Consider the following 288358-nt stretch of genomic DNA (forward strand, 5'->3'; position numbering starts at 1 on the left):
AACAGTTGACAGAGGGGAAGGGGCTTGGGGGTCTCAATGAAAAAGGTGAAGTGCTTAAGTAGAAATTGGTAGTTACAGAAATGTAAATTACAGCATAGAGATTATAGTTAATATGATAACTATGTGTGTGGGGCCAGATGGGTACTGGAAGTAGAAGGACCACTTTGTACACAATTGTTTAATCTCTGCTGTACACATGAAACTAATACAAGGAAATATTGAACATAAACTGTAATTTATAATAATAAAAGCATAATATGCTAATTAGACTGGACATCCTTCCAGACCACCTTCCAGACAAAGCCAGGTTGTGAGGGAAGCCCAGGTCCTGGGTGCCAGAGGGAAACCGGTGCTGGCAGTTGGGGGAAGGAAGGCCTACTCTTGCATGAATTTCATGCATCAGGCCTCTAGTTGAAAAATAAAAAGTTAAAAGATTTCTCTGTAGTATATGCTTAGCTTTTGAATGGCTGGGCTAGAGCTAGGCAGTTTTAACCTGAGAGATACTTCAGTTGGCTTCTAAAATGACTATTAACATTTTATAGTTTCTCCTCAGCAATAATGAGTACCTGCTCCCCATATCATTAAGGATATTAAATTTTTAAATTCTTTATTAATCTAAAGGGTGAAAACTTATTTTTATTGTTTTTTAATGTAAAAATTTCTGATGAAGTGAGAATGGGCATCTTTACTATGTTTATTTTAGAGCATTCTATTTCTCATGTGAATTACCTTTTATACTGCTGATTTTTCTATTGAATGATTTGTCTTCATCTCATGGGTTTGTTAGGAGTTTTTCACATAGTTTAGATAGTCTTTGACGTCTGTTAGTAGTGTTGGTCTCAGTTGGTTACTTGTCTTTAACTTACGGTATCTTTTTTGTAGATGTTTTATATTTATATATAGTCAAATTGATAAATAATTCTTATGGCATTTCAAAATATAAAGCATATTCTGTATTTTCTAAGACATCTATTATTTTTGCATCTAGATCTTCATCTGGAATTGAATTTTCTAAAGAGTGTAAGATACAGAGCTACTTTTATTCAAAAGTACAAAATCTATTTTCCAAAGTCCGTTCTTTCTTTACTCACTGATTTGAAATCAGTTTTATTATGTGCTAAATTCTTTAATTGATATCTCTAATAAATAATGTATTGCTTTTATTATAGTTTTCTGGTATGTTTACAGATTTGGTGGGGGAGAAAGCCTAATGATTTTCAAAAATTTCTTGGCTATTGGTGAGCATATCTTGAAGTTTTGATTTTGGTTGCACTAAAATTATAGGCAGAAGTTTCAATGTATTCTTAGAAAATCTAAGAGAATCCCACCTTCTGAAATTGTAAGACTTCATTTCCTATTCAGTATTGGTATTTCATTTAATTGTTTTGTTAGAATTGCTTCAGTTATGATCTGGCATATGATGTTGAATAATAGCAGTGCTTAGCAGAAATTTTTGACTAATTTCAGTGGAAATGCTTTTAATGTTCCACCATTAAGGATAATGTATGCTCTAAATTTCTGGTAGGTACCTTTTGTTAAGTTCTATTGTATTAGTAATTTGGTACTTTTTAAACTAGACGTAAATAATAGAATTTATCAAGAGATTTTTCAGCCATAGCTGGTTTGGCTCAGTGGATAGAGCATCAGCTGCTTATGGTTTTGATTCCAGTTGCAGGCTCAATTCCTAGCCCCAGTAGGGGCTCATGCGGGAGGCAACCAATCAGTGTGTCACTCACATCGATATTTCTCTCTGTCTCTCCCCCTCCCTTCCACTCTCAAAATCAATGGAAAAATATCCTCGGGTGAGGATTAACAACAAAAATTTTTCAGCATATATCAAAAGATCAGTGTTTTCTTTAATTGTTGCAATTCAGTGAACTTTAGTCAAAGATTTCTATTATTGATTCATATTTTCATTCCTATGATAAAATTGTTTGTAGGTAAGGTGAAACTGGTGCATTTGTCTGTTTCCTGTCGATAAATTTTTACCTATATATTTAAATTTGTCTCATCAAATGGTGAAAAAAGTCTTGCATAAAGTCTTTATTATATGGTGATTTTTGTCTATTGAACTTTTTCTATGGTTACTAAACTAATTGGGTTTTCTGTCTCAAAAATTTATATTTTTCTTACAAATCATTTAGATTAAATTATTATGTTTATGCCTTTTTATTAATCATGCAGTTGCAAATGACAGAAGCTCAACTCAAATACATCAATGTCTGCAAAGTCCAGGTATAAAAATTGACTTTACCTACTGCTAGATCTAGGGGTTACTTGGGAATCAGTTTCTCCATCTCCCCCTTTTGCTTTCCTCATTATTGGCTAAATGTTCAGTCAAGATGTCTCCTCATTCCTTGAGTCTTCAGATACTTATTGAGGATACTGTGTGCCAGAATTTCATTTGTGCTGTGAGATATACTTGATTAAAACTTGAGGCAATTCAACTGCTGGCAGCTCGGAATTTACATATTCCCCCCTAAAATAATTAGGAAGTGAATACCTTTAAAATACATATTTTTATTGATTTCAGAGAGAAAGGGAGAGGGAGAGAGAAGCATCAATGATGAGAGAGAATCATTGATTGGCTGCCTCCTGCACGCTCCCTATTAGGGATTGAGCCCATAACCCAGGTATGTGCCCTTGACCAGGAATCAAAATGTGACCTCCTGGTTCATGGGTTGACACTCAACCACTGAGCCAGACAGTTCTCAGGCAGAGAGTGATTATCTTTTTGAAAATCCTGAAATAGAATCTTATGAGCCTACTTAAACTCAGCCATAGTGGCGGGGTATGGTAACATATTTAGGCAGAGGGAGAGGCCTGTGGCAGCTCAGTTTTCCATGACTGCATAATGTTGCGAGAGCTCTGGAAGTTTCCACCTGCTTCCTTAGGGAACAAAGGAGGTAGCTGAGATATAATGCCAACAGGCTGGCTGGGGAGCCGCTGTGGCAAGGTGAGCTGTGACCCTAGGGTGGCAGCAGCACCCTAGCCCGGGGCCCAGTTGGAGCGCTGAGACAAGGCACAGGGTAGTGGTGGGTGGATGGAGGGTGAGGGAATGATCTGGCAAGACCGAAGGCTTCTCTTTATCGGCATGCATCTTGGAAAGAAAAAGGGAGTGGACTGAACTGCCGAGAGGAAAGAAACAGCTTAGTTGAAAATTTTGATATAAATTTTCACTTATATTCAAAAGAGTCTACCAGTGGTTCTTAACCTGTGGGTTGCGACCCCTTTGGCGGTCAAACAACCCTTTCACAGGGGTCACCTAAGACGGTCCTGCATATCAGATATTTACATTACGATTCATAACAGTAGCAACATTACAGTTACAAAGTATCAATGAAAATAATTTTATGTTTGGGTCACAACATGAGGAACTGTATTTAAAGGGCCCGAAGGTTGAGAACCACTGGAAAGTGAAAGAGACTGAGAAACTATTTGGTAATTTTGCACCACTCCCCTCCAAATCCAGTGGTTAGAGGGCTTGTGATGAAATGTAATCAGTTATATCAAGTAATAAATTCTGTAGGGATTTTCTCTTGTCTACTGAAAATTTCTAGTGAATTTCTACTTCCAATTATGCTAATTTCCAATTCCAGCTGAATTCTATTAAATGTCCCTAAGGAGTTATATAAAATTTTCAATAGTTTTAATCTCCATTTTTTAAAAAATGTCCATGTGTTATATCCACAGACATATAGATAATGATTTAATAAGATTTACTGAAAAAAGTAGAGTGGCATAAATCCCAATAATTTTTAGCTATATCACTTATTTGTTATGGCCAGGATATTTCAAATCAGCACTTTTTATGCTACCATTTAAATTTTTCCACTATCTGACTAAATTTCAGTCTTTACAACGTCTTTGTTTTTGGCCCTTTTCCCCCACTTGAACGTTCCAATCTGGCCTCTGTCCCATAACTTTGGTTCCTCTTTCCTTCACTCCTGACCACACCCTGCTCTCTAGAGTACCTAGTCTCTAAGAAGTTGACTTATTCCTTTCATCAAAGACGAGGCACCTACACTGACTCAGACGCTGTTTTATGCTCTTGAAATACAGCAGAACACAAAACATGCAAGGATTTCTGGTCCTTGTGGAGTTTAATTTTAGCAAATCATTCTTTTATATTTTTTGCCTGGCCTCTTTGGCTTTGTTCTTCTTTAGACAAAGATGAAAGAAAAATTGTTTCTAAGCTTTCACACTTTCCAAAAAAGGGATTGCCAGGTGTTTCCTTGTTTTTCAGTGTGGAGTACACGTGCATGCGTGTGTGAGTGTGTATATGGGTATGCCTGCAGACAGAAGGTCTCAAGTAGCTTCTAAATGTACACATATATCTGCATGGAAGGAAGTGCGGTATGACAAAAGGCCTGCATGCTGTTTTACTGCCATTTTTGTTTCAACAAAGAATTTGATTACAGCACAGAAATCAATACATATGAAGAGATAAAATGAGAAAAAAACAACCCTACTCTTTTTTTTCTGAGGGCACCACCTCTTGCATTCTCTGGAGAAAATGGTTTGGTACTAGATGGTCATATCTGGGGAAGCAAAAGCAAGGAATTAGCCTTTTGGTGTTTGTTAGACACGGCTTAGGGAGCTGCGGGACACGCCCCAGGGGGCTGAGTGCCAGTGTTAGCTGTTGGCACAGTAAGCAGTCGAGCCCAATGGGAAAGTGACAGCAAGGGACATGATGAGTTGTTTATGCCTGGTTGCTGTGGTGAGGAGGGGAGGTGAAGAGCAATGCACAACCGTGGACTGCAATGGGTGAGGAAATACCAGGTGTATGTGGGGATCCATGTGCCTCTCCACCCACCTCATTCCCTTTCCTGTGTTTCATTCAGTATCCTTGTGTGGGTTCCACAAGATGTTGGAGATATTCATGCTAATGAGACAAGGTTCCTGACTGTCAACTCCAGGAGGTGAGCTATGCAGGAGGAAAGGCAGCAGCACAGCATGGAGAAGAGGATGACTATCTTGGATCTTGAAAGAGAGGTGGGGGAGGGGGAGATACACAGAAAGACAGAATTCAGAAACCAAGGGGAAATGAAAAAGGCAGTAGGAAGGCAGGGGCGGCTAAATGCATGCTAGTTATTACCTCTGGAAATGTGTGGGTCCATGACCTAAGTGCAAAGGAAACAAACTTTTCTGCATTATTGCATGGTTAATTTCTTTTTAATTAGACAAAATAGGATAAACTATTGATTCTGGGCCTTGAGATATATGCATCCCAATACTTTTTGTATTGAGTTGTTGTTTTTATCCTATTTTACTTTATTTTTTTACAATTCCTTAGGTTTTAAAATAAAATTTATATATACTTACAAATAAATTTATATATAAATCACCATCCACATGCATATACACCTATATGTACATATATTCTATGTGGTTGGCCAGAATGTCACTTCTCCTGGAAGACCATCCCTGAAAGTTACAACTGTGTTTATTGCCGGGATCACTGACCCTTCCCAGCCACCTCTAGGGACCACTTGACCTGAGAACACACCCTTGGATTTGAGTCCCCAGCATTTGCTCTTTGAGAGAAGAGGATAGTTTCCAGGTCTTATCTCCTCTCTGCACTGTGCTGACAGGAGCAGGGAGGCAGAAGACCCATGGAAACGGCCATGAGTCACCTGGCGCTTGACTGAGCCTGGAACTCCTCCAGGAAGTGGTGGGAAGGGCAGCTCTTAGCAGAAGAGGTCCTCACCTAAACGGTGCATACCTGAGGTTTCCCAGAAAGCATGAGGAATATTGGGGTGGAGAGTTTCACTCTCCTTTAACAACAAACAGAAATAATCCTGTTGGTTCCACATGAACTAAATGGCAAAGAGAGACATAGTCTCAATTAGCTTATCTCTTTACCCTTTACCAGAGCCCAAAGGAGGAAATTACCATTGCTCTTCCTGCTGGGAAATGACAGTCACTTACCCAGTATACCACACCTTGTATCACTTGAAACCAATTTTATTTTTTAAAAAATGTGAATTCTTCAAAAAGTATTATTCTTTTTAAAACAAAGGGCCTTTTTTCTTATAGTTCTTATGTAGCTAAACCCCAGAACAGATAGCATTTCCCAGAGGCACATAAGGTGAATTTAGATCATATGAGCAAGTGTCTCTCACTGTTTCCCCAGATCTTCTGGCTGGCTTCTTCTTCTGCCAATGTAGCCTCATTCCCAGGGCTCTGTCTCTGCTTGTGCTGTTGCCCTCAGCTGAGCTTCCAAATTTACAATAGAGACCAAATTTTGTGCATACCACAAGGGTTCAGTAAATACCTAATTCCATTGTTTTTACAGAGTGATTCAGTGTTCCCTGGGGGTCCCTGAAATCCTTTCAGGAGTCCACAGAATATTACGAAAAACCATTTTTATAATAAGGCTAAGAAATTATTTGACGCTTTGATCTCAGTACTTCAAATGCAGGAAATATAAATAGGTATTACCTGTATAACCAGAGCCTGGTAGGGCCATTGATAATTTTTTTTTTAAAGGGGAGAATGATGATTTTTATTTTTATTTTAATATACTTTATTGATTTTTTAAAGAGAGGAAGGGAGAGGGATAGAGAGTTAGAAACATCGATGAGAGAGAAACATCGATCAGCTGCTTCCTGCACACTCCCTACTGGGGATGTACCGGCAACCAAGGTACATGCCCTTGATCGGAATCGAACCTGAGACCCTTGAGTCCGCAGGCTGATGCTCTATCCACTGAGCCAAACTGGTTAGGGCTCATTGATAATTTTTGTGAAAAAGTCCTGAGACCAAAAATGCTAAGAATTACTACCCTGCCTGATTGATTGATTAGGCGGTGCCAGCATTTACTATGCAATACCCAATGCTTATCTCCAAAAATGCCTAAAACTTGATGTTCCAAGATGTGGATTATGAATTAATACTACTCTCAGATCCTCTGAGGGGGCCAGTGGGGCCAGGGAAGCTCTTAGGTTTTGAGATCCCATTCAACCTCAGATTTAGTTGGGATCAGTGGTCTATTGAGTTCAGTAAGGACTTGATGACAAACCTTGGCTTAAGACAATGAAGTGATAAGTCAAAAATGTTTAAATTATTAATATAATGCAATGTATCAGTCTGGGAGTTTGGAATCAGTTCCAGCTATTTTCAGTAGAAAACACATTCATTAAAGAATGTTATGGAATCCTTCCAAATCTTTTATGGGCTAAGAACCATGTCTAAATTATACCAAGTCACTTGCATGGTTTATACTGGCCCTGATGCTACTGAAGGCTGCACAGCATCTCCTCCACAGCAATGCCTTACAATCATATTGTCATGTGGGTGCATCCAGTTGGAACAGTCTAAGGCTCGAGCCTGAACTCAAGTCATTAGGGAGGCCAAGAGAGTGAGGTTCTGGGTTCTATGATGCAGGGACTTTGAGTTGAAATTCTCCAAAAATAGAAAGAGTGGTGTCAAGGTATTTGAACTAAAATAAGTAAATAAATAAATATTTTTTAAAAATAAAGTAGGACAGACATCCCCATGGCCCTTGACTAGCAAACACTCACCCTTCTATAAAGGTATGCACAAACACTCACCCTTTAACTTCCCAGCAGCAATAACAGCAGCAACAATAATAAAATAATATCTTTCGTACAAATAAAAACATTCACCCTCTTCCCTCTTACCTGATAGAAACAATTTTCTGTTGGTTAAAAATGATTTCAAGATTAAGTAACAGAAAATCCCAACTAATCATGATTTCAAAAAATGGTCGGAATTGATTTTGTTTATTAATGAAAAAGTCTAGAGGTTTTTGACCTTAGTTCAATTATTCAGTGATGCTGTGAAGAACATAGAGGTTTTGTTCTACTTTCTCTGCTTCATTTTTATGAAAGGAACAAAGTTCCCCATGTCTGTCATTTTGTGGTCTCAAGATGCCTGCACATCATTACATCATTGAACGTTCCCAAACAGGGAAGAAGGGAGAGAGGCAAAATTACTTCTTCATTTGAGGCTTTCTTCTTTTAATTGGATGGACATCCCCCACCACCACCTAACTATCTCACAAACACACTTATTCCAAGTCTTACTAATCAGAACTGATTTACATGACTACCATTTAACTAATCACTGATAAGATAAATGATTAATTTAGACCAAACATGATTTATCCCCCAGACCTGTAATGGGCACTATATGAATATGGTGTTGTTAAAAGGGAAGAAATGGTAGACATCATGGTTACATTGGCAATGGACATTGTCTTGGTTCATAATACCAACCAACGAACAAAAATTCTTACACCATTCATTGTCTACTAGAGATTGTTTTTGAGTTATGTATGGGTTAAATATGATTTAAATGAAAGAAATTTGGTATAATTTAATAATAGTAAACTATTTTAGTGTAAAATGAAAGTGCCTGGATATAAAGGAATGAAAAATGGTCCGTGAAAAAAGTGATATACAACACTTCCATGAATGATGAACACTTCTAGAATTGATAGCAATCTGCTTCTTAGAAAAGAATCTAAGTTCCCCATGTCTGTCATTTTGTGGTCTCAAGATGCCTGCACATCATTACATCATTGAACGTTCCCAAACAGGGAAGAAGGGAGAGAGGCAAAATTACTTCTTCATTTGAAGCTAGAGTTTAAAGACAAAAGTGACATTTGTGACAATGTCTGACCCTGCTTCCCTGTAGGAATATGGTTTTTAAGGCCAGCTTAAATTCCAGGCTTCTTCTAATTGGTACCAAGTGGTCTTAATGCTCTCACCTGCCCCACCACCCTCAGGTCCTCATGCTGCTGATTCAGCATGAGTCTAGTAATTCCGCTAATTATTGTTGTTTTTTAAAAAAGCTTTGTTGAGGTTATAATTGATATATTAAAAGTTTCACATGTAATGTATCCTTCTTGATGAGTTTGGACACATGCATACACCCGGAAGGCATCGCCACACTGTGGCTGGATCAGAGTGCCCTCTACTGACTCCTGGAGTCCAATGCTCATTCTACAAGAAGGAGTAAAGGCAAGCTCAGGACGAGTCCAGAGTGCACGGGCAAAGTGCTGATGATGAGTCAGCCTTATCAATATCGCGTCTGTCAGTGGCAACACCCTGTTAAAGTTAAAGAGTGAAAGGGCATTTCAACCAAGTGATGGCAAACAGAGCTGGTTTTAACGTGTCCTTTCATCTGAAAATGTTAAATGACCTAGTATTAGAAGGGAGATTCTAGGGAAGGTTTCAGCACATTTTCCAGGGGGTTATATTGAATAAAAAGCCATCAATGTCAATAACATTAAAACATCCTACATTCAGAAAAAAAGAATGTTTACTTTAAAAAATAAAGCCATATTTATAAATTTTACTTTGCATTAAAGAAGTGGCAGAAAGAGAAATGATATATTTCAAGTAGAGAAAACACATCACATTACTTTCCAGAAAACAATGCTACATTTTAAATGAATTCTGAAGAAAAAAAATGTAAAAAAAAACACACACACATAGAGTACTCTGTGTTTTTCTCATTAAACTTATTATAATGCCTTAAAAATATACCTCTTCCTTCAAAAACAGTAACCATCAAACTGCCTCTCTAAAACCCTACCATTTGGAATTTTTCAGTGGCCAGAAAGTTGTTGGCTGTGGAAAACTGATGTCGACTGTGGTTAGTGTCCTGTAAAAAGTTGTTTGTGCTACAGAATTTAACCAAGTTTAAAGCTGTAATCTGCTCCCAGGCCACAGATGCACCATATAGGAACACGTGGTGGTGACTTCAAATCATTTCATACCTGACCTCCTTAATTACAATCTTCGTGACCACTTACTCTACAAGATGTACATAAAGTGATGAAGTGGAGGGGTAGCAGGGAAGCAGAAGGAGGGAGGGACTATGAGGAAAGACAGCATCTGAAGGGGGACCTCCTCCTCATTGCTCTAGCTCAGTGGTTCTCAACCTTTCTAATGCCGCGACCCTTTAATACAGTTCCTCATGTTGTGGTGACCCCCAACCATAAAATTATTTTCGTTGCTACTTCATAACTGTAATTTTTCTACTGTTATGAATCGTAATGTAAATATCTGATATGCAGGATGTATTTTCATTGTTACAAACTGAATATAATTAAAGCATAGTGATTAATTACAAAAGCAATATGTAATTATATATGTGTTTTTCGATGGTCTTAGGCAACCCCTGTGAAAGGGTCATTCGACCCCCAAAGGGATTGCGACCCAAGATTGAGAACCGCTGCTCTAGCTGCACACCCTATCTGCTTGGGGTTTGGTGTATCTGTAACTCCTTGCTCCCATCTGGCCCACAATCCAGTCCCTGTGTTGCCAATGAATTGAGTACTAACTCCCCATTCTGCCACTGAAACCCAGAATACATCACAATACTTGGCCTATCTCTTTGCATTCTACAATATAACCATACTTCCAATTCAGTGGAACCTTTGATTTATTCCCAGGAGGAGGCATTCCTCCCTTAGGAGCCAAGACTTTCAAACCAGAGGAGCTCCAAGTTGAAAGGAAGGGAAGCAAGAACTCAGAGAGGATAATTAAATGTCAGTCACTCCCACTTTCACCACTTAATTTTCAGATCTGGACATTCTGGTTATGGGATAAACAGCACCATGTATTGTTTGTTGAGTCCAAACATACTGCTTTAGCTAAGATAATATCCATCTTTTTAGAGCAACATCAAAATTGAGTCTTAAGTAAGCTCAGCTAACATCATAACTGATTCTTCAGTAAGCTACCCTACCAGTCCATCAAGCCATGCTCGTTGGTAGGATCAGGGTCATGGCAACACCAGTGAACTCTGTAAGCATGAGCCCATTGATGTACTTTTGCCATGACATGAGTTTCTTGATCTGAAATAATATGGAGGGGATAGCATGGTGGTAAATAAAGCACTTGTAAGTTCATACATGGTGGTCCTGCCAGAAGTATTAAAAGCAAAGAACATAAATGCATATCTGAAATAAGAGTCTATTCTAGTGAGAATAAATTGTGAAGGGATTAGCCAAAGAACATACAGTATAGGTATAACCCATGGACACACAGAGTGTAATGATGGCCAGAGGGAAGGGGGGCAGGGGCTGGGTAGAAGTGGGGGAGAAAGTTGAGGGAATGGGGACATCTGTAATAGTGTCAACAATAAAAATAAAAAAAGAAAACCAACCAACAAAAATATAATTGTTGCCCTGCTATGATTGAAGAGGTTCAAAGTAATCAACCTGCCACCAGGTTGGTCCTCCCAGGGAGGAGTGGTATATTGGAGCCTCAGCATTAGTCTGCTGTGCACAAGCAAAGCATCCAGCAGTAGCAGTGGCAGTAGCCAGATCACCCTATGCACTTTCTTAAGGCTATGCCTCCATCCCTGCTGCCATGGCCATTTTGCACTTAAAAAGCAGCAGGGTGGCTGGGAACAGAGGCCAATGGACATTCATAGAAGGTGTCTTTGTGTCACTTGATTATTGAAAGCTTCCTCTGCAGGGGATGCCTTTTGGTGATATTCACATGGGACACAAATACCTTCACCTTGATCCATTCTGAGAGTCATTGCTCTAAAGTTGTGCAACTAATCAAAATTTGCATATGTTGTCTAGATAAAATACCCAGCATACTAATTAGCCAAATGGAAAAAGCCCAGGGGAGTTGTCTGGATGTAGTTGCTGTAGCCTTTGAGCATTATTTTAGCTATTTAACTCATCCAAGGTGATGCATACATAAAATTCATGGCACTTATCTACTGATATCAGAGTGAAGGAAGCTATGATCATCATATTCTGTCAGAGACCTCAAGTTCTCACATGTATAAAAGCCCCAAGAGAAGCTAGTAGATAATTCAGTCTAGGAATCTATCATGTTAAAGGTATTTCAAACCTGGTAACATGTCCCACTTTCTCCTCTGACAGTCAATTAACATGACGATATCTTTCTCTGCATTTGCTGAAGCACCAAGGACCCCTCCCCACTCTCACCCTATCTTTCTCCCCTGCCACACCTCAGAAGAACCATATCCCAACATTGGCATTCAGTTAAGAGTCATAAACTTCTAAAGTTAAAGGGGGGGGGGGGACTAATTAGTAATTAAGAATCATTCAGATAATTGGCTCCCGTATTCTTCATGAATACTTACAAAGATTTTGGTATTTTCTATAGTAATTATGGTACCGAAGCAAGGAACCTGATAGAATGGTGCAATAGCTTACTGAGTCTCAATTAGGTTTCTGAAAAAAGTGATTTCCACAAAAGAAAATCAAACCCATCCTTCCACATACGTGGCACGCAAATTTCTGAAGGAAATGATGAGAAAGGATCTCATTTCAGGATTTACATTGATTGACCTCACTTGACCACTCCAATAGATCTTGTTTCATCTTCTCATTCCCTCTGAGAAGTAATTTGAAGTAATTTGGCTGAGCTCATTCTCTAGTTAGTAGTAGTCAGTCTTTGTGTCTCCAGAGCCTATTCACTTAGCCAATGTCGTTAATGTTGAATGAAGATCTTTTTGTATATTTCATAATTTCCGGGGAGTCCTGGCTGGGATTAATTAGTACTGGTAAACTCCTCTTCACCTGGGGGGAAAGATCTGTACTTGTGCAGATGAAAAAAAATGACCTCCTAATTTTCTCATCAAGAATTATTTTACTGATCTGGTGAAGTAGCTGATGGGAATAGCTGTGAAAAGTGCACACCCAACTGCCTTCTAGACCTGTTTGTTTGGAAAGTACATCAGAAAAATAACCTGGCTAATAGAGGGCAGGTGTTATCAATTCCTGGCTTTGATCCTCTTCAAATCCCAGCACCCTCAGGAACATGGAACTATTTGGAAACTGACTTCCTGACTCACATATTCTTCTGGCCAATTTCACCACTTCCAGAGGAGAAAAATCTCAGCCAGCCAGAAACTGATTGTCTACCTCTGGTTATCTCAGCTTTCAGAAAGGCAATTGAAACTTAGGGTCCTTGATTTATGGAAAGTGCTGGCAAGGCTGTCAGCAATGCCTGTGGCAGTCCTGTATTTCTTTCCTAAGTTTTCTTCTTGGAATTTAATTTATATATACTTAAATGTACAGATATTTAGTGCTCAGTTCAATGAAATTTTACAGTTGTATATATTAATGAAACGATTAAACAAAACAAGATATAGAACATTTCTATTACCCCAGAATGTTATCTCTTTTTTAAAATATATTTTTATTGATTTCAGAGAGGAAGGAAGAGGGAGAGAGAGATAGAAACATCAATGATGAGAGAGAATCATTGATGGGCTGTAATGAAATGATTAAACAAAAGATACAGAACGTATCTATTACCCCAGAATGTTATCTCTTTTTTAAAATATATTTTTATTGATTTCAGAGAGGAAGGAAGAGGGAGAGAGAGATAGAAACATCAATGATGAGAGAGAATCATTGATGGGCTGCCTCCTACACATCCCACACTCGGGATTGAACTCGCAACCTGGGCATGTGCCCCGACCGGGAATTGAATCATAACCTCCTGGTTCATATAATATACAAACCTGCCACCAGTGGTCGGCAAACTCATTAGTCAACAGAGCCAAATATCAACAGTACAACGATTGAAATTTCTTTTGAGAGCCAAATTTTTTAAACTTAAACTACATAGGTAGGTACATTGTTATTGACTTAATTCGGGTACTCCTAAGGCTTAGGAAGAGCCACACTCAAGGGGCCAAAGAGCCGCATGTGGTTCACGAGCCACAGTTTGCCGGCCACGGAATAGGTCAATGCTCAACCACTGAGCCACACCAGCCTGGCCAGAACGTTATCGCTTGACCCTCTGGTCAATGCCCTTCTCCTACACACACACACACACACACACACACACACACGGCGAAACAACTACTCTATTGATTTTTATAACCATAGGTTAATGTTGCCTGTTCTTGCATATTATATACATAGAATAATACACTGTGTGCTTTTTTGTGTCCAGCTTCTTTCACTCCACATAACACCTTGAGATTCATCCATGTTTTTGTGTATATCTGTAGTTTTTCCTTTTCATTGCTACAATTTACTTATTTTTCAATTTTAAAGACATTTTGATTGTTTCTAGTTTGGGGTTGTTTAAATTTCCTTTTTAAAAGGTTTGAGATTCTTTAATTGGAGTAGACTTCATGCGAAATTATGAACGGAGAGCATATATTTTGCAAAGAGGATGTATCTCTAATAAAAGTTTCATTCCTTTGTTGAAGAGAAAATAAGATTGAGTTTCTTTGGGACCAGAGAAGATTTCAAATAGACTTCAGAAATTCTCAACTATAAGATTTGAAGAAGTTGGAATTCTCTTCCAAGGGTATGAGTGACATCTCTTTTATTAAAGGACTTTAAAGATACTCATTCTGATTGATTTGGGATGATCTGGATGAAATTCGAAGGCAGAAGGAAGGAGGAATTCATGAGCAACAGGAGAGAGCGGAGGAGTGAAGATGAAATATTAGGACATGGTGCCAGCATGACTGAATATCCTACCTCATGTGCAAATGGCATGACCCTCCAGTCTAGAGAAAAGTACAAGCCAGGACTTTGCCAGAATAAATGTAATGTCTCCATATTTACTTCATATGTTATTTTCAGTCCTAAGCCATCATTCTTTCAAGAAACCACTTTATTAGCTGTCGTAGTAGAGATATGCTATGCTGTCTGTCTTGATTCCCACCTTACTCAGAAAAGCTTCAATTTCCCCTAATATGCAGAAATCACATCTTATTCCTCATTCGTGTGTTCACTCAGCCATTGATTCATTTAACGCATGCTGGAGTGCCAACTCTGAGCTGTATTAAAGGTTAAAGTTGAATTTAAAAAAATTACCTATTTTGACATATGAACAGATTGAGGCCTCTGGCAAGATCCCACTATAAAAGTATTCCTTGTAATTGCTAGATATGTATTTACGGTGTCAAACAATGTAGGCAGGAGACATTACATTTATTATGGCAAAGTCCTGGCTTGTACTTTTCTCTAGACTAGAGGGTCGTGCCATTTCCACATGAGGTAGGATATTCAGTCATGCTGGCACCATGTCCTAATATTTAATTTTCACTCCTCGGCTCTCTCCTGTTGCTCACAAACTCCTCCTGGTCTCCCGGGAAGGACATGACTAACCCAATTGGTGCACTGGGGAGAGGGAATTGTGCAAGTCAGTTAAACTCCTTTTCCTTTCTTTGCCTTTGGTGAATGTTGTGTCTACACTCTGCCACACAGTAGAAATGGCTTATCTCTGTTAGAGTGGAGACAGTGTGTAGGCTGAACTGATCTGCCAAGAGCTGGGTGAGCAAGTGAGTTGAATTCAAGAGTGAAGTATTGTCTAGACTACTTGGCTCCAGCTCTAATTCCATGTCCTCCAGTCAAATGTTCTAGTAAAGTAGATATTTTGAGTATATTATCTTTAAGTATATCATCTTTCCTACACTTCTACCTATTTCCTAATTTAATTTACACTACGGTGGAAAGAGGAGTGTAGTAAAATATAACGTTAAAAATTTGAAAATATGGCTCTTATGCAAATATATAATGAGCACATGTGACAGATATATTTCAGTCTTTAATGATAAAAATATCAGGAAAGTAAATCTGGTTCAAAGAGGATACAAGAGACTGAAAAAAGGTGAAAAGAAAAAACTGCTAAAATCAATTCCTAAGTTGGATATAAAAATACTTAATATTCTATGGAGAAATAAACTTCAAACGCTGGGATATCTTTTCTTCCAAAAAGAAATTACTTGCATCCATACTGGAAAAACCAAATTTTCAAGTTATCAATATTTTCTAAGTACACACATAACTTTACAGAAACAGGGCCTTAATTAAGAGTAAATAGTAAGTAAAGTCACCTTCCCCCACATCATCAGATGACTCTTGTTGGACAGTGTGGCTTCTTAGACAATGCTCTAGTATGGCGTCTGAAAGGCATGAAGTAATATATTTGCTTTATTTTCAAGTCTAGATACCATTTCTTAGCAGTTTTTCTTTATCAGGATACCAAAAATTCTAAAAGATAAGCACTCATTCAATAAAGGATACAAGATAACATCCCAGCTTGGAATATGGCCAACAGAAGGCAGTTGTCACTAATGGGGCACCTTAACCACCACAAACAATATTTCTTTTTTTAAAAAATATATTCTATGATTTTTTAGAGAGGAAGGGAGAGGGATAGAGAGTTAGAAACGTCTATGAGAGAGAAACATGGATCAGCTGCCTCCCGCACACCCCGCACTGGGGATGTGCCCGCAACCAAGGTACATGCCCTTGACCGGAATCAAACCTGGGACTCTTCAGTCCACAGGCCGACGCTCTAGCCACTGAGCCAAACTGGTCAGGGCAACACAAACAATATTTCTAAAACGAATCCATACTTACAGCATCTGTTAGGTACTGGACGGAATGTTTGTGTTTCCCCAAATTCATATGCTCAGATCCTAACCCCGCAATGTGATAGAATTAGAAAGTAGAGCCTTTGGGAGATAATTAGTTCATGAGAGTGGAACCCTCATGCTGCAATTAGTGTTCTTAAATAAGATGAGACATAGCGAGCTGGCTCTCTTCCTGCTCTTTCTGCCATGTGAGGATGGAATAAGACAGCCATCTACACAACAGGCAGAAGGCCTTCAACAGATACCAGATCTGCTGGCACCTTCACCTTTGACTTCCCAATCCCCAGAATCATGAGAAGTAAATGTCTGCAGTTGAGCCATCCAGTCTGTGGTATTCAGTTATAGCAGCCAGAATTGACTAAGACAACATTTGTATAATGATTGATTTAGGATATAAATATTTACCTTTCATATAAGTAAGTTGAAAAACATGCCTTCAGGTTGCTAAATTAATTGACCTGTTTAATGGAGTTATTTACTGGGTGTGTTTATGTAGGCCTTAGGCTCTACTTTTATTGCCTTATGAATACTAAGGAGTACCTAATATAAATCATGATTTATTGTGAATCATTAATATTTAGCTCTTCCAACAACAGATGACCAGAAGTTTCCGTTTCTTCTTGTTACCACACTTGGTTTCTGTGCCATAAACATAGAACAGAGCATTTGTCTGTCTCTTATCTTTGGCTGGAAAACATGGCACTCGTTCATCTAAAAGGCACATCTAGTCATTTTAACTAAAGATAATTGGAACTAGGGCACAAAACTGTTTTATGCCACTTCGTAATGGAAGTTGTTCCACCACCTGCCTATTCCTCATAACTGAGAGTCACAATTATTTTTAGGAAAAAGATTCTGAGAGAGCAATAATAGCCTGGTATCTATTTAAATATTAAATAGTTTGGCTCTTCAATTGTTTCCTTTTATGGTATCAGGACTTGATAGCAGGAATTCAATCAGGAATTGTATGATTATTCAAAACAGTGAAGAAAGTAATTAAGTAATTCATAATAATTTATTAAGTTGTAATAGTTCAGGTCGGGACAGCCCCGGTGAGGTTGAAATAGACCCGGTGAGGCCGAGACGGCCCCGGTGAGGTTGGGACTGCTCCAGTGAGGTTGGGACAGATAATGGGGACCAGTATAGACTGGTGAACAGGGGTAGATGCAGAGGCAGAGCAACATTGAACAGACTGTCAAACTACAGTGGGAAGCCTGGGGAGGGTTTGCGGGGGATTAAGAGATCAACCGAAGGACTTATATGCATGCATATAAGAATAACCAATGGACACAAGACACTGGGGGGTAGGCGCCGGGGGAATGTCAAGGGGGGAAAAAAGGAGACATATGTAATACTCTTTGTAATACTTCAAGAAATAAAAATTATTTAAAAAAAAGTTGTAATAGTTCAATAATATAATATTTCATCCAAGGTCTTGTACCCTTATGAGAATATTCAATTGAAGAAGCTGGGCTACAGCATATGGTGTATAAAACTGACGTAGAGTTATCAGGAAATACCTAAAGAAATTCAGTGTTGCCCTTTTGAAAATAGGAGGATTAGTGAAATACGCCTGGGAAGCCAAGCTAAGGTATAAATAGATATTAGTATATATTCTATGTCTAGGCTTTTGTTAAAATTGTTTTATATATTTTAGTGAGGTGCCTTAAGCTAAAATAAAAGCTCAATATTTTCCTCTGCTTATGTAAGAGTGTAGAAAGAAAGAAGCATTGCTAAAGTGAAAGATGCCAGGTGTAATGTAAGTTTTTCTTTTTATTGGAGGATATTAACGGTTGCCATAGACAGTGAAATCAAAAACAAATAGATGGGAAAAACCTTATATTTGATAAGAAGAGATGAGTAAGTTGGGAAGCCACTAGATATGTTCGACAAGTAGAGCACATGTGTGTGAATGCAGAAAGTGATGGAAGGAAGAGGAGACACTAAGTTTTTATACTATACTAACTATGGATGAGACACTCACTATTTGTGAGATCTTCAATCAGTCTCCATTAGTGACACCCATTCTGGCCCCACCTATGCTCTGCCATATTAAGCACCATAGCAGCTCATCGGGCTAATTGGAGAGCTATTTTGTGACCACAGGCACTTGCCCCTAGAACAGCTGGCCTGGTAATAAACGTATAGGCAACTATTGCATCAATGTGATTTCCTATACAACACCAGGAATTGAGAGAGTGTACTTGAAAAGCTTGGAACAAAAATCATATACCTCAGGAAATTAGTTTTGCGTTTGTATACCTTTAGAGTTTCTCCCATCTTTAAATTTTTTTATATGTTTTTATTGACGAGAGAGAGAGAGAGAGAGAGAGAGAGAGAGAGAGAGAAAGGGAGAGGGATAGAGAGATAGAAACATCTGTGAGAGAAAGACATTGATTGGCTCCCTCCTGCACACCCCCTAGTGGGGATCAAGCACAAAACACTGGCATGTTCCCTGACCGGGAATCCATGGTGACCTCCTGGTTCCTAGGTCGATGCTCAACCACTGAGTCACACCTGCCAGGCTCTCCCATCTTTTATCAGTTTTTCTCTATAGATAATGTTGTTTCATTCTTATAATGAATCATTGACAGTAATAGTATTTATTGTTCCTGCATAGATTTGGACCTGCAACTTTCCTTTTCTCTTGATTAAGTTTTACGTTCCCTTCCCTCCCTCTTTCGGTTCCTTCTTCTTCTTCTTCTTCTTTTTTTTTATTGCTTAACATATTACAAAGAGTATTGCATAGGTCTACTTTTTTTTTCTCCCCTGACATTCCCCTGGGCTCCCCTACCCCCCAGTGTCTTATGTCCATTGGTTATGCTTATATGCATGCATACAAGTCCTTCGGTTGATCTCTTACCCTCCCCGCCTGCCCCCCAACCCTCCCCAGCCTTCCCGCTGTAGTTTGACAGTCTGTTCGAGGCTGCTCTGCCTCTGTATCTATTTTTGTTCATAAGTTTATAATGGTCTTTATTATCCATAAATGAGTGAGATCATGTGATGTCCCTTCTTTCATTTTTTCCCTTCTCCCCTTTCTCCCTTATACCCCTCCCTCTAACTGTCCCTCCCTCCCTTTCTTCTATTTTCCTCTCTCCTCCTCTTTCTCTATTTCTTGTGACTGTCCCAGCTGCTTCTTACACATGGTTTGTTTTTGGAATGTTTTAAGGTGGTTTAATAAGGCAAGTAAGTGCAGCAAAATACTATTTATGAAAATAGGTGAAAAAGAAAATTTTAAATCTTTGCTGGAGATTTGTGATAATGCTAGAAAAGAGGCTATTATAATACTGCACACCACAGAGCTTCCCTTGAGCCACAAGAGAACGGTCTTGGCTCCAAGACTGCTTAGAAGTTAGTGTGAAGAGGGGAAGCTGGCCAGTCACTGTGTTCCCAACTCTTGGACACATTGCTGCTCTGAACAAAATTAACGTTCTGTTGGTAAGGAATAAAAGGTTGTCTGGTAGAAAACTAGTAGTTCCTACCACCTGGCACTGTACCTTTCCTGCACACCTTCCCTCCTATAAATATAATTCCTTCCCAGACTCTTCCCAAGTACTACCACACCAACATCCTATCGGTTATTTCATTCAGTGTAAAGACCAGATTTCTGTGTGATGTGCTGTCCGTTTCGTCAGGTATTGAGGTGGCCCCTTATAGTCTGGTGATCAATAAGCTTGCACAGAAGTTATAAGCCCCCATTTGGAAAAAGGGAGAATGAGAAACTCGGGCACTGGTCTACGTCGCACAAATCAGTTCTTGTTGGGTGAGAATAGTGAGCACTGTTACTCTAGCAGGGAACTGAATTCCTTGGGTAGCCCAACGCCGGAGGGTCCTCTTGTTTATTACTCTTCATGGCAACATTCAAGGAAGGCTTGGAGAGGACATCCTTTTGGGGGCTAGACAGCTGACACAGGTCATTTCCTATGGGTATAATGTGTGTGTGTGTGTGTGGCGGGGGGGGGGGGGCTCTGGAATTCTTGTATAAGTTGATCAATCATGCAATGTTTAGTATTTCTTTAGAAATATAGTTCCCTCTAAAATTCAGTAGGCTCTCAGTCTCCTCCAGTCAATTCTACATCTGAACAACCACACCCAGAGATCTTATGGAGTTATAATGTGAACACCTGGGAAATATTGTTTCCTAGCAACAGGTTTTCATATTCCATACATCCTCCCCTCATTTTTACTTAATTGCTATTGGCAATGTGAAATCATAAGTTTGAAGGAAAAGAAACATCTTTTAGCCTTCTTTACCAGCAGGTTTACCTCCTTTGTCTTGCAGAGAACATGAAGAACGAACTGGAAACCCAATAATACCAACCCCTGGTAAAGCCACTGCCTCTGCTCTGGTGAGATAGGCTTCTGTTTTGGGGAGGAAAGCAGTCTGCTTCCCTCCCAGAGCAGGAAGACTCATGGCATAGGCTTCTCAGACCACTGAGATTGCAGGCTGCAGGCAGAGACCTGCTATCTTAGCTGTCAGACTGACCTGCTCTTGCCCGAGTTCCTCTCTCTCAGGTAGGACTTTGCAAAAATCAGCAGTAAGCACCCCACATATTTTGAAGCTCCAAGTCTGTGCATGAAATTAAATGTGTAATCACCATATAAAAACAAAAGATCAGATTTCCAGCTTGAAATAGTGGGACTTAGTTTCCTGTCTCTCAACCTTCTTTACCTGGGAAATTCACATTTTTGGTTCTTTTACATGAAATATTACACTTACTAGGTGCTGTTGAAAAATGGGCCTTGAAAGGACTGACTCCATCCTGTCCCCTGCCCTCTATCTGAACCATAGGCACTCCATCTTATTCCCATAAATTTTGTAAGAGCTGCCTTTTAAAGTTTTCCTATGAGCACAGATGGTTCTTTGTTTTGTTAATTCCAGGATGTAACTAAACCAGATAAGTAACTACGCTATTTCTAGCTTCTGTAAGCACGCTTGCTTGAATAATGGGAAAATAAGACATTTTTTGAAAAGGGGGAGGGGGGGAGGCTGGCAATCTGAGTCTGTGACGGAAATCTAACGTACTTTCTTATTGGCCTATAGTCTAGTCCAGTGATGGCGAACCTATGACACGTGTGTCAGAGGTGACACGCGAACTCATTTTTTTGGTTGATTTTTCTTTGTTAAGTGGCATTTAAATATATAAAATAAATATAAAAAATATAAATCTTTGTTTTACTATGGTTGCAAATACCAAAAAATTTCTATATGTGACACGGCACCAGAGTTAAGTTAGGGTTTTTCAAAATGCTGACACGCCGAGCTCAAAAGGTTCGCCATCACTGGCCTAGTCACTGCTCCCTCTTAATCGTCCTTCTTGCAAGACCTGTTTACTTAAACACTACTCTCATTTTAGGAAGGCCATAAACCATGAACAATACAATCCCAGACGGAATTATCAGGGCTGGCGCCAGGCCAGGCCTTGAGATGTGGTCTTACTGCACCCACCCCAGAGGTTTTTTTTTCTTTCTCTTTTGCCTTTATAAGCTTACCCTTAATTTCATTTTGAGGCCGAAAGGTTCTAAGAGGCATAAGCCCTTCTCGGCCGCCAGCTTTTGAAATGAAGACTTCAAATTCAACCCTCTGACTGTGGCGTCTCCTGTTTGACTCACTGAATTCCAATATAACACTGCATTTTGTATCCGTGAAGAATGCATATTCAAGTAATAGAAAACTTATTGCACTGACTTAATTAAACAGAGATTTGTATTAGTTTGCTCAGGCTTCCTTAACAAAAATACCACGGACGAGGCGGCTAAACAACAGAAATTTATTTCTCATAGTTCTTGAGACTAGAAGTCTGACATGTTTTCTGGTTGAGTGCTCTGACTGGTTTGTAGATGATTGTCTTCTAGCTGTGTCCTTACAAGGAAGGGGTAGTGAGAGAGGGAGGGAAGGAAGACAGAGAGATATCTTTCTTTCTGTAAATTTAAGTAAACATTTGATTTCATTCACAGAGAAAAAGACCTCTCTTCCTCTTTTTAAAAGGTGGCCAATCCTATCTGACTAGGGTCCCACCCTTATTATTTCATATAATCTTTTTAAAAAATCTTTATTGTTGAAAGTATTACATAGGTCCTGCTCCCCCCATTCCTCCCCTTAACCTCTTCCAGCTGACTCAGTGGCCTTCCCTCCCCACCCCACCCCCCAGGCCCTCACCACCCCATTGTCTGTGTCCACGAGTTATGCATATATTCATACAAATTCATTTAATCTTAATTGTCTCCTCAAGGCACCATCTCCAAACATAGTCCCATCGGGAATTAGGATTTCAATATACAAATCTTTTTGGGGGCTGGGGTGGAGGAGTCACAATTCAGTCCATAACTAAGTTCCTTTTTTAAATATAAAATTCTGGAGGAAGGAAACCCAGGATTGGTATAGCAGCTGCATGATGCTACTGCTGTCTTAGGCTGCATCTGTTTCCCTTCCTTGTTGTCCTTAGCATGTGGCTTCTGTTCCAATGGTCACAGCTCACCTTGGTGGCAGAAAAGATGCAAAAGAAGGGTCATGTGTTATCAGGTAGCAATTTGTTTTCTCCGGAAGTTTCCAGCAGACTGTTCCTTACATCTCACTGGCAGGAACTGTGTCATATGGAGGCCCTCACTGAGGGGGTGGAGTGCTAGACATAGGCTTTTACAGCTTGCGATCATTTCTCTTAGAACAACATTGAAGCTCTGTTAGTGAGGAAGAAGGGGTGACTGATGATGGGAAAGGCAACTCTTGATGACGGGAAAGGCAACTCTCAGCGTTGTAATGTCCCTCCAGGCAGGTTGATAATAACAAAAAGCATAACTCAGTAAAAAAAAAAATCAGGAGGGGCTCCTAATATAATATACTCTGGATCTATAATTGGTTGATGTTTTGGTCTAATCCACATACAAATGCTGAAGTTTTCATCATAAATACTTTTTTCTGTATTCTTCTCTATGAACATTTTTTTCTGTATTAAAGCACAGTTTAATCTGCCACCAATGTTCATATTCAGGCCCAGCATCAGATTTTAGTTGCTAGTACTAGTCTCTACTTAAAAGAATTTGGAGGATGGTGAAAGGGCAAGGGCTACGCCCTCCATCTTGCCCCATATCCTCCATCTTTGGGCAGCCATGTGCTCAGCGGGGCTTCTTCCCGGAAGCCCAAGCCTCTGCTAGCCACACCCAGGATTTCTTTAAAATAACCAATGACAGCCAAGGGAAGTGCGCACCATGGAGATGACCACATCCTGTGTAACGAGACACCGACTTGCCCCTGGCCAATTGGCAGGGCCCACAGTCCTCTCTCCTCCCCTTACTATAAAACCTCTCTCCCGAGCTCTCTCGCTCTCTCTCTGCCACTTGGCTTACCTTTGCATTGGTGAGTGTGGTCGGGGAGCCGAACTAGTTCGAATAAAAGACTCTCTGCTTTTGCATCGGACTCGGCTGGCTCCCTGGTGTGGTCTAATGGGGATCTTGAAATCTGGGCATAACAGATGGCTGAATCTATATACTAGACCCAGAGAAAACATGTCTTCCCTCAAGTAAATCAATCACAAGCCCTTCCTGGGAGGAGGTTTTCTCCCTCTGCACTGGCTCCCTGTGGAAGAGCTAGTCTCCTCCAGATACAAGATGCAATATCACATTTTGCCAGTAGATGACAACAGCATCTAACACATGAAGATTCCTGACTAGAAGTCCCTTAAGTTTGAGGCACTGAATAAGGAATTATTATTTTCTGTCATCAATTTTGTTAGCTGTTTTCAATGAACATTCTTTGTGTGAAAGGGGCAAAAGTGTAAGTGGGATCATGTCATTATTTAATTGGATAACCATCATGATGAATGGTAATGATCCTTCAAGATCACAGAAGTCAGTCGATCCCCTTGGAGCTGTGTTACTCAGTATTTACGTAGGATGACTCCACCTCACACAAAGCATGGTGTGAGAATTTGGTATTGTTTCAGTGTGCTATGTCGGGGCTTTCAAACTTGCATACGAAAAGGAAGGAAGTGGAGAATCTTAGAATAACACACTGAAGTCTTACTTCATCTAGAACACAAGGGAATTGATCTGAAATTTGTTTTCCTCTTGCTTTTTACCCCAATTACAGGATCATTTCCAGGAGAGGCTGTCTCATGGAAAGCCCACGAATTTTTATGTTGTAAACAGGACAGGAGACCTAATGCTTTAGGACTCTGTAATTATCTTTCCCATCAGTGTTTCTCGGGGGACTGACTTCAGTATGCAAGGAAATGAGGTTGTTCTGATTTTTAAAATGATGGTTTTTACGGAAACTTGTGTGGTCTTTAGTTGAAGAGGTTTAAGTAACAAAGTGATGGGAATGAGCAAGTGGGATTTTTAGCCTCCATAACTGAGAAAATACATTTTTGTTGTTTAAGCCACCCAGTTTGTGGAATTTCATTATGGCAGCCTGGGCTGACTAATATAACAATGAACTCACTTCAGGAGAAATAAATTGAGAACCCAGACTGAGGTGGTATCTTTAGTGTTAGAGAACGAGATAGATTAATAAAGTATAAATAACAGGATTTAGTTATCGGTTTAATTTGGGGAATAAGAGAGAAGGAAGAGTCTAGGCCAACCCCAAGATTTCCAACATTGGCATTTGAATAGACATTGATTTTATTAGAATTGGTAAACGTGTGTGTGTGTGTGTGTGTGTGTGTGTGTGTGTGTAAGTTAACCTATGGCTAAGAAGCTTTCAAAAAGACATCCAACAATAATTTCGTGGCTTAAGAAAAATAGACCTTTATTTCCCTCTCCCATATTAGTCCAAGTTCAGCATTTCAGGTTGGTGGGTTCCTAGGCCGCTTCTCCATTCCTCAAAGCCTTGTCAGCATCTGCATGGTTGAGGTGAATGGCTGCAGGTTGCGGCTGTGGCAAAGGGGAAAGAACGTGAAATATGGAGGAAACAGAGCTGGATGTCCTAAGTCTCAGAGCTTGAAGTGGCACACATCATATTTGTTCACCTTCCTTTGAAGGCAAATTAGCAATGTAGTCACAACTAACTTCAAGAAAGAAATTGTGTATATCCTGGAAGCTCCATGCCAAACTAAAATGTGATTTCTATGGAAGGAAAGAGTAACAGATTTTGGTAGACTGTGAGCAGCCTCCGTCAGAGTAAGTAAGGATGTGAAGGTGGCTAAAGATGTATATTTTTGAGCCATTAAACTGTGAGGATGGATGAGATATCAAGAGAAGTGTGCAGGTGAGAAAAGAATACAAAGGAGACACCAACATTTGGAAGAGGAGCCCATGAAGGAGATCCAGAAGAACTGACACAGTATAGAAATACATCCATATCTTTTGAGTCAACATTTATCATTTTTTTTAGCCTCCCCATCATCTAAGCCTTCTTCCTATGTTTGGGGAATTTCTCACCCGGTGAATTTGGGTAGGAGGAAAACCACCTCCAAATATAGAGATTGAAGATACCAGGTCCTACTTTCCCAGCCTTCCTTGTATCAAGAGTATGAGCATGTAACTTAGCTCTGCCAGTCATATGCATCCAACCAATCTGTAAGTTGCAAGATAGAGCGTGGGGAACTGTGGAGGACCCTCTGCTGGCTGTGGCTGTAGTGGGATGGAGTGCCCAGGGCAGCCATGCAGCCGTGCTAGGGCAGTGTCCAGGATCCAGTGCGGGTGCTGTTGGCTGTTCAACGGGAAGTTCTTGGTCCTTGTGACAGTAATAGTGGTTTTGGTGTTTTAAGCAGGCTGCTTCTGCTGATTTATTTTAAGTATTGCTCCTATCTACATAGCCTATGAGCCTCCTTCTCCATCTTCTCTGATATTCTTAGTTCATAGGTCTATGCTCAACCACTGATCCACGCCAGCCGGGCTCCTGTGATTCTTAGATCAATTTAATATCATTATAACAATTCCTCCCACTCCCCTAAAAAATATGTTCTGTTTTGCTTACTATTAAGAGCTGTGACCATACAGTTTTTCTAAAAATGCAAATTTATGGTTTGTTCTGCCCCTTTTAAAAGTCAAGTTAATGAATATGTTTTAGAATATTATCTAAGAAGGAAAGAATTTTTTTTTCCCAGAAAATTTGGGGGCATCTAAATTTCTCCAGAAAAATATGCATGTGCATAATGTAGGTCATGAGATGTAGGTTGTGGTTGGTTACAAAAATCTTTACCATGTTCAGGCAGGCAAACCCAGAAAGCATGACTTATAAAATGTCTAAGTTTTGTTTTCAGTCAAACAAGGCTGGTGGTTTCATAAAAATGCACGAACAATGATTTAGATCACAAGAGAAGCTGGGCATGTACTTCCAGCAGTGATTAAATAATGAGAAATGCAGAAGAAATGTTCATGCTGCTAATGAAGGAAATTAACTAAAGATGTAAATTTCAAACATGATTTAAAATTTATTTTTTGGGGTCAGTTGATGGTCCATAAATTAACCTAGTCCCATGGGAATAAGTGATATGTTTCATAATTTCAGATTTAGTATTTCTTTATTCACCTCTGGACTTTGCTGACATGATAAACACTTTTTATGATTAGTAAGTCACAGATTTAAATAGAGATAGGAGATAGTTGATTATTCCATCAAAACCAGAAGTCTTACAGCACTATTGTGGCATTATGATTTAAAAATTTTTATTCTTTATGCTTCCCATTCCTTACCTTCTTCCAATTCTCTTTCTTTTTTATCCTCCTTTTACCAAGAACTTCCTAAATGGACAGTGATTGCTCTATTTCTCATTCCCATCACTGGTCCTTTCTAACTTATCCAATGATCCTCTTCATTTTTTACTTAAAAAATAGAATTTTGCGAGGGGGGTATGTATATGCTTATTTGCTCTAATTGGCAGTCAGCTGTGAAGGTAGGGGTCCTTAACAAGTTTTGGTGGTGAATGAATGAATGAATGAATGAGGGAGGGAGGGAGGGAGTGAATTAACAAACAATGGCATGTGGATGAGGTCCAACTAGGTATTCTTCCCTATCTAGGGAGAACTAAAATACAAATCTTTAATTCCAACTATTATTATCCTGTGTCTATGAATTTCTGGGCTGAAATTACCCAATCACAGCTTGTCTTATATGGAAACAAGAATATTATTTTTAGGATGTAATGCTTAATAGTAGGGCTGGAACTACCAGTATGCCCAGGGAGCTGAACTCATACCCATTGTTATAATTCAGGCTGCTATAACTAATTATCATAGATTAGAAGGCTTATACAGCAAGTATTTATTTCTTAGCTCTAGAAGCTGGGAAGACCTTGATCAAGGTGCTGGCAGGTCTGGTGAGACCCCACTTTCTGACTTGTAGATGGCTGTCTTCTCCTTGTATCCTCACATGACAAAGAGCATAGAGAAGCAAGTTTTCTTGGGACACTAGTTCCATTTAAGGGCACTCTGCTCTCTGGACCTCATTTAATCCTCATTACCTATGAAGGCCCTAGCTCCTCATACAATTACATTGGAGTCTAAGGTTTCAACATATGAACTTTGAGGGGACACAGACATTTAGTCCATAACACTTCCTATGAAAATATGTCCCTTCTTTTATTTTCTTTTCCACTAAATTCTTCCAGCAGTGAAAATAGAAACATGCAAATCACCTGTGACTTCTCTACCTTCCTCATTTCCCCCAGGTCCTAGCTGTTGATTCTACCGCTTTAAACTATGTTAGGTGTTCACTCTCCATTTTTACTGCTTGCACTTCTTGCCTAATTTACTTCACCAGCCTCCTAAATGATCTGCTTGTCCCAGTACGTTCATTTTTCGATACATCTCTCATTTGAAAGATCATTTTTATCTCAGAATGCAAATCTGTTCTGTCAGTCACATTCTGAGCACACAGGGTCCTTCATGACTTGAGCACCATCAGACCCAACCAACCCCATTCCTCAGCAGTCTCCTCTCTGCCCACATTCCATGCTCCAACCCCAAAACACTACTTGGGATCCACCAATGAAGGATATTCATGAATGCTACTTAGCTTTCGTTCAGGCTGTTTTTTCTGCCCATGATAACTTTTTGTCCTTCAACCTCGTGATTAGCTTCAATTTATCTTTATGGCAAAGAATAATTTTCTCTGAGAAGACTTCCTTAAACTATACCCCAACTGAGATACTATGCTCCTAAAGAAAACTGTTATGGGGTGGGGCCACAACATTAGTAACAAAGAAACAGAATTTCTGGAGGATGAGGCCCAGAAATCAGGATTTTAAAAAGATTCCCAAGTGATTCTAATGTGCAGCCAAGGTTGAGAACCACTGATATAGATGTTTTCTTGTGGTATAGATTGGCTGATGTTTATCCTGGAGTTTAGGGATTGGCTGACTTTCAGAGTGCAGGCACTGAGCTGAAGCACTATTGATTGATTGGTTGATTGATTGATTGCAGCTCCTTTAAACCAATTTGGTGATTACTATTTACAGATAAGACGGGTAAAGAACAGGCAGGCTTGGGATGTGGGAACTTTTACTTCTCTGTAACATTTTCTCTCCATTTATTCATGTCATGTGCTAATTCCACCCAGGCCCATCATTTTATATAACCAGAAATCTCATGGGTCTATTCTGAACATTTTGTGAGGGAGACAATTTTACTCATATGAGCCATGGGTAGTATGTCTGGTTTCTGCACAAATCTTGGTGAGTTCATTTTTCACAATTCTATTTTGACCTATTTCCTCACTGGTTCAGAGTGCTGTTGGGAGATAAGGTACTGCTGAATTTTTAGAGTTCTGATTCTAATAGGCAGGGGTAGCAATTAAGTCATGTAAATGTCTCTTGCTGCCAATGATTACGCTAGTCTGCACGTAAATATGTACCTACCCATCCTGAAAAGGTATCTACAATCATTAAAGTATTTTAATAAGATTAATACTTCTCACTTGAAAAAAGGCTCAAGCTACATGTTAAAAGAAATGCCTGTAATGAGGACTGTGAGTTGCCTGTGTCTTGCCAGCGTTTCGGCGCTGTAGACCTGACCAGAGCGGTCTGACGCTGTTGAACAGTATGGGAACTTTGGAGTCATTGTAAGTTGCTGATATTTCAGGTTCGTGAAGTTATTTGTTACTCACCCATCTGGATTTCATCCTTATAAATTCTATTGTCATAATTTCTTCTGTTCTATTTTTCCATGTAGGTTTATGCCTTTAAATTTACTTTTGTCCTTTGCTGTCATTTTAATTGGGTTTCAATTGGGAGTGAAGATAAATGCACATATTATGACACCTTCTTTAACTAGAAACCTTTCTATAGTATTGTAATTGTGATTTTATTCATCTATCTCTTTGACTAATTTGAATATCCATGAAGAGATTATGCCTTATTTATTTCTGTATAGTCAGGCCTCCAGCCCATGATAAACCATCACAGATGGTTAGATCATTATTCTTTTAATTAATTTGTATCTTGCAAAAACATGGCCACAACTTAGAGAAGGAACTCTCTTAAGGCTGCACTGACAGAAAATCTTCCATCAGACTGTTCTGTGCTCAGTAGAATTGTTTGGATCTGACAGGAGGTGCAAGTTTTTCTACTTAGTTCTCATTATCTATTTTAATCCATTTATTCTCAATATAAGCAACTTGCTGGAATTTGAAATAAGATTAAATCTTATACAGAAAAAAAAACCCCAGAACATGGCAACAGAAAAGATTGCAGTCATTTTATGTCAAGGAAAATAAATCTCATTTCATGATAATATGTGGCACACTATAATAAATTCCCAACACTCCCACTGCCTATTTTTCCAGGAAAAAAAGTAAATATTTCATTCCAGGAACTACTTTCTACTCACAAAACGTTGTTCATGAAATGATTAGCCTGTCCCTTCCTCAAAATCATTGGATTGATGCACTTTCTACATAGAAGTCTTTTGTCCACTCATTGCATTGGACTGTACATTGATCTCCATTCAACACGGAAAACAAGACAACCAGCTGGCCCCCACCCGTGCACCAGGCCTCTATCCTATATAGTAAAAGGGTAATATGCAAACTGACCCTAACAGCAGAAAGACTGGGAATGACTGGTCACTATGACACACACTGACCACCAGGGGGCAGACGCTCAATGCAGGAGCTGGCCCCCTGGTGGTCAGTGCATGCCCACAGGGGGAGTTCTGCTCAGCCACAAGCCAGGCTGATGGCTGCCAGCACAGCAGTGATGGCGGGAGCCTCTCCCACCTCTTCAGCAGCGCTAAGGATGTCCGACTGCAGCTTAGGCCTGCTCCCCGCTGGCAAGTGGACATCCCCTGAGGGCTCCTGGGCTGCCAGAGTGATGTCTGACTGCCAGCTTAGGCCCGATCCCCCAGGGAGCGGGCCTAAGCCAGCAGGTGGACATCCCCTGAGGGGTCCCAAACTGTGAGAGGGCACAGGCCAGGCTGAGGGACCCCCCCGAGTTGACAAATTTTTGTATACCGGGCCTCTAGTCTTTTAAAAAATATCTTCTCAAATTACTCAGTAGCCTTTTAATCAATGTTTGTTTTTACATTTCTCATAAATACCAATTTCTTTACCTATCACAAATTTATTTTTATAATGAAAAAAAGCTTATTGTATATTTGGTCATGTAATTATACATACACATTGTAAAAATTCAAACAATGCATATATGTATGACAAATGAAGTTTAAAAATATATATGAAATCCTACAAGCCTGAGAGAAACCAATTAACGTTTAAAACACCCATCTTTTCTTTATCTTTTTATGAATATGTCCAACCTCACATGCATGAGGGCAGAATATGTATGAATTTTTTCTTCTTTAATAATGAGCCACTTTTTACAAATGTAGTTTTATGAATATGTGTGTATGTGTGTATGAGACGCTCCTCTCCTCTTCTCTACTCCACTCTGCCACCCACCCACCCTAAGTAACCAATATTATCAACATGTACTCGCATGCACACAAACACACACACGGATCATTTTATACATATGAAATCATCACTTATATACTTCTCTGTGGATTTTCTCAATAACACACACTGCAGACGCCTCTGAGTCAGCTGGTAGAAATCCAATAATCTTTTTAATTGCCATATTACTCCATGGTGTGAATGAAGCATACCACATTTAATCATTCATCTATTAATTAAAATTCAAGTTACTTCCAATTTTCTTGAAGCTTGATATTGCAATAACAATTTTGTACATAACCCTTACTTACTAGTCATTTAATTTCTATGGGATTAAAGGAGTTGTTAGGTCTGAGGGTATGGGCATTTCAAACGCTTATAAAGTATAACTATATTATAAAAACATTGTAAGTGTACAGGTCATTGAATTTTCATGAATTTTACACACCTGTGTAATGGTGTTAAATCCAAAGAATAGAAGTTTACTAGCACCCCAGAAACTCCTCTTATGATCCATTCCAGTCACAACTCCCACAAGGAAAGCCACCTGCTTCATTTCTTTCTTTTTTTAAAAAAATATATTTTTACTAGAAGCCCAGTGCATGAAAATTCATGAACTCTGGAAGGGTCCCTCACCCCAGCCTGCACCCTTTGGCAGCCCGGGAGCCCTCGGGAGATGTCCACCTGCCAGTTTAGGCCTGCTCCCGGGGGGATCGGGCTTAAGCTGCAGTTGGACATCCTTAGCACTGCTGAGGAGGTGGGAGAGGCTTCCACCACCACCGCTGCGCTTGCAGCCGTCAGCCCGGCTTATGGCTAAGCAGAGTTCCCCCTGTGGGAGTGCACTGATCACCAGGGGGCAGCTCTTGCATTGAACATCTGCCCCTGGTGATCAGTTCACATCATAGCAACCAGTCATTCCCAGTTGTTCCACCTTTAGGGTCAATTTGCATATTACCCTTTTATTATATAGTACTAGAGGTTCGGTGCACGAATTCGTGCACTAGTGGGGTCCCTTGGCCTGGCCTGAGGGATTGGGCCAAAATCGGCTCTCTGACATCACCCAAGGGGTCCTGGATTGTGAGAGGGTGCAGGCCAGGTTGACGGACCCCACCGGTGACCATCAGGGCTGGGGAGAGACAAGGGAGGTTGGCCAGCCGGGGAGGGACCGCTGGGGGGCTCCAGGCCATGTTTGGCCTGACTCACTCAGTCCTGATTGGCCGGAGCCCAGCAGCAAGCTAACCTACCAGTCAGAGCATCTGCCCCCTGGTGGTCAGTGCACATCATAGCGATTGGTCAACCGGTCAACTGTCTGCCCCCTTGTGGTCAGTGCATGTCATTGTGAATGGCTGAGTGGCCTTAGCATATCATTAGCATATTACACTTTGGTTGGTTAAATGGACCACCAGACACTTAGCATATTAGGCTTTTATTATATAGGATTGATTTCAGAGAGGAAGGGAGAGGGAGAGAGAGATTGAAACATCAATGATTAGAGAGAATCATTGGCTGCCTCCTGCACACCCCCTACTAGGGATCAGGCCCACAACCCTAGCCTGTGCCCTTGACCGTAATCAAACCTGGGACCCTTTAGTCTGCAGGTCGACGCTCTGTCCACTGAGCCAAACTGGCTAGAGCCACCAGCTTCATTTCTAACCACATAGGTACTTGACTGTACCTCGTGTGCTTTGTATAAGTAAGACATGCAGTGTGTGTTCTTTTGTGTCTGACTTTGCTGCTCAACATTATGTTTGTGAGACTTATCTATGTGGCTGCATGAGATTGTAAATAATTTATTCTTATTGCATACATTTTCAATTTTGATAAAGTACCACACTTTGTTTATTGACTTTTCCTTCAGCTATTTCTGACATTTGGGTAGTTTTGGACTATAATAAAGCTTACTTTTAACAATTAATTAATCATGTAATCTTAATGAAATTATTTATGCTCTTAGATTCTCAGTTCCTTTAATTATAAAATAGTAATATAGTATCTCCCTGAAACATTTGTAATGAAAATTATCTATGTATTCATCATGGCAGCATTTGGTACAAAGTAGCTATTCCATAAATATTGTTATTTTTATTTATTCCAAAGTGTAAGACTTGACAGAAAAAAAAGTTTATATTTTAGAGTCAAAGTTGGAAATAAAAACTTACATATTTCTATTTTTAAAGACCATTTCCTAATTGGTCCAAAATTATGTTATTGCATGTTATAATTTTTATATTATTTTCATATATAATACTAATATTTGAAGAAAATCATATTTGAAGAAAAAGCTTGCAGATTGACATGTAGAGACAAATTGCAAGATTAATTTAATCGAAGAATTCTAACACTGTTATAAACCAAGATTTAAGATAGTTTAGGATGTCACTGGCAACTTGAATAAAATTATGGCATAAGTAATTCATTATTTGTTACAAGGCAAGGAAAAAGCATCACATTTATGAGTTCATTAATGTCATATTAATGAAAACATTTCATTGCAATTTTAGTTTCCAGGGGGTTGCATTTGGTATAGTGAAAGAATAATGAAGAGTTAAAACGTTAATTCATTCTTAAATTTTTCAATATGTATGTCCATTAAAATGTAAAAGTATAATTACTGATTCTGTCTGTTTATTAGCTTTTATCTCTTGGCTTCAAACCCTTCTCTACTCTTCTCTATGATCCTGGGGCTGGAATTTTGCAAACGGCATTGCCTCATTACCATCTGGCTCCCTGCTAAAAATGGGCACAGGAGGCAGATGGCAAAAGAAGAGGCAGGAAAGGAGACTTGCTCCTTCCAGTTCTACCTCCTGCTCATATCAGTGTCACCACAGCAATGGTTTTCCATCCTGGTAGTGGCAGTTTATTTCCAGCACTTGCAGAACTGTCTTATTTGCCTCCTCACAAAGCGACACCAGCTTGCAGCTGCCCCCTCTGTGGCCTTTCCTCAAACATCTGAGTCCCAGCTATGAAGATCCTTCTTCTGAGCTCCTAGAATACCAGCACCAGCTGGTCAGTTTCAATAACTTCAACCTTGGTTCCTCCAGCCGTAGAAATAGGAGCGCTTTCTAGAATTCTTATATCGTTTCCTTTCACCTTTCAATCATTCGATAACTCTTCAACCAATTCCTTACATTAAAGTTACTCTGATAAAATAACTGTGTGGTTTCTGTTTTCACAACTGGACCCTGACTGATACATTCATTATGTTTATAAGGCAAGACAAAGGTGTGCAAATTTTGTAAATGTATTCATGTAGATGGCAATAAAATATCCAATAGACAAAAAAATTTTTTTTGAATTACAATTCTAATTTTCTAAGGTTGGGAGGGATATTTTCATTTTAAATAATATATACATAATAACAATTTAAAACATGAAGTGATTAAATTTTTTTTAGTATGAGGTTTCTTTAAGACAAAGGCCTAGTTACTGAAAATTTGTTTGTTTTTCATCCTTTTTGGCAAGTTATCCTTGTTCATTATTAAAAGTTTTGGGAAAATCCTCTTGATTGTTAGTAGTGATTATGCCTTACCTTACAGAATCTGTATTTGTCTACCTCAGAGTAGGTTTTGCAAGGCCCAGGCTGTCACTGACGTGGCGGTCCCTGGAGGCTCCCCAGCCACTGGCTCTCCCAGGCTGGTCCACTATAAACTTGTGAAACACGACCTAAGGTTTGATTTTAATTGATTTTTTCTCCTAATGAGAATTTTAATTTTGTGAGGCTCAGAAGTTCAAGACAGAGAGGAATTAGAAGTACACAAAATTATCGACATTCTGCATAGAGAACTTGCTCTAACAGATGCCTCTGCATTTGAGTACAATTTGTTACCGCAGTCTGCTAAAGAAAGAACGAGAAGAGATGTTTCCACCTACCCATTAGTCCAAATAACACTTCCCTTTGTGAAATATCCATTCTCTCCGTTAAACCATGCGATCTTCCCACAGTGGTATTAATAGGACCATTCCCCATTTTGTTATTGGAAACAGCCTTCAGAAGTTTAAACCATAGCTAAGTTTTAGTAAAAATGTTATCAGGAAATCTAAATGTTTGCGTATGAAACACTATTTTTCCTTCTCAATTTCATTTAAATATTTTTACATTGAAAAAATAAATAAAAGAAATAGAAGTGAATGTAAAAAAATAAAAAAATAAAAATGAATGTAACTTTAGGGGGAAAAAAAACATGAGAAGACACTTTGTGATTACATTTTGAAGGTTTTAAATGTGTTTATATGTCAAATACTTTGTGTTCAGCTAATTCCAAATTGGTCTTTCAGTTACATAATCATCTGACAGGATATTGGAAGTTGTGCTCATGTGAAGCAGCCCTTCAATGTGTGTGTCTGTTCCTGGCATTGCAGACCCCCTAACATCTCCCCCTAGTCACTGCGATGACCCAAAATGGCCCCACAGATCTGCCGAATTCTCCCTACATGTGGGACAGACTTCACTGAAAATCAATGCAGTGGAGCTCACTTATAAGCTTGCCTGGGTCAGACTCGAAGAATGAACACTTCTAGCAATGGTTTGAAAGATGGCTAAGTGATTTTTAATGCTCAGCATTCACTAAGCTGCAAGAAGGGGGCAATCAGAAGGGAATAATGCAAGATCTAAAATTCAGAGATGAATAGTCTTATGTAACAGAACATTAGATTTTTAAAAGTTTGTGTCTAATTGCTGCATTTACAGGTTTTTGTAAGTAGTTTTGTGTATATTTCTCATAAGCATTTTTCTTTGTTGGCATTTTATCAAGGCACTGGATTTTTTTTTAAAGGGGGATTATGTAATTCACTGTTTTCTGTAAAATTCAAGGTCTGAATATACTCCAGTAATAATTACATATTCAAGTTATGATTCAGTACACTTCAGAACTATATATCAGAGTAAGTTAAAAAGACTGAAAGTAGCTAAATTTGGAGGAAAAAGGAGCATTAGAAGTGCATGTTAGGGAAGTTGTCAACTGTCTTGAGAGGATAAAGGAATAGTGGGTGACTTAAGTGATGAACTCACAATCTCGGGAGGCCCTCAGGACCTGTCAGTCGAACAGATCATTACAGCAGCAAATGGAACGTATCAACATTCTCATCTTGGAACAGTGATTGTTTTAGACCTGCGAACACCTGTCCCTATACACTCATATACTATAGGAAATTTTTATTGATTTTTTTTAGAAAGAGATAAAGGAGAGAGAGAGAGAGAGAGAGAGAGAGAGAGAGAGAGAAGAGAGAGAAAGAAACATCAATTTGCTGTTCCACTTATTTATGCATTCATTGGTTGATTCTTGTATGTGGCCTGACCAGGGATTGAACCTTCAGCCTTGTCATATAAGGACAATGCTCTAACCAACTGAGCTACCAGTCAGGGCCTACATTCATCCTATATAATAAAAGGGTAATATGCAAACTGACCCTAACAGCAGAAAGACTGGGAATGACTGGTCACTATGACAAACACTGACGATCAGGTGGCAGACGTTCAATGCAGGAGCTGCCCCCTCGTGGTCAGTACAGCGGTGGTGGTGGGAGCCTCTCCCACCTCCTCAGCAGAGCTAAGGATGTCCGACTGCAGCTTTGGCCTGCTCCCCGCTGGCAAGTGGACATCCCCCAAGGGCTCCTGGGCTGCCAGAGTGATGTCTGACTGCCAGTTTAGACCCAATTCCTCAGGGAGCGGGCCTAAGCCAGCAGGTGGTCATCCCCCAAGAGGTCCCAGACTGTGAGAGGGCACAAGCCAGGCTGAGGGACCCCCCCCCCCCCCGAGTGCACAAATTTTTGTGCACCGAGCCTCTAGTCTATACTAATAAAAGGGTAATATGCTAATTAGACAGGATCGACTGAACGACTTTTGGATGTCCGACTTCTGGACAAAGCCACCGTGGCAGGGGCAAGGCAGAGATGGTTAGGGGTGATCAGGCCAGTAGGGGAGCAAGCAGTTAGTGGCAAGATCAGGCAGGCAGGCAGAGGTGGTTAGGGGCAATCAGGCTGGCAGGGGTGCAGTTAGGGGTGATCAGGCCGGCAGGGGAGCAGTTAGGGGCAATCAGGCCAGCAGGCAGAGGCAGTTAGGGGTGATCAGACAGGCAGGCAGAGTGGTTAGGGGCAGTCAGGCAGGCAGGCGAGCGATTAGGAACCAGTGGTCCTGGATTGTGAGAAGGATGTCCGACTGCCAGCAGTTGGACATTCCCCGAGGGGTCCTGGATTGGAGACGGTGCAGGCCAGGCTGAGGGACCCCCACCCCATGCATGAATTTTGTGTACCAGGCCTCCAGTATACTATAAATGAGAAAAAAAAAAAGATTAATTAGATGAGTATTTTCTCAGACTTTTACTCCATTAAAACTATTTAATGGATTATACCAATGATCTAACAAAGAAATCAAATTTTTGGTAAAATATTTTCTATTTAGTAAAGCCACATGTGCTATTGCAGGTTATTTTGATGATATACTTGTTAAGTTTTCACTTTAAATCAGGAAAAGATTTAGAAACAAAAAGATGACTAAACTGTATCACAGAATGAAATTACTGCCCTAATCATGAACTCCTTGAAGGCAAAAACCATCCTTGTTTAACCAACTTTGTGCATGTAGTATCTCTTAGAAAGGAAGTTGGGTTAGGGATACACTGTGTTCACTTCTATCATAGCAGTTGTTCCCCTATGTTATACTTGCTTGCCTGCAATTATAATCATTCCCAATAACTCTACCAGGAAATAAGCTTCTTTTCTACTAGATTGGCCCAATTCTGAGTGACATGTTAAAATCTCCCTCTATACTTTTTTCAGCTTTATAGTTATAACAGTTTATATCACTATGTGTTTTAGTTACTGTGTTGTTCAATGCATATAAGAATGTGCCTATCATCTTTAAAAATTTGAAATTTTCTCATTATATTTGGGCTGAGTAGTGATTGTGTTTTTAAGTTGTACCTTGTTCAATATGCATATTTAACTCTGATCCTTTCTATTTACATTTTTCTGGTAAAAACTTTGTTTTTTAAACAAAGTCGGAACAATTTGGCCCTTTCCTGTTTGAAATAAGAACTCTATACTGTTTGTCATATTAATGTTTACTGTTTTATTTCATTGTTTCCTTCTTGTCTTTGTTTTCCTTGGTATGATCAAACTATACTTTATTCTCTTTTTTCCTCATGTTAATTTGAAAGTTCAACTTTATATTTCCACTGTACTAAGGATTAACTTCCAATTTCGAACAAAATTCTCAGTTGTGATATAAAAGGAAAATATGAACTGTTTCCATTGCTGACACTGCTAGTGATCTGGCTAATAGCCTTCTCCCCTTCTGTACTAATCAGGGTGTAGATTTCTTTGGGGGACATGGGTATTGCAAGCTAGAAATGCCATGCTCTCTTTTGACTAGGAGTTGTCAGGGGACCACTCTCTGGCTAATAATAAACAATAAGAAATTTATTGGGTGGGATTTTAGAAAGAATAATAATATATAATAATAATAATAATAATAATAATAATAATATATACTCAGCATGTACTTTTTGACTTTTGCCTTCTTCTATCTGCTTAAATTGCAGATATGTCCAGAAGTGGATCAGCCATCGTGTGATCATGATGAGAAAGCCACAAGAAAGAGGACTAAGTAGAAAATTCGGACATTTATTTTTGCACCTTGTTGGCAGTGTGGACTTGCTGCTCCTGACTTTGGTTACATGAGAAGCACAGCCCTGTTTAGTTAGATTTCTTGTTTTGTGTAGCTGCCTACAGTCCAAATTGAGATAGTTGCCCTGACCAAGCCACATGTAATCCCCAGCTATTCCCCTAACATTAGATGGTGGATGAATATCCTAATTCCTTATGCTCCCTATGCTATGATTAGAATTCTTTTTTAAAAAATATATTTTATTGATTTTTCACAGAGAGGAAGGGAGAGGGATAGAGAGTTAGAAACATCGATGAGAGAGAAACATCGATCAGCTGCCTCCTGCACACTCTCCTACTGGGAATGTGCCCGCAACCAAGGTACATGCCCTTGACTGGAATCGAACCTTGGACCTTTCAGTCTGCAGGCCGACGCTCTATCCACTGAGCCAAACCAGTCAGGGCGATTAGAATTCTTTTACTTCTCTCCCTTTCTCCTCATTCTCAGGACAAAAGGTTTGGTGAAATTATTTTCTGCTTTATTTCTAAACCAATGATTTTCAAACTTTTCCATCTCATGGCACACATAAAGTAGTTACTAAAATTCTGCAGTGCACCAAAAAAATTATTTTTTTGCTCATCTGACCCCTCCAAAAAAATTGGTATAATTTTAATTTATTCACACCAAACAGCTATTGTTGTGTTGGCTATAGTCATTTTTAAATTTGATAATCTAAGAGAAAAGATATCAGTGCCCCTGACTAAATAGTCAGATATGCATATTTTAAAAATTCTTGTGGCACACCAATTGAAAATTGCTGTTCTAAACTATTATTTTAGAGAATGCCGTTATATTTCAAAGCACTTAACTACTTCAAATCACTTTCCCATTTATTGCAAAGTTCATTTCTCATGACTCTTTTCTTCTCTACCTTTGCTTATGTTAAGATTTCTGTTCTGAATTACTCATTTGACTAAATATTTTTTTTTTTTTTTTAGTATTCTCTTCAGAAGAGTTGTGTGCCGATAGCTTCAGTGAATTCTTGTTTATTTCTTCACAGTTTTCTCTCTCACTAGCCTGTGGATGCTATTTAAATGCCATCTGGCTTCTAGGATCACAGACAAGAAATCTGATGTCAGTCTGTTCTCTTTTCCTTTAAAACTAATTATTTCTGCCTGGAAGCTTATAATGTTTTATTTTTTATCTTCAGGATTCAAGCATTTTATCATAAAATGCATAGTTGTCTTTTACAAGTAAATCCTGCTCAAGTTCAGTAACTACTTTACACATGCAGAATCAAATCTTTCTTGAAGTCAGGGAATTTTCCCCTGGTATTTAATTGTTGCCTCCCCCCTTTTTTTCTCTCCTGAATCATCTATCATTTGTTTATTTGGACTCTCATGTATTCTCCAAATCACTCCTCTCTTCTTTCAGTATTTCTACCTCTTCATTTTTTGCTACACCTTTGACACATGTCTATACTTTGATTTTCCATGACAATAATTCAGTTCTCAGCACTGCTCATTCTACTCTTCACTTCATATAATGCACTGCATTTAAAAAAAAAAAACAAAAAACTGTGCCTTTCATTTCCAGAAAGTATATCTCACTGCTGTGATCAAATGTCCTTAAGTGCTCTTATTTTGTTGTTGTTGACGCTATTAAAGGTGGGGCCTGTTTCCACCGGAAGTTCTTATCCGCAGGAGCTACCTTTTTACTGGGAGCCACAAGCTCTGCTTGCTCTTCCTCCATCAGGTGATGGGCACCTTTGAGAGCTGGTTTTTATTGCCTTCAGGGCTCAGGTTGACATAGCTGGGTCCTACAAACACAGCAGAACCAACTAAAGGCTGGGAGAGATGGCATTGTATACTCTTGTGAGTTGATGACAGACATGCATGGCTCCTTCCCAAGTAACCCTCCTTTCTTTCCATGCTGAGCTACAGAATTAGTGTCAGGCTGAAGAAATAGAAAATCAATATTTCTGACTATGTTATGTTTCAGGTCCTGTTCTAAGCAATTTATCAAAATTAAAACATCCCTATTATCATGACCCTTTGGTCTATGCACTATTATTACCATTTTATGAAAGAGGAGTTAAGAACTTGCCCAAGCTTTCACTACTAGGAAGCAATGGAGCCAGAACTTAAATCCAGGCAGTCTTTGTCAATAGCAAGGAAATGTGCTGCTCTGCCCATAGCAGCATTACTCAGGTATGTATTCCCAATAGCTCCCCAGGGCCTAGGTGACCAGTAGCTCCTCCAGAGGGACCAAGGGTCTCCAGAGGCCAAAATCTCAAAAGGAATTCCAGAGCTCAGATCCTTGCTCCAGGCCTTTCCACACCTAGTTTTTCGACTGTTGGCCAAAAGAGGAACATGTTCTGTATCCCATCACTCTTCAGAACCCAGGTGGGCAGAAGACTTTGCACACACCCTCCTACACATTCTTCCTCCTTGACAACCATCATCCAGCTTAGGGTGTAGTTGGAAGCTGGAGCAGAGTTTGAATAAACTAGAGGCAGACATAACATTCATATTTTACCATCTTTGAATGTAACCTGCTTGAGGGTGGGAACTGTTTCTATTGACCACTGCATTCTCAATATCCAGTACATTATAGGGAGCATAATAGTAGCTCAATAAGTATTTACTGAATGAAATTATAATAGGCCTTACCCACCTGAAAGCCATCACCCTAAAGTAATGAGTAGGACCTAGGATTCCATCCCCAAACTCAAACCCCTAGACAAGTCCTCTTGTTAGTTTTTGGAAAGCTATCTCTCTGATGGTTACCCTCTTAGAAGAAGTAAGAGGAATCCTCTCTTCATTCTTTTGGTTATGAGTATGCAACAGTACAAAAGATAAGACTTTTATTTCTTACAGAGCAAATGAGTGAATAAACACCTTATGCATGAAAGAACTGTAGAAAACTGTGTGTGTATGTGTGTGATGATTAGGAGGAAAGAGAAACATCAAGCTGATGAAAAGTTAATATGGCAACCAAGCTCCACAGAGAAGAAGGAAATGTTGCTTAGCAACTAGAATTTTCAGGAAGGAAAATTCTAAATTCCAGGAGAGGAAAGTGCAGAAGGTAGGTAAATATGTATCTAAAGTGAACGCTTTGAGATTGTTTTGTTGAACAATTTGTTTGAGAAGTATGCTGCTTCTTTTCCTCTGTATTCACTGAATATTTGGCCTTGTCTCAAAGCATGATGAATAAATGACCAAAATAAATGGAGTGGCCAAGCTGGGGTGCTGTTTCTCCATTACAAACACATGTGGCAATGAACCAAAAACAAAAATTCTTTGGTACTGCATTGCTCTAATTGTTTTGTCTTTTTCATTATCTTACTAATGCATCAAAATTTTCTCATTGTAAAAGATTTTTAAAATTCAGAAGTATTAAGAACAAGCCTGAAATGACCCCTGTAGTATGCTTCTCCTTACTTTCCTTTCCCAGTCGGTACCACTGTTAAGAGTCTGATATGCATTCTTGTCTCTTCCCATGAATTTACATAGGTGTCTCTCTCTTTCCTCTCTCTCTTTCTCTCTCCCTCAATCTCTCTCTCACTGTCCTTCTGTCTGTCTCTTTTTTCTCCCTCTCTTTCTCTCTCTCACACTCTCTCTTTGTATATGTCTTCTTATATATATGGATATAGATTTGCTTTCTAATTTTTAACACAAAGGGTATCAATTAAAAATAACATGGTTGGAAATTTTTCCATGTAAGTATATAGGTATAAGTTATTCTTTTTACATGCCATACACTTCATTCCATTCACTACTTTCCTATTATGATGGGCATTTCAGTGTTTCCAGTTTTACACTAACATCTATCTATAATAATAAAAGCGTAATATGCTATTTAGACTGGACATCCCTCCGGACGAAGCTGGGGCCAAGGCTGAGTCCCTTGCACGAATTTCATGCATTGGGCCTCTAGTATATATATAAAAGGCTAATATGCAAAATGTCCCCTCGGGAGTTTGACTGGGAGACTGGGAGTTCGATCACTTGCTATGACATGCACTGACTACCGGGGGTGACGTGGAACGAAGGAAGGCCCCGGTCAGCAGCTGAAAGGCCCTAATTGGCCCTGATCACTGGCCAGGCCTAGGGACCCTACCCGTGCACAAATTTCATGCACCAGGCCTCTAGTATACAAGAAAGTTATGAGTAGTTTTGAGTGTGTTGTTGGACATTTGAGAATGTATTTCTTTTTTTAAAATATATTTTATTAATTTTTTACAGAGAGGAAGGGAAAGGGATAGAGAGTTAGAAACATCGATGGGAGAGAAACATCGATCAGCTGCCTCCTGCACACCCCCTTACTGGGGATGTGCCCGCAATCAAGGTACATGCCCTTGACTGGAATAGAACCTGGGACCCTTCAGTCCACAGGCCTATGCTCTATTCACTGAGCCAAACCAGTTAGGGCGAGAATGTATTTCTTGAAAATGTATTGCTAGAAGCAGAATTTCCAGCCCAAAGAAATTTAAGATTGAAAATATATAATTGCCTTTCCAAACACCTCATAAAGACCTCTAGCTACTGCATATGAATATGCCTGTTTCCTCTTATTATTGTCAATTTATGCCATCTTATAAGTGAGAAAACACATACACACACGATTGCCAGTGAGAATGACTATCCATGTTGTTTCTCTTTTTGAGAATTGCCATCTGGCATCCTTTACTCACTTCAGTGTTGAACTGTTTGCCTTTTCCTAAATTATTTATAGCAGTCTTTATACATTCTGGTTATTAATACCTTGTCTGCTAAATGTGTTGCAGTAATTTCTCTCTGCCATGTGAGAAATTAGCCTTTTTGTATCCCCCCCCCCCCCCCTTATGCAAAAGTTTTAACGCTTTGTAAGAAAAATTTGTCATGTACTCTTGATGGTTTCTAGGTTGGGGGGATCTCACTTGAGAGAATCTTTGCTACCCAAGGCTTTAAAAATATTCTGTATTTTAAATATATATTTATTGATGTTAGAGAGAGGAAGGGTGGGGAATAGAGAGATAGAAATGCCAATGAGAGAGAAACATTGATCAGCTGTCTCCTGCATGCCCCACACTGCAGATCAAGCCCAGAACCTGGGCATGTGCCCTGACTGGGAATTGAACCATGACCTCCTGGTTCATGGGCCGATGCTCAACCACTGAACAACACCAGCCTGGCACTAACATATTTATATTTTTGCTTAATGTTTAATGCTTTAAACCATCTGGAATTTGTTTTAGTAAATAATAAGGATAGATAGCATTGTGCTTTACTTTTCATATGATAGCTACTTTCCTACAATGTAATAAGACACAATCTTTTCCCACTGGTTCAAAGGTCAAGTTAATCATAAATTAAATTTTTACATTCCCATGAGTCTTCCTATATACCCTATTCCATTTTATTAACTTATTCTCCTACTAGACGCCCAGTACACAAAATTCGTGCAGGGGGGGGGGGGGGGGGGGGGACAAGGGGAGGGTCCCTCAGCCCAGCCTGCATCCTCTCCAATCTGGGACCCCTTGGGGGATGTCCAACTGCCTCTTGCAATCCGGGACCACTGGCTCCTAACCGCTTACCTGTCTGTCTGCCTGATTGCCCCTAACCCCTCTGCCTGCCTGCCTGAACACCCCTAACTGCTCCCCTACCAGCCTGATCACCCCTAACCACGTCTGTCTCGCTCCACACCTGGGACCCAGGATTCCCTCCCTCTGGCTGGCCACAGGCACCCAGGACTGGGGCCAGCTTCACCCGGGCCAGCTGCAGCCGTAGGGGACCATGGGTGGGCGGCTTTGCCTGGGCCATAGCCGCAGGTGCCCGGGACCACGGGGCAGGCAGCTTGTCCCTCTCCTGGGCCGCAGCCTGGCTGGTCCCCATTCCTCTCTCCCCATTGTTGAATGTCTGAGCAGTTATGGCTTGATGGCATGAGGGCATGATGACCATTTGCATATTAGCTCTTTATTATATAGGATTCCTAAGCTCTCCAAGTTTAATTACTATAGGCCTCATAACAGCTCTTCATAACGATTTAGACATTCTGCTCATGGATAGTCTTTGTCAAATCTTTTTGGCTCTTCTGGGGCATCTTTTCTTTCCTATGAATGAGTAGATTAGCTAGATAGACAGATAAATAGATATGTATAGTCTTTTGGATTTATTTGCCAGGTATTTTATATTTTTTAATGACAACTATTTTTCATCAGATATTGCAGATAAAGAAATGTGCTAGCTTTATCTCTCTGTTTCTCAGATTGATGCCTCTTATTTCTTTCTCTTTTGCTTCCATTACACTGAACATTGCCACAGTAGCTATCCTTTTCTTGTGCCATTAGTCAGAATGCTTCTTATAATTTGCCGTGAACTATGGTATTTTCTTTAGATTTCACATAACCACCCTTTGTTAGATTGAGGATGTTTCTCTTTCTGCTTGCTAATTTTTGAATCATTAAATATAATTGAATATAACCAATGGATTTCCCTTTTAATCTGCTAATAATGATAAATGCATTTATTTTCAAATATTTAACCAGGTATTCTGGGAAACCCTTGATTAGAAGAATCTTTTTTATAAGTGTACATTTCAAGATTATTCCTCTCCCTTTCCTACTAAAGAACAGAGAGAAATTTGACCATTTAACTAGTGTGAATAAAGCAATTGAATAATAACTGGGTAGGATCACTGCAAATTATAGCTGTACCAGAAGAGGTTTGACAGAGATCCATCTATCTCACTTAAAGTGGGGAATGGAGGTCAATATTAATTCAGATACATGAAAAAAAGAAACCAAATCTCATCAACAAAAGGTTGAAAACAGTGTGACAATATTTGGGTTGTATGTAATACTAGAGGCCCGGTGCATGAAATTCGTGCGGGGGGGGGGGGGGGTCCCCTCAGCCCAGCCTGCATCCTCTCCAATACAGGACCCCTGGGGGAATGTCCCACTGCCATTTAGGGATCGTGCCTAAACTGGCAGTCGGACATCCCTCTCATAATCCTGGACCGCTGGCTCCTAATTGCTTACCTGCCTGCCTGCCTGGTGGCCCCTAACTTCCCCTCCTCCCCCGCTGGCCTGATCACCCCTCACTGCCTCTGTGTGCCGACCTGATAGTCCCTAACTGCCCACCCCCTGCAGGCCTGGTCACCCCTAACTGATCCCCGCTGCCAGCCAGGTTGCCCCCAACTGCCCCCTCCCTGCCAGCCTGGTCACTCCTAACTGCCCCCCCATCGGCCTGGTTGCCCCCAACTGACCCCCCTGGTGGCCTGGTCATCCCTCACTAAACCTCTGCCGGCCTGGTTCAAAGGTGGATGCTCAACCATTGAGCCACTTTGGCTGAACAATACTCTATTTTCTAAATCTCCTAAGGCACTGAAATATCTGCCTCTATATTTATCATAGTTTTTTTTTTAATCTGAGAAGCAAGTTTCTCTGATTTTTTCTAGTATCTAGAACAGAGACAACTTCCACTTGATTATGTTTCATTCTTTAGTTTTCTGCTGGGTTTTAAAATGTTAATATTTACTTTAGGGTTATGGCATTCATGCCCATGAGAAAAGGTTGGATTCTCTTTCTCTTTCTTTGTATATCTTTTGTCCTTTGTTGAGAATACAGTTTTGCTATTTTCATGGAATCATTTATCAAACTTTTCATACTATTTTTTTCTGTTCTGGAACAGTTTATATATAATGTGAAAAATATCTGCTATTTAAAGATTGACAAAATTTTTCTATGAAATAACCTGGTGTTAAATTTTTTTAAAAAATAAATTTTAATTGCCTTGTTTATCCAATGCTTGGTTTCATTCAACAAAATATATCTGATTCTATTATCCTTATAATTATGACTTTCTCACCCTAACCGATTTGGCTCAGTGGATGGAGCGTCGACCTGTGTACTGAAAGGTCCCAGGTTCGATTCCGGTCAAGGGCATGTACCTTGGTTGCAGGCACATCCCCAGTAGGAGGTGTGCAGGAGGCAGCTGGTTGATGTTTCTCTCTCATCGATGTTTCTGACCCTCTATCCCTCTCCCATCCTCTCTGTAAAAAATCAATAAAATATATTTTTTAAAAAATTATGACTTTCTCCCAACCTTTTGAAGATTTGAGACATTGTCCCCATTAGTGCTTTTCCTTACCATCTTTGTTCACTCCTAGTGAAATTTTTAACAATTATCCTGCTTAGTAGCTAGTCTCCTAATATGGTCCCAAGTTCACCGCATCCATATATGTGTATGTATATGTCGCGTATACTATTTTCTCTCCCCTTTAACCTGGCCTTTGCTTGGGGTCACTTTGATCAATATAATATGATGGTACAAGTGATGCTCTTTGCCTAACCCTTACTTGATGCAGTGTTCTCTCCTTGGGAACTCTTGTTCTTGGGATGTTCCCTTTTGGATCCCAACAGCCATGCTGTGAAAGGCCCACCTATAGGCACTCGGTCACCAGTCCCAGGTGATCTCACAGTTGAAAGTATCAGCTCCCAATCATGTGAACAAGCCCAATTAAACTGCTAGATGACTGTAACCTCGGCCTCATTGAAGCTGGAGAACTGCTCAATTGAGCCCACAGAATCAGGAGCAATAATGGAATAGTTATTTTAAGCCACAGTGTTTTGGAATTATTTGTTAGGAAACAATATGTAATCAGAATATGTTGCCACAGCATGCCATGAGCTACCATACTTCATTCACAAACAATAATGGGATCTTCATTCTTAGGCAGCAGGTAAGTGATTTGGCTCCAAAATTCCATCTTTAAAATCTGCTTCCTTGGACCACTTGGCACCAACTATCCGAAGTCAGGTCCCCTTAGAAACATTTATTGAGATAGAGAGGACAGACATATGCATGCACAAAGTTTATTGGGGAACAATCAGGAGCAACAGGGAGTAAAGGAAGGATTGGGCAGAAGGAGAGGTTGAACGGTGGTACATTTGTCCCAGAAGTCTCAGCCAGTTCCACAGAGACTCTGGAGATGGGCTGGACCTTCAGAGTCAAGGAGTCTGGGATGAGTAATTGGATGCAAACTTCTCTCAGGGAGGGGGCCAACTCTGAGTGAGAAATCCTTGACAGTGCACTACAGCATCCGCTCTACTACCATTTCAAATATTTATAATGCTGTTGTGTTTCTTCTTTATCCCTCTGCATTCTGTCTACTAAACTTTCTTTGTCCTTTTTCCCTCCCCACCTTGTTGTTTGAAATCTATAAATACTTGCTAGTCTTATCATTTTTATCCTACATTTTAATGTATATTAACTGTATAACTTTCCATCAATGTCCATATTTAATCAGATATCTCTTCGATGCTTGTCCATTCATGTTTAAGTGAGACACAAAATAGCTCAGTAGAAACTGAGTCCCTGAGCCTGTTTAGTGATGGGCTTCCCTTTAACGTTTTGACAAAAATTAGAATGTTTTGTTGGGGGTTATTCTAATAGTATCAATAGGTTCTCCTCCTTTGGAGTTGTTTGGTTTTCTCAGTGATTGACCTTCCAGTTTCCTGTATGGTTAGGCATGTGATAGGTATAAGCATATTTTTCAGCATTCTAGGAACCTAATGCACCTGGAAGTCTCATTGTTTGTTAGAGTTTCATGAATCCTTCTATTTTCAATATGATCTCAGCTGTACCTTGTGATCTAAGACATCCCTTTTGTTCAACATTTTCAAAGATTAAGTATACTCCCTTTTCCAAGAGTTTGGAAAGTGTTTTTGTTTGTTGCTATGAATGGTAAAAGAAGAAATGTAGGGGTCTAAGAGCTTCTTATAAAAACATTCAACCAATGTCTTACTCTCTGCTCCATGATAGAAGGATCTGGTACTCTAATTCCCAAGCATTTCTGGAATTCTGTGGTAAGAATTAGATTTCTTACTGTCTTCTCCCAGTGCAAATCTGAGTTTCAGGTCTACCCAGTTTTCTAAGTCAGTAGTTCATTTGTTCCTAGATTCCAAGAATTCTCCCTTTCTGCTTTGTTCCTTTTCTGGTCAGTTTAGATGATATTTTGTAAGGAGTGAAGATAAATTGCATGGACTTAATTCCTGTTCCACCTGTTCTAAAATAATACTTACCTTCATCTTATATTTTTATTTATTTTTTGCCTTAAATGACACACTAGACAAGATGGATTTTATTGATATTTTTAGAGCATTTTACCCCTAAAGCAGCAGAATATGCATTCTTTTTAAGTGCACATGGTAGGATACAAAACATTAGTGTCAATAAATTATAAAATATTGAAATCGTATCAAGCATCTTCTCTGACCACAATGCTATGACACTAGAAATGAATTAAAAAAAAAAACTGAAGAAAACACAAACACATCAAGGAAAATAACTTGTTACTAAACAAAAAATGGGTTAACAATGAGATCAAGGAAGAAATCAAAAGATACCTTGAGACAAATAAAAATAAACACAAAATCTATTGGCCATGGTTAGAGCAGTACAGGCCTACCTCAAGAAACAAGAAAAATCTCAAACAATCTAAACTTACACCTAAAGGAACTAGAGAAAGGACAACATACAAAGCCCAAAGTGAGTAGGAGGAAGGAAATAATAAAGATCAAAGATCAAATCAACAATAAACAAAATAGAGTCTTAAAAAATACAAAAGATCAATGAAACCAGGAGCTGGTTCTTAATAAAGATAAGCAAGATTGACAAACCTTTAATTAGACATATCAAAAAAACAAACAAATAAAATCAGAAATGAAAGAGGAAAAGTAACACCTAACACCACAGAAATACAAGGAATTACAAGAAAATATTATGGACATTGATATGCCAACAAACTGACCAATCTGGAAGTAATGGATATATTCCTAAAAACATACAATGTTCCAAAACTGAATCAAGAAGAAACAGAAAGTCTGAACAGACCAATTACAACGAATGAAATCAAAGCAGTAATCAAAAACCTCCCACAGTGGGCACTAGCGCCAGGCGGTACAGCCTGGAGCCCCCGTGGCGGACCTGCAGCAGCTCCGGTGCAGGAGGTGGTGGACTCGTGAAGAATCTGGAGAGACTGCACCAGTCTGCATTCCCACCAGCAGTGCACAAGTGTTCCTTTTTCTCCACATCCTCTCCAGCACTTGTTGTTTGTTGATTTGTTGATGATGGCCATTCTGACAGGTGTGAGATGGTACCTCATTGTTGTTTTGATTTGCATCTCTCGGATGATTAGTGACTTTGAGCATGTTTTCATATGTCTCTTGGCTTTCTGAATGTCCTCTTTTGAAAGGTGTCTATTTAGATCCTTTGCCCATTTTTTGATTGGATTGTTTATCTTCTTTTTGTTAAGTTGTATGAGTTCCCTATAAATTTTGGAGATTAAGCCCTTATCAGATATGACGTTGGCAAATATGTTTTCCCACGAAGTGGGTTTTCTTGTTGTTTTGTTGATGGTTTCTTTTGCTGTGCAGAAGCTTTTTATTTTGATGTAGTCCCATTTGTTCATTTTCTCTTTAGTTTCAACTGCCCTAGGAGCTGTATCAGTGAAGAAATTGTTTTGGCATATGTCTGAGATTTTGTTGCCTTTGTATTCTTCTAGAATTTTTATGGTTTCCTGTCGTACATTTAAGTCCTTTATCCATTTTGAGTTTATTCTTGTGTATGGTGTAAGTTGGTGGTCTAGTTTCATTTTCTTGCATATATCTGTCCAATTTTCCCAACACCATTTATTGAAGAGACTATCTTGGCTCCATTGTATGTTCATGCCTCCTTTGTCAAAAATTAATTGAGCATATCGGTTCGGGCTAATTTCTGGACTCTCTATTCTATTCCACTGATCTATATGTCTGTTCTTGTGCCAGTACCAGGCAGATGGAACTCCCATTTGACCCTGTGATCCCACTTCTAGGAATATATCCCAAGAAACCAGAAACACCAATCAGAAAGGATATATGCACCCCGATGTTCATAGCAGCACAATTCACCATAGCTAAGATCTGGAAACAGCCTAAGTGCCCATCAGTAGATGAATGGATTAGAAAACTGTGGTACATCTACACGATGGAATACTATGCTGCTGTAAAAAAGAAGGAACTCCTACCATTTGCAACAGCATGGATGGAACTGGAGAGCATTATGCTAAGTGAAACAAGCCAGTCAATGAAGGAAAAATACCACATGATCTCACTCATTCATGGATAATAAAGACCATTACAAACTTTTGAACAATAATAGACACAGAGGCAGAGCTGCCTCAAACTGATTGTCAAACTGCAGTGGGAAGGCCAGGGAGGGCTGGGGGGGGGAGGAGGGAGGAGATTAAGAGATCAACCGAAGGACTTGTATGCATCCATATAACCATAACTAATGGACATAAGACACTGGGGGGTAAGGGAGGGCAGGGGCCTGTCAAGGGCGGGGGGGAAAAAAAGGACACTTATGTAATACCCTTTGTAATACTTTTAGCGAAAAATAAAAAAAAATAAAAAAAATAAAAAAATAAAAAAATAAATAAAAATAAAAAAAATAAAAAATTAAAAATTAAAAATTAAAAATTAAAAATTAAAAAAAAAAATTAAAAAAAAAAAAAAGAATCTGGAGAGAGAGGACATCAGCAGGGCCCGTGTTCCGGTGCAGTGGCTGTTGTGAGGACAGACCAGTGAGTGCACTGAGCCCTGCCTGGCACGCTTCTAGCTCAAGCCCAGGCCCTGGTGACTGGCGAGCTGGAGAAGTTGCAGGACCTCCCGGCCTGGTTCATGGTGCACTGTGCGGCATCGACAAAGCCAAGGTTTCAATAGATGCTGGGAGTAGAGCGCAAGGGAGGCAGCTGGAGATTTGTGTGACCAAGTGTGTGGATGACCACACGGACCTCATTCCAACTGTGACCAGAGATGAAGGAGTCTCCCCCTTCCTTTCAGAAATAGAAGCCTTTGCCAATGGCCATTGGGACCGTGGGCGGAAAACTTTGGACACTGGTTTCCTATGTTTTAATCCTAGTGATACGGAATTTTTGGACTGGAACCCGGATTCTTTGTCCACCGGAGTCGAAGAATGAATCCAGGGGCAGAAGGTGGTATAGCAGAGGTGGAGATTTATTGAAGAACAAGTACAGACTCCCACATCGGGAGGGGGAAAGGGTCCCCTCATCTTATATTTTTAAATTGAAAAACTGCATTCATTAAGCCAAATACCCTCTTTTAACCTTCAGTTAATAGTACTTTTTATAAAGCAAAGGTGTCAAATGACTAATGTTGAAAGTAAATAGCAACTCTACAGTCACCCCTGGACCATGAAATGGTGTTTCTCTAGCTATTGTTCCTTAAAATGCCAGGAGAAAAAACGGCTTATCATATCTTTCAATGTGATATGCTTGCTTTGGACTTACATTGTAAAGGAATTGCTCACGACAGACAAGTACCTACACGCAGTACTGCCACTTCAGGACCAGCCTCAAAGAGGTGTGAATAAATGGCCTGGCCACACTTCATGCCCATTCCTCCACTGTTCAGCGTAAGTGAAGGGAAACTTACCTACCGAGAACTGGAATTCACTTTAGAGTGTTTTATTAGCTTGCTTTGTTTATGAACTTGATCTTCTAACATGGAGATGAGTGAATTCCTTCTCCAAAGAGTAGAAAGTCCTGAGCATTTTTAGTCGAGGTATACTTGCTGTTTGTTAGGCTATTTGTAAATTGAGCACGTGGTCATCATCACTAAACTGCGTGTGTGGAACAGATTTTCATTTCCAATCAACTAAGGATTACATTTCTACCACTAGTTGGTTACATTTTTTTTTTTTTTTTTGCTGGTAATTCACCAACATAGCAGAAAAGTTCTAAGTGTAAGCAATAAATCAACAACTGAGAGAAAAATATGGGACCTTGTTTACTGGTATTACTGGGAACGGGGTCATACTGGGAAGAGTTTAATGCATATTGGAGGAAAGTCAGGGGGGAAAAAAAGACAAACACTAACACCTGTGAAGTAACATTAAAGAAAGAGCTCGGAGTATATGAGCCAGAAATGAGATGGGATGTAATAATTGTTTTCATATATAAAGATTTACTCAAAATATAATTAATTGCTGTTCATCTCTGCTGAAATATAAAAAGAAACTGTTCAAGGATAGAAATATGCAGGATATATATTTAACCAATATTTAAACAATATCCTGAAGGTTGACGGACAGAATGTTTGTGATGGGACATATCTCTTGGGAAGAGGACAGAGCTTTAAAATGGAGCAATCTTCTCTGACATGAATGATGACAGCTCTTGCCTGAGGGTAGAGGGCGGGACCGGTTGGCTTCCACAGGGCCCTTTCAGGTCTGTAATTCTCTGGGTCACTTCTGCTGCTAACCCTCAGAACAGGGGAGCGAAGGCGACACAGCCAGTACCTGCCTCTTCAAGAGCTTCAGCAGTGCCCAAGGAGGCAGCGCCAGCAGCAGCACCCCGGAATCTGTTCCAACAGAAGACTTCGCTCAGAGGCGAGCCGGTCGGCGTGGACACAGACCACCAACACAGGCTTTGATAGAGGTACACGCCAGGGATGGCTGGTTAGCTAGGGGTAGGTGGACGGGCTGGCCGCCAAGATGCGCTCAAGGAGGGAGGAGTTGCTCCCACAGCCAGGTCCCTTTCCCACCACCCTGCGGGGCCCCCCGGATCCACGTGCTCCTAGAGCGCGCCGGCCGCCCGCCACTCCCGGAGCCAGCGTCCCACTGCGCGCGGTCCTCCCAGGCTCCCCGCGCCCGCAGGATGATGATGCTCTGGTCCTTGTGCTTCCCCGAGTTCCTGCATTCGGAGCGGCCCTAGCCAGCACCGCCGCGAGCACTGCGGGAGAGGGAGAAAGGAAAAGGGGGGCGGGGGGGGGGGGGGCGCTGGAAAGGCTGGGCGGAGGGCGGAGGGGAAGTGGGACGGAAAGGAGAGAAGGGGGAGGGAGCCTCTCTCCTTCCCCGCGCACCCGCCTCTCCTCTCTCCGCTGGCCTGGCGGCCACTCGGGCTCTGCCCCCGCACCCTCTCCCGGCTCCTCGCCCCCTTCTCCGTCCGCCCACCCGCCCTCCCTCCGGAGCGTGCGGAACCCGAGCCGCAGCGGAGCGGCGAGCCGCCGTGGGAGGCGGCGGTGGGCGTGTGCGTGCGGGTGAAGGACGCCGCCTCTCGCTCCGCGTTCGCAGGCGCCGGCGGGAGCGGCGGGGCTGTTGGCTCCGGCAGCGGCGGCGACGGCGGTGGCGGCTTCCGGAGTCCCGCCGCGAAGATGCTGAAAGTCACGGTGCCCTCGTGCTCCGGCTCGACCGCCAGTGTGGACCGGGCGGCCGGGAACCTCGTCCCGGATTACTGGATCGACGGCTCCAAAAGGGATGCTCTGAGCGATTTCTTCGAGGTGGAGTCGGAGCTGGGACGGTAAGACTGGGGGGGGCGGGCTGGGGCACTGGGGGGCGGGGGCGCCCTGGACCTGGGGGAGCCCGGCGCCCTGTGCGCGGGCTCAGGCTTCTGGGGAAGCCCGCGGCGCGCACTGGGGTTGTCCCTTTCGCAGCTGCAGCTGCCTCGGATGTGGGAGGCGGCCTCCCTGCCCTTCGATTTCTTCCCGCTGAGCGTCTAGGAGAGAGCGAAGCGCCGTTCAAGTGGGAGCCAGGTCTTCCCCGAGCGCTCAGGCCGGTGCAGCTGCGAGCAGCAGCCCGACTCTCTCTCACCCTCCCTCCTCCTCGCCGGCTGCCGTTTCCCTTGGGGGACAGCTCCCATCGCACGTGGGCCCCGCTTTCCCAAATGGTGTCTTTGCTCAGGATGATAGCTTACCAGAGGGTCCTGTTTGTCTAGTTATTTTTTGGGGGGTGGGGGGGCGGAGGGTAACCCTGCAAATCACAACGGGATTATTAAATTGAATCCTTCCCCCTTCACCTCAGCAAGATTTCCAAAGCAAGTGACTCTGGAAATGAAACTCAAATACTAGCTTCCCTGCAAAGTCTGATCCGAGTGAAGAGGGGAATGAATCATTCAAAAGAGTGGATGGGAGCGTAATGAACTAGCGTGGCTTTAAAGAAAAAAGCAGCACCTGGGGTCCAGGCAGTGGAGATTAGGAGAGTTCTGCTGCTCTTCCTAGTTTCGTGTACTGGAGTGATTTATTTAAATGATGTATGAAAACGTTACCCACCCCCCCACCCCCCCACCCCCCCGGGTTGCAGAATTGTCCCTCCTCCCTCCTGTGAAGATCCGAACAGGTGGGAGTTCTGCCACCCGAATGATGCCACATGTTCTCATACTTTTACCCTTTGAATATTATTTTCCCCTTCCTTTCTTTTCCCTTCTTCCCTGTCTGTTACCCGTAGCAAAGGAGAGCTCTTTTCACCACATTTTAGATCCAAGCCCTTTCTGATAGGGAATCTGAAGACGTAGTTTCAACTGTTGACAAGTTGAAGCTTCTGCGCTTAGTGCTTCTTTGCAATTTCATTTTCATTGTCTTTTTGCTGTAACGAGTTTGGCTAACAGCCTCTTTCTTTTGATGCCATCAGAGACCACAGTGCAGGATTCTGGATGTTGGTACTTAGTGGGAAGGTGTAAGAGTCACCCCCTCCTCCAATTTGTCACTACAGTTAATGACTCATGGAGTACAGAAGGTGTGTAAGAAAGGCAGAACTGAATGAAAATTTAGGAGTTTGTCACTATTTAAAAATGTTCCAAATATCTGAGCATGGAGTAATGTCTACATTAACATCCTGATTTGACCACGGTTTTCAGTGTTCACCTGAAGACCTGCTGTTGCATGCATTCACTTGTAAGTTGAAAATGAAATGTCTCCTTCCTAGGCTCCAAACCTTCTGTAATTGTATGATGAGCTGCAGGGGAGCAGTGTAAACTTCCGATGAAAGAGATCATCTTAAAATTGTTTACTTGGTGTTTTAGAAACTGCCACCAGCAGAGGAAGTGCCTGATGGTGCTGCAGGGACTGTCCCACCACCAAATCTAATTGCTTTCTGAGTAACCTCTACCCCAGATGCCTCTAACTGGCAACAGTGTATCATCAGCACATGTTAATCTTTATCAATAAGCTTCACCACCAGGAAACTAAAATTTTACTTAATTTGAGGAATGGGAAAATGGTTTAGAAAGAAAATAAACTGCAAGTTGTGCACATATATGGGATGGTAGATTTCACAGGGAAAACCTAGGGAATTTAAAGCTATTGTGTAAGCTTGTATTTTGCAATACATTTTTAGGACAGATTAAATCAGTTCTATATTGCTAAGACTCTCAGTCTGCTACCTAGTTATTTCAATACTTGGACAATCACAGGATTACAATATTCTGAGAAAACGAAAAGTTTTTACTTTTGCTGTTTTTCAGCAGTCATGTGTATTAGGTCAGTTCTGTCGATGCCAGAATTGGTGAGGTGCCTGCTTTACTCCATTTGGTTGAGACTTTGAGAAATATTATCACTTCACAATCAAAGTTATTCTTTAAAAAGTCCTAAAACATAAAGCAACTTGTGCTACAGGTATAATTACTAAGAATCTATAACGCCAGAAATTGCACACAATTATAATAGTAGATACTGACTGAGTGACAGAAGTCCTCTTCCTTCCTGCATTAGTGATGAAGTTGAAACAACTGGTTTCAAGTCTTTGCTCCCTTGACTCTGTCTTGGGCCAAAGCTGCCTGACTCTAAGGCCAAAACATTTAGTTCATTAGTAACACAATCATCATTAAGATGCTAAGAGAACTATGCTCCAGATGTGTGGTTGCCAGTGTGGTTGGTTCCAGGGTACAGACAATCCCCACTAGATAAGTGAATTTGTGAGTAGTCCTTCTATTATACTTATCTGTTGGATGTCAGGGGCTCCTGAATTCAAGAAGATTGGACATGTAACCTTAGGAGGGGAGCACACCCTGAGGTTGTGTTTGGAAATTCCAGGCAACTAAATTCCCAAGGCTATAACCACTTCTAGCCTCTGGATGGTGAGACAACAACAATCTATGTGGGAAGAGCTCAGGAGATTTATCTCAGTGCTGCGGCAGATGCAATGGCGTGAGCACACTCCGCCTATACAGGCTTCCTCGGCACACCAGGAAGTGGCATCGCCCGCCTGAGAAGACCCCCTGGAGCCCCCACATAGTACCCTGGTCTTTCCTACTATTGGTTGCCCTATGGATGTTGTAAACTTCTGATTGGTCTGGAATGTTATATATACTGCTGCACTCACACAATAAAGTTGGATTTGCGTCACTGAACCGTCCCCGGAGTCGGGCATGCTTCGTTAGGACTCCGTTCGGCCTCACCCCCGCGGACCCCCCTGTCTCAAATCTACATGTAGCCATTTAGACCAGAGCAAATGTGATAGCATTTATTTATTTATTTATTTATTTATTTATTTATTTATTTATTTCAGGATGAAGGTGAGGCGTAGGGGTAGGGGTAAGGAGGATTATTTTAGAGCATCAAGGCCGTGGCCAGTATGGCTCAGTTGGTTGAGCATAGTTCCATGCATCGAAGGGTCTCTGGTTTGATTCTTGGTTGGGACATATGCCCAGGTTGCGGGTTTGATCCTCCCTCGGGGATATGAAGTAAAGGATTGATGTTTCTCACATTGGTGTTTCTCTCTTACTTCTTTCTCTCCCTCTCTCTCTCCTCCCTTCCTCTCTCTAAAATCAATAAAAATATATTTAAAAATATATAAAGTGTCAACTGTTTTAAAAAAGAGTAACAGGGCAACTGATTAATATTTTCAAAACTCAAATTTGAAAATACTGCTTCATGTATAGCTTGTCATAAAGTTTACAAAAGTCATGATACACCAACAAATTCAATTCTACTTAAAAATATCTTAGAGAGAGGTTGGTCCTTTGCCCAGTCATTTGAGAAATTGGTGTTTTTAATGGCTTTGCCAAGGGAGAATGGAGCCTGTGTCTGGTCCAGACTCTGTCTAGTGGTTTGGCACCAGGACGGTAGGATTTGGCCTGCCCTGCTCTGTGGTGAGGATTTCGCCCTGTGCACCCAAACCCGTCTTGTTTTCTGTTACCTCACACCTTTTGTTCCTGTCTGTTGTATGAAATTAAAAAAAATGTTTGTAACAAAACTAGATGCACACACACACACACACAAATTCAGGGAAACCAAATAAAAAAATAATTAGGACAAAAAGAGAGTTAAATTATTTTGGAATCAAAATTTTTTAAAACTTTTCATTCCACTTACCTATAGTTTCTTTAGGGTAGTGACTTTCAGTCCCTACCTCCACCACAACCTGATCCACAATGAAAAGAAATACATTTATATGGCACCCAACTGAAGCACAGTCATATAGGATCCCTTGCTATCTGTGTTACTGCTTAGGAACCAAGTAGATTTAGATAGTGAGACAGAGGTGTGTATAAAATGGGAACTAGTTTAATAAAACGATGCCTATTCTTATTACCAACAATGTATTCTAATATTTCCTATTTTACACTGTGTGATTTTATTGTTTCATTAAAATTTATCAGCCGAATCCATGTGCTTTCACATCCCACTCATGGATTGTGACAGTTTGAAAAGTGCTGTTTTAGGCCCTAAATCAGTGTATGCAGATTCAAGTTATGAAGTAGAGTCCTTTTGAAAAATGCCCTGCAAACCAGTTGGCAACACTGAGTGGTCTCCATTTGCACAGCTCTGTAGAGAAAAGGTCTCCTAGTTTTGCCTCCAGATTATTATTGGGTTTCTTTTTTCAAACACTTCTACCAACTCTGGTGTCTCCCCAAGGTCTGCTGGGTGCACTGTACTCTTGAACAGCTGAGGGGGCAGGAGGCTGGGCCTGGACACCTTCACTGCAGAGGGGAGGCATTCAGGATCCTGAGCAGTGGCGTCTTCCCCTTGGTAACACAGAACTCTGGCGCCAGTGATGGCCAGCAAATGCTTCCAGCAGGAAACATGAAAACGTGCACTTTCTAACAAGGGCTCCAACCGTGTTCCTGGCTGGGGAGGAATGAGACCCTCTCTTTTCCTTTAGCCAGTACTTCTCGTGCTCTTGACCGAATATCACTGTGTGGTCCCTCTCTTGTTCTCTGTGCAGCCAGTCCTTTTTCTTTCATCCTCATCCAAGGATATGTTCATTGATTTTCAAGACAAACATCAATTGATTGCCTTCTGTATGCACCCCAACTGGGGATTGAACCTGCAACCATGGAATGTGCCGTGACAGGGAAACCAACCCGCAACCTTTTGGTGCACGGGATGACGCTCCAACCAACTGAGCCACCTGACCAGCGCCACCCAAGGCTTTCCTCAGGCTGTTGAGTCAGGAGCAAGGTGGGGTTGCAATGAGAGAATAGAAACTGCAACTGCATGGGCTCTTTGCAGGAACGCTGACCGGAAGCTCCCAGAAGGCTGTGGGTGGATTTGGCTGGTTCACTGTTGTGTGCTCCTCACCTAGCACAGCGCTCAGTACTCAGTAGGTGCCCAACAAATAATTTCAGAGAGTGGATGAGTGATAGCGAAATGGACTAGACATAGTGGCATGCTCCCTTGCTCTTTGACATGTGGTCTCTGTTGGTCCTGAGGTGATGACCTCAGTCCTAGGGACTCCGGGGAAAGGGAAATCCTCTGACCTGTTTGTTCTCTCCCAAAACGTGTGGGGCCATGACCGGGATGTCATTCAGCAATTGGTTTCCCGTCTTCACAGTGGGAGTACCAATAACTGCCACCTCTGTAGCTTGCAGGTGTTGGAAATCGTGCTGCCTTTCTGATGGCTTCGTATCTCTGAAATGAAAGGGATTCATTTTCACCTTCCCTATCATTTCACCACAGGCGTGTCGGAATTAGGAGTTAGCTCAAGTTGAACCTAAAGGCATGAGATGCCTCTCAGCTATACCAACAATTGAAGTTCATATTAACTGCTAAATTTGGAAATGTCCGCATTGTAAAGAGCCTCAATATTAAGTGAAGACTATGATAGAATTATTACTTTAAGAACATCTACTTTTTCATATTTAAATACTGTTGCAAGGGTAAAAATAACTCTGAATTTGGAAAAAAAAAAGACACAGGTGCCATCTGCTTCTAAACTGTTATGAAGAACTTTACTTGGAAAAAGAGAGAGAGAGGGAGAAAGAGAAAGAGAAAGCACTAACCACAAAATTGCTTCAAAGATTGTAAACAGTTTACCCTCAGATATATATATGTGAATTATGTGCTTGTACTAATGCATTTGAGAATAGCGTGCTGAGTGATAGCCAAACAAACTTTTTCAACCACTAGTTTTTTTATGCTAATTATTTGGGGCGGGTGGGAGGGGGGACTAGCTTAAAAAGTAGTTTTCTTTAGACTCCCTTTTGGGAAAGCTAACATCTAATAAAAAATTAAATTTTTAAAATTTCAAAGTCAGGTTTATTATGTAAAATATATTTAATTGAGTCACTGAACCATATAACTCAGGCTGAAGAATAACTTTACATAAAATCAATAGCAGCCAGAATAAAAGTTTTACTCAAATTATATTAATCCTTATGTTAATTATTTTTTCCCTATTTGATGATGGGAGATCATCTGAAAATTTATAACTACAGTGTTTTAATTAGGAAGTTAGATTTAAATATTGATGGCATAGTATTAGCACATAAAAGACATGGACTTTTCAATACAGTCCATTAAAAAAAATTCTAATCTTTTTTTTTTTTTTAAATATATTTTTTATTGATTTTTTACAGAGAGGAAGGGAGAGAGATAGAGAGTTAGAAACATCGATGAGAGAGAAACATCGATCAGCTGCCTCCTGCACACTCCCCACTGGGGATGTGCCCGCAACCCAGGTACATGCCCTTGACCGGAATCGAACCTGGGACCTTTCAGTCCGCAGGCCGACGCTCTATCCGCTGAGCCAAACCGGTTTTGGCAAAAAAATTCTAATCTTAATGGAGCACAGTGGTTGTGCGGGGATGTCAAATAGTGAAAGGTTTGGGTGGGGGATTTTCCCCAGGAATCTTATCAGTGGCAAAGATCAAATGAGGACTGGAGCAGTGCTGGGCAAAGAGTAGTCCCGGTGAGCTTTCTCTTTTCTCTTAGACTTAGAGCTTGGCTTCTCATCCTTGGCGCTGTAGGCGTTTGGGCCAGATATTTAGCAGTGCTGCTGGCCTCTACCCACTAGATCCTCCCCCACCCCCAAGTGTGACAACCAAAAACGTCTCTAGACATTGTCAAATGTCTCCTACCCCTCCCCCCTTCCTGCTGAGAACCACTGTCACAGAAGCCTGAGGTTAGGCTGTTACGTGACTTTCTTTTAGTTGTGTAGATGCTTAACAACAGGGAGGTTGATGGACTAAGATTACTTGACCTTATTGAGTATCTGCTATGACCAAATGTTTCTTCCATTTTTATGTAATACCATTAAGATTTCTTATATGTGCACACCACCTGTACTATAATTGATTTAATATTTTTGTTTAAACCACCTCATTTTTGTTAACCTGAATTTACTTATCAAGCATACTTATTTTTATTAAATTGAAAACTAGTATTCATGTCATAAATAGAAGCAATTTGTAAGAACAAATTTCAATAAAAATAAAGCATTTTCATTAAATTATTAGAGGCCTGGTGCATGGATTTGTGCACCAGTGGGGTCCCTTGGCCTGGCCTGCAGGGATCAGTGGACCTCCGTGCCACCACAGTCCGGCCTTACCTGCCAGCTCATCGGGCTCCAGCCTGCTGTCTGTGTTGATCCCACACAGCACGAAGTAGTGCGTGAAGCAACAGGTGCCGGGGAGGAGCCCATCCTGGCCCCACTGTGCCTGCTGCTGCTGCTCAGGCACGCCGGCGGGAGGGGGTGTCCTCAGGAGCTCAGGGGGAGTGTCATCGGGAGAGGCTCACACTGCTGCAGCTGCGCCCGCCAGCCTGGTGTCTGTCAGCTGAGTGGTGCTCCCTCTGTGGGAATGCACTGACAACCAGGGGGCAGCTCCTGCATTTAGCATCTGCCCCCTGGTGGTCAGTGCGTGTCATAGCTACTGGCCAGTCGTTTGGTCATCCAGTTGTCCAGTCGCTTAGGCTTTTATATATATCTAGACTAGAGGCCCAGTGCACGAAATTCATGAACGGATAGGGTCCCTAGGCCTGGCTGGAGATCAGGGCCGATCAGGTTCCCCACCTCCCCGCCTCCTCCTTCCCCTGCTCCGTCAGCACTCTACTGCCGCCGCTGGTCACCCGCCATGTTCCATGTCACCCCCTGGTGGTCAGCGCACGTCATAGTGAGCGGTTGAACTCCCAGTTGAACTCCCAAGGGGACACTGTGCATATTAGCCTTTTATATAAATAGATAGCTAGAAATATTTGCCTATAAAAGGCTCCAAACTTGAGGATTGTTCTTTTTTTTTAAAAAGGGAGATTATTAAAGTTATCAGGGTTAAAACCACAATAGCACAAATTGAGGTTTTCTTCTTGATGTAATCAGAACCATTGAAAAGAGAATGAAGTTCTCGTTTTTTTTTTTATTTCTTAGTATTTAATTCCATGTCTTTGTGCCACCTCAAAGTCCTTTTATAGGTTTGACCTTTTGAATAACTATGAACTAGGCAATATATGTTGGTAGGATGTGTGGTGGTGTGAAGGGCTAGAGTATGAATGGATTTGATGTGTATAACACTGTTTGGCCCCCAAACGTATCAACAATAATTTTAACATGAGATAAATAAATAATACCAGGTAAAATAATATGAGATAAAAAAATAGTAGAACCACTTTATAACACAGTGATAATTCTGACTGGGAGGATTGAGGTGTCTTTATGAGAGGGGTGGACCTTGAAATTTGGCAGAATTTTAACAGGTAGAGCTTTTGTGAGGGGCATGCCAGGTGAAAAGTAAGTTAAAAAAAAAAAAAAGGCAAGCCCGGCCGGCATGGCTCAGTGATTGAGCTTCCACCTATGCACCAGGAGCGTCGATTCCCGGTCAGGGCACATGCCTGTGTTGTGGGCTCAATCCCCAGTGTGGGGCATGCAGGATGCGGCTGATTAATGATTCTGTCTCATCATTGATGTTTCTATCTCTCCCTCTCCCTTCCTCTCTGAAATCAATAAAGATTTTTTTAAAAAAGAGCAAAAACAGAAAAATTCCGGCTGCCCATTTGCAAACTTTACAAAACATGGACATTGCAATGGCAGGTAAGGTTGGGAGAGTAAGTTGATGTTAGACCAAAGATAGCCTGTAAAAACAAAACAAAACAAAACAAAAACTATATCAGCTGAAAGCAAAAGAAAGTAACCATTATGAGAGCAAAAGGTGAATATATCAAAGCAGCTGCACCTTGGGTTTAAGTTGTGGGACTCAGAGTTTGCCGCTTACCCATAAGCCAGGGGAATGGGTAAGAGAGAACTTATCAAGTTTGTTAAAAAGAGAAAGAAACACCTCTCACAGACAGGGGAAGTTTGGGATTGTGAGGACTAACATCAGTTATCTAGACATGGTAAAGTGCCTGTGAAGTGACAGACAATATTTTAGACTTTGTGGGTCATATGCTCTCTGTGATGGTTGAGTGAAAACAGCCATGGACAACACAGAAACAAATGCACATGGTTGTGTTCCAATAAAACTTTATTTATAACAGCGAGATTAGAATTTCAAATACTTTTTACATCACAACATATTATATATATTTTTTCTATTTATTCTTGGAAGGCAGCTATGCTCACCACTATACCACCAACGCCTTTATTCTTTCAACTTTTCAAATACATTTAAAACTGTAAAAACTATTCTTAAGTTGCAGACTATACAAAGACAAGCAGTCCTTGGCCATGGCTTGCCAAACCCTGACCAAGATCGATCAAGCTAAAATTCTACTCCTCTCCAGTTGCATGAGCATTTCAGGTTAAAACATCAAGACTTCATTTATGCAGCACCTCCATTTTGCTTTGAAAATGTCAACCTGATAATTTTTAAGGTGGGCACAACCTTTAAATGCCTGCCTACTCATCCTTTGCCTACGTCTATTGAAGCCTCAACACAGTTCTTACCTGTGCAGCATATTAGCTACTTCCATTCATCATTCATATTTTTGAAAATGGTGAAACTTTACAAGAAGTGTGTGTAAGTTAGATTTCCATACTATGATCAGCATTCACATCCAAAGATTATTTATTGGAGGATAATTTATTTTATATATAATAATTAAATATGTTTCAAGTTGATCATTCTTCTATTATATTTGAAGAGTCCATTATAAAACGATATGCTAAATAAACTATTGATAAAAGATTTGTCTCTAGTGAAGTTTAATTAATTTATCTGTTTATTAATATATTATCTGCATTTTGAGTAATCCTTCTATAAGCCATGTATATATCTCAGATGAACTAGTTACAGTCCTTAAATTGGGATTATGTTTAAATAAGCAATTTATTTTTTTAAATAGCATTATTATTATTTTATTTTGAATAGACTTTAGTACTAAACTGGTCACATATTTTGACTAAAGCAGAGGTCTCTAAACATGGGATGTCCACATCCAGGGTGTGTGTAACATAGTGGGGTGCTACAAGAAAGAGTTAAAGAATCCTTTTTTTCCTAATTTTTGCTTTTAATTTTTGGTTTTGGATGTTTTAAAGAGCACAGTACATATTGGTTCAGTAGCACATGTATGGCATTTAAATAGGAACATAAGTATATATAACGGGAGGAGCATGTGCTTAAAACATCTCGTTGGATGATTATCACATCGAAAATGGTAGTTATAAGAGGATACTGAATAAGCTTCTTTACTTATATTTAAATAATATTCTGCTGTATGAAAATGATTGAACTGCAGATATATATATATATCAAAATGCAAACAAAGAAGAATCACATTGCAAGGTGTGTTTTTGTGCAGAAAGGGGAAGTGGGTACATATGTGCACTTGTTATGCCTTTGAAGACTACCTGATGAAAGATTTTGATAAGAACTTACTGCCGTTGTAACCGAAAAAGTCACAAAACAAAAACAGAAAAAGAGAAAAATAATACAGCTTGCTCATCAAGCAGAGGGTTAAATAAAATCTGTTTTTCTTTGTTGTTGAACCCAGATTTCATATTATTTTGCAAGAACATCGATTTTAATATGTTTAATTTACTTTATGGTAAATGTTGCCAACTGCTGTCTTAGGCAGATGACTGCTTTTGCCTGAAGTGTTTGGTGGGACAAGCTTGAAGAGCTGTGGGCACTAGTGCCAGGATGTTGAGTTTAACCCTGTTAACAAATGCATTGTCATCACTTAATTATTTCTTAAGTTATGCTTCAGGGTGATATGGTTGAAAAATTAACCAGGTACAGAAACATTTCTTAAAAAATAAAAAAGGCTAGACTTGAATAACCTGCTGATTGGAATGGTCTGCTAAAAAGGCAATGGACATGACATGTTATTAACTATTTTCTCTCTCAGTTTGTAGTAGCATTCCTTGTTGAAAGTGCACTTTCTTTGATTTATGTCATGATTATAGACAGAACTTGACAAATATTACAAACTATAAGAAGAAGAGTTAGGAATAGCAAATCTGTAATTATGTTCACACATTTACTGTTACCTACAATGCTGCATTTGAATATGATTTCTTCCTACTTTAAATCTTTATGGACTCTTTAATAGGGATCTTTGCTTGCCTTTTACCCTTCATTACACTTTTTATCTTGGCCTAACTTACTTGTACTGTCTTGAAGCGTCAGTAGTTAGAGACTACTTTAATTTAGGATGTGACAACCATGCATTTGGGACCCTAACAGTTGTACAGTATTGTTCTTTAGTTGTGACAACTTGTCAATCCAAGTTTTATCTTTGACAGAATATAAATATACTGCTATATATTATTTCAATTGTATCTTATATATTTTTAAAAAGCTCCCTGTTAGGACAAGACTATTATTAAATATTACTAAATTCAATAAATCAGCCTGTCCGGAGTGTTCAGTCATTGTAGGCCTCTGAAGATTTCCTGTGTAAGTGGAAACATTTTGAGTGGCTCCTATAGGACTCTGGGTTCTTCCTCTCTTTTCTCCCTCAACAAGAACACATAAGCTGCTAAAAATGTTCAATGAGATAAACTTTTGAAAAGCTCTCCTGGGGGTAACCTGTCACTAGAAGCAAACTAAAAACATAATAAACAGAGATTTTTATGTGTATGTATGACACATTAGTGAAATGGAAATCATAGCAAATCAGTATAGTTCTTTTCTATCTTGAGATACTGAGGAAATGGAATGGTAGGATTAAACTGCGGCCCCGGGGGAGCAGTTGAGGTTCTGGCCCTAGACAGGAGGGGGCAGCAGAGTACCAGTCCCGGCTTAAACTGGCAGGTGGTGGAGGGTAGTGATCTTCAGGTAGCCCCAGCTCAAAAAGAGAGGTGGGCAGGCAGCTAGCTACTCAGAATGGCTTTAAGGCTGGGGCAGCAAGCAGACCATTCTGGACAGTTGAGTCAGTGGGGTGAAAGAAGACTGATGAGCAATGCAGAGCTAAGACAAGAACTGAGTGAGATGGTAGAGGATGCGGACAGGAAAATAGGCAGGATGAAATTGCTACTTGATGACTGTGTCCCTTTGAGCATAACATTGAACTTCACTCGGACTCATTTGTATGTAAAATGAAGATCATTGTAGTATATCCTCCCCCAAGGTTGCTATGACCATGAGATGAGATCACTTATGTATGTAAGAATACTTAGCTCCATAGCTGGCACATACGTTTAATATTTCCCACACAGGGTACAAGGTTGGAGGTAGAGGATAATGATTTCAAATTGGGTATCAATAGAAGGAATACCAAGTCCAGTTTACATTATCCTTTTAGCAGTCTCACCCAACTTGCCTGCCAGGCCCATTCCCCATCACTAGGAGCTTGGTGTAGTGGTTTTACTGTCATATGTGTATTGAAAATTATTTCAATAATATAACAAGGTGATCGTCACCAGCACCATTTTTCAGAGAAGAAACTTGAGGGCTAGAATGGCCAAGCAGCTTGTCCAAGCTCACACTGCAGAGGAGAGGGGCAGCGCTGGGATTCAGGTCCTGCTTTGTTCTCTTTCCACTCTACCTGCCTTGGCCTCAAGGACCCCTCACGGACCCTCTTTTCTCTGTGGTGTTGTGTCTGAAACTCTCTTGGCCTGAAATGCCCTTATCCTAAATCCTACAGAGCACTCACCTCACACCCCAGGCAGAAGGTTTCTCCCACCTTCCTGCTCTCACATCACTTTATATGTCTGTTGTCTGACAGGCAAATGCTTTGTTTTCACCACCAGGGCATCTGCTCCTTGGGCAGAGGAACCCCGTGTCTTATCCATCTTTTATCCCCACTGCTGAGTCTATTCTTCAGCCTACTGCCTGCTCCCCACAAGTGCTTAATAAATGTTTATGTAGTAGCGACTGAATGAGTAAATATTGGGTGAACAGCTGCAGGACAATGAGGCGGACTTAAATCTCTCTTTCTTCATGGTGTTTTCCCTCCACAGCTCTCTGCTAAACCAGCGCTCCATGAAATTACTTATTCAATCCCGTGGCCCTCTCTTTGGAATGTAAGCGGTTAGGGGCCAAACCTCTGTCCCCTTGTTCACTGTTCTGTCCCTAGCACCTAGAGCAGTGATGGTGAACCTTTTGAGCTCGGCGTGTCAGCATTTTGAAAAACCCTAACTTAACTCTGGTGCCGTGTCACATATAGAAATTTTTTGATCTTTGCAACCATAGTAAAACAAAGACTTATATTTTTGATATTTATTTTATATATTTAAATGCCATTTAACAAAGAAAAATCAACCAAAAAAATGAGTTCGCGTGTCATAGGTTCGCCATCACTGACCTAGAGCAATGCCTGCTATGCAGTCAGCACTCCGTATGCATTTGTTGTGTAAGTGAGTCAGTTGCACCAGCAGGGCTTCTGCAATTGAAAGTCCTTTGGAGCCCAAGGAACTCTTGCATCAGTCTACTCTCTCTTAAAAGGCCCCGTCTCGGTATGACCTTCTGTGATTAAATTACTCACTTCTAAGGTCCCTCCTAGCCACAGGCATCTGTGCATCTGTGTTTTCTTCCAATTGAATTCTCTGGATGATTATCTTAGTTCTTTACTAGGTGCTGAGGAGTCAGAGCAGCTTTTGGAGTAAGTGGTGCTCTAAGCTCTGAAGGCTTTGTAAATGTATGAAAAGATCCTGGAATAATTTTATTCATTTTTAAAAATATTTTTTATTCTTATTTTTAAATGCCTCCCTCTTTTTAGAAACATGTGCTCATTGTCATATTTGCTCATTTTTACTTCCTTTAGTGCAGTGGTTCTCAACCTTCCTAATGCCCCGACCCTTTAATACAGTTCCTCATGTGGTGGTGACCCCCAACCGTAAAATTATTTTCGTTGCTACTTCATCACTGTAATTTTGCTACTGTTATGAATCGTAATGTAAATATCTGATATGCAGGATGTATTTTCATTGTTACAAATTGAACATAATTAAAGCATAGTGATTAATCACAAAAACAATATGTAATTATATATCTGTTTTCCGATGGTCTTAGGCGACCCCTGTGAAAGGGTCGTTCGACCCCCCAAAGGGGTCGCGACCCACAGGTTGAGAACCGCTGCTTTAGTGGATCATACACATGCTGGCATATCTAGGACAGGATTTAGCAAGAAGGGAAGCGTCCTAGCTTTCCACAGTCTTCTCTTTTTGTTTCTGAAAAGGATCATTCTTTTTTTTTTTTTTTGGTTAATCCTCACCTGAGGATATTTTTCCAATGATTTTTAGGAGAGTGGAAGGGAACGGGAGAGACAGAGAGAGAAACATCTATGTGAGAGAATACATTGATTAGTTGCCTCCTGAAGTATGTGACCTTGACTGAAATTGAACCGGGGACCCTTCAGTCCAGGGGCCGATGCTCTAGCTACTGAGCCAAACTAGTAGGGCAGGACCATTCTTTTTAAAAAAGCTTGACTTGTGACCTGTTTGTGACCATGCAATCGATTAGCAGTGTCCTGTAACATAGTCCTGTAACACATGCCCTGCCTGACCATAGGAGAGGAAGAGCTAAACAGAGGATCATGAAGGAGATAAGAACATAGAAGGCCTGCTCTGTGTTTATCTTTATTTGGGGATGTTATTTAAACACCACCCACTGACATGTCTAATTCCTTGATCAAAGTAAAAAATAAAAAATCACTCCTTGACTTCACTTCCAAGTAGGGTCATTAACTTTATGTTCATAATTTCTATGCAATGTCAAAATAATTGTTCTGGAAATCTGCATGTCCCCATCTCTATTTTGACAACAAAGCCCAGGGGAGCATGGTGAAAGAAAAGCTGCGTGTAGGAAGAAGAGGGGCAGAGACAGGGCTGAGGGTAGAAGGAAGGCCCAAGTCTACTTCTTGTTTTCTGAGTCCAGTTATACTTCAACCTACAAGCACCTCTCTGTCCCTGCCTGATCTCCCCCTGTTCTCCTTGTCCCACCAGAGCCAAGATCTCTCCCATTTTCCTTATATATTCCCTTGTTATGGCATGGATGTCTGTGTCCCCTCAAAATTCTTATTCTTACCCCACAGTGTGATGGTATTTGGAGATGGGCCTTTGGGAGCGAATTAGGGTTGGATGAGGTCATGAAGGAGGGCCCTCGGGACAGGATCCATGCCCTCGAAGAATAGACAGCAAAAGGCTTGTTCTCTCCCTATCCTGTGAGGAATAAGCAATAAGACTGATGTCTGCAAGCCAGGAAGAGAGCTTCCACCAGAACCCAGCCATGCTAGCCCCTAATCTTGAACTTCCAATTTCTAGAACTGTGAGAAAATAGATTTTTATTGTATAAGCCACCCAGTCTATGAAATTTTATTATGGCAGCCCAAGCTAAGACATCCTTTTGCCTTTCTTCTCCACTTCGATATCTGTCTGACTTCAGTCATAACCTTGGAATCTACTTATTATGTTTCGAACGCTAACCTGAGCTCATCTATGCTAATGTGGCCAGCAGAGTTTTAAGACAGCGCTGTGCTTTTAATTCCCCGGATGCCCACCATTGTTCTTCTACTTGATGTTGGGGAATGAGGTCCAGAGACCCACTTCACAGGGAGTACAGCCCCTACACGTGCTTTGTCCAGGATGGCTGGAGCTGACTCTGAGCTGCTCTGCATTCTTTCTAACTAATTAACTACAAGAAAGCTTCAGGCACCTGTGCTGCCCTGCTGCGTGCTAGGCTGGGATGATTCTGCGGTCACACTCCCCTCCCACTCCTCCGCCTTCTAGGCACTAGCACCTCGGTATCTACTGTGCATCCGTACCTGCTGGCTTCCCAAGGACCAGTTCCTGCCAGCTCCAGGCACGTTATTTCCTCAGCAGCTGGCACAGGAATGTTTTGTTGCCAACTGGAAGCTGAGATATTAAAAAATAAAACTTGGCCCATCTTGAGTATCATATGTTTCCATCAGAATTCGGATCTGCATTCTGGCACAACTCACACCCTCACTTGGGCACCTCTCTCGGGACTGAGAATGCGTATTGTTCTGGTTGCTGGCTGTATTTTCACCTGCTTATTCCAAATGCAGTTTCCAGCCTCGGAAAACCCGGGATGCTTATGATTAGTTGAGGGCCTAATGGACCGAGACTCTACTTGGTCTTATTGAATTTATTAACCTGGTCAGTGTTTCTTTAGCACTGGGTTGCTTACTCTGATAGTTGGTATCAGTTTCATGTCTTAAATGGCAGATTCTCAAGAATAAGGCTCATGTTTCTCAGGTTAATGAATAGCTAACACATATCCATGCTGCATGACTTCACATGAGCACGAGGTGACCCAACAAAAGAGATCTTAATGTTTGTAAGATCTCTGCTCATTACATTTCACATTCTAAAAAGACTGCTGTTCTCTACACTTCACCTTCTAAAAGGAGTATGTGGTATAAACCTAGGTTTTCCATATCTGCAGACAAAAGGACAGTTGAAGTAGTTAAAATAATTGTTATAGGTAGGTCTTCCTGTATAATTTTTACAGTTTGCTTTGCTTATAAGAAGGGTTTTAAAATTAGAAAATATTAATCATTTTGTAGGTTTGAGATTTTATTTGTGCTAAGTTAACACTTTGTCCTAGATTTATTCATTTTTTATTCAGGATAATGCATTCTTCACTGGAAAGTTAAATAACCATACCCAGAATTACTGCAACTTGACTGTGATTCAGAAATAAAGAGTAGAGTTTTGGAAATCATTTAAAGATGCAAAAACCAAGAAAACAAAAACAAAACCCACATATAGTAAGGCATATTTGAAAGCAGTCTGTAGTCTGTATACACTGATAGAGATATGTGAGCTAGGAGAGGCTTCTTATATTTAAATGATGTCACTATTAATCATACCTAAAAATGTATTTTTCTAACCTGGTACTTAAATGGTAAAAGCTTAGCTTTTGGTTTCATCATACATTCCATTAGTAGCTACTATTAATTGTCTTGGTTTCTCTTCTGATGAAGGGTTTTTGTGTGTGTGTGTGTGTGTGTTTTTTGGTTTTTTTTTGGCAGCACTTAAGAAAACAAATGAATAAACTTTGAGGAAGGTGTTAATGAGATAGATATAGCTAGGAAAAAAGAAAGCATAGAGACCAGATGACTTAGGACATGCCTCACCTGAGTGTCATTCAGGTAAGGGGCATTCATCCTGGAATGGCTTTCTGTGAAGGAGGTGGCATTGCAACTGATTGGATAGCACAATCTTTCAAGATGTCTTCTGATTCCAAGGTTCTAGAAGTGTGTTGGCTGTTTCATCTTGAAGGGTGTTTGCTGGTTTCTTTCTGAAAGAGCTGCATTTAATACCAGTCTTTGCAGGTGACACTCATCATGATCTCCCATACTCAAATTGATCCCTGGGCTTGGTTGCAAAGAATAATTCAGAAAGGATATTCAAGTAAAATCTGCAGACGTCTCGTGATTATTTCTGGTCTTACGTTTCTCATCGTTCATAACCTGATGGCCATTTATGACAGATACTGGGAGTCACAAGATGTCACCACGATCCAACTAGAATTGCCGAGGTGTCTCATTAACAAGGATCTGAGAATGAAAAAGGGGCTGCAGGCCATGTACAATGAACCAATGACACGAACAGATATTAATAGAACCTCCAGTGATAACTATGGTAGCGCAAAACTACATTCAAACTCTGGTACCTATTAGCTGTCCTTTGTTAATGAATCTTTTAAACTGTAATGAGCTTCACTTTCCTCATCTGTAAAATGAAAATGCTAGTGTCTTTTGCACAGGATTATGGCAAAGATTTAAGAAAGGTAAATTATGTGGCTGTATTAAGCAAAAGAAACTGTGCACATACTGCATGAGATTTTATTGAATAACAACGGTTTTCTTTCTATTAACTCCTGACTTTCTTTGGATTCCATCAGCTGTTCCATTAATGTCATCTTTCTTTTCCAGGATCCAATCCAGGCAACCATACTGCATTTAGTTGTCATGTTTTCCCTGCCTTCTCTGACATGTTACAATTTTTTCAGTCTTTTCTTGTTTTTCATGACCTTGAGAATCTTGAGGAGTACTGGCCAGATACCCTGTGGAATGGGTTTGTCTGTGGTTTTTCACATGATTAACTGGGGTTATGTTTTGGAAAGAATACCACGGAAATGAAGTGCCCTTTTTATCCCATCATATAATCAGAGGCAAATGCTACCACATGATCTCACGGGCGATGTTAACCTGCATCATTTGTTCACGGTGGTGTTTGCCAAGTTTCTCCACTTCACACTTACTTTGTCTCTCTCCCTACTCTGTCTAGACTTTGGAACTGGGTCACTAAGTCTAACTACTCTTGGGACAGAGGGTGATTAAGCTCTGCCTCCTACATATATTATTTATAGTTCTTCGGTAAGGAAGATTTATGAGGTATTATTTTATCACTAGTAAATTCTTATATGTATATAAAATGATTTCACATCATAAGTCATTGCCCACAATTCATGTAAAAATGTTCTGCCACTATAAATAAATCATGCAATGGGGAATGTAATAGACAATGGGAAACTCTGAAACTGGGAGAAGAAGCTGTTGCAGGAATCGTGTGCTTCCATGCAGTGTATTAGAGATGAGGAGAGATGCGGCTAATGGTTCCCTCCTGTGTTCCAAAAGGGACAGTGCTGGTTGTATGTCGACCCTCACATTGTAAAAACACTGAATATATTTTGATTGTGTCTTGTGCCTGTATCTACATGAGTAAAATGTGCATACATCTACATCATTCTTAAGATCCTGATGTAGATGTTCAGGAATGTAGAGTGGATAGCACCTTAGGAATCAACCAGTACAGTGTTTCATTGTACAGGTGAAGAAACCAGAGGACAGAGAGGGCACCTGTCTGTCCCAGCACTCCAGAGCTCATCAGTGGTAGACATGGGACCAGTACCTTGGTCTTCTGGACTTTGACTATGAGACACACTTCCTTTTCTCACAAGTGCTGTTTGCAAAAACCTGGGCTTTCCCAGCTTATTTCAGAATACAAAATTTCTTATCTCCAAGAAGCTGTGAAAGACTGTAATTTTTGTATTTGCACTATGTTCTACCTTGCATGTTGTTTCCATTTATTTTTTTGCAGAGGATGTAGTCTTAAAGACTAAAATGCGACAAGCCTATCAAACATAGGCTAATATTTATACTTGATTTCTTTCACATCTTTGATATTGTTCATTCATCTTGTAAAAAACCTTTGTCCCTAAATGTATTGAATTCACATTTAGGAATCCTAGCACACATGTCAGAGTGCATTCTGGTTTTGTTTTCGAGTAATTTGGGGGCTAAGATTCTCATTCTATACAACTCATTGAAGAAACTTGTCAAATATGCAAGTGCCCCACCAACTTTTAAAAGGATACCTATATTAAAATAGAACAGAATAAATCGACTTTTGTTTGTTTTTCCTGATGCCAGTAAAATTGAGTGTTTGAGCAGATGGATTGCTTAATATATTACTCCAATACTTAGCAGAACTTAAGACCTGGAAAAATCATATGGAAGTATTTTTATGGTGCTGGCACATATCCTCAGACCAAGCCTGTTTTCTCATAGTTGGGAACACTATTGACTCCAAAAGTTATTTACTAGTATAGGAGAAATATACTGGATATTTATTCATAATTTTAACGATTGAAACCAACACCTGATTTGCATTAAATAAATATTCTTATCTTCTTTACGCAACAATTTTGCTGATTATAGTGATGGGTTGGCAACTTCTGTTTTAAATTCCTTTAACTGATTATTTCCTTTAAAATAATAATTTTAAATTTATTATTGATAGAAATAGCAAAAGTTTTCATTATCAGTAACAGGGGAAAATTGTAACAATATCCTATTTCTTTTGTTCACATCTAAGCCCATGTGGAAGACTCTATCTATAATAATAAAAGCATAATATGCTAACGAGATCAGACGTCCTCTGGATGGCAGCCAGGGGAAGGAAGACCTACTCTTGCATGATTTTCATGCATCAGGCCTCTAGTATACTAATAACAGTTAATGAGAGATGTCTTTTTTCCTCTCTTGGTCTACCTTGTCTGATATGAAGCAACATTGTCATTTCTTTCTTTATTTTTAAAAAATATATTTTATTGATTTTTTACAAAGAGGAAGGGAGAGGGACAGAGAGTTAGAAACATCGATGAGAGAGAAACATCGTTCAGCTGCCTCCGTAACCAAGGTACATGCCCTTGACCAGAATCGAACCTGGGACCCTTCAATCCTCAGGCTGACGCTCTATCCACTGAGCCAAACCGATCAGGGCAACACTGTCATTTCTTTATTCCTCCCCCAAAACTTCTCCTTTGGTCCCTTCAATCTGGTTTTTATCTTCATAGTTCCATTAAAAAGGAACAGCTGAGTTCCACTTGACCTCCACCTCCAAATTGATTCTCTGACCTCACTTTTTAAACCACTTCACTGCCTCTGAATCAGTTGATAAAAAATTTTCCCTTATCTACTTTAAAATGATGACCATGCTCTGTGTACCATGAATGGTAAGCATTCATGGGCAAAGTTGACTGATGTAAATGAAACTTACAAAACTCTATTGGGTTGCCCAGCTGGCGTGGCTCAGTGGTTGAGTGTCGACCTATGAACCAGGAGGTCATGGTTGGATTCCTGGTCAGGGCATATGCCTGGGTTGTGGGCTCGATCCCCAGTTGGGGGGCATGCAGGAGGCAGCTGATCAATGATTCCCTCTCATCATTAATGTTTCTGTCTCTCTCACTCTTTCTTCCTCTCTGAAATAAATAAAAAAATATTTTTAAAAAACCCCAAACAACTATAATGGATGTGCACATCATTATCATGGAGCAACTTAGCCCCAGGAGTAAATGGTTTCACAAAAAACTGTAATTTGTGAATTACAAATAACTATTCAGCCAAACCATGCTTTTGGTTTTATTCTTTCATATCTATACTAAGAAAAGGGTAATATGCTAATTAGGCCAGATGTCTTCCGGACATCATTCCGGATTTCCTTCCTGACAAAGCCTGGGCTTGGGGGAAGCCAGCCAGGGTCCCAGGTGCCTGCAGCCAGCCTGGGGCAAGCCAGCTGGGGTCCCAGGTGCCTGTGGGTGGCGGGAGGAGGGAAGCCTGGGTCCTGGGTGCTGGAGGGAAGCTGGTGTCGGCAGCCTGGAGAAGGAAGGCTTACTCTTGCACGAATTTTCATGCATCGGGCCTCTAGTGTATTTATAAAAATCATCAACACTGACAGTTTTTCCTGCCATCTGTAGAGTAGGAGTTCCTAACTTTGATCCATAGACCTCTATGCCTGTGTTTCAGAACTACAGGAAGCTCCTGAAATAGAAAGCTAACTTTTATGTGTTTAAACATTTTTTTTTTCCTGAGGAAAGTGATTATAGTTTCATCAAAATTTCTAAGATGTTTTAGGATCCCTAATGTTTGAGGGGTCCACGCATTCCTGTTCTTACATATGCTCAGAACAATTGAAAAGCACAAAGCTTGGAATAACCTAATCATTAGGCAAACTTTGTTTTTCCCTTGTGCTGCTCTGCCCAGTCCATCTATCCACAAGCAGGGCTTTCCGTATTCTTATGTTCCCAGTTTTTACCTTTTCTGTGTTCCATTTCGTCAGTCAGGATGCTATTACATCCAAGTGAAATTCAATAAATATATATCACACCAAAAGAAACTCAACTCAGTTTGCCTTAAACAATGGAATGGATTTACTGGCTCAAGTAACTAAAGTCCAGAGGTTGTTCAGGTTTCACCTGTGGTTTGATTTGGACTACTGGTGTATTTCTCTGCATTTCTTTCAGCTTTGCACTCTTAGGTGTGTTGGCTTTGTCCTCATGCCAGCTTCCCTTATGGTCACACATATGCAGCAGTTTGAGTCCTGATGTTGACAACCAACTGTCATCATCCAGGAGGGATCTTCACTTTCCTCTTATCATTTCATAAAGCAGATCCAATCAGTGTGGCCAGAGGCATGTCTGCACACTAACTGACTTAGACCCACGTTACCATATCACAACCACACCTGAACAAGTCAGGGAGACAGAGGGAAAGAGAGTGCAATGTTTTTTATGCCAGTCAGGATCTACTTTCAGGACTTAGGCAATTTCAACTTGTGGGTGGGTGTGGGTTGGGTGCTGGTAGGGAAGATGCTCAACAGCAACTAATCATATTTATTATATCCCTAAATTAAGTGGTGTTCTGGTCTACAAGCTCATGGTATCTGATTTTAGTTATGTTGTGTAAGATCAACTTTACTGCTGTAGAAGATGGGAACTTATTGTGTTCCCTAAAGAAATTTATGTGAAATGTTAGTTTCTTGGGATGTTTTGTCAGTCAGAGTTCTACCAGAGAAACAGAACTGGTACACACACACACACACACACACACACACACACACACACGGAAGGAGGGAGGGAGGGAGAGAGAGAGAGAATGAGAGAGAGAGAGTTTATTTCTTTATTCCAAGGAATTGGTTTACATGACTTGGAGGCTGGCCAGCCTGAAATCTGCAGAGACTGAAAATTCTTGGACAGGAGCTGATTCTATAATCTTGAGGTTGAATTTCTTCTTCCTCAGGGAAACCTCAGTTTTTTCTTTAAAGCCTTTCAATGGACTGGATGAAACCCAACCACATTATTGAAGACTAGTAGCCCTGTGCATGAATCCCTGCGCCAGTAGCTTGCCAGCAGCTCGCTGCTGCCCTCCAGTAGCTCTCTGCCTGCTGCTTCACCCTTGTGTAGCTTCCCCCGCCTCCCCCCATAGCTTGCTGCCCTGCCCCCTCCTGTAGCTCTCTGCTGCCCGGTTGTAGCTTGCTGCCCCACCCTCCTGCTGATCCGTGATCCAGTCGTTACGCAGTTGGTCGTTATGCTTCATGGCATAATGACTATTTGCATATTACATCTTTATTATATAGGATAACTTCTTATACTTAACATATAATTTTTCTTTCTTTTTTTCTTTTTTCTTTACCATGTGACCCAGCAATTTCACTCTTAGGTATGTACCCAAAAGAATTGAAAATAGGAACCCAAACAGATATGGGTATACCAATGTACATTGCAACATCTTCTTATACTTAATATTAATATTAATATTAATGAGATCTACAAAATAGGTTCACAGCAAATTAAGACTAGTGTTTAATTGAATAATAGGCTACTATAGCCTAGCCAAGTTGACACATAAAACTCACTATCACAGATGTTAAATGTAAGACCAAAGAAGGGATCTGTGGTTGAATAAAGTTGAGAAATGTTACATTAAACTTTGCTCTAAGACTTTCCATTCTTTAATGTGCTCCCATACATTGTGGTTTTTAACTATTTCTCAAGCTTGCTTGATCAAGGACAATTTTTTTGTTTCCCTTTGGGATCATACTTTGTGTCTTCACAAAGTGGAAATTCAATAATATTGACTGAGAAATGTTCTTAGATAAATGAATAGTTATGAAGTCTTGAGTTAATGATCTTTTATATTCTCTCAGAGCCATCACTTATCCTTGGCAGACATTACATTTTAATAGCTTTGAAATGTTTGCTGCCCTTTGGAGATTTTATCACTGTAGGAAACCAGACAATAAGATGGAGCAAGTTCCATATTCTCTACATTATAAACCCCATCTCATCACTTTTGCTTTTTAATGTGAAAAGCTATAACTTGTTTCATTTAAGAGATTATTTCAATTCATAGAAAATGAATAAAAGAAAAGAACAAGACAAGTTAAGGTCCTGAAAATGAGTTCATCTATGTTTCCTGTTACTGTCCTTTTACAACATCGAGCACATTGCTTTACTCTCAGCGGTGCTTGGTGTATGTTGTGCCTAACTCTTAGGAGAGAAAGTATTTTCTCATAATCTGCTTAAATCCTTTTTTATTGTGATGACATGTTATTAGATCAAACAGGGATGAGATATGAGATTTGCTCACCTGTAACCTACCGGTCCTGTCATGTGGTCTAGAGTCTAGATCTGTCTTAAAGTCTTGGCCCAAAACTATGACCGGTAATCAAATCATGTTGTGGGCAGACTCATCTTCCGGGAAGAGAGTTGAGCATGAAAGACAGGTTTGATTGTCACCTGCATGTCCTGAGCATGTGAACTGCAGCACGAATCCCTGACAAATCCTCTGAGCTGCTTCCTCTATGGGTGCCCCCTGATCTGTCTGCATGGATGTTGTGAACAGCAAAAATACTTTTGGAAAACAAAACCAAATTTAAAGTCTGATTTAATTAGAAAGGTACTAGTTGAATATGAAGAGATTATTGTTTTAAAATACCTAGCTTGATTGAATTCAACTGGATTACTTAAAAGCCATTTCTGTGTGTAGGCATGAAGAAGTGGACATGTTAGTTTCCTATTCCTTTCCTTATTGTACAAAAGGAAAATATGTTTTGAAGCTGCCCTTGGTCAAGGAGTTGGGATAAAACTTAAAGGACGTTGTAAAACTGAAAAGGTTTCTTCCTCCCAAGGACAGTAATGATCCTGAAATTACCTGATGTGCTTGACATAATGGCCTGAAAACTGAAAAGGTGCCCTAGCTGGTTTGGCTCAGTGGATAGAGCGTCAGCCTGCAGACTGAAGCGTTCCAGGTTTGATTCTGGTCAAGGGCACATGTCCTGGTTGTGGGCTTGATTCCCAATAGGAGGAATTGATGTTTCTGTCTCTCCCCGCCCCTCCCTTTCTCTCTGAAATCAATAAAAAACAAACAAACCAAAAAAAAGCCCTTAAACCTGAAAAGGTAGAAATTTTGGAAATGTTAGATAAACAAAAAGCAGACAATAAAAATTACTTTTCATCCCATCACCCAGAAATGGCCACTTCACAATATGCTGTTCTTTTTGTATTTGTAAATATATGTAGGTAATTGTTTCTGCCTATTTATCTCCCCAAATAATTACTTTATTAATGTTTTATAAATTTAGAAATACATTTATTGTTCAATGCTTTTATATGATTCATTTGAAGTATTAAATCATATTTAATATGTTCTTTCATTGAGTATACAAAATCACATACAATAATGGCAGCTAACCTTTAACAGGCGTGTGCCATGATCTTGGCATATTATCTTTGTCATCCTCCATTCCCCTAATCACCTGCTGGGTAGACATTATTAACCTGAGGAAGCACAGGCCTGGGGACAGCTATAACCTGTCTATGTCACACGGGTAGTAAGAGCCATGGCCCAGGACTGTCTGGTTATCTGCCTGATTCCAAAGACTATAAATTATTATATAATTAACATTATTATATTGCCCCCTATGAAGGGAATTTCATGTCGAATTTACTAGGTCCTGGAGAAAATATCTATGATACAGTGGAATGAGATTATGAGCAAATTGGCCGTGCATACAAATTTGATATTTAGGACTTGACAGCAGCGTTCAGAGAGCTTTCACATTCCAGAGCAGTGACAGGACTGCACCATCAGGGGACAGAGACCTTTGCCTGGTCCCGCCTCATCGAAGGCATGATGTACTCCCTTAAAAGGGAAGGTTTTCTCCACAGACTTTCTTTAAAATCAAGTTTGTGTCTGATAATGGCCTCAAAATAGTATTAGAGGACCCAAATTGGAGGCTTTGAGGCTAGCTGATAACATACTATATTTTGTCATCCATTGTCAATGCCTATGGCATGTAATGTGCCGACTTTATTTGTAGAAAAATGCTCAGACCCGAAGCTTCAGTCAATGGAGGGCATTTTTGTATCTTTAAGAAATATAATGTGGGTAGCCTCTTTTTTCATTCTACTCCTGTTAGCTGCACTTTCATAACGTGCAGAGGCTCTTGTGTTATGAATAACCTGATTCTATTGTACTCTTCAACAATCTGTTGTGTTCTGCCCAAAGGCTTTTGACTGAATGAGTGACATGCAGTTTATTCTCCATTGGCCAAGCCACTTCGTTGCAGAGGAATGGGTGTCTTTTTTTAATACTTTTTCTCCAGGGTTTTTTTTTTTACTCTAGCAGAGGTTTTCTCTGCCTGGGTGCCCAAGTTGATCTTGGAAATATAAGCCACAACTGTATCAGAAGATAACTATCGAGCAAGACACATTCAATGTGTTTCCATGCCCACTATATCACAAAGCTGGAAGGAGGGCAGGACTGGGTAATTACAACCTATCTTCGTTTAACTTCTTTATAAATAAAAAAATACAATGATGTGAATTTAACTTGGAGGACTTTATTTCTCTCTGTGATGTTTCCTAGTGTCTATGATTTTCTTTAAATTTCTCTACTTGCTTTTTTTTTCTTTCTGCCTAGCCCTACCCTCCCTTTAAATGCTTCTAATATCAGATGTAAATAAGTAAGAATGTGATACATAGCTGTGATGGAAGGGAAATTCAAACATATATTCACTAACGAAGTTTCCTGGTACACAAGTACATTGAGGAAGCTTGCACTTTTCCAGTTCACATTGTGTGATGTGAAGGATGTGACTTTGTGGTGTTGAGTTTGGGATTCACTAACGTGTTCCTTCCCAGGTCTCCAGTGCTGATGTCTCCTTGCCACTAAAGAATTCAGGTAGATTTGAAGGGAGAGGGCAAGAAATAATCATGAATCCAAACTTTTGCATTTTTGCACATTTTCTTTTTCTTTTTGCTTGTATTACTTCTTGAGTCATATTAGCATAACAGAAGGCATCTGGGCTAGAGCAGAGTTATGGGATGCCAAGTCATAGTTATAATTACAGAATGCCAAAGCACCATCGTATTTATGGCAATTCTGGGAATTACTCCCCACGTCTGGAGTCATACACTTTCTAAGAATGGATCCTTTTGGAGATGTATTTTAAATCTTGTCAAAGTCATTTGTCTCAGTTTCTTCAGTTGATTTATGTGGAGACTATAATGGTTGGCTGCTGAAGTGCAATCTGTACATAGAGATATGGGGCTTGTGCTGTAAATAGTGTGACATATAAATAGTATGTAAGCCAACAAAGAGCAAATGCCTTCTTATATATTTTTATTTAGGGTGGAGAAGTGTGGAAGAACACAAATAAGACTGCTTTCTTATTCAGGCCTTCATGATATGTTCAAGACTAACATTTTCTTATATATTTTCCCTGTATCTCTCTATTTAACCAACTTAAATAGAAAAACACTTTTGGGGAAATAGTGGTTACTGATGGAATTAGTTTAACAAAACCCTGTAAGCCTTATTTGTAGGTCTCAATTAAGACCTATACATAATACTTAACTTAAAAAACTTATAATGGCAATCTTAGCAATTCAGGTACTAATCCTATATAATAAAGAGGTAATATGCAAATTGACCCGCACACTCTCACAAGATGGTTGCCTACAAGCAGGCCAGCAGGGGGGTTAGTGAGGGATGACCAAGCGACTGAACAGCAGGCTGCTGGGGCAACCAGGCTGGCAGGGGGGTTAGTGAGGAACAACCAAATGACTGAACAGCAGGCTGTGTGGGGCAACCAGGCCGGCAGGGGGCGGGGGGCAGTTGGGGGCGACCAGGCCGGCGGGGGGAGGGCAGTTGGGGGCAACCTGGCTGGCAGCAGGGGGCAGTTAGGGGTGATCAGACCAGCATGCAGAGGCAGTGAGGGGCAATCAGGCTGGCAGGGGGGTACAGTTAGGGGCGACCAGGCAGGCAGGCAGGTGAGGGATTAGGAGCCAGTGGTCCAGGATTGTGAGAAGGATGTCCAACTGTCAGTTTAGGTCTGATCCCCGGGATTGGGCCTAAACCAGCAGTCAGACATCCCCCGAGGGGTCCCAGATTGGAGAGGGTGCAGGCTAGGCTGAAGGGACCCCCCCCCCACACGAATTTTGTGCACGGGGCCTCTAGTGTAATAATAATAATGTTGCAATATTAAGTTAATTGTAATGTGGTGATAACAAAAATAACTTATTAGAAAGCCTTTGACTAAATTTTTGTGACTTGCTACATATTTTTATTTTCTGATTCTACTGATTTTCAAAATAAGGTCTAGATAAGGAATTTGTCCCCAACATAATGATAGTTATTGATGTAGCATTGCCAGTCTGACAATTACTTAGCAATAGCAAGTGGTGCTACTTGTACTGGTGACAGCTTTGCATGGATAATACATAAATTCAAGCTGCAAAATTTATTTGCTTTTATATTAGCTTTATATATTTTTGTCAATCCTGATTTCTTGTCTAAAGAGACTTATTTCTTTTAGGTCATTGGCCTCTGCTGATTAAATAGCTAGTTTAGAATAACGCAGACACATGCACATCCACATCCACATTGGCAATGTCTTAGTCCCTGATGTGGAGGTGGATACTGATTTCTGCATAGGACATAGGTAATGCTTCAGGGTGCCTTTCCTGCCCCACCATCCCTGCCTTTCATCTTCCTCCAAAAGCACCGTAGAGTTTGGCAGCTGCATATGGTGTAGCCTCAGAGCCATGTGCTGATGCTACTTTTCTAAGCAGACCTCTCAAGCCAACAGCAGGTGCTGGCCGCCCCTTTGCCCTGGAGCCTGGGAGGAGAGACAGGTTAGTTCCGGACAGGGTCATGCTGTTCTGCCTCAGCAGATGGTCAGCATTTGGCTTTCTCAGTCCTGTCACCTGGTGAACTCTAATACTGCTTGAGATTCTGTTACTTACTTTTCATTAAAAAGAAGCAGAAAAGGAAAACACAATGCCATATCAATATAACCAACAGTTTTAATGTTGCCAAGAGTGAAGCACCATATTAAAACAACAACACAACAACAACAAAACCCAGAAATGAACTTGGCACATTTACTCAAATGCTTAACTAAAATTCTGTGATCATCATTTTATTCCATATTGTAGTAGATTAGAAATGCTTAGCAACTGAGAAGCTATTGAATAGATTTTATATGTGTAGTTTTTTCATTATTCAAAAATAAATGTGCCAGAAATTTCCTATTTTAATTTCCTAATTTGATATTTATATATGCACACTGATATTTCTTCATCTCAGATAAGACTTTTGTCATTATCAGCTCCATTTAGCTGCATAATGACAGATCAACTCATAGTTTAAATAATTTCCACATAAATTTCAGTTATTTAAATACAAAAATTGCTTGTTATGTTATATATAATTTTTTTTCTTTTCAGTTAGAAAGCATTTCAGAAGCCTTATGATATTCAGATATACGCTGGTAAAACCATCATCATTTAAGATCTGAACATTGAATCTGGCTTATGAAAAATAAAAGCCCGGAATAAATGATCTTCCTCTAGATTAAGCTGCACGTGGAGGTGGCAGTGACTCAAATTTTGTTCTCAGACATAGTCAAGATCTGTTTTGGAAGTTGAGGGCAAGGGCCTTAGTTCTGCTTCCTGGAGTATAACTGCATTTGTTGCTGCTTCATATTAACTCATTCTATGAGTTTGGTACAAAGAAACTGACAGGAAGTGGGGCTAGAGTGGGGGACATGTATGGCCCAAAGGGAGGTAATTGTGGGCAGACTGTCTAGGAGGCTGGCCAAGGCTGCTGCAATGTGGCCATTGCAGTGTGGGCTGTCAGATGAATCCTTTCCTAGACTGTGAGCAAAGTTAGAATCCGGATAAAACACAGGAAACAGACCTGGTAACCTCATTTAACTCCGTCCCACTCTATGATGACATGAACACATTAATACCAAAATACAGACTTTTAAAGTGTGGCAGAGATGACATTCATGTAAGATATGAAGAAATTAACATATTGAGAAAGTGAAGAACTAAGAGGTCATTTTCTCTGAAGATTCACACATATATCTTCTCATCCCATCTATTCTTGAGCGCATCAGTTTTTCACTAGGATTGCCGGCATCTACAGGGCAAGGGGTTTGTCTTTGCTAATCCCATGAGACTGCATCCAGTGTTGGCACCTATGGCTCTCAATTCCTGTTTTCTCTGGTGGTGGTTGTGTTTCTTGGGGGCTATTTTTATACCCCATGCAATTACTTGTGTTGACCTTGATGGGCTTCCATCAGGTGCTAGGGGGAAACATGAAGCACCTTGTGGCAATCACATTGCAGTGAGCCCGGTGATTGCAAAAAAAATGATCCAACAAAATCTCAATGTTCTTGAAGCAAACTTTGTCCAATCTTTATTTAGAACTTAAAAAAAAAAAACACACCAGAGTGGTTGTATGTTTCTCTTAAACTGGGGCTGATTACTGGAATTCCCTGATTTGATTAAAATACATTTTTGACTGGCTTTATTGAAGGTCTGGTATCGGAGTTGACTATTATTTGCACTGTTGTGATGGCCTGTGTCTTACCAATAACTTGGTCTGCCCCTCATGTTGTCGTCGTCCCCATTGGATCTGCTCACTTTGGTGAGCTATACATGGAAAACTTCTTTCCAAGTACCAAGCAATTATATTTCTCCTTACACACAGAAAATGTGTGCAACAGTCTTTATCATAATCTGAGTGGGTTTTGTTGGACTCATGCCCGGCAAGAATTTCTGTGTGCAGTCGGCTGATTTTCTATTTTTTTGTATATTTCTTTGTAGAGTTTACCAAACTGTTTATCTTTGCTGACAACTTCTGCGAGGTCAGGGTTCAAGTAAATGCAGTGGAGCCTTTAAAAAGCCTTTATCTAAAGTTCCCTATGATCTTTATTGCCAACTTTTAGAGTAACAATGTCTGCAGCACCTTAGCTCAGTCTGGGAATGGAACCAAGAGCTGAGTTGTGTGTGCATCCCCAGTGCCACAAAGTGTATGTGTAACATCTACGTTATTTATCTGTGTAGTCTCAGAAGCTTTGCATTTATAGATTCATTGTGTCATTGCTTTATGATAATTTGGAGTCTTTGACGGTATTCTAATTCAATTATAACTTCCTAGTTACCATAACACTGTTTTACACTGCCTAAAATAATAACCTCACCCAGTTTGTTGTTTTTTTTGATGTGTTGGTAATGGGTTGAATTAACATTATTGCAGAAAATAAATAGTTTGACTAATGACATAAAGATTAAAAACATTTATCCAGGATATATGTCCTTATCTTTAGAGCACACACACACACACACACACACACCCCATATATAGCTGTATATATTTTTACGTTGACTAATTGATCACAACATTTATCCATATGTCTTACAAAAATGAGCCAGTGTGTCACATCCATACACTGGCTATTACTCAGCAACAAAAATAACAGACTATTGGTGCATGAAACTACCTGGAACAACCCCAATGGCCATATGCTAAGTGAAAAAAGCCAATCTCAAAGGTTATATACTGTTTGATTCCATCTATGTAGCAGTCTTGAAATGACAACATTACACAGGGAGAGAAGAGATTAATATTTGCCAGGAGTTTGCAATGGGGTCGGAAGGAGGTGGGGTTGGAGGTTATTCCAAAGGAGAACATGAGTGAGATCTTTATGGGGATGGGATAATTTTTTATCTTGATTGTGATGACTCGTTGAATCAACACCTGTGATGAAATGGCATAGAGCCATACAACACACATTGTGCCAGTCCATTTCCTGGTTTTGATTTTGTAATATAATTAGGTAAAATGTAACTACGGGAGGAAACTGGGCGAAGGGATGCAGGACCTCTCCATAATATTTTTCCAACTTCCGGTGGATCTATAATTCTTTAAAAATAGATATTTTTTAATGAACCAGTAGATATAAGGAGCCTTAAGTAAAACAGGGATTTCCTTACTGATGTTGGTTAAAGTGCAGTAATTGACTCTCCGAACTGGAATAAGGCTTTATACAACATTCACACACAAATGCCAGAATAATGTGCCCATCCTAGCATTTTTGTTGTAAATTTTGTTAATGTGGTGGAACTTGTTTACTTTCTGTTCAATGCTTTAAAAAAATTCAAAGTTCCGCATTCAGGCCTTTAAGCTAGCTCAGCAAAGCAAGCATTTCAAGCTATGGCTAAGGGAACCTGGGAAACCCATGAGGAAAGAAACCTCGACAAATGGTAGGAAATTTATGTAAAACTGGCATCCCTAAACCTAGGGAAGGGAAGAGAAGGGATATCGACTTGCATGGTTTTCCTAATTTAAGTCATCCTGGGAATATGCTGTATGCACTCTCTCCAATCTTTTCTCCTTTCCCCAGTGAAGTAAAAAAGAAAAAAAAAAATCAGAACAACCCTCAGGAAGGGGCAAAAAGGGTGTGCCTTCCTCGCCTCCCTTAGGCTTACAGAGTCTATACTTCTTGGTAATGCATTTTATATGAACTCTGTCTCTCACTGCCGTATCTCAGCATCTGCCATAGAGTTGAATATTTAACTATTGACACTTAGTTGTTCTTAAATAAATAGGAACTGAATTGTTCTTTTGAAACTGAATGTAGTTTAGGGGAAAGTTATGGCAATGATACAAAATTAATGGATTCTTTCAGTATAATTTCATTTGAAGTATAGAAAAGAAAGAAAAATGATTTTAACCCAAGTATCCTGACGGACTTTCTTACTGAAATCATGATATTCATGGGAAGAATATTGAAGGGGATAAGGGTAAGTGTTCACAATTCATTGTAAATGACAGGGATCCGCTGTCTCTGAAGGATGGGACGTACAGTGTTCTGAATTCTCTTTGAGACAAGCCAGTAAGGCAGGACAAGTGGACTAGGGAAACTGAGACAGAGAGCTGGAACAAACTGACTGAGCAAATTACAGCAGGTTCAGAAGGTCACCTCCCTAGAGATAACATCTAGGCCGCAGTAGTGTTTTAGCTCCAGACTCAGAAAAGCAGCAGAACTGGGTGGGCGACACCAGGACCAGCTATGATGACAGATAACCCCCTGCCCTGACACTGACCAATTGGTGGAGACCAAGGCCCTTGAGGAGCACACCTAAAACACTGGTTAATATTCTGCTGGAACCCTCCCCTGAGACCTCCCCTAAGATTCCCGCCTGTGAGAAAGAGGTAAAGCCTCAAGGCCAGTGGTTCTCAACCTTCCTAATGCCGCGACCCTTTAATACAGTTCCTCATGTTGTGGTGACCCCCAATTTCATTGTTACAAATTGAACATAATTAAGGCATAGTGATTAACCACAAAAACAATATGTAATTATATATGTGTTTTCCGATGGTCTTGGGCCACCCCTGTGAAAGGGTCGTTCGATCCCCAAAGGGGTTGCGACTCACAGGTTGAGAACCGCTGCTTAAGACAAAGGACTCAGTGCATGCTCTCCCTCTGGGGAGCAGCTTCCCCCCACCATTCCCTTTCCCCTCTTTTTCCCCCACTTCTGCCCCCATTTTTCCCCCACTGGATGCATCTCCTAAATCCCAAAGGAGCCCAGGAGACTTGCAACCAAGGGAGCTATGGGCAATGGCAGCTAATCCCAGGGTAGCCTCTGAACCTGACCCCAAGGCCCCCTTTTCTCTGACTTCCCAGAGAATTATAGCAGCCCAAGCCTAAGCTTTCCTGTTTCTTTTTCCACACTAAGCCTTTTCTCGTTTTACTGTCCCCAGCTTTAATAAATGTTCCCTTGTAATCACTTGGACTCACGCTGTGAAATCTTTCCTGCACAAAGTTAAGAACCCACACACTGCCAGCTGGCCCTAGTAGACCTGCCAAGGGCCAGGTCCCCTTCCCGGTAACATCTTCACCAGTGATAGCAGTGGCCCATATATATGCATTGATTGTTCTAAGTAATGAGAAGGTGTTGTAATATTTTGTAAAATACCATTGCCATATATATGTGTGATCTCCTAATTGTTCTGGTTTTCATTAAGAGAGTGTGATTTACAAATTGTCCCCTGTACAAAACTAATTAAAATTATTTCAGAAAGACTTCACATTAACAAAGGATTTCCTGCGATTAATTTAAGAGTGAACTTCTTTAGGGTGTGAAAGTGGATTTTTATAGATCATTAACAACCTGACAGGTTCTGTGGGTAGAAAAATATAAAATTGATGTGCTAGGAAGCAATGAACGTTGAAGATCAATCAAAGGTGACATAAAGTATTCCTGAAACCTTTAGATGAATTAAGCAGAAAATAATTTATATGCCATTTTACAAGATCATATCAATTATATACACTTGTACACTGTCTATAAATTCTTTAAGTGTTATCATAAATAATAGTTGAAAAGATTTCTAGAAGACAAAATAAGTATCTCTTTTTCCCTTTGTGGCTAACATTCTTGTAGGAGAAATCATTCCATTTACATGCTCCTCATCTTTGCCTCCTATTCTCTTCTCTATCCAGGTCAATCTTCATTCTGTCCTACCAGGTCCCTAAGACTGAAACACTAGTGTCTCTTTTTTACTAGACAAATTCAACAGAAATTGTTAGTTCTTATATTGATTGACTTCTTTGTGGCATTTGATGGCTTTAATCATACAAAAATTTGGAAACATTTTCCTTTGGTTCCACTTATACTTTGTCTTCTGGTAAAATCCCCTTGGTACTTTTTACTAGCCTTCCCTGCTTTCCTCACTGGCTTTTCTTTCTTGGTCTGCCCCTGAAGTGTGGGCTTCCCCCATGACACCACTCCTAGCCTCTTTGTCTTTCTCTACCACTCTTACTGGGTAATCTCATAAGTGCCAACATATTTAGTTATAACAGTATTCTTGGCTCACATATGTATCTATAGTACCTAATTTTCTTCTGAGCTGTACACCTGATTTTCCAATATGGATATTTTATCTTCTTCAAGAAGCCAGTTTCTCCCCTATATACCTGTTCTTACCAAGCTCCCAAGTGTGTAGTTTTCATCTTTTCTTTAGCGCTGTTCACTCCTTAGTTCCCAGTTCACTCCCTCATATTGCAACCCTACAGATCCCTCATATCCAGAAACTTCTCTATATCTCTACTGCCACTATTGTTTGAAGCCCTCAAACTTTAACACTTGAATTATTTCAATGGTTCCCTAATATGTATCCTGATCCTTCATTCCTTCCCTTTAACACCCACCCTCTTCATCAAGTAAAAAATATATCTCTAATGAAAATCTAATCATCTCAATCATAGTTTTTAAGACATTTTCCAATCTGATCCTTCCTTTCATTTCTAGATACATAAATTGACTGCAATTTCAATACTCAACTTAATTTTTAACACCTCATCCTAAAATCCATTGTTACTTTTCCTAGAATGCCCTGTCTCAGCCCTTGTCCACCTGGTGAACTCCTGTTCATTCCTGTGATAGAGTTTGGTTGTCATTACATGGTGAAGTGTTCTCTGATTCTTCCAAAGTCTACAGCTTTTTTTTATACAAACAATCCAATAGTAGTTGCCTTCATCTACTTCACCTTATCATCCTTGGGATTTTATTTAATTATTTATTATTTTTAAAAATATATTTTTATTGATTTCAGAGAGAAAGGGAGAGGGAGAGAGAGAAACATCAATGATAAGAGAGAATCATTGATAGGCTGCCTCCTGTACACCCCCTACTGGGGATTGAGCCTGCAACCCTGGCATGTGCTCTTGACTGGAATTGAACCTGGGACCCCTCAGGCAGACCCTTTATTCACTGAGCCAAACCAGCTAGGGCCATCCTTGGGATTTTAGACTCTACCTCTGACAATTGTCTTTCATGTCACCAGAATGAGGTCTTTTTTGTGTTTCCAATTACTTGTGAGATAGTCACTCTTTCTATTTGGTATTCACATTTACTGTTCAAAAGTTGGGGGGAATGCCCTCTGCCTCCACGTCTATTGCATTCTCTTCCAATTTATGCACTGATCACAAGCAGAATTAGCCTCTTACCCCTTTAAGAATAATACCCTATCCCTTACTTACTGTTTCTTACAGATGCTCCCTCTTGTGAACCAGCTTAAGCTCCATTGGAGTGCCAAGTTGAGTGACTGGCACTGTGCTTTTCTGAAAAGTATTTCTTCCCTTCCCATGCTTAACCGTTGTCCAGAGGCAAAACTTGTATAGTGTGTCTTCTCCTTTTTTCGTGGTATACAGCCTGGGGCATTAAAGAGAGGCCCCTGTCCATGATAGTTTAACAGCTTAGGCATCCTAGATCTGCAGACTCATCCTGAGGTTCATTCATTAGCACCTTGCATGGATTCCCAGGGCACTCACTCCACCAATTTATCTTCATGGGCTGTGGAGAACCAACTTAAATCTTCCACCTGCAAGTTTGCACCAAACCAGTTAAATTAGTGAGGAATATTTTATTCAAGACAATTTCAATAAGGGAGTGATACTCATGTAATCAGAGAGAGAGTTTGAACTCAACTCTACTGAAACAAAAGGCAAGAGAGCTCTAAGTTCTGGGATGGGCTAATGGGGAGGATGGTCAGTGTGAGTAAACCATCTGTGTAGCCAGCACTTGTGGAAGTTAGGCCTCTACCTCCCACTGAGACTGGGAGACAGGGATGCCATCTTTCTTTCTTGATGGTTACATTTTAAAAGGATAGCTCCCATATCCAGTAGAAAGACATTCCTGGGTTATAGGTTTTATCTCAAAGGGGCAGAGAAAGAATTGATAATTGCAAGTTTTCTAAAGTAAATGCTCTAAGAACAAGGAGGTCAGGGTGTATAGTCAGGAAGAAACTTGTTTAAAGTTTAGTCAAGCAATTTTGAGTCCATCTTGGTCTAGTGACTAAGCATAAACTAAAAGACAAATGACCCACTTAACTTGCTGTCACGTGGCTCTTCATCTTTCATCAATAACAATAATATGGGGCGTGCAATAGGGCAGGTGCCATAATTAATGAAATTTATATGTACTTTGTCCCAATAATATGATACAGTTGTGAGTAATTTCCCTCTTAGGTTATGTCCTTTTGAGGAGAAATGAAAGACACTTCAAAATAAATGCTTTGCAATTATCACTATTTTCTTCCTTCTGACTCACTGCTTATTAAAGGTGAATGCATTTATCACATTGGCAAACACTTGTGGTTTGATTGATTTGTATTATTGCTTTCTCTTTACTGTAGAAGTACCCATTAGTGTAAGTCTTTCTGCAACACAGAAAATGATTTAATGCCCTAACTCGGCAGTTTCTATTATAAGTGACTCATACCAGACCAGAAGGCAGGTAAGTTATAGAGAAAGGGTAGCAGTTAATAAGAAAACAAAAAAAAAATATCATGGTTCAATGTCATCATCTTTCTAAAGGCTACGCTTTCAAGGGTGAATCTTAATTATATCCGAAATTTTAATTTTTTTAACTTGGTAGAAATGGTGTTTGACTTAGTTTGCCCATGCCTACTACATGAAATAAATTTAATAAATACAGCTAGTGATCCCAAGGCTTATGTTACATTCATACAATTTTGGTTATGGCCTGACCTTCTAGATAAAGTTGCAGAACATGAGGAAGAAGAGGAAAGATAGGAGCTGAGTTCGGGTACTGAATGTGTGGTCAGTAAAGGCTCTTTGAGGACAATCAGTAACTTGTGCTCTTTAGGAAATACCATTGTTTATTCCTCCACATTTGTCCACTGCTCCACTTCTTTCCTGCTGCATGGCTCCCATATTAGTCTGTTTCTCCAAACCCCATGACATTGCCATCTCTATTTCTGTCTCCACCCTATTCCTAGTCAGCTTCCCACATCTCAGCTGGACTACTGCAGTATCTTAATCAATACTTCAATTTTTATTGCCTCTCTACAGTCAAATTTTTATTCAAAGTAGCTTTAAGAAATACAAATCGTTCTGCTTAATACCTATAAAACTCTCCCACTGCTTCCCAGTATACTAAAAATAAATTCCCACCTTGTAACTGTGGTCCTCAAAACCCAACTGACTCTAGACTCTGCCTCATCCACCTAACTTCTTACCACATTTTAATACGTAAAATTACTTGAAATTTTCTTGTTTGTATTGTTTTACTTGTTCACTACTTTGAGACTGTAAGTCCCATGAAGACAAGGATCTTGTCTATCATACATACTGCTGTAACCTAAACGCGCGCATGCGCGCGCACACATACACACACACACACACACACACACACACACACAAACCCTCACCAGGAATCGAAGTGCAACCCTTTGGTGCCCACAATGGTCAGGGCAGATAGCTATCCCTCCCTCCCTCCCTCTCTCTCTAAAAATCTATGGAGAAATATCCTCGGGTGAGGAATAACAAACAAAACAACAACAACAAAAAAAAAACCCACCAACCCTGGAACATTGATACACTCAGTAAATATTTGAGTGAACTAATTAATACATTTACTAGGTAAATATCATTTATTAATGTCCTACTGTCTTCCAGGTCCAATGAAACATTCCCTTGGAGATCAGAAATGAATATTGCATAGTTCCATACCTCTCTCAGCTTACTTGGCTGGCTGTTTTCTTTATCTGGGCATTTGGTTCCCAAAGATTTTTTAGGGTTTACTTTGGGGAATAAAGATGAATTGATAATATTCATAGATAGTTAGATATATTTGGTTCTCTAAGTATATTCTATGTCTACCGCCAAGGAAACTAAAAATTTAGCTTCTTGTATTGTATACACATTATATATTCACTTTAATAGTCTTTATCCAGCAGGATCAGACACAAGGCTTTTTACTGCTTATTATGAGGTATAGACATAAAGGTAAGATCTTTACCCTGTCTTCAAGAATAAGAAATTTAGTAGGGAGAGATAAACTCTCTATTCCAATAAACATAAGGTAAATCTTGTAAATGCCATAAAAGGCAGAACAAATACTGGAAGAATCTAGAAAAGGGAGTGATCACACAGAGGGAAAATGAACAGGAAATGCTTTATTAATAAATTAGCTTCATGTTGGGTTTTAATAATCATTAAGATTTCGACAGATGGAGGAAATGGCAACGGAAGAATAGGAGTTTTTCCTTTGAGCATCAGCATCAGCATGAAGTTTTGGAATGGACCTCTTCCTGGAAGGCTTTGAAATGTCTTTGGTAGATGGGTGGACGCCACTGGAGATTTGTTAGCAGGCCTAGCATAGCAGTGCTTCGCAAGAGTAAATTAGACTTCTTTTGGCAGAATGATTTGGAGTGAAGACAAGTGGAGTCAGGAAGACCAATGGATTAGCAATCTTTTGTGGTATGATGATCCAGCGATGACAGTATAGGGTTTGATGGAAGGATAGTAGTTTTCCTAAAGAAATGTATGAGAGAGAGAGAGAGAGAGAGAGAGAGAGAGAGAGAGAGAGAGAGAGAGAGAGAGAGAGAGAGAGAGAGAGAGAGGAGAAGAGAGAGAGAGAGAGAGAGAGAGAGAGAGAGAGAGAGAGAGAGAATGAATTAGCATCATGCACCTACAAGGAACTTTTCTCTTACTACATTTACCATAAATTGGTGTTACTCTGTTCTTCAAACTAAGGTCTTTTTACCTTCACACTCATGAACTATCTCTGACTGTGCGTTACTTTTTTGGAATAAGTTTTTGGGGTCTATTTTATTATTCTCAGGTATTTAAAAGCATGTTTGAGATCTCTAGAGTTCTCAAAATATTCCACATTTCTGGCATGCTTGGAAGAACCAGACTAGAGTTTGGCCACCAATGCTCTTTATTTTTATGCATTACTATTTTGCTATTTATTAGGTTTTGTCAACAGATAAACATAGATGGACTAGTTTTCTCTGTAAGTCTGTCACACCTACCTACTCCCACCAAGACACGCGCGCACACACACACACACACACACACCAAATTGAATCATACTTGTTTCAGAGATGTTTTGCCGTACAAATCACATGTCTGGCCCTAGGACATTTTGTTTATATCTCTCATTCTTATATTTTGGTTGAGCATGTGCCATAGCTCCAGCTAATGGTTCCAAAGTGCTAAATCCACTGTGCTTCAATCCTCACCTTATTTGAATCCTTAGAATATCTGATGCTGATGAGCACTCTGTCCTTGAAACATTGTTTTCTATCGGTTTCCATAACATAGCATTCCTTTGTTTTCTTTTCTCCTTGCCTCTTAGTAGTCTATTTTTTTTTTCCCTACAGGAATAGTCTCTGCATGGCCATTCAATATTGACATTTCCCAAAGACTAAGTCCTCTTCTCTTCTAATCCTGCATGTCTCCCAGTTGTTACCTCCATTCCCACATCATTGGCCAGTAGGAGCCTCTTCAAGTTGGCTCCTGAATCTTTTTCACATGATTCTGCTCATCTCTGATAGCTTTCTTGTCATCTAGTTTGTTAAGATATTTTAGGCTTTCCTTATACATCTCTGCCCTAGACCTGGGATCAGCGATTTCTCCAAGAAAGCCTGGTTTCTTGTAGTAGGAAATGGTATTTTAAGACCATAATTTGGGACCTAGAATTGCTTGCTGTGATAGAATTTGCCATTATTTCTAGGCTTTTTTTGTTATATATACATAAATTAATACTAATACTTATAATTCAAATTTAGGGCTATGTGGTTCCTATTTCATCTCTTGTATATTATGTCTGTGTTTCCTTTCTTCCACATTGAGACTCTTGGGGGTGATAGAATTAGAATATCCCACATTGCAAACCCAACAGCCTCAGAATAACAATTCTAACACTGTCACCACCAGCATGATTTATACACTGCTTTTGGTTCAGGAAATGTCAGGGAGAATATTGATGAATTTGTTCTGTGCATGTTCTAATCAATTTAGAAAGTTACAGACCTCTGTATTATTTATTTGTGTAGCAGATGGTACTGATTAGTAGGAATAACTTCTCCTCAGTATTCCCTTCTCTATACTTGAGGTTGTCAGTGGCTTCCAAGAGAGGCTTAGTGGGAATTCCACACTCAACCCATAGGTTAGTATAATTAGGCTCAGTGTAGTATTTCACTTCAAGGAGGTGCCTGGTGGAGGAGTCTAGAAATAGGCCCTCTACTCCTCATTATTTTTACTTTTCGTGCAATAAAAATAACTTCCAAACTTATGAAAATAGTGGATTCATCAGGATCAGCAATATTCCTTTTATATGTTTTACTTCCAATGAATATATAGTACTGATTTTCTGTTTCCTGCTAAGATATTTTAATGGCTAATTCCTTGAAAGCCACTTTGAGAGGATCTTAATTATTTTTCAAATAAGGATAGAGGTGTGTTTGTAATCTAGGAATAACACATGTACCTATTCATCCTTTTGGAGGAAGAACAAAGCTGAAACAGATTTCAGTGGGAATAATGAGCAGGCTGGAGTTTACACCTGGGCAGTGTCCCTTGAGTTTCCAGCCCACAAATGATCCCCACTGAGATTTGTTTTTTAAGATTTTAGTTTTTAGAGTAGCTTTAGGTTCAAAGCAAGAGTGAGAGGAAGGTACAGAGATTTCCCATATATGCATGTCAAGGATAATTTATGCTTCTGTTTTAATGAGACATCACGAATAAGGCATTTCTATCTACTTGTACACTTGAACGGTAGTAAAAATAAAGAAATGCCATGTAGAGCAGGAAAAAAGGAATTAAGAAAATCTGAGTATTTATTTAAAAGGAAAGGTTAACACTACGGTGTCGGGTGAATTTCCCGCCAAAATATAAGATGGCGCGGGCAATTATTTAGGTTTCCCGCGCAAAATCAGAGTTAGTTTAAAATGCCTATATCTTTTGAAGTATGGGTTCGATTGAAATGAAATTTTCGGTTTCTTGTGTAAAAAATGAAAATTTATTCAATCACAGACATTTTTTTATCTATTCAGTACATAAATAATTCGATATATATAAACTAAATACGAAAAACCCAAAAAATACTTATTACCTAAAAATATACACATATTTTTAAAGTTTAAAATAAAATTTTCATAATAAATCAAAACAAATAGAAATTAATAGTTTTTTAGCATATGATATTTTTCAAAACACGCCCCTTTATGTAGAGGTATATTGCAAAATTTGCACATGTAGCGTGTCTCACTGCGCAATTTATGAACGGAACATACGCGACACTTTCTCAAAATGTTTTTCTTTTATTAATTATTTTCTTTAATTATTATGCGAACACTTTGCGGAACGATTTTATTTTATTTGGTTAAAAAATTCTATATGAATGTCTTTATCACAATATATTTAAATATTTAAACACGTAATAATATTCACAAAACTCAAAACTAAAGACGTCCGGACACAAGAAGTATTTCTCAATAACTATTCTCTTTGCATGGTGAGATATCCAGGGATATCGGTTATAAAATGAGAAAACAATACATTGGTACCCTAACGGTATTGTACTCGACCAGCGCCATAAAGTGTTCTCTACTTACAAGGGATTTTTATGATACCTATTACCCCAATGGGTATGAAACGGTTCGCATACGCAGGTAGGTATCTTTGTGAACGGCAAACAAACAAATATTTGGTAATACGCAGTTACAATCGGCCCGAGTTTACACGTTTCCCGCACTCCACCGCAAATCTATATGAACCGAGTTAAGACGGCTCCCGCGGAGTACGCGCAATTCACGCGAGCCGACTTAACTCGTTTCCCGCAATCCAAGTGTTAATACATACAACTTGAGTTACATCAGTATAAGAAAGGATTTAACCTACAAATAATGAAACCCAGCAAAGAAGAAATTCTAAAAGTAGGGAACACTTATTTGATGCTGTAGTGATATATGACTAGAAGGAATAAAATGAAATTAAGGTATGGGAAATTTAGTTTAAAAGTATCTTAATACTAACCAATAATGATAATTTGAGAAGATACTTTTTATGCTTGTGTACATTGACTGTAAATGTGCACACTGCATGCATACCTGCCAAGAAAACAGAAGTACCTATAATGCCCCCTTGGGAAGTTGATCTGCATTGAGTAGTGGGGTTTGTGAAGGCTTTGATTGGGGAGGATTGAGAAGGCAAACTTTAAACTTGACAATCTCATTGTATCACATTATCTTCAGATTTAAGTAACCGATATTGGATAGTTAATTCTTTCCCCAGGGAATATTTAATTTCAATTTTTTTATATCCCTCTCCTCCTTTTCCTCTCCAAGGTGGCATCTGTTTCTGTGTGTGTGTCTGGGGGGGGGGGGGGGGCTTATATGATCTTAGAAGGACAAATGGGGTCACACAACCAATTCACATCCTCTGGACCTTCCTGGGTCCTTGCTGTGCAGTGACTGTTTGTGTTGCTTTTGCGACTGATTGATGCTGCTGAAGTCTGTCTGACCAGGACCTGCAATATAGGTGCCATGGACGCACTTACACCTGACCTTCCTGGTCTCAGCTATTTGCCATTGCTCACCGAGTCCCTGCACTGTGCTTATTTTGTCCCACCTCCAGTCCTATTAGCGCCTCTTTATCTTCTGCCTGGAGCATATGGAAACCTCTGGATTCCCTGTTCAGGAGGCTTAGAGCTCTACCTCAGTTCACCCATTGAACCACTTTCTTCTACTTGTGTCTCTGCTGTATGTCGTACAATGCTGGGCATGGGCACGTGAACCACTTCCTCAGACAACATGTGTAGAATGTGCCACCAACCAGACTTCTGGTGTTTCAGAGCTCCCCTTCCTGCATGGATGTTAGTACAGTATTTGCATTATGAGCTATGCCAGTGATTGCAAATTAGACATTAGGTAATGTTTCATATTTGATTTTTTGTAATTAGGATAATTAATGACTTGAAAGTGCTGTAAATACAATTATTCAAGTGTTTCAACAAAGTTTGCAAAATGTCTGAGGGCCAGGTTGAAGGAATCAAAATAAGTTCCATTTCCAAAAATGGAAAAGGTGGCTTTGTCAGAAAGCAGTTGGATATTTCCACAGAGTTTATAGAAAACTGTTAGAGAGGCCATGGTTTTAAAAAGGTTTTGTCATTTGTTTGTATAATCTTTGTTTCTGTATAATGTTTATGAAATACTTGGCAAATAAGAAAAGTAATTTGCTAGTGCCATCCATACTGAATCATTAGATTATGTACATCACCTTTCCTCACTCTCATATACTCAGATATGATTTAGGGGCCACTTAATCATCAACTTCATCATCAGTGTCCACCTAAAGGATTGTCTTTGCAGTAAGGTACACAAGGGCCATATCTATTTCTTATAGAGTTGTCCAGAAAAAGGCAGTCTTTTAAATGTTGTATCAATCCTTTATTTTTCATTTATAAGCCAACCTGATGAAAAAGTTTGGTACACTATTGAATAATAGAAGAGATAGAAATGTCCTTTATTTAATTCCTGGCTTTAGTTTTCACTATAAATATGGTTACTTTTGATTTCTTTTTTTAAAAAATATGTTTTTATTGATTTTAGAGAGAGAGGAAAGGAGAGAGAGAGAGAGAGAGAGAGAGAGAGAGAGAGAGAGAGAGAGAAACATCATTGATGAGAGAGAATCATTGATCAGCTGCCTCCTGCATGTCCTCTACTGGGAATCGAGCTCGCAACCCGGGCATGAGCCCTGACTGAGAATTGATCCCCAGTAGGTTCATGGGTTGACACTCAACCACTGAGCTACACCAGCTGGGCTACTCTTGCTTTCTTGTAGCTTCCATATTGAGTCAAGAATGTTGCTTAGTTTGCTATGAGTTTTGTGAAATTTATCTTTACTGTTGAAAATCTTACAGATGTCTCCCTTTAATTCTCCCATTGACCCCCCACCGCCCCACACCAGCCCTGCCAGGCCTTCACCCCACTATTGTCTGTGTCCATGAGTTATGCATAATGCATATAAGTTCTTTGGTTAATCTCTGTCCACCCACTCCCACTTCCCTATGAGATTTATCAGTCTGTTCCAGGCTTTTCTGTCTCTGGATCTATTTTGTTCATTAAATTCCACATATGAGTGAGATCATGTGATACTTATCTTTCTCTGACTGGCTTATTTTGCTTAGCAAAATACCCTCCGGGGTTTTGGGATTTCATTGCTTGAGGTCCTCTATGGGCTTCCACAATTCCTTTTGTTTATACTGTAGTGAATTGCATTGATACACAGTTTAGTATTGAAAAACTATTGCATTATTGGAATAAATGATCTATTTGGTCATGATGGAATCGATTTGCTATTGTTTTGTTTTAGAACTTTTACTACATATTTGTAAGTAAGATTGACTTTTGGTTTCATATCGCCCTGTCTGGCTTGGTATGGGAGTTATTTTAGCATTATAAATGATTAAAATCGCTTTTTCATTTTCCATAGTTTTCATTTTTAGTTTCTATAAACTGGGAATTATCATCTCCTTGAAAGGAAATAGAAATTCATTGATTAAACTATTTTAACAGTTAACTTTTGAGGGTTAGATATTTTCCATCTCTTCTATTTTTTTGAGCTCTTTAATTTTCTGATTTATTTGTGCCAATTTTGATAGAAAGTGGGGCAAAAGTAAGTTTCCAGTTGTCCGTATGAAAAATAATGAAATAATTAATAAATAATAATACAAGAATAAACTCTGTTTTGTGTACTCAAAACTGTAAACCCACTTTTGCCTCACCCTGTATGTTTTCCTAAAGCAATTATTTGCCTAGATTTTTAAATTTATTGTTAAGCTTCTCAGTGTTTTATTATATTTTATAAGTCTCTTACTATCTTTAATTTTCTTCTTTTTATTCCTTATTTGTTTCTCTCTCCCACCTTTTTTAAAAATGGACTTGCCAAACCATCTGGATTTTATGTAAGTAATCCTATTTTTAAGTGTTGGCAAGTAATTTCATTTTAAAAAAAATACTGAATTGGCCAGGCAAAACCCTGGCACTGGTCAAACTGGAACTGATCATGATTGAAAATTACATTTTCTCTTTCTATCCTCCTAGTAGAATGTCTTCATTTATTATAAACACTTAAACTCATATTTCACTTTTGATGACTTATTCAGTAGCTACATTTTTCACTGAGTAAAACAAGAATCCGAGAGCACTTTAATTTTCTTCTCCCTTTCTTTTCTTCTTATATTGATAGCATGTGAGATTTAAATCCTAAATTATTACTGAGATTTTTAAAATTTACAATTTAGACTTATTTGCACTTAACCATCCACTTTACTGTTTTCTTTTTATTCACCAGTACTTATTGTGTTCAGTTTTCCTCATGTTTATTTTCCATTTTACTTTGGTATCTCCCATAGTAATTTTTTTCAGATAGCATCTGAGAGTGATAAACTTTGTTTCACATACCTGAAAATGTCTTTATTTTACTTTCACATATGAATTCCAATTTAGGAGTATGGAATTTTAAGTTCAAAGTAATATATCTCATAGCTTTTAAGATATAGTCTCACTATCTTTTTGTATCAAATATTACTGAGAATTATGTTTGAACCTAATGTTAAATTTGTTTTCTTCAGTGTTTATACTAGAAGCTTAGTATTCATTTTCTTTATTAGTTTTCCCAAACTGCTGGTGATCTGTGTCTGCTTATCTTCCTCTGAACTCTCTCATCCCTTTGTTTGTGAGGATTAATGTGTTTGTTTAGGTTTAATAAATATTCTTATTCGTTAAGCATTTCAATATATAATTTATTGAAACATTTTCTCCAGTCAGCTGTATCTATTCTCTGTTTCAGAAGCTACTATTACATAAATGTTTAAAGATTTACATCTAGCCAATAGTTCTCTGTATTTTTCTTTCAAGCTCGTATTTTCTTTCTTTTTTAATGTTTTTTTTTTTAAATTTATTTTAGAGGAGGGGAAGGGAGAGATAGAAACATTGATGGGAGAGAATCAACATTGATCAGCTGCCTTCTGCATGCTCCCTACTGGGGATTGAGCATGCAACCCTGGGCAGGTGTCCTGACCAGGAATTGAACTAGTGACCTTTTAGTGCATGGGTCCACACTTTCTTTTTTGTTTTTTATACATTTTGGTATACCTTCTTTGCTCAATTTTCAGCTCACTTCCTTAATCTTTTTTCATTGAGTTGTAATTTACATACTTTAAAATGCATACAATCCACCTTAGCCAGTTTTGCTCAGTGGATAGAGCGTCAGGAGGCTGACTGAAGGGTCCCTGGTTTAATTCCAGTCAAGGGCACATACCTCGGATGCAGGCTGTATCCCTGGCCCCAGTCAGAGCATGTGTAGGAGGCAACTAATCAATGTGTTTCTCTCACATCAATGTTTCTCTCTCTGTCTCTCTCTCTCCCTTCCACTCTGTCTAAAAAAATCAATGGGAAAATAAAGATCCTCGGGTGAGAATTAACACACACACACAAAATGCATACAACCCAAGTGCTTAACACGCTAATCAAGGTTCAGATCAGTTTCATGATTCTAGAAAGTCCTTTTGGGACCCTTTCCAGGCATTCCCACCCTCCACCAGAGACAATCACTATTTTAATATAAATAAAATTATATAGCATATACTCTTTTGTGTCTGTTTTCTTTTTTCCACTCAATATGTCTGTGAGATTTTTTCTCTGGTGCTGTCTCAATAGTTTGTTTCTTTCTGAGAAGTAAGTCATCATATGAATATATTTTGAAAGTATTACATATGTCTTCTTTTTCCCCAATTGACCTCTCCCAGGCCACTCCCATCCCCCAGCAACAGGCCCTCACCCCCTATTGTCTGTGTCCATTGGTTATGCTCATATGCATGCATACAAGTGCTTTGGTTGATCTCTTACCCCATCCCTTCTTTCTTTCTTCTGAGATTTGACAGTCTGTTCGATGCTTCTATCTCTATTTTTGTTCATCAGTTTATGTTGTTCATTATATTCCACAAATGAGTAAGATCATATGATACTTAACTTTTCTATTTTTTATTTTTAAGATTTTTTATTGACCTTGGTGGGTGATTTGTTCTATGAAATGTGTTACTTCGTTTTGTTTTATATTCTGTGTATTGTGCTACTTCTGTGTGTTCTAGTTGGGCCTCTCTTTCATTTGGTAATTTCATGTGGTATTTACACCTTTATCTGTGAGTGTTAGACCTGTTTACAGCAACTGCTGCTTTTCTGCCTGTGATTGTGAGAAAGTGACAGGAGACACTTGGGGATGAGACATTCTCATTCCTGGATTGCTCGAGGCCTGCTCTGGGGACTCTGCCTGGCCACGCCTGCTCATGTCACCTGGAGTCAGACACCACTGCTTCCCTGCTTCCTCCTCCTGCACAAGTGAGGCTCGGGGTGACGGAGAGGCTGGCTTGGTAATGGGGAGGCACATGACTGCTGATGCAGCTGCCTGACCCCCTTTTGCCCCTGGGCCACTTGGAGCTGGCCTCCATCTTTATTTTATTTTATTTTATTTTATTTTTATAGCAATCTGAATCTGTCATTGAAATATTTCTCCTTCACTTAGGTCACACCTTATTTCCTACCAGCTTTGTGAATTTTTTGTTTTTCATATCTGTTTCTGTCATTTGCCTAAATTTGGAATGGGACGGAGGCCTTAATGAGTTATTCTGCCATCTTGCTCCCATCTCTTCCTTCATGAGCTAGGTTATAGTAGTAACTTCCCTGCCATGCATAAAAACATCAGAGCTGTTAAGACTGAAGAGTCCTTACTGAAATTTCTAAAAAACATGATTCTTGGCCATGTTTCTGTTATCATTTACTTGCCCTTTCCAATCAGAAGAGTTTGGCTCCTTTTAACTTTCCGAGGCTATAAGCAATTTGATCTTAAAACTCAGCATGCATATTTCTGTTTCTTTGCTATAGACATTTTTTTTTTGCTAGATTGAAATTAGTTGTTTAAATGAAAATCTTCACTTGACTGAATTTTCATTTCCCAGGAGTTATGTTCACATAGCCCCAAATATGCTATTGGGAAGTTATCTCTGATCTATTTAATTTTAATTAAGGTTTTAACACATGGATGATAAACTTTGAGAAACTGGGTTTATAAATATAATACAGGAAGCTTTGTAAATAATGAGGTATTTGAATCCTAGAGATGCCGGCTGTGGTTTTGGGAGACAACAAGCTTTCATCCACTTAAACTGGAATCTAGTAGAAGTTGGAATAAGTCCTTGGCTTGTTCTTGTAGAAACTCGCTGAAAAATATCCATTGACTTAAACAGTGGCATGTGGGTATGCTGTGTCATAACGCATTAGGAGCATCATACATCACAGAGACTCCCTGAGATTAAAGGCAATGAATGTTTCACTTAGCCAGTTGCTGGTTGCAATTTCAACAAACTTGAAGCCATTTTATTTTTTGTTTCCCCTTTTTACCTCTCTGTCAAAGTTTCCTGTAATAAGGTTTACAATGACTTGACTTTTGGTACAGCATCATAAATTTCAGCAGCTCCAAAAAGGTGAAGAATCGGCATTAACTTGAAATCAATATACTTTTTAGATGTTTAAATAAAACCACAAATGAATTTTTAAACACTGGTCATGAAACCCAGACACATTTTTCTTCTCTAAGTTTATTTACACAGCTTTTTGTGTCAACTCTAGCTTTTACACTGCATGTACCATTTCATATCTTTTATAATGTTGCTAGCTCCTTTTATCAATGCTTGCAGCGGTTCTCAACCTGTGGATCACGACCGTCGGAAAACACATATAGCATATCAGATATTTACATTACTATTCATAACAGTAGCAAAATTACAGTTATGAAGTAGCAACGAAAATAATTTTATGGTTGGGGGTCACCACAACATGAGGAACTGTATTAAAGGGTCGCGGCATTAGGAAGTTTGAGAACCATTGGTTAGGAGATCAAATGACTATTAACTGCTTCTTAGTGGTGAGAACTTAGAATGTGTTATGATGACAAGTGTGTATATATGTATAAAACTGTGAACCTGGAAAATTTTTTAATTCAATATGTCCAAGATAATGTTTGATCATTATGGATAATAATTACTTAATAAGGTTAGGATGTGGCATAACTCAGAGAAAGAGGAAAAGCTAATATGCAGTGAAACTCTGCGTCTTGGAACTTGAAAATCAACTTACTCTGTTACTTTGTTTGTCAGTGGCGGTAATAGTATGTTCATTCCTCTGTATGCTTTGTGTCTCCTGACTGAGATGGTCATGCCCATGAGGGCAGGAGTTTTGCTTCCCTTCTGTATGAATAATTACAGTGCTGTACACTCTGTTCACTAAAAAGGAGGCTTGGGAGCTTTGGAGTCACTTGCACAGCCCTCAACACTCGAGATGCCAACCTTTGTGTGGGAAAGGATAGCGACTGAAACCCATTAATTGATGCAGTTCCCAGATTTATGGAATAACGAGTTTCAATATGAAATTTGGAGAATTGAGCTTTTTTTTCACAGTAAAGCTTAAGTAGTTCAGAATAATTTGGGAAAGACCATTCACAGTTACTAAAACCTTTAACTGAATGAAAAGTTTAAAAGAAAAATGCTTTTGTAACATTCAAATACATATACATATTATATATCAAATTACATTATAATATCATAAACAGAGATCCTGCTATGTATATGTAAATGAATAGTTAAGAAAACTAATGTAAAAATATTTATTGTCTAAGTACTTATGGTTTATTTTCTTAGCAAGGCTTGCCATGCATCTTAAACTGGGTCTCTGCCTCCTGCAAAAAACCACTCAGTTCTTCCTTTACAAAAAAATGAGAGTGAGAGGAAAAAGGATGGTTTCAAAGTGATTACAGGAAATAACACACACACACACACACACACACACACACACACACACATATATTAGATCTTTTTTCATAGAAAAAAAGTGACCTTAGAAAGTTCTAGAAAAAAATTGTCAAGTGCCTTAAGACCCTTGGCAGTAGGGTATCTCAATACATCCTGAATGGTGCCCCCTGGAAACCACCTTAGTTCAGTATGAATGGCACCCCTTAGAGTTTTACAACACAGGGGCTTCCTCAGAGAGATGAAATGAGTCCAGTTTGCATCCTAAATTCTCTTTGTCTGAGGCACATTCGGTTGTAGGTTTGAACTGATTATGTATATTCACCTGAGAAGTCCGGGTAGAATAATGGATACTACCGGGAAAAATGAGTGAGGCCAGGCTAGGGTCAGGGGGACCTGGGTTCTCGGCCCAGTGACTGCAGTTCAGTACTACACACCCTGATTCAGCCACTTGGAAGCATGAGCTCTGTCACCATAGCAACACTAGGGACCACTTCTGCAGATCTTAGCTGTGTCTGCCAATCAGCTCCAGCCCTGAGCCATCGAATTCACGATAAAGCCAGATGCTACTTATTGAAGGATGTACAAACCAAGCGTAGATGAGCAAGAGGAAGGAGGGATTAAAATTTTTTCTGAAGGTGATTTTTTTATTGATAGAAATAATCAATGTTTATAGAATACAACTATTCTACTTTGTGTGAAAGTACAGTAAGTTCAGCAAATCCTGACTTCCATTGCTTATTAATTGCTTGCTTTAAGAGCTCCTGAAGAACATTATTATATTGTAAGAATGGCACTCATTACTATGATGTGTTTGTTTGTAGTGCACATGCAATGTGCATATGTGTATGTGCACTGCATGTTGTGTATCTGTTCTCTAATAGATTTTGAGTGCTCTGAGGATGAGAATTATGTGGTATTATCCTTGTGTCCTCTGTATCTACCACACATCTAGCATTTACTTAGGCCCTGCATCAATACTATTTAAATTGTTGAATGTAATTAGGAATGGCTAAGTTTCGTGAACAATAGAGCCACTCCTGACTAAGTTTCATTGGCGAGTGGACTGGAGGTGGTCATACAGAAGAGGAAGTGTTACAGAGCAAGTATTCAGAGAAGCATTGAGGTCAGACAGTATTAAAAGAAAATTGTCAATTTTATGTGTGCAACTTGTAAACAATAACATTAGGAGGCACTGTTCATAAAGAACACAAGAACATCTCTCAAAATGTGTGTTTTCATATATCTGATTGTGGTTTGCTAATGGAATAAGAACACTTCCCAAACCTCACAATAAGAGTACCCATTTTAAAACAAAACAGGCTTTTAAATGATTTTTTTCTGATAGCTTATCGGGTAATAGTGATCAGCTCCAGCAAATCATGAGCTTGATATGAAGAAACATTCAGAAGCCACTAGACAAGCATTATTGTAACTGAAAAGGCAGAAAAGAATTCAGTAGTTCAAATCCCTTTACTGTTTTTTAGAAACCAAAAGTAAGTCTGGCAGTTGCATAACCTAGTGATACATCGGGCTTTGAGGCAACCCCCCAAAGGTCCTGTCTGTAGCACCCATGTTTCTTTCCCTCCATCGTGCTGTCTTATTATAATTAAAATGCATGCAGATGATCAAGAATTTGGCAGAGAAAATGAGCTCTCCAAAATTGTAAATACAATTATTTCTATAGGAAAGCCAACTATTCTGTTAAAAATCCAGGCTGACTGACCTAGATCTTCACGCGGAAGGTTTGCTGAGGCACGTGCAGCCATGTAAATCTCTGCGATGTGGGTTATTTAAACAGATGGTAACTGTGACACAGTGAGCTCTACATGCAAATTGGCAGAGACCAGAACCAGAAAGGAAGCAAGCTAGAGAGGAAACATTATCTCACTGTGAACCTTGGAGCATTTTAATTAAAACACGGAACAAATTTCAGAGTGCTTGGATATACCTCTTCAGAATAGTAATGGAGTATCAGTATTGGTTGTATTGTTGCTATGATACCAATAGTTGGGCGGGCTGAGGAGTTTTTAGAATCTCCTTTAGATTTTACTAACTTTGTGGATGTGTTTGGCCCTGCCTTTTATCTGCACACAAATAAAATCTAGAAGAAGTAAGTCATGTGTGGGCAATGTCTCTGCTGTGGTGTTAACGTTGGCAAGTAAAGTTGTAGAGTTTTGTTTTGTTGTATGTTTTTATAACAGCATTCTATGGCCAAAGTGCTAGTTTGGCAAGTGTCAGCAGACTATTACAACAGAGGCATGAGCGACTTCTGGATTCATGGATCTGGAAATCTAAAAATTCCTGACATGGGCCACAATTCTGTAGTCTTTTCTGGTGGCCTACCCTAAAGCCTGCTACTCCAGTCCTGTCAATAATTTTGTAGACTCCTAGTTTTCTGTCTTAGCTTTTTTGCCTGCAACCCAGACCTGATTGATAGAGTACATATATAAAATACAGCTCTTTCCAGCTGCATTCCCCTCCCCCAAATCTGTGCTAAGTCTTTAATGAGTTCTGTTTCCATGCTGACTTGTAAAGTACACATCTTTACCTCATTCATCATTCTCTAGAAGGAAGAAGAGAATAACATTTTAGGAGAAAGGGGCTAAGCCTGTATATATATATATATATATATATATATATATATATATATATATATGGCTAAGCAACTGTCTGACCATCCAACTGTCCGACTGGCTGGTAAGTATGACGAGCACTAACCACCAGGGGACAGAAGCTCAACGCAGGAGCTGCCGAGCTGCGGTGACTTGGCAGCGGTGGTTCTCGGGTGACACACCCCGGAACCAGAGAGGAGGGAGCCTGATTCCTTGTGGGCCGCATGGTTCCACCTTCAGCCATGGGTTATGTTGTTGCTGGGGCACCATTGGCCCCAAATCTGGTTTACTGCTGAGCTGCCGTGACTGCAGATGCCCTTTGAGCTGTGGCACTGCCCCAGGTGTGGCCAGCCGGGAGGGACCACGGGAGTTTGGCTCTAGGGCGTGTCCGGCCCGTCTAACCCAGTCCTGCCCCACCAGCCACCTTCTAATTAATTTCCTTACAATGTGTATGAATCCGTGCACCGGGCCTCTAGTTCATTAAATAACTCAGAGAAACCATTTTGAAAAATGAGAAACTTATCAAAAGAGATAAGGATAAAACACTTTGAGAAGTGAAGTTCATACGGGTTTAAAGGCATGTTTACAACTTACATGCATTAAGATCGAAGATGAAAGAATGGCTGCTTCTCCCAAAGAGCTCTTATCTAAAATTGACAAGAAATTTCTTGGAATTAGGGCAATGAAGTTCAGTTTTATTGCATGTTTTCTTCATTGCATCAGAGTCAAGGGACAAAGCAAATACAGAACTGTTCGGTTTATATTACTGGACGCCTCTGATAGAAAAATGTATAATCAAGTTCATACTTGATTACTTTATCTGGCATTTAAAATACAAGTGTGGCTTAATACCTTTATTTGTTGTTGCTTTTTCATCTTTTTTTCAGTTACAGTTGACATACAATATTACATTAGTTTCAGCTGTACACCCCGGTGATTAAACATTATATAACTTACTAAGTGGTCATCCGATTAATCTTGTACCCATCTGACACCATACATAGTTATTAGAATACTATGTTCCCTATGCTGTATTTCACATCCCCATGACTATTCTGTAACAACCAATTTGTACTTCTTAACCCCCTCACCTTTTTTACCCATCCCCCCAATTCCTCTCCCATCTGGCAGCCATCAAAATGTTCTCTGTATCTGTGAGTCTGTCTCTGATCTGAGGGGGAGCTGAGGCAAGCAAACCTCAGAGGAGTTGAAGGCTTTGGTGAGCTGGTTAAATATGCCATACTCTATAAATGCCTCAAATGCAGTGGAAACTAGCAGGAAGTTCTAGTTTCTCCCCCAGCAAATTCTTGAGCTCCTGGAGAAGGCAGAGACCTCCCCATTTCTCTGTCTGTCTCTTTTTATTCCTGCCCACCTCCAGGCATGTGAGGTGGCCTGTAGAGCAAATCACAACATGCAGTAGGGTGACTGGGAGTAAGCGCTGAAACGGGACCATATGAAAGCACAGGCCTTAGTTCCCACATCCTAGCCAAGAGTGGAATTGGGCACTAAACAGTGTTGTCGTCCCACAGGTCCTGGAAGGTGAGGCGGTTGGGGGGACTCTTGGATAATTCCTTGTGGAGACCTTTCCCCTCCCCCCAAGGACAACTGGCACACAATCGCTCCCTTTAATTGTCAGCATGTTGGACAAGTTAAGTGAAGCTCATAAGACTGGAGAAGTTAGGTGAAGCCCATAAGACTTTAAAGCAGGATGCTATGCCCTGATTGTATCTCAGGAGTGTGGATTTGGTCACAGTATCTCCACATTTACCATCGGAACCGGGAGGATTGGTGGGCCATCAGCATGCACAGGCCGACCTCACTAGGCATAACCATTGTTTGTGAGTTTTAGTTTTTTTGTGTGTGTGTTTTTGTTTTTTTAAAAAATATTTTATTGATTTTTCACAGAGAGGAAGGGAGAGAGATAGAGAGCTAGAAACATCGATGAGAGAGAAACATCGATCAGCTGCCTCCTGCACACCTCCTACTGGAGATGTGCTCGCAACCAAGGTACATGCCCTTGACCGGAATCGAACCTGGCACTTTTCAGTCCGCAGGCTGACTCTCTATCCACTGAGCCAAACCGGTTCTGGCGAGTTTCAGTTTTATATCCCACATATGAGTGAACTCATATGGTTTTTAGCTTTTTCTGATTAACTTATTTGGCTTAGCATAATGTTCTCAAGGTCCATCTGTGTTTTTACAAATGGCAGTATTTCACCTTTTCATATGGCTTGAGATGTGTCTTAAGAGCACAGCTTTAGACAGATGAAGAGGGTGAGAAATGTGCTTCAGGGGCAGAGAGTGGGCACATAGCACAGAGGCAGGAGAGATGAAGATGAGACCAGAGCACAGGCCCCTCAGAGGCCTGTGAGTGAGGGGACAGGGTAGGGAAACAGAGACCCTCCATGGTCCCCTATGCCTGGCTCTCTCCCCATGTACTCTCCATGGAGAGTCCCCTACCCCCCATCCTGACTACTCTTGAAGACTCACCTTCACAATCTTTGTCCCAAATACAGTTAATATTTGATCCATATAATGGAAAGTCTTCTTTTAATATGATTTCAACACTTTTGTAATCATGAATCTGCAAATCTATTTCTTAGTAAATAGTATACAATAATCCAATTTTATAATAGTGAAACCTATTAATAATTAGAAACTATTGCCCTCCTTCAATATAATTACAAGAATGTAAATCGCTTTACATTCTTCTGGTAAATATATATTATTGCTCATTTGCCCCATAATACACATTTTACATTTCAAAAAATTGCTTTATTATTGACCAATAACTTTAATAGTGCTTTTAATTCAGAAAAGGGATAAACATCTCATCATTTTTCAGAAGGTTTTTGTATTTTGATAACTTTCAAAAGCTGTAGATAAAAATTTACAGAAGCTAATGGATTAATTAATTAGTTCTTATGAATACTATAATGATATATTCTAATATAACTTTGTTTCATTTCTGTTCTATGATTGAAAACCATTAAAATAGTGAACTAAGTACCTTGATAATATGCTTAAATTACTATTTCCATCTTCAGAATTAACAATATAAGATGAGGAAAGTTGACATTTACTAATCTGTGATATATCATTGTGTTTACAATGAACCAGAAACAACTACACACAACTGAGTGAGGTTTCTCACTTGATATTTTGATGAGGTGATATCAATTTAGATGACAAAGTGTCATTTCTGAAATGGATTTGATATAAAAAAGATATTTATGTCAAAAATGCAAGAAGACAGTACTGAATGATATGACAAATGGATAACATACATAGCTCCATACGCGATTTCTGTTTAAGACCCTTTGTTTCCTGATAAACATTTTATCTTGTTTATTGCTGGATCTGCTGGGAAATTCTTCCATACTTTATTTGAAATGAATATGCATTTGGGTGACCTTTTGGACAGAGTTCTTTAAGAAAAAAAAAACCCCTGTTAATTGAAAGGTTTTATTTCCTCCTTAAAATTGGTAAGGAAGGGAAAGGTCACTGCTTGCACATATAATCAGAAACTTTTGCTAGCATTAGCTTTTCAGTTGATTAGGGAGAGAAATAGTGAGCTACTTTAATTTAACATACTACTTGCCTTGTGCAATTTAATGACTATTGATTTGTTCAGATTAATTTGAAATATTAACATTGTGGGTGGTGAACAGAACAGGGACACCCATGTATTAAAGAGTTTTTTCTATCTGACTAGGTTAGTCTTCAGTAGGGATTCTGTTATCAGATACAATAAGGGGAAAAAGAAGGAAATTAAAATTAATTTAGCTCTATTTCTGTGCTTGGCATTGTGCTGGGCCTTTCTCAGAAGATATCTTATGTAATCCTCATGAAAACGTCGGTTTTTGAGGATGGTGATCTCCATTTTTGACATATAAAGTCTAAACCTCATTTTTATCTCTTTTCCTGTAATTCTCAAACTCACTAATTCTTTGCCCCCAAGTACAGAGGAAGACCTAAATAAATATTAGCTTGGAAAAAATGATTTTCTGTTTGGCAATGTTTAGACAAATTCTAGGATACTTTTCATTCTCAGTTTTTTCCAGTCTGCAGCCAGTGGCAGCTTCTTCTGCTAAATAATTTGGATTGCCACCTGAATGACTGCAAAGGGCTGCAATGCCATAGCCAGAATCCTTTTTGTCTACGTAAGTTACACATACTTTACTGCTTTCTCCTGGGTTTAAAGTTAGAGAGGGCTCCAAAAAGCTTATCATTTTGTTTGGCTCATTAGGCAACAATTAGATGTCATTTCTAATTAATGTAGGCAGCAGAATAGACCACTACGTTTTAGCCATTAAAGATTGCATTTTAGGCTAACTCAAATTATTTCATGGTCCTAATCAAACATTACCAATAATAAAGAGAAGTTTGGCATTCTCCCAAGGGACTTCCAATGATTTCTAATCACACCAACACCCTGGTATGTGGCCCAATACTCTGAATCCTTTTCCCAACCTCCCTTGGCCATTCCCCCTTCATAGGGATGGGGCAGGAGATATGACCAGCTCCCTAGGGAAGATAAAGCATCCGCTCAGTTTCTTTCCCGTGACCAGCCTTTTTCAGTTTCAGGTCGGGGTTCTTTGTGATCACCACTGTCCCACTTAACTGACCTCGACCATTTAGCCCCACCCCACAGGCATTTTCGCAGGGGACCCAACCTGACATTTAGAAACACGCATTGAGTTGTAACCTCCTTTCCCTTCACTTTTCCTTTGAAGATTAGGACACCGATTTGGCTTTTTCTTTGAACTCAGAGCCTCTGATAGAAGTTGAGTGATTGATCTTCCTCCAGCTCTGAGGGCTAGACCCTTAGCTCTACGTGCATGTTGAGGTAGGAGAATGAAGATGCACAGAGAAGGCTCTTATACAGTCATCTATGGCACCATGTTCAACTGGAGAGCTTTATTCTTTGTTTAAATTACTTATTTTAAAAGGCAGTTTCCTTAGGACTACATTATAGTTATATTATTACAAGAAAAAAGAGTTTGGAGCCTGTAGTGTATCTTGATCCTTTACTGGCATTGATAAATCATGGGAAAGGGGAATCTATAATTTTAATTGATATTACATTTTCAGGGATAGGAATAGTATTATTCTAATGTTTCATAGGTATTTAAACGTTCCGTTCCTTGGAAGGCTGAGTGAGAATAAAGATTAGAGCAAAAAGTGGAGACATTTTTCCTACACAGTGAAAATGGAATTGTTTTTGTAATTGCATCCTGACATGTTTTGTGGTTTGAGAATCAAGAATATTCAGGAATGTATTTTGAAATTTTTAACTGGTTTAAGTTTGTTTCCTTTGCCTTTGACTCAAAAGCAGAATGTAAGGAAATTGCTGATGAGACATTTAAAAAGAAAAAAACAACAACTCACCACAGGATAGGAAATTCTGCCAAAATGATACAAGAGCTCAGAAGTGAGGAGACCTCAGGCTTCCTTCTTTATAAACTCTGAGATCAGCAACCAGGAATAAGTGCCTATTAATGCATTTGATAAGCTAATATGCTGGGAGAATTTCTACCCAGAAGCTAGGGAGGCCTGTGAAACTGGAGGCAGACTGATGCAGTGATGTGGACATGCCAGAAAATGGACATAACACCTAAGAGTTACATTGCAGAGTGAGATGAAGCAGTTCAAGGTAGTTTCAAGTCATCCTGTGTGCTCAGGCAGATCTATTTAATGGGCTCTCCTTTCAAGGGGTATATTATTGCTAACTCTCCAAAGCCCACAATTAGTGTGAAATCATGGTAAAGCATATTGTTTTAAGAAAGAATTTGGGTCTTCATAGGGAAATAAGCAGTACTCATTGTTTCAGGCTTGATCTTTAGGAGGTGTTTTACAATATTTATTGATTAAACTTTTAAAAAATCGGTGCATTAACCAATAAGTTTTATAACACAAACTTATATATTCCTAAGTGATTTGGAGTCTATAAAGCATTTGAACTTATGTGATCCTTACAATGAGCACGAGAGGCATAGGCACTTTGAGGGTCAAGGAGATCAAATGATTTGCCTCTGGTCAGGAGTGGCTTCATGGGCCAGTGACCTGTTGTCACACAGGTGCCTGTGCTCTGAAGAGCTCGGCACTTGATTTAATGCTTTGTTATTGACATTTTGAAATTATTAATAATTTTTTAATAAGGTGCCCTGTATTGCCTGAGTGCAGAATACATTATCTTTTTCAAATAGGTCCAGAATTCTAAAACAAGTGGAGTAATACGTAAAAAAGTATTGGAAGTATTGAAAGGATATCTTATGGTAGAGTATATGAAGACAGGTTGCTGAGAAAGAAGGGCAGGTTTGTATTATATGTGGGGAGAGCTGCAGCACTGATTCATGTTAATCCCTTCAAACCCCAGCTTTTCATTATGGCAAGATGGTAATTATAAATAGTAATGGTTGGTTTATAAGTATATTAATTTATTAATTGCATTAGGAGGAAGTACATTATTTATTTACTGTACAAAATGGTTTAGTAAGTAATAGCCACAAAAAAGTGATCAAAATGTCCATATTTGAGTGTAAAATTGGTATATATATGGCTAGCTGAATTCATAACTCCTATCACCAACATTGCTGGGCAGTATCCCTGTGCCAGGCCTAGAAGTTGTCACATAGCAAAACCCCAAATATGGTTCCTGTTCTCTGGGATGAGTAAGCGAGGTTTATTGAATACTGTGTACAGAGTATAATACTCTATTGGGTTGATTGCCTTAAATAACTGTGAATAACAGTTATTTTATTTCCACCTGAACTTGATTATCTAAGGGGAAAGGAAAAGAAGACATTATTATGTTTTGGGGTGCAGGACCAACAAACTGGAAATGCCAAGTTCCGCTATCAGTCAGAAAAAAATTTAATTCAGACATCACTGTCCAAAAGAGCAGCATCACTTCTAATGATAAGATTGACTCAAACAATCTGGCATTAATGAAAGAAACATATGGTACTATTAAAGAGAGAAGTGGCTGTAGTGTTAGTGGAAACAAATACAAATATTTGAAAATAAATCCTATATAATAAAAGGCTAATATGCAAATCCGAGTGGTGGAACGACCAGTAGCTATGATGCACACTGAACACCAGGGGGCAGACGCTCAACGCAGGAGCTGGCCCCTGGTGGTCAGTGTGCTCCTATAGGGGGAGCGCCACTCAGCCAGAAGCTGGGCTCATGGCTGGCAAGCACAGCGGTGGTGGTGGGAGCCTCTCCCACCTCTGCAGCAATGCTAAGGATGTCCAACTGATCGGCCTAAGCTGTCAGTTGAACATCCCCCAAGGGCTCCCAGACTGCAAGAGGCCACGGGCCGGGTTGAGGGACCACCCCCCCCAAGTGCACAAATTTCATGCACCAGGCCTCTAGTATTACAGTAATATAGGTCACACTTGAAATCCTAAATGAATTAGAAACAATTTGAATTTATTGGTTTTATCATGACAGATACTGTTGATAAGGATGGGAAATAGTAACTAGGTGGAAGTGCCTGCATTTTTATTTTTCTTCTTTTATCACAATATTTTCCTTTTTCTTCCTTCTTTCCTTGCATCCTTCCTTCCTTTCCTCTGCCTCTCTCCATTTTTTCCTTCATCCCTTTTTTTCTTCCATTCTTTCATACAGGATTTAAGGCATTATTATGATAGAAATAATAAAGAATAGAGAGTTATTCATTCATTTTTTTAAAATTCTTTAAGTTGATATTGCAGGTCTATTATATGAAGGGCACTAGCTGGTCACAGGTTTTCATTATTAAGACACATTAGGAAGACACATACATGTAATGATATATATAATACAGAGGAGTGTGTGATGAGTTCTGTAATGGTGGGGATCTAGAAGATTAATTCATCAATTGAGGAAGTATTAAGGTTTCATGATGTTTCCAGATAGACAGCGATGAAAGACTTTGTGTCTGAATGAGAAATCCTAAAACATGGAACAGAGATTTCCATCTCAGCTCTGCCTCTTATGAATTACCTTTTTGAACAAGACATTACCTTCCCAAACTGTAGATTCTTTATCAGCGATGAATCATAATATGTACCTTGCCTCTTTGCTGGACTGTTGTGATTATCATATCAGATTATTCAATTATAAAATATTTCTTTAACTCCAACTTTATATGCCAGGCTCTGTGCTAGGCACCAGGGGACATAGATCAATAGGATCTTAATTCAAGGAGTTCACAGTCTGTCTAAAAATCTGCAGACTCTGATGCTTACAGAGGCCATGCCTGTAGTATAAGTGAGTGAAAAGACATTAAAGACCAAGGGGGCTGATGGGTTTTCTGACACACTGTAGAAAATACATCGTATCTTGATGGGGCAGCCTTTGCCGTAGACTTAGCTGGTTGTGGTATCCAGGAATGCTAATGCAATGTTTCTAGCTTTAGTGTTCTTAAAATGTGAGGTGTCTCTGTTTTTAATGTTGACATGTAATTACAAAAATTGTCTAGACATTTCGTAGGCAAAATGCACCTGTAAAGGGTGAAATCAACTTACGAGATGCCATAATCTCAATGGCATTAGCTCTGGTCTAAACAGGCATGCATGTGAATAAACCACAAAGAAGGTATTAAGCACAGATGTGGACCAAGTTAGCTTCACATGACTCCAGGATGGAATGAAAAGGATGTGGTATGTGTGCCATGGGAGGTAGCCAATAAGATGTGATGACCAAGCTGAATTTAAAGAATGACTAAAATCTTGTTAACCAGAAAATTGGAGGAGGTGATTTAAGCAGAAAGGGCAGGATGCTCAAAGACTGAGTGAATTTGGTGTTGCTATGTATCAGAGGGAGAGCCTGAGGAGGTGAGACAAAAAAAAGCGGGGGGCAAAATGGTAAACGGTCTCACATGAAAAGCTAAGGGATCTGAACCCATTCACTCTCATGGGGATAGTGACCATAGGGGAGACACATGGTCAGGTTTCTACTCTAGAAATATGGTTCTACTAGTAGAATGGAGGAGGATTGAAGGGGAGTGAGATTAGGTCTATTTAAGAGACTATGGCAGTAGGAATGGGAATTAGGAAGAGATTTAAATTGATTTGTAACTGACAAAGCATCCTATTAAAGTGTGGTACTATTTATGTTTTAATTGATACTAAAATGCAAAATCTTCCACATTTTTAACATCTCTGCAATCAGAATGCATCCTTCAGTTCATGGGATGTGGTTGTTAAATGGGGGCAGGTTTTCTTTCTTTCAGTGATCATAGCATAATGATGCCTCTTCAAATTGATGGCATCTTTGATACAGTGAAATGGAATAATAATCATGCTCTTTTAATCACTAAACTGAATTTGAAAGCAGAGAAGTGGAAGAAGTTGTACAAGTGATAATCCTACCTGCCTCTCTGGAAGGGAGCCTTTAAGACATTTCTCTGCTTTGGTGAGCAGTTGTCCCCACTTCCTAAGTACTCATTGGAGCAGGGGAGGCACCTGTGTATGCGCAGGAGATGGGAGGTGTGTGAATGGGTAGAGCTGGGAAGGGACCACAGGCCTTCTCTAAAAGACAGTTGCTATTTGTGTTGTGCCAACTGCTGCTGGACGCGGATTAAAAATTAGTGTTGCCAGATTCAAGAGATGATGGAAATATGAAATTTTTAATAAAATGTCTCAATATTTAAATGTTGGCAACACATCCAACATTTTAAATAACCCTGTACAAAACGTATCTGTGTGCTCTGTAAGCTACCAGCCTGGTTTCTCTGCTAAGCCTCTTGTTGAAGGAGTGATCATACTGATTTCTAATCCTTTCAGTTTCATAATATTAAATGCTAAATGTCGCTGAATGCCAGTGACAAGACTACATCTCATCTGGGAAGATGAAATCTCCTCCTTGTCTGTATCAGCCATCTGGTACAGCTCTCAGCCACATGAATCCTTTAGAAGCAGCTGTGGGGGTAGTCTCAAGGCCTGTGATCTAAAATGAGTTAGTTATTTTGTTCTAAAATATGTCTGTCTGATCATCTATTCAACAGGAAGTATTCTTGGGCATAGTGTTTTGAAATAATAAAATTATATCTCTAGCCTCAAAATTCCTTTCTTCTCCAGAATCAATAATAAAAGCTGTTGGTGTTTTAAAAGGGGCCTGGAATGCCAAAGGGGGATTTCTTAATTCAGCTCTTGTAGATTCATCATTTGCTTAATCGCCTGCAATCACAAACATTGTCAACATTTGCAATGTACTATTGATAAATGCATAAAACAAACATATTGTTTTTCTCTTTTGCAACATTAATGTCTGATTCAAACTCAATAAGGTGATGAAAACTAAGACTGTAAGGGAGGAGTGCTGCTCTGCCAATGATGGAATGGCAGGTACTGTCCTTGACCTTCCATATATGACTTGGACATACTGCATGAGGCAGTTGTCTTTTGTAACTGAACAATTGGCAGTATAGGGCTGTGATTCCTGGAGAAGGGAAACACAAGGTCAGTACCACATTCACCTTGGCTTTCTAACTGGGACAAGTATGGGGCTTTATGAAGCTATGCAGGAGCAGCTGGGAAGGAGCTGTGAGCTAACAAATATATCAGAGGGGAGATAGGCATATACTGTTGGAAGACCCTGGATCTATGGCCAAGGATTGAGAGACTTCACTGAGCATCTCAGATATTTAGTTGAGATGTCAGAAAGATCACTTAAGAGTGAAGATCATACGTTAGAGGAGGACCATCACATAGGACCAAGAACATAACTCAATTAGATCTGCTGTAACAATAGATAAAACCAAACTGAACATGATCAAATAGATTGGTCAACAATTTAACTGCCTGCCACTAAAAGTTAACTCTCTTTGAAAGACAATAATATAATCCAAACTCCCTAGTGTGTATCATTTTACAATTTTGATCACACAATAAAAAAAAAGGTACCAGACATTCAAAGAAGCAGGAAATTGGACCCTTAATCAAGAGGGAAAAAACAACAGTCAATAAAATTGACTTGGAGATAACCCAGATGTTGGAATGAACAGATGAAGAGTGTGAAACAAATATGGTAAATTTATTCAAGAACATGAAGCAAAATATGGGCATAGTGAGTAAACATATGGGGCATCTCAGCACAGAAATAGGAACTATAAAAAATAACCTAATGGAAATTATAGAACTGAAAAGTACTTACATGAAATTAAAAATTCATAAGCTTAAGACTGGATTGGAGGCTGCAGAAGAAAAGGTCAGTGAACTTGAGATAAATCAATAGAAATTACCTAACTTGAAGAATAGAAAGAAAAAAACTGGTAAAAATGAACAAAACCTCAAAAACTTGTGGGAAAATACCAAGTAGGCTACTCTACATATAATGTGTGTTCCAGAGGGAGAGGAAAGAAAGAACTAAACCGAAAAAAAATTTAAAGAGATAATAGGCAAACATTTCCAAAATTTGGTAAAGAATATTGCAGATCCAAGAAGCTCATTGAGCAGCAATCATAATAATTTAAAAGAAAACAAAACATCGGTATGTAGTCAAAAGACAGAAACTGAAGAGCAAGAAAACATCTTTAAAGCAACCGAAGAAGATAGGAGATATACAGGATACAATGATATGAATAACTAATAGCTCACCAGAAAAAAATGGAGGTCAGACACACTAGAATAATACCTTTAAAGTTGTGCAAAAAAAACCTGTCAGCCAGAATTCTATGCCTAGTAAAAATATGTCTCAAAACTGAGAGTAAAATAAAGACATTAAAAAATATATTCATTTTTATTGATTTCAGAGAGGAAGGGAGTGGGAGAGAGAGAGAGAAACATCAGTGATGAGAGAGAATCATTGATCAACTGCCTCCTGCACATCCCTCCACTGGGGATTGAGCCTGCAGTCCAGGTATGTGCCCTGACCGGGGATCGAACTGTGACTTCCTGGGTCATGGGTCAATGCTCAACCACTGAACCACACTGGCCAACAAATAAAGACATTTTAAAATAAATAAAACAACTCCAAGTAGGAGGATATGCTATATATATATCTCCCTGATACTGAAATAGGGTGCTTGCCCGCACCCATATGGGCAAATAAATGACCCAGAGAAGGGGAGGGTAGTTATGGACAGAGTCTGAACCCAAACTTATTAAAACTTTGAGCTGGAATGCTTCTTAAAATCTGGAGTTCAGTATCATTCCTCAACATGATATTTTTGAGATTTACTTTAAGACTGTAATATTTAACTTCCTTGGAAAACCTCCAGGTCTAATAACAACTTTTTAAATTCTAAAGGTTAGCCATTCAGTCTTCAAGTTGTAGATTGAACATGCCAAATCAGTAATTAAGTCATCTCAGCAGTTTTCCTCCAGTTCTTTATTGGCTTACGGTTCCAATTTCTTTTGTCTTTGGTGACCAAAGAACATTTTGAAACAAGCATTGAAGAGCATTGAGGAGTTACAGGCTGACAGAGCTGGAGGATGAAACAATGGAAACCTGTCGCTGGAATGGGGCAACGTGTGTGCTGACATTAAACACTTAGAGACTGACTTGTTCAGGCTCCTGTTCCTGAGTATGACTTTACTTTCACCCCCAAGAAGAAACAACTGTGAGGTTATAACCAGGCTTCTTTAATAATTCATCTAATTAAAAAATCAATGAAAAGAGTAGGCTTGTTAAACAATAGCAAGTCAATCATGTAGAAGCAATATAATGATATGTAGAATTGCACACATTATCTTTTCAGCAGATGACTGACAGTTCTTATAAATCACAGCTTTTCTTTTAAACCTTTTCATAATGAGCATTAGGAGGCTCTTTCCTGCAAGCACGTACACACATTGAAAATAAAAACATTAAACATCAAATGCAAAAACAAACAGAAAAAAAATAAATGCATTATAATGTTTAAAAATGATTAATATTTTGATATATAGTAACTATATTCTTTAACCAAGCACCTACAACATTAGAAAATGAAAACAAGATTCTTTGGGTTCAAGACCCCTCCCATTAAAAAAAAGTGAAACTCTTCAATAACATACTGCCTTGATAGCCTCAGCAAAGATAGTTTTACATGGCTATGAAGCATATCATTGCAGAAATACAGAGGGAGCAAAGAAACGGTAGTCAGCAGTGCCTCCAGACTTCAGTCTTTTAAGAGATTCTGTTTCTGAAGTTCTCTTGCATTTCCAAAGAGCAAGTTGTAGGTTTAATGAGAAGGGAATCCAAGCCTCTATTGCTTCAGCCTAAACAACCACCAGTGTCCCACTAGGTTTGCTCCCCCAATAAAATCATTCTCTGATTTATATTCTCCCTTACTGGGAGAATGCCCATGATGCTAAATTGTCTTCACATTGTGCAATCTCATTCTTATTCCCTAAAACAGCGATGTGAGTTCAGACTTCTGACTTCCTGCTTCCATTTCAAATCAGAATTGATCTCTACCCGGCCCTTTGATATCTTATCTCTCAGCTGGTGGGTAGACAGTTATAGGTCAATGTGCTTGGATTTCTTTTGTAAGAAAAAATAAAATTGAACCAATCTCTCCTTAAGACAAAGAAGGAGAGCAAAGGGGAGGATAAAGGAGTGAGACTATGAAAAAAGAAAAGAAAAAACATGTTTCATAAAAGAGATGAAGCATATTTTTATAGTTGTTCTTTAAATGTTGAGTGGGAGGAACATGTAAAGATAAACTGTAGGTTAAAAAGCCCCCTTTTTTTGTACCAAGTAGTCCTAAATGGGTAGCAAGGGACTCTATAGTTGAAATGTCTCTAGGCAAATAAATATATATGGAGCTTTTTCCATACATCCATAAGTTTGGCCAGGTATCAACATCAAGTGCTTCTTAATAGCTTAACAGGGGCTATAATGCACGTGCATATACTATCCTATATAATAAAAGCCTAATATGCAGATTGTCCCCTTGACCGGGAGTTTGACCAGCGGGTGGGGCCGGCTGGCCAACCGTGGGAAGGGAGACCCCATCTGGCAGCCAGCAGCTGTTGGGGAACCTACCCATGCATGAATTTCATGCACTGGGCCTCTAGTACACATATAAAATAGCATATACATCACATTACAGTTATCATGTACATATGATAAAGTAGGTTTGACTACTTTTTCTTCATTCTCTGATATGAAACATTTAGAGCCTTTTGCCTTTAACTTTTTAAAAAATAACCATATTAGATAAGACTAGAGCTGAAAAATGATTTTTCCAAGATTTCTGTTAAACAAAAACAATTTGAAAGTAAAAGTCAGGTTCTGATTCCCAAGGAGTATTGATTTTCTTTCTCATCAGATGATAGCAGAAAAATTTCTAGTTTCTATATTTCTTGGCCTTTTTGTTAAAGAGTATGTTAAAAATGAAGAGGCATGAGTAGTGAAGCATATTTTTTTCAGTTGAATAACTCTGACTATAATATCCTCTAATTTCTGATCTCTTTTCTTCCTTAGGATCTCAGGAAATTTTGTTTATTCTCTCTTTATATCATCTATTTTGAAGCAAGAATACAGCATTATATCAAAATGTTATTTCTATATTAAAAATGAACTGTTACTGTGCATAAAAATTTTTATCTCTCTATATAAAAGCCTAAGTGACCATTACGAGCAGACGACTGGACAACCAGGTGACCAGACAGTAGCTATGACACACACTGACCACCAGGGGGCAGACAATGCAGGAGCTGCCCTAAGCTGGCCAACCTCCTGCTGTCCCTCTTCCCGGCCGGCTGGGTGGTCAGTGCACTCCCATAGCCAACCTCCCACAGCCAGCCAACCTCCTCCAGCTGGCCAACCTCCTGTGGTTCCCTCCCCCTGATTGGGACTGGGCGAGACTGGGACTGGGTGAGACTGGGACTGGGTGAGACGGCCTCGATTGCTGGCCAGACTGAAAGACCCCACCTGTGCACGAATTTGTGCATTGGGCCTCTAGTTTTTATATAAACATACTAAATTTATATAAAATTTATATATTTCTGAAATTACATTTATACACATTATGATAATCATTTAATTTTAGCAAAAATATAAACTATATTTTGGAAAAATTACTGAAATATTATTTTACATAAATTTATATGAGCTGTTCTATTCTTTTTGTTGTTGTTAATCCTCACCTGAGGATATTTTTCCATTGATTTTTAGGGAGAGTAGAAGAGAGGGAAAGACAGAGAGAAACATCAATGTGAGAGAAACAAATCAATTGGTTGCCTCCTGTATGCATCCTTATCAGGGCTCAGGCCCAGCCGGGGAGGAGTCTGCAACCAAGGTACGTGCCTTTGAGCCGAGTCAAACCTGATATCCTTTGGTCTGCAGGCCAACACTGTCCACTGATCCAAGCTGGCTAAGGCTGTCCTATTCTTTTAACTTAATACTTCCACCCTTTATTACTTCTAAAATTTTAACTATGTGAGGTAATAGATGGTAATTAACATTATTACTATTGTGGTAATCATTTTAGAGTATTCATATATCAAGTCATTACCTTGTATACCTTAAACTTTCACAATGTTATATGTTAATTATATTGCAACTAGAGGCCCAGTGCACAAAATCGTGCACGGAGGAGTGGGGGTTGGGGGTGTCTCTCAGCCCAGCCTGCACCCTCTCGCAATCTGGGACCCCGCGGGGGATGTCTGACTGCTGCGGGATCAGGCCTAAACCAGCAGTTGGACATCCCTCTCGCAATCCGGGACCACTGGCTCCTAACCACTGGCCTGCCTGCCTGCCTGATCTCCCCTAACCACTCACCTGCCTGCCTGATCACCCCTAACCACTCTGCCTGCCTGTCTGATCACCCCAACAACTCTGTCTGCCTACCTGTCTGATCGCCCCTAACCACTCTGCCTGCCTTCCTTCCTGATCACCTCTAACTGCTCACCTGCCTGCCTGATCGCCCCTAACTGCTCGCCTGCCTACCTGATCGCCCCTAACTGCCCCTGCCTTGGCCCCCGCCACTGTGGCTTCATTCGAAGGACGTCCGGAATGATGTCCAGAAGGTTGTTCAGCTGTCCGGTCTAATTAGCATATTACGCTTTTATTATTATAGATAAAGTTGGAAAAAATTAAAAGGTCTGCAACATTAATAAATCCATTACTTAGCAAAATAAAATAGGACTTTCTTAATAGATTCCTCATGAACAAAAAATAAAAAGTTAATTCTAACATACTTGTGTCCTGAGGTCAATGAATCAAGGGTATATTTTGTTGAAAAAGTTTTCTTAAAGCTTTGCTAAGATAACAGCTTGTATACTGAAATTATTGGTAAGTTAATGTGAAGAGTCATACAGCCTATAGCCTTTTGAACATAGCTTCTTTCACTTAGGGTATTAATTTAGAGAATCACCCAAGCTGTTATGTGTATCCTCATTCATTTCTTTTTATTTCTGGGTAGTTTTTCACTATATAGATGTATCACAGATTGTCAATCCATTTCTCAGTTGAGGGATATTAGAGTTGTTTGCAGTTATGGGTGATTACTAATAAGCTGCTATAAAGATTCATGTTCAAGTTTGTGAGTGAACATAGCTTTCATCTCACTTGGGTAAATACCTGGGAGTGAGATGGATGGATCATATAGTATTCTTTTTTTTAAATCTTTATTGTTGAAAGTTTTACATAGGTCCTCATTCTTCCCCCATTAGCCTTTTCCAGCCTGCTCCCATTCCCCCCCGCCCCGCCCACCCTCACCACCCCATTGTCTGTGTCCACAGGTTATGCATATATGCATACAAGGTCATTGGTTGATCTCTTCCCACCTACCCTCCAAAAACTGCCAAGCTATTTTCCAAAGTGGCCCTATCATTTTGCACTTCCACCAGCCATGTATGAGAGTTTCATTGTTTCTGCATCCTTGCCAGCCCATGAAATTGTCTCTCTTTTTATAAGGTGTCAAATAAGTATAGTATAGTTGTATCTTATTGTGGTTTTAATTTGCATCTCCCTCATGACTAATGATCCTGAGCATCTTTCCTTGTGCTTATTTTTCATCCAGATATTTTCTTTGGTGAAGTATATGTTTAAGTATTTTGCCCATATTTTAAATGCATTGTTTGTTTTCTTATTATTGGGCTTCAAGGATTTTTATAATTCTAAATACAAGTCCTTTGTTAGGCATGTGATTTGTATATATTTTTCTCCCTGCCTGTGACTTTCAAATAAAAGTATTCTGATTTTAAATAAAGTCCTATTTGTTCTTTCATGCACTGTACTTTTGTTCTTTATAAGACAGCATTACATATTTAAGGCTACACAATTCTCCTTTGTTTTTAAAAAAAGTTTTAGAGTTCTAGGTTTTACATTTATATTTGTGATCCGTTTTAAGTACTTTTTGTATAGTATGAGGTGAATGTAAAGATTTTTTTTTGCATATGGGTATATGTCTAGTTGTCCCAGCATTATTTATAGTTGGAAGGACTGTCCTTTCTTCACTAAATTACCTTTCCACCTTTGCCAGAAACGAATGGGTCATATATATGTGTAAGATGATTTCTGTGTTCTTCCTTTCTGTTTCATTTGTCTCCATGTTTATTATTCCTTCAATACCACTCCTTTAATTACTGTAGCTTTATAGTAAATCTGGGAATCAAGTATGTGAATCCTCTAACTTTGAAGAGAATGTGTATTCTGCTGTTTTTATGTGGAATTCTCTCAAATTGCCAGTTAGGTTAATTTAGTTGAAAGTACTGTTCATGTCTTCTGCATCTTTAATGACAATTTGTCTACTTTTTTTTTTATTGATTGTTAACAGTGTGCTTTGAAGTCTCCAACTATATTAGTGGATTATTTTATTTCTCCTTTTGGTTCTATCAGTGTTTGCTTCATGAAGTTTGAAGTGCTATTGTTGGGTGTATACACAATTATAGTTGTTATGTCATCTTGGATAATTAAGTAATATCTCTATCTCCGTTCTGAAGTCTAGTTAACCTAATATTAGTATAGCTATTCCTGATTTATTTTCATAGTGTTTGCATGGCATCTCTTTCCTATCATTTTATTTTTAACCTGTTTATGACTTTCTATTTATTTCTTTATTTAAACTTTATTTTTATTGTTGACACTATTACAGATGTCTCTATCTCTCCTCTGCTCCTGTCCCCACTTCCCTCTGGCCATCACCACACTGTTTTCTGTGTCTGTGGGTTATGCATATATGTTCTTTGGCTAATCCCTTCACCTTCTTTCATCCAGTCTCCCCTATTCCTCCCCTCTGACAGCTGTCAGTCTGTTCCATGTATCTAGGACTCTGGTTCTATTTTGTTCATCAGTTTATTTTGTTCATTAGATTCTACATGGCTTCCTATACACAGCCTATAGTTTGGTTTTGATTTTTCAATCTAATCTAGCCACCTTTTTTTTTTTTTCAAATGGAAATGAAAAAAACAAGCAGGGGGTACCATTTTTTTAATTGATGTGTTTATAAGGTTTAAACTTAATGTAATTATTAGTATGAGTTAATTAAAATCCACCACATTATTAGCTTTTTTATTTTTAATCTCTTAATTAAAAATAAATAATATCATACTACTGAAATAATATTATACTACTTAAAATATAGTATAAGTACAATACTTGTATCTGTCTTGTTCTCTTGCTCTCCTATTTCTTTCCCCCATTCTTTATTTTTTATTTTATTTTTTTATCTTTCCCCCATTCTTTATGCTATTGTTGTCATGCATTTTACTATTACATATGCTGTAAACACAATGCATTGTTAATATTTTGGCTTTAGATAGTTGTCTTCTAGAGCAATTAAAAATACAATGAATTATATATTTACCCTCATTCCATTTCTAGAAAATTTTATTTCTTTATGTATATGTTATATCTTAAATGTTGAAATTTTTAAATCTATTAGCATTTACAATACCAATTCCTGACTCCTCCTGACTCTATTTAAAATGTGGAGTGTGTAGGCATCTGTTTGACTTGTATACTTCTGTTCTGCTTAAAATTTCAAAACCGTAGGACTGTATATATCATAAGAGGTCCTTCAGCTTAATCTTCAAAGTCTGACAGACTTACTTCAACTGACCTTATTTTAAGATTTATATGAAGTTCTCCTTCCTAAGTTGAGATTGAAACCTGCTTGCCAGTGAGTCTCTTTGTATCTGTCTTGTTCTCTTGCTCTCCTGTGTGGAGAGGGAGCATCGGGATCACACTGTCCTGCTTTTTAGTATTCTGTCAATAACCTGGCACCTACATGAAGTTAGGTATTGAGCCCCTTTTTACCATTTTCTTTTATAGGTAAAACAACAACAACAACAACAACAACAACAAAAAACATTCTGTACTCCTTAAACCTTTTTAAAAATATATATATTTTTATTGATTTCAGAGAGGGAGAGGGAGAGAGAAATAGAAACATCAATGATGAGAGAGAATAATTGATCAGCTGTTTCCTGGACGCCCCCCACTGGGGACTGAGCCAGCAACCCGGGCATGAGCCCTGACTGAGTATCAAACTGTGACCTCTTGGTTCATAGGTTGACGCTCAACCACTGAGCTACACCGGCTGGGTTCCTTCAAGCTTTTTTCCCCTATATATCTTTCACCATTTTAAATAGTTTTTTCTCTTGAACATTTCACAGAACTCTTTTTGTTAGGGCATGTGAAATAAGTAGTAGCAGTATTTACCAACACAAAGGAGCCAGGATCTCTGTAGGACTAACACTGGCTCTAGGAGAATGCCAGGGCACCAAGTGGTGTAAATTCTCAAAGATCTCCAGCTCCCTTGCCAAGTAGTGGAGACTGTCCTGACCCTTAGAGCCAAGGGCTGAACTTAAATCCTCTCACTGAAGCCGCCATGCCTCCCTTTACTCCAGACTCATACTTTTAGGAAAGCTCAGGGGTTCTCAAGTTGAGTGGATATGCACCCAACAAGCCATTCTCACCTGAAGGCCTAGTTTATTCCAGAGCCACTGACTGCAACAGCTGTAAACATGTTGTTATTTGTGTAGGGGTGGGGCAAAGGAAAAGAGCAGACCGGAAAACCTCGGACTTTTTTGGAGCCAACTATATTGAGTTGCAAGAGAAAAAAATACTCTCAACAGTTGGGCGGGTTCTATAGTAGAACTTACAAACAGTTGTCAACTATGAGGGTAATTGCAAGAGATACGTATTTTCAAGGTTTCCCCTTTATTCATGTCCAGAGCATAACATTTTCTTTTTGTCTCTTTCCCCCTCAAGGGGTGCTACATCCATTGTGTACAGATGCAAACAGAAGGGGACTCAGAAGCCTTATGCTCTCAAAGTGTTAAAGAAAACAGTAAGTTTATTTCGCTATCTATACTAGCATCACTAAGGGATCTGTTACCTGAAGCAGCCAAATGCCCTGATTCCAACGGCAAAGAGCCACTTTGTTGCAGTTAACTTATTTGAATTTCAATTATGAGGGTGCAACCAAATGGGTTGCTTGTTGTCTGATGCTGCTTGTGACTCTGAAAGCATCTGGATCTCAGATCGGATGTGGGGAGGAGAAGGGTGGAAAGGAAAAGCATGTAGAGCTGGCAGGGGACCCTTGCTTTGTGTATCAGTCATGATTTTAGGCATACATATAGGCCTAGATTTCAAATGTTGGGTTTGCTTCAGTGAGTTACACCTGGACAAAGGCTAATATCTCTGGTACTGAACTGGCTCATCTAAGAACGTTTGTTTCGGGGTTTCTTCTTTTTGCTCTCTACCTATAGGAGAGCTGAGGAAGCAAAAGTTACTTAGGCTCATCTCCAGTGAGTGAGAAATGCAGGTGAAAGTTCAAAATACAACTGCCAATAGGATGTAACTACTACACCGAGGGGCCCCAGAGGGCATTTGTCATTCTAATGCCCCACATACATTTTCTGTCCTTAGGTTGTTGCTCCTTATAAAACCACAAAAAGACAACATTTCCTTTTATAGCACATTCCTCTTTTCTCAAATTTTATGTCAACAAATATGTGAAATATATATACTTTGGAAACCCAGTTATAAAGTATACTGAGATGTATCATAAATTTGAAGTCAAATAATGCCAGCTTTAGGGCAATGGACTTTTTTTTTTTTCTAAAGACAGCTTAGTATCACCAGCTGTTTATGCATCGTCTGGCACAGGGAAATTTTAGAATCTCATATAATGAAGATGAGAATAATAGCACAGGGTTTTCAGTCGAGTAGAAGTAGCATAATATTGGGAAACAATCTCTGAGAATTTAAAGCCAGAGCAAACTAACAATGACAGCTTAACTGAAGTTGGTAATATTTTTAAAAATATTTTTATAGATTTCAGAGAGGAAGGGAGAGGAAGGGAGAGATAGAAACATCAGTGATGAGAGGGAATCATTGATTGGCTGCCTCCTGCATGTTGGACCAAGCTCGCGACCCAGGCATGTGCCTCTGATCAGAATCAAAACCAGGACCCTTTAGTCCGCAGGCATATGCTCTATCCACTGAGCCAAACTGGTCGGGGCTGAAGTTGGTAATTTAATGGCAATTGCTACTAATCAACTCTATATTCTGTATTTCCTGTTTGGTGTAGGCAATGATTGAAGTTATCCCAGAATGTGGAGGAATCTTTTGATTAGCAAGGTTTGGAATTTTCTCTTAAATCAATTTCTTATAATCATAAAATTTATCTGAACTAAGGAATCTTAAAATTTTTATGAAATAGAATTTTCTGTTAAATATCTACTTCTTATCTCACTAAGTTGGCATGCTTTATCCAGAATCCCACAGGAGACGTTTTTGGACTTGGTTGTATCCTTTCCTGCAGGTTAAAAACATTGTCATTAAAATTTGCAAGTAGTTATTTTTTGTTTCCTATTTGAGGAAACCTTTAAAGGGACTAGATATATGAAAATATAGAAAAATAAACATTCAGAAATGACTTGTGAATGCTCAAGTGACTGCTGGTTTAAGTCAAAAACTTTGGATGAGACATTTGGTAGGCTCCTGACTCATTCTCATTGGAAAGTAAAGCTCTTGTTTGCCCTCACTGTATTCCCTTCTCCACCTCTGTTTGGAAACATCTTCCTCAGAAGGCAGGCAGGAAGAGAACGTGGATGGAAACCAAGAGTCAGATGGAGCTGCAGAGCGATGCTGCAAGGCAGACGTTGTCAAACACAGTCACTGCTATGCCAAATGGAAGGAGAGAAAATCCCCTGGAGAAACCCAGCTTTGAACATGAATTAGATAGAATCCCCGGCATTGTTTTCTAGAATAAGCCATGCATGGAGAGGAGAGAGAAATAGCAGGCAAAACTTCAAAGGGGAGGAGGGGGGCACGGGAGCGGGGAGGAAAAAAAAAACACTGGGGGAATAAAACATGCCCCCAGTGTTTTATTCCACATAGGTCATGGAGATGGAAACTTCCTTACCTGAGTGAAGTGAATGAAGCTGAAGAATCTATAGAGGGAAAGTGATGCAGGGGAAACAGTATTTTCCTAGCAAATCCAACCAAGGATCTGCTCTTGAGGAGAAAAGGGGGTTTCAAAAAACTTGAATTATTTACGCAATTTGTTATATGGAGCCACATAAAATTACCTCTATGAAATCATTTTTTTCCTACAAAATGGCAATTTTATGTGGCTCAATGTAGTAGATACTTATTGTTTAATTCAACAACTTTGGAACCACTATACTATTTCACTGTATAGTTTGTTAGGTAGTCATTTTATGACTAGAACTAAACTTAAGAAACCTGAAAGATTGTCTGTCTGTCTGTCTGTCTATCTATCTATCTATCTATCTGTCTATCACCTATCTGTGAGGGTTTCCTAAGGCTGCCGTACTAAGTTACCACAACTGACTTAAAACAACAGAAATTTATTCTCTTACAGTTCCAAAGGCTAGAAGTCTCAAATCAAAGTGTCAGCATGGCTGGTTTTGCTAGGGCTCTGAGGGAGAATCTGTCCCATGCCTCTCTCCTTGCTCCTGGTGACAGCCAGCTATTGCTTGGTGTTCCTTGTTGTAGATGCATCACTCTACTTGCTGCCTCCTTGTCACATGGCCATCTTCTCCCTGCACGTCTGCACATCATCTTTCCCCTGTGCAAGTCTGTGTCCAAATATCCTTCTTCTTTGTAAGGACACCAGTCCTACTGGATTAAGGGCCCACCCTACTCCAGTATGACCTCATCTTAAATTGACTACTTATATCTACAACAACCCAATTTCAAAATAAGGTCTGAAGTACTAGGGGGACTTCAACAAATCATTTTGGGGGGAGGGCACAATTCCTCCCATAATACTGTCTAAGAAGTGCAATGAAAGTTTCCTATCTCTTTTACAGTTAATTATTTGATAACAACAATAATCCTCTTTCCCAGGATTTATTTAAGTACTTTTTCAGGACAGTTTACCCACATTTTATTTTGTGGTAGTATTAGGTACCTTTCTCATAGCTTAATATTTTATAAAGAATTCAGTTTTGCCGAAACCGGTTTGGCTCAGTGGACAGAGCGTCGGCCTGCGGACTGAAAGGTCCCAGGTTCGACTCCGGTCAAGGGCATGTACCTGGGTTGCAGGCACATCCCCAGTAGGAGATGTGCAGGAGGCAGCTGATCGATGTTTCTCTCTCATTGATGTTTCTAACTCTCTATCTCTCTCCCTTTCTGTCTGTAAAAAATCAATAAAATATATTTTTTAAAAAAAGAATTCAGTTTACATTGGCAATAAGAGACTTATTTCCCTATAAACACCCTGATCATCATTGAGAATACATTAGGCACTCATATATTTGTGTGGTAGACAAATACTCTAATTTATCCCTAGGAAGACAGACTAAAGCACCAGCTCTTATGGAGAAATTAATATCGCATTGTTGGTCAGGTACAGGACATAGTTAATACTGATAATGAACATGACTTATCATGTTCAGACCATTGGGTATTTTAGCTAATAAAATATCCCTGTAGGAAATTAACATGTAATTGTAATACAGATATTTTTATTACCATATATTTTATAAATGGATATAATACCATATATTTAGAAACCTATAATTCAGAGAATTTGACTATATTGAAAAACATACCAACCAAAAGAGAGAGAGACAGACAGACAGACAGAGACAATATGGGAGAGGGGTAGAGATAGAGAAAGACAGAAAATTTAACAAAAACCATTATTGAATTTAGGACAGTATGTTAGTGTCCATGATGGTATTTCAACATTGCAGCATATATGAAAATTCTCATAACAGAAAGTTTGAGAAAGACATAGCTTCAACATTGAGATCCTGTTCTATATAACTTTTAACATTACTTTCAACATTTGGAAAGTATTTCCAGATCTTGCAGCTTCTGAATGTTATAGTAAGTATTGGTGATTCTCTATTATAGGTGTATTTTAGTGCCAGAAAATAGAAAACGATAGTTGACCCAACTTCTTCTGTACTGAAAAAACCTGGATGTGTTCAGAAAAAATGCTGTCTTGTCTCATTGCAACTTTAATGAGGATAAGGGTTAGAGAGAGAAAAACTAATTGAGTGGCTGTTTTAGGTGGGTATTTATAACTTTTTTCCACTTTGGATTAGTGATTCTTGTACTGAAGAAGTCAAATCACTAGGAGTGGCATCGATACTCTCTCCTCTTTGGCAAAAGTGGCCTATTTTGTACCTTTTATTTTGAAATAGTTACAGGCTCACAGGCAGTGCCATTTACTCCTGAATACCTCATCCTATATAATAAAGTGGTGATATGCAAATTGACCATCACACCCTCACACAAGATGGCCGCCCTCATATGGTCACAAGATGGCCACCACAAGAAGGCTGGCAGGGGAGGGCAGTTGTGGGCAATCAGGCCAGTAGGCGGGGGGAGGGCAACTGGGGGGGACCAGGCCTGCAGGGGAGGGCAGTTAGGGGTGACCAGGCTGGCAGGGGAGGGCAGTTGGGGGCAATCAGACCAGCAGGGGAGCAGTTAGGCGTTGATCAGGCAGGCAGGCAAGCGGTTGGGAGCCAGCAGTCCCAGATTGTGAGAGGGATGTCCACAGGAATCCGTCCTAAACCAGCATTCAGACATCCCCGAGGGATCCCAGATTGGAAAGGGTGCAGGCTGGGCTGAGGGACACCCCCCAACCCCAGTGCACGAATTTTGTGTACCATGCCTCTAGTTTGCACATAAGAACGAATTGGTTTGCAGGCGTGGTGGAACTTACTATGACTTTGTAAAACAAGAATCAAGTATGAAGGAAAGAAGGCAGTTTATTCCCTTTATGCATGAGCCCTTTGTCATCCCATTTGATGTGATATTTAGAAGAAATTGAGTTAGAGTTGAAAGATTTACTAAGCTACTTCTTCAGGTTAATGACTTCGGGGTATTAAAGGAATCTGACAGACACAGCTAGTAGGACAACCAGTGATTTACAAGATGGAACCTTTTAACTGATGTTGCAAGACTGAATATGCTGATCTTAAAAACTGCACAAAAGGGAGTGTGTGCTAAAATTGAAGACATTAAGCACCTGGAACCTTCAGCCTGGACCGAATTTTGCTGAGTAAAATGGAATCTCAACTTTTGAAGATTGACATGGTGATAAGGAGCCACTATTCCAGGGACGATTTATTTGCTTTACCTTCCTTAGGCGTACACACCTCAGGGTATATTTAAATAATCACACACTTTGGTCCTATCAGTAACGCTCGATTTTTAAGAACTGATTGAGATGTAAGAAAATTATGCTCACCAGTAACTTATAGTGTCCCTGGAATTTTGGAGACAGATATTTGAATTCTGGAATTCAGATGAAATTTTGAACTATGTGGCTTAATTCTTGGAAAAGGTTGCATTCAGTTTACTGCAGAATCTTTGCCCTTTCTTGAAATACCCAGTACTGAATCTAAGAATTAATCTCAGTGTGTAAATTCATAATGTATAGGTATTCTGACTCTCCTGATGAATGGCTATGCAGCTGTGGGCTCTGGAACCAGACACATTGGGTTCTGGATCACTTCTGCCACTACTCCCTGTGTGACTCTACAACGAATTATGTAAATCTCTCAGTCTCACTTCCTTCATCTGTAAAATGGGTTTAAGAATGTCTAGCTCATGGTGTTCTATCAAAGATAATAATGAGCCCTAACCGGTTTGGCTCAGTGGATAGAGCGTTGGTCTGCGGACTAAAGGGTCCCAGGTTCGATTCTGGTCAGGGGCATGTACCTTGGTTGCGGGCACATCCCCAGTAAGGGGTGTTCAGGAGGCAGCTGATTGATGTTTCTCTCTCATCAATGTTTCTAACTCTCTATCCCTTTCTCTTCCTCTCTGTAAAAAATCAATAAAATATATATATATTTTTTAAAAAAGATAATAATGAGATAATGTATGTAACATATTTCTCATCACCTTGAAAGCATATAATAAAGGTGAACATTATTCTTATTATTAATTATAATGGGATCAGACAGATATTTTATAATAGTACCAGTTTAGTCTATGCAATTCTAATGCTCTCATTAGCTTGATTTAAAACTGCACAGTTAGCCTGGCTGGTGTGGCTTAGTGATTGAGTGTACACTAATGAACTAGGAAGTCATGGATTGATTCCCAGTCAGGGCACATGCCCAGGTAGGGGATATGCAGGAGGCAGCCTATCAATTATTCTTTCTCATCATTGATGTTTCTTTTCCTCTCTCCCTCTCCCTTCCTCTCTCTGAAATCATTTTTAAACTGCACAGTTAGCAGCACCAGACATACTGTGCATTTCTGTATGAACAAAATTAATTACATTGTTTTTGGAATACATTTAAAATTTCTGCTAAAAATGGGGATATATAGTGTATCCATAAATTTAATGTGGCACTTAGTAAAGATTTTTGGTCATATTGCCTCACACTTAAACAAATCTTGAGTGCCTGGAATTCCTACATTTGGAACACTTTGAACGCTATAGCTCTTACCACTTATGATTCTTACCATTGGAGCAGTGTGACTAGACACTAGACCAGGGGTGGGCGAACTTTTTGACTCAAGGGCCACAATGGGTTCTTAAACTGGACCGGAGGGTCGGAACAAAAGCATGGATGGAGTGTTTGTGTGAACTAATATAAATTCAAAGTAAACATCATTACATAAAAGGGTACGGTCTTTTTTTTTTTTTTTTTTAGTTTTATTCATTTCAAATGGGCCGGATCCGGCCCGCGGGCCGTAGTTTGCCCACGGCTGCACTAGACCATAGTGTAGAAGCTGCTCCAAGTCTGAAGTTTGTCATTTTTTAGTTATTATAATATAAAGCTACCTATAAATTTCTGGAAATGTTTTTCCTGAATAATTTAACATTCATCTAGTAAATGCCCATAACTTATATAAAATTTTTCATAGGTGCTACTTTGGCCTTTTATGTTCTTCTCAGTTAGATGAAGAACCATGCATTGTGACTTGCTAATCATCCTATGAGTTAGTTTTTAACTTCTAGTCATTTTTCCTTATATTCTTATGAGTTATCATTTGAGTATATATAACTATGATGCTGCAGGAGAATTTGAAAGATTGATCTAGATTAAACTATAGAATGTACACAAGGCCTCCTCACAACTCTTATAGATGGATCTCTGGGACATCTCCATTAGAGGAGGTTTTCAGGTTCCTTCATTCCAAAGCAGAAATAGTACCATTTATACCACTGGGTAAACTGAGGAATACCTGATCTTTTCTCTTTCTATCTAACCTGTGAGAACATAGAAAACTAAACATGGGTCATTAATTTTCCAGTTGCTATGATGTACATAAGAGAGACGGCTGGGTCAATTTGGGTTAAAGAGATGCATTTTTACACCACTGTAGCCACTTTTGACCGTTCATGGGTATGCTCGAGATGTGCAGGAAAGGTCACCTTTGGTCAGTGATGGGGAGGAGAATAAGAAATCACTGACTGAAATGGACTTTTTGGCCCAATTGAGGTCTCAGAACATATTAAGGAAAGTAGTTTGCAGATAACAAGCCGCATCAAGTGAAGAGGAACGTCTCAGGCATTCTGTCAGTTGGAACCTATTGATTTTCATAGGGACTATTAAACCAGGTTTCCTGGAATAGGAACAGGGATATTTCTGTTCAGTCTGTGACAATTATATGTCTACAAGAGAAGAAAGGTAGCGGTATGGAATGTTAAAAGCTTGGCCTGATGGTATGCCTCACCAGTCAAAGAGCCACTTGGAAATCTGAACATTCTTCTAGAGAATTAGTTGTTAGAGTTTGATTTGTTTTCTTTATTGATAGAAATATTGCTAGAATGTGACAAAGTTCAGCTTGCTTATCCATCATGCCATTATATTAAACTTATAGATATTTTGTTTAAATTAAACACCATAATTCAGAGGCAAGCTGAAACAATGGACAGGACAAGGACAGAGAGAGAGAGAGAGAGAGAGAGAGAGAGAGAGAGAGAGAGAAAATGAATATGAGAATATAGGCATGTGCCTGTTTTCTGTTGCCTAAAACAAAACAAACTTTATAGTTACACCATCCACTCAAGTGATCACATGTAACCCGCTAGTACTTTTCTAAGTAGTAGGTTGTTGGAGTTAGTGTTCTTTACCCTTCATATGGAGTCTATGGAGCAGAAAAAGGAGATGTATAACTAGCCAAAATAGAGGAAATCTTAGAGGGAGAACTTATGTTACTGTACCCAAGTAGAAGAAGACTAGACATTTCTCAGAGAGCTGTATGAGAAAGGTCTTGTAGCCAAAGGAGAGGTGCTGGGCAGCAGAAAGTTGACAGGGGCCCAAGGTCAGGAGTCTGGAGCTGGGGTACTGGTACCCAGAGGACCACAACCAGGAGAGCTGAGAGAGCCCGAGGAACAGAGCCTGTCAGCCTCAAAGCAAACTTAGGACTCATACCTTGTGAGAAGGAGAAAATCTAGAATCTTCGTGTTAACAAGGAAATCATTTTTAATCCGTTTTTATTTTTGTATTTCTTCATGGCACAAAGTTGAATGGTGATCAAAGCTGCATCCATCCATCCAAAGCGGGAAGAAGAGAGGAGAGAAACAAGGCTTACAAAAGGCCAAGTCATGGAACTCCAAAACCTTTCCTTTGTTAAGAGAGAGGAAGCAATGACTATGTGCAGAGGATATTAATTAGAAGAGGTCCAAATAATTTTCAGGATTGAATTAGCTTTCAACTGTCTTTTTTTCCCCTTTTTTTAAAGTAAAAACTCGAATTAGCATTTGCCACTTCAGTAGTTTTTAACAGTAGAGGAGCATAATGCTAATGAGAATGGAGCCTGTATTTCATCCTTAAACACTATGTGGTAGCCCCTGTCACATGTTAACCCGAGTGCCCCAGGGGAGTGGATTACTTATAGGAGTTTTAGAGAAGTGACATGTCCAAAGTACATAATAGCCTGTAGAATTTGAACCCAGGGTTTTCTAGTCCCCAATCCAGGCCCTTCCCACTTATACCAACTAGGTCCTGAAAAAGACAAGAGGTCAGGACTGTTCATGGCCCATGTTTAGGACCAAAACTAGATGATGGGGGTTGCTAAGCGTATAAAAGATGAAAAAGCCCTCATTTACACACAGACACAGAGAAGCTGAGTGCAGTTCTAAGTCACACTGGAAAACAAGGTTACATAATATTCCCTATGTGCAGAGAATACAAGCAGCATATCTCTTTTCCAGTGCTGTTAAAACCTTTGTTTAAGGAGTATCAGCATACAACAGCCACTAACAACAACTGGAGGTATACAATACACAAAATAGAGGCATCGCTTGCCATGGCTCTTTCTGCTCTTTGTCTTAATGGTAGAGGCGATGCAGTAATGGCCCAGGTGCAGTTGTGTATATTGAGCTCCAATTTCCTTTCCAATTTCCAATTTCCAATTCGCTGCAAGTGTCGGTATCACAGGATAAATTCAGTTCAAGCTGCTCATATTTATCTCTACCCCAGAAGTTTGAAAGCTATATCAAAGGGATGGTTATATCTACAATGGTTTTTTATCCTCCTACAACATATCCAGCTGTCACTGGGAGAATTTTTCTTTGAGATCTGAGATCAGAATAGTCTAGAACTGTTTCTCCAGCAAGGCATCAAGACACATGTAGGTGTTGTGATGAGTTTCAAGGAGTGACATACATACTAGAGCACTATAAGCTGCGAATGATTTCTTTTATTGATAAATCAAAGCAGATCCAAGATTATCATCTTCATCTTTTAAATTCCGATGTATTTTTATGAAGGGGAATGTGGGTGTCAAGATTTACCTACCATACTTACATTTGAAAATTTATTTTAAAGTATTCTCTATTTCTTATCACAATTAAAATTTCTTGTAAGACAAGAGCCACTGGATATCTGGGAGTAAAATCACTTAACATTTTTAGTCAAAGATATTTGAGGGGTTTTTTTTCCAGTTTGAGTCTCTTTTCATTTAAAATAGTCCTGGCAAGTATTGGAGAGGGAGCATTGCTGGGACATGAACAGGAATATGCACATATCTACCCAATTATGCATAGGGGGAGCTTTTAAACTATGAGTCCTTTCACCGAAAAGAGGCTTAAGGCCATGCTGATGGGAGTGCATTGAGGATGTGCACATTCCTATAAAGAAAAAGATGTTGAAAAGAATTGAGCTGAAACTTTAGTTTCTAATTCTGGAAAGACCTGATATCTCCAGCAAAGTAAAGATCTGAGGTTCACTCATGTTAGGATGCTTCCTTGGTAAGGGAGTCAAATCCACACTTCCACATCGAGGAAGAATACTGCTGGGCAGCAAAATCAGTAATGGCGTTGTTTCAAACCTTAAATCTTTAAGATCTCTTTCTTTTCAATTCCAGCCCCACAGCATGATTATTCTACTTTTGAACTCATTTAAAAAATTTTTCCCCCTATAGCTGTTTTTTTTTTAGGAAGTTTTTAGCATCCTTGAGAAATGTTAACCAGGGTATTTGAAGGTCTTAATTATCTTAGGAAAAAAAACAGGCAAGGTTCTAAGCGTGTCTGGGCTTTCCCCTATTCAAAGCTACCCTCAGTAAAAGATTCAACCCAAGATGCAACTGATGGGTCTTAAAATGCTAATTCTTCCAGGAGTAATTTTTGCATTTGTTAATGTACAAAGTCATAAGCTTCTTGGATATCTAATTACTCAGTTTTATAACTAAGAGATAATCACTTCACTTTAAGATCGAAGGGGTATCTCAGGCCCTGTGAGAATATACATTGTTCTGCCTCTTACTTCAGATGGTTGGTAATTGTGCCTCTGAGTACTTGCTGTCCAATTGAAAGAAATGTAAAATTAAGAGTAAATTTCCTTATTTTCTTGACTTCTTGGTAATTTAAAAAGCATTTTGGGAAAAGTACTGTCTTAATCATGTAAAAATTACTAATGGCACTACAAAAAAATGGTGCCGGTTTTCACGTTTCTATTAGAACCTGAATGTCCACAGGGCGTGGCTGATGCCCAGGTCTGTAACTCAGCTGTGACCATGGTGGTCAACAGTAATTAACAAACATGAGAAGTGGTCTTTTAACCTCCCTGAAGCTTAACCAAAGTCGTACAGCTCTTATCCCAGTGGTTGGAAGAAAACACACAATCATATTCATTGGTCCCATTTTTAATTTATAAGGCTCGCTCACTCTACAAGAGAACATTTTACACTTTCTCACTCAAACCTCCAAGTTAGTCCTCATTACTTTCTTCTTCACATATTTTTCACTCTTTTCTCCCTTCTCTCCTTCAACCTTCTCAGCTCTCAGCACAGGAGTATATGTATTTTTTAGTTTTGGAAAATGTAGTTATTTTTAAAGACAATATTACTTATGCTAAAATAGAACAGGTTTCTTATCATTCTATTTTAAGTTATTAAAACACCTTTTTTTTTTCTTTTTAACATATTTTTGTTGATTTCAGAGAAGAAGGGAGAGGGAGAGAGATAAATAGAAACATCAATGATGAGAGAGAATCATCGATTGGCTGCCTCCTGCACGCCCCCACTGGAGATTGAGCCTGAAACCTAGGCATGTGCCTAGGTCTCAAACCATGACCTCTTGGTTCATGGGTCAATGCTCAACCACTGAACCACACTGGCCAGGCTAAGTTATTAAAATACTTCTTAAAAATCTGTTTTAATCTCCAGTATAGTAGTGTGTGTAGCTATTTGGGAGAGGCAGACACTAAGAAAGGGGAATACTCCTAATTTTTTAATATCCTAAAGTAAATGGCTACTCTTTTAAATATAGAGACCAAGTGGTGCCCAACTAGGATTCCTTAATGGCAAGCAACAGAAAACTAACTCTGGATAACTTAATAGAAAAGGAAATTTAGTGGCTCATATAGTAAGAAATCTCAAAGGCCAAACTAGTTTATGCATAACTGAATCCAGTGGATTACATTATGTCACCAGTACTCATTCTTCACCCCTCAGCAAAAAAAAATTTTTTTCTATTTTGGCTCTATTTTCAGTTAAGTAGTTCCCATATGGTATCAAAATTGGACACTGGTAGTGGCATATTTTATTCTTTTTCTGATCTCACAATTTCAGAGAAAAAGAAAATACCTATTTTTTGATTATTTGAGCAAAATTTCTAGGGAAGATCCTGATTGGGATGACTTGGGTCTGGTGGATATCCATGACCCAATCACTATGGCCAGGAAACAGTATTCTGATTGGTCAGGCTGCTTTATGTGGCCACTCCTGACTGAAAAAGGCAGGTGAAGTGATTGACAGCTCCAGTGGGTTTGGGACAGGGATTCATAAAAGAAAGGGAGAGAAAGAGAAGGAATAGGTTGACATGAACTTTTGCCTTAATGGTGATAGCAATGACTTTTGATAGGAAACGGGCCATGCAAGGGGTCTGGTAAGTTGTGACCCGTATTTGTAACTAGTTCTACTTTATGTATAAAGCAGAGAGGAAAGACATGGGGAAAGACAAGGAGGGTGGGAGTGAAGGAGACACAAGAAAAAAGCTTAGGAATGCGCCTCTGCCAATTACCTGATTCACCAAGGCCGTGAGTGATTGCTCTTTCTGATTCTCTGCTATAATTAAGACATTTCTAAGGTGGGAGTTTCTTTCAGTTTCTCTCTTTCATTTTGCCTTTTAGGTGGACAAAAAAATCGTAAGAACTGAGATAGGAGTTCTTCTTCGCCTCTCACATCCAAACATTGTAAGTGATTTTTTAACTACTATTTCAAATTGTCTCTAAAGTAATAGAATGGGATTTTTGTTTTTTACTGTCCACGCTGATCATGGAAAAGGGATTCACCCACCACCCGTAAACAGCCACAGGTTCTTGTCCTCATCTGACCATAATTTTCAATTCTTTAGCCAAATGAATCTTAAATATAGTGCCTTTTCAAAGAGTTTAAAAATGGACAGGTCAGCAATATATACCCTCTTTATTTTTATGCATAAAAGGATAGCTAAAATATGGATAGCTTTGTCTCGCGCTAATAAAGCAATGTCTTTTTCCTTCTGTGTGTCCATCTTATTAATACACCATTACTGAAAAAGCCTGTGAAGAAAATGCATTGCTTTCAAAAGTCATTTCAGCCTCCTCAGAGGGAGTGTCTGCTTCAGAAACAATGTGAAGGTTCAAATAAATGCTGTGCTTGAATGGGGAAAACAAAAGGTTTTCGGAAGCTGTGCTTTAGGCTGTGTCCAAAGGCACTGAGGGCAAGGTCTGGAGAAAAGCTTTCTCCAGCCAGTGAAGTGTAAAGAACAAAGTCAGTTTCCAGGCCATCACTTGTTTTTATGAGTTGAACCAACTACTTAAAGAAAGTATTTTACTCATTTCTCTGGGAAAGTTGCATCCAAGAGGGTGGCCTGCAATGCTTAGGCTCAAAGCCAGTGCTAAAAACTTAATATATTTATAGCACTCAGCTATAAATAACAGAAAACTTGAATATATTGGTCTAAACCAGTGGTTCTCAACCTTCTGGCCCTTTAAATACAGTTCCTCTTGTTGTAACCCAACCATAAACTTATTTTCATTGCTACTTCATAACTGTAATGTTGCTACTGTTATGAATCGTAATGTAAATATCTGATATGCAGGATGGTCTTTAGGCGACCCCTGTGAAAGGGTCGTTTGACCACCAAAGGGGTCGCGACCCACAGGTTGAGAACCGCTGGAGATGTTTTCCTTAAGTTATAAGAGATCAGAAGGCAGGCCATTCCTATCATTAGTTCAGCCCCTCAGTGATGTCATGCAAAACCCAGATGCCTACTATCCATTGGTTCTGTCACCCTCAGTGCCTTTGCTTTCATGCTTTTCCCTCATGGTCTTCAAATGGCTGTTCCATACACTCCACAAGCCTTCAGGTCTGTATTCAAGACAGAAAGAAGTGGAAAGTCCCCAAAGCAGAGTCCTATGAGAAGAGTAAAAGTTTTTTCAGAATTTCCAGTTACAGCAAAATTCTCTTCAGATTTTATTGGTCAGAGCTGGTCACAGGAGCAGCCTTAACTTCATAGAGCCTGGAAAAATGGGGAGCAGGGTTATCATAAGTGGCTCAGGCCAATTACCATCCATATTTGGAGGCTACGCACCATTCTTCCCTAAACAAATTCAAAGTTGTTTGCAATAATGTAGGGGGAGAAGGGCTTTGCGTAGGCAATCAATGAAATGTGCCATATACAATCATCAACTTTTCATTGTCTATTTTTTTTCTTTCAAAGAGAAGTCAATGTAGAATTTTCCTCAAATGTAGATCAGTCCTGTCACTAGATTCTCAGATGTATTCAGGAAAATATCCAAAATTAGATGGATTATCTGAATGTGTTGGAAACCCTGTTATGGTCAATCAAATCATTGCCACTCTACATTTCTGAGGATTCCTTCATCTACCAGTGACTTTTTAGCAGTTGAGGTTCCTGCTTTCCACAAAGACATACTTTCCCCTGGTCCTATTCTGTCTCAAGTTCCTTCCTGGAAGAAGATGAATTTGCATTTCCAGCAACCATGATGCTTTCCAATGGCTTAAGAAGTTTTGTTTGTTTGCTTTTATTTTTAAACTAGAGGCCCAGTGCACGAATTTGTGCATGGGTGGGGTCCCTCCGCCTGGCCGGTGATTGGGTCCAATCGGGTCCATGGGAGGTTGGCCCACTGGGGCGAGGGGCTGCAGGAGGTTGGCCAGCCAGGGGGAGGGACCACGGGAGGTTGGCTGTGGGAGCGCACTGACCACCGGGGGTAAGTCCTGCATGGAGCATCTGCCCCTTGGTGGTCAGTGCACACCATAGTGATCAGTCAACTGGTTGTTTGGTGGTTTGGTCGCTTAGGCTTTTATGTGTATAGATTCTGCAGCAATCCAGAAACCGAGATATTTTGATAAAAATTACAAAGTGTTTCTAAATAAAAAAAAAAAAATCACAAAAGAAAGGACTGGGGTCAAAAGATATGAAAGTAAAAAAAAAAAAAAAAGACACTCAATTCCTCTATCTCAGTTTCCTGTAAAAATGTTTCTAAGGCAGGTGTCTTTTATCTGTCAAAAGGAATAATATCAAAACTCAAAAGGACCCTTGAAGAAATGAGGTCACTGATAATAACAACCAGAGAGTGACAAACGGCTCCCTGATACTGGCATATGGACCTTTCATTGACAATGATCCAACACATTACTGTTAGAGTTTTGTTTTAGCCATAGCTTTAGCTATTTCTTAGAAAGGTGAAAATAAGGAATGTGTGATCATTTTTTATATCTTTCTCCAGATAAAACTCAAAGAGATATTTGAAACCCCTACGGAAATCAGTCTGGTCCTGGAACTTGTCACAGGAGGAGAGCTGTTTGACAGGTGAGTTGGTTCTGGAAATCCAACCACAGAAAGGCTTTGCTCCTAGTCACCAAAAAAGAATTAAAGGGAAATTTCTCCTGAAATATTTTATAAGGACACATCATACTAGTTAATAAATTCTACTAAAATAAATCTTAAGAGGAGAGTAGAACAAAAGGAGAGTCATACCTGATAAGATATAAGTGGATGTTTAGTGAATAAAAAGGGAAGCATTATATCTATTTACTTTTGCAAAAATTTACTTCTCCAATAAACACAGAATTTCTAAAGTCATACTAACTCTAAACTAAACAGTAAGGTTTATGACAATATTTTGTAAGAAAACATTAGATAAAAAGTATAGAAAGTTAGATGTGTTATAATTGTATTCTTTATTATGATCCAAAAGCTCTTAAAATTCAATACTCTTCAAATGACTTTTTGAGGCCTACTTTCTCTATTAGGCTCTGTAAAGAGTTCCAAGTTGCAGAGTACAACATGTTCTTCAATAATAACCAATTTTAGTTGTCTGTTCATATGTTCATCACTCAAGACAGAGGTTTGAGGATGGCTGGGAGTGTGCCTAGAAAACTGGTAGAGCAGAATAATATAGACAAACTATTTGTCTAAGATACACAAGCTTCAAGTCTCCATGGCTTTCCCACCTTCCTCATCTTCTCAGGAGAATTCCCTGTTTACCCTGATTGTCTCTTGGGACCCCTTTGCTATGTTCATTGGCATAATAAAAAAATAATGAAATTGGAAGAAGTCAAAGGACTGAGTAGGTATATATTAGAAATAGTAAGAAGTTATGCACAGATGTAAAGGTCCTGTTGATTTATAAAATTGGTTAAGAACATGTGGGCTATAGACAGAAGACAGAAAAGAGATTGAGGGAACTGCTGATATATCCAGGTGCCTAAAGCACAGCAAATTCTCAATAAATATTTGCTAAATGAATGAATGAACGAATGAGCAACCATTAAGATGAGTGGACTCTGAGAAGGAAGATACTTAAAGGGGATAGGTTTAGCCTTAGATGGTTTGGCTCAGTGGATAGAGCATCAGTCTTCGGACTGGAAGGTTCCAGGTTCGATTCTAGCCAGGGCACATGCCCGGGTTTTGGTTTTGATCCCCAGTAGGGGGCATGCAAGAGAAGCAGATCAGTGATTCTCATCATTGATGTTTCTCTCGTTCTCTCCCTCTCCCTTCCTCTCTGAAATCAATAAAAAAATATTTTTTAAAATAATTTAAAAATAAAGGGGATAAGTTTAGATTGTGTTGGGCGAGGAAGCACTTCTCTCAAGAGCTTCTAAAAGTAATTATATTGGTTTTCAAAGGTTCTGTTTTAAATGTTATCCAGTGAAGGTTTGGATCATCAAGTAGGAAGGGGCATAATGGCACAGCTTGATTGGAGCTACATGTATATCTTCAACAGATACAGAATTTGTTCATTACATATGTTGAAGTTTCCTCAAAATAAGTGCTATGAATGAGCAGACTTTGAGAGTTGTAACATTTTCAGTATATTCATTCATCACCAATAAATGAATCAACTGAGGGAAGTGGGCATCAGTTTTTAAATATATACTTCTTGTGGCAGTTGGCTAGTAGCTATCCTTAAGGGACCAATAACTAACTAACCTGATTTGCTTAACTTCTCCGAACCTCAGAACAAATTTGATGCAGTTCTCTGATGCTAAGGAAGCTGAGACACTCTGTTCCACTCAGCTTTGGATCTGACACAGTCTGATCACTCTGATTATATCAGGAAAGTCCTGTTCTAAAACCACCATGTTCCCACGCTTAGTCAAGACTCATCTGGACTAGCTTATTTGAATGTTGCCAAAATTTGCCAATAGCGGCTCATTTTTTAATACCTCTTAACCAACTCTTTCATGAACATATTCCTTCTTTAGGTACATTTAGAGTCTATTTATAGTTAAATCCTGCTGGCTTTGTAGCTATGAGGTCTCTTGAAGGAGAACTCAGAGAGAAATCTCATGTTCTTTAATTGTAAATAATTGCAGGACAGGGATGTCACACTGAAGCTATTGTCTACCAACAGCACATATTATTTACCTACCTACCTCTCTTTGTACAAGTTATTTTGGAGTCATGGGTCTCTTTCCTTCCTTATTTCCCAACCTTTTTTTCATGAAATAATTCTGGTTCTCTCATCTTGTAGTCTAGTTGATTTTGATGGGATAGAGTTAATTCAGCTTTAAACAAAAATGAAAAAAAACTGAATGCTGGTGATAAATTTCATTTACAGAGAAAATTGATGAAATATTCAGAATTAACAGAATACATCTAAAGAATGGCAGACAGCCAGTAAAGCACTCAACTACTCTATAAATTCTCAGTGGTCTTAGACAGTAGACTGTCTTTCCCCGTTAATATTGTTGTCTACATGTCTGTTGCCATATCTGAGATGAACTTGGTTTCTCCATTGTATTACTTAATTCTGCAGTTATCTTTAAAATTGTATCAAGCTGAAAACATATCATTTATTATTATCTATGCATTGTTTTCTTTCTTGAGAGTTAAAAATCATAATATACTTTCTTTTTCCTTACTCAAGTCAAAAATGAAATTTATTTAATTGTGATGATAAAAATTCATCCCTGGTCTAATGATGGCCTTAATTGTATCTAATGAATGCACTAATGGAGCAATTGATGAAAAGATAATCATGTTAGTACATTATGGGCAAAATGGTTGTATTTTATTAGCAATAAAAGATCTATTTTATGGTGCTTCTAAAAAACTAAACTTAGTGAAAATCCAGGTGAAATTTTCCATTTCATGTAGAATATAAGCAGTAAATTGCATAGGAAGATTGATTAACATTTTTGGAATAAAATCAGTGATTTCGTGTGTACGTCCAAGAAAATCTGGCCCCCAAAAAGACTTCTACAAAATTATGGTATAATGTGAAAAAGAAAGCTGCAGAGGTTTTGGTCTTCCATCCTGCTTGGGGTAGTCACGACTCTTAGAAATTTATTGAACATTATAAATAAATAAATTAACTAATTAATAAAATAAAAGAATAAATAAATGAGAAGGGACTAACAATATATACAGATAAGAACTGGCACAGAAAAGACATATAATACGATGCTTTGTATTTGCTAGAGGTTGGCCACGGATTTGGCTATAAGGATTCACATGATAAATGCCGTGATTAGGAAATAAACAGTACACGGGATACTAAATATGGGAGTCTTCTAAATCAGAAATGGCTTCAGGGAGGAATAGAGTCTTTGAGCTGAATCCTAAGTGAGAAATCATAAATCAGCAGGCAAAGGGAAGAGGGAAGGACAAAGTGATGTCCCAAAGCAGGTTGCGCTAGTGGGGGTTAGATAGAGAACATCAGTCTCCATTTTAGAAGCTGTTTGAGACAGGAAGCAAGAAGTTGCTGGATATTTGTCAAATGAGAGATTCAATAAACAGTAGACTCTTGGGCAATGTATATAACGTCTTTGGGTCAGGCTTTTATTGTATAGTAGGAGAGAATTGAACTAGAAATCCCTGGTCTCTGTTCCCAGGTCTACAATTGGATCTGGCCTTCCCTTTCTCCTGCACTGTCAGCTCCTGGCCAGCACCCACATTGACCCACAGTCTCCTTACTCTCTCCCTACCTTTCAAATTTAACAGGTGGTAATAATACTTTTGAAATTATTTTTTAAATATATGAATTTAATACTCTTTGGGAAAGTTCTTAGAAAAAGCATCAATGCAGACCAATGGGCCATCGATGAAATGAGGAAAAGCAGTGAATGAAGCTTATAAAGGAGTGGTGGATTTAATTGGAAACAGTGGAATTCATTTTAGTGTAATTTTTTTTGTATGTAACAGCATAATGATGTACTAGCAGTCTTTAAGACTTGGTTCCTGAAACTCATATTATTTGGGGATTTTACCATTTGTCATTCAATCTTTTAGTACACATTTTCATAAGAGCGATGTCTTTCTCACATTAACCTACAGTCATCTAATCACAATAACATCGCCATTTGAAAAAAAGCCGCCATTGGTGGAGAAGGCAGTAGGCTCCCAATGTACGTGCCAGGAAGTCTGAGGCCTCTGGATATGATCAGATTAGAGCTCTTCAGCTGCACTGCCTGTGCTAACTGCCCAGCTGGAGATGTGCTCAATTCAATTTGCAGCAATTAAGGTGACAGAACAAATGCACAGAAGTCGTATTTTAAAGCAGATCCATGGAGAGAAAGAGGCATTGCCTGTGTTTTCTCCTACAATTTTAAAATGATGAGAAGGAAAACATCCCAATCGTGGGGAAGAGTAGCATATGAACTAACACAGCAAACAGTGGAAAGAAAAGGCACAGCCTGGAGTAGAAGGCCTTTTGGGGCCACAGAGTCACAGCCTGGAGCCCAGGGATACACACCTTGTTATGCTGCTTTCCTGGATCTCCAGATGTCGGCTAGACGAGTTAGCGACTCAGGGACCTGAAAAAACTGGGATCCCAAGGCAGCCTTTTGGGTCAGATTTGTTATTAAAATCCTAGGAAAGATTTTGCTTTTAGCACTGAGTCTTCTAATCCAGACCGCATGGAACTATGGGAAATTGTGTGGTGTAGCAACAAACTACATGGCCCTGGGCCTTTGAAAATGATCTTAAGATGCTGGTGGCATTGTAACTGCCTTCTTATTATTTTACAAAGCATGAAAAGGAACTTAGTTTATTAAGTATGAAGAGAAATACAGCAATAAGTATGTTTAAATTTAAAAACAAAAATAACCATAATTATCCTCCTATTTTTACAGCTCTAAAAACACTATCATGATTGAACATTTTATTGCTTCTAAAAATTGAAGTCCTGGTATTTTCTATGTAAAGCTATAAACTCTTTACTGTATATGCATGTTCAATTCATGGGAAACTAAGAAAAATTTTTTTCAGCTAAATTTTAGGTGGGAATTTGTGTTGTTTCATGGAACAAAATTACTCTATTTTAATAAATTTGAATCATTTTGATTTTGCTCAAAATACAATTTTAAAAAGGTTTATGTATTACAGTGATATCTAGAAACTATGTGACTCTGACTTTCTTCCTAAGGCCAGCGTAACCCTTCCACCTATTGCGTTTTGCCTTGGGAAGCATCTATATGATTGTTCTCCCCTGGATCCCTGGCCTGTGTACTTGCCTGTTCAGTGCTTTTGTTCCCTATGATAAGGAACATAGGCAAAGGAGTTGTCCAAATGTCCACAGTCTGACATTTTTCTGGCATCATTTCCTTGATAATTAATATTGATTCCACGAACATTTATTGATTGCCTACTATGAGTAAGTCTTGGAGCTAGGCTCTCTGGGTGATCAAAGCAACAATCTAGTGAGAAACTAAGATGTTTGCCACCATACCTGTAGAAGGCACTGGCTCAACACATCTACTGTAGTCATGCTACCTAAATGGAAAGATAAAGGTTGCAGAACTTCATTTTTCTTTGCTTGGTCACTAGTATCTTCACTTATCATCTTCGTTCTGAGTGATAAACCTGCATTTGCACCTTGAGAAGTTCATGCTATTGATTTTCCTAGTCAGTCATGGATGGCCTTGGTGGTAGCTCAACTTATAAAATATTTAAAATTGAATATCTGAGTTCCAGGAACCTAACTCTGTGACACTCTGATGAACAATCAACTTGGGAACAAAGTTCCTTTTAGGGGAAGGAGCCTGGAAGAGAAACAATTGCATTCTGATGGTAGGGCCAAGCTATGGTGTGCAGAAGTCACACTGAGATGAGGCAGGGAAGGTGCCTGCATTTTGTGCTCCTGCCCCACATGTTACTCTAGAGACATTTCTGACAACAGAATTAATAAACCCTTTATCTGTACAAACCGTAATATAGCATGAATTGCATCTATGATAATGTTTTTGTTAATAACTTCTCCACTATGTGTGGTCTCAACTGAGGCTTGCAGGTGGAGTGCACAGAGGAGACACTAATTACATTTGTGTTGGGTAGTGGATGTCCCACAAAATCCTTATTTAGAGCAAAATGCAGTAGTTGATATAATGGTAGCCAAAGTTTTAAACTTTCTCTGATGCAACAGTCCTTTTCTCCTTCTCTTGTACTTAATTTTAAAATGTTCAGAAGGTATAGTTCAAGAAATTATTTCAATTACATTTTTAGTAGGTAGACTATGAACTCAAACATGAATTCAAGAAAAATGTGTATTCTTGGAAGGAAATATCAGATGAAAATTGATTTTCAAGAACCAATTAATAATAGTCCCCCAAATATTTTAATGTATTTTCACATTTTATTTTATCCTATTGCATAACAGTTATCTAAGAGACAAAAAAGGGAGAAAAATATTCCATCTTCTATCCTTTGAAAAGATGAGTTTGTGTTTCTTGACAATATTCTAAATAATTGGAGAAAATAAAATAATTGGATTTTCTGTATCAATATAGTTTTTCTGAATCTTGACAATTATGATCATTGGGATATCTTCTTTTATTTTTGTCATAATGTTGAGTTCTGCATTTCTCACCCTTAATCCCCTATTGTGAAAACATTTTATAGATTTTAAATTCAACTTTTAACACCAGCTACTTCGAGAACTTACAACTTCTTGCTAATTTCTTTTTCAAAAAGGAAGATACTTTCTGAAAAATAACTATACTATTTGAGGAATCAATAATCTAAAACAAATTTCAGTCCAAAATTATGAAAATTGGTTGTTTTGTCTCTTTTATGTTTTGAGTTGATTTTTTTCACGTCTTTACTACAAACTTTTTATTAGCTAATAACATCTTATGCAAGTTGCTAATCTACAAAGCCATCTCCAAAATGTGTTTTCTCTTGAAATTCTGGTAAGATAAAAAGTAATTTAAGAATAGACAGAGAAACTAGGACAAAAACTCATAGACAACATAACAAAACCAGGTGACAAGGTATCCCCATGAAGCCTAACATACAAGTGAATGAGGAAAAAATGACAAGTCCAAGAGCGACGTGGTGTTAGCATCTATGTAAGAGGAAGCAATGGTTAACTAGAGGTCATGTGACCTAAGAGTGGCAGAACTCTCAAATTTCTAAAATCTCCAAATTATTGGGAAGCAAGATGGGCCAATGCAAGGAAAGCAGCTGAAATCCATTTTGCCATCCGAATTTCTGAGAAGTGTAAAGGCTGGATCCACATAAGGTCTGAAGTGACTAATGCATTCAAAGGCCCTGTGAACTCCTGAAATTAATACCTGACACCCTGTAAGAAAAAGCCCAATATTTAGGAGAAACTGCTAGGGAGAAACTCCAATAGTCAGAGTAGAGATGGTAGAGGCAAGGGAATGAAGTTCCAGATAGAGGAGATCTCAGAAAGTATGAGATCATACTTTTAATGCCTCATGAAAAAACAAAACCAAAACCAAAACACAAAACACAGAAGGTCAAAAGCCATGAAGCTAGGAAAGATAGCCTGGCCCGTCTCCCTGTCAAAAGGGTGAAGGGGAAAAGGAGATACAAACCTCCAGTTGCAAAAAATAAATAAGTCATGGGGATGTAATGTACAGTGTGGGGACAATAGTCGGTACCATTGTATTAACTTTGCACAGTGACAGATGGTTACTAGACTTGTGGTGATCACATTGAGAGGAATATAAAAGTCAAATCACTATGTTGTACACCTGAAACTAATAAAATATTGTTTGTTAACTACAATTTTAAAAAAGCAAACCAATTTGGCTTACGCATAAACAGCAACAGAGAGGTGTCTCATTTAATTCCAATATAAAATGATTATAAGAGCACAGAAAATAAGCAGAAAAAGTTCCCTTTAGGCAGTGAAAGCATGCCAGGAGGATGTGCCCATGGTATGGCTAAAACTATAGTTCAATATTGCAAAATAAACTAAAATTAAGAAAATTATAGAAGAACCACGTAAATCAAAAGTTGAAAAACATTTATATGTGTATAAATGCACAACCCAAAGAAGAAAACCAAAGTAATGGAAGAAAATAAATCCAAAACATTCCTGAAAGTACAGAGATGGTTGATGTCATATTGTCAACTTGGTATATGCTTATAATGATTCACAATACAAAGTTTAAAAATAAAAAAAAATTTGTCCTATTTATTTTTATAATGTTAATAGAAAATGAATGTCTTTTATTTTCTTAAATAAACTCAAAGATTTCTGAAGTGCCAGTTTATGGAAATCTTTTTCCTAGTGTTAGGGTAGCCTGTTGTAATTATTTGGATGCATCCTCTTTAACAGTAATATAACTAACTTCTTTTAGCATCCACTCAACTGAGCGCATGTGTGTTTTTTAGGATTGTGGAAAAGGGATATTACAGTGAACGAGATGCTGCAGATGCTGTTAAACAAATCCTGGAGGCCGTTGCTGTAAGTATGAAGTGACAGCTGTAGTGCAACTCCTGGTAATATCTTCCTTCCTTTTCTAGAATCTTATTGAAGAGGTATGTAGCTGCGACAAGCCATAAAATTTACAGCAAAACCATGTGAAATATTTGTGAGAAAATATGTTTAATAAATTTATATTTTCTGTTGATTACTCAAACTCTTAAAGATGCGGCCCATCATGTAATGCCATACGTTTGTTGAAATATTTTCTATTCTCTTATTATGAAATCACGTCAGACTTTGGTGCCTATAGTTGTTATTTTCTTTCTCTCTCTCTTTTCAATTTATTTTTGTTTCTTGAGTTTGTTCCTTTATTGTTTTTGTTGTTTGTTAGGAGGGTAGAAGAAGGTTGAATGTGATAAATATAGACCTTGGAGCATAGAGATTATTGATTTTTCTTTCAAGACAAAGAATGAGTGAATTAGAAGGAAAAATACTGACAATTTTGTTGAAGTGAGAAATAGAAGTTGGTATTTTAAAGTTGAATAAAGTTTTATAAGTTAATGATGGAAACATGCACACACATTTACAAAATATAGATTTTTGAAAAGCTTGTTTGGATTGAATTAATAAGGAAATATTTGAGATAAAACTAACTCCACTGGTAAGTAAAATTTCCCATATGTTAAATGGTGTCTAATACATATGAAGACACTTTGGTGACTCATTTATTGAATATAAAACAAGAACAAATTTTTCTCTGAACAAACAGGATAGGGCTCAAGGGGAGATATTGATCAGGATCAGTTAGAGACAGATCTATATAAAATATACCCCAAATTAAGATCTTTTCTGTTTTTCAGTCAGTTATCCAATTAAAATCATTATTCATTATCTTGAGAAATCAGCCACAGTGACTCAAGCACACCTTGTGAATTTCACCTACAACCAAAATGGGAAGGAGGGGGCAGGAAAGGCAAAGAGGAAGGACAGAAAGACCCTGGAATCTAAGTAACTTCTATACCAATGACAAAAGGCAAAAACAGCCTTCACTGTTTTTACATAGGGCTGCTAGAAAGATGGGATCTCTGGTCTAACCAAATCCATTATTATTATCAACACCAACTTCAACCGGCTTTATAGCCCAGTCTTTCCAAATTATCGCTTCCTATAAAAGTGTTTTGGTCTTTTGCTCTGGTGGGAGATAAAAAGTTTGAGTTGGGGGTGGATAAAAGCTGGAGAGGATGCCATAGAATTGGACTCTCTAAATACACAATACAGCTCCTGATTATGTGAATATTGAATATCAGATTCACCTTTTCACCATACCCAAAAGAATCACTTCATTCCATTTTTTTATCAATCATAGTATACTTACCACCCCTGGTTTCCTAAGCTTGCCAACTAAGGAATGATTTTTTAACTCTTCCATTACCTTAGCTCCTTACCTTCACCTTCCCAGCTTCAGATGAATTTTCCTTCAAATTGTCCATGAACCTAATCCTGCCTCATATCATGCTATGACTATTACTGGCATGTCTTTTCAAAAACAAACAAACAAAATCACTTCTACTTCCTTCCAGTTCTTTAATTAAAGAAGTCTAGAATCCTCTTTTGCAATCATTGTTGTTACTTTGTCACTTCTGAATTCGATAATGGCAGTCTTACGCCTTTATTAAATACTAATTTTAAAACTTCATTTTTCATTACTATATACTATAGATTATCTGTTCAAGTAAACTTGCTGGCAGCGGTACACTATCACTTTGCCAAACTCTGGCCGGCAGCTGGTGTGGCAGTTAAGAGTAGTTTGGGAGCCAAACAGAGATGGCTCAGTTTCTAGATGCAAGCTTGGGCCCCTCACTAAGCACCTCTGTGCTCAGTTCCTTCATGTAAAATAGGCATAGCATTCAACCTACCAGGGTTGTGCAATAGACTAATGAGGTAGGTATGGAAGCCATAGCAATGTTCAAAAGAGAGGGAAAAGAAAATAGGCCACTTCAGAGTCAGTACATTCATCTAAAGATGTATTAGATGTTGTTATTCTGTATAAACATACCTACTCCCCAACTAAGTACTAAAAAAAAACACACACACAAAAAAAAATAAGTGCTCAATAAATATTTACTGAACAAATAAATGAAAACAGTTCAAAATAGAAATAGGCATGATCCTATATTTTATCTCTCTAGAGCAGCGGTTCTCAACCTGTGGGTCGCGACCCCTTTGGCGGTCGAACGACCCTTTCACAGGGGTCGCCTAAGACCATCCTGCATATCAGATATTTACATTACGATTCATAACAGTAGCAACATTTCAGTTATGAAGTAGCAACGAAAATAATTTTATGGTTGGGTCACAACCTGAGGAACTGTATTTAAAGGGCCAGAAGGTTGAGAACCACTGCTCTAGAGGATGCCACATTTACTGAAACATCCTTACTTTCATTTTTCTACTCATCTCATATGAAACAAAGCTAAATAATTTGCTTCCATTCATCAGATTATTTTCTGCTCCCTTACGATCAATTAATTATCTTCCTGCCATTCTACACTCACCTTTTTCAATATGTTCTTTCTGGCTTCCTCCACCCATTCAGATCAGCTCTTGATTCTTCTGGCTTATCAGAATGGGCATGTTTCAATTTAGTTATACCTTGAGTAGCTGACTGGGAGAACATTCTTCTCATTCAATTAATGAGAAATGGATGCTTTGAGCATCAACATTTTCCACCTATTGGAGTTACCAATTAATAAATAAAAGGTCCCCCAACTGGGATGACCCAGAGGGGTGTCCTACATAGAACAGAGGGACTAGAGTTCCTAGAAATCTATTCCAGGTCTGCAAAGATTGACTGTTATTTATACATTTAAAACAAAAATTGTAATTTTACCTACTCACAAAACTGCACCAAGTTCCAGTTTAAGAAGTAGTTACCACATTCAAGTAAAACATTCATTGAAAGAAGTCTTATACAAAATCAAATTTTCTCTGATTGCTGCAACTAAGGGTTAAGTTAGAGAAAAACTTAAAGTCATTTCTCTAAGTGTTTCACAGGTAGAAAGCAAGCAATTTAAACTTGTGAGAAGTGGCTGACATTTATAAAATAGTTTATTGTCAACTACATAGCTATAGATAGCTATAAAAATAGGACAGTTGGGAGCTCAGAGTAATCAGTGATATGTCTCACACTGCCTCTGGATCACACACTTATAAGGCTGGTTTTCGAAAGCACAGAAGCTGAAAACTTAAAGATTGAAATATCCCTGGGAAATATGTTGCAGGCATAATTATATCCCTTAGGTAACAAGTCTTGCAGTCCTTTTCTTCCTTCCTACTTCATCCCAATTCTTACCCCAAATATTTCACAGTATTAATTGACTGTGTTCTTGCTTCTTTGGCTTTTTAGCTTTAAATAGCATTTTTGAAACTTTTTAAAGTAAATTTGGAAGATATTTCCCCCTAACTAATTCATTCAGTTAGTCTTTGAGGTAAGGTCCTTAATCCTTCTGGAGTGTTCTGTCTTCCTAAAATGAATTCCAGGTGGTCCCAAGTTAAAGTGTCTAGGCCAATGCAGGCATTCTGGAAGGGTCATTGTGTCCTCATGGGTCATAAAGCGTAATGCACACCCTTACGCCCTCCTTTTCCATATACTTATAAAGATAACCAGGGAATATTCCATCTCCTCTGACATTTCTTACTGTTACCACACATCCAGTCTTTTCCTTATCACCACTGGTAGCCTACTGTTTCTCTATTTCGAAAAAAAATCACTGTCCCTCTTTTTCCCACCCCTACTGCCACCTTCCCTCTTTTTCTAGCTATATTTGTCTTGGGTGTGTTTTAACTTCAAAACCAGGACTTAAGAGCCTGGAGGAATTCGTACACAGAGAGTATACCCTGAATTTAATAAAATACAAGGAAATGGTTGAAAATGATTAAATATGTCTGCTATGCCAGCACAGATATTTTGGGTTAGAATTGTTTTTAAAAATTGTAATGATGTGGGTGAAGAATTGCAAACAAAACCATCTAGTCCTTTAAAGTTAGGGAAACCCATATGGTATCTGAACAATGAAGAAAAATGGTAAATGAACAAGATTACGGGGATGCAGAAAAAGGATGAAATAGTACAGGCTGCTTTGGGTGAAAAATGTAAAAACCTGTAACCACCCCCTCAAAAAAAAAGAACAGACTTAACCTATTAGAGAATCAATTGATAAAGAATCGATGACTAGGTATTGAAGACCTGGAAAGGCGAAGGGGGGACACTAAAATAAGGTATTGTGGGGCTTCAGGAGGCAGCCTCCCCTTGGGCTGGGGAAACAGGGAAGAAGCTGAGATGATTAAAACCTGCTAAGGGAAGTGCTCTATAGACTTGCTGCTTGTCTGGTGCTAGTATCTCATTCTGAGCTCAGAGGAATTGCCCACGAAGCTGCCACTCAAACCTTTGAAAATGGTGTCCTAGCCAGCCAGTGTGAATGTCGCTGAGGAGGGACACTGGGATTGGTTCTATGAGCATTGGAATAACTAAAAACTGGCATCAACATCTGCTATAGAATGATGTGCTACTGCAGCATGAAAAATGGTTTCTAGAGTGCACAGGGAAAACAAGCAGAAAGACAGATTCAAGAAGCAAATAGGACGGAGCAAGCATCTCCATGGTCTTCCAGCCTCCTGCTCTCATCCTGGTCCCCTCTCATGGCATTGCCAAACAGGGAGCCAACAGGAAATGTGGCTTGTAATTCCAGTGCCAGCTTCACAAAGTACATTATAGAATGGTGAGTTTAAAGTTTAGAGACAGTAGTTTAATAAATGGTACAGGAAGTTATTTGAAAACAAAAATCTCAAAGTTTCTGTTTCTATTTATAGAGTTTTCTAACATGTTCACAATCTTTACTAATGTGCATGAAATGGTTCTAGAGGTCAATGAAATCAAAACAAGTATGGCAGCATTAAAATAAATTACTATCTATATTTAGTACTGAGCACTATGCTTGATAACATTTATGGATTTAATATAATATATATATATATATATATATATATATATATATATATATACACACACACAAATACACATTATTGAACTTTACATTACTTGATACATTTAAGTCATCTTCCATTTGACCTCTCATTTCTTGCTGGCAGAACCAATCTACCTTTATAAAGATGGAAAATACCAGGACTTTCCCCAGCCTTCCTTGCAGTTGGGCAAGGGCACATGACCTGGTCCTCACAGATGAGTTCTAATGGGCAGTCTGCTTATGAGTTGTGGGAAAAGTTTGCCCCCTTAATAAAAGGAGACCCAGGGGAGGAAAGACCATTTCCCTCTTTCACAGGCATTGTTGCATCTGCATTTGATACCAGGAACTGCTTTGGTTGTATTCTAATTATGAAGAGAAACATAACTGTGTTAAATAAGGCAGAGAAAAAATAGACAAGACTGGAATTCTCCTACTTTATATCTCACAGAAGATGATAAATTTCTTAATATTTCTGCCACTTTAAATTGTAAGTCCTGTTACTTAAAGCAATAAGATACTGAACTTGTTCTTGAATGAACTTTTGAGTTTATGCTAATAATGATTCTGTGGTCAGAGCATGTGTGTAATTTTCTTTCCATCGAGCCATAACATGGAGGTCACACTCATAGATAAAAAGATTCTGGTACCACAAATTTCTAACAACTGAATTTTACCGACTAGCAAATGTACACCCACACATTGGAAAGTCAGGATTAAGTGTGATTTGAAGGCACAATGAGGTCGAAGGTTATTAGCAATAAGCTTGCTTCTGACACTTGTGCTTTGTTTTTGTGAATATTGTTCCTGCTTGGCTCCACTTATTGTCAATAAAAGGAGTCTGAGACTTCAATTAAGTAATAAGAGACTAGAATAGAAAATGTGGGGTTTTTGTTCTTTGTTTTAACTTTGTCAATTACTATGATATTTGCATTTCTTTCTGGGAGGATTCTGTCTCTTGTTACTCACATCTGAACATGGATCTCTGGAAGGCGGAGAGTATTGCAAAGCTCAAAGCATTGGAACATTATAAGGATACTTTAACCAATAAAAAGTAAAAGTGCTTATTTATTCTCATTAAGAGTTGAGAGATCACAGTTATCAGAGAAGAAATAACAAACAGTTCTGTTAATGTTGTAATATTTTGATATTCAAACAGAATAAAGTAGACAAGTGGCTCAGTCCAAACAGATATTTTATCAGAAAAAATCTGGAACAAAGAAGATATACATGCTGAAAATTATAACTTAATTTTACAAGACTGGAGGTCTAAAAATAATTCTTAGGAAAGGGTATCTTTCTCATTAAGTGTTTCTGTACGTCATTATTGGCAAGAGTAATGATATCAAAAGTTTATCAAATTCTATCACTTCTCGGCCTTTTGGCTATGATCAAGTGAAATTCTGTCTAAGTTGCATTCTCTTTTTTGATTCCCAGAAGAATCACAATAAATTCTTGAGCATATGTCTAAGAATTTTCCAATTACTATACAAAAAATATGTCAATCATTACATCCTAAGTGGCTTTTGTTGTTTTAGGGTTTTGTAACCCTCAGTTCAACCATTAACTGATTCTCTGGTATGCGCCAGAATCTTGGATACAGAGATGAAGTAGTTCACCAGATTTTAGGGCAGATAGATATATATGAGCACATGGCTTTGGGATCACATATGTGAACCAATTAATACATTTTGCAGATTCAAAGGCATTAGAGAGGGTGAAAGATATTTAGTATGTCAGAAAAACCTTGCCAAAGGAAGTTATCTGAGTTGGGTTTTGAAATAAAAATTGTTTGATAGGCAGCCAATATGAAAGAAAAGGAATCCCAGGAATACTCCTTTTCTCCAACAGATTTTTAGGAAACATAATAGACTAAAGGTACAAAGGTACAGATATCGATAGTGAAGCACACCTGGCGAGAACTGGGGCTTGAGAGAGAGGCAGGGACTGTCCTGAGGGCTTACATGCCTAGTGAGAGAGGTTCACGTGATTCTGAAGAGGAGGAGACCCGGAGCGACTTTTGCTGCAGGACCTTTACCCTGATGGCTGCATGAAGTCCCAAAGCAGCGAGGCCAGTGAGGCGGCCCACAGGACTGGCAGACACGGAGACGTGCTCAGGGTCCTTTACGGTTGGCCTCGTTCGGGCACCATTTACACCCACCAGGCTCGTGAAGTTAATACGTCCGACACCACCATGTGTTGGGAGAGTGTGAAGAGCCACTTGAGCAACACCCTGGTGTTATCCTGGAAGATGAGGATGGGCACACGTGTTAACAAAGAAAATGGGCAGGCGTCCAGTGACCCAGCCAGAGAGCAGAGGCTGCCCAGTGTCCTGGCGATGACCCCAAGACCAGACTGGGACAGAGGGTCCAGGAAGAAAGGGAAGGGACCTGGGAGCCCTCATTCCCAATTCACTTCCCAGGACACATACACTGACCCGAGGGCTCCCCTGTTGACCCTGACCTTGGGAACTGCTACCCATCTGAGTGGCGGGTGGTCACCCTGAGGCCAGCACCCTAGACAGGGCCCCCTGCAGCCCCTGCCCTGAATAGGAGCTTACAAGGGGGAGATAGGGCAGACACCCAGACCTCATTCAAAGTGAGAGGACTATTCTAAAGGTGAAGTCTATGGGGTAACAGGGTCCTGTATTCAGGGAGTCCCAGTTAGTGGGGTAAAGGAGGAGATAGAGGCATGTGCTGGGCTGTGAACTGGCAACCTCTAGCCAGGTCTCCCTTTTCAGACAGGCCAAAGACCAACCCCACCTATTCTCTAGGATGGAGGTCCCAGCTGCCCCCATTACCCAGCCTCCCTTGCAGCTAGATGCAGCCATGTGTCTAAGTTCTGGATCACAAAACATAAGTAGAAGTGCCCTGTGGGACCTCCAGGGATGCCTTTTATGCTCCGTTTGGAACACGGAGGCGATAGCTGAGCTCAAGCAGCCGTTGTGGGGCCATGAGGACGCTGGTCAACCCTAGGGACCAGCGGAGAGCTGGAGGGACCCGGCTTTCACAGCTGTGGAGCCGACACCAGCCCCTGATGTCCACCAGCCCCTGAACATGGCTAGTGTGAAAGAGAAATAATCTTACTTGAAAAAAATAAAAGAGGATATGAAAATGTCCAATCAAAAGATGATAAGCATCTGAAGAGACATGGTTTGTGATTCTAGAAATGAAAAACGCTAATTAATTAAGCCCATACTTCCCACTTGGAACTTCACTGCCAGTACTTATGAATGCTACATGTGCAAAGATGCAGAGATTATGAAAAATAATCTAGAGCAGGGAACATGCAGATAGAGGATTTAGACAATTGATAAGAACTTCTCATCCAACTTTCTCACCTTTATTAACACTTAACAAGATATTCTCTTCTCCTCACCTCTCTGCCCACTTGCTCTCTGAAGTTTTAGTCCCTTCTCCTTCAGCCAGTCTCACAGTTCCTCTAATTACCTCTTTTTCTTCATTTCCTGCTTCTTTCTCCTACATTTTTCTTTCTATGCTCTCCTTTCCCTCTCCTGTATCTGAGAACTAATGGTGAATAAAATGACAACAACAAAAATGACAAACATCTTAAGAGACCAACCAGATCAGGATGAGTGTGTTCACTACATACACCACACACTGTAGGGCCTGGGGAGAGGCCCTACTAGCTAGGATTTAACAAGAAAAAGAGGCTAGAAAACTAACATCTAAATTATCTTTCTGAAAAGGAAATGCATATATATATATATTAGAGGCCCAGTGCATGAAATTCATGCACGGGTAGGGTCCCTAGCAGCTGCTAACTGCCGGCACGGCCTCCCTTCCCCCAGCTGCCTGTGGGTGGGTGGGGTCAGTTGGGGGGAGGGGCCACGAATGGTTGGCCGGCCAGCCCCACCCCCTGGTCAAACTCCTGGTCAAACTCCCGGTTGAGGGGACAATTGCATATTAGATTTTTATTATATTGGATATGTATATTCTGTTCCTCTGACATCCAATGTTCTGAAAAGCTAAAATTCAGAAAAAGCTGAGCAATGAATTTTACCACCCACAATGGGCTCTAGTTTTATACTGATGTGGTTTTTGTGTGACAGCCTCTACCTATCCAGCACAAGGGAAGGGCTCTCAGCTGGAAGGATTCCTTTGATGATGATCCTCTTTTAAGAAAGAACAATTGGCCCAGCCAGTGTGGCTCAGTGGTTGAGCATCAACCCATGAACCAGGAGATCACAGTCCGATACCTGGTCAGAGCATATGCTCAGGTTGCGGGCTCAATCCCCAGTGAAGGGTGTGTGGAAGGCAGCTGATTGATGATTCTCTCTCATTGATGTTTCTGCCTCTGTCTCCCTCTCCCTTCCTCTCTCTGTAATCAGTTATATAAAAAAGAACTATTGTGTGGAAATTATGAAAGTATTATGGTTAGAAGGTGAACAGTGATCCTTACTTTGTATGTGTGCTTCTCTCCAAAGATGATGGAGTGACTAAGGTTAGACTCTAGTTAACTACTTCCATGTTGTTCTTTCATTAATTATCTATTGGAGGATGGGGGTAGGACCAGGAAATGTATTTCCTTGCTTTCTGGTAATAGTTGTCTGCCCCAAAGCTGATGTATTTCCTATCGAGGGAATGAAATCCTATATTTTATTATTTGGAGCAACATGAACCTAGTACTTATGATGTCTTTGACCCATTAAAAAATAAATTTTTATTTTGGGAATGGCTAACTCAAAAATAGTGTTGAAAAAAAATTACCAATTTTCTCAGTAGTCAGGTAGAATTTTTTTTTCTGGGTCAGAAAAAGAGCTTTCAGGCAGTATTCTAATAATATTCTGTTAACTTCACTCTTCAAACATAGAATTTTGATTTTATTATTATTAGATAATTCGGAAAAAAATTCTGCAAACATTTTACAAAATATTTTGCCTGCCTAATAAAAAAAATATATTTTAATGGAGATGTCAAATTAATAAATAGCCATGGGCCTGGGCCATAGCCTGTATACATTGCACCCTTCTTAGAAACAGAAGGTTAACTCATTTTGCTTGCTCTAGTCACTGTTTTCAGTCCCACCTCGAATGTATAGCTCCTGCATAAAGAATGCTCACAAAAGTCTACTCTACTCACTTTGACTAAGACAAAGAGTTTTATGTGCGGACAATGGAAATGCTAGTTTCATTTGGGCAGGGCAGTTCTTTGAAGCTACATAGCATCCATGGCTATCTTAACCTCTTCAGGCTGCTATAACAGAATACCACAGACTGGGTGATTTAAACAATAAACATTTCTTCATCACAGTTCTAGAAGCTGAAAGTCCCAGGTCAGTATGGTGAGGGCTGTTTCTGGTTTACAGACTGCTGCCTTCTTGCTATGTCCTCACATAAGAGTGACATCACCTCTGATCTCTTCCTCTTCTTATAAGGACACTAATCCCTTAGAGTCTTGCAAGGTGGAAACCCAGGTGTTCTGCTGGACTCCTACTGGGGGCTCTGGAGAATCCAATTCATTACGCATTCAGGTTGTTGGACAAATTCATTTCCATGTGGTTGCATGACCACGGCCCCTGTTTCCTCACTGCTTGTCAGCAGGGGCTGCTCTCAGCTCCTGAAGGCTGTCTGCATTCCTTGGCACATGCCTTCCTCCATGTCGAAGTCAGCTAAAGTGCTTCCAATTCCTGACTTCTTTTTCTGCTGCCAGCCCAAGAAAACTCTCTGCTTTTCAAGGGCACATGTTACTGGATTAAGCCTACCTGAGTAATCTCCTTTTTGTCATTTAATATAGTCATTGGAATGTTACTTCATTGTCTTCATAGATACTGTCCACTCTCAAAGGGGGAAAGGCATTTAATATGAAGGCAAATTTCATAGAGGGGTCATTCTTAGAGCTCTGCCTATTACATACAGACCAACCTACTCTCTATAATAAGGGTTTGATGCATTAGTTTCCCAACATAATATATTTAATCTAATCAACCCCAAACACCTAGACTCAGGATAAACTTGAATGTCATTTGTTTTCAGATCTTTCAGAGATTCATTCAACTCACAAGTGTTTTAGTTTATTTGCTTGTTTTTTTAATGTGTAGCAGTTATTTTGTGTGCTCATGCCTTTTTCCTGTTGTTCCCCCCCCCTTGTTTTCCCTCCTTTTTTATACGTTAGGAAATCAATTCTGTTAATTTACAGCATTAACCTGAGTATTTTTAAATGTTTTCAAACCTATTTGCCATATGTTAGATATGAAGGTCACACACAAGTCCATGATCAAAAAGCAGGAATGACGGCTGTGGCCTCTTGGCACAAATCTACACTAATAAAAGAGAAACATGGTAATTGGCGTACAACCGCTACCCTTCCCATTGGGTAATTAGCGAGATATGCAAATTAATCACCAGCCAAGATGGCGGTTAACTGTCAACAAAGATGGCGGTTAATTTGCATATGTAGGCACAATGCAGGGAGGCAAAATGGAAAGCACAGAAGAAGCCCCCTGGCACTGACAGTGATCGGAAACCCAGGGGGGAGCTAAGAGCCAGGGGCCAGGGCAAAGGTGGCCCCCAGGGCCGCCTTTGCCCTGCCCCCAGCCATGATCGGAGAATCCTGGCCTTTGCCGCACTGGCCAGTGATAGCAGGAAGTAGGGGTGGAGCCAGCAATGGGAGCTGGGCAGAGGTGGAGCCAGGGATCTCGGGGTGGCTGCAGCCGCTGCCCAGAGCCCACAATCAGGGAGCGGTTGCAGCTGGGTGGGGGGGGTGGCTGCAGCTGGGGGTCCCCGCTGCCCTAACGCCTCAGCCAGAGGCATTAGGCACGGGCAGGGGCAGAGCCCTTCAGGGGGCGGCTGCAGCTTGGGGGATCCTCTGCCCCGGGCCTAACGCCTCCGCCAGAGGCGTTGGGCTGGGCAGGGGCAGCTGCAGCTGGGGGTCCCCACTGCCCAGACCTCATGCCTCAGCCATAGGCATAAGGCCCGGGCAGGGGCGGAGCCCACGATCTGGGGGGAGGGGGGGGGCGGCTGCAGCTGTGGGGGGTCCCCTGCCCAGCCTAACGCCTCGGCCAAAGGCGTTAGGCTGGGCAGGGGCAGCTGCAGCTGGGGGTCCCCACTGCCCGGGCCTCACGCCTCAGCCAGAGGCATAAGGCCCGGACAGGGGCGGAGCCCACGATCGTGGGGGAGGGGGGGGGGGCGGCTGCAGCTGCTGGGCAGGGGCAGCTGCAGCTGGGGGTCCCCACTGCCCGGGCCTCACCCCTCAGCCAGAGGTGTAAGGCCCGGGCAGGGGCGGAGCCCACAATCGGGGGGCAGCTGCAGCTGCGGGGGGTCCCCTGCCCAGCCTAACGCCTTGGCCAGAGGCGTTAGGCTGGGCAGGGGCAGCTGCAGCTGGGGGTCCCCACTGCCCGGGCCTCACGCCTCACCCAGAGGCGTAAGGCCCAGGCAGGGGCGGAGCCCACGATCGTGGCGGGGGGTGGCTGCAGCTGCGGGGGGGGGGGGGGGTCCCCTGCCCAGCCTAACGCCTCGGCCAGAGGAGGTATTAGGCCGGGGCAGGGGCAGCTGCAGCTGGGGGTCCCCGCTGCCCGGGCCCAACGCCTCGGCCAGAGGCGTAAGGCCCGGGCAGGGGTGGAGCCCATGATCTTGGGAGGCTGCAGCTGCGGGGGTCCCCTGCCCAGGCCTAATGCCTTGGCCAGAGGCATTAGGCCTGGGCAGGAGCAGTGCCAGCGATCATGGGGAGCAGGGTCACAGTTGCTGATGGTGGGAGCTTGGGGTCCCCTGCCCAGGCCTAATGCCTTGGCCACAGGCGTTAGGCCTGGAAGGGGTGGAGCAGGAGGTCCCTTGGAGAGCTGTGGGTCCCCTGCCCAGGACTAATGCCTGGGCTAGAGGCATTAGGGCGGAGCGGTCAATTGCAGGGAGCAGGGGCCGAGTTGATGATGGTGGGGAGCTGGGGGTCTCTTGCCCAGGCCTAATGCCTTAGCCAGAGGTGTTAGGCGTGAGCATGGGCAGAGCCAGCGATCGCGAGCAGGGGCGGCGTGGGCGATCGTAGGGAGCTGGGGGTCCCCTGCCCACCCTGATCTGGGACACCCTTCAGGGCAAACCAGCTGGCTCCCACCTGTGCACCAGGCTTCTATCCTATATAATAAAAGGGTAATGTGCACATGCAATTTTTTTCCCCAAATATATTTTATTGATTTTTTACAGAGAGGAAGGGAGAGGGATAGAGAGTTAGAAACATCGATGAGAGCGAAAATTCGATCAGCTGCCTCCTGCACACCCCCTACTGGGGATGTGTACGCAACCAGAGTACATGCCCTTGACAAGAATCGAACCTGAGACCCTTCAGTCCGCAGGCCGATGCTCTATCCACTGAGCCAAACCCGTTAGGGCGGTAATGTGCAAATTGACCCTAACAGCAGAACGACTGGGAATGACTGGTCACTATGACACACACTGACCACCAGGGGGCAGATGCTCAATGCAGGAGCTGCCCCCTGGTAGTCAGTGCACTCCCACAGGGGGAGCTCTGCTCAGCCACAAGCCAGGCTGAAGGCATCACATTGGCGATGGTGGGAGCCTCTCCTGCCTCCTCAGCAGCTCTGTGGATGTTCAACTGCAGCTTTGGCCCGTTGGCAAGTGGACATCCCCCAAGGGATGTATCACTGCCAGCTTAGGCACAATCCCCCGGTGAGCAGGCCTAAGCCAGCAGGTGGACATCCCCGGAGGGGTCCCAGACTGCGAGAGGGCACAGGCTGGGCTGAGGGACCCCCGAGTGCACAAATTTTTGTGCACGGGGCCTCTAGTATATATATATATATGAATGCAATATACTTATATACATTTGTTTTTTCATGTTGCTCTCTGACATTTTTTCCCTTAACAATATGCCTTGGTAGTCCTTCCATTTATGTATTTAGTTTTTATTGTTGCATAACAAATTACCACAAGCTTAAACCTCACCCGTTTATCCTCTCCCAGTTCTGTAGGTCAGAGTGAGAAGTGAGGCATGGCATAATCGACTGGAGTCTGGCAATTTCAAAATCGAGGTGTCAGCAGGGTGGCTCTTCTCTGGAGGCTTTGGGAAGAATCTGCTTTCAAGATCATGCCTTTTGTTGGCGGAATCCAGTCCCTTTCTGTTGCCTTGACACTTGGCTCTTCCACCTTCAAACCTTCAATGTCTCACCCAATCCTTTGCATGCTTTGAATCTCTTTTACTGACTCTTCTGCCTTCCTCTTCTGCTTTGAAAAGTTTATAAATTTACATTGGGCCCATCTGGATAACCAGGGTAATCTCTGTAATTTAAGGCCAAAGTGATTAGGAACCCTAACTACATCTGCAAAGCCCTTTGCCTTATTAAATAGCATTTTCACAGTCTTGGGGATTGTACAAATAGCAGAACCAAAGCTGTTAAAACTCCCAGTCTAGACTTGACAACATTGCCAGGCATCTGTGAAAGTCTTCCTTATTAGCCTTTGTGATTCTGTGTCAGTTTGTACAAAATCCATTAATTTAAGCAGGCTTGTAGGGTTTTGATAATTTTCCTCACTCTCTCTCTAAATCAAAGCAGATGAAAATTTTCGTCTATTTTAGTTTCGATGACTCCCTGTCCCATTTCTTAGAGAACTTCTGAACCTTAATCTAAGGTTCTACCTGCTTTTTCATTCACTTGCAATAAATTCTGAAGCTAACTGCATTTTTATATTTTTCTATTCCTGAGAGATATAAGTTCAGAATTTCTACCATTGGTGTGTTATGGTTAGTTGTACAAGAGCCTGTCTCCTGAAGTAGGCAGATTATCTCTAGACTAGGAATAATAATTTATTAATTTATTTCTGTCATTATTCTCATCTGCCATCTACCCCTCCCCCCACATATACTCCATATACATTTTGTATTTATAGCACATAGCAGGTGCAATATATACTTACTGACTTGATCCAATTATTTACAAATTTTATTTAGGATACCAGCATTTCATTATTTTTTAAATCTTTATTGTTGAAAGTATTACAACATCATACTTTCAAACAGCAACATGTCCCTCCCCCCCCCCCCCCCCATTGACTCCTCCTAGCCCACACCCATTCCTCCTCTCCCCACTTCCCAGCCCCAGGCCTTCACCACACTATTGTCTGTGTCCACGGTTTTGCATATATGCATACAAGTTCTTTGGTTAATTTCTTCCTACCTACCTACCCAACCCTGCCTTCCTAGGAATATTTTGGAACTGGCTTTATATTCATGGTGTCTGCAAGACAATAGGACTTCAAGTACATTTAATAATTCAAGAAATTGTTAAATCACATAACTTTAAAAAATCACATTACTTTAAAAAATGGTAATGGTAACCCAGCTCTGCAGGAAAGCATTTTTCAAGGAACATGTGGTTGAAATATCTAAGTAAATATACAGGGCATATTTCTCTATGTTTGGGAAAAGATGTCTAATTTCATAGACCTTGACATAATGATAGATACAGGGGAAAATCCACATTGAAAAATGTAATTTCTCACACATATATTTTACATTGCAATCATGGTTTCTACTTCTCAAAATTTAACCTTGAATCACTTACACTTATGAATAATGTGTGGAATGTGCCGTAGAGACTGGCCATCTATGTGATTTATCCTTTGAAATGTTCCCTTGAATGTTGCAAATGATCCAAAACCACCGTACCTAACTTTTAAATTATCTTCTTGACTTTTACCTGTGAAATTACTGTTACAGAACTTAGCCACACTGAAGGCTTTATTGGCTTCGGATCCTGCCGAATCCTAGAACTGCCATCTTATTCTAAGTTCATATCACCGAGGAAGAGCCTTGTTCCACACTGATTCACAATGGCCATCCTTCTGTTTATCCATATAAGGGGCCATTTAGCAAAGCAGCTAAATGCTTATGCTCTATTTTGCTAGAAAACTGAAAGAAGATACAGTCTTAAAAGGAATATACAATTGGACTGAATGTGGCTACGACCTAATAATAACTATCTCAGTAATTATAGTAATGCCAGCCATCACTACCATGTATGTTGTTAAGCACTTAATGTAGACAAAGCTTTAGCTAAAAGCTTTATGTACATTATTTCACTTACTCTTCACACCTATCAGATGATGGGTCTCCTTATATTCATTTCACAAATGAGGAAACTGAGACTCAGAAAGATGAGGTAACTTTTTCAAGGTCATGCAGCTGGTCCAGGGCAAAATCAGGATTAGAATGCAAAATACAAAATGACTGCAGAGTTTATGCTCTTGATCCCATGGCTGTCTGCCTCCCTCTACTATACCCTGCTATGGACTACACCGGGCCCAAAGCCAGAGACACAGGGGAGCAGACCTAGGCACCAACCACAGGAATTCGAGGGCTAACACTGAAACAAGACAAGTGAGATACATCCATTTTAAAGTCACATGGCGGGAAAAGAGTGATCTATTTTTTAAAGACACAGATGTATTGCAGTAGGTATGCCTGTTTATATTTCCCTCTGCTTTTTTTACTCTTGGCTTCAGTTCTTGAAAACTACTTATTTTGACATAATGCAAGAGAGCTTCATTACATGCTAGACTTAAAAATCTGTCTCAAATAAATTAAGAATATGTGCAAATGCATATTCCACCCTTTTTAGAACGAGAGTAGGTGGGAATAATGATAGCTCCACGGATGTGACTCTTCCAGGTGCAAGCAGCTCTGTAACTTCGTTAGTAACCAGAATAATGGTGGGACCCCAAGTCCAACATGCCTGATGTGTTATATGCATTGCCCATGAACACAGACAATAGGGTGGTAGAGGCCTGGGGTGGAGCAGGAACTGGGTGGTGGGGGACAAGAGCGGGAAAGAGGGGAGCATCTATAATACTCTCAACAATAAAGATAAAAAAGAAATAATATCAATTTTTTTAAAAGTTCAACATGCCTGATGTGATACAATAGCAAGACATTGGACAGAAGATTTATTCAATTCTTTGTAGCCAAATTCAACTTCTGTTCAATTATCGTATTTCTTCACAAGCAGTTGCCTTTTTATGCCTGTTTTGTGAGGTCAAAAATATAGAGTTCAAGGGTAAAGACAAAGGTAGAGGCAGGTCTTCAAAGAAGACACAACCCAAAAGTGGAATGTTCCACTATGAAGTTCTTACTTAAGTTGATGTATATTTGTTCTAAATTTTCTGAATAGAGAAGAGCTAATGCATGCAGTTTAATTTTTCCATCCCAATAGAACTATAGTCAGAACACTGTTTACTTTTTTTTTTTTTTAATGACTGGTTCTTTGTCCTGTTAGATTTTTAAAGAGATTCCAACTTCCCCTTACTAACTCCTGAGACATTATCAATTAACCACACACAGCCCATCGACCACAGCATAGCTGTAATTAAACTAAATTGCTATGCAGCAGCTTTCATTACACAATGACACAGTTTTTGTTAGGACCATAGAGAGAGTTTAATTACATGTCTAGATCCCTGAATTCAGAGAATCAGTATTATCTTCGTCTGCTTAAAAGAGAGTTTGAGCTTTGAGTGATTGCATATTTTTGAAAGACCAAATGGTAAGATATGTTTGGGTCATTTTTTTAAATCCTACATTCTATTTTAATACTTAAGAACCATTTACACATCTGTGGATTTAAAATTTTAAAGAAAAATGTACAGATTTTCACTCTTTCATATTTGATATAATTTTCACTTGTATACCAAAACTTTCTCTAATCCACCCCAAATATCCATTCTTAACTTATTAATGTATAAAGCATGGAGTGGTCTGAAGCACATTAATCTCTCATAATGTTTCTTCCAGCTTCTTCATTATGAAGAAGCTCGTCTCTTTGCCTGAGGATAAAGTGCTTTCTACCTTCATCCTGTGTCCTGCCCAATCAGCTTCTCCAGCAGAACAGAGAGGTCAGCCTCTCTGTTGACTACAGACTGCCTGACCACAGCATGTAGATTCAGGATCTCACTTTAATTTTCTTGTTCTCCAACCTGATTTCTTCAGTCTCATTATAAAAATGTGTTTTCTGCGTCTTTCTCTGTTACTGCAGATTATTTTTGGACCTTATTTCAAGCTATGCGTTATCTCCTGGTTACTGCCTCCATTTAATTGGTCGAAACTTTTCATAGTCTCCAGTCCTAAAATCTCATCTTTTCTCAAATCTGGACACATGCTTTGGGTATAAGAGAATGCACTTATCATGTGCTTATCCTCTCTAAACGTTCTCAACAGCCCCTTGGACAGTTGCCTCACAACATGCACTTGCTCTGATCTTATATACAAATACATCTTACATATTAATTCATTTGTAGATTACATGTACATTTCTTAAGTTTTCTTTATATTTTTGTATAAAGCATGAGATGTACATGTTTAAATCAAGGCACATTGCTTTTCTCCATTAATTTTTTGCAAAATGCCTAATTTAAAATGATAATCACTCACTTAATAATTGCTATTAAAAGCAATAAGTGTTGCACCAAAGTCTTAGTTGAGTGAATGTTTTAGGTTTTGAGTTTAATCTAAGGAAAATAGTACAGGTAAATGATATTTTCCACCAGCACTATAGAGACCATTCTTGGAAACATGTACTTTATATAGTTTTCTAACATGTACATATATAAATAGACAGGAAAATGAATTTTCAACCTGTTGAAACTCTCCATGTTTTCCCATTCTAACTTTTTACACCAAGTGATGCAAAATCAGAAACAACTGAGTCCTGATCTCCGGGACCTCCCCCCAACAACTTCGCCAACGTGAAACCCCAGGTTTCCCCACCGAGTGGCATTCACAGTTATTCTCTCTGTTAGCATCCTGCTTACTTTCCCCATGACACAGCCACACCAACAAGCATTTTTCAGCAAAGCTTTGCTTTATCCAGACACTTCTAGGCCACACCCAAAACCCAAAGCATAGTGCACACGTGTGACCCGTACCGCAGGGACCCCAGCAGGCCTGGTCACCTTTGAGCTCCCCACTGGGGTTCAGCAGAGCTCCTTCCTTTACTAACAGAGGTCTTTCGGCTTGCCCACTGCTCCCTAACATGTTATTGTCATTGGCGAATCACTTCCCAGTTCCATTTTATTACGCTGGCAAGTGCAATTTACGGATGTTTCAATCATGAAGGAAACAGGAGAGAAAACTAACAGATGAATTTTCAACTGTCATTACCCAAACTCCCCTGAGGCATATGATGTTCAGATCAACTTCAAAGGATGTGAAGAAATTAGTTCAGCCATAACTATCAACTTAATGCTACTATAGAAGAACAAACACGGATTATGTAATTATTCAAAACGTCATTTCAAAGATGAAATCTTTTTGCCTTATCTTCCAGTTAAAATGTTCTTATTGGGTTTTGGCTTTTCTCAAAATGATGCTGTAAATCTAATTCATCTAACTGATACTCAGTGAGCATCTTTGAGGAGACTGAGTATCAGTAAACAATAAGCCTAGTATGTTTCATAAGCTCACAGGTACTGAGCCTTGTTACAACTAAGCATATCAAAATGTTGCTTTGGAACTTACTGTTGCAAAGGAAGCACAAAAATGTTAACTTCTATTACAAATTAATAATGGCAAATGGATACAAAATGCAGATTATACCAATAGGAATTCCAGTTTCTCAATAGGAAAACTGAAGTATTTATTAATCATTCAAAAGTGTTTATTGAGTGCATACTTAATGCCAGGCATTGAGAACCTGAGAAAACAGATGCAAATTTCCATGTCTTCACAGAGTTTTCAGTCTAGTGAAGGAGACATCCTGAACGTAAAGCTTGCAAGGTATCAGACATGCTGAAAAAAAAAAAAAAAGAAAGAAAGAAAGGAAGAAAGAAAAGAAAGAAAGAAGAGAAAAGGAAAGAAAAAAAGGGAATCAGTGAGAACACAGGAGAGTGGGCACATACATATGTTAGTTTGGAAGGACAGGTGCAGCCTCCCTGAGAAATTGACATTATAGTTGTGTCCTGAGGATGAGGAGGGCTGGCCAGGTGAAAGGGGTAAAAAAAAGCATCCTGATAACAGAGGGCAGCTGGTCAAGGATGCTGAGGTAGGAAGGAGGAACTGAAAGGAAGTCAGTATGGGCAGAACAGAGCAATAGGGGGAGAAGTGGCAGAATATGAGACTGGAGAGGGAGGCAGGAGCCAGATGACCAAGGCCTGGAAAGCCCAGATAAAGTATTGGGAAACCTCTGGGTAGTTTCCCAAGGAGGAGTAACGCCTAGCTCTCTGTGCTGCTGAGTGGAGAGTTGATCGAAGGGGGCACCCTGGAAAGCAAAGGAGTAGTTAAAGGACTGCTGTGATGGTCCAGCCAAGATCACGTCAATGACATACAGAGAGTTGGGCGGTTCAGGAGACATTTTGGAATTAAAATCAACAGCACTCTGTTGAGAATTGGATGGAGGCAGCGGGGTGGGGAAGAGAATCCGTTTCTGGCTTGAACACTTGAGTTGACCGAGAGACCACATTCTGCGGTGGGAGCAGCTGGAAGAACGGGGCTGGGGAAGGTCAAGAGTTCCATCTTGGACATGTAGAGCCGAAGGTTTCTGGGAAACAGCCAGCTGGAAATGAGACAGAGGCAGGTGGGAAAATCGTGCAGGAGCTTAAGGAACAGGTTTGAATTAGAACATTTGTAAACTGCTAGCAATGTAATTACATAGTTTGTTTAGTTAATTTCAGACCAGACATAGTTACCAACTAAATGTATTTATTCATATTCAGAGCACATCATTTGTAGCAGATGGATGGTGTTCAGGATAAGCAAACATGAAAGGCCTGCCAGTTATATAAAATTTATTTTTAAAAATGTATCACCCAGCCCTAGCGGTTTGACTCAGTGGATAGAGTGTAGGCCTGCGGACTGAAGGGTCCCAGGTTTGATTCTGGTCAAAGGCACATGCCAGGGTTGCGGGCTTGATCCCCAATAGGGGGTGTGCAGGTGATTCTCTCTCATCATTGATGTTTCTCTCTCTTTCTCCCTCTCCCTTCCTCTCTGAGGTCAATAAAAGTATTTAAATATACACTGAGTGGCCAGATTATTATGACCACCCCATTAGTACTTCATTGACACTTCCAAAAATACTGAATATTGAAAACTTCCTAAGCAAATACTCTCAAGGTTTTATTATTATTTGCATAACTAATTCACTTCATTGTACTGATGGGGTGGTCATAATAATCTGGCCACTCAATATATATATCACCCAGACAAGAAAAAGCTAAAGGAGTTCATCACCACCAAACTAGTATTACATGAAATGTTAAAGGGTCTTATGAATAATAAATACAATCTATCAACAATTGACTGTAATAATCAAAATAAACAATCTAATGAACAAAATAAACTGGTGAGTAATGTAGAACCAGAGACATAGAAACATGGAACAGACTGACAAATCTCAGAGGGAAGGTAGTGAGGGGGTGGAGAGAGATTATATGCAAAGAACTTACATACATACATGCATTACCCATGGACACAGACAGTAGGGTGCTGAAGGCATGGAGGGGGGTGGGATTCCGGTGGAGGGAGCAATGGAAGGGGGGGAAGGGGAGACATCTGTAATAATCTTAACAATAAAGATTTTAAAAAACATGTCACCCAAGTAATATATAATTTTATAGTTAAATTTTACATAATAAAGAATTAAAATCAATCAGATTCCACTACACATTTGTTTTACACACGTGTTCTTTTGGGGGCTGTAACAAGTAGCTGAAGGGAAGGAGTACACAAACACTCAAGACGAGTTTACAGCAAAAGAGAAGCCTAGCAGCACCGCCTCAATAAGGTTTTAATTTAACACTTGGAGTGGGGGAAATGAGTTAAGTCGGCTCGCGTGAATTGCGCGTACTCCGGGGGAGCCGTCTTAACTCGGTTCATATAGATTTGCGGTGGAGTGCGGGAAACGTGTAAACTCGGGCCGATTGTAACTGCGTATTACCAAATATTTGTTTGTTTGCCGTTCACAAAGATACCTACCTGCGTATGCGAACCGTTTCATACCCATTGGGGTAATAGGTATCATAAAAATCCCTGATTTTGCGCGGGAAACCTAAATAATTGCCCGCGCCATCTTATATTTTGGCGGGAAATTCACCCCACACCGGAGTGTTAAGAAGCAGTCGGGAAAGATATTGTATTCATGTACTTAACAATTTTCTATTGAGTGTCAAGGATTGTTTTAAATTCCAAAGCAATAATCAAAGACTGCAGAGCGTTTTGTCTGGCCTGTAGAGGGTTTAAAATTCATTGCCAACATTTAAAATTTGGAATATTCTACATTAAAAATAATGAATTTTCATCTTACCTTGAAAAGTTAGAAGAGCTAGCAACCTGGGGCCTGTATTCCCGCCTGACAGCATTTTGCTGACCCTGAGTCACCTTGGCCTCCTCAGGGTCATACTCCCTCCAGGGACAGCTGCAGACCCTAGGACTTCCCAGTGTCTCCCTCTTATTTCACATGCTTCCAACTCCCTTCATTCTTTTACATGCCTGCATGCCCCTGGAGAGTTTTCGACCCCTGCTGGAGAGACAAAAGCAAAGGCTGCATTGCTGCGGCCACTCAACACCAAAAGCAAGCGAAAGCAGGGAGTGACCTGACTAGATCTGCACTTTACAAAAATGACCCTGTGGGCCCTAACCAGTTTGGTTCAGTGGATAGAGCGTTGGCCTGTGGACTGAAGGGTTCTGTGTTCGATTCCAGCCAAGGGCACATGCCCAGGTTGTGGGCTCGATCCCCAGTGGGGGACATGCAGGAGGCAGCCGACCAATGATTCTCTCTCATTATTGATGTTTCTCTCCCTCTCCCTTCCTCTCTGGTATATGTATCTATATCTATCTATCTATCTATCTATCTGTCTATCTATCTATCTATACACACACACACACACACACACACACACACACACTCACACATATAAATGACCCTGTGACAGTGTGGAGCATGGTCTGGAGAGGAGCTGGCCATATGGTCTGCTGAAGGCAAGAGCAGTAGTAGGGATGGGAGTGGGGCGGGGGCGGACACCTGAGGCAGTGAGGAGAGAGACCTGCACAGCGTCCTGGGTTGCATGTGTTTTCTGTAATAATTACTTACATCCAAATGTCTGTTCAAATGATAATTTGAAGTCTTTGCCCTGGTTCTGAATTTATAAGATGACACATACAATTATGCTTTCTAGATGATAAACCAAATTTCAAGACACAGCACCTTGACTTTATTATAATAATAATTAGCCAGTTTGAGCTGATATGCATAAAGAGAACTGCAACTAATATTCTCTGAGGGGTAAATATTTTATTTCTGGCAATTGGTTCTATTACTTATTTCTGTATGTATTTATTTATTTGGTTCTATATTATTTAAATTGCATTTCACTTTTAGGTAACTATATATAAGCTCTTCTAGAACGATGTATAGTTTTTCTTTATGGTGTTTATTTTGAAATTATATGTGTGTGTTGTTGAATCACATAATTTAGTAAAGATTATTAAAGTTCTGAAAATAGTAAATAAGAATGTTGGAACCATAAATGTGATTACCTGAATGTTACCTCATTATGTTCCCTATTAGTACCTCCATGAAAATGGGATTGTCCATCGTGATCTCAAGCCAGAGAATCTCCTCTATGCAACTCCAGCCCCAGATGCACCACTCAAAATTGGTGAGGACATAGCCCGACCTCTTCTGACCCCTTTCCCAGAACAGAAGAAATGTATTCTGTGGAGTTTTTAAATATGGCTCCATTCAATGTCACCTCCACTCAATTTTCTCGGGTATTTGTTGTCTGTAAAGGAATGAGGCACAGTGTTGGAAGCCTGTGTGCTTTCCTGGAATGTTAACCTGAATTAGTGCCTAAAGTTAGTGTTGCAATGCTGGGCACACAAAGGAATCACAACTCTTAGAAATAACAGGAACTTCAGGAGGTGAAATTTTGTAAATATGTTTATATAGAAAAAAAATCACAGATAACATAATACTTCTTTCTTGGTTATTAACTTTCATTCCACAAATTAGATGGAGCTTAATTTTAGATAATCAAGAACTCTGACACCAAATGTTTGGTACCTATCAGTGAATTTAGGCTCTGAGTCACTTGTTTATATGAACAGAGATAAACTGAGCTCTGCTTCCCAAAGTACACCTCACAGAATGCTGTTTTCTTGGCCCAGGTACAAGGCCCACCAGTCCCTTTGGAGGAGGGGAAGTGGTTTGTGGAGGTCCTGAGTTAGAATAAGTTAGAAAATGCCAACTTCAACAAGATTTTTATTTCTTAGGACTTATCCCCAGACCTTTAAAATGCTAACGTGTACACTGACAGCTAATCTGACTCTGGAAACCTTGTTTGTTTTTCCAATAAGCTTTTTGAGAAACTACAAGATGAACTTTGGGATCTACCCAAAGAGATCTTTCAATCAGCATTTTAGAAAAAAAACATATTAAATATTACTTTCCATGTGCCTTCCAAAGTAAATGTTCATTTGCAAAAAAGTAGAATTTATTTTAGATGAATTCTCCCTAGCAGAATGTGTTTTGTCCTGCCTGTGTAGGGTTTCACATTTTTTAAATTAAATCCTCTGAAGGACATTTCTCTCTTGGTCCTATCCTTTATAATGCTAATCGGATGAGTTCACTGCATTTGTAAGTGTTAACACCTTTGAAGATTAAGTCATACATATCATGGAAGCGCTCAGACCACAGGATGTGCTTTATGAATGCAAGACCCTAAAGAAAAGATGCTGACGTCCTGTGGGCCAGCAGCGTGTTCTCATAATCACTCCTGAAAGGCAGGCAGGCTCCCATTTCCTTTGACATCACTTTCAAAGATTTTATCCTTAAAGAAATGTCTTTAAATGGATGGATAGATTCTAATTTAGGCAGGAGCGCCTTTCTTTCTGAAGAACTTCCTGCTGCTTCCTCTGATAAGGATCTGGTACCTCCGTGGAAAAGTGGGTTTATCTCTGAAGTCTAAAATGGCATCAATTCTGCACCTGCCTCTCGTGAAGAATGGCCTCAGAGTGTTCCTGGTGTTTCCTGAGTGAGGCAGATGTAGCCCAGCAAGTAGACCATAATGATAGCAGCCTTTGATAATATTTTATCTAGGTAATAGTCTGTGGAATAAATAAAAAGGATTTTTGCAAAAAAAATGTCATCTTTCTCATCCGAGAGTAAATTCTTCTCCGTCAAATACACTAGGGAATGACATTATTTTGAAGTAGAATAAACCTTTTGATATTTCTGTTCATTTTTTCAATATTTATGAAAGTCTCATTTTTTATTTTAATTCGTTCCAGTGGATTAAAAGCCCTGAATTATATCAATAATTCTATATGGTCCTTCAGAGTTAGTTTCATAAATCTTAGAATTAATATTTAACAAAATATGTCTCTTGCAACTATTACTTCAAGAAGAAATAGCTTATATGCTGAAAGCTGGGAATTATAGAAAAAAAAGTATAAAATGTATTTAAAAATCATATTTTCCTCCAATTTAAAGCAAGATTTAAAATATTATTGCTACTCTTTTTAATTTTTCTCTCCCTGGTGACTGGTCTCCATCTACATCCACTCATCAAGTACAAAAACAAACAAATGTTTTATTTTGAATAACAAAGGTATTCTGTCATCTTATATAAGCTGAGAAAAAACCTTGCTTTTTTTTCCTTGTGTTGTTAGCTGATTTTGGACTCTCCAAAATTGTGGACCATCAAGTGCTCATGAAGACGGTGTGTGGAACCCCAGGGTATTGCGGTACGCTCTTTAGTATTGACATTTTATAGTTTCACTGTTATTTGAAATATATTTTATTTAATGTTCTGATTTTTTAAACTCCTAATATCTCTATTTAAAATGCTTACAATTTAATGCGAGTCTCCACAAGGAAGGCATATGTCAATGATACTCAGACCACCTCTTCTTCCTTATAAGGGGCTCTATAATGTCAGTTTTAGGGCACCCCTGTTAGAACAGCAGGGATGGAGGGGGCCCACGTGGGGAGGACTGGGGGCTCTGCATCTGCCTTTTGGGCAGTAGCTACTCCTGGACCCACTCAGTAGCAGAAAGACCATCACTGGTGAAGAAGACAGGAAAACAGCTTTGTTTGTTTTTGGAATTAAAGCCATGAGCTCTTTGTCACTTTCCTTGTTTGCTTTTATTTGGGAGGGTGTGCGAGAAAGGGTGTGTCATTAATTCAGATGGTATATAGGACAACAGAGAGAATGGGGTAGTCCCTAGTTCTCATTGTTGGCACTGGCCTAGCCTCATTAACAGAAGGGCTTCAGGTGGCCTTTCCCCACCAGAGCTCCCCAGTCTCTGGAGATGGACAGTGCAACAGCCCTCACATCCTCTTGCACAATCTCCCAGGATGGCCTGAAGGCACCCCCCACACACTGCACAATCCGGAGACAGAACAATAGCTGTTAACCTATGCCAGCAAGAAATGCACCCTTTTTTCCCTCAGTGGCTAAATTCATCTGCCAACAGCCTAAAGCTTGGGAAGACCAGTATGCAATTACATTAATGATCTCTCAGAGTCCCTTCTGTGACTAAGAGAGAACAGCAACCTTCCAAGGGCTTTAATAATAGTGATAAGAGCAGTTCTTTTTTGCAGCATACCAGAATGGTCATTCTGTGAATGAATGATTCATTCATTGATAAAATGAACATTAGCTGTCTAATGGGCTCCATTTTAGGCACTGAGATTACAAGAGCAAGTACAGTATGATCTTGCCCTCCAAGGATTCCATGGGCTATAAAAGAAAGACCTGTACACAATAAATCAAACTCTATTATGATCCATTTTATATTTATCTGAGCCAAAGGCTCAAGAGTACAGAGAGGAACATTTGAGCTGGACACTGACAGATGTGTAGTTTAACAAGTGAAGAGGTGGCCACCAAGCATTCTTTGCCAGCAGGGAAAGTCACAGAGGAGCACTAGCATCTGGCAAGTTTGGGGACTGTTTGTTACTTCATTGCTTTGCATGACTGGAACATAGACTCCTTGGTACAGAGGATACAGATGGACTTGGAAAGGTCAGATGGACCATATTTTCAAAGAATTTGTACATCAATCTAAACAATTCAGACTTGCTTTGGTAGATAATAGTAATTTATCAAAAGTTCTTAATCAGAACCATCGTATTTTAAAGTCAAATCAGTATTTTATAAATATCCTGACAATGACATTATGACAGATGAATTTTAGGAGAAAAGAGGTCAGAAGAAGACAAATGAAAAAGCTATTGTAAATGCTCCTTCTTGGCCTTCTCATGTCAGAAATCTACACACAGTTTATTGTCACTTCATAAACAGCTTCTCAGCAGATAATGTATCTGACCTACTCCTAAGTCCAATCATTTATTTTTTACATATAAAATGATTGTAAAACTACTATATCAGATGCTTTTCCTTGCCATAAACAAGCCTGTCTTACAGGTAATGCCACCTTATGATGAAGGCCTATATTCCATTTACTATTTTTTCCTGTGTAGAAATCCAGGTCACCCTAGGGCTGTGTAATTGGGAAAGAGGGAATTGAGTGGTTGAATGTGATCGAGATAATCCTTCCACTCTGCTATATAGGTAGAAGCTCACCAGGAAGCAGTCATTTGCTAAATTATAAGAAAAGGAGGAGAAAGAAGCAAGAAAACTGGGGTGGGGGGAGAGAGAGAATTGAGATGAAAATTAAAATGCTTTTGTGGACTCATGTACTAAACATACGCATGGAATTACTTTTCTAGCCTGAGGCAGGCTTGGAAGTCAAAAACAAGTAAGTTCCGTATAGTTAATTACAAGAGCACGGTCTAAATTATGTATAAATAAAGTTATTTATACATTCTCTTGACCTAAGGAAGTTCACGAAAATATTACTTCAGTATGTTATAAAATATTACTTCAAAGTGGGAGTAGTTGAGGGGGCAGGATTTTAAAAATACACCTGTGCATAGTAACACAGAAAAACTGGAAAAGCTGAGTTAGGGGAAAACAGAAGTCACAGTAACATCAGGGCAAAGGAAGTAGATGGCCTGGAGCCGAGGAAAAATGCAGAGTTCTGAATTTTAAAAAATTTAATATAATAATGACTGTTTATCTGTCTTACAAACAATTACACCATTTATGGACCAGGCTAAAGTTCCCTGTGAGGTTCACCCTCAGTTCTAGCCCCTTCTCTCCTTACCACATATAAGCACTGACATCAGTTTGGTGTGTGTCCTTCTGAGATACTTAGGTGGAGAGGGAACTATCCATTTATAGAATGAGTTGAAAATGAGACCCAAGTACAAGACTAGTGTGCTCCTTTATACGGGGACTTTACATTTAACATGAAGTGTCTGAGGGCCATATAATTGATGGAGAGAAAAGATGTGAGCTTGTTCCCTTGCATCCTAGGTCAATTATTTCTATGTATACTGGAAAGTGGGTGTTTATGTTATACCATTTGTCATTTGTCAAGAAATACAAAAAGGAAAAGCCATTCAGAAATCCTTTAGCCTAGAGGGTTCTCTTATGAGTAAATCTCAAAACAAAATCACAGATTCTGTGTGTTTAAGCAAATATTATTTCCTGGGAAATAGGCCCAGTTGAAACAAAACTCCAGACCAGAAAATTAAAATTTGTGACCCAGCTAAATTAAATCAATGACTAGTTCTCTGAATTAATCCATAAAGAGTTCAACATTAAATAAATTCTCGACATCTTGTTCTTGGGAAAAGAAATAGGTTTCAAAAAAAAAAAAATCCATTGGTCCATGACTCCTGATAAATGTGCTACAGTGTCACTATGCAATATTACTACCAAAATGTCTTAACTGCTTTAGCTATTTAAGTCTTAACTAGCTAAAACCTACCCATAGCAATCACAGAAAAGAAGGATAGTTGACCCTTGAATAACTCGAGGGTTAGGGGTGCCAAACCCTTGCAGTCAAAAATCCATGTATGTCTTTAGACTCCCCTAACACTTAACTATCAATAATCTACTGTTGATGTGAGACCTTACCGATCACATGAACAGTCGATTAGCACATACCAGTATGTTATGTATTTATTATGTACTGTATTCTTACAGTAAAGTAAGCTAGAGAAAATAAATGTTATTGAGAAAACCACAAGGAAAAGGAAATACATTTACAGCACTGTATGTATTGATTGAAAAAGATCTGTGTGTAAGTAGACTTGTGCAGTTTATGCTCATGCTGTTCAAGGGCCTACTCTATAAGCTGGTAGAGTAGGAAAGAAACTAATATGGTGATGGGTGAGATAAAAATATTCCTAATACGAGTTATCTAATGCATTTGTAAGTTTAATTAAACTGTGTATTTTATATTTCATATTTCTACTTGTCTATTTATTCAAATTCTATTTCCAGGGTCCATAGCTGCTAAGAATTTATTATCTCTTGGCATTTCCCAGGGTCTCGTTAGAAATAAGCTATTATGTTCACTATACCAAAATTAAAAACAATTTTTCAACAACCTACAGTCAGAGAGGTTTCTGCCACAAGAATACACACTAATAAGAAAAATGTAGAAAAATATAAATGAAAAGAAGTAAACATAAAATACAAGCTTTCAAAATATTTTCATAAAAGACATGGTTTTGTTCTTTTCTAGATGACTAAATAGGTAAAGTGAAATAAGAAGAGTACTTTAGAGGTAATCGAAACATGTAAGAAATGATCTCACCTGAGAATTAATTAAATACCCCCAGTGATGACTTTCTTCTTACTATGAACTTTTTAAAAACTAGAAGAATTAAATACACAGTAAAATGTCAACCGCACTTTCTGTAACATTCTGCTTGATAGATGGTGTGTGTACCCAAGGGTTCCCGTGGGGCTTGTCGACAATAGGAAGGGAGCAGGGAAGGTGAGAGGAAGAAAGAGAATGTTAAGCAGGTGGGTAGAGGGTGCCCAGATCCAGCTTCTGTTCCTGACCACAGCCCTTCTTTGTCCCTGAGATAGACTGTGTCCCCAAGCATCATATGACTGTCCCAGGGGCATGCTTGTGATGCCTGATCCAAATGAACAAGTGCCAGGTAAAGAAAAGTGGTGAGGAAAGGCCATAGCTCCTTTGTTCTTGACCTTGCAGAGGACAGGACTCTGCAGGTTGAATGTGGGCTTATTTTAAGCTGTCTTGGGAGTTTTACATCTACAGGAAATGAATCTCTTGAGGTCTCTGCATTGGTCTGGTACTGACCTAAACAATGTGTATTCTGTGGAACTTCAATTTTGTAGATGTTTGCACCTTTTTGTTTAATAAATATTTAGTGAACTCCTATTACACACCAGTCAGTGTACAGGTGCTAGAAGTAAAACACTCTTCTCTTTAAGGATGGTACATTTTAGTGGAAGAAGACAATTAATAAACAAAATGAGTGTGTACATTAGATGAAAAGAAATGACAATTTCCATGGAAGGATATGGAATTAGGAAAGAGAATAGGAAGTGCTAGGGGCCTGGGCTGCAATTTAAACAGGGTGATCAGGGAAGGCTTCACTCAGAGGGAACATAAGAGTAAAGACTTGAATGAGGTGAGGGAGAGAGCAAACCATGTGATGTCTAGGGAATAACATCCCAGGTAGAGGGGACAGAGACACCAGTCCTGAGGCAGGAACACGCCTGGGTGTCTTTAAGGTCCAGGAAGGAGGCTGGTTGGTTGTAGTGCAGTGACAAGGCGGGAAATGGTAGGAGAAAGGGTTCCGAGAGCTCCAACTGGAAGGATAGAGTTAACATTTACTTACCTGAGGGAGACTTTTGGAGCAACATGTTAGGCCTTATTGATTTTGAGATGCCTGTTAGACATCCTGGGGAGATGACATGTGGGCAGAAGGGTGTATATGTTTGAAGTTCAGGAGCAAGGACATGGTGGTTGATACAGATGTGGCATTATCAGCTTATAGGTGCTATTTAAAGTCATGAGACTCTCCAGGCAGAAAAGGAAATGACCCAGATTGATCCCTGGGCAATACCATTAGGAGGCCAGAAAGAGGAGAAAGAACCACATTTATCATTCATAGATATCAAATAGTAGAGGAAGCTCCACAGGACAGAATTAGGAATTGTGAATGAATGCTGAAAGGCACAGATTTGGGCCTCGATATATAAAACACTCTTTTAACATCTAAAGCTGTCAGCAGTAGAAGAGGCTGCCTCCCTGGGTTGGGAAATGGTCACAAAATCTGATTGACTTATTTCTCAGGATTCAGGGCTACCAACAAGGGGAGGGAGGAAGAATCCCGCTAATTTTGGTATTACCCAGCAGATATATGGTTTTTAAATATTACCACGACAGCTGCGTGTAACTGTGTACTCAACTTGAGGAGTATGGCAACCACCTAGTTAAATCAAAGTGAACCACATATAATTTGGCCTGAGATGGCTGATCAAATGGAGTCTAAAGAGGTTCTCACCAACATCATATCCTCATTTCTCCTGTTCTCTTTGGTTAGAGACCGTCTTTTAAGGTCCTGGTATTCCTTAACTACTGTCTCTCCATCTATGTCATTTTCTGCACCTACTTCTTTGTAACTGTGACTACTTTAGGGACAGAACCAGCCGTTCCCACGAATGCACAGGGCTGTGAGGCTCAGCTCTGTTATCATACGTGAGGGTGGAATGATGTGCGGGAAAGGGATCAGAAGGAAGAGGTGATTGATGGCAAGTGGGTAGAAGACTTAACTTAAAATATATTATTTGGGCCCTGAACACCCTGCAAAATGTTCCGTTTTAGAATGTTGCTGCAGAAAAGATATGCATAAAATAAAAAGTTTCAAAAGAATAAGTGATAGTTATCAGTAAGATTTATAGCACCTTTAGGGAAAAAAAGCAATACTTGCCATACTAAACACTGGTCAGAGTTTGAATTCTAAGACCATGACTTTATATTTGCATCTCCATATACAAAAGAGATTCTTAAATAGTGTTCATATTAGGATGAGTTGGGTTTATTTATTAACTCGGTTTATTTTTTTATACCCCACCTCATCCCACAAAAATGGAAAGGTAAGAAAAAGAAACAGGCTAACTTTCTTCATCCATCAATAGTGGAGGGGGGGTTAATAGGGGGAAAAGAGGGACATCTGTAATACTTTCAACAATAAAGATAAATTTTTAAAAAGAGGTGTGGCCTCTGTGCTATTATCTTAAAAAAAGATATAGAGAAATATCACACAGTTCATGTGGCAAAGAAGACTTTTTAACAACTAAATGAAAAAATATTAAGTGAGAGGTGGATTGACTAATATTCATAGTATTAAAAGACCAAGAGAGTCGAGGAAAATGGAAAGGATGAGTTAGAGCCTAAAACATAGATTTTTGTGGCCCCAAGAAACTCTGAATTTAAGAAAAGCCTCTACAGTGAAAATTTCCTATGCTGTAGCATAGAAGTAAAGATAGATTCAGGCTTTAAGATGAAAAAAAGACACACACACACACACACACACACACACGTATGTTTTGAATCACTAAAATGAAAGCATAGGAGAGAATTCAAAAACAAACAGCATCCCTGACCTACTAGATTCTGTAGCCTGGCTTTGACCTGCCTGCTAAGTGCTCCAGCCACACTGACTTCCCCCAGTTCCTTGGGTGCGCCTTGCTCCTTTCTGCCACAAGGTCTCTTCATATGTCCTTTCTCCTCCCGCACCCTCTTCTCTCTTTCCCCAACCACTGCCCTCTCTTACTTTGCCTAGTTAACTGCTCTGGATCCTTTACATCTCAGGTTAAACTGCTTTCTCATTCTGACCAAGTCAACCCTCTATCAGAGACACTCTCCCTACAAGCACTTCCAATCACCACTTTGCGTTTCTTCACATGGTTTTCTTGATCAACCTCACCTTTCCCCTCCAAACTATAAGCTCCATGATGGCAGGCTTGAACTCTAATACCTCACTCCTCTTCTCCTAGCACCGTGGTCGGCAAACTGCGGCTCTCGAGCCACATGCGGCTCTTTGGCCCCTTGAGTGTGGCTCTTCCTAAGCCTTAGGAGTACCCTAATTAAGTTAATAACAATGTACCTACCTATATAGTTTAAGTTTAAAAAATTTGGCTCTCAAAAGAAATTTCAATCATTGTACTGTTGATATTTGGCTCTGTTAACTAATGAGTTTGCCGACCACTGCCCTAGCACCACCTAACACACTGCCTGCCATACAGCAGGTGCTTAACGAATCGCTCATAATTCTTTAATGAGTGAATGAATGAACCTGTTAATTTCATTCACCTTAGTCTCCCTTGGATTTATCTTTCTCAAAACAGTTCACAGTAGTTTGAAAAAGTCCTCTGATAAAGAATGCCACTCTGTAATTTTCACTCTGTATTACACCTGAGATGATTTTCTCCCTCCAGTTTGTTGGTTCGTTAGGTAGGAAGGGATCATAAAGGTCCCCTAGGGCCGTGGTCGGCAAACTGTGGCTCGCGAGCCACATGCGGCTCTTTGGCCCCTTGAGTGTGGCTCTTCCACAAAATACCACCACGTGCAGGCGCGCACGTACAGTGCAATTGAAACTTCGTGGCCCATGCACAGAAGTCGGTATTTTGTGGAAGAGCCACACTCAAGGGGCCAAAGAGCCGCATGTGGCTTGCGAGCCGCAGTTTGCCGACCACTGCCCTAGGGCATTGGCAAAATGAAGGTACAATCAAGGACCAAAATCAACCTTCATTTTTCTCTAGGCCCTAGAGTCTAGGGCTTTAGGAAAAGAGGGAAAACCTTGCACGAATGGTCCCTGGGTGTCATACTCCATACCTGATGCTTTTTATTTAAGACCATTTCCAGAATTTGGTACAGTGAGTTTATTTAATAAATTGACAATCACTCCTGTCTCTAGATAGATCCTCAATCTCTAGATATTTTAATGGTACCATGGTCTTATAAAAAAAAATCAGCACTGTGAGGTCTAAGTGGTATACTGGTGAATAAGTATTACAATTAGAGTTGGAATTTTTAATATAATTTTTATATTCAGCTAAAATTGCTTTTTTAAAAGGTATGTCTGATATCTTGGAAATTTCAAAACCTTCTACCAAGATTATTCTTCATTGGAGATTGGAGTATGTTTTCTCCTAGGACCCCTGTAGTAGTTAGTGTTCAATGGACAATAGCGTGACTGAGAAGGTAATTTTAGGAAGTGGCAGGGAACTTGGGTCAGGCAGAAAAGGAAACCTAAAAGATAGCCAGGAAAATCAATAAATGATTACTGACTATTTCAGAAAAGATGACTCTAAATTATTGTAAATTAATTCTAAAAACTGTATCACACCTGAAATTTCCTCCCTCCTCCACTTTGTTGGTTTGTTTGTTTTGGCAATGAGTTGAGAAAATATATGAAGGACATCCAGATGTGCTTATAGTATTAAAGGTGGGCTATCTGATGTCTTTTCTTGAACTAAGCTGGAGGTAGTCAGCTATTTCTCACTCTAAGAAAATCACAGGTAAGTAGAATTCCCTGCAAGGACATTTGATCCCTGGGAGACTTGAAGCCCTGGCGTGCCAGAGCCTGAACTTCATTCTAGAAAAGCTTTTGGCTCTTGGAAAGGCTTTGGATAGATTGATTACAAGAGTATGTTCTGCCGGCTCTGAAGTCAAGGTCACATTAACTAGTAATTGCAAACATTTAAAGGATAGTATGAATGGTATCTAACTGTGTCTAGGTATTTAGAGTTTGTTTTACCCAAATTTTATATTATGATTAATAAATATTATTAATTTCTTTTTAAAAAAATCTTAAAAGAAATGTATTATGGAGGACAAACACATTCTATATTCCTTTTGTCTATAAGCCTCCTGATGGAAAGTTCAGCTTGTCATACCACAAGTTCACGTGCATTGCAACATAATGCCTTACAAGGAGATGAATTGCCTCTGGAAAGTGAGGTTGTACCCAGTGCTATGAAGGGAGATATTGCCATGGCAGTTAAGAATGCTAGATGCCCTATAAAGTGGATTCGAAGAGAATTTTGTTCCATGGTATTCACTTTATTGGTGGCTGTTGGCCTGGGAGCTGTGAATAATGGCAAGCGAAAGCATCTCACCTTTGCGACAGCGTGCTGACCTCTAAACAGCACAGGATGGGAGGGCTGATTTCACTGGAGCCAGCAAGAGAAGTGCCCATGGAGCAGCACACACAGAAGGCGCTCTGGCAGGTGGGAGGGAGTGTAGCAGGTTCCGTGGGTAGAGTAATGTCCTCTCGTCTTGCTTGAACTGTCAGTGACTCTCCCTTTACCAACATCGCAGTGGCTTGCAGGCTAAAACTCAAACTAAACTTGGAAACAGCCAGTCCAATTCACTCAGATTTTAGAGGTTGAATCCAAGACCCAGAAACTGTAAAAGACTCTGCCCACCCTATTTCTGTATTTCTGTTTAAATGCAGTGTGGGGCTTGGTAGCCCTTCACGGCTGTGAAGACCTGTGCATGCATTTCAGTTCCCAGACTGAACAGCTCTCAGATGCACAGACAGACGTAGGAGCCCTCATGAGAGTGGCAGCCTAACTTGAGTTTCCTATGCATTATGATGAGCAAAGCATTTGTGAGTGGGAATTCAATGTTGGGGCTGCTGGGGCCCAAAGGAACCGTCTGTGGGGTACAGATTGCTCTGGGAAATGAAAGCTAACCTGACAGAGTGAATGGTGTTGGCATGCAGCATGCATTTTCCTTAATTATGTTAATTGAATCTTAAAAGGGAAGTTTTCTAGGAATAATTTGCCTATGCATGAGAACTACTTGGCCCCAGATATGATTCCTTAAAGGGTGCATCTTGCTGACTTGCTGCTAAGAGTGCTGTAATGCACACCATTTCACCGCATGGGCTCTTCATCTTCTATGTCGCCTGGAACACAAGTTCTACAGGAATGAGAAGATCCTGATTGGGGAAGGATGGGGACAGGGGGGTAGTATGGGAATATGTCAGTGGAATAGCCTCTGTGTTTCTTCCTGAAAGTTAAATCCAGAGTCCCATGCGGACAGCTCACTGTGGTAGTATGACATTTCCAGCCTGCAGGGACAGGGGGTCCCGTTCACTTGCTCTCCTGTCCCCAGCCACAAGGAGGAATGTGGTGCCCCCCATCCCCATGGCCTCCCTCAAGGAGCCCTCAGCATTCATCAGTCAGCTCCTTCTTTGGGGACCCCACTGACACCTACAGCACTTTTGTTTAAAATAATAAAAGCCCACTCTGGGCTGTAGTTCTGAGCCTTATTTCTGCATAGACGGTAGACTTCTAGCATCTTTTCTTCCTTTGTTAGTAAGGCAAACCAACACCACCTGCAATCCATAGGGCTTGGATTCAGTTAACTCTCCATTTTCACGGCTCCAAGGTAATAAAAACATAAAAGAGCTCTTCACAGTTCTGTACTAAGGGCTGTTTTGTGGTGGAGAACGCCTTCCTCTTTCACAGTGTGGGCAGGGCTAACAGGAGTAGCCCCATTCTACACAGAGAAGTCCTCCTTTCTCAGTTCATAGTCCCAAACTCACTGGGGACAGCTGCTCTCTGTAGTTCTCAACACCCCCCGGGGGCGTATGCCAGGGCCCTCCCAGCTCCTGTTCCAGCCTTTTGGCACTAGGGACTTTTCAGTCCTTCCCACTATTTACTCGGCCTCTGTCAAACACAAACACTCATGCTCCAAACAGACCGAGTTCTCAAGGTAGCATAATTGTGCCTGTTCCCTTACTATGCCAAACTTTTTTTTCTTTCCTTTCTGTGTACAAAGCTCCCTTTGAAGTAAGGGATCTTTTGTAGCAGAGACAGAGCTCTGCATAATGTGGAATATTAAAGCTAACAGTTTCTCTTTATGCACTCCAAACACAGAGAGACGATAATCTCTCCCACGAATATAGACGTAAGAATTGTAGCCTTCTACTTTGGTTTGGGGAAAGAAGATTGGTTATAAAACTCTTCTGAAGTTTATGTTGATGAATTCATTTCTTCCCCATTGCTTGTTATTAAAATGTAAGTGTTGAATTTAAACTCCAATTTAACACAATTTTTGCTCTTCCTGCAGCACCTGAAATTCTTAGAGGCTGCGCCTACGGACCTGAGGTGGACATGTGGTCTGTGGGGATAATCACCTACATCCTGTAAGTGAAGAAAAGCAATCTTCATGCAAACTGTCTGCCTTTACTGTAATATTCGCTAGGTACTCAGGTCCTCATAAAAAGCAAGATTACTTTTTGACTTTTTGTGATTTTCTACAACATACTAAACATACTTAGTGATATAATTTTCTGAAATTGAGCATTGCTTTTTATTTTGTAATTTTCTTGGGGCCAGTACTCCTGTCCAGGGCTTTCTGTGTCTCATTCTGCTATGCAATGCAAAGCAGATTTGGGGAACAATTCATTATTTGGTGATAATAATGTATGTGAAACTCGTGTTCATTTATCTTAAATGCTGTTATTTTACCTATTTGCATCTTGTCAAAATAATTATGGTATTAGTCCTTTTTAAAGGGCAAACAGATATTTAATCTCTTAAGCAACCCCAAACTGGGACATTTCCCATCAGAAATGTCTTAAATGCATTTTAGCTATCAGTTTTATTTCCTTTCTCTGTTAGGTTCTCAAGGCCCCGAGTTTAATACCGTAAACTCTGAGAAACATTAGGTAGGGAAAAAAAATGGGCTAAATCTCTCACTCTCTGGTATCCCCAATTCCATTCTTGAGCTCCTTCTATCAATAAACAAGGGGTTTTGGGAAACTTGCCAAAGAGATGATGGAATTGCAGATGAATACAGGGGAAATAAGAAAGAATGATAGAAGAGTGAAGAATATGCCTACAACAGCAAAAAAGCAAGATATCAACGAGTTCCAGAATTTAATTCAAAACAAGCAGATTTGGTTGCCATTTAAAGGATACTGCAAGGTTAATTGTTGGAACCTATAATATTCAATTCTGTAAAGGGATTTTAGAGAATGTAGAAGAAAGTATATTGTCAGGTCAGCCTGCCATAATAAAATACCACAGACTGGGTGGCTTAAACACAGACATTTATTCCCATAGTTCTGGAGGCTGGAAGTCCAAGGTTAAGGTGCCAGTAGGTCGAGTTCTGGTGAGAGTTTTTTTCCTGACTTGTAGACAAACACCTTCTCACTGTGTCCTCACATAGCAGAGAGAGGAAGCTAGCTCTCTGGTGCCTCTTCTTAACATGGTACTTATTCCATCATGAGGTCCCACCCTCGTGATCTCCTCTAACCCTGATTTCCTACCACAAGCCTCATCTCCAAATCCCATCACATTGGTTAGGGCTTTAATACATGAATTGGAAAGGGGACACAATTCAGTTCATGGAAGAAAGAGGGCTTTGTTTTGTTTTGTTTTTAATTTGATAGTGAAATTAGAAATTGCAGTGTCTAGGTAATATGGCTAGGCATGGGGTGACTGGGGTCAGACCCCCAACCAAGTTAGTAAACTCTGAGCATAGACATTGGTCAGTAGCCAAGACTAAAGGGTCAACAAGCAACCTATAAGTAGCCGGAGGCGATTATGTGATGTCCAAAGATATTTCCTGAATGTATTGAAGCTTCAGAAGATTTGGAGAGGTAGAGACCATGTTTTTTCTTATGAAAGTGAAAAATGTTAGGTAATTTCTGTTTGCCACACTAAGTTCTTAATTCATTAACATGAATTCCTAAGACCACATGATAGAATTCCTAAATTCCTTCAGCTTATATTTGAGATCACTTTTATATTGGGAAAGAATATTGTCTCCTGAATTATGGAGGTGACATATTATACTTAGTGACATTAAGAGAAAAACTGAACTGCACACAAATAATGATTCATATTTGCCCCTAAAATGTAACTATGCCCACCCTGTTACAATTTCATGTTGAAATGTTATGGGAGGGGTTAAAGCATTAAGGATATGTAAGAACTCAGAGAGATGGAAGTAGGAAATTAAGTTACAGTTACCCTGAAAAAATGAAATATGGAATGACTATAACTCCATGGTACGGTCACTGACAAGGGGAAATGGAGAGAAGAATCTGTGATCATTTGAGACACATCTTATTATAGCCTTGAAAATAATTTTAATTGTCCTTTCCCCTAGTTACTTAAGATCATTAATTAATAGGTGTTGGTTGAAAGTAGCAGAAGAAACCCCCAGAATGAAAGTAAGATTGCTACTTACAACAAATATCCCTTAATTTTGGTCTAACTCCTGTCAGCCTGGGGGGCCTTTATTTTTTATGTGCCCCAGGCATGAAACGCTCTGGCCACCCACACAGGCATCAGCTAGGATGAACCCAGGACTGTACATCTGCTTGGCCCCTGACTGATATAAGAGCACCACCACCCATCGGGTTCCTCTTTACCCATTGCCAGGGGGTCTGGGGACTTTTCATGTATCTGTAGCTCATTAATAATTGGTGAAGTCTACCTGGGGAGGGTCACTGGAACATTTTCTCCAGGGAACTGTGCCCTTGGACCTATGCATCTCCTTTATTATCATTGAAAGTTCTGCCAGGCCATTTTGTGTTATGACCTTGCTATTTCCAATGATGACAGTAGGCTGGAAATGAAGACCATGTTGTTGTTTCTCACAGGAATTCTGGTCCCTCTACCTTTACAACTAAACTCTTGTCCCCACAGACAAAAACAACTACTGCAATGCTGAGGTCAGAGTCAGAATCAGATTAATGTCAGAGATTCAAACTCTCCTTCAGCTTTCAACAAGGCACTTCTGCCCAATGGCTTGGAGCCATTGTACTATACATTCACACATCAGGCCAGTGTAATCGTAGCACCCTCCTAAATGGTCCTTGTCAGCAGTCTCATTTTCCCATTTCTGAAGGGTTTTTGACGTGTGTGTGTATGTGTGTGCACTCTGCTGTGTGTCACATTTCTTTCACTTTTGGCACTTCAGGCTGACATGACATAAACTTTTTACCTCTGTCACCAATGCACAAATTTGCTGACATGATTTAAATGAAAGAAAGGCATTTGAGTATTGTACCTTCTGAACTGTCATTTTTCTCTCTAGATTTCCAGGAAACACAAGCTAAACTAAACCTGGAAAGTTGGCTAATTTCTCCATGACTAACCAACAGGCTATTTTTCTAGGGTTGTGGAGGGCCAGGTAAGGATGGGCTGCCTCCTTGTCAAGGTGTGGACATGCGCTCCCTTCTCTCCTTAGGCTGGAGTCGGATCCTCTGTGTGGGCACTGCAGTGGGAGAGGGGGGTGCATGGCCTGGGCCACAGCACCTCTGGCCTTGCCTTTGCCTGGCTGCTCCTGAATGTTTGAAAAAACAAAGACTGTCCCAAAGGGATGTTCCCAGAGCAAAGGGGAATTTGGGGAAATGTTTTTTAACTTATTCATTCTTCCCCCTTCCTTGCCCCATTCTCTGTCAAATGCAACACATGCCCTGGCAGGGATTTTTTTATATATAGTTTCCTTTTGGTGCCTAGTGATTTCAGAACCTTCACCATCTAGAAACAGTGGAGGCTTCGTGATCCTGGACCTGGAGCTCACTTTTCCTCTCTCTCTTTGGGATGCCACAGGTGGTTCTCCATTTTTCTCCCACTTCCTCCATTCTTTTTTTCCCTGACCCTGCTGTGGAAAATGAGTGGGAACATAGTGAGATGATGTCTGTAAAATGTATAACAGCGAGGTTCTCATACAAGGTGGAAGAGACTCTAGGCTGCTCATCTCTGTTGGTTGCATCTATCTGTTCACTGTATGAAGTTTCAAAAGGCCATTCTCCAACAGCAGTTTTAGCTCCTGTCTTTGTTCACTCTGAAATCCAAACTGGAATGCAGTGGAAATATAATGCTTATTTATATGTAGGAATTCAGTGGATAGGGCTGAATAAAAATAACTGAAAAATCTTTTCTTCCCACCTTTAAATCTCTTTATTCTCTAAATCCTAATTCTTCCACCTTGTAATAAACTGGAACTCTAATCAATCACTATCTTCTCGATGCCTGGAGAAAAAAATTCATGGAGAGTCATGAACATGGTGCTTATAATAATGTTAGCTATTGTCATAGGTGTTTTGTGTCATAATCTACACTAATAAAAGAGAAACATGGTAATTGGCGTACGACTGCTACCCTTCTGATTGGCTAATCAGCGTATCCTTATGCAAATTAACTGTCAGCCAAGATGGCGGCCGGCAGCCATGCACTGAAGCGAGCAGGGAGGCTTCCTTGCCCCAGTGACTGCAGACTGCAACGTTCCCCGCCTGACTTCCCGGCCTCTGAGCTGGCAGTTTGAAACATTCTAACAAATATAGCCGGCTGGGATCTCAGAGCTGAAGTTATACATTGTTTCGATTATAGAACGGCAAACAAACCAGCAGTGGAAGCCTCAGAGCTAGAGCCAGAGCTAAAGCTGGCCCAGAAGAAAAAAAAAAAGAAAAAAAGGAGTGGTTGGGAGCTTCAGTCAGCCTGAAAGCAGTCAAAACCGCCAGCCTGAAAGCAGCCCTCAGCCCCTCACCCAGACTGGCCAGGCACCCCAGTGGGGACCCCCACCCTGAAGGGTGTGTGACCAGATGCAAACAGCCCTCAGCCCCTCATCCAGGCTGGCCAGGCACCCCAGTGGGGACCCCCACCCTGATCCAGGACACCCTTCAGGGCAAACCAGCCAGCCCCTACCCATGCACCAGGCCTCTATTCTATATAGTAAAAGGGTAATATGCCTCCCAGCACCGGGATCAGCGGAGCCGAGAGGTCTCCTGGCACCAGATCAGCGTGACAGGGGGCAGCGCCCAAACCCCCTGATCGCCCTGCGGCTCTGTGTGTGACAGGGGGTGGAGCCCCAACCTCCTGATCGGCCCCACTCTGTGTGTGACAGGGTGCGGCGCCCAACCCCCCCCCCCCCCCCTCCACGGGCCCTGCTCTGTGTGTGACAGTGTAGAGCCATAACCTCCCCATCGGCCCTGCCCTGAGTGTGACAGTGGTGGCGCCCAAACCCCCTGATCCGCCCTGCTCTGTGTGTGACAGGGGGCAGTGCCCCAACTCCCTGATCCGCCCTGCTCTGTGTGTGATAGAGGGCGGTGCCCCAACTCCCCTATTGGCCCTACTCTGTGCGTGACAGGGGGGAGTTCCCCAACCCCCTGATGGGCCCTGCTCTGTGCGTGACGGGGGGGGGGGGGGGGGGGGGGCAGTGCCCCAACCCCCTGATTGGCCCTGCTCTGTGAGTGACAGGGGGCAGCGCCCCAACCCCCTGATCGACCCTGCTCTGTGCGTGACAGGGGGTGGCACCACAACCTCCCCATCGACCCTGCCTTAAGTGTGACAGGGGGCGGTGCCCCAACCCCCCAATCAGCCCTACCCTGAGCGTGACTGAGGGTGGCATCACAACCTCCCAATCCGCCCTGCTCTGTGCATGACAGGGGGCGGTGCCCCAACTCCCCAATCAGCCCTGCTCTGAGCCTGACCAGGGGCTGCACCTAGGGATTGGGCCTGCCCTCTGCCACCCTGGAGCAGACCTAAGCCAGCAGGTCATTATCTCCTGAGGGGTCCCAGACTGCGAGAGGGCACAGGCTGGGCTGAGGGACCCCCCCTTCCCCACCGAGTGCACAAATTTTTGTGCACCGGGCCTCTAGTTATTAATATTAGTATAACTGTTCTTAGAAATCTTAAGTTGGTTTTGCATCTATTCCTACTTCCTGACAACATGATTGTGTGTTTACACACTCAAAGGCAAATTGTAACAAGGCAATTTCATACCTGTGCTGAGTAGACTTGCATTCATAACAGGAAGCTGTGAGAAAGAACAATCTTGAAATTTCTGCAAAAATATTGGTGAAAGATACTTAAGTTTTGAAAGACATTTTATTCTCTATCTTTTGTCCCTCTAGACTTTGTGGATTTGAACCATTCTATGATGAAAGAGGCGACCAGTTCATGTTCAGGAGAATTCTGAATTGTGAATATTACTTTATCTCCCCCTGGTGGGATGAAGTATCTCTAAATGCCAAGGACTTGGTAAGTGTGATCAAAACAAAACAAAATTAAATCCCTCACATTCATTTTTAGCTTACTAGTGGGCAGTGTCATTTGTAAAATTTGCCCCTCTTAATATCTTATTTCTTTATAATTATATTTTTAATAAAACAATGCAAGCTAATAAATTTTCTTTATACATAATGAAAAATAGATATGTTTGACTCATCATTAGCTGAGTTATCACAGATTACAAATTACTACCGTATTAATTATCTTTTCCCACTTAGTCAATGTAGAGCCTTGCTTATGAAGACAGATGTGCTAGGTGAATCTAAACATAATTTACACAGAAGAATTCTGTTTTAACATGGCTGGCTGTTACCTAGATTTGGTTGTATTTAAACTAAAACAATATTCTTTTCTTAAAATGTTTAAACTTATTAAAATATCCTGATACTAACACAAGTCCCACCATGCATCATTGGCATTGTAAATAAGTTACACTGTACTAACAGGGCATTTTGTTTGCTTTTTGTTGTTGTTGGCTTGATTTACTTTGCTTGTCACTTAGGCTTATATTGAAGTTTGTTTGCATTCAGGAAATGAATGGGGAGATGGCCCACCAGGTCTAAAATAAAGAGGATACTAGCATGTAATTAAACATTTTACCATCAATCCTCTAGAAAAAAATTATGCAGAAATTACTAAAAGCTGACTTTTAAATCACAGAAATTAGATCTCCAAGGGATCTAAGATGACTTCCCTTCATTTAAAAAAACGTATATTTTTTTTATTGATTTCAGAGAGGAAGGAAGAGGGAGGGAGAGATAAAAACATCAATGCTGAGAGAGAATCATTGATTGGCTGCCTCCTGCACACCCCACACTGGGGATCAAGCCCCACAACTTGGGCATATGCCCTGAATGGGAATTGAACCATACCTCCTGGTACATAGATCGATGCTCGACCACTGAGCCACACGGGCCAGGTGCTTCCCTCATTTTTAAGATGAATGTACTAAAGCCCAGAGAAATGAAATGACTGTCCAAGGTCATATAGCTTCCTAGCAAAAAGTCATTGTCAGGAACTAAAGAATCAGGTTTCCAGATCCCTCATCCAAAGCTTTTTTTCCCTCCAAACATTTTCTCTTTACCATCCACATTCTTTCATGAGGCAGATCCCCTATAGGCCGTGACTTTTCCAGTGTGCCTAGGCGGCGAGGGAGTATGTGTGATGATGTGTGGATGTGTCATCCCAACTTTGCCCTCAAGTCAGGCCCCACACTCCTAAGCATCTCTTGAATCCATCCACTTCTCTTTACTGCCACCACCACTGTCCAACCCACGCTCCAATCTCTCCCACTGGACCACTGTTACAACCTCCTGTCTGATCTTCCTGCCTCTTCTCATGACCTTCGCTACACAGTATCCATAGGTATAGTCTTGTAAATAAATCACATCATGTCAAGTCTCTTAGGATAAATCCAAGCTCCATAACAAGATCTACTCACATCGCCTGGTCTGGAGCCTGTCACCCTCTCTCGTGCCACTCATTTCCTGTCGCTTTCCTTTGGTCTCTGCACTCTAGTGCACCAGGCTTCCAGTCCTTGCAGCTCTGGATTCAGGTCATTGTTCTCTCTTCTGCCTTGTAATGTTGTTTCCTGTTTCCTCCATTCTTCCCTCCTCTTCCTCCCCACCATCTCTCTCTCTCTCTCTCTCTCTCTCTCTCTCTCTCTCTCTCTCACACACACACACACACACACACACACACCTCTTGCAGGGGTAACTCTTATCTTCAAGCCTAAGCTGTCATTTGACATCCTCGGGGAGGCTTAGTCTGCCCCCCCTTTGGCAGTCCCTCCTCCTTCCTCTGCTAAATTATTCTTTTGCCCCTAGACTTCCTCTTTCATGATAGTCACCACTTATATTTACTTGTGCAAAAGCCTTCCTTAAACTTTGGAAGAGGATCAAACATATGTGCCCAGATCTTAGTGCCATATGGACATGTAATACAGACTATAAATGTTTACTGAATGAAACAATGAATCAGGACAGAGACCATGGATTTTTAAAAATTGGACACAGCTAGATTCAAGTGCCCCTTTCCTCACAACCTAAAGGTATAGCCTTGGGCTTGTTATATAACCTGTTTATGATTTAGTTTTCTTATCTGGGATGACACTGGTACCTATCTCTAGATTGTTGGGAGAATTTAAGGATATAATACATGCTAAGTAACAACCACCAACTCAATAATAGTTCCTTTATTTAGCCCTCCTTTCATATTTTTTTTATCCCTTCCAAAATTAAATGGATAAGAGCATTAGTTAGTAGTGATGTTTCTTCTGTTAACTAAATTCTGTTAGTCAATAAATTTATAAAGCTTCAGAACTACAGGAATCCTGAATCTGTACTTACTAGCAGAACCCACATCTGTTCTGTCTTCAACAGAGGCAGCAGTGCCAATGAGGGAGGAGTCAGGTTGTAAGGTGGCTGTAGGATATTGGTAAGGTTTGAGTTTGAAACCTGGATCTCTCTGACCTTCTGCAAGTTTCTTAATAATTCAGTGCTTCAGTATCTTCAAATGTAAAGATTAATGCTGGTATATGTAAATTTTCAGTACCTATTGTCTTCCAATAAATTCTTTGTATTTTCATGAGGAGAATGGTAATCATGAGGAAGAGGAAAAGGATGATTGGAAAATGGGAGGAAAATATCTAATTGTCAAGGATATTGTTAAAGAATAGGCATCATTTACATAAAAAGTATTAGTTCACCTGTTCAACAGATGATAGCTATGACTACTATCAGATTTTTATTTATTGCTGTGCATTCGTTTTCTTAAGCATCTGTACCTCCCTCCACCTCCTCCCAGATTTTAAGCCTAAGCAGTCTCATGTCTTTGCCCTTTACAAATTCAGTGTTTTTACCCCAAATACACATTTCTTTGCATATTTTACAGAAAAGCAAAAGGTGAAGTGGATATTTATACTTCATTTGACATGCTGCATGATTTTGTTAGCCTGTGTTCAGTTCTTAGATTATTAGAGTTAGAAAAGATCTCAGACCTTAAATCATTCAAAGTTCCTCATTTTACACCCAAGTAGACCAAAGATCAGAGAAGTTGACTGCCTGGGAGGCACTACTGTGTAGTGACTACAAGATGAACTCTGAGGTAGCACAGACCTGAGTTTGAATACATTTTCCACCAATTACAAGTTGACCTTAGACAAGTCACTAAATCTTTCTGAGCTTCCTTCCATCCCTCCTTTATGAATTAATAAGGTTATGCAAAGGATTATATGTGTTTTTAAAATTTTATATATATATATATGAATTCAACAGATGATAGCTATGATTTTCATACACACACACACACACACACACACACAAGGCCCGGTGCATGAAAATTCGTGCACTTGGGGGGTGGGGGTCCCTCAGCCCATCCTGTGCCCTCTTGCAGTCTGGGAGCCCTCGGGGGATGTCTGACTGTCGGCTTAGGCCTGCTCCCTATGGGAGAGCGGGCCTAAGCCATCAGTCGGACATCCTTAGTGCTGCTGTGGAGGTAGGAGAGGCTCCCACTACTGCTGCTGTGCTCGCCAGCCATGAGCCCGGCTTTTTTTTTTATTATATAGGATGAATGGATTTACAAAGGAAATGAGATCATATAACAAAAGGGCCTAGGAGAGTGTCCATCGGCACTCAATTCACAGTAGGTCTTTGTCTAGGGTCACAACAGTTGGAGACATAAGTAGGGCTTGACTTCAAATAGTCTCTGACTCATTCCAGATCCCTTCTTAGCCTTATTTGGGTTGTTGATCTTCCTGGCAATTTGTCTGCTCTTTCTCAGGAGTAGGAGTAAACCTCCCAGAATGGGCTGCCATGGCTGGATTCGTTCTTAAAACAAATCATGTCCCCAAGCCACTACCACCTTACTTTGATTCTAAATAGGCCTTTACCCCTGCACTCTGTTTATTTCTTCAAGTGTCCCCAAAGGATTAGAGAAAACCGTAAATGTATGCATTGTGGCATAATCATAAAGGCTATGATACTATCCCATTTTTGTCACTTAATCCCCACAGAATGAATGATGATGAGCAAATGATTCCATCGTCACTGAGACGTGTTTGAAGTTCTGAATTCTAAGTGATGTGAAGTGCAGCCTAGTATTATTCAGATGCCGGTTCTCCCTGAAAGAGCTTACACTCCACAGGCCAGCCAGGACCTGTTTCTTTGACCTCTGTTGGAAAGTCTTCTCACAGTTTGGGCTCTCAGGTGGCATACACCATTGTCTTTTCACTCCCTCAGCTACCACTGCCTGAAGCCATTCTTACCCATGGTGGTCTCTGATAGCTTTTAAAAAATGTTTTTTAAGTATATTCAGTGGTAACGCTAGGGAAACAGAATCAGACCTAGAAGTTCACAAGCTGAGGGGCAAGCCTAAGTCACCATAAAAATCTCCTTTGGCTCTTTGTCACTTCAGGTCAGGAAATTAATTGTTTTGGATCCTAAGAAACGGCTGACTACCTTCCAAGCTCTCCAGCACCCATGGGTCACAGGCAAAGCAGCCAATTTTGTACACATGGATACTGCTCAAAAGAAGCTCCAAGAATTCAATGCCCGACGCAAGCTTAAGGTAAGATGGCATTTGACTTGTTTGTTTGTTTGTTTTAAAGATGTCTCCCTTATCTTGAACTACCAAAGACAATTCCACCATTCTTCATCTAATACTATTATTCATCTCCTGTGGTAACAGGAAAATCCTGCTTTGAGATCCCAACCATGCTGGCATAAAACCACTTACAGTCTTAAATTATCCGTGATAGTAATTTATTGTTAACAAAGGGAAATGTCTTGTATATTGAGATTTACTCACCAAATACATTATCACTGCTTCTCATTTACTTAAAGCTGACCTGCTTAAATGGCATTGTTTAGGAAACTGATATTTATTCAGAAAGTTGTCTTCTTCCTGAATATGTGAATATTGGGAAACAATCTTTAAAAACTATGTTTTATAGTATAGATAAATAATTAGCATACTTGGTAAAAATTTAAAAAATTCAAATGACGTAGAAAATTATCCAGAGAAATATATCTATTTTTATAAGACATATGTGGAATAGAGAAAATAGCTTTTCTCTTATATATTGGTGTTTAGGACCAGCTATATATACAAGGATTTTAGAGAATAGCTGGGGGCAAAAAATGGTGCTCTACTCAGACATCACTTATAGACTGATACTAAATAAACCTGAAGGGTTTCATAGTTAAACTAATTTAAAATACTCTGGATTAAATAACCTTAACTTAACTCTGGATTTCTCAAATAAATCTGACCATGGAACTCTTTTATCCCTATAACCTCCATTATAATACATCTATGGAACCAATGTTTTATGAAACGAATACTTTGGGAAACACACTCTAAAATTTTTAAAAACTGGTAATCCATGGACACATTTACTCGGACTTTCAATTGTCCAGATAATTGAATACATAGACCGGTTTAGGATTAAAGAGATTTCTCCGTTATTTCTCCAAACGAGTTTTCATATAACAATCTTGGTATAATAATATTTTGAAAGATTGAACACTAACATAAAAAGCAAACTTCCTAAATGCAAAGTTGAGATTGGGCTCTAGTTGGGGATTTTCAGTGGAGGTGACACCTGACCCTTCTGTTTCCAATCAGGCAGCAGTGAAGGCCGTGGTGGCCTCCTCCCGGCTGGGCAGCGCCAGCAGTAGCCATGGCAGCATCCAGGAGAACCAGAAGGCCAGCCGAGAGCCATCTCCAATCCACGATGGCAGTGAAGCTGTTGTTGAAGCTGTTCCAAAAGAGAAAGTTAAAAAAGATGGGGCCCAAGTGGCAGCTGAGATGGCAGAGGCTGAGCTGAGGAAGAGTTGGGCTGAAGAAGAAAATCAAGATGCTGATACAAAGGATGCTGAGGCCAACTTGATGGTGCCCGAGGCACTAGAGGATGGGACAGAGGTGGCTAACCCAGAAGTAAAGGAGGGCCCAGCAGAGGAGCAGCTGAACATTGTGGAGGAAGCAGCAGACCCCGAAAAAGAGCAAGAAGAGCCTAAAGAGCCTGCTCTGGGATTTGAAGCTGAGCAGAATGATGTGGTCCTGCCAGAGCACTAAGCTGGCTTCCTTCCAATCTGGAAGCCAACTCCCGGTACTTTATACATTTCGTTCTTCAGCAAGGAAGGTGTGGAAGCATGACATGCGCTATAGTGATTCTGTTTTTGAGGTGCAAAAAAATATATATATATCAGTTGGTAATCCTAACTTCAATGCATGTGACTGCTTTATGAAAAATAGTGTCTTCTATGGTATGTAGTGGATACTTAATACCGATGAGAGTTAAATTTGAAACTATAAGTAAACACATTTAAAAACATGCATTTTCAGGGACCAGGAGCACACATTTGAAGTAAATATTAACCAATGGTTTTTGCTTTGAAAACCTAACCATCGGTACCCTTTGGATTTCTTCACAAGGCAGACATCTCTTTGGACTGTTCCTCAGCCAGTAGTAGGTAGTGCTCTAAGATGTATTTCTATGACATTCACATTTTACTTATCATCAGTGTGTTTCAAATGTTTACAAGGAGATGGTTATACTTTATAGTTGTATGGCATGTGCAAAAAAATCCACAACGGTAAGAAACTGAAGCATACTTTAAGGGCCATGAAACCATATGCTCCAAAGCTTGTGTAGAGAATGCTTTTTTATTTTATCCTTAGCTGTATATTCTATATTACTAATAACCAAAAATATTCTATCTTACAATTGTTCCATTTTACAATCCTAGGGAAAGTATTTTACCAATTCATCCTTCATTGCTATCTAATGAGATGTCCTTCTGATGGACAACACTTAGGGAGGAGTAAAAAATTTTAGGGAAGCCCTAGCCAGCTTGGCTCGGTGGATGGAGCATCAGCCTACGGACTGAAGGGTCCCAGGTTCAATTGGTCCCAGGTTTGATTCCGGTCAAAGGCGCATGCCTGGGTTGCAGGCTGGATCCCCGATAGGGGGTGTGCAGGAGGCAGCCAATCAATGATTCTCTCTCATCATTGATGTTTCTATCTCTCTCTCCCTTCTCTCTGAAATCAATAAAAATTATTTAAAAAATAATAATTTTAGCTAAGAAAAAAAAAATAAGGACAGGATAAGACTAGGACTTAGAATAACAAATATTGACTCATCATTTTCCAGGTAAAATTGGATTTATTAATGAGCGTGTACAACTTTAAAGATAGGAGCATTGTTATGGATAAACTTTATAATTACCAAGTTTCAAATATTTAGGAAAATCTATCCCACAGGCTGATGCCAAAATGTCTGAATAGAGTGGGAATAGTATTTCATTAAACGATCATTCATTATTGATTTACTAGCATAAGGAAACATTTTTGTTTATAAAGTCTTTTTTCCCTTTCAATTGATGGTTGTTTAGATATACTGCTTATAAACTAGAGATATTTTTGAAAAGCTAGTATATCTTTTTCTCACACTTGGAATGAAGTGCCCACATTTTGCAATGTAGCTTTGAAAGTGTTCATGTCAATTTAGGACAGTGCAACTTTTTATTTACCTTAAACAACAAAAACAAAAGAAAGGATGAAAAAACACTGATTTTTAAGTCAGACTTGAGAAGCTGTAACATTAGACTTTATACTTTACTATGATTTTTTTCCAAAAGATATTTCTTTGATTTTCATATAAATGCTTTTCCCTAATACAAATCACATTTAAATTACAAGTACCTCAGATTTATTTCATTTGAAATGAGATGAACATTTTTATGAAATTATGTATCACATTTTAGTACATTTTCATAATTTCAAAAAAGAATTACAATGTACAAAATTATTATAAAAAGTGACTATCACATAAAAATGCTATTCCAAAAAAGAGATCTTAAAAAATTATTTGGGCACTTTCTCAAAGCTATTATATTGGACAATGAAATAAAATCTCTGGTTTCTTGAGTGATTGGACCTTGGCAGACATTCTGCTTTCCAAGCACACACCTTCCTTTACTGCCATTCTCCTGAGAAGAAAACAAGGTAGGATTTCTCATCTTCCATAGTTGAGGGGCCAGACAGGTCGCTGACTTGGAGGAAATAGCCTTTAAGTGAGGCACATCACCTGGGCTCAGAGAAAGACGAGTTCTGTTTTATTTTATGTTTATTAACTAGTAGAGAGTACTTATCCTCTTCTTCTCTGTTTCTTTCCATCTTCATTCTCTCTCAAAATTTCCATTACAGCTATTATAAAGGGCTCACTATTTTTAACCTCTAAGAATGCCTTTTTTTACTAAGCATTAAGATTTCCATTAAAAATGATAAATTGCCTAGTGTACTTTTCCCAGTGAGATCTAACAGGTATGTACAGTAAAAGTTCCATATATTTCAAATGGGAAGAAGAAAGGGAAAAGGGATATTATTATAGAATGGCAATTAGTTGGAAGATCAGATCATATGGTCCCTCCCAGCCACCTCCATTTTGTTCCCAGGGCAGTTCTGTCATCCAACACCCAGGGCTGACTTCAGTGGTTGACCCGTGGACTTTAGAAACAGCACTGTGAATGCCAGGGCCAGTGTGTATGTAAGAGTTTTACCCATTTAAATGAGTAATATGCCTATTCTTTGATGAGTTCTTGAGGGTGTAAGGGTAATTTATTTTTAATCTATAAATTGCACTCTTTAAAAATCACTGGAAGTTTTGAATCTTGACTTGTATGTTAAAGATTAAGTTTTAATAATGCCTAAATAGTGGCTAATTTAGTCAGGTCAGAAGAAATACAACATAGGTTCAAATTATTGGGTAACATTTTGAAAGTGCTACAAACATTGATATTACCTGATGAAATGCGATAGATCATCTCTCTCAAAGATTACTTAGCTAAATAATGGCAGATAGAGCTTTATTTTGGTAAACTACTTCATAATGTTACCCCTCGTCAAATTATATTTAAAGTAAAAGAATTAAGGGAATTTCAGCAAAGAACAATAAATTATGTTTTGCATTTTAGAGCTGACAGTTATATTACATTATTGATTTTTGTTATCAGATAAGTTCAGATGCATAGCATAACCTAGGTTATTTTCCCAGAAAGGACAATCTTGATCTCCACTATTTAAAAAACCTAATTGGAATTCCAGTGATTTTTCTCAAACTGTAAAGCTCATTCATTCCATGAGTACATGAATAAGGTAGAAGTTAGAATAATATGGTTGAAGAAGTTATCATCTAGAACAAGTGCTATCTAATATAAATATGATGCAAGCCACATACATAATTAAATATTTTCTCTTAGCCACTTAAAAAACAAAACAAAGTATTAGGCAAAATTAACTGTATATTTTAATCCAACATAGCCAAACTATTATTCTAGCATATCAATATGAATAATTAACATTTTAAATGTTTGTTTTTATACTGTATTCAAAATCAGGAGTATATGTTACACCTTTAGTAAATCAAGCGCTCAATAGCCACATGTGACTAATGGCTACTGTATTGGAACAGCACTGTTCTAGAGTATTTTCTAAACAAAATGACACTTGAGTTTCTATGTTAGATTATTAGATTTGAGCTGCTTCCATTTTCCATGCTGATGAGCTGGTAGGAAGCCAAAAGGAAAATATTTCAGACATGCCATAGCCTGAAATAAGTAAAAACTTCTGCTTAGTCACGTGCTTCAGAGGAGTGTTTCCCAGCATGACTCGCAGAGAACAATTCTTTGCTGGGCATTATTCAGTTGGCCACAGTCCCTCTGATCGCTCTGGGCCCTGGAATCTTGACTATAGGGTAGTCTCTCCTGAGTACTGCCATGAACCTAGTAGTATTCTTGTGGACCCATATTTACTGCGGGTGAACCATGTGTCCCCCAGGAAGGACTGCACAAAGAATCTTAATAGGATTTTGCCGGCCTGGACGAGGCTGGCACCATCCATGTGTTGCAGGCAAGAGTTATTTCTAGAAATCTGCTAACACATACCAAATCTGAATGATGAAGATTACACGATGAGGACAATAAGCCCCCAAGTGTGGATATGACCATCAGCTGGCTTTTTTTTTTTTTTTTTTTTTACATTTTCTTAGAAGGGTTTAATCAACACTGCCATTACACATGGATTCAAAAGACTTTTAGATACTTCTTACATACTGCTATTTTAGAATAATCCTCAATGTTCTATAGCCATTTTTAGTGGCAGACTTAAAAAGAAAGAACAGTTTGCCTTATACTGTGACCTCAATGACATAGCATTTTAAACATATTTTGTAATTTAGAATGTCTAGCAATCCCTATTTCCAGTTTCACATGCAAGGTAACTGCCTGGGTTGCCCACAAACTGAAGATTTAAAGAGAGCCATTTTGTTTCATAATTCTGTGTGTGTGTGTGTGTGTGTGTGTGTGTTGTTGTTGTTGTTGTTATTTTTTTACAGAAGCATCTGGTTGCATTCCAAATTAGGGTAAAAAAAAGTAAATGCCAGAAAAGGCAAAGAGTGAAATTAGTAAACCATTTATTCTGTTTTAGGATTATTCTTGCAAAGCAAATGCAAAAAGAAAAAGTCAACAAAGTGAATCAGCACTAGGTTTTTCTTGATGAGGGTTAATTTCATATACTAGTATAATTGACATAATTACAATGCCATTATGTAATTTACTTGTCATTGCAGAGTATTCGGTATACTATTTTAGATGGTGCAAAGTTTCCAGACGTTTACCTACATAATAGCATTTGTAATATCCTTGTAATTGCTGTGTATTAGGTCATATTCCAACTTTTTTAATGCTCATCACTGATGTGTTCCTGATCAAGGTCATGGCTAACATCTGCACACTTCCTGGTTAAGTACTAAGTAATGGTTAGACTCTGTATGTATGTGTCTTCAGTGTTTTTTAAACATTTATGCACATGTAATCTCAATGTTGGTATTATGATATTCATAACCATATGATAAGCAGAAATGTACCCAATCATTTTCTATAATTTTTTCAACATCCTTTTCTTCCCCTGGCACAACTCAGGGGAATTTTCTGGTCCCTTGGCAAATAGAGAAAATAAAAGACCACTGGCGAGAAATCAGCTATCCACCCATAGTAACCAAGTTCAGCATTTCCTCTTTCTAAATTTTGATTTATTAAGTACCAGTGTTTGTCATTATTACGCCTTTCAGATATCACCTGAGATCAGATCACCTCAGCTTATAAAGTCCAACCATTTATATACTTATCTTGGAGAGCAATAACAAACTTGACTAATGTATGCTTCCTTGTTTAAAATTCTGGTTTTCATAAATGCTTGTGATGTACTTGAGGGTGTGCTTGATTTTCAACACAGCTTTCCCTCTGTTGCCTGGCCCAGAGGTCTACCTAGGGAAGGATGCAAGTCTTCCCATGACGGGACCATCGACTCCTTCGCAGGAATCAGGCATTGCTCTAGAGAAGACTCCAGGCATCTGACCTGGTTGAGCTCACATGAGCCAAATGGAAGAAAACCTCTTCCCAAGCTCTGATTGAAAGTGATGCAGTTTGAGTATTGGCGTATTGCCTGCTATTCCTCAGTAACGGAAAATGGGATTCCACCAGTCACCTGCTCTTTCCAGTGTCTTGGTTTGCTACCACTTGTTCCATGTCTCTGGCCATCAGGCGGCCTTTTAGGCGTGTGAGATCCCACACTGGCTGCAGAAATGTGGGGCCTTTGGTAGCCCAGAATTTACTCTAAAACTAAATGGCAGTGTTAAGGCTGCGAAATGACACCGAGTTCTTAAGAGTCCTTTTCAGCACATTTTGAAGAAATTTTGACGTGGACATCTTGACCTGGAAATCCATGGATATAGGATATTTATACCCAAGAGATCTTTGCTGTGATTCATTGTATTCAAAATGACAAATACTTCATTTCAGTCAGATTGAATAATCTTTCTTGTCCATTTAAAAGATCATTTCAAGCTACTCAGTGCAATAGGATTCACATTAAATTTTTGAAAATTGTTGTTTTCCCTAAGCACTCTCACTCTGAGTCAGTTGTGGATGATAAAAATGTACTAGGTTTGTCCTTTGTCTTTTCCTTGGTACATGTATGGTAGCTAATCTGGTTTGTAAAGGATACAAGAATGACTATAAATTGAAAACTTATCTCATGACTGCCTCCTCTAACCTGACCTGTTTTATAGCCATCATGCAGCTAATATGCAGCAACACAGGATACAGATAGCATATTCATGAGTGACAATTTTGTTTATACTGTTATCGTCAAGGTTATTATTCATGCCAGTTCTGAAGGTATTTCTATTCACACACCCTGTCTCAGCAGTATTTTCATGGCTTCCCTAAAGCCAAAAGAATTACCTAATAGGTCCACTTTATTAAGTAGTTAGGTCCAAACAATATGATAGCATTCCATGTCTGACAGATGTTGCTGCGTTTCCCTTGAAATTTTAACATTTCCTATGAGTTCACTGAGTAGGAACAGCAGACAAGGTTTTAAGTGAGATTCATTATGCCCAATGAACTAAGGGTATCAATGAAAAGTGATCATTAGTAAAAGAGTTAGGGGCTGATGTTTATACTCTTTTTTTATTTGAATGCCAATCATTCTTTTATCTATGGTCTTTGTGATACACATATAAAACATGGGCATTTTTTAAAAAGCAATTTTCACATAATCCCCCTAGGAAATAAATTTAAATCTCCCAAGAACAGTTTTCAGGAGTTAGGCAAACTATGGTTCACAGACCAAATCTACCAGAGTCCTGCTTTTTTAATAAAAATAAAGTTTTATTAGAACATGATCATTCTCATTTATTTATATATTGTCTGTGGTTGCTTTCATGCTACCAGTACAGAGTAGTTTCAACAGAGACCATATGGCCCAGAAAAGCCTAAAATGTTTATCTGTCCCTTTACAGAAAATAAAAATTAATGAACAAAGAACACCACAAACCCTGGTTTTTCATGGCACCTGATATCTTTTGGTGACATCAAAGAATACAGATTCCTATACTCTAGATTTCTTCTCAGCTTAAGGTTCTTGTTTTCATTTGCTTCTTAGGAAGTTGGGAGAGCTTTATTTCTGTTGCAAATGATCTTACCACAATAACTGTTCTGAAAGCACAACTTAACAGTAAAATTTCACTACAGAATTCAAAATTTAAAATTGCAACATTCCTGAAAAAAAGAAATTTAGAGTATGAACTGACTTGGGTGAGGGGAATTAAAAAGCTTTCTACCACTCTGAGCAGGTTTTAGAAATTGGACCCTTATATTAAAAATCATGTAATGATATCTTACAGTGCTATTTCACAGTTAAGTCAATTCAGAGCTGTTACTTAGTAAGCTAAGAAATAAGAGAGTCCTTTGGTTCTGAGTAATTCCAAATATGCTCCAGTAGTTCATATCAATTGAATCTTCATTTAGTCATTTTTAGGAAATGTGCTTTATTATGACATTCCATGACAATGACTTGCTCATCAATAGCTCAGGGAGCAGGCAGATGGCCAATTCTTTCATGCAAGAAAGCTTCTTTTCAATCTCCATGTTTTTCTGAGTGTTATATAATCAATTTGAAAAGAGGGGGGGCCTTGAGTAAATGCTTGCCTTTACTGTTCTTATATATTTAGAAATCCAAGAATGGCCCTTTTTTAAGACTATTTCTGTCACAGAGAAATTACTCATTCCATAGTAGCTGCCTTAGGGGAAGCAGGACATCCAGATAATTGAGAAATGTAGGCATGCATGACCTTTGTGTTTGACTTTCAACATCTGTGGCCAAAGATTACAAATGAGGTATTAAGTAGAAAACCTATTATCAGCTTATTAGGAATACCTAAAATTATGACTGTAGTTAAATAATGTATTGTTTTCTTGAAACTGTTACAGCAATTAATAATATGATGTAACCACTGAGCCACAATGTAGAGTTCAGGGAAAAGGAGGTGAATTGTCTGCCAGGTGCTCGTGGTTGATATATGTAGGAGGGAGACAATTAGAATGGAAGAGGGAAAAGATAAACTCTACATTAGGATTCCACATTCCTACCTGCCTATTTTTCCTAATTGCTCAGTTTGAAGGCAGTTGTTAGTGGACTTAAAAGCATTTCTACATTTCCCTCAACATCTGGGTTGCCTGCTTCCCTTGGAAATGAATAGACCAAAGTCAAGAACTAATTTTCCTCTTAGAACCATTATAAACAGGGGAGTTTAGGGGACATTAGACCTACATCACAAACACACTTTAAGGAAATGATTTGCTATATTTTGAGGCTTCCGGGAGTAGCCCATTCCAGGAACCCATTGTCTCCGTAAACTTTCACTGAGAAACAATTATACACAATGAAGGGATCAGAGGTGAATTCAGCTACTATAGGAGTGAGCTTTGTAGTTGGAGAAACAAGTTTCCTTGTGTAACCCATGCTACATCTACGCGCACAGTAAGCCCCCAGGGATGGAAAGAATAGCTCCTTTCTGCCTGGAATGATCAAGGAATGCTTCCTGGGAACACTGGCTGGATTTGAAGGATGGGAGAGTCTTTGCAGGAAGCGGGGAGGAAGAGGATGCATCTGGCAGGAAAATTTAGAGTGAAGAAATGCAAGGCAAGGAGGTGAAGGAACAACTTGGGGTTGAAAGGCTGAAACCTAAGGGAAGTGTTGCTAAGACCGCACAAAAGTCTCGGATCTTGTGCAAAGTTGAATTAGAGACATCCTTGCTCCTTTCTTATTCTTGGAAGAAACATGTGCAGCATTTCCTCAGAGGACACAGCCCTCTGTGACCTCCTATGTACTTTACTAATTTGGGGCATCCCCAAGCAGAATAAAAATCACCCAAGGCATCAAAGACATTTTTGCACTTCATCAGTTGATGCAAAGGCTGCATTGGCTAGGTCTCCACTGACAAAGCAGAGGAAATGATAGTGGTTAACTGAGTACATTTTGCAGAACTCCAATATCTGAATAACTCTCTGTGACTCTAGAAATCACCTAATGACTTGCTAAAGCTTTGCCATTGGAGGCCTGCATCAATGTTACTTCTGCTACAGTTATTTTAACCCTTTAATAATGATCTACTCTGAAAACGCAATCCCTGCAGTTGAGATAGAATTATATCTGCACATTTACACTTCAAAAGATAACCTGTACAAAAAAAAGCTAAGTCTCAATGAAATTTTAAAATGTTCTCAACTGCTTTCCTCAAACATCAAGCTGGTCCTGTCAAGTCCTTTCTTCTTCATCCCTCTTTTGCCCCTGTATAAATCCTTTCTATAAATCCCTTGTTATATCATTCTTTGCAGGCAGTGGTTGACACCCATCTTCAAAACATTTTTAAAACTCACCAATTAGGATCAGATTACGGCATATATACATTAGTTGTGTTGCCACTTAGCTTGTTTCAGATCATGTCTGCGATTGTGAACAGCTGCATTATTCATCAGGGCAAATGAAATGAAAGAAAGTACAAAGATTGACTATCATATGAGTGATGAAAGGGAAACTAAGACATAGATATAGGGAGGGATCAGAAAACAACTTAGCAGGCATTAAGAAAGGAGTACCTACAAGGGTTCTTCGGGCTTATGTGGCATTATCTGGTATGTCTTTCTAGTTTTTCGTAGAGAAATTTGTATTCCTGGGTTGTCAAAAGTTTACTGAACTAGAGGGACATAAGTATGAAGGCCTAGATGACTGGATACCATTATATAGAGGAAACCTACATTTCCAGTAGTTTAGATTGCAAGTCATTAGCCAAAAACAAGTGCATGTAGAATTTGGAGGAATATATGTATAATCTTGGCTGTGTAAACAAATATCTATATCTATATCAAATATATGCTATCACGATTATATGCTATATTCCCAACTTCTGATAGAAAAGTACTGAAAAGGAGCTGTGAACATTTCATTTTTAAAGCTCGTCAAAATGGTGCTATCGACTCCTTAAATACAAAGATATATTGAATTTTTTTTTTTTTCTAGGTAAACATGTAAGTCTAACCTGGCCATAAATGTAAATACAGAAAACATTTGTATAGAGCTCATCAAAATCATGTCCATTAGCTTTTGATAGAGTTACCATATTCTTCAATGGTGGGGACTTGCAGGGGGTCCTGGGTTCTCAGAGAGGACACGGCACACTCATTGGCTCTCTCAGCCGCCCAAAGCTGGGGCAGGCAACATGAGAGCCACACACAACTGTAGCTTCTTCTTGGACTTAAGTTGAATAACCTGGTTAAATGACTAAATAGGCTCATTTTTGGGTGTTTCCCAGAAACATAAAGGAATAATATGCAACATGAGGCAAAATGGACATTGGCAAACTGCTGAAACTAACCTTATCCAGGGCCAGTGTTACTTTGCGTAAGTCACCTAAATGTGTCAAAAAACATGCCAAAAGAAGCATATTATCTTGCTGCTGGGAAATCTGTAAAGCAATCTGCATGTACAGTATGATAATAAATCTAGGAGCCCACCAAAACTGCATTCTGTGCTTTGAAATGTTACCACAAGAGTAACACAATGGATGTTTTCCTTACATCTGAAATATGTAGTTGAATTATTCCTTGAGTGTTTTCCCATTCTCTTGGATGAAATTATACATTACATTTCATGGCATTTTTAAACACTATACAGTGATGTCATTAAAATCATAACACCATTAATGTTAAAAGGGAACTCAGTAATCATTTAACCCAACACGGTCATTTTGTTAAAGAGATATGACACCCAGAAAGGACATGCCTTATCTGAGGTCACAGTTAGTGGCTGAGAAGAGACCTGGGCTGCCCATCTCCTAGCCCCGTGGTCAGCAAACTGCGGCTCGCAAGCCACATGCGGCTCTTTGGCCCCTTGAGTGTGGCTCTTCCACAAAATACCACGTGCAGGTGCGCACGTACAGTGCGATTGAAACTTAGTGGCCCCTGCGTAGAAGTTGGTATTTTATGGAAGAAAAAAAACTCAAGGGGCCAAAGAGCCGCATGTGGCTCTCGAGCCACAGTTTGCCGAACCACAGTTTGCCGACCACTGTCCTAGCCCAACCTAGTGCTCTCACTACTAGAAAGTCAGTTCACAGGGCACAAGGTAAATGCAACAATTCATATAAAAACTGATTTTTCATTGTAAAGATTTGAAAATACAGAAAATTAACATCATAACGTCTTCCAAAGGGAGGCACTCTTTTCCTGTTTATTTTTTCTTCCAGACTTGTAATTATACTGTAAGTAGAGGCCCAGTGCACAAAATTTGTGCAGGGGGGTGGGGGGTATTTCTCAGACCGGCCTGCACCCTCTCCAATCTGGGACGCCTTGGGGGATGTCCGACTACCGGCAGTCAGACCTCCCTCTCACAATCCGGGACTGCTGGCTCCTAAGCTCTCGCCTGCCTACCTGATTGCCACTAAGCACTTCTGCCTGCCAGGCTGATCGCCACCTAACTGCTCCTCTGCCAACCTGATCGACGCCTAACGGCTCCCCTGCCGGTCCAATCGCCCCAACTGCCTTCCCCTGCCAGCCTGATCGTCCCCAACTGCCCTCCCCTGCTGGCCTGGTTGCCCCCAACTGCCCTCCCCTGCCGGCCATCTTGTGATGACATCGCAGTGGCCATCTTGTGACGTCGCACGATGCCACCTAGGCTTTAATTATATAGAATGTTTTGGTATCAACCTAGCACTAAAGCACCATTTTTGCGGAATCTCCCCATTTATGATAGCTGCATAATAATGCAGTCTCAATTGTGGTTTTTTTTCTCAGTAACACTACACAAATCCCCTTTTGTGTTTGGGGAAACCTATTCTAAGGACATAATCCTAATGTGCAATTAGTATTATTTAGACCAAGTGCTATTCAGTGGTCACTTCACGATGACACTTTAGAATTTACAGGACCTGAGAACGAGAGGGACAAAACCGCACACTCTTACGAAGCCGGTGGTTAGCCACATGAGTTGTAAAGATCTGAAAGTCCTTCTTAAGCTCAGCCACTCAATTAGCAATCATTTGTGAGAAAGATTTGAGAGGCCATATGACAGCAGACTTACCCTCAGAATCGCAGCTTGCTACTACCATTGAATACCAAATCCTCACTTTGTTGAAAAGACACATGTAGCCTAATAAATGACATTTTAATTGAGGCAAGTGCTTGAGAAAAACAAAAACTTCTCCCATCCGCAAGTCCATTTTGACTATATGAAACATATTATTTCAACCTCGTTTTGCACAACCCCTGGACTATTTCAACAAAAAAAATCAGCTGCCACTTCAGGGATGTCACTAAAGCGAAACCTAAGTAGGAAAGTAAAGCTCCTGGAAAAGAATACCATGTAAATGAGTGAAAAGCCTGTTTTGGTGCTTGCACACTACACTTGCTCCAGTATTCTGTGAGAATACAAAACCCGTGGTCCCTCGGGAAACACCTCTCCCTTCCCCTTCCCACTGAGGTGCATCGCCTTTGTCTTTCTCTCTAAGCTCCAAGAGCCCTTCTGCCTCCGTAATTTGTTTCCTGAGCCTACGCAGCCCAACTGGCTCACTTCTACTACCTCCACAACGTCCTAAAATGTTCTCTTATAATTTAAAAAAAAAAAAAGAATACTACATTCCACTAAACCACCTATGCAGTTGATAACACAAGTAGTGTGGATGTACCCTCTCCTGGGATACACGTGCAGTTCACATTTTCCATCCATTTGCAGTTACCCCCGGCTATAGGAGCCTTCATCTATAGTGGACCCTTAGCTCCTGAGGAATAGGAACATGATGTAATACAAACATAGATCATTCATGTTGGATGTCATGTGACACTAGCCATTAACCTACAGAGGATGCTCCATCACCTCACTACCTCAATTAAGGTGTAAATGTTTCATGAAGAAGTGAATGACTACTTTGCTATTGTCACTTCTATTTTGGGGGTCTGTCACTCTCCTATTGACATCTGAAGGAAACTTATACACACTTCCCAGAGCTGATCCACTGATGCTATGGCTGGAATCCAGAGTCATGCCATCTCTCCAAAAGGCTGGAAATCTTTATGCTTGCCTTTCCAGCCACAGTTACAGCTAGTAGTCATGCTACCGAGACTACTGGAAAGAAAAACTACTGGAGGCTTCTGGGAAAGCTTTTGCTTTCTGGATAAAAGACACAGATGACTGGTGTCATGCCTTCCCCTACTTCCTGACTGGAGTACACATGTAATATCCACGGCTGGTCAGTCACCTCAACACTGAGAGTTAAAAATGAGGAGGAACTGAGTCAGAAGCCCTGAATTCTTGGCTGATAATTAAATACTAACAATTACCTTTATCCAGCTTTTTTATGAGAAAAATAACTGTTTGTTTAAACCATTTAATAGTCATATTTTCTAATGCACACTATCCATGGTATTCATAACTGCTTTCTTATAGCACAGATCAAGCACTTCTTTATAATCTCTTCCAGCTTTTTTAAACTCCAAATAAAATTATCACCATAATTCCTAATCAAATTAACACAATTATTTAAACATATAACAATAAATATTACAGTACATGTATCCATATGTTACTGTAATAAAGGCACAATAATCCATCAGCATCCTGGCTATATAACGGCACATCAAGATTCAGAAGTATTGTATCTAATATTACATGAGATACTGGTGGGAGTTACCATCAGTATTACTAATCTTTATTTTCCAGTTTATATGTATCCTTTTGGAAGAATTCAGAAAGTTAAATTACACCCTTTAAGTTAAGATATATGAAACTATTTGTTAATATTTAAGATTAAAGCAACTTGTACAGATTATATCAATGATAAATTACATGAGTCTAGAAATTTTATTCTGATTTTTAAAATACACATTTTATTTATATTAACACATGCTTTTAGTATTATAAAGGCTCTAGTTTTACAGGTTGGCTCATAAAATTATTATAAAATATCTTAAAAATAAAATGTATATATAGTATAGCTTTTATTGAATTGCAAGAGATGAATTTTTATTTAATTATACATGTAAAAATCTTTGGAAACAACAAAATAATGAAGACATCATAAGTCCAATTTCCTGTGTTCTGGGATTAATTTAATGTTTCTTTCATACTCAGATCCCACCATCCCCTACCTCAAGAAGCTGAAAAAGGCAAGGGATAAAAGTAAAAAAATAAATAAAAGGCAAGGGAGATACATCAGATAGGTAATTAATTACACAATACAGGTTCTAATGGAAGTCTGGCCCATTCCCCAACCTTCCCTGGGCTCTGTTCATTTACCCACTGGGTTGGGATAGATACAGCACCTACTGAATAAAAAAGACAGTGGATTTTAACAACGTATTTTAAGGATGCTAGTGTGTTCTTGAGTAAACAGGTAAAACTTTTATCTATAACAAAGGGAATTACTCAGATCTAAAAGCTTTTTATACTGGGAGACGATTTCAGACATAGAAATCTACAATTTCAAATATACCCAATCTCAATGAACAGTGAAATGAAGAGATTTTTTAACATTTACAACCCCTGTAATACTGTAGATGTTTCTATTATACATAACTGCAGAACACTAAATTCTCATAATTATTTTTGCTGATTATGTCAAACATCAAGAATAAACCAATCAAGAGTTATCAATAAAACTATATTTCATGCAAAAGTATCACTTAGGATAAATTACCTTTTCTAGTACGAAATTAATTTCCTTAAAGAAAATAAGTATCATGTACTAAAAACAGTGCTATGCCAAGTAGTATTCCTGTATACACGTTTCTAATACAAACTAGCTATAAGCAAGAGAAAATAATCAACCACATAATAACAAGGCAGATTATATGCTTTCATTAACTGTCCTATGAAAAGTTATCTTTAAAGGAAATTTGGGAGGGCTATCATTTTTATTTTATTGACAACTACTAAGTGATTTATTTCTAATATTTAGCAGTACCAATTTAGTAAACACTGAAAGCTCTGGTAATCAGAAAAGATTTTGTATTTAAGAGTAATTCCATGAAATTCTCTACTTCATATTATAGAATAACAAATTAGTACATGCACTATAGAACTGTGCTATTCAGTACAGGCCACTGGCCTCATGTGGATAAAGCACTTAAATGTGGCAAATCCACATTAGTAAAATACACACCAGATTTCAAGGCATTCATTTAAAAGAAGAATATAAAATAGCTTAATGATTTTTAATATTGATTGCACGTTGAAATGATAATATTTGGGATCTATTGAATTAAATGAACTATATTATTAAAATGAACCCCAGCTGTTTATTTTTTTAATATTGCTGCTAGAAAATTTAAAATGACATATGGCTTCACATTATTTTTCTATTCTACAGCAATGCTATAGAAACAGCAGACTCTTTAATCCCAACCCACATCCTTAAATTCTTATCATTATGGTACTTGAGATAACGTATTTCAATATATTAACACAAGGTTCCTGAGCTTAGATTCAAATACAACTCTACTCTTAAAAACAAAACAACATCCTATTCTATAATCTTTTTCATCATCTTCTGTATACTGGCAACTGTGCTAAACTTTGGTTAGTTATGAGTCTGCAAACAGGCGAAGGGGTCTTTTTGGGAGATGAACATGTTCTAAAATGATTGTGATGATGGCTGCACAACTGTAAATGTACTAAACAATCACTGGACTGTATGCCTACAACCGGCAAATTGTATAGCATGTAAATTCAATAAAGCTGTTTGTTTTTAAGTATACAGCTAGAGCCCAGTAGATCTGAAGTGCCATTTAGAAACTGCATATAAATTTTAGGTAATTCGAATATAAATTTTCAATCCCTATGACTCAATATTGCAATGAAAATTTTTCTATGAGTATCCGGTTACCTGCAGTTGGTCCACAGTAAGCAGTGGATTATATAATCACTCACCAGAGTTATCAGTGGAATAGGACAAAGGGAACATTAGAGTAACTGAGAATGGACAGTTCATTTGTGTTTAGGGGTTCCCAGATCAGGCAATCACAGCCCTTACATACAATATTGTTGCAAATCCTTTACCCAGTCTGGGTACCTTATAACTGAATATCTGTTGGTATTTCTCCATCTTAGACAGAATACTTAAATATAAGAAACTTCCTACTCTACACTAATAAAACCAAATAAAAAAATACATAAAGTCAAAACTAACATTTAATAAATTTCCGTGGGAAACTAAAAATTAAACTACTGATGTTTTTTTCCCTATTACAAGAAGAAAAAAAGTGGGAGAAAAATCCAGCAACGTAAAGTTCCAATTTAGAAAAAAATATTGATTAATAAATTTCAAGTGAAGAAAATAGGATCATTTACACATCGTTTCTGTCAGTTCTTGAAACAAATTATTTTCAATCTAAAACTTGTGAGATTTTCACCATGGATAATGTAGTACTACAACCTTTTATTTATTTATTTATTTTAACATCATTGCTAATAGCAAAAAAATAAAGACAAAAACCAGCTCAACTTTTTTCACTTTATCAAAATGGGTCTGAGGATCTAAGCTTTTACACTCAGGTAAACACAGTAAAGTAAAACACAGATCAAACCTTCATGCACCTGAACCACCATATGCTCTTGTGCTTTTTGTAGTCTATCTGGCGTGAATTTCCAGAGTTCACTTTACCGCATATTAACCACACACACAAAAAGGAAATAAAATGGTAATAATGCAGAAAGAACTCACACTGAACAGTGAAATGGATTTCAAGATGTGAGCATGTACACAAACAGATACATGCAAAAATTTGCCTGTATTAACCACACACACAAAAAGAATGGCCTGGACACATTGAGATGCCTCAAGTTCTTATTTTAGAAGTAAACTAGGTGGACAGTTCAAAAGCCAGAGTCATTTGGGATATTAAAATCATGTAGAATGCTCCTTTAAGGCAGCCATAGAATCAAGGGACCAATTATTATTATTCATTCTAGTTATAAAATGACTCTCTGAATGCATTTGTTATAGTTCCAGACAAAAGTTTCATCACAATTATGAATGTTTATGAAGTAGTAATATTTTATGAGTTGAGTGATACTTTTAAAACTGGAACATGTACAGAACATTCATTGAATTTGACCTTCTAGACTAGAGAGATGATTCCCTGTTGCTAAATACAGGATACCACCAGCCACTTCACAAAACTCAGACTACTGTTCAATCAATGGTGTATCCCCATCACATAGATGGCAGTTTTTGTACTGTTTCTTTCATGCATAAATGTTTTTAAGACTCCCAAAATAAATGCACATAAAAAACAATCATATTTTTAAAGATATTCACAAAATAATGCTATCTAGGTATCAAAATTGAAATGCTTTTGATTTGATGCTATAGTTACTATAATATCTCCCATTTATTTCTGATCTTTTCAATACTTAAAGCAGTGCAAGTCAGTTGATAATGAAGTTCATATTTATAAAATATAAAGAGCATTTTCTTTAGTCCAAGATATTGGCAAACTCATAGAGCATACCAAAACTAAAGCACTAATATTTAACTTTAAAAAAAATTAGAACTTTTACAAAATGTTCATAAAGCTCTAAAATAGATTATTTTAACCTAACGGCATGAAGCTTGTGCTCTCTCCAAATTCAAAGCAGCCAAAAAATTCATACTGAGGCACTATTCATTTTCTTAAGAGTTTGAGTCAAAGAATTGTTATCTACTTCAAGGTGGATTTCTGTCATGCTCTCCATTCGCAGACACACAGACTGCCATACCAAACAAGGTGCAAATAACTATTTAAGAAAACTACAATGCCCTCTCTTAGACAGCTATTTAATTTAGGAATAAAATAACACAAAAATATCTCAAATTTTTCTACAAGCTACACAGATGAGAGAAAAGGGTGATGATTTTTACAGGCCATGGAGCTGAAAGAAGGAGCTGATTCAGAGGGTCATAGTACTCCAAGTTTAAATGTCTTATGCCTTTCATAAGGCTTTTTGTAAATCACCATAGAAGTTGATTAAAGTGCTTGCCATGGCTGTATCTACTGCAGACTGAGGAATCATCCCACGCAGATCCGTCTGAATATAGCCTGTCAAAAGACTCTGGTTTGTATTGTCTTTAAGTGGAACACAAAACCAACCGCAGGGATGGTTATATCCACGAACAAATTCTGCTCTCTTCTCACTCCAGTCAAGGCTGATCCCTACAAGGCAATTTTAAAATAACACTATTAATAGGAGTGACTGACATAAGTCTAAAACTCTGGATATTTAAAATATTAGATTTCTTGTTTCAGTGTTTGTCTTGTTATCCCTGTAGATATAAATTCAGCCCCAAGAGGGACCATGGAAGAATGAAAAAGAATAATTACCAAGTAGATTTCTGACAGGGAGCTAAGACAGGTAATGCAGAAAACTCTAATCCCTTCAGAATGGATGGTATCATGTCATCTTGGGAACTCCTTGGAAACTAAGAATCTTGGATGTAGCATCCAGGCCTCAAGGTGCCAATAACAAACTTATGGACCCAGCCAGTATGGCTTAGTGGTAGAGCATCGACCTATCAACCAGAAGGTCACGGTTCGATTCCCAGTCTAGGCACAAGCCTGGGGTTGCAGACTTGATCTCCAGTAGGGGATATGCAGGAAGGAGCCTATCAATGATCCGCTCTCATAATTGATGTTTCTATCTCTCTTCCTCTCTAAAATCAATAAATTTTTTTTTTTTAAAAAAACCTATGGTACCACCACTCTCCACAGGCAGTCCGTATCCAACTTTGGTAGTAGCTGGTCAAAAATAAACAAATAGATGTTTAATACAACTGGCAACTCAAGTATGTACAGAAAACATATTAACTTACCTATAGATATATCTTAGGAAGCAGGAATCTTCTAATAGCACTATTTTTAATTTCAAAAGTAAAATTGTACACAACTCAGAAAAGGAGAACACCCTAACACATACCAAGTATATGTGTGTGTGTGTGTGTGTGTGTGTGACTAAGAAGGTATTTTTCATTTACTGGATCTCTTTCTTAGAGGCAGTCATGTTATCCATGTTTGTTAGCTGTGATCTGGAGCAGCGGCCGCCAACCTTTCGGAACTCACAGACCACCAGTGGTCTGTGGACCACCGGTTGGCGACCACTGATCTGGAGGATAGCATGTAACTGGAAACAAAAACTTGAATTTCAGAACCCTTCTTGATATTGTTATTTTAATCTCTAGGGTTCAGTATTTACAAAGCTTAGGTTTATAAAATAATTATGAAAACAAATCCAGCCTATAGATATATCTTGCATAGAAAAAAAATCCAGCCTAGAAAACTCAAATATTTAAAACAAATTGAAAGACAGTATACGGTTTTGAGATCATTACCACAAGATAAAAGCCCTCCATTATAGTCCACAGTGTAGGAGAAATCAACAAACTCTCTTGGGGAAATGATATTCCAAAGCTGACCAGCAGTAGTGTAACGCATCACACAGCAATTCTGAAGGACAAAAGGTAACAGGTGTTACTTCCTACTCTAAGGACACATACATAGAATCATATATCATCAGTTCATCCTTAGTAAAAAACTAATACTCATCTAAAATGTCTTATAATTAGTAGTAATAATTCTTACAGTGATTCTGACAGGTTTAGATTTCTATTCTAAATCTCACTGCTGCTATATATATACACATGAAGATATATAATAAAAATATAGATATTTCCTCATATCCAAATCTCTAATTCAATAGTCACTTTGTATCCTGTATGATATTCAACATGGAAGTAGGTGGTGTAACCCTTAGGTGTTTAAGATAAAATACACAAATACATTCACCAAAACACCACATGATTCAATAAAGACGTTCAGCCCAACTAGCATGGCTCAGTGGTTGAGCATCAATCAACCTATGAACCAGGAGGTCATGGTTCAATTCCTGGTCAAGGCACATGCCCTGGTTGCGGGCTCGATCCCCAGTATGGGGCATGCAGGAGGCAACTGATCAGTGATTCTTTCTCATCATTGATGTTTCTATTTCTTTCTCCCTCTCTCTTCCTTTCTGAAATCAATAAAAATATATTGAAAAATAAATTCAAACATGGTAAGAACTAAATTAATAAAAATAGAAAAAGACAGGAAGCCACTTTGTTTAGAGTGACATCTTTGGTCTTTGATTTTGGCTTCAACAGAAAACTTACATACAATTTACCTGGAAACTTGAATATAATAGTGGTGTTTTCAGAATCTTAGATTTCAGAAAATAAACTCAGTTCTTCTGAACTTCTGAAATCTTAGATAAGTAAACTTCTGAAATCTTAGATTTCAGAAAATAAGACTCATTAGGTAATATGAGAAAACTCAAGCTTTTTAAAAGGCAGCAAGGATTCCCCTGTGAGACCTCTGCCATGACTACTTATTCTCAAAGCAATGAATGCAAGTGTGTACACATGCTCACACCCACATGGGTACTCCCCCCCCCACCCCCCACACACACACGCGCGCGCTCTCTCTCTCTCCCTCTCTCTCACACACACACACACACACACACACACAATCTGAAGTAATGTTTCTAAACAAATACCTCTTCAAAGTTCTCCAAAATGTCCAATGAAGTCATTAAGCTGTCCCAATCCAAGCGACAGGGACCTGGGCGTATATGGTCCATTATATCATTAACAACACCATCTATAATACCTTGGGCTTTGAAACTGGAAAGAAAAAAAAAAGACAAATACTACTGGAATGAAAATTTCAGCATGCCCTCCTACGTAGTTTGGAACTAATTAAAGTAAACGTCAATGAAGATTAATTGATTGGTTGATTTTTTATTGTTAATCCTCACCCGAGGATATTTTTCCATGGATCTTTTGGAGAAAGAGAGAGGGAAAGACAGAGAGAAACATCGATGTGATAGAAATACATCGATTGGTTGCCTCCTGGATGCTCCCTGACCAGGGCCTGGGGCAGGGAAGAGCTTGCCACCAAGATATGTGCCCTTGACTGGAACTGAACCCGAGACCCTTTGGTCCGCAGGCCAATGCTCTATCCACTGAGCAAACCAGCTAGGGCAATGAATATTTATTAAAGGGAGTAAATCCCAACAACTTTTCTGATAAATTAAGTTCTATCAATTATTTTATCAGAATGTACTCTGTCCTCCAATCTAATAAGAAGTCTGAAGGCTATATTATATGTTATCACAAACACAGTACTGGTAAAGTACCGTCATGTTATGCCATTGCCAAAAAGTCTGCAGAACACTGTAATGTTGCCATTTATTTTGCATACTATTCTTTTCTCAGTTATACTCTGATATGTTATTAGTATAAACGTATTTTTATAGACTGGAAGAATATATATGCAATACATATAAACAGAGGTGTAATTATTATACAGGATATATAATTAGTTCCTATAAGTCAATAAAAAAAAGACAGACAGTTCAAAGAAAAGATGGGCAAAGGACATGATAAAATTGACCTTAAATGTCAACAAATTTAGAAAAGATGTTCAACTTCACTCATAATCAACTAAATACTAGTAAGATACCATCTCATGTGCCTCAGATTGGCAGAAATTATAAACTTAATAACAAGTATTAAGAATTGAGTGGAAGGGAATGAGAACTCTCAAACTGCTATCACCTCTTTAGAGAGCAATTTGACAATGGTCAGTGAAGTTGAATGAAGCACATCCCTAGACCCAGGTACATACCCCAAGAAAATCACACATGTGTAGGAGACATACTAAGAAGTTTACTGTAGCACTGTACTTTACAGGGAAGAACTGACAACAACCTACCCATATATAAAAGCTTAAGTGAACGGACGACCAGATGACCGGCTGGTAGCTATGACACACACTGACCACAAGGGGCAGACGCTCAACGCAGGAGCTGCCCCCAGGTGGTCAGTGCACTCCCAGTGGGAATGCTGCTCAGCTGATCAACAATGGGCGCCAGACACAGGGCTCATGGCTGGCAAGCACAGCTGTGGAGGAGCGAGTCCCTCCCGCAGATACTCCCCCTGCATGCTCCTTCCCCATCCAGACTGGGACCGGGATTGAGAATGACCAGACGTGAGCCCGCACCACTTCTCCGGCACCACACGAGGAGTGAGGATGTGATGATGAGTGGCAGCTGCGTGGTCATGGGTGCGCCGGTATCGCCCTAGGGCAGGCATGTGGAGACCACAGCAGAACGGCAGCAAGCCTACCTAGCCGCAGCGGCAGTGGCAGGTGCAGCAGGGCTGGGATGAACGGGAACTGCACAGGCTCCTCCCCAGCCGCCTGCCACTTCGCACACTACTTCATACTGTGCGAGACTGACAGTGGTTGAGGCAGTAAGCAATGACAAAGGACGGGCTGGAGCCCGATGAGCTGGCGGGTAAGGCTGGGCTGCGACAGCATGGAGGTCCACTGATTCCCTCAGGCTAGGCCGAGGGACCCTACTGGTGCACAAATCCATGTACCAGGCCTCTAGTCTATATATATAAAAGCCTATAGTGACCGAATAGGTCAACCAGTTTCTATGATGCACACTGACCACCAAGGGGGCAGACGCTCAACGCAAGAACTGCCCCTTGGTGGTCAGTGCGCTCCCACAGCAGGAGTGCCACTCAGCCATAAGCCAGGCTCATGACTGGCTAGCGCAGCTGCAGCAGCATGAGCCTCTCCTGCCCCATTGGCGGCAGGCACAGCGGGACCAGGATGAGCAGGAGCGCTCCTCCCTGGCTGCCTGCTGTTTCATGCCCTGCTATATCCCTCAGGGGATGTTGGACTGCCAGTTTCAGCCCAATCCCCGGCCTGGTCTGCAGGGATCAGGCCGAAACCATCAGTCCGACATCACCCGAGGGGTCCTGGATTGTGAGAGGGCGCAGGCCAGGCTGAGAGACCCCACCGGTGCACGAATCCGTGAACCAGGCCTCTAGTAAAGTTATAAGTAGGAAATCTGCAAACAGATAAACACATTGTGGTATATATACACTGGGTGGCCAGATTATTATGACCACCTGACGTTTGTAGGCAAATTAGCTATAATTTTGCACTGAAGTTGCTAGAGGGCCAGACCATTATAAACAGGGAAGCAGGTTGTTTACCACGACAACAGAAGTGATTTCTTCTGAAGATATGGGTAAACAAAGCGATTTAACAGACTTTGAACATGGGATATATTTGAATGTGAGTGGCCAGATTATTATGACCACCCCATCAGTACTTCGTTGGGCCACCTTTTGCCTTCTATATTGTGGTGATTCTTCTTGGCATTGACTCCAGGAGATGCTGAAAGGTGATGCGAGGAATCTGACACCATGCCTGAGGAATAGCACTGTCCAGTTCTGTGAGATTTGATGGTTGTGGAACCAGCTGCCTGATGGCTCTTTTAACTTCGTCCCACAAATGCTCAATTGGATTGAGATCTGGTGATTGTGGGGGCCATCTAAGCAAGGTAAAAGTCTCCCTCATGTTCTTGAAACAACTCCTGCACAATACGAGCACCGTGGCATGGCACGTTGTCTTGTATGAAGAAGCCATCTCCACTGGGATATACCATCAACATGATAGGATGAACTTGATCAGCAACGATACGTAGGTATGTTGTGCTATTCAGACGTTGTTCCACACGAATTAAAGGGCCCAAATCATGCCAGGAAAACATGCCCCAAAGCATAACACTGCCCCCACCAGCTTGAAGGGTTGTACTCAAGCATGCTTTCATGCTGTTTCCCCCAAATTCTCACTCTGCCATCTGAATGATGCAACTGGAAATGTGATTCATCGGACCACATGACTTTTTTCCAAGGCTCAATTGTCCAATCCTTGTGTTACTGTGGGAATTAGAGACGTTTTATCTTGGTAACTGCAGAGAGCAAAGGTGTTCGAACAGGCCTTTGGCTTCCATATCCCATACGATGCAGTGTACGGCTAATTTGCCTACAAACGTAAGGTGGTCATAATAATCTGGCCACTCACGTTCAAATATATCCCACGTTCAAAGGCTGTTAAATCACATCGTTTACCCATATCTTCAGAAAAAAATCACTTCTACTGTCATGGTAAACCTGCTTCCCTATTTATAATGGTCTGGCCCTCTAGCAACTTCAGTGTGAAATTATAGCTAATTAGCCTACAAACATCAGGTGGTCATAATAATCTGGCCACTCAGTGTGTGTGTGTGTGTGTGTGTGTGTGTGTGTGTGTGTGTGTGTATATATATATAGAGAGAGAGAGAGAGAGAGAGAGAGAGAGACACAGAGAGACTGACTGACTAGAGGCCCGGTGCACAAAAATTTGCGCACTCCGGTGGTCCCTAAGCCCAGCCTGCGTCCTCTCGCAGTCCAGGAGCCCTCAGGGGATGTCCGACTGATAGCTTAGGCCCGCTCCCCTCAGTGCTCCTGTGGAGGCGGAAGAGGTTTCTGGGCTTCTGGCTGAGCAGCGCTCCCCCTGTGGGAGTGTACTGACTACCAGGGGACATCTCTTGCATTGAGCATCTGCCCCAGTGGTCAGGGCACGTCATAGTGACCAGTTGTTCTGCCGTTCGTTCAATTTGTATTAGCCTTTTATTATATAGGATGCTAAGAAATTAAGATCTTATCAGTCATTTCACATCATTATTTATGATCCCCTCACCATCAACTCAGTACAGAAGGGTTATGGAAATAGGCTTTGACTTCATAAGGTAACTTGCTTCTCAGAAAATGTAAATCTTAGAAGCAGAGGCCTAATTGTATTGACAATGATCATTTAGTGATCATTAATGTTTCTGTGTGTGTATGTATAAAACATTCAGCAATGTCTTAACAGCTACATAAAACTGCTAGAATTTACGTACAGATATCCATTAAATTCTTCTGAAGGTTTTCTCCAAATCGTGACATCTCTCTAGAAAAATAAAAATAGTAATTGGTGATAACTATATAAGTGGAACCTTGGATATAAAACTGACAATTTCATATGTCTAAAGCAGTCTTTGCATTAAAACTTAAGTAAATATTCAGAGATGCATAAAAGTTATTTATACCATCAAATGATCCACATTTGACTTTTTTCTCTATCCTAAAATCCTTCACATTTTATTTAAATTATAGACCTCCAAGAAAGATTTTTCAGTAGTTTAATGTGACCCAAATACTGTAAAGATTCAGTGATAGCACTATCTCACTGGCCATTTATTATTTTCCTTATTCCAATCTTGTCTACTGACACATTTAGACTAAGACATTAAGAATGCTAAATATTTCATTCTGAACTCACTCATATCTTTTAAAATATTAAACAATTCACATCTGTTCTGACAGTGCTACCTTGAATTAATCCCTACAATTTTTTACTGGTAATTACCCAAGAAATTCTGAATATCAGCATAGCTAAAGCACTTAACTGGAAGAGTCCTGGATTCTAGGATTGGCTCTGTCAACACTCAGCCATATGATAATTTGGGCAAGTCATGTTGCTAAAAACACTAACTGGCCACTCTCACAGGCTTGTTGAAATATCTGAAACTATTCCAAACTACCAATTACTATACTTCCTTAAATTGACAATGATACATTTTTTGTTGACTTAAGAGGCCATTCTTTAGGCTCTTGTTGCCCAAGTCTATTCTCATGTCCAATATCTGAAGAATTACTGAAAGCGGTACAGGATTACTAAGTTTGTTCCTTTATGACCTGCTAAACCACCCACTTTTCCTTTATCAGGAAAATTATCTATCTTGCACATCCATTTGCAGTATGGTCCACATTTTCCCATACTATTCTGAAAGCTATTAACCAATTCGTTAGAAGATACACCCCAATTAAACAAATTTACCGTTTTCTTTGCAACACGCCACTTATCTTCTTCAATGCTATGGTACTGGATGAGAGTGTTTTTAAGTTTAGTTGCAAAAGCAGCAGCATCGGGCAGGCCTTCCATTTTTTATTTTTTCCCTGTTACAAAGACCAAAATCAGCATCAGCAAACACCACAATTTGATGCAGTAGGGCAGGGGGTTTCAAGTGTGGCTTCATAATAGAATATCTCCTGGGGAGCTATAAAAAAGACCTATACCTGGATCCTACCCCAAGTCAACTAGTCAGAATATCTGAAAGTAAGACCTGGGCATATAGATGTTTTTCCTAAATATTTCTAAAGTAAGTAACACATAGTTAGGGACGAGAATAATTTTAAGTTATTAAAAACTCATATAAAAATTAAAATACAATCCTATTTTTCCTTCCTAATAGAATTCAATGAAAAGGAATAAAATTCTAAAATTCCAGATCACTTAAAAAAAATTGCTATTTCCAAAATACAAAAATAATACACAAGTCATAGCTCTTTAAAAACTTCCTTAGATTTTAGCCACTGAACATTTTTTAATTTTACTATCCAACAGATTTAGGACTCATTCTAGCAAACAAATGAGAACCAGAACTGAAAACCTCTTCTAAAGACAGGGCTACACAACTCCAAACAATTTCACATTTTTTAAATGCTCCACTGTTTTTAATATTGCACTGCATTTGATGAAGTGTTACAGGATTCAATTAGTTGACAGTGTAAGGAAGAAGGTCCTATGAAGACTTTTAGAACCACTAGTAAGTACAGCGTCAACAAATGGTTCATAATTTTAAGGAAACAATTTTAACTATATAAAATAGAAAAAGTACTATATCATTAATAATCCCAAAGACAAGGTACTATTCACCATTATTTTTAAAAGGAAATTATGACTATTATTAAAAGATAACAAACTTAATATAAGGAATTCTGTAATGTGATGGTTTTAAAACACTACTGCAAATTCTTTGACACACCTCCCATGAAAAGATGGAGTCTAGGACTCCCAGGCTCTCTTAGGAAAGTCCATGCCGGTTCTGCAGGTTTCTTTTAGGATGATAGCTTTGGGAGCCTTTGAGCAACAAGCAAGCATGAAAAAAATCTGGCTATCCTGCAGCCGACATGTGGAAAGCCAGAGGAAGAGGGAGACACCAACCATTCCCAGATCCAGAAGCTTAATGCCTAATGGGCATCTCTTTCTTCCCTCAAACTGCCTTAGCCTTCCCATCTTAAGAATTTGCTACAAAAGGATAACTGAGCCAGCTGTGCAAAGTCCAAAACCTTGAAACCATATGAGATTCCTATCCACACCCTTCATCCCATTTACCTACAATGTTCTTGTCCTACCAGCTGTCTTTCTGTTTCTCAAATAGGCCAAGCTTGTCACGGACTTTGGGCTTTGGACTTGCTATTTCTCTGCCTGGATTGCTAGATCCCAAATTTGAGCATGACCAAAAACAACCTATAATGACAATTTTTCAATGTGAACCTCTGTCCTTAATACAGTCTTCTATTAAGTCACTACTATAGTCTTCTTTTATTTTCTTCATAGTGTTTATCATGATCTGAAATTAAATTGTTCACTTATTGGTATACTGTTTTCTACTCTTTGACCATGACATCCCCAACTAAGAGCAGGGGCCCTTGTCTGCCTTATTCACCACCATATCCCCACTAATGAGAACACTGCCTGGAACACATCAGGCACCTAAGTGTGTTCGTTTCAAAACAAGAATTATTTGGTCTTAGTGTTGTCTTGCCGGGAGCCGGTCCATCCTTGCTGCTTGACACAGTCGCTGCAGAGAAGAAACGTCTGCACAGCATATGTTTCAAGGGACCTGGCGTATATAGCATACTGTTCTTAATATGTTTGCTCCCCTTAGCGCTATGTGTTTTAACCAAGGTCACCTCTCCGAGAAAGGTTGTTTCCCCAGGTAGGGATTTTTCACTGAAGTTAGGGAGGGAATAAAACCCCTTAACTAAGTGCCAGGCGGGTAGTTAATCACTTTAACTAAGAACAATCACACTTAAGCTACATAATCTTTACTCCCTGGAATGGAGATAAGAAACACCCTAACCTTTGGAATAGAAGTTGATAGGATTAAAACCAACTGGTATAAATACAGATGTAATAAGTCAACAGAACACAGAACCTAGAGAGAGAACCTAGGGAGAGAACATGGCAAAAGATCCTGGGCAGAACCTGGCTACAGAACTTGGCTGGAGAACCTAGACAGAACATGGCAAGAGAACCTGACTAGAACCTGGTGACTGAACCTGGCTGGAGAACCTGGACAGAACCTGGCTGGAGAACCTAGCAAGAGAACATGGACACAGCACCTGGCTGGAGATCCTAACCAGAACTTGGCTAGAGATCCTGGCTAGGCTGCTGATCAACTGAACGCTGTCTCCATGTCATTCCTTCTTCGCCGACTCCGTCCTCACCTTTGGGGACCCCTGGACCCGCTGGGGTTGGACCCCAGCATTGTCTCCTTTTGGTTCCGTGGTACTCTCCAGGAAAAGCCTAATGGAGAAAAGGTTTTGGGGGAAAAGCTGCCCATTTACAGACCCATCAAGCCAAGAGAAGATTTAAATGAAATATCAAGCCTCTATGGAAATAAGGCTTCAATTCTCAACTACAGATGCATGCATTAGAATCACCTTTGTTGTATTTTGTAGTAGTTGCTGCTATTGACAAAGACTCTCCTCCTTAGTTCCTCTGAGTCAGATGTTTGACGAGGCCTAGCTCTTGAGCTTATCCTTAACCCCCTTGATTGTTTTAGCAAATATCCTGTTAAATCAGTTTAGTGAAAATTCCCCACCCTCAAAAATTCCTCATTCCACCCTCATTCCACCACTCTGGCCTGCTGGGGTCCAATCCCTGCGGGTCCAGGGGTCCCCAAAGGTGTGGGCGGAGTCGGCAAAGAAGGAATGACACGAAGACAGCCTTCAGTTGATCAGCAGCCTAGTTAGGACCTATAGCCAGGATCTCCAGCCAAAGTTCTGGTCGGAGTTCTGGTTAGGAACTGATGAGGATCTGATGTTTATTGTCTTGTTACATCCGTATTTATACCAGCCGATTTTAATCCTGTCAATTTCTATTACAAAGGTTAGGGCGTTTCTTATCTCCATTCCAGGGAGTAAAGATTATGTAGCTTAACTACCCGCCTGACACTTAATTAAGGGGTTGTATCCCCTCCCTAACCTCAGGGAAAGATCCCCACCTGGGGAAACAACCTTTCTCGGAGAGGTGACCTTGGTTAAAACACATGGCGCTAAAGAGAGCAAACATATTAAGAACAGTATGCTACATATGCCAGGTCCATTGAAACATATGCTGTGCAGATGTTTCTTTCCTGCAGCGACTGTGTCAAGCAGCAAGGATGGACCGGCTTCCGGCACTGGCCTGCCTTCAGCAAGAAGCCTATCAAGTTAATTTAGCCAGAATCTCTCTTACCTCTAATGTTTCCCCTTAGTAATTTTCCCTCCGGTGATATCTTCCCTATTCCTTGGCTATAAACTCCCACTTATCCTTGTTGCATTCAGAAGGAAGTGCAGTTCTTTACTGAGGTTTCTTTTTTCCCATTGCAATAGTTCTTAAATAAGATTTGCTTTTACCACTTTAACTTCTGCCTCCCTCAAGTTTTGACACTGTTTTTAAATGTTAGCTTTCAGGGCCCACTGCTAGTCAGTGTGATTCAGTAGGTCTGTTCTGGGATAGGCTCCAGAAATCCAGGTCCTTTAAAAAGCCTTACTGATCATTCTGTTATCCAGCCAGGACTGAAAACCATTGATGGAAAAACTAAAGGTGAGAGAAATAAATCAATGTTGCAGTCAATATTTAAAGAGTGCAACACAGAGCATACAAGCCATTAAAAACGATGAACACTAAAATGATATAGAGCAGTAGGGGAGGAAAAAAACTTTTTCTCTACCCTCTTAAGGTTTTGTCTCAGAATGTGCGAATTAAACTGACAAAAGACAGGTTAACAGGAGAAAAGGTACACAAATCTTATTTGATGTTAACATTTTAATTTTAGGCTCAGAGGCCTTCATAAAAAAGAAGTGTAGTGAAGACTGGGGAGGGGCACGGGCTAGGTGGAGGGGGGTAATGAAGGAACATCTGTAATACTGTGAACAATAAAAAAAAGAAAGAAACATGAAACAATGCAATGCATGATCCTGTTTGGGATCTTGGACCAGAATGAAAATTGTTATGAAGGACATTATTGGGACAAGTAGCAAGATTTGAAATAAAAAACTATAGGTTAGAGAAAGCAACACCGCAAAAGGTTAACAGTAAATCTGGTAGAAAGATAAGCAAGACTTCTTTGCACTATTCCGGCAACTTTTCTATAAGTTTGAAATAATTTCTAACTAAAAATAAAAATTTAATAATAAGTTTTTTTTAAAGAATCCTAACACTTTAGAAAAACCAATCTCATGAGGCAATCACTAAAATATTTTATTTACCCCAAAGTTTAATCAATACAGCAAGAAAAAAAAAAAAAGTGGAGACCCAAAGTAGTAGTTAGACCTGGGCTTATACAGCATTTTAATAAAGGGTGTTAAATTTTGGAGAAGTGACAAGATGAGGAAAAGGGATTGGGCTTCTAGGGGTGATAAATTATGGGAAGTAATTATATGGAAGAAAACAATAGAAGATAGGGTTATTTTAGTAAAGTTTGTGCAGACCATCTCGATGCCAACTTTCTGTCTCCAGTGATGAGCTGTCCTCCTCCTGATGTAGGAGAGGGGACAGAGAAAACCCTCACAAAGGGAAATGTTTGTCCTACTTTTAGGCAGATAGTGGGAGGAAAAAGAGTTCTTTTTTCATTTGCTGCTGATTAATTGCCTTCAGCTCAAAATAATCCTTATCCCAAGTGGTATATTTTGGGGTGGCATATCACAGAAACATGGGAAGGTATATAGAGAAAATTCAAAAATAGAAAATTTAGGATCTATGTAAGTGGTGCCAAATATATAACAAGTACAGGTCCTACCCGCAGACTAAAAGTGAATGAGCTCATTCAAAAAGTCTGCCAGTCAGGAATATATCCCATTTCCACTCAAGAGACTGCCAACTTGATAGCTACTACAATGATCTCATTCAAGATCGTTTATGTTATAAACAAGCATAAGTTCTTAGAGAAGACTTGCAAAAGAAATTTCATTTATCTATTACAAGGATCATTATAATTAAAACAATGTTATTTAAACCCAAAGTCACCTGGCAGGTTCCTGTGGTTGGCAGATAATTTTTAAAAAATATGTGATAGAAATCAAAGATGAAATGAAAAGCTATTATTGTAAACAACGTTATCTCTGTGCAAATCCAGCACACAAAATGTAAGCAATAAAAACTACCTATAAAGATGAGAATCTTTAGTAATCATTCACTCCTACTGCTGATCAGTATGAAGTCCAAACTCCTTAATATGGCTTATGGGCTCCTTGATGCACTGGCCAAGCTTCACTACATAATTTCTACTCTTCTTTCCTGGATTCTCCTGAAAATTAAGGTAGTTCCCCCTCCCAAGTTTTCCCATAGCAACTCTGTAATGTAATTATTTGCTTATCATCTTCTCCCATTTAACTGTAAATCTTTCGGGGCAAGAAATGTGAAGTCTAGCATGCTGTAGGGACACAGTGAATAAAACAAAAACAAAAATGGTGAGCTACTAGCCTGACTTATGGAAAACCTCAAGATATCTAAGGCAGTCCATTTATACTAATCATCCTTGAGCTTTTGAATGAATAAAACGTCCATTAATGTAATGAAACAACAATTTCTCAAAGAGGCCTACTATTTTATTTACCAAGCATCTAGTGTATACCAGGTCTTAGAATGACAGAGATGAATATAATCTAGTTTTTGCTTTCAAAATTGATTTATTCCACCCTTCAAGTAAACTTTTTTTTTAACTGCAATGATAAAAACTAAAACATTAAAGATCATTAATGACTCACTGTAAGGGTAGTGGAGTAGGAGATAGGAAGGGAAGAGAACAAACTACATAAAGTTGGAAAGCTCTCTTTTAGCCAATGAACTATTTAACCAGGCAGCTAATTCTTGCATTAATTTTTGTTCACCAAGATTAAGTCCAAAAGGGAATAACGGTTACTGTCTAAACCAGTGGTTCTCAACCTTCTGGCCCTTTAAATACAGTTCCTCATGTATTTGTGACCCAACCATAAAATTATTTTTGTTGCTACTTCATAACTGTAATGTTGCTACTGTTATGAATCGTAATGTAAATATCTGATATGCAGGATGGTCTTAGGCGACCCCTGTGAAAGGGTGGTTCGACCGCCAAAGGGGTCGCGACCCATAGGTTGAGAACCGCTGGAACCATCCGTGGGTGGGCAGGCATGACAGAGGATCTCTAGAAATATATTCCAAGACCAAAAAGGGGCAGTATTGGGGTTACCAAAGTCTTGTCGTTCTCCTAATACAGTGGTCAGCAAACTCATTAGTCAACAGCCAAATATCAACAGTACAATGATTGAAATTTCTTTTGAGAGCCAAATTTTTTAAACTTAAACTATATAGGTAGATACATTGTTATTAACTTAATTAGGGTACTCCTAAGGCTTAGGAAGAGCCACACTCAAGGGGCCAAAGAGCCGCATGTGGCTCACAAGCTGCAGTTTGCTGACCACGGTCCTAATATAACAGGGTATCCATGCTAATTTAATGGAAAGCATACCATATGCCCTCCTGCAATCTCCACCTGTGGAGAATGTCAGGAAATGTTTTAAATACCATTTTGAACTCCCTCTTATTAATTCTTTTATTCCCTTTCTTGACCTTTTATCAAGAAACTCTCCAACTCTACCACTTACATTTCAGAGAGAACAGGTACCAGTTAACTTTATCAGAATCTAAGAGCTCCATATATAAGATTATATGCTCTTGACAGTTTTATTACACAGTGCTGGGTAATGTCTATTTTCATGTTTTACTTACTTTAACCTTTTTGTTCATGTTTTCTATGTCCATATTTTTGAAGTGATCACTGGTATAGATAGTGGGTGTCATCAGAGTGGGCAGCTTTCCCCAGTTAAAATTTTTCTATAAGCACCATAGTCATTGATAAAATACAACCCCAATTTTTGTCAAATGTATGTCCAGAGAAATGGCCACAGGTTTTATTTTTTTTTGTTTTTTTTTAAACATACTTCACTGATTTTCTACAGAGAGGAAGGGAGAGGGACAGAGAGCTAGAAACATCGATGAGAGAGAAACACCGATCAGCCGCCTCCTGCACACTCCCCACTGGGGATGTGCTCGCAATCAAGGCACATGCCCCCGACCGGAATCGAACCCGGGACCCCCCAGTCTCCAGGCCAACGCCCTATCCAGTGAGCCAAACCAGCTAGGGCCACAGGTTGTATTTTATATAACATAATAAAACCCTAATAAAAAGTGAATGCCATAAAAATCTGTTTCTATTTATATAGTAAAATTAAGTCACAATTCATTTTTTAAAGAAGCTCATATAGAAACCGACCTTCCATTAACCAATAGATATGAGTTTTATTTATGTGAATAGCTTCAAATTAACATACCATAGATTTTCCCCTAAGATGTGGTGCAAACCAACACCTTGTAAATTAAATTGTATTTACCTAACATAAAAATTTCAGCACATGCATGATTTCCAATCAATCTTGAATTGGCAATTTAGCTTTTCTAACTCAGTCAACTATGGAGTTTCTCATTTTTGAGAGTTGGCTGTAGCATTTGCAACAGGAAAGCCTATTCTGCAATGTGACTAATGTTCCTGTTTTAGTGCTCACTTTGACTGATTTTAGCACAAGCTTTACAACAATGTTGGGACTTTTTACAACACTTAAGGCAATAATTCTAATATCACAACTTTAAGTTTATGTTCAAGCTCCTACTGCTCTAATCCTTTATTTAAAATAATAAAGCTAACATTTTAAAATCATTTACTGTGTGATCAACTTTTGGGCCACTTTAAATCGTATTTTTTCATTTACTCTTCATGAAGAACCTTAAGAGCCAACCCTATAATTATTCCTAATTTACAGAAAGGGAACAGAGAGCAATAGGGAAATCAGGTCACTTGACCAAGACCAGAGAGCTAGTAAGCGATGGAGCCAGAATTCCAACCCAGGGCTTCTGCCTTCAGAGGCTAAAGATCTATTCCGTAAAACGCTGAAAGCTAATCACTGACTAGAAGAGACTTTAGATTAAAAATATGACTATGCACTAGTAAAAAAGAATCTCTTATCCATTGAGACAGCATGGAGGGACCTGGAGAGTACCATGCTAAGGGAAATAAGTCAGTCAGAGAGAGACAAGTATCACATGATCTCACTCATATGTGGAACCTAAGTGACAAACTGATGAACTTAGTGGATCCAGAGACATGGAAGCATGGGACAGAGTGCAGAATCTGAGGGAAGGCAGGGGAGGGTGGGTGGGAAGTAATCAACCAAGAACCCTGTATGCATATATGCATGGCCCATAGCCACAGACACTGGGGTGGTGAGGGCCTGGGGCGGGGGCAGGTTGGAGGGGGGTCAATGGGGGAAAAGGAGGACATGTGTCATACTTTCAACAATAAAGAATCATTTTTAAGTGTGTATGTGTATATATACATATATATATATATACATATATATATATATGACATCATATTGATTTTGTCATATTTTGTTCTGGTTTCTGAACCCAAAATAGCTCAGGTGATCCTTTTTCTTTAAATATCTTTTTATTGATTTCAGAGAGGAAGAGAGAGAGAGAGAAACCTCAATGATGAGAGAGAATCATGGATCGGCTGCCTCCTGCACGCCCCCCACTGGGGATGGAGCCACCAACCCGGGCATGTGCCGTTGACCAGAGCAGAACCAGAGACCGACACTCTAGCCACCGGGCCAAACCAGCTAGGGCTCAGGTGATCCTTCCTAATGGTGAATTAAGGGTAACAGTAATAAGGCGAATTCATTGAGGAGCTCCATGAGCTTATCCACTTCGCACCGAACTTGGAAGACACCTCCAGGATGCACTGGAAAAAGCGGTCTTTTATCCTCATCATCTTAGTCAATGCTTATTGTGAGAGGATGGATCCTGGGCTGTCTGTCCTTCTACCAAAAACCAGGCAGCACGGTGCCCCGCACAGAACGTGACCTCGGGACTCTTCACCGCGGCCCGAGAAGGGAGGTTACTACCGCCCCTTCCCCACTGAACAAATGAAGAAACGGAGGCCTCGTCGGTGCCCAAACCCTGAAGCCGGCGAGCAGTGTGGACAGACGGGGGGCAAGCCCCGGGTTACTTCTGGATCGCCCTCGCTCCTCCCTGGGACTCAGTGTTCTCACCTGTGAGCGCTACACCCTCCGGGAGGCCAAGGTGCGCCATCTCCGCCCTCCACGGCCGCCTCCCCCCACCCCACTCCACGCAAAAGCTCCAGGAAAAGGCACCGGGCTGGGCGCCCAGGACGCCCTCCGGTCGCCCTCCCTGCCTCCCTCGGAGCCGCCTCGGGGCCCCCGCGCCCCCGCGACCCCGCGCCCCCACCCAAGGCTACCTGAGCAGAAGCGAGGAGCGAGGGCCACGCAGCCGGGAAGCGCCAGGCCAGGAACCGACTCACCGCTCTCGGAAACACGGACGCTTTCAGCTCCCCAAGCTTCCCCGCCCATCGGGGCAGCGGGCGACGGCAGCCAATGGGCGTCAAGCCAGTGCAGGTCTCAGCCAATGAGAAGGCACCAAGCTGCACAGGGGAAGGCGGGCCGAACGTCTAGCCACGCCCGCGGCTCGAACCCGGTGCCCCGAGGGCTAGTCGCTGAAGTTGGCCCGAGCAACGTGTGTTTGCTTGGATTGGCTGGCGTGGCAGCGTGCGGAGTGCTGATTGGTCCCCGGGAGATGGAATGATTCCGCGTGGGTGGGAGGTGGCGGGAACCGGCCAGGGTTCCTTGGTTCCGAAGTTTCCTCGGCGTTTGTCTCGGGCTGGGTGTCCCACGGCCGATTCCCGCTGGGAGAAACACACACACACACACAGGGAGTGCATGGTGACAGTAAGGGGTTAGGCTGGCTTGATCTCCTCGACTATTCAGATGTCGTGTCACACAGCTGCACTACCCCCCAGGACCGAAGGCAAAGTACAGCAGGCGCCTGGGCTGAGGGTGACGCGCCCCTCTGCCCCCACTTCTCCGGCCTTAGAGTTGAGGACGCATATAAACAAAGTCATTGCCACAGGGCGAATCTGTGTTCTCAGATAAGTGAATTTAGAGGACAAACAACCTTGAAATTAGAGAAGAGGTGTGGCAGGTGGCTTTAGCAGCCTCATAAAGTGTTCTGGTTTTCATCTCTTTGAAGGTAACATTTTTTAAAAAAAATTTCAAGTCATTTTATTTATTTATTTTTAAGCAAGTTTACTTTTAATATGTAGAATCTTACCCAGAAAGAAATTTGAAATGATCATAGTGGCCCAAATGGTCCCATATATATATATATATATATCAATTACAGACAGATAATGTAAAGCCCCAAGAAAGGACATATTCCCTGAGTTACAGATTTGATGGCAGAGCTGAGGTATGACCCCAAGAATTCTGGATTTTTCTTGCAGAACCAAAGCAGTTCTGGTTAGAAACTCCCAAATAAGGATCCCTGTGCTGCAGCTGGTCGCTGGGTGGATAGGACCAATAAAACTGCAAGATGTGCCACGAGGTATGAAGTAGGGACTTGATTTCCACTTAAAAGTTTTGGAGGTGGGCAGCAGATCAGATGAAAGAAGCAAGACACACATGGAGAAACTTTTTTTCAAGGGGGGTCCTTCTGTCTGGGTCACCTGACAGAGATGTAGTCTTTCTGGTTCTGAAAGGCTCACTCCAATCAGGAGTGAAGGTAACTTTTTATCCAGTGGCTGTGAAGTCACCCATCCGATAGGATATTTGGCAAATCTGAATTCTAAAAACCAGGTGTTGGCAAATTATATTTAGTAGTGTATGTAGTATGAAAACCTGGAATAGGAAGGAATGCACTGCTACTCCATTAGTCACTATTGATAGACTTGCAATGAGAATAAATAATACTTTATAAATTTTAAAATTAGCACCACTAAGAGAATCACCACACACCAATTGCTATTACTAGCTTTTTAAAAAATCTTACCTCAATGTTTATCTATAAAAGGAATGATAATTTGTATGGTGATTACTTTTCCATTATCATCTCACAAATAAAACACACCTACCTTGGGGCTAAGTGGATTCAATAAAATATAAAGTGTTTAAACTTTATACAAAACACTTTCCCACAACTATCTCAAAGTATTAACCCATTTATATGCAAACAAGGACCACAAAAATTGGCCAATAAATAATTAGCAAATTACCTTAAGACAGATTAGTTTCTGAGTAGCTGGACTGGAATTTGGTCCAAGTCTGCTGGAACTCGTAACTCCCACAAAAATCAATGGGTTTCATAGCTCTCTGTCAAGCATATGTGCACAGCAGTGGGGACCAGAAATAGAAGGCCTAATCCCTACCCAGAGGTTTACACCATTTAATGGAGGAGAGGAACAGGTTCTCATACCCTTTTCAGAAAAGTAGAAAATTAGTATCTCTTATTATTAGCATTCAGATGTGGGTACATTGCTCAGCAGTTTTGCATATTCTCTCACAGAACCCAGTAGAACATGTTTAAGACAAAATTAATGGCTTTTCTGTGTAAGGGTTGCTGCATAAGGTCATTACATCACACTTATGGCCAGTAAGGTGGTTTCCGTTTCTTTGCCTTTTGTTCTTCATAGGTTGTCATGTTTTTGGTGGTTACAAGTTAGGGTAATTAAAAATTACCCTATGTCCATCAAACTGGAATGCTACTGAAAGCAAAACTGCAGGTTCAGAAAAAATACATGTCCTCTAGAGCTTTTCATGAGGACTTACTATGGACCAAGCACAGTGCTAAGCATTTTTCACATATTGATTCATTTAACCCTGATTACAACTCCATAAGGATGCACTATTATTATTATACTCACAATGTAATGATAGCATAGAGGACAACAGACAGGTGCCCCCTCCAAATAATGTTAATATGGAGAAATAAACTTTTCATCCAGTGTTTAAATACAAAAGAGATTTGTAATGTATTTGACCAGCTGTATGGAAAAATCACCCTAAAGAGACAAAACTCATTTAGCTTATCTGACAAGTTCTGACTCTAATCAGACTAAATATATGAACAAATCTAAAGAGTTTCCAAGAAGAAAAACAGGGAAAAAATTCAAAACACAGGAATAATATATCCATAATTTCTGACCAAGAGGTAATAAATCTAGAAACAAAAACACACATGCACAAATATCCCCAACTACTTAAAAACCAAAACAAACAAAAAAAACCTGTCCCCCAAATTCTGATCAAAAAGAAAATCAATTATTGCATACTGAAAAATATCAGTAAAATATTTAAAATATCAATAAATATTACCATTAATAAAAATAAATTTAAAATAAAATCCCTGTAATCAAAACCAGGGACTATGACAAATTTAACACAGAGCAATTTGACTCAGAAAAACTCATAGCTTTAATTTAATTCAGCAAATATGGATGAAATACCAGCTGTAGGAAACCTGTTGAAACTGGCGCAGTTTATAAAGTGGCCCCAGCTAATTCCAAAGCTGAATTTAATTCTGAACCTTTTATTTATATAACCGAATAAATGTTTTGGGTTTTTTTCAAGTCAATTTGAGTTGATTTTTCTCTCATTTAGGATGAAAGAGCCTATGGGAAATAGAGGGCCCCTTTTCCCTTGCCACACTTTCTCCCTTTGTTTTATCCAGCAATGGAGCCAGGGAAAAGGGTGGGGGTGTTGGGACAGGATGTCCTACTCAGTTCTAAGAAAGGAGGACCTGAAAATGTTCAGCTTTAACTATGTGGAGACAAGGGGAATTCCTGCATTCCTGGGCAGCTTCTGTACCTAGCCTGAGCAACTTTCTGGGTGAGGCCATTTATACAGGTCAGAATACATATATAAAAGGTATGTTTTTCTTTTGTTGTTACAAATACCACAAACACCCAAGGTTGTGTTTAAATGAGTTTCCTTAAGGCCAAACTGCATTTTCCACATTTGGATTCCATAAAGTTCTCCTATATCATTTCAGGAAACCTTCATGTCTTGAATGGGTTTCTGTTCCTTATAATCTTTCCCTGACTCATAGAGGTTCAACACTTGGCCCATCCCTCCAAGTAGATTTTTTTACATGCTTAAACAAACCAACTAATATCAACTATTAGTTACATGCTCTTATCGAGGAAAGAGACAGAAGAGTTTGCACAACTTACTAAAATGTTACCTGTAAAATGTGATTAAGAATATTTTCTTTGCAGGGTTGTTATAATTGTTTGAGACAGTGCTGCAGAGGCTGGCACAGCTTTTGGCACTGCAGGGCACACAGACATTGGTAGTGGGCGTTAGGGAGGAACACTTGAGTGAGAACAGGAGTAAGGGTGTGGAGCACAAAGGTCTGCAAATCTCCCAATGAGAGGCATTTTTAAAATAAAGATTTCAAACCCTATTCTAAACTACTGATTTAGTAAAATCAGAATCTTTGGGGATACAGGTCTAGGAATGTGACTGCTAACAAGCCTCCCTGGATTGTGCCACTTTGCTCATCTAAGCCCAGTGTGACTACTGTGTAAGAATTCCTAGAAAAGCCCTAACCGGTTTGGCTCAGTGGATAGAGCGTCGGCCTGCAGACTCAAGGGTCCCAGGTTCGATTCTGGTCAAGGGCATGTACCTTGGTTGCGGGCACATCCCCAGTAGGGGGTGTGTAAGAAGCAGCTGATCGATGTTTCTCTCTCATCGATGTTTCTAACTCTCTATCCCTCTCCCTTCCTCTCTGTAAAAAATCAATAAAATATATTAAAAAAAAAAAAAAAAAAGAATTCCTAGAAAAGAAGGGGCCAGAGCAGCCGTGGGCAAACTACGGCCAGCGGGCCGGATCCAGCCGGTTTGAAATGAATAAAACTAAAAAAAAAAAAAAAGACCGTACCCTTTTATGTAATGATGTTTACTTTGAATTTATATTAGTTCACACAAACACTCCATCCATGCTTTTGTTCTGGCCCTCCGGTCCAGTTGAAGAACCCATTGTCGCCGAAACCGGTTTGGCTCAGTGGATAGAGCGTCGGCCTGCGGACTCAAGAGTCCCGGGTTCGATTCCGGTCAAGGGCATGTACCTGGGTTGCGGGCACATCCCCAGTGGGGGATGTGCAGGAGGCAGCTGATCGATGTTTCTAACTCTCTGTCTCTCTCCCTTCCTCTCTGTAAAAAATCGGTGGAATATATTTAAAAAAAAAAAAAAAAAAGAACCCATTGTGGCCCTTGAGTCAAAAAGTTTGCCCACCCCTGGGCCAGAGGAACAGGCAACTGTTAAGGATCAGTGCGTACAATACTGAATTGTCCGTGGTATTTGTTTCTGTTACTTACTTCCTGTGTTGCACTCGTTTGTGCTATCGGCCCTACTGTTTAAAGTTTATGCTCATTAGTTTAAAAATATATATATACTTTTAAGAAGATTTAGGGCATGTTTTAGTAAAACATGTACCAATGTATACAAAATATTCATATTAGGAGATCATAATTAAAACAAGCAAACAAAACTCAACTTTTACTTAATTGTTCATATATCAAAATATTCAGATGAAAATGGAGGCCAACTAACAAAATTATAATCATCATAAATGATATAAATAGCTGATACCAAATGCTCTGTTGTAGATAGCACCTATGGAATAGTCCAGGCACTGCTCTAAGTAGGTATTACCATGATCCCCTATCCTGCATATTAGGAAACTAAAGTATAGAAAGGTTAGTTATCCTAAGGCCACATGCCTAATGAATGGCAATGGTCAGATATGAACCCTGTGCTCTTGGTCACTATGCCATTCTCCCTTTCATAAAGCTAATGTCTTGTCAGGGGCAACAGACTTTCTGTCCTGTGTGGGAAGTCATGCTAGCTCATGGTACCCATGGTATGTGAAAGATATCAGGAATTTGTAGGTGAATCCAGCCCCCAGAAGAACATATAGGTTGCTTCAGGTGTGGCGGAGCACAGTTGGAAGCAACTCACTGCCTCCTTATGAAGACAGTTATTGAAGTTAAAGAAATGTAATGTGTTTAGGTTCATAAATGTTCAGAAGAACAACATTATATGACCGTAAAGTGTCTCAAACACTGGAAGTTAGGTTGAGTATATGTGTAAAAGAAAGGACTCTACATGTGCAAGGGAAGACAATGGGCCAACTAGAGTTCACATCTTCAGTGGTCAGCAAGGTGTCTCTGATGAAGGATTTGTTTTATTTTTCATTTCATGTAATTATTTAAAACAAGCGTCTGCAAATGACAACTCACACTCCAAATTAGGCCCCTAACCTTTTCTGTAAATAAAGTTTTGTTGCAACACAGGAGCACTGATTAATCTACGGACTGTCACACTGAAACATCATGATTGAGAAACTGCACAAACACTGTGTGACCCACAATGCTGACCTCTCCTCTAAAGCATATTTTACAAATCTAGATTTAAGACTGAAATGTTTAACGAGATGAAATCAGACTTGATGCACATCTGAGATCCCTTACTTCCTTGGAGCATGGGTATCAGAGGACATGGGGAGGTAAAACCACTTGAATAAGAATAAAATACAAGAGAATTCAATTAGATCAGGACCTTTCATTTTTAAGGTCAATTACTCCTCCAGAGAATGAACTTTGTTAACCAGAAGGTTACACTTATCATTATTCCAGCTCAGAGAACAGTGTATTGCACTTGAATAAGCAAAAGCGCCGAGTGATTGTGGTATAGTTTGCCTTGTACGAACCTGATCTTATATTTCTGATTTCACATTTTCTCTCTTAAAGAGGGAACTTGTATTATGTTTCTATAAATGTGTCAATTATTAAGGGCCTGCTTTATGTCAGAAATAATCCTAATACATTTACCTTCACAATGTAACTACTTGTTGTTCTTTATCTCCTTCCCCCTTTTTCTCTCACAGAAATAGAACCCCTAATTTTTAGCTGGGCACGTCATAGTTCAGAAAAACAGACATTTCCCACACAGTGATAGCTACAGCTCTGAATTGACTTGGATCCTCTTAATCAGATGTACTTGTAAGAGATTTGCAAGGTAGAAGTCATGCTTTTGCTGCTTCTGTAATTCTACCACAGGTTTGTTTCTCAGTCCCCCACCCTAGCTCAAGATCGCTATAGCCTTCTTGGTTTCCCAGTAGCTATAGGAGCGTCAGCACTGGTGGCCCCACTCTGTTGAACTATTCTCAAAGGATTCCTTGATTATTTCCCAGTACTCCAAATGGTTCTCTAAACCATAACAAAACCTGTACTAAATCCCTTTCTGATTAAACTAGCTAAACTGGATTCTGTTCTCTGCAAGTGAACTCTGACCAATAAAAACATTTAAAAGTGTAGGTTGGCTGCTTCTGCAACTTTCAGTAAAGTTTTGCAAGAAAAAGATAAACTAAATCTAGGTCTAGTCTGTCTACAAAGAGAAATGAAAGGAATATTATCTCTGCCAAGGAAAGAACAGAAAATCTAAAATGGTAGCAGAGAATTTCAACTGTTGCAGAGAATCTAAAATATTTGTGAGCCTAATAATTTTGTGCCTTACAGTGTTGAAAAATTCAATGGGTCTGTACTTCCACACTGAAGTAATACTAAGAATTTGCTCTGAAGGACCTTGGTGGCCCTAACTATCTCCAAAGCATTCTGGACTAGACAACAAGAATCAAGCCAACAGCATAGATCAGATTAAGGGTGTTGTCCTACCATTCAAGACCCTTATTTTAAGGCACGGTATAGCTGCTGTAACAAAGTACCACAAACTGGGTGGTTTAAACAACAAAACTTTATTGTCTTACAGTTGTAGAGGCTAAAAGTCTGAGATTAAGGTGTTGGCAGGTTTGGTTTCTTTTGAGAGGGAGAATCTGGTGGTTTATTGGCAGCCTTTACATTACTTGGCTTGTGGATGCATCACTTTGATCTCTGCCTTCGTCTGCACATGGCAATCTCCCTGTGTGCATAACTATGTTCTAATCTCTTGTTCTCATAAGGATACTAATCCCATTGGGTTAGGGTTCACTCTGATGACCTCATTTTAACTTAATCACCTCTGTAAAGATCCTGTCTGCAAAGATCACATTCTGAGGTACCAGGGGTTAAGAATCAAACATATTTTTTTATGAGGGGATATAATATAACTAATAAACACCACTGTTAGGTTGAAAAGAGGCTGCACAGAGTACAGCCTGTTTCTACTCCAACAGTGACGTGTGTATGTGTGTGTGTGTGTGTGTGTTTGTGTGTGTGTTGGGCAGGGAGGAATAACTTACCTGTCACTTCCTGAAGTACCTGAACACAGGTAGTCACTCAGATATTTTGGTCTTTAAGTTGGGTTAATATCTGGATGGAACTTTGAGATCATACCTCTTAGGTAGGGTGTGAATTGTTCTCTGTTTGGGAAATCACAGATCTCAAGAATGGAAATGGATGGTCTATGACAGACTGCTAGATGTTTTCCAATAGCTGTTCTTGCCCCTTAAAAAAAATATCTATGGCAATGGAATCCCCGATTTTTTATCTGGACAAAAGACCACTCCAAATAAACATTACATGTCTGAGCCGCTTATGCAGCTATAGTTCTGGTTATGAATTAGTTTCTGCCAATTAGATACTGTACTTTTTTGAAATATCCAGAAAGCAAGAGGGGGGTAGAGGTAGTGTGGAGGTCTCTGGTTTGCCTGCAGTAGCTTTCCTGATCATGGTAGAGGCATGGACAGGTAACCATTGCAGCTTCCCAAGTGGAAAGATAGCTTCCTGAACACAGTAGAGACAGTAGGTGCCTTTGGTGGCCCGGTTTTGTGATGTGACTCTCAAATTTGTTGAGAGCTCAAACTATAACCTATTTTTATCAATCTCCCCTACAATTCTGTAGGGCATTTAAGACTGTCTAGCAAATTCCTTTTCTAGTTAAACTAGCAGAGAGGTTCTGTTTACTGAAACTAAATGTGTCCAGTACAAGTTGCAATTGTTTTTCTTATTTTATGGATGAAGAAACTAAGCCTTAGAGATAGCAGTGAGCTGGTAAACCTGTTCTCTCAGAGGAAAAAAAAAAAGTGCCCTATTTGTAACATTTATCATTATTGTGGTAAATACTCCCACCATGTCTGAATTAGTCTCCAAAGGTTTTGCAACTTGTAGGCAAACCTGTACATTTAATGACTGGCTTTCACAAGCTGGCTTCTACTTCAACATACCACTCACTGCTTAGAGAAAGTAACTTTCCCAAGGTACCAAGATAGTAAGTATTTAATAAAAAATTTAAAATAGAATGATATTTATTTTGCCTGAAAGACCATTATATTTTATCAGAGAGTTTTTGACTGCCAACACAACACTAAACAGAAATTTACAACATGTAGTATAAATGCCATCAATGTCTTCACTTCAGAAACTTAGTTAATGAGCGTTGAGAAAGTAGTGGAGAAATTTATAGTATTTTTAGATCTTTAGGTTGAATTTGAATATGTAGTCATGACCAATACTATATACATAGACATAAAAGGGTTTAAACAGCTTAAGACCATCAAAGTTGCAGATGGGACTTAACGTGTAAGAGAAATTATTCATAAATTGATAAATGTAAAATTGGTGCTTCCTGGCTCCTGTGTGAGTTTGTGGTTAAGGTAGCTATACAACAGACCTACTAGACAATTCCTGAAGACCACAAAGTGAATGGAAACTGGACTTTCTTCAGGCACATTTTGGTTACCACAGTATTGCTTTTTTACATTAAGTGAGTAATAATGAAAAAGATAGTGTACTTCCCATTTCTCTAGGTCAATGATCAAATAGGTTTTGCTTTTAAACATTGCAAGATAACAATAAATGTGTAATAAAATTAGAAATAGTTCTCAAATTTACCATTTCTTTATATGGTAAGGATATAATTCAAAGGGGTAAAATATTTTGAAACTATAAGTTTGAAACTATAAGTTTATTTATAAGTTATTATATATATATAACTTAGGTGTTATATATATAATTGGTATAATTATATATATAACTTAGATATAATTGCTTTAAAAGTATCTTTCCATTTTTTTCCATAGTCTATGAAGAAATGCTTCTTGAGTAATTAGGAACATTACTGCTTAACAAGTGAGAACAAATGTTAAGACTATAGATATGTTGAAGATAAATATGGAGAAACACTTTTGTCTAAAAATGCTACCACTTTAAAGATAGAAATTGATTTTAATTGCCACTGAATCAGTCATTAAGTGTGATTGATTCCTTTGTTTGTTTGTTTGTTTTTTAAATATATTTTATTGATTTTTTACAGAGAGGAAGGGAGAGAGATAGAGAGTTAGAAACATCGATGAGAGAGAAACATCGACCAGCTGCCTCCTGCACATCTCCCACTGGGGATGTGCCCGCAACCCAGGTACATGCCCTTGACCGGAATCGAACCTGAGACCTTTCAGTCCGCAGGCCGACGCTCTATCCACTGAGCCAAACCGGTTTCGGCTGATTCCTTTGTTTTAATATTTATTCCACTCATCCTGACTCATCTCCATTCCTCTGTCTCCACCACAGCCTCATGTTTGTGATATTAGATTAAAATCCTAGTATGGAACAGATTTCCTACTTTCAGTCCTTCTCAGCCCAAATCTACCCTCTGCACCACTTCCTGATTAATTTTCCTAAATCACTGCTTTTATGAGGCCAATCCTCTTCTACATATTAATGGTCCACAATATCACTTCTTAAAGCACTATGGAAATTCATCCCATATTAGAAAGAGTGGAAATGTCCAACAATAGAGGATTGTTAAATATAATTTGGTGTTTCAATAAAAGAATATGCAGTCATTAAGAACATGTGATAGAAAAAAATTATTGATCTGAAGGGAATATTTGCACATTGTTGAACATAAAGAAAGCATAAAACAAGCCACCTAGATTAGAAGTATGTACAAATTCTATAAAAGGGAGTAAATATTCTTTGACTCAAAATTTTGCTTCTGGGAATTTATTTAAGAAAATACCAAAGAATTGGTGCAAAGATTCCAAGTTCATCTTCACCCAAAAATTGTTTTTCATAGCACAAAAATTAAAAACAAGCTACAAGTCCAAAAATATGGGCTTGAATTTCTGTTCACAATCAAGATAAAGTAACAAAAGACCTACACAGTATGTTCTCTAACCACAATGGAATTAAATTAGGAATCAATAACAGGAAGTTATCTGGACAAGCCCCAAATATTTGGAAATTAAATTACATATGTTTATATAACCCATGGGTCAAAAAAGAAGTCAAAGGGAAATTAGGAAAATTTTTAACTGAATAACAATGAAAATATAGACTATGAAAATTGATAGAATTACTGCTAAAGCAGTAATTACAGGGAATATTTTTGCTATGAAATCTATTAAAAAACACTTATACACAAAAAAAAGATCTCAAGTCAATGAAATCAGCTTCTACCTTTAAAAAGAAGAAAACTTTCATGTTCCTTAAAAGAGTCAAACCTACCAGGCTTGCTCAAGAAAAAATAGATAACCTGAAGAGCCCTGTATCTATTAAAGACATTTAATTTGGAGTTTTAAACCGTCCCACAAAGAAAATTCTACTTGCAAATTCCTTCACTGGCAAATCCTATCAAACATTTAAGAAAAAATAATATCACTTCAGCAAACTCTTTCAGAAAATGAAAAACTTTCCAGCTCATTCTATGGGCCACCATTCCTATGATATTAAAATCAGAAAAAGATATTATACGGAAAGTACATAATGGCATCCCTCCTGAATATAGAAACAATAATTACCAAATTTTAACAAATCAAATCTAACACTATATTAAAATGACAATACATCATGACCAAGTGGGGTTTATCTCAGGAATGCAAAGTTAAACATTTGAAATGTAACTCACCATGTTAACAGACTAAAAATGAAAAACAATATGATTATCTTAATAAAGAAAGAAAAAACATTTGACAAATACTCAGTATTGTTATGCCCAGATTTCAGGATCCCCAAGAAACCACACCAGGGAGCCAGCCAGGTCCGATGCAAAAGCATAAGAGTCTTTATTCGAGCTAGCTCGGCTCCCCCACCTCGCCAACACAGCAGCAGGAAGCAGAGAGAGAGGCCTAGTCCGGCGTGAAGAGGAATTTTATAGGGGGGTGGAGTCAGGGTAGGAGAGGGGACTGTGGGCCCTGCCGATTGGCCAGGCGCAATTCAGTGTCTCGTTACACAGGATGTGGTCATCTCTATGGCGTGCACTTCCCTTGATTGTCATTGGTTAGTTTAAAGAAATCCTGGGTGTGGCTAGCAGAGGCTTGGGCTGCTGGGAAGAAACCTTGCCGAGCACATGGCCAAGGTAAGATGGAGGGCATAGCCCTTACCCTGGGGCAAGATGGAGGACGTAGCCCTTACCCTTTCATGTATCTGATCCTGATTTAAAAAAAAACAAACACTCAGCAAACTAAGAATAGAAAGATTATCCTCAACCTTATAAATGGCCAGTATAAAAACTGTACCACTAACATTACAGTTAATGATGAAAAACAAAATTATTTCCCCTACTATGAGGAAACAGGCGAGGATGTCTACTCCCACCACTTCTAGTCAACATTGTACTTGTGGACAAAAGGGGCCACATGCTGACCTGACCAGCTCAGGGGAGGCCTGCATGGCAGTCTTGCAAACTCAGAGACCTAAAGTAACCACAAAGGATGGTCTGAAATTAAACTTTAACTAAAGCAGTTATGGTGGGTAGTTACACTAAAGCAGTTATGGTGGGTAGTTACGTCCTAGGCCGGTATCTTCCCTGACAAGGTCAACCTTTACCTTAACTGAGCCTATCTATCTTTTTGCATCTATGATAACATACCCTTGAAATGTCTGGGTAACTTGTAACTTCCCTTTTTCTGGAGCCCCTGGGGCACAACCAAATGTGCTGGGCACCAGGACAGATCCCACAGATTCCTTCATTATCATGTTAATTGTTCCTGCACCCACCTAAGTATGTGTCCATCATTTTACTTTTTATCCAATCCCAGGGGTTTCCCCTGCTTTGCTTTATCCCACCTCCATAATCTATCACCAATGAATTCCATGTAATCCACCAATGGCCGTCCTTTAATTGCAAATGTATAAATACAAATGTAACCCGCCATTTTCCAGAGCATTATCTCAACAGTTTGGCTCAAATAAACTCACAAAAATTCTTTACAGGTTTCAATGTTATTTTCTATGTTACTATACTGGAGGTTTTAGCTAGTCCAACCAGACCAGAAAAAGAAATAAAAGATACCAAGATTAGAAAGGAACAAGTAAAATTGTCTTTATTCACAGGCGACATGATTATCTGTATAGAAAACTATGGAATCTATATAGCTATGTAGTTATTAGACTTAATAAGTAAGTTTAACAAGATTGAAAGATGTAAGATCAATATACTAGCAAAAGCAACTGGAAATTAAAGTGACCCCTAAATTTGACTTTCTCATATTTAATCTCTTAAGTAAATCTAAGATTTCTCATATATTATCTGACTCTAAGAGTATTTAGACAGCAAAGTTAGAGCTAATATTTAAGAGAAAATTAAATTTCCAATTGCAAAGCCCAATTTAAACCACCAGGTGGCCATAAAACACTAGTTATGATTTTATCATCTTCAAGAAACTCATAATTTTAAGCAGTGTTCCATATTTCACATTTACTTGAATAATTTCTAATTTCTCCATCCTCTAATTTCTCCATCCTCACAAAAAAAGGGAATCAAGAGTCCGAACTCTTCCTCTTAGAGTTCATTGGTCCATGGTAAGAGGAGATTTCGGGGCTCCCCTTAGCTTGGCTGCACACCCAGACAAGAAGCTGGCAAAGGTCGTGTTTTATAAGGGGCACTGCATGTCTAACCTGTGCACTGCTGGAGAAGTTCCCAGCATGGATGACGAAAGGGCTACATGTTAACCTAGCTAACTCAGGGAAGGCCTGCTTGGCAGCCTTGCTAACTCAAGGGACCTAAAGTAACCACAAAGGACAGTCTGAAATTAAAAACCTTTAATTAAAAAACAATTTATAATGGGTATACTTGTCCTAGGCCAGTATCTTCCTTGACAAAGATCAACTTCAATCTTTACTGAGCCTATTGTCTTTTTGCATCTAAAAAGATAAGATAACTGTGAAATGTCAGGGTAACTTGTAACTTCCCTTTTTTCAGCCCCCTTAGGGCACAACAAAATGCATCAGGGTGCCAGGACAGAGACCATAAATTCCTTCATTGTTATTGTTATCATGTTAATTGTTGACTGTTAACTATCCTGTACCCACCTAAGTCAGAGAAATTTGTATCTTCGTTTTACTTTTTATCCAATCCCAGAGGTTCCCCACCACCACCCCCTTTGCTTTCTCCTGCCTCCCTAATCTATCACCAGTGGGGTTCATATACCCCACTTACATCTCTTCCTTTGATTGTAATGTATAAAACAAGGTGAAAAACTGCCATTCTCCAGAGCGTTATCCCAATACGTTGAGATTCTGCTTCTTGGCAAGTGTGGACAGTTTGGCTCAAATAAACTCACAAAAATTCTTTACAGGTATGAGTATTTTTTTACACTAACACCAGATACTCATCTGAGCAGCCTGTGCAAGTTCAAGGGAAGGCTTAAGTACCTAGGGGTCAGTGCTCTAATTTGCAGATATAAAATATTCTTAGTCTCTATATCTGTGGGTCCTAAATATTCAGAACTAAAATACAGGGTTATCCACTATATTTAAAGTTCTGGAATACAGGCTCCCCAAGATGACTGACACTGGCCATTTGTGTAATTGACCAGCTTCATGAATTTAGGTTCGTGCTTACAGATCTCTAGGACTTAGTTTCCTTCCGTAAAAATGGCAGACGTACACTAGAAGACCTCTTAGGATTTTTTCATCAGGAAGATAAAACAGACTTTAGTGGACACTGGAGAATTCAAGTCACAGATCTGAAGGAGAAAGAGACTGCTCTTTTGGACTCATTGTGCCAGTGCCCCAGAACAGAGGTGGGTGGGGCTTTGGGTTTGCAGAAGTGAGGTTTGGAAATCTGGTTTGGGACTAAAGGACTGCTTCACAGAGGAGGTTAGATTTGGTCTGCTAAATTTTCTTGAGTTATTAATTTATATTTTCCGTATGCTCTGTTCACATAGCCAACGGTACCTCCTTACTCTTGGTGATGACTGTGGCAGGGCTGTTTGTATTGTACGGAGGAAACAGAAGAAAATGGTAGTGAGAGAGGTTTGAGGATGTAGGTCTTTTATAAGATTCCTCCAGGCTGGGAGGGAGAGAATGGAAGAGAATGGTTGGGATTCTCAGAAGTGTACCTAATTGCTAGTTGGCCCTGGTGGTGGGGTGGAGGTAGAAAATTCTCTGGCACAGGGCATTCAAGAAGGCGTGTAGACAGAGAGGACTGTAGCCTCACATACGTAGCAATTATAGCTACATATCTCTCAATACATAGTAGAATATGGTGCTTCCAGGTCTTTGCCGATGCTGCGTTGTCTGCCTGGAAAGGTCTTCCCTTCTGTTTACTTGTTAACTTTCTATTGTCAGAGCAAAATTATATCAGACAAAGTTAAACAGTCATGGAAAACTTTATTCAAGGCTATTGCAATGGGGGAGAGAAACCAGAACTGAGTCTCAACTCAAATCCACTAAAACAAAGAGTAGGAGGATTTTTAAGACTGAGGTGAGCTAGTGATAAAGTGCTGGAGGACATCAGAAGGAGGTTAATCAGTGGGATGTATCAGCATGTTGAGTTATTCCTGAGTTTGTAAATATTTTTCTCTATGATTGGGCCACCTGTGTTTTCTAACTGGCACCATGGAAATAAGATTCTACCCACCTACAGAGACTAGGAGACAAGGGCATATTACAGTTGTCTGTGTGGTCTATCTCTATAGTACAGTACAGTATAAACATAACTTTTATATGTTTTAGGAAGCCAAAAAATTCATGTGACTCACTTTGTTGTGATAGTCACTTTATTTCAGTGGAACTGAGCCCTCCATGTCTCCAAGGTATGCCTGGTGTCTCATTCTATCAATTAGTACAATGATGATTACATGGTTTGGTATGCAGGATAAACTGAACTAAATCTTACCAACACACACAGGTAATCTGACTATTTTCATTGACTTGACCTTTCTATTAAACTGCCTATCAATCAGTGCACTTTTCACCACATACAACTTGCTTTATTTGATCATTTGTTTTATTTTTTGTTAACTTGAATATTTTTCATGGGTCCTTGGGTTAAGCGACTAGAATTCTAATGTGACACACTACCAGTAGTTTGAGTCCAGTTCAAAGACTGGATAATTTTTAGCCAACTTGTAAATTTTAGCAGTAAGTTTTCCACTTTCTCTATTGGCAACACTCATGAATGGTAAAACCAAGGAAGAACCTTCATGGGTGCTTTTTATTTTTTTAATATATTTTTACTGATTTCAGAGAGGAAGTGAGAGGAAAAGAGAGATAAAAACATGCCTTCAGCATGCCCCACACTGGGGATCGAGCCCAAAACCCTGGCATGTGCCCTGACTGGGAATCAAACCCTGACCTCCTGGTTCATAGGTAGATACTCAACCACCGAGCTACACCGGCTGGGCTTCATGGGTGCTTTAATGGTGACTCCTGGAAAAGGAATTTGAGTAACAAAATGGTTCCCAATTTTCCATCAGCCAAAAAAAGTGCCCCATTGTATCAGTGATTCTATGTTAGCTGAGACTTACACAGTAAAGGAAAGCTATAAAGACTTGGTTTACATTGGTGTTAAATTCCCTCTTCAAATGACTCTTTGTAAGAAGAAACATCATTCTTTTGGTCTGAATTATCCAGAACTAGTGTCTGGTTTGATTAAAACCACCAGACAATTTCTAGGCAGCTCTTACCCATCCAAACGATTGAAAATGCTTTTTTTTTTTTACAGGGTTATTTATCAGACACAGCTATTATTTATTTTTTTTAATATATTTTATTGATTTTTTACAGAGAGGAAGGGAGAGGGATAGAGAGTTAGAAACATCCATGAGAGAGAAACATCGATCAGCTACCTCCTGCACACTCCCCACTGGGGATATGCCCGCAACCAAGTTACATGCCCTTGACCGGAATCAAACCTGAGACCCTTGAGTCCGAGGGCTGAGGCTCTATTCACTGAGCCAAACCGGTTAGAGCCAGACACAGCTACTTTACCTTGGATTTCAACTGGCTCACATACAAAAAGAATGAAATAGTATATGGTTGTTGTTACATCAACCAAAGGCTTTATCCTACTCCTGAAACTTACTTTAATTTAAGCGATCTGTGAACCACCAGTTTCTGTTCACCAATAATGTAGCATCTTGTACACAGCACCAGTAGGTTACCAAATGGATCTCATTCACATGAAAGAGTTAATGTGTTTCTAAAAATTCTTAGTTGCTAATTCTCAGAAAGTTGATTATGTCCAGACCACCAGATGACAATGAAATAACATTATGTGCAAGCCTAATGATAATGTGTATCTAAATTTATTGTGCTCTGACTAAAACATAAGAATTATTTCTAAATACAAAGAGGGTGGGGTCTTTTGAAATACACCATATTTATTAAAATATGGGCCCCTGTTTTGCAAATATCTCTCCCTCATGTCCCTCTATTACTCCACTGCCTCATTTCTCTCAATTACAGTCTATTTTTAATATAATTATCTGATTTGTTCACATGGAGATTTATGTAGTACATATGTTAGATTGAAAATCAGTTGTATGAGAAATATATATGAGAAGATGGATAGTCTCTTGTGGTGTCTAAGATGGTTTTTCAGTACTTTTTTAGTCTGAGACTCTGATGTCATGTTTGTAAGAAGCTTGCTATTGAAACTGGTTATAACAATATTTCCTCCTAAATATCTTTGGTATAGGGAAAAGAAAAAAGGGTACACATTTAGATGCTAAAAAACCCTCTGCTCTTATGCAGCTGACATATTATTATTTTGGTGTGACACTGAACTCGGATGCCAGTAAGGCATGGCCACTAATACATTCTACTAAGTCTGGTTCATAGTGGCTCATATCTTTGGATGTCCTTCATGGTTAAGACTTTTGTTTATACACATAGAGGTTTGGAATAAAGTCATTAATAAATTATTTCTAGTTCTCTCATGGAAAAGGTTATGTCTCTACAAGGCCATTGAATTGATTGATTGAATTAGCTTTGCATTAAATTCAATTCAGTTTAGATAGTTCAAACTGCCACTGTTAACCATTTCTCAACTTGTGTTTCTGTTGCAAAGGAAAAGTTGATAATCTAACAAATATAATCTAACAAAATTGAATAAATTTAGTATCAATCTTAAAATAATTGTCTTATAATAAAAACATGTTCCATGAAAACAAAGTTTTTACCCACAGATAACAGAGCTAGGCTGTCCAGGAGATGTCAATTTTTTAAAAATCTGATTCTAGACAGATATATGATCAAATTCTTCCTCCTTCTAGCTGTGCAAGCTTGGAAAGTTATCTCAGGTCATTTGGCCCATGTTCATCACTGCCTTTATCTATAAAATGGGAATAAGACCATCTGTCTCTTAAGGTTGATGTGAGAATTAAATAAGACATTATATAAAACAAGATAAATGTTTGGTGCCTATTAAATTTGTTGTAAATACTAGCTAATATTAATTTTGTTATAAATTAGGGAAGAAAAGGGCAGGAAAAGATCAGTGAGATGTTATTATCCAATGCCTACCGAAGAACTGTGGGAATCAGAAAATCAAGTAGGATTCATGGTTTCCTTAGTTCTCAAGTTGGCTGTGAGTAATGGCATTTTCTCTTTCTTCCCCAGGCACTTTCCTTGACTTTCCTCTTCCTGCAGAAGCTCATGAGGGTATTCCAACTTCTAAACCCCACTCTCATTTTCTATGATCCCTAGGCCCTGGCCTGCTTTCCTCTCCTTTAGGTAACTGTCACTACCCATATTATCCCTGGATGTCTTGTTCCTTCCATTTGCTAGAGTGAGGGTATGAACTCCTTACCTCCTTTCTTCATTTCTGGCCTTACAGTATGAGACACCTGCAATGGCATGTAAACATAAGGAATAGCATATATTTGGGGGGGGGGGGTACATTAATATGGCTTGCATTGAAGCATAGGGGCAAGGGAGGAAGCTAAAGGAGGGAGAAAGGGTCAAATCATTCTGGCCTATAAGGTTCTGCTGAGAAGTTAGATTTTATCTGGAGGTCAAGAGAGAGCCAATAAGTTACAATTTAAGCCAGAAGAAACCTGATCATATTTTCATTTTATAACAAGAACTCAGGACTATAGCATTGGGAGGCCAGATCATTTAAGAGAAATTAATAAGAGCTTCTATAGAAGCTGTGCAATGGGATGGAGAAAAGAGACCAATATAAGAAAATATTAAGGAGGCAGATTCACCCTGACATGGTGGCTCATAGGAGGTGGGAAATAGGGGCAGAAGAAGTCCAGGACTCTACGGTTTCTGGCTTGGAAGACTAAGTGAATGGTGGATATAATAAGAGGAGCCAGTTGTAGAGAAAGAGAATAAATTCAGTTTGAGATGTTTGCGTAATATCCAAGTGAATATGTGAAGCTATCCAATGGGCAGCTAGATATGGGTCTAGAACTCAATGAAAAGTTATGAGCTGCAGCCCACTAGTGTGGCTCAGTGGTTGAGCATCAACCTATGAATCAGGAGGTTAGGGTTCAATTCCCAGTCAGGGCACATGCAAGAGGCACATGACTTGATCCCCAGTAGGGGCCATGCAAGAGGCACTTGATCAATGATTCTCTCTCATCGTTGATGTTTCTATCTCTCTATCTCTTTCCCTTCTTCTCTGAAATGAATAAAAATATATTTTTTTAAAAAGTTATGAGCTGCAGATATAAATGTGAGAATTACTAGCATATGAAGATACCCAGGGATAATGTAGAAAGGGAAAAGGAGGACGTCGGGAAGAGGGTCCTGGGAAGCACCAATATTAAAGGGAAAGACAAAGCAAGAGAGAGAGAGTTGGAAACCAGGAGGAAGTGTTCCCAAGCCACGGGATAAGATGATTTTAGGAAAGAAGCAGTGGTTATCCATGTTGAAAGGAATGGCTCTAATTTTGTTGAGAAACTGCAATAGCTATAGAAAATCACCAAAGGTCATAGAGTAGGATATTGTGGAAGCTCATCTGTTTGATGTTTTATTCCATTCAATACACATTTATTAAACCACTCATTTGTTCTTACAGCATGTTGGAGAAAAATATAATCTATATATAGTTTCAGTGCTCAAGAAGCTTAAGATCAAAGAGCAGACCCTGAAGTCAAATATAAAAAAGGGCTAGCAAGATTCATGTAAGAAAACTCAGATACAATGGACTGAATTCTTCAATTTTACTTTGAGTATTTATGCTTCTTTAGACAGAGGCCTTACCTCTGCTATGTCAAAAACATGAACAAATAATGGAAAGATTAATTAAATAATTAGACTCTACAAAATAAAGTTTAAAAATAAAAATAGTTATTTTTGGATTCCTATGGATCTAGTCATGATATGTACCTATTTGGGATTATGACAGTTTGATTTGTAATTTCATTATATAGTAGCAGAACTTGTGAGCATTTAAATCCTTCCTAAATATGTTTATTATAAAGTTAAATTCATTGTTCTAATTTTTAAAGGTCTTTGAAAAGCTATAAATCAATCTGTTTCTGCAGGGCTTATTTTCTAGTACTTATATTTATCACATTTCTACATCTTACATTGAGGAACGTTCAAATAGAAATCAAAGAACCCCATTATTAACTTGATTACCTCTTTGAAGAAGCTGCTGAGAACATTTATCAATTATTAGTGTAGTGGAAAAGGAATGTAGAATAAGGACTTGGAAAACTGGGCTTTCAATCTCAACTCAATCACTTACTATTTGGGCAACTTTGGGCAAGTCACTCAACTGCTCTAAACCTGTGTTCTTATTAATAAGTTGCTAATAACAGTAGGATTGTTGTGAGGTTACAATAAAGTGTAAAAAGCACTATTTCTAATAAATATGTGAAATTTCTTTGAAAACTATAAATTCTGTATGAATATTTATCATGTTATTATTTCCTTGAGAAAAAATGTGAGGAAAAAATTCATATATGAACTTCCACTTGAGGCTCATAACTATATATTTTTTTATTGGTTTCAGTGGCTTATAGAAGTATTGCCAAGCTGTAGATGGAATCACCAAGTAACAAATCCCTTTCAGTAATAATGGAATAAAAATAGTCGATTAGGGCATTTGGCTGATCTTAATTATCAAATGTCACTCCTTGGCACTTGATTAATTTCATGATAGATAAAAAAATTAATTGATACCCAAATAAATCAATTACATAAATGAGGTCTTGGCATTTTAAAAATTATTTCATATGCAGAAATATATGAATATATATTCTATCTATATGAATACATGTCCTAGCTTGAATATATATATACATATTATATTCATGTAGCATAATTACATCAATCTTTTAATAAAAATATTTTAAAATATATTTTTATTGATTTAAGAGAGGAAGGGAGGGGGAGAGAGAGATAGAAACATCAATGATGAGAGAGAATCATTGATTGGCTGCCTCCTGCCCGCCACCTACTGGGGATTGAGCCTGCAACCGGGCATGTGCCTGTGACTGGAATCTAACCTTCCATACAAAGGCTAACATTCTATCCACTGAGCCAGACCAGCTAGGGCTTAATAAAATTTTTTGATTTAAGAAAAAGAGAAATTGAAGAAAGATGTAATAAGAGAATAACACTGAATAATTTGTGTATATTTACCACAGAATCATTGAATGTTAGAATAAGAAGGAATCGTGCAGTATACAAGATAGGGCAAAAGTTGGTTTACAGATGTGAGTAAGCAAAACACAGAGTTTATTCCTGTATTATTATTTATTAGTTATTGGATTATTTTCCAGACCAAAAAAAACTGTAAACTTACTTTTGCCCATCCTGTATTTATGCCCTCCACTAGATTCCTTAGTATGATTTTTATGGCCTCTCTGGCACAAAGAATAGGAGAATAAATATTCTACAAGACAGATAACCCTTTTTAAAAAAATAATTATCTTCCATTTTACTAATAAACAAAATTGATTTGAGAAAATTCTTCACCATATTGAGTTAAAACATCATCCGAATACTTCTTTAAATTTTTGTAGACATGGACAACATTTTATGGGGTAAGAGTATCATTTATTCATTCATTGAACATGTATTGCCAGTTGCCAGCTGGCATTCACACAAGCAGATCCCACTCATGAGCCATTGCAGTCAAGTTTGCAATATGCACAACTTGATCATCATTGTTGTCTTTCAACACTAAACCCCAACCTCACAGAAAAACCTTTTTCCCTACATTAAATCTAATTGTCTCTCTGAAATGCTTCCGAGTTAATTTTTGCAGATGAGTAATTATCACATTTTCCTAATACTTCCCCAAACCAAATATTGCAGTAATAATATAAGCATATCCAGAGGGTAGCAGGCAACAAAACAATTCCTGTCTATTCTCGTAGAGATTTTCTCTAGCTCTAAATATGCACAATAAAGAGTAAAATGGACACATATAGGATAATTTTACTTGCCTCCCAAAACACAGTACTCTGAAAATTTAGCAAGCATATGTTCTATTTGTTTTCAGGTGTGTTATCAAAAAACTATCTTGATGGATCCCAAGTTCCCACAACCAGTCAGGAAAACTTCTATGCTTTTAGTGGAAGGGGCGGCGGTGGGGGGTGGGGGGGAGCACACAAGAGCAGAGGAAAGAGAAGGAAGTCACTGACTTCTAGCAGACACTAGTTCTGCACAAGGCAGCTGTGGGCTCTTTCTCCCTCAATTTCCACTTCTGTAATAAGGGACCTTTTAAAGTTCCTTGCAGCTTTGAAAATCTGTAATTTCAACTCTTATTTGAATAAAATCAAATACCTTTGGAAAAACTAAAATGCACTTTTAATATTCCACAGTACGACAAAGCTTATTTTAAACTTTTTTAGGTTGTTAGTGTCAAAGAAGAGATTTCGGACCCAAATTCAAACTGGGTATTGTTGGAGGAGGTCATCGAGAGGATGTGACAGCTGCTGGACCCTCGGGCTGGACCCGGAATCTGACGTTCCCTCCCTTCTCCCTGTCCTTGGAATGTACACTCTGCCCACCATTCCCACAGCCGGGGCTGTTTTCAAGGACGCAGCCTTGAGAGAGCAATGTGTTGTTGAGACCATCTGGATGGCATACATGACTGAACCCAGTTAAGGCCTCTATGTAAACTTTAAGATTCTGGCAAGCAGGTGCATAGATCTATTTATCTTGAGGCTGCCCAAGCCAAGCCTCGTAAGCTCCTTGCTTATTGAACCGGCTGCCTGCCAATCTGGAGTGGTCCACCTTTGTCTTCAGTCTCTCCTTGCCCTCTGTGTACAGGGGCCGGATTATAAACTAACAAATATGTAATAGTCTTCTTATTACCTTTTCATTTTTTTCAATGTATGTGATCCATTATTGCAATATACCAAAAGTTGGTAATATATTTACAAATTTATTTCTCAGTCAATTTAGAATTGTGATTGCTTTATTTACTAGCTGTGTTATTGCCCTGAGGTTGTCAGTGACTTTGAGATGATAAGAAAAGCTAGAGAAAATATGGAAAAATGAGACAAATATTTGTGAATATACATGGTAGTTGAATTAAAACTTTTGATCACTCTGTGTCAGAACCTGTGCCCTGTAACACGGAGTGGACTAATGCACAGCCTCTATCCTGGAGGCCCTCACAATCTAATGATTTCATCTGCTATCGACGCAGGCAAGCCACTACTGCAGCTAAATGAACTCTTCTGGGATGGAAATATGCTGCTGTTTTCAAAATTACCTTTCACTGAATGTCTCCCCAAATAGCCACATGATTAGCCTTTCTTGGCCTCCTGCCCTGAGCTGTAAAATTGTGTTGTGCTTTGTTTCTTAAACATAGTTGCCCCAGTTCATACCAGGGCACTGATGGTTCCAGAGGAGATAGGTCACCACCATAGCCTTCGCCAGGAGGACAGGTAAATCCTCCTCCTGACTGAGGAGCAGAACCTGCAGGCGTTATGGACCTCCAAATCCTGACTTCCCCCTTTCCACATGGCAATCTAAGCAAACCGAAGAGCCTCTGTCCACCACGCCTGACGAAGTTAATTCGCGCTGAGTTCATCTTTAAATCCTTAGGACTCACTTGGATATTTCGTGTAAGAAATGCAGGAGTCACCTGCAATGCCTGAAAGAGGAAACAAAGCACAAAGGCATAGAATCAGGGTTCTGAGCCAACAGGTAAACAAGGCTGTCAGGATGGATTACTAAATGAGGGACCTCCCCCCTGAAGGAGGCGCTCTTGGACATGACCTGTTGCTGCCCCTGTTGGTCCCTTTGACCTCAGAGTAGGGCTGTGCTAATAAAAAAGGGAGGGGCTTATTAGCTTTCTTTTTCATTCCTGTTTGTTTTGAAAACATTACATGCCTTGCAGATTACATGATAATTATATTTAAGGGCTGCCAAGGCGCTTCAGGAATAATTATCATATGATTTGCAGGTTTTAAAGCTCATGATAACAGCACTTTAAGGCTAGGAGACCTTCTTTAGTCATTCACAGCAATTACTTTCTCCAAAGTGCACTCTTACAATTTTAGATTGTTCCTTGAGCCCAAAGAGAAACCAAAGAAGCTTGATGAGATGTGTTCAAAGGAGGCAGGGACATTTGGGGGATATGAAGCTCCACCAGGGTCCTGAACAGGGGACCAGACAAATCAGAACCTTTCGCTAGGGCCACATGAAGGCCAAGATTTAATAAAAACTAACAACTGCTTGGGGAGCTTTCTTGCAATAGACATAACAGTGCCTACTCCTTCCTTACTCTTCATGGAAACCTTGAAATGTGATTAAAGTAGCATTGCAAGCCAGTCATTTTCACCACTTAACTGGAATTGCTCATAAGAATGTTTCTAACCTTGACTACCTAACCAGTCAAGCCTTTAAGCATTTTGCTGTCAGCACGTTAAGCCTTATCCGATCAGTCCTCTCCTGGGTGAAACTCTCTCCTCCTTTGGCATTGAAGACACCATTCTTCCCTGCTTATCATCCTGCTTCTCCTTTCTTTCTCCATTAATTCCTTCTACACTGCTGAGTTCTGTGTTTGACACATAGCTGATACTGGGTGACTTTTACTCTATAAATATTGGTGGTAATCATATACTACTTACGAATTGAGCTGAATGTGTATGCATTAGTGGCTAACAAGTATGTGTGTAGTGTCAGAATGGTGTCTGGTTATGTGTCACTCACTCATTTATTCATCACCCACTACCTACTTACCATCTGTTAAGTGACAGACAACAGGCTGGGCACTGGCGTCACAACCAGGAGCAAAATAGGTAGAAACAGACAGAATTTCTGCCTTCGGGGATCAAAATAGAGTTCAATCAGAGCTGTAATAGGAGCGTATGAGAGCCACACCATCTCCATGCTGGAGGAGAGCAGCCCTCCCCAGGCTTTGAGGCAAGATGTGGAGAGGGTTAAGAGTAAGCACGGTGCAGATGGAGAAAATAGCCTGTGAGAGTTGAGTTGAGAGACTTTGAGGGAATGAAGGGTGAAGGCAAGGACAGAGGCAAGTAAGCAACAGACTGATTTCGTGCATTTGGGAGAGTTTGTGCATTTGGGAGAGTTCAGAATGTCCAAGCCAGGTGCAAGCAGTTTGTGTTCAGGACACTCACTTTGCTTGATGAGAAACGGATCTAATAGAATCAAGAAATACATCAGTTTAACCACAGTGAGAAGAGAGAGGGGTGACCATTTCCGGATGAGACCTGATGCTTAAGGCTTTATAGGAAACATTATAAATTTTCACAGTTGTTCTTGTGTAAGGCAACAGGGTGGTACAGTAGCCCGCCCCGCTTTCCATGGTTTCACTTTCTGTCATTTCAGTTACCCAGGCATAACCATGTTCCAAAAATATTTAATGTGAAGTTCCAGAAATAAACAATTTATAAGTTTTAAATTGCACAATATTCTGAGGACTATGATGAAATCTCCAACGTATTCACACTGTACATGCTACCCACACATTAGTCATTTAGTAGCCACTATATTATCTCATATCATCACAAGAAGAAGGGTGAGTACAGTACAATAAGGTATTTTGGGAGAGACACCACATTTACAACTTTTATTACAGTATATTGTTATTATTATTCTATTTTATTATTAGTTACTAGAGGCCCAGTGCATGAAATTCGTGCATGGATACAGTCCCTAGGCCTGGCCTGTGACCAGGGCCATCTTCTCCAGCTGCCCGAGCTGGCCCGGACTCCCCCTCCGCGCCCCCCCCACCCCCAACACCCACGCCTGGTTCCCTGTTCGCCATCAGGTGATTGGTGCCTGATGGCCAGGCACCAATTGGTGCCTGAAGGGGGCCCTGGATGGGGGTGGGGGGGTCCCCGCTGGGGTCAGGACCAGCTGGGTGAGGAGCCACGGGCAGTTTGCAGGTAGGCCACGCCCCCGGCTTTGTCAGGAAGGACAACTGGAATGACGTCAGGTCTATCCGGTCTAATTAGCATATTATCCTTTTATTAATATAGATTATTAATCTCTTACTGTTCCTAACATACAAATTAAACTTGTCACAGGTACGTATGTATAGGAAAAATCAGAGTACATTCAGGGTTTGGTACTATCCACAGTTTCAGGCACCCACTGGGGTTTGGAATGTTACCTCCTCTCCCTCCCCCCCCCCCCCCCAAAAGGAACTGTACTATATATGGCTCCTTCCCTTGCAAGATAATGAATGAGATTCCCACAAGAGGGTGCCCTTGCAGAAGAAAGTCCTTGTCATTCATTTACATCCTTTATGCGGGACACCAGCAACTGCAGAGGAAAGGAAGGCCCTAGAGGGGCCCCAAAAGGAAAACATCCCTGATGATGACAGTGAGGACACTGGCCCACTTACATTCCTGTGGAGCTTAATCACAGTTGTTTCTGTGATTCCAAAACACAACACTCCTATTATAACCTTAGCGCTCTGCTTTCTAAGTCATCATTCTTTAGGAGCCCCACGCTCCTAATTAGTTCTAATTTAATTTGTACTTACCATATAAGCAACGACCTGCCTACTTTCGGCACCCTACAAGGATTCAAGATGAACTTTTTGACTTCTATCATTTTTGAATGACATGCATCACCATCAGATCTGTTGGAAGACCAAGAGACTGTGTCTAATTTTACGTGAAATACTACAGTCATTTGTCCCTAGGAATATGCCTGTCACATTTGGCTTCTTAGTGATATTATCTTGGAATTTCAGCCCATTTCCTTAGGGAAGTGCTAACAGCAGTACAGGATGCAAAGAATTTAGTCTAATGCGCAGACAACAATTCGGGTGTTTTAAGCCCAGGCTATGACTGCTTAAATAAAAAAGAATAAATAAACCCGATTTTTCTTTGCCTAAGGACCCCTACTGGAAAGGCGCGCCCCTGCTCCCACAGATGTTGACATAGTAATATGTAGCGGGTAATGAGTATTACCCGATATGGTCCCTCACTCGTCCATGCCCTTTCCAAGGCTCTTGGAGGGGCCTAGCAATTCTGTATTATAATTTTTTTTGTAATCTTTAATGGGGCTCCCCAAATTATACAAACTTCAGCCTGTCCCCACAATACCTTGATTCCACAGATGTTATTTATATGAAGCCATAGATAGGTCCACGCTCTCAGCAGCAGGACACCTGTGAGTCTCTGCTAGATTGGACATGTCCAGGACAATAGCAATTGTTTCCAAGGGCGGGCATTTCCACCAGCTCTCCCCGCCCCCTGGTTTTTCTTTAAGGGACTATTGTACCAAAGAGAAGGAAGGAAGTGACTAAGAAAAGGAAGTTATGCCTAAGGCATTTAAGAAGTGTATTTTTCAAAGGACAAAACACTTTTTCCCAAATTAGGGGTTTCAGGTGAGGCCAAGGACTGCGGATTGAGACATACATCTTCGAGCGGTTGAATTCCTTCTTTGGTCTGCTCCTACTCTTCGGCATGCAGGCATACAGATTGTTCTTTGCGCCTTCACGGATTTTCCCAGGGTCCTCTTGACATTCCCAAACTCAATTCATGGTCCATCTGACTCTCTGTTTCCTTTTTGTCTCAACCCCCAGAGATGTGCGTGCCAACTTTCTGCATTGCTGACTTTATTTTCATCTTCGGCACGGGAGAGTCGCTGTACTGGCTGCAGATACATTACCTCTGTTTTCCTGGAGTCGTTCCCATCACAGCCTGTCTCAGATAGTTCCCTTTCACATTATTTTTTTCTGTCATCCCCCTCAGCCACATCAGCTAACAAGACGCATGGAGACAGTGAACTTAGCATGCTTTTTGTCCATCCCCGCCACAAGAAATCATTTCCAACGGTGTTTACTCTTTGCAATGGAAAAAAAGCAGGAAAGAATCTTGTTCTGTGTGGTCTCAAGCCCACAATGGCAGAGGCTGACTTATTATGAAACTTCCAGCTCCAGGCAAAGAGGGTAAAGAGTGCAGGGCACACCTAAAATACAGGAATGTATATGTGTGCATACACATTTAAACATACAGTAGGTTTGCCCGGTAATCGTTATGTACCTGGATACAAGCCCCAGTTTCACCCTTTTTCTGCATGTTGGATATGTGCTTGTGAGGGAGCCCATTTTTTCCTTTGACATTCAGTTAAGCTAAAAGCAAAACCAGCCATCTGCACTGCCTTTCATATAGTAGATTGCTAAAAGCTGTTCCCTGTCAGACCTCTCCTTTCAGCCTTGGCGAGGAGAGACATACACATATGACACTTCTGTCATCCACATCTGAAACACACAGATTTCAACAGAGTCATAGGTTGCTCTATGAAACCATCATGCTAAATACTACATTTTCCCTAGTGGCTGGCTTTCCTTCTATTGCCACAGCAAAATGAAAGGCATTAATTTTGCTTTCAGGTTTTGTGTTGTGTGTGTGTATGTGTGTGTGTTTGTTTTCACTGCTGAGGGCACCAAACATTCTCTGTGATCCTCAATTGTGCTCCACATTTTTCCTTAACACTTGCATTTAAGCAGCTCATTCTCATTCTTCCCGTTGTTCCTGTTCTGCCAGAACTAGTTGCTGGCAGTTGCCATGCCAACCCCAAATCCGGGGGTCCTGCTGCTAGATCACAAGCTGCTATTAGCATATTTTTAATAGCACCTGATTGCCCTCCAAAGACCTTCTAGTAGCTGAACTCCATTAGCTCTGAGTGTCATGAGATTTGACTGCATATCTACAGACCAGATCGGGGAGAGAATGTGCTGAGCTGCACAGCCAGTCTCCAGGCTGTTCCACGAGTGCCAGATTGGTTCCTTGGGCCCAATTCTGAGCGAAGATCATGACAACTGTATGGTCTATGTAGGTATCAGTCTTGTTTTTAGAGCTGACTTCCTATAATGTGGAATGCCAGTGGGACTGTCAAATTTGTGGAAAATGCCTCAATTTTAATTGAAAAGTCAGCACTCTACAGTTTGGGGACATGGGTAGGGGTGATGCTACCATCTTGCTCTTTCTAACTTAGGCCAAACCAAACAGAGCAGGCAAACCAAACAGAGCAGGCAATATGGATCAGAAGTCAGTTTCTATTTAAAACACACACACACACACACACACACACACACACACACACACACAACAAACAAAAACAAAAACAGAGATAGAGAGAGAACAGTGTGTTAGAAATGTTTTAGTAATTAAGAGAGTTAAAAAGACAGATTATTTCAAAGTACATACTTAAGAGCTTTTGAAATTAAGTTTCTTTGAAGTTCTGAAGACTCTCAGCAGCCAGGGAGCTAAGTAGAAGAATTTTGATGCCTAAAGTGAAGATAAGAGAAAGTTTAAAAATTGCTACTAAAATTTGAATAGAGCCAAACTGGTCAAAAACAATTTGGTGAGGAGGGACTTTGCTAGCTCAGCTACTATGGAGGCGAGACAGACAAGGCAAATGAATGAAGTGAAATGATTGGAAGATTTTGGAAGGCAATGGGCACAGAGTGCTATGGAAACATGAGTGACATAAGTCTAGAGCCTGTCTAGATTGAGTGCTCGCTCCTACAAGTGATCAGGAGGCCCCAGTGCTGCCAAATATTTGGATAGTTGAAGAAAAGGTACAGATATATATTGTTGGTGAAATCTCCCAATTTAAAAATATTGAATATATAATAATTTAACTTTAAAACAGTGGGCAATCCAAAACTCTGAGGGGGTGGTGGGGATCACTTCTTGCATTGAATATGGTCCAGAAACTGGCAGTTCACAACTCATTTTGAAAGGAAGTATTTTTGTTTGTTTGGTGTTAATCCTCACTTGAGGATATTTTTTCCATTGATTTTTTTTCTTTTTTCTTTTTTTAGAGAGAGTGGAAGGGAGGGATGGCAGGGAAAGAGAGAGAAACATCGATGTGAGAGAGACATTTCAATTGGTTGCCTCCCACACATGCTCTGACAGGGTGGGCGGGGATTGATCCTGCAACCCAGGTATTTGCCCTTGACCAGGAATCGAACCCATCACTCTAACAACTGAGCAACACTGGCCAGGGCTAAAAGAGGCCATTTTTTAATCCTAGAACTAAGAAATTATACAAATAACAAATCCAAATTACTAACTTAGGACCTATATTTTAGTAGAAAGCAAAACTAGGTGAGTTTATATGTTAATCAGTACCCCTAAGTAATTTTTCATGAAACTGTATTTGATTCAAATAAGCAATGCTAGAAGAACAATGAGCAATATAAGACTGCAAAAGATAAAACAAAATATAGCTGGCTTGTACAGTCATAAAAAACTTCAAGGAAAGGGTAGAACCTGGTTGGGTTTGGAAAAACAGATGAAAGGGGGAATTTTTCTGGGCAGAAGGCACAGTGGAACCACAAGTCCAAAGGGAAGAAATTGTAAGATGCTTGATTCTTCACTGAGCAAACTGGAACCTCACAGAGGCAATGCTGGACAAATAAACAAATAAATACACACACAAACAAAACAAAGAAAAACATTACTACTTACTTAGAGTTCTTAATTTTCTATATGAGGGCTGAGAGGCATGAAAAATTCAATTTATCTTGGGAATGTAGATTCAGGTATTTTAATAAGGCTGCCCAAGAAGCAGACAATCTGAAAGGCATTGCATTAGTGCTCAGAACATTGACTTACATTATGTTCATGTGGATACATTTTTCCCTGATTTTCTTCAGAAGACTTGCATTTCTTCATTTAAAAAAATTAGTTCTACATGCTGCCTCTGTGTTAATAGATCACCAGCTTAATTTTGAATTCCACTTGTAAGCCTGGGATCTCAAGCATAGATTCCCGCCCCCCTCCCCCAAGGATTTAAAAGTGTACTTGCCTGCCCAGCCGGTGTGGCTCATTGGTTGAAATCTACCAGGTAACGGTTCAATTCCTGGGCAGGGGTTGTGGGCTCAATCCCCCAGTAGGGAGTGTGCAGGAAGCAGCCAATCAATGATTCTCTCTCATCATGGATGTTTTTTATCTCTCTCTCCCTCTCCCTTCCTCTCCGAAATCAATAAAAATATATATTTTTTAAAAGTGTACTTTCTCATTGAGGTCAATTGTAGGTGCTTTAATTGATACTTGCCACCTATGGACCTTAAAGAGATTGGTGGCTTCAACATTATTTTAATTAATATACTAAAATTATGATACTCTAACTATTGATAGAAAATTTGGGTATTTTAAGTATTAAAACTCTGCTTTCTGCAGCCTCCTAGGCAAAGTCATGTGGAGGGTGGGACGGTGGAGTCAGTTCATCTCCAATCAGGGCTGCCCTGGAGAAGAGTCTACAAGTGTGGGAGGGGATCCTGGAAGGAAGCCAACAGGGCTTGTATGGAACTATCAGAGGAAGAAAGTTAATTAAAAGTCCAGTTAAGTCAACCCAAAAGAATCATAAATCAAAAAGTTCATCAGGCTGGAGGAGCTGAGTTGAACAAGAGCCAAAGGATCAAAGTGAGGGTCAGAAACATGACGATTGGAGACAAAGCCAACTCAGGAACTTGCCCTGGGAATGCTGAGACAATGCTCTGGCAATGTCTTACGCACAGGCCAGTGAGCCCAGCTGGACAGCGCCCTTGTTCTGACAATATCAAAGAATGGACAGGTCCTCATACTTTGATGGAAGGAAACAGTATTGAGAGACACTTTTGCAAGCACTAGTTTTGAAGCGTTTTTCCCTACTCTGCCAAATGATTTGTGCTGATGATGGCTCATGTCTGCGTGAAGGGTAACACTCTCGGACACCATCTGGACAAGACACCAAAAGCACTAAGTCAGGCCTCTCCTACACCCAGCCAGTCCTCCCTCAACCTTTGCAAATCTATCCACGGTGAATGTGCTGACCATCAGCACCGACCTGCCCCGGTAATGTTTGAGGAGAGCTCGCAGCTGTTACCTCAGTTAGCACCTTCTGCAGGAAGGAAACACCTGTGGGGAGTTCCTCTCCATATGTCCTAAGATCAGGGCCTGGAATCTGGGGAAATGCTTATGATGGCAATGTGACGTGCTCTAAAATCAAGTACACCCATCAGGCTAAAAGAAAGCGAGGAAAGTGCATGCCAAGTTTGACTGTGGTCGCATAAACGGGCCTTAGCTGTTTCCTGAAGATAGGAGCTGGAACTCTCTTGGGGAAAGCTGACTGAGCTCACACATTTCACCCTTGGCCTACTTTGTTTATCTTAAGACCACTGAAGCATTCAGTCTAGACCATACAGTATTTCCAGTATCGCCTGTGACTTTTTTCCCAAGCATCTGGTTTTTCTCAGGCCCCACGTGACTCACCCTACGTGACCTTGTGCTGGGATCCAAGAACAGCTACAGAATGTCCTACCCATGCTCGGTCACTGAAGACATCTGTTGAAGGCTGGGGCCATTCTTCTAACTTGTCAAACAGTACAGACTTGGGTTTTTCTTTCTGGACAGCAAATGTGGGCATTTGAGTATGATTTATCCTGAGGTTCAGAACTCAGGGGAGGGAACAGCCAGGGAATTCTTTCCCTGGGAACTCTGGCTGCAGGCCTGGCATCCTGGGAACTTCTTGAGGTGAAAGCACTGAAGCTCTTGGAAAAACCTCAGCCACCATAAAATTGGTTTTCACACCATTCATGTTCATTGTATCATGGTGTTCACTTTTCCTCACACTTACAATGTTTAAAAACCCACCAATTAACAAGTATTTTTTGAGTAGCTGCAATACAACTGTGCTAAGTTAACTGCTTTGGCGAAAACTTCTGATCTCAAGAACCTTATCTCTGAGATGAGAAGATAAAAGTAGTTTGTATAAAGGAACACTGAGTAACACAAGGAAGTGTGTCCTGAAGGCCTACATTGTGAGTGGCAGACAAGTTTCCTGGAAATGGAACCTTAAAAGGGGAGCAATGGATGCTTGAGAATAGAAATGTTATGGTCAGTTTTTTAGGATGGGTAGAAACTGATTGGTGGATGAATAATAAAGAACTTTTATGCACAGAAAATTAACTGAATTTATTTAGATATGAATACATAGTAAGCTAAGTAAAGCATATGGCAACAGTTCAGATTTGATTTATTCATCGTGGTGTTTCATCATCTTGTATTACCTTTTTATATGGTAAGAGATAAGAAATTTGATTTCTGTTTGATTTCAGATAATCTACAATTACCTATTTACCTCTGTCTTTGGGTCTAAGGTTTATGAGAACTTCTGATTCTCATAAACTTTGACCAAAACACTATATGTTCCCTCAATATCACACTGTTTCCTTTCAACCAACAATTTTTTTTATTGTTCTAGATATTGTATATTTGTAATTAGATCCATTTCCACCGCTAGATTTGCCCAATCTGTGATATATCACTTTCATATTACATTTTCCTCTCCTACCTAATGAATGGTCAAATTAGATACGAACCAACAAATAAACATTTATGTATCTTGGATTTCAGAAAGCCTTGGTGTCCCTTTACTAATTGTTCTGTTTCAAAGTAAGAGACAATAAACAATCAATAATTGACATCCAAAGGAGCTATACCAGCAGCCTCAGGAGATACTGAAGTCACAAACAGGCTTGTCTTGTTGATTCCCTGAGGGACCTGCCAAGGGGTCAATGCCACCTCCATATTGAAGAAAGGTACCAGAAAAGAGAGCCATGATAGGAGCCATGTGAACATTCATAACCAAACAATGATTCATGCGGTGTGCTTAATATGAACTCTAGAGGACAATCTAGTCCAGGGGTGGGCAAACTTTTTGACTCGAGGGCCACAGTGGGTTCTTAAACTGGACCGGAGGGCCGGAACAAAAGCATGGATGGAGTGTTTGTGTGAACTAATATAAATTCAAAGTAAACATCATTACATAAAAGGGTACGTTCTTTTTTTTTTTAGTTTTATTCATTTCAAACGGGCCGGATCCGGCCTGCGGGCCGTAGTTTGCCCACGGCTGATCTAGTCAGTCACAAAGAAATTAATATCCTGCAGGGAGTACACCTAAAACCTTTGCATTAGGAAAACCTACTCTAAAGACATGTTCTGAGCTGTACCTGGTGGCTCCCAGTTATGATTAAGCCTTTATTTCACACAATTTTTAGGTGAATCCACTAGAGGACTAACACTCAGGCATGGCTATGGGGAAAGAAAGAGGAAGTATGTAAATAAAGAAACTATAGCTTCAACAGGCCCCTTGGGACTGTTTCCAAAAATAGAGGAGGATTTATGGGAAGGTTTTGGAACTCTATTGTAAGAGCAGTGAGTGTGTGCAGTGGAGCAGGCATTGGAGTATGCATAAGAGCCAGATATTCTTGCCCTAAAGTGGTCAGTTTTGTCCCTCATAAGCATGACAAGTCCTAGTGTGTGTCATTTGTCCATTAGCTACATTAGAACATACTCTTGAAAGTGACAGCACCTGAATTATTGGGAAATCTCTGGCGTTGTTATTTTCACAGAGGAGGAAGCATAGTGCTGTGTATGATAAGTAAACACAAAGTTCATTGGGAAAAATTTTTAAATTCTGGACCTGATTCTAGGAGTAAGATATAAATATCCTTTCAGTGTATATTCTGTTCTATTGCATTGCTATGTAAGGCCTAAAACATGTGCATCCATAAAGTGAGACATGTGTACCCCTAAAGTGAGTTTCCCATTGAGATATGGCTGAGATAGGAAGGCCTTAGGGGAATGCTACAGGGTAGAGTTCTGACTGATGGCGATGCTGCTTCATTCATTTGACTGCCAGGGACACCATTCACTATATGGGAAAATGAGTAATAAAGAGCACAAGAAGCAAAGTGTACTTGATTAACCACACCAACAAATTTGTTTTTAGTCCTGTTACATAGTACACAGTGTGATAGGGATCAAAGATATGGCTATAAATGGTCCTTCCTCTCAAGAACTCATGGATTATTGAAGGTGAAAAATAATAATTCAGGAAAGTAGTTGTAATAGATATACACATGAAATGTATATTTCTCAGGATTTGTATGGATAGTATGTGGAGGTGGTTGAATTACACCATAGGAGACTTCCCCTTACAGGATCATTAAGAATTGAACTAGGAGTATGAAGTTATAGGCTAAGCTGATCTCTGGTACCTCAAACAAGTTACAAGTTAATTTTTTCCCCCAACATAGGAAGGATGTAAGAAGCTCTACCCCAGTAGATTATTTAGGATTCCAAGTTCCTATGTCAAGGACCATGAAGGACTTGAGATTTTATCTTATTTGTGAAGTATCCATTTAGCATGCCACAGCTTCATAAATAGAAACAGACATGAGACTCCTGGGTCAGAGACAAAGGACTGTGTTACTCATGGTAATAGCAGCAGCCAGAGTACCAGCATTTGCTCCAGTTGCCTGAGTCCCAGATCTCGCAAAGCACACTAAAGGGGGCAGGCATCACCTGCACTGGCTGTGGCTTATTATACAAGAGAGGAGCCCCATACTTTTGAAACCAAATCTTTCATAATTAGCAGTAAGTTGGCCTGACTTTTGTCCCAGAGGATGACATTATCTCTATTATCCTGGATAGTTAACAAACTTGCCCTTCAGAGAGAGAATATCTCTATCTTCTAAGGCTGTTTGATACACAAACATCTGTGAAAAGAAAAGCATTTGGAACAAAGGTGAACAGTGTCTCTGCTCACCAGATGAGCAGAAAAGTTCAACCCATGGAGAATTGCCTCTCAACACCTTCATAACTCTGTCCTTTAGGGTGAGATTGGCAAACTGTGATCCTCAGGCAAAATCTGGCCCACCTCCTGTTTTTGTAAATAAAGTTTTATTGGCACATAGCTATGCACATTTATTCATGTATTCTCTATGGCTGCTTTAGTGCTACAATGGTAGAGATGAGTGGTTTCAACAGAGACCATATAGTCTCTTCACAGAAAAAAAAAGTGCCAACCTCTGCACATAGGATACGGTCCTTCTCCATCTGATTGAAGATGGATGGCAAGTACCACACCCACAATTCAGCATACAGGAAGAAGCAAAGGAGGAAGAAGAACCAAACAATTGTATAAAGGATGTGACCCAGAAGTTGACTTCTGTTCACTTCTCATTGGCCAGAACTTAAGTTACATGTTTAATTTGGAGTCCCCAGACTTCTCCCAGTTTTACTGATTCACTAGAAGTACTCACAGGACTCAACGTATAGTTGTATTTTGGCCAAGATTTAATGCAAAACAAGGATACAAAGAAAAAGCATCAAAGGGTAAAGGCACATGGGGCAAAGTCCAGAGGTAACCAGCTGCTTGCTTCCAAGAGTACTTTCCCAGTTGAATCACACAGGATGTACTTTATTTTTTCCAGCAACAAATTGTGACAACATGTATGAAATGCTGTTTGCCAAGGAAACTTGTTGGGGACTCAGTACCCAGGGTTTTTGTTGGGGCTGGTCATGTAGTCCTTTTCTACCTGAGGACATACCAAGATTCCAGACTCCCAGAAAGAAAGCAGATGTTCATCATAAACTTTGTATTTTCACATAGCTTAGGCAAGGTGATCTACTCTTACCCTGAAATCTGAGTTCCCTGATGCCAGCCAAGGGTCAACCTGCAAGCAGGCCTTCTTAAGGACATCAGCCTCAAGCCTGCTATCTTAGCTCTGCACTGCACACATGCCTCCATTTGGCATCAATGGAAACTGGAGAATATAGTCCAGCCAAGTGACTGTGTGTCCAGCTGAACTTTGGGAGGTTTGATTAGTAAAAGAAAGATGAAGCATGAATACCATGACAATTAGTAGGCTCTGTCACACCAGGGAAGAAGAAGGATCAAGGTAGGGTTTCTGAACCCTAGAACTATTGACATTTTGCGCTGAATAATTCTTTGTTATGAGCAGCTCTCCTATACATGTCAACAGCACCCCTCTCAGTGCTGGCAATCAAAAATGTCTCTAGATATTACCAGTCTAATGGGGGTCACAAATGTCCTGGCTGAGATCCAAGCCAGTATCTGAAGGCTTGAGAAACCAGGCCTTGCTGAAGAAACTACAAATAGTTTGCTCCAGTTTGAGTGTAAATACGATGAAAAGTGGCAAGAAACAAGGCCGAAGCATAGGCTGGGGCATATTATAAAGCAATTTGTGTGTCATAATAAGGGGTTTGAATTTTTTTAAAAATCACTTAAAAATAAAAGGAGCTACTAAAAGATATGTAAGCCAAGGATCATATTTATATTTTCAGAAAACCAGTTTGACCTACATATGGAGAATGACTTGAAAGTCAAATAGTCTAATTAGAGAGACTAATTACAAAGATATTTCACTTATCCAGGTAAGAAATTTTGAGGAACAAAATGAAGATATTTGTAGTGGAGAATAAAGAGGGAAAAATTTTGATAAATATCATAGAAATAGGAAAAAAGAGGATGTGGTGATTGGTTAGAGATGGGAATGTTATTAGAGTTTTGATTTGGGCATCTGAGTAAACTGGGATAACAAAGTCAAGAGAAGGAGAATAATATAGGGGAAGAGTGACTTGATCAGTTTTTGACTTGCTGAGTTTGAAGTGACCATGGGATTTCCAGTGGAGATTGATGATGTGTGATGTACAATATGATGGACACTTGGTGTAAAGTGAGCCAGGGAAGCTGAGACCTGCACCTACAGCCAACTATGGCCAATATTTCTTTGCTACTGAGTTTTAAAAACCTGGTAGCTTGCTTTTAAATGTATACAGGGTGGGGCAAAAATAGATTTACAGTTGTATGTGAAACAGTTGTTTCTTGTATTATTATTTATTAATTATTTTATTATTGTCTATATAAACAACTGTAACCTACTTTTGTCCCACCCTGTATAAAACAACCATTCTACCAAGCTTGCTAGGTCAACATGGTGGTTCTCTCATTCCCAATTTATTTGGACGAGTTTTAAAATACTGCAAATTACTAGCTACTCAAACATTTTCATATCGTTCTAGACTGGGTGTCATTCCTTGGGCAAAATGTATTTTGGCTTTAGTAACTTTTTTTCTGCTTTGAGAACTTAGACTCTATTGGCATTCAGTACCCTTAAGTAGAAATAATTTTTTTTTTTAAATAATTCTTGAAGGGACTAAAGCACAAAAACTTGGGCAGATATAGAAACTATTGTTCTGCAGGTAAAATGATTTAACACCATGACAATTTTTACTGGTGACTATAGTTTCCCCATCTTTAACAGAAGGTATTCTGTGTCTGGTAGAGTAGATAAATTTGCATTCTTCCAGGCAAGATATTCATCATGTGGTTGAAGAATTCGGTGGAGATCAGTTATTTTAATTAGCAATCAAGGCACAATATGCTAAACATAGGGGCACAGATTCTGAGCCCTTGCATACCTCAGCTCATAATGATAAGGGAAAGTTCTTGTATGCATTCCTTGCAGAGCTTGATGTGAGAGTAAACAGTGGGGTGAAATTCAGGTTCTAGTCTTTAATGGCTCAAACACAGATGTTGTCGTTGACAGGAAGAGATGTGTTGAGTGTTATTTCTCCATTTGCTTAGCAAGATTTGACATGTGGTGAGCCAGAATAGAAATCTGAAGAATTGAATCAAGTTATGTTGAGGGAACTTTGGGTGAAAGAAGTGATGAAAGAAACAGGTCTGCTGCAGATGGAAACTTTAACAAAACTTTGCAGGATTGCATTTCGATAAGCTGGCTGGTAAATTCAGTTCTTCTTAGAAAAAGACTTTAAAAAAAACCCCAAGGATATTTTAAAAAACAGCCAGGATATTATAACTCTAAACAAACAATGTCCATTGTCCACCTATTTGTGTTTATTTATGTAGTGATAAGTGCTTACCCATGGCCCTGGAAGCTTGAGCTGGGTGAAATAAAATAAGGTGATGAAGTGTGGGGTGTGGTTGTGCACCAGGTCCCAAACTGCCTAGTCTCCCAGGTCCTTTTGATTCATAGTCACAGTGGTTTCCCTTGCTGGCAGAGGTTAGGGAATGTACCATAGATGGGTTAACAAGAATAATGACCAGGTTCTATTAAAACGGGAGACATTGATATTTATAGATCTCTTCTGTGATAAAAGAAAATAGTCATTCTTTAAATGTGTAATAATTACAGACATGGCACCATTCTAAGCACTAGAGCTTTGTCCTTAATATTGCCACATCTTAAGCATGAGCTGGTTGAGTATTCTTTATTGCCTATAAGAGCAGGCAATAAAGGTACTCTTCTCCCACCAACCAGCCTTGCTAATTCCTGAAGGTTTATTCATTGTTTTTGAGTTGTCTACTGTGTCTCTTCCTCCTTTGTGACTATGTTCACCTATTTTTTTTAAAAAAAAAGTATATTTGATTTTTTACAGAGAGGAAGGGAGAGGGATAGAGAATTAGAAACATCCATGAGAGAGAAACATCGATCAGCTGCCTCCTGCACACCTCCTACTGGTGATGTGCCCGCAACCAAGGTACATGCCCTTGACCGGAATCGAACCTGGGACCTTTCAGTCCGCAGGCTGGCGCTCTAGCCACTGAGCCAAACCGGTTAGGGCTATGTTCACCTATTTTATTTTTCAAACTAAATAAGGCCAGGGCAGTGAATTTTGATGGTCCTTGTTTGGGATCAGTCACCTCCCACTTAATGAACTAGGGTTGTGTTCTGGCTGGTGCTTTCAAAAGCCAGTGCTCTGGACCTCAGACCTGTTAAAATCCATATCCCATTTTCAAACTAGGCTATTGGGTGGCATTTAAAAAAACACTGCAAAGTCACTAAGCTACTAATGGCTAATGCTCTTGGGGAGGGTTACTCTTTTCCATATATATTTTCCTTCATTTACTCCTTCTATAAATTTATTAACCTGCATGCTAGACATTGAGAATATGTAAATTTTGTCAGTCAGTGTCCTGAAAGGAAATAAATTGTTAGGTAATAAAGGAAATAAATTAAGTTGGGTAATTTAAAGAGTACCACAGAGTGACTATTTACAAATTATCAGTTGGTTGGAATTAAATCATAAGGAAAGGATAAGGATAGTGCAATTTTGGGGGACTATCAACAACAGTGGTAGGGAATTCATTTCTACCACTACACAAAAAGAGCTGAGAGGAGGTAAACTGAGTCAGGGGAAGCTGAGTGGAGAAAGAGAACTGATAGGAAGCTATGACCTTTAGTTAAAGGAAGACGTTAGTCCTTGATTTTGTAGGAAGAACATTGGGAAAAAATAAACATCTCAAACTCACAACTCTCACATCCATCTCCTGGCGTCTTCTATGGATCAAACCCCACAGGATGCTGGTGATATTAACAATACAGATCAGCTTCTTAAACATGGCAGTGTGAGCATGCAGAAGAATGGATCTGAAGGGGTTAAGGAAGATAGCTAACCCACAGATGGATAAGGCAGGGTTCCTTCCCAGTAGCCTACAGCAGTTTTGCCCACACTTCAGCAGACACAAGAATCACATGGAGGGTTTGTTAAAACACAGATATTTTGGCCCTAACCACCAGTAATTCTGATTCTGTAGATCCAGAGTGATATGGGAAAATTGGTATTTCTGGCACATTCCCTGTCTTCCAAGTGTTGCCCGTGCTGCTGTTTGCAGATCACATTTTGTGTAGCACTGGTCTGTCATCTTTAAACAGAGTGGTATCAAATCCTAAGTAATGGATGTCTAATAGCAGAGAACCAACTCTATTTTAATAATTTACAGATATTTTTGCCACCTTCTTGACACAGGCAAACTGATCTTGACTGGAAATCATCAAAGAAGGGAGTTCTGTGTTTGCAAATAAGAATCTATAAATAGTCATGGGTTTATCTTTTCTCCTCCTAAGTAAATCTTCCTCTTTAATGAAGCTGTTGCCTCATTCAGAGTAAGCTGGAGATATTTCATTTCTGGTGTGCACAAAGGCTAGCCTATGTAGAGACACCACATTTAGTGTTGAAACAGATATATTATTTAAATGTTTTAATTAAAAGAGAGAATTGATTTCATTTTTTAACATTTTTATGAGAACTTTATAAACTAAAATAAATCAACAAAATATTTCTAAAAAACACACAGGAAAGCATGGAAAGTCCTGTCCCAAATATCTATACTAATAAAAGGGTAATATGCTAATTAGACTGGGAGACCTTCCGGGAGACCGGATGTCCTTCAAGGTAAAGCCATGGTGGTGGGGCCAAGGCAGAGGTGGTTAGGGTCAAGCAGGCCACCAGGGGGTGGGGGGAAAGTTGGGGGCAAGCAGGCTGGAAGGGGGGGGGGCAGTTGGAGGTGAGCAGGCCAGCAAGGAGGCCAGTTGGGGGTGATCAGGCCAGCAGGGGGGGCAGTTGGGGGCAATCAGGCTGGCAGGCAGAGTGGTTAGGGGCGATCAGGCGATCAGGTGAGCAGTTAGGAGCCAGTGGTCCCAGATTGCAAGAGGGATGCCTGACTGCTGGTTTAGGCTATGGAATAGGGCCTACACCGGCAGTCGGGCATCCCCCAAGGAGTTCCAGATTGGAGAGGGTGCAGGCCGAGCTGAGGGACACCCACCCCATGCATGAATTTCATGCACCGGGCCACTAGTTCTTGTATAAGAGCCAAATTTTTATTCTTTGCTACTCCTTCTATAGCATTTTGTCATGAGAATAATGTGTAGTTGTCCAACAATAATGAGGTAAGTGGCTCAGAGATCAAATTATCAGAGAAGAGAAGCTGGCCTTTGACTCCTGAGCAAGAGAGAATCAGTGCTTGAAATGAAAACAGCTGCTCAGATCAATGACTTTTTGCATGTATAAACTGATGACTCACTTCATATAGTCTTCTTATTTCCCATTAGCTACTCCTACTTCTTTCCTTTATCAGTCAAGATTTTTGTTGGAGGAAATTGAATTCACTGCCCCACTTCCCCTTTCTGCCTCCCATCCATTCTTGATCCATTTACTTCTGACTCCTTTCTTCCAAAACTACATTGGCAGAAGTTAATTGTGGTTACCTGCACTCAGCAGCACTCTATGTTGTGGGCCTCTGTCTCATTTCACTGGTTTCTGTGGCATTTCTTTCTTCTGATGATTTCTTTGTGTACTCCTGATAAATCTGTCGTGTCATATTATTCAGCCTATATTCAGAGACTTTTTTAAAAGATGTCCAGAGCAACAACTAAAAACAACTTAGCTTTGTTTCCCTGAAAGAATAAAAAATGGAATCTAATTCATCCACTCTTATCAATGACTCCTCCTATAACACTCAAACGTTTTCTTAAACCTCAGAGCTGGCCTGGAGCCTTTCACACCATGATCTCCAGAATTCTCTTCTGAAACTCCAGATATGAGACTTTTCCCCTTTATTCTTCCAAACCCTTCTTCCATCCATCTCTTTATTGTTTAGATTTACTTGCCTCCTGATTTCCTTACTATTTTGGAAAGGGGAAGAAGCAAGAAATGAGAAACCAAGTACAGGTTTCTTCTGAAAAGATGTGTGAGAAGTGGAGGAAAAGTTATTGTAGAGAAATGATCACGCACACATGAGGGCTTATATTCCACTATACGCTCATCACTTTATTGGCCCATGTTGCTCTTCCTTCCCCTGATATGTTGGCATCCCCCCCACCCTCCACCGCCCGCCCAAGTTTCCATGATTGCATTGCTTCCTGGTTTTTATCAGCTACACTTGTGACTCTCTCTCTCTCTCTCTCTCTCTCTCTCTCTCTCTCTCTCTCTGAGTGGGAATTGTGGACAAGTTTTTCTCTTGGCCAGCATGTACTAGACTTCTCCACTTGGGAATCTACAGACCCTCAATATTCAATGTCCTTCAAATTAAACTCATCTTTTCCATACATGTTTTTCCTTCAGTGTATCCATTGTAATTGCTCAGTCCAGTAATGGATGGGCATCACCTTTGACCCACCTTCCTTTCTCATATGCCATCTAAAATCAATGTCCACATTCTTGGGTTGTTCAATTCCCAACCCCTGGTCTCTCAAATTCTTTGTTCCTTCCTGATCCCTAAACTTCTGCCCTATATACCATATACTCTTCATATATATTCCCTAAATTGTTTCAATAGCACCTTACTAAGATAAGTGTCCTTCTACTCATAGACTAGCTCTTCTCAAATCAAACTTCTTCACCACTGACAAAGTGACTTACCTAAAATGCAAAATTTACCCTGCTATCCCACTCTTTGCTATTTAAAATGCATCAGTGTCTCCCCATGACCTATAAGATCTGGGTCCTTTACAACCTGAGCTCTGCCTGCCTCTCTTTATGCAGCAGCTCTTCTGAAAGGTTTGCAGATGCCTCACAAACCCATCTTTATGCCTTTGCTTTTACTTTCTCTAAAATACCCTTTGCTGACCACTGGTTATTGCTGCCTTTTCCCTTAATCCTACTAGATGGAGCTAAATAACCCAACTGGTGTTCCTGTTCCCCTACCATGAGATTTATCACATTGTATTCTCGTGCCTGTTTACTGCCTGTCTTTGAGGATGAATTTCTCTTAAGAGTTCTGAAGATTGTCAGAGCTGAGATTTAAGTTTAATGGGGGAAAATTACTGGACTGGAAATCATGATAACTTGGAGTCATGTCTAAATCAGCTATTAATCTGCTGCGAAATCTTAGACAACTCACTCTTCTTCTCTGGTCCATTGTTTTGTTCTCTCTTTCATAGAGGGGCTTGGTCCATCTTTATAGAGGGCCTTGGACCATATAATCATAATCTACCTTTGGTTCCATTCTATACCTTCTTACAGAGGGTGTTCATGTTGTTCACACACTGCTCTTTCTACCTTCCCCTCATTCCTCTGCTTTCTTTCTCCAGGGCTTTATCCAAAACAGTTGTTCTCAATCCTGGTGTCTCTGTGGCACTTCAATAAAAGATACAGATGGCCAAAACCGGTTTGGCTCGGTGGATAGAGCGTCAGCCTGCGGACTGAAGGGTCCCAGGTTCAATTCCGGTCAAGGGCATATACCTTGGTTGCGGGCACATCCCCAGTAGGAGGTGTGCAAGAGGCAGCTGGTTGATGTTTCTCTCTCATGGATGTTTCTAATTCTCTATCCCTCTCCCTTCCTCTCTGTAAAAAATCAATAAAAATATATTTAAAAAAAGATACAGATGGATGGCCCTTTTCCAAGGGATTCTGATTTCATTGGTCTGATATAATACTCTAGCATTGGCATTTTTAAGAAATTACTTCAGATCATTCTAATGTGCAGTTAAGACTAGCAACTGCCAATATCAAACAGCATCAGCATCATCTGGGAAACTGTTAGAAATGCAAAAAATCAGGCTATCGCCCAGACTTACTGAATTAGAAACTCCAACCTCCATAGCTGATTCTGATGCAAACTAAATCACTGCCTCAACTTGAATTCTTCCCTCTCAAACCCACCACAAAGGAATTAGAGATCACTACTACAGTTTTAGAACATTACACCCCTGGTGTTTATCTTGAAAGAGTTCCCCGAGACAACTTAAATCCACTTCAAAGAAGTTGTTTACATCACCCTTACATCTTCCAGGGAGAAAGTCTCCTTGGCTGGATCAGAGTTAACATCTTAAAAAATATATTAGGTTGGGACATAGAATGGAATGATGGCATTTATCTTGGAGATCAGTGGGGCATAGCCCTGGCTGGGCTATAGGCTGGGAGTACAAATCAGGCACAGGTGTTGCCCACATGGGCAGGGCCATTGGAAGCAGGCCAATTGGAATTGGCTATGGTGTTGCCTCATTCTTCCTCTCATATAAACCTCAATTCCCAACCCTTTCTCACAAGACCTAGAATGAATACATGGTATGGGTATAATTACCAGTCAACCAATATCTAAAGAATTAAATGTTTCTCATAATCTGTGCCCTGGGAAATAGAACACTGATTTTAGAGCCATACAACTTGACTGTCTGAAGCTGCATCAGCATTAATACTGCAGTTTCATGAGAAGTTGTTTACACCATCCTCTTATCCTCTGAAGAGGGGCAGACAATAGCAGCCTGTACCGATTTCCTCACTCCCAACCTATTCTGCCAACAAGAGGCAGTCACTCACCAGAGAACAATCCCAATGCTATTTTTTTCTTTTTATTTGTCCAGGCAATCGCTCTTCCCTAAATTATGGAGCCCTGGAAATATATTTATTCAATCCTTAATTAATACTTGAACAACATGTTTCTATTTGTAAGTGGCATGTTTGTTTTATACTCATCACATTTTTAATTATACAGTTATTTGTTTAATTCTTTTCCTTGCTCCCTCACTAACTGTAAACTTCATTCAGATAAGACCGTGTCAGTTTAACCACAACATAGTCAGTATTCAAACCTGGTTAAATTACATATTGAATCAATGAAATGTTGAATGTCTGCTTCAAGTGTAACACAGGGGAAGAAGAGGCCACTTTCTGGGCAGACACGGTAGGCTCATAACCCATTTGTGCAAGTGCAAGGACAAATACAAATGAAAAATAAGAGGTTTAATTCTCCCTGTTGAAAATGAGGACGAGATTTCCCTCTCTTCCTTTCTCTCAGAGCATTTACCTTAGAAAACTTGTAAGCATACATACTTTTTCCTCTCTTTGAAATGTATATAAATCCTTTTGAAAACTGGTTAGGCCGTTTGCCAGTTTTATGACCAGAAATGTCTTTGTCAAGGACCTGAGAGCTATTTCTTTAAAATAGAAATATCAAGTGTGACAGCACCCCTATTCTCAGTTTCTGTGGGAGAGCAGGAGCCTAATTGAAGTGGGCACTTTGTTCCAAGTTGCAAAACTGCCTCCTGGCATAAAAGTGTGAGAAATTTGTTTTTCTTCTGGATAAAGCCAATTAGCTAACACAGATGGTCACTCCAATAACCAGGTAAAGTTCGGGTGAACTATATGTGACAAATGGTACTGCCGAGTCCTCTTATTTGTGGACTAGTTATTATTTATCTCAAAAACATGCAAGTAATGGTTTGTATCTACTTGGCTAGAAAAAGAGTGAGGTTTCTTTCTGAAGTTTCTTAGGGATTGCCTGTGACACACATCACTTTCTGATTTAATGCTTATTTGATAATAAAACTGTTTTTTATTTTCACTACTTTTGTGGGGAGATTTTCTGGGCTGGGAGAAGGTTTTGTTTCCAATTATGTTTCCCCAATCCGGACAAGAGGCACTCAACAGGAAATTTATGGGAGAGCTGGAGTTATCTGTGTGAGGAAAGGGAAGTGTTTCAGTCACGTGAAAAGGACCAGGCATGTCAGCAAGGACTAGTTGCAAGAGAGATGCAGGGAACAGCCAGGTGGTGAAGAGCCTCCTCAGTGATGTTAAGGGATTTGGACTTTATCCTGAGGGAAACTGAATAATCAGGGTGGCGCCATGATAGGATTTGCCTTTAGGAACCATAACTCTTCAAGTGATGTGCAGAAGGTATTGGAGAGAAGTATTAATGAATATAAGGAGGTGAAGTTAGGTGAGAGGTTCAGTTATCAAGATGGGCAATAATAGTAACATTAACAATAATTATGGTAAATACAAATAGCACTTTCTTGAGCTAACTAAGTGCTGGAAACTCTTCTAAGCACCTCACATGTATTGTCATTAATTTTTACAACTCTGAGAGGTTTGTTGTTCTATACTTTCTGTGTACAGATGAAATTTAAATCCTGGCTCTGCAGCCAGTTTTCTTAACCTCTACTCTGCACTGCCTTCTGATGTCATAGTTTGGATGAAGATGGCGGCATAATGGATAGATGGTGGATTGATTCAATAAATAGAAGGTAGAATAGATAGGACCTGGATGTGGGGAACGGGCAAGAAACTGGTGTTGCAGATATCACTCTGTTTTGTGAGTACAGTTGGGCCATTCACTAAGGCAGGAGTGCCAAGAATGTAGCAGTTTTGGGAGGGAAAGGCAGAGAATTTGAGGGCCACAACGCACTGAGGAACCAGAGTGGAGATGGCCAAGGAAGCAGCTTTTACATCGCTATGGAGCTCAGAAGGGAAGGTAGCCCTGAGCACAAGGATAGCCCTGAGGTCGCGAGGGAAGACCCAGGCACCTACGGAAAGTAAGCTCCATAGAGAGGAGAGGCCAGGAGCGAAGCCTGGGTGCAGGAACATCAAGAAGAGAAGAATCACTCCTTGGGAGAGTAATAAGACAGGTCCAGAGAGGGACGAGGAAAAATATTAGCAGACTGCGGTATTTGCAAAGCCCAGAGAAAACAATGTCCTCAAAGGAGATAGGGTCAGGAGTGTTAAGAGCTGCCATTAAAATCTCCGTTGGCTCATCAAGAGGCGAGGCTCTGACCCTTCCTGCCAAACTACCAACCAGTTCGAACATAAATCTGTTTCTGATGGAAGGTCAGCATGGCAATACTTTACTTCGATTTTTGCTTTAAATGTTTAGACCGCTGTCATCCCCTTCCCCCCTCCCCCCGGAAGGGGGGGGACGGGGGTCATCTTATTGCTTTCCTTCTGCGAAGCTACGTATGCAAAATAAGGCATGGCAAGGCCTCCTGCTGCCTCAGGAGGAACATACCAAAAAGGAAGACTGGCGCAGTCAGCAAGCTGAGTACTTGTCTCCGTAAGAGCAAAACCAGCCATGTTCAGGGTCTCCCAGTAAAGCCTTGCAGGTTCCAAGGATGCCATGTACTCCACAGCCTTCCCTGGTCTGTGACCCACATCTTCCTACTGATACCGTTTCATTACTTGACATTTTCCTTCGGAAGCAGGTGTAGGGTGAGTTAATGACGTTTGCAGAGGTTTTTCTTTTAATAGACCTGCCAAAGGGATGTGTCTTGTTTGGGTAGGCTAACATGGAGCCTGTTATTTATGCTTAACGATTTCGGGGAATGGCTCCATGTTTTCATTCTGTGCATCTGGGCAACGTAAATTCATTTTATCCCCTGACATTTGAAGATAGCTTTAGGGTTTTCTTTTCATTTCCTCTCTATTCATTCTCTCCCATACTGCTTTTCTTACCCTCCCCACTATTGTTCATCTTTATTGACTTGAAAGTGGGTCTGCAATGTGATTTTCCACTTGGTTTCCAGTGGGATGGAATTTTTAGAAGTTTTCCTATCTTCTGGCTGCGCGTGGGTGATGAGGAAAACTCTCTCCACCAAGACTTAAAGGGAATTATAACACTTCCCCACCAGGAATGGTTGAGGTCCGGAGTTGAGGTGGCTACACCAGCATGTAAAATAAGGTCAGACCTAAAAGAACTGAGGAAGTAAGGAGCTGGTAATGGGTCTTACAATTTGGAGATACTCTCTCTACCCCTTGTCTTTCTGTATTGAGTTCTCATGGATGGGAACTAGCCCCTGTTGGAATTCTGTGCAGAGCTCTGCCAATCCTGTTTTAGCTCTTGGCGTGGGTAGCGATAGCGTGAGGTAAGATGTGAGATCATGAACAAGATAGCTCTGGGTATAGTGCCAGATACCTTTTTTTGTTCTTAATTTGAGAACTATTTAGTTCCATTCAATTTGGTTCCATTTGCTCCTAAATATCTATTCCCAGCTTTGCTATTGATTTGAACATTTAGCAAATTCTGTGAGCACTCTGTGCTCTGCCTGCTCCACTTTAAAGTTCAAGCAGCAGCCCCTCTCGCAAGGGCAGTGGATGCTTTAGGTTGTGGGGGAAGTGAGAGCAGCTCTGGGTGCACATGAGCTCTTGCATTTTCCTCCCACTGCAGATTAAGGCTGAGCAAGGGTGTCTTGTGAGGGATACACACCTCTTGCAGGAGCACAGGGGTTCACTGTTTCTAAATAAGTAACTGAAGAGCATTTTCTTTCAGCTAGACAAGCATGAAGGATTCTGAGATGGCCAAGAATTCCCCCATGGAGCTGGTAGACTCAAGTTGGCAAAAGGTAGAGATGAGTAAGGCTTTCTGGAGAGTAGGGAAATCTGAGCCAAGGGTAGAGGTGTTCTGTAGGACCTGCCTGGCTGCAGGACATTCACCTTCACTAGATGGAAAGAGAGAAGGTAACTTACATTTCCTGAGCACCCTGCCCATGCCAGGCCCAGTGCTAGGCAGTTTTACACTGATGATCTGGTTTAAGAACTTCTCAATGAAACACTATTACATAACTTTGCTTATGAGGAACTGAAGCTCAGAAAGGTTATAAAATTTGCTGATGGGTACCCAGTTAGTAAAGAACAGACATGGAATTTGAACCTCCAAGAATTAAATTGTACCACAATTTAATGCTCAGTGGGAGGGCAGAGACAATTAGCCAGCCTTATTTCCCTGGTGTCCCACTTTGGACAATACTCCCTGCCCTGGCCTTACATAGAAAGGGAGGTCATTGTAGACTCTCTTTATCCTCATTCCACAACTTTTGGGGGTAGAACAGTGATGGCGAACCTATGACACGCGTGTCAGAGGTGACACGCGAACTCATTTTTTTGGTTGATTTTTCTTTGTTAAATGGCATTTAAATATATAAAATAAATATCAGAAATATAAGTCTTTGTTTTACTATGGTTGCAAATATCAAAAAATTTCTATATGTGACACGGCACCAGAGTTAAGTTAGGGTTTTTCAAAATGCTGACACGCCGAGCTCAAAAGGTTCGCCATCACTGGGGTAGAGGATGCTGCTGTCTGGGAATGGGCACATAACCAGGCCCAGTGATGGGACTATGGTACACCTTGGTGTGGACACCTTTGCCACCACTTGAGAACAGCCTATCAAGGATAAAATAAGCAACACAGAGGAGAGATGTACTTCTGATAACATCAAAATCACTTGAGCATCTTTTTTCACCTGTGCCTGAAGCTAGACCTCCTTCAGAACTTTTCATTGATTGAGCCAGTTTTCCAGCTTAAGAAAAATGTTGCATTTCACACCCTAGATCAGCAGTTCTCAACCTGTGGGTCGCGACCCCCTTGGGGGTCGAACGACCCATTCACAGGGGTCGCCTAAGACCATCGGAAAATATATATAATTACATGTTGTTTTTGTGATTAATCACTATGCTTTAATTATGTTCAGTTTGTAACAATGAAAATACATCCTGCATATCAGATATTTACATTATGATTCATAACAGTAGCAAAATTACAGTTATGAAGTAGCAACAAAAATAATTTTATGGTTGAGGCTCACCACAACAGGAGGAACTGTATTAAAGGGTCGTGGCATTAGGAAGGTTGAGAACCACTGCCCTAGATGATGCTGCCAACACCCCCTTCCTTGGTGATCTCATCCAGTCCCATCAATGCCATCAATATACTGATACCTCTCAAATATATATCTCCAGACTCAACCTCTCAGACCTTCACACTCACATATCCAAGTGCTTACTTGACATTGCCACATGGACTTTACATGTCTAAAACTAACCTCCAGATTTTTGCCTCCCACCCCTGAATACCAACTTTCTCTTTTCTGAGTCCTCCACATCTCAATAAATGGATACTCCAGTCTTCTATTTAGGAGAAAGACCTCAGAATCTGCTTTCCCTCACACTCCACATTCATCAGCTAATCCTATCCTCTCTACGTTTAAGATATTTCCAGAATCCAACTACTTCTTAAGACCCCTGCCACTAAACCTTAGTTCAAGCCACCATCATCTCTCAATCAGGATTGCTTAATGACTTCCTAAATGGGCTCCCACATTTCACCATTTCCCCCTTATTTTCAATAAGTAGCTAGAGTAATCCTTTTTTAAAAAAACAAAAAACAAAAACAACAACATGTTTTTATTGATTTGAAAGATGGAGGCAGGAAGAAGGAGAGAGGGAGGGAGCAAGAGAGAGAGAAAGGGAAATGAGAGAGAGAGAGAGAGAGAGAGAGATTGAGAGAAACATCAATGTGAGAGAGAAACATCAATTAATTGCCTCCAGTACACACCCCAACCAGGGATCCAACCCACAACCTGGGAATGTGTCCTGACCAGAAATCAAACTGTCAATCTTTCAGTGTACAGGACAATGCTCCAACCAACTGAGCCACACTGGCCAGGACTAGCGTAATCCTTTTAAAATTCAAATGAGACCACGAATCAAACCCCTCTCCCCCTCAGTGGCTCTGAATTTTACTCATAATAAAAACTAAAGTCCTTACAATAGCCTACACATCCCTATACCCTCTGGCCTTTCCCCTCTACTCCCTGTCTGTCCATATCTCCTACTACTCTCTCACAAGCATACTCTGCTCCAGCCACGCTGGCCTTCTTCCTGCTTTGTGAATACACAAGCCTGCTTCTGCCTCAAAACTTTGCTACTGTGTACTTTTCTCTACATGGACTTTTGTCATCCCAGATGTTCCTACGACTTATACATTCATTCATTCATTCATTTCCTTCAGGTATCTGCTAAAATATCACCTCCCAGAAGGACCTTCCTTCCCCCACCCTACATAAAATAGTAACCCCTGTCCAAGCCCCAGCATTCTCTATTTCTCTTACTAAATACTTTCTTTTGCCCCATGGCATTCACCACCATCCAATTTACTATTTGTCTGATTACTTTGTGCTCCTTCCACTAGAAATGTAAGCTCTAAAACTGCAGTGATTATGCTCTTTTTTAAAATTTACTTTTTCCCCCCCAATATTCAGTACCTAGAATAGTACCCAGCACATAGTACAAACTCAATAAATATTTGTTGCATAAATGAAACTGGAAAATAAATGAGGAAGAGTCACCTGCTAGTGGCCTTAGGAGGAAAGAGGTAGACACAGACTGTAGACTATAGAACAACCCAGGAAACTAAGATAGAATCCCAGGTTCTTGGATTGAGGAGTATGGGAAGGGAGAGGCAGTGTGAAATAAGTCCACAATGAACATCTCTTAGATATGGTAGAATAAATATTGGAAATGAAGGTGAGCCCAGCTGGGGTGGCTCAGTGGTTGAACATTAACCTATGAACCAGGAGGTCACGGTTTGATTCCTGGTCAGGGCATATGCCCGGGTTTCAGGCTTGATCCCCAGTGTGGGGCATGCAGGAGGCAGCCGATCAATGATTCTCTTTCATCATTGATGTTTCTATCTCTCTCTCACTCTCCCTTCCTTTCTGAAAGTAATAAAAATATATTAAAAAATAAAAGAAATGAAGGTGAAAGGGGAGTCAATTGACTTGACAGTTCTTAAGTAGGGAGCTAGAAGTGTGAGTGCCACTAAGGAAAGATGACACGGGACCCTTTTGGACCAGTTTGGAGCTGGATTTCATTTGGTGTGTCTTCAAAACATCCATTTGGAGGCTTCTCTCAGGGGAAAGGGCAGAGACCAAGTCTGTATCTTCCTTTCTATAGGGCTCCTCAAAGAAGCCAAGCTTATTAAATGGGCAGGGGTCTCATGTGCTTAATTGTACCACAATTTAATGCTCAGGTGGGCTGGTATCCAGTGTGGTTGAGGAAGTAATCAGATGAGTGTTCTGCCCGCTGTCTGGAGCTCAGCATGCTGGGAGAGGTCAGGCACGGGAGGTTCTAGACAAGTGCTCAGTGGGAGGGCAGAGACAATTAGCCAGCAATGGGGGAGTGAGCGTGTGTTTACCTCTCTGTTCATGTTGGTGAGAATGTTTGGGATTTATCCTGACTCCTGCAGACAGGAAAACGCCATTTTATAGGAATCCCAGTTTCATGGGTTGAGTGACGGAGACAAGCTGTAGCTTCAAGTCCACTGATAACTGGACTGCGATAGCAGCCCTGCCTGCTCAGGAATGTGCTACCTCCTAAATCCTGCTGGAACACTTACTGCTCCCATGTTAGCCTAGATGGGATTTCACCTAAGCAGTTTCCCCAGTTAAACATCGTCAGAGTCCTGTTTTCCCACCACGTAGTGAAGGAGCCTGGTTGCCTTCTCCTCTAGAGGGCTTGTGATATGAGTAGAAACCTTTCACACCATCCCAGGTGAGGACAACATGGCCCTGCTGTGTGGGCTGTGGTGCCTGAGAGGAAGGAGCCGGCTCCCTAGACCAGAGCTTGTCCTCAGATGCCAAGGGAGGACAAACCACTGAAGCAGAGCCCATCAATTACCTGGCGAACTTCACTAAAGTAATAGCACTCCCAGGGCGGAGGAGCCCTTCCTTGACAGGTCATTGGTTGACTCATGCCAACTCCCTTCAGATATGCTTTTGAAAGCGGGAATGATTTATCTTTAGCTTGGCACCTCGGA

General features: G+C 39.8%; 2 protein-coding genes and 1 pseudogene across 2 annotated transcripts; 1 reads left to right on the forward strand and 2 right to left on the reverse strand.

The window, feature by feature from the left end:
- The first annotated feature begins 53100 nt into the window (after window positions 1-53100).
- Window positions 53101-206725, forward strand: CAMK4 (calcium/calmodulin dependent protein kinase IV). Its single transcript, XM_070412438.1, has 12 exons — window positions 53101-53288; window positions 53924-54149; window positions 127256-127334; window positions 140071-140133; window positions 142675-142757; window positions 151038-151110; window positions 174606-174696; window positions 176708-176782; window positions 188021-188096; window positions 193824-193950; window positions 198394-198546; window positions 199606-206725. Exons 2-12 carry the CDS (start codon window positions 54004-54006, stop codon window positions 200053-200055), a joined length of 1416 nt encoding a protein of 471 aa, XP_070268539.1. The 5' UTR covers window positions 53101-53288; window positions 53924-54003; the 3' UTR covers window positions 200056-206725.
- Window positions 190207-190349, reverse strand: LOC139009675 (small nucleolar RNA SNORA48; annotated as a pseudogene).
- A 9643-nt stretch (window positions 206726-216368) lies between the features above and the next one.
- STARD4 (StAR related lipid transfer domain containing 4) lies at window positions 216369-235325 on the reverse strand. The gene is made up of 6 exons (XM_070412439.1): window positions 235228-235325; window positions 225663-225781; window positions 224683-224732; window positions 220435-220561; window positions 219236-219350; window positions 216369-218063 (listed from the first exon to the last, which is right to left on the reverse strand). Exons 2-6 carry the CDS (start codon window positions 225765-225767, stop codon window positions 217843-217845), a joined length of 618 nt encoding a protein of 205 aa, XP_070268540.1. The 5' UTR covers window positions 225768-225781; window positions 235228-235325; the 3' UTR covers window positions 216369-217842.
- Window positions 235326-288358: the final 53033 nt, after the last annotated feature.

The sequence above is a fragment of the Myotis yumanensis genome, unplaced genomic scaffold, assembly GCF_028538775.1.
Source record: "Myotis yumanensis isolate MYYU_CA2020_CCGP unplaced genomic scaffold, mMyoYum1.0.hap1 SCAF_4, whole genome shotgun sequence".
Classification (NCBI taxonomy): Eukaryota; Metazoa; Chordata; class Mammalia; order Chiroptera; family Vespertilionidae; genus Myotis; species Myotis yumanensis.

What these genes read in the sequence shown, in the direction of transcription:
- CAMK4 (XM_070412438.1), top strand. Translation starts at nt 54,004, where the DNA reads ATGCTGAAAGTCACGGTGCCCTCGTGCTCCGGCTCGACCGCCAGTGTG. An exon ending in GGAGGAGAGCTGTTTGACAG is followed by an intron (nt 142,758 to 151,037) that starts GTGAGTTGGTTC and finishes TGTGTTTTTTAG; the next exon opens with GATTGTGGAAAAGGGATATT. An exon ending in AAATCCTGGAGGCCGTTGCT is followed by an intron (nt 151,111 to 174,605) that starts GTAAGTATGAAG and finishes GTTCCCTATTAG; the next exon opens with TACCTCCATGAAAATGGGAT.
- STARD4 (XM_070412439.1), bottom strand. Translation starts at nt 225,767, where the DNA reads ATGGAAGGCCTGCCCGATGCTGCTGCTTTTGCAACTAAACTTAAAAAC. An exon ending in GGCGTGTTGCAAAGAAAACG is followed by an intron (nt 224,733 to 225,662) that starts GTAAATTTGTTT and finishes TTATTTTTCTAG; the next exon opens with AGAGATGTCACGATTTGGAG. An exon ending in TTTTGGAGAACTTTGAAGAG is followed by an intron (nt 219,351 to 220,434) that starts GTATTTGTTTAG and finishes TTTGTCCTTCAG; the next exon opens with AATTGCTGTGTGATGCGTTA.